The following is a 288,358-nucleotide window of genomic DNA, read 5'->3' as shown; positions in this document are numbered from 1 at the left end:
CCCCTTGTACTCAGCACTGGTGAGGCTGCTCCTCAAGTGCTGTGTTCAGTTCTGGGCCCCTCACTACAAGAGGGACACTGGAGCGTGTCCAGAGATGGGCAATGAAGGGTCTGGAGAACAAGTCTGATGAGGAGTCTTAGTCTCTTCTCCCAAGTGTCTTGTCCCAAGTGATAGGACAAGAGGAAATGGCCCCAAGGTGTTCCAGGGAGGGATATTAGGAAAAATTTTTTTCACCAAGAGGGTTATTAAGCATTGGAACGGGCTGCCCAGAGAGGTAGTGGAGTCACCATCCCTGGAGATATTCAAAATACGCATAGATGAGGTGCTGAGGGATATGGTTTGGTTTAGTGACAGGCCTGGCAGTGTGAGGTTAGCGGTTGGACTCGATCTTAAAGGTCTTTTCCAAGCATAATGATATTGTGATTCTATCCCTGACTGGTCTTGACTGAGAGCAGACGTGACAGCAATTAGCCACTTTGGGATAGCTGCTCATCCAGGGAAAGATGGATATGATATGATAGATGGAAATCTCAGAGGTGTGGGACCCAGCTGGAGAGTGAGGTTCAAACTAAATGTGGGGCTTGAACTCTCTGCATAGCCCCAGGGACCTTCTGCTCTAAATAAATGTGAAGCTCATTGGCAGCTGCCACCTGCAAAAGCTTGCACAGTTATACTGCTGTCTACTGAACAGTATGTGTGCAAGCACAAGAATCAAATCCTTACAAGTTACAATTCACCACATAAAATTCAATTTCCAGTCACTATCAGCACATCTTTAAGTGCTCTCTTTGTTTTCTCACTGGCCAAAAGCACTGCGTTTGTTTTTTATATAATTAAAAATGACTAAGGCAGATTATTTTTCTAGATCATCCATGGGTAGCTGAAACCAGATGGGTTCCTAAATCCTGCTCTTGGGAAAATTAGGAAAATCTGGTTTAGTTTTCACCATCTAGGCAGTACTAACCAACATCATAATCAAAATTTGCCAATGAACCTAGGGAGCTATGATGTGGATCACAATTTTCTTTTTTCCTGTGTAAACATGAGGGCTTTGAACCTAAAAGATGGGGGAAAAAATTAAGAGTAATTTGAAGATGACAGTTTATCTATTTCCATGTTAAGTGATTGACCACAATAAGGTTCAATCAGAAACAGAGGTAGCCTAGTATTTTGTTTGAAAGGTGTTGGATTCACAAATGCAATCAGGAAAGTTTTGGGGACGAGTTTTGCAGAAATCTCAGCCTCCATGAGGCTTGTTCAGGTTCATAGCAAATTAGCAGATACACACACCTGCTCTGTTTTTCCAAATCAGGCAGGTTAGGCAGCTAGTGGGGTGATGGCTGTATATAAGGCAATGGGAGCTGGAGGTCTAAGCTAGCAATGACCTCTCAACACAGAACTCATATATATAGAGAGACAAATACATCTTGGTGACATATGTGTTGTTGGGGCTTTGGAAAATGGATATGAAATGCTTGGAGCATGTGAAATGGAAGATATTCCAAGAAAACCAGTTTCCCATGAAGATGCATTGTTTGGCAGCCCCAAACCCAAGCTGGTTCTGTGCCGTGAGGATGCTACCGCACGAAAGAAATACTGAAACAATAGGGAGGTCACAGGGAATTAAATCAAAACTCCAGTGAAGCCATAAGCTCTGTTGCTACAAGAGAGAAAAGTGAGACCTGAACATTTGTTGAAAAATACCCTTTATTTTGCAAAGGTTCAGCTAATGAGTGACTCAGCCTTATATAAGAAAAGTCTGGATGAGGCATGATAAATGTGAGTCACTATAACAATTTTTCAGATTTTGCTTGGGACTCTTCCTTACAGGATCTTTGTACTGGGAAAATGAAAGGGGTAGGGAAAGTCTTGCACCAAAATTCATGTAGTTATAAATATGGATGAGGTTATGCAACCACAAGGAAATATCATTTGTCTCCCTTTGCATGAATAGGTGGTAAGAGCACGTACAAGGCAATTTTCACAAGAGAAGCAAAATATAAGCCTATGGTAAAAAAAACCACCCAGAAATACTATAGACATGCGATTTGTGATGATAATACAAGTAGGGAGTGATTTTCATTGCTTCAGCTTTTTGGAAAGGATCTGATTCTGCAGTTGTTTAGAGTATGATGCACACAGAGGTCAGGTGTCTTTGGAGATGCTATTCCCCAGGTGGGCAGACATTTGCATAGTAACTTTTGCCCTCTGCTGGAATAGCCATCTGTGTCTGAAAGCTGGGTAGTAAACCTAATGCTCCCATTTCAGGTGTATTTTGTGGACCCAGGAGAGACACTACACTTGTATTGGTTTGAAGCTTGTTTATCCATCTGAAAGCTTTGGAGGGTGACAACTCTCATTTCTTTTATTCTCCTTGCTTTTCTTTCCCTTCCAGTCCCTACATTTGAGACTTGTAAATATCTCTTTATATTAGAAAATAATCATAAAATGGCTTGGTCCACAGCTGAGCCATTCTTTAAAGGGTGTTGATAAAGCAAAAAAAAACCCCAAACCAACCTCAAAAAACAAAAAAGGAAAGGACCTTTAGGATCTCTCGTCACTGTCCAGCTAACACAAATCTGTTCTCCTTGAATCGTGTCATTCCCATTTAGTTTAATATGAAACGTGTTTAATGAATAAATATTTTTATGTCTCAAAGCTAATGCCCTATTTTTCCTGTTTTCTACTGAAAATCAGTCTTCTAGGGCCAAATGGCTGGTGCTTTTGTCTTTGCCCACCTCACATATTAAAAATGATGGTCCTGTTCTTCCCAGAAAGCTGACTATGTCTTAAGCACTTTTCAGGATCAGTCCTGCTGGAACTCCACACAAATCACCTCAAATCAGAATGCCTTGTCAGAAGGCAACTTTGGAAAGGCAATATCAAACCTATCAGTTATGAAGATAAACACCTGGCCACAAAATTAGAGAGACTAGCAGTCAGATAGGAAAGTGCCGTTTGGAGGATCCTGGAGCACACTTCACTCTTGGTTTTCACTTGCTCTCCAACTTTGAAGAGCAGATGAAAATGTAACTGGTAAAACGAAGTTCCTAGAAAGAAGCTCAAATTCCAGGTGGCTGATACCACCTAGACACCAGCTGTGAGGAGGTAATAAACACCATTTCTAAAATGAAATAGACAGTGCCAAACTGCTGTTGCTGCACTTGGGGGTTTTGTGTCTGCTGGATTCAGTTAGTGTACAGGCCACACACATCCAGGATCTGCACAGTCCCTGGTATGAGTATCCTCCTTCTAATCACCATCAGACTATGTGACAGGTGCCAAAAGGAATGTTATTTTTGTAGGAGTGAACCCTTTGTTAAGCAATACCGAGGAGCAGACAGAAGTTGTTTGGGCACTGGATATGTTTCCCCTGGAGGCAAGAGCTCACGACAGGAGGATCCACAGCCTCTACAAGGTGAGAGCTTGTTGCTGTTGTTGCTTTATAATATTGACAACATGCATTGACCATGATGTATGGGGACATCTTGTGCTTTGGATGTTAGTAGAGGGGGATAAAGAGCAGAGAAGTGAGGGACTGAGAATCAGGCAGGAGCTGTTTTTGTAGAAGCATCTGACAGTGGCCTGAGGAGGTGCATGGAGAAGGAGGGAAGATGGATACATTGAACCACTTTGGATGTGGAATGGAGGGAGAGGGAACAGCAGAAGCTGAGAGCACGGCACACCACAGATAGGCTGAAGCAGGAATGCCTGTGATTTCAACAGCTGAACTTTTCAAAGGCCTCCTTGCTCAGAAACAACATCTTGTCTTTGGGTGTCTGGTGTCAGAAAGGGACAAAAGAGCCAGACACTCAGATCACTCTCAGCTAAAATGAAGTTTTGGATAGCCTTTAGCTCACAGTGAATGCAACAATCCTTTCCTGATGCTGTTGAACCATAAGGAGTCTGTGTTTTGGTGTTGATTGGACCTGCACCTTCAGGTGACCTTGTCTGGAGACTGAGCTACACTCTTAGTGGCAGCTCACACTGTTTTGCAAAGGCTGTTGCATCCTGTGGTTGCATTCAGAACAGTGTGTGTGCAAGTAACTGGTGACATAGGATATGGATGCCTATAGAATTGCACGTGAATAGGTCTTTCTCTTGTGCCTTTATCAGTCACAGCTCAGCTGTGAGAAACCAGATTCTCTCAGAGATTTCTGTATTTGCTAATGTTAAGTTGCTACTAGACTTGAAGAATGAGATGAATGAGATTGTGAGGTACCCTTGCTACTGCTGTTGTTACAAAAAAGGACAAACTAGCTACCACTTGAAAGGAGGCACTTCTGGCCAGGTCATGTTGAGCCTGAAAAAAAGCAAAGAGTTTTTGAAGAATTACACATAAAAAAAGAATAGAACTTGCCCTCTTGTTCTTTTTTTTAAAAAAAATTTTCTTTATTGTTCCTTTGTTGAAATAATTAATTTCAGTGGTTTTGAAACAAATCTTTTCTGTTCTATTTTGACACAGTACAAGTTAAGCATAGAGGTTCATCCCCTTCCTGCTGCCCCTATTTGTTGTTCAATGAAAAGTTAAAAGCATTTGTCAGTCTAACCCTTTTCATTTTAATTTGAACTAAATATTTCAGACTGAGCTGAAATAATGTCTTGTTTTCCCTTTTGCATTGTTTAGGAAAAGTGGGTTTTGTTCAGCTTCCCTCTGCCTTTGGTTGGAAACTTAAAGCTAACAGTATTTGCTAGCTCTAAGTGAAAACGAGAAAATGTTACTTAGTCATTGGGTGAGATCTTTAACTGGCTTTGAGCATTATAATCCTACTGAAGTCAAAAGAATCAGACTGATTTATACCAGATGGTTATCTGAATCTCCAAGGGAAATGAAATCAGTATCATGGATTAAATTTACCGTCAATACAAGAAGGTCTGTTTGCATTAACAAGATCTATGTTTCCTCATAGACAAATTTTGTCCAAGTCTCCAGGACCAATGTTGAAATCTTCATGCTGAAGATTGTGATTCAAAGTGTCAACAGAAGCCTAGGAGGTTTTTGCTGGAGCAATACTTCAGCTTTTGGGACCAAGATTTGCACCAGTGTTCACATGACTCTGGATTTTAAGTAATTTTTTTGTGCCAGACATTTGTATGAAGACCAGAATGAACAAAACAAATTTAAGGATGGCCACAACAGTAAAGAAAACTGATTCTTTTTTGACAAAGGAAGTTTCTAGAATGGATACTTTGTATGGCCACCAGAATGACAACTGATGTGAACAAACTGATGGGGAAAGTCTTCCTGCATTTTATGAGCAAGGAAACCATTGCAGCTTGGAAAATGAAAGCTGCAATTTTTGAGCACAGAGGACTTGAAGTCAATATTTTGTTCTCCTTGGTTATTCAATAGTGACTTTGACAAGTTCCTCTGGGTTTGAGGAGATACAGATTTTTGAGTTGGCAGGATGCAATGGACTAGCTGATTTCCAAAGCCGTCACTGATCCTTGATTTATACCTTCTATACTTTCTTTTTTGGACTAGTTAGTACCATCAAGCTCTCGCCTGCCTTGGCTCTGCATGCAGCAGCTTGTCTCCAAGGTAATTCCAGTGTGGCTTGTCCTACATTATCTAGAAGAGGCTGCAACCCTGCTCATGTCCTGCACTGTTATGAGTGAGTTTTAAAACCTAGAAGGACATTAGAGGTGTGCCTGGACATTATGGTGGGACACATCTTGAGCCTCATGCACTCTTGCTAAACTTTTATTGAATCTGTGTTTGTAGCAGATGAAGCACTGAATTTGTGTCATTTTGAGTTGGTGACACTGGTGGGGATGGTTCTTGTCTATTTGAGTAGCATGAGCCTTATTTTCACTGTAGCATTCAGCCCTTTTCTGAATCTGTGTCAGTCATTTACATGCTTGAAATGATTTAAAATGACAAGCACAGCAGAAACTGTCTAGGATGTATAATTTGCTGTGAAATATTTCAAATTAGAGAAGAAAGTGAAGAATGAGGACTCCTGGTTGTAGTATCAGCATGGTCTCCATATGTCTGTGTGAATTTCATGGATGAATCCCTTCATAAAGACCAAGTCTTGTACCACAATGAGGATCCTTTATTGCTCTCCCTCCAAAGAGCACAGCAGAAGTCCTTTCAGCAGGGTCACATGGAAGCTTCTTGGTGGTTTCAGGCATCCATGAAACAAGCATAATCCCATTTGCCTGCCTTTCAGGGAGATCTTCACATGAAAAAAGTAACTGTAGCATAGTTGTAGCATACAGCTGTGCGCCTGACATAGAAAAGTGGGTGAATAGTTTTGAGGCAGATTTTATTTGAACATTTTTGAACCGTGTTTGTTAAAGACAATGACAGCTTTCTGAAGTGTGCAGAAAAAGCAAGGAGGATTTCAGGTCTTGTTGTCGCTGTTCTGGAGTGCTACTTCTTCCTTATCCCTAGGGAATGACAGAGCCAGCTGGCATAAATATCCTTCTCGTCCCAGGTTTTTTTCTGTTTTGATTTGGATTTTTTTCCATTTCCTCATGTATCTATATCATCCATCTACACTGTGCAGACTGAGTAATGAGACTTTACCAAGGCAAACCAGAGAGTGAAAGGCAGCTCTACAGGCTTTGGGATTATTTAGCTTTAAGCTGTTATCAGGGTATGTTTTTTTAAAAAAGAATGTTTTCCTAACAGGCCTCGTACACAAAGAATTTCTGGCTGAATCTGTAAATTCCTGCAGGGAGATGTTGATCCTTTATCTAATGTTTGTTTTATCTGCTCCCTACCAGAGCATATTGCTGGTATGCAAGTAGATTGCTGTCGTATGGCCATAGACAGTTGCTTCATGGAGGAGTTCTACAGCTCCTTGATAGGAGCTATACTTGTATTTATTTGTTTCTAATAACATCTATGCTCCTTATAATTTGTTTAGGGGAGATTGTTTAACCTGTAAAGCCCCTTACATGGGTAATATTTTTTTCACCTGCGATATTCTTCAACTATATTAACAGTACAAAGGGAGCCAAATTTTGTGGTACTCAAGTAAAGCACTTGCTGAGGTAAAAGAAATGCAAATGAAAGTCTGGAGTAGCTGGGCATTTTTTCATAGTAACACAAATTTTGAGACATGCATACTAGAAATACAGTAGTATTCTGCCTGCTTTTTCATCTTGCCTAAAAATCAGCAAGAAGATTATTAGTTGAGGGGACACTGTTTCCAGTGGGATGGGCTGCATAAGTTTTCCTGTGGGGGTGGATAAATCTAAGTCTGTAGCATTAGCGTAGCTATTGGAAGAAACCGAGCTTTAGTCAGCCTTGCCTTGTAAATACTTTCGTAATTCCTGCAGCCCACATGAGGTCATGACCCTGAATTTGGAAAGGCTAGACCAGTGCTCGGTGCCTGGGGAATGGAAGTGTCTCACACCACTCTGGATCAGCCCTTCCATTGCATTGAAGATGACCTGGCAAAAGTCACTGGGGTTTTCCCTTGCAATACAGAGAGGGGCTAGAAAACTTTTCCTGCTCTGCTCACAGAGCTACAAACTTTACTTGGCCTGAGAAAGCAGACAGCATGGGTGAAGGTGCTCTTTCTGATGCAGATGGCCCTTTGATTTTATAAACTGCGGCTCAACTTCTGCTTGTGGTCAAGAGCACTCTCTGAATTGTGTAGAATAAACCATGCTTTTCTTAATTTCACCATTTTACCAGCTATACTGTTATGATCTCACCCCTGGAAGGGCAAAGTGGCCCCAGAGGACTGGCCTGTGCATACCTCCTGAAGGACAATTTTGGGCAGGTGATGCTGGCACAGTCCCAAGCTTCATAGCCTCTCCTCCTTGAAAAGATCTTCAGGTGCTGATTTTCAGGTAAAATACTGCCTTGTGTAGTTTGTACTGAACCAGGCTTCAAGTAAAAGACATCAGAGTGAGTCTTCAACAATGAGAGTGACAAAAAGACAAAAGACAGTGTACAGATACCTGTGACATTATCCAACTGAGGGCAAAGTGGTTCTATCTTGATACAAATGTAATGTTTTGGTAATGATGCTGTGCCGTTTCACTCTCTGCTGGCTCCCCTGGCCCCAGGGGCAGCGGCAGCTGTCACAGAAGGTCTGTGGATACTGGACCTGGGACTCATGCTGCTCACTGCAGTGAGGGGAGCAGAAGGGCTTTGCAAAGTGTGCACCTGCTGGACTCAGTCCTGCTGAGGTCAGGAGAAATCATGTCTGTGACAGGAAGACTCAATGAGTTTCCAAAGGGGTATCTTGTACAATTAGTTCCTTACAGAAACTCAGCCTTATTCAGCACCCTGCTCTGTGTGTGCCATTTAAAATAAGGTTTACTTTTGACAGCATGCTTGCTTGTACAAGTCCCACTACCTTTCTGCTCTAAGTGGCTAATTTCACAAAGGAGAGCTTTTTAAGCATTAACAGCATTTTTTTAAGAAGATCTTGACAAAGAAGAGTACCTTAAATATTTGCCTTCCCAGCAGCCTACAGCAATGAGGACACAACCTAGGTAGTTATTAAAAGTAATATGTTTTTAATTGCATCTTCTAGCCGTAAGAGGCATTGGGATCTTCAGTACAATTCCTTTCAAGGTGCCCTTTGCACAGTTGTGTTGTCTGGACAAGTCATGGTGTCACTGTTAATAAGGACACTCATTGGAAAAATAGTGATACCCATTGTTAGGTCTGCTGGCATCCTATAAAACTGCAGTGGCTGGGAAGGTGTTAGTATAGCTGTGTGTTGAAACTCTGCTCACATGGAAGGCACCGGGGAAGTTCCTAATGTGCTTTAATTAACCAGGGCTTCCTTGTTTAGTCATTGATTGAGGAGCACGAGATGAACAGCACAAGCGCTTCATACGGTTTAAATATTATCCTGCTGTCTTTGACCAGAAAAATCACCTACAAAGTTTCAAAGTGTGTAAAATCAATATTTGTTGCTCCAGAGTCTATCATATAATCTGAAAGACTGGTACAGAGGCATAGCTGGTGTTCTCTGTTCTGATTTTACATACCAAAACTACTTCAGAGCTGGTAGGGAGCCTGGTTTCCCTCAGCTGATGGTTTTGGCCAACTCTTTACATCTAAGTAGGGCCAGGAGGCTATGGAGAGGTTACCAAATCAGAACTGTACCTTCCCATGCTTTGTACTCCCACTGCCAGGAAAAAAAAAAGGAAGTTTCAGGAAAAGTTTTTGACCCCCAGATTCCTGGATCCTCTTCGAACAATTTTGCCAGCTGATGGCTGCTTCAACAGCTGCTGTGAAATGAATCAGTGACAATAGTCCAGTTCCTGTTGACAGACGTCCACCTTTCAACCTCCGCAGCTGGCAGCCTTGGTGGCAGGCACAGCAGAGAGGTCCAGAGCTGAAGGAGAAGGAAAAATAAACAGCTTTCTTGTAAGAGGATGTGACTGTCCTTCTTCCATGATTCATATCCTAAGCAACATCCCCTGGACCAGTGCAGCTGAGTGACCGGGTCCTTGGCCTACTTGTTTCTCTTTGAGATCCAGGAGACTTTCTGATGTTACTGCTGCTTATGAGGAAACTGCTTCTGGCCTATCTTTTTAAGAAACCCCCACTCCTGGTTTTCCTGTGAGAAGAAATTTTCTGCCTAAGCAAGAGCTCTCAAAGGGGCTTTGCTGAGCTGCTGGCATTACCTGGGATTTTGATGTAAAAATCATTTGATGTTAGAGACTACCTCATCTTACAGCATTTCCTTTAGAGCTGGTCTGAGCATTCATCAAGGATAAATGTGTCAAGGGTTCTGGAGAAATGTTCATCCAATGTCTGCTTGCACGCGGTGCAAACGTCTCTCTTCTCTTACATCACCTTGTTCCTCAGCTTCTCAGTCAGCTTTAGCATTTTCTGGCTTTCAGGAGCTTTGTCAGGGTGCTTTTGAGATGGTACACCTCTGAGAGCACCAGGCTCTCCTCAAGCCCACTGACAACTCATGCTTTCCTTTCCAGCATCTGAGTGTCTTCTAGATAAATTTGAGTTCCTTTGGAGCAGCCAAAAAAAATCCAGCTGCTACTACACAAGCTTGTTGGCCACCTCCACGTTCTTCCTGAATCATTGTCTTCACTTTTTATAACTCAAAGAATGTGCTGAGGAAGAAGGTGGGAGATACTTACTTGGAACTGATGCCTGCGGAAAATGAGTGTTTATTGTATCCTAACAATGTCAGAAAAAAAGAAGCTTTCTCTGGTGCATAACTACCTAAACACAAGCTCTGAAAACATACAGCTGTCTTCTTCTCAGGTCTCTGGAACCTGGAAAATTGAGTATTCATACATTTCCCTGTTATTAGGTGCCTATTATTCTAGTTGCTTGCACTTCACCAAACCCTTGCAGCTCCCAAGAGATTCCTCTGCACCTAACAACAGTTTCTATAGTCTGTTTCCTTCTCCATAGCTAAATTTAGCTCTTGATTTTCCTTTGCCTCATTCCCCAGGCAGATCTCACAAGTAGTTATGCTGTTTGTGTTCCTGCCTTCATCAAGAAGTTTATAGAAATAAAGTACAAGGTTTTATATCAGATCAGTAGGAAAAATAACAAAAAATAAGAGAAAACAAAAAATCCTTTCTATCATGCCATAGAAACAATCACAGCAGAAGGTGGCTTTCCTAAGGCTGAAGTTATTCACCATCACAGAACTTCAATTTCACATGTATCTAATGGGAGCTTTACTTCCAACCAGTCCCATCTTGCCGACTCGGCTGTTGACCTGTGTTCATGTTGTTACAGTGTCTGTGCATGCTGAAGATCTGCAAATAGCCAACAAGAAGACAGGCCTGCTTTCACAATTTCACAGTCCAAATATATAACAAGGTGAACTAGTCAGTGAAACTAAGGCTAAGCTGACTGTGACAGAGGAAGGGAGGAGAAATTAAAGCTGTGGACTGTCAGTCATGGGCCGACTTTGACATCTGTCTGTTCCTTCCCTGTAGGCAACATTTGCAGGAGAAGCAACAGAGAGGAAGCTTTGAAGAACAATGCTTTGAGGGCTGCAAGCTGTCAGTGCAGCACATTGGGAATGGATGGAGGTGCTGGTGCACAACAGCAGAAGCTGACTCTGCTTCTGGAGTATTTGGGCACAGCACTAACTCAAACTGGTGAGACTGCAAGAATTAATCTGACAGTCTCTATATGGCTGCGGGGTCTGCCCAGGCTCCTGGAGAAGGCTAGGACCCTTGTAAGGTGATTCCAAAAACCTGCAAAACCAAATATTGGGACAAATTTTTAGGGTCACAAAAAGTTGAAGAATGCTTCAGTGTGATTACACTGCATGGGTTGAAAAAACGCCTGCCTGGAGTAGAGCAGCAGATCAAAAAAGATTTGAGCTCTCCCAACAGTATTCTGTCTCAACTAATCTTTTTCTAAGACATTAATTTCTATGGGCAGAAGATTAAGCACTTTTAAATGAATTATAGTGATTTTGGTTTCTGCTGTCCTCACATATTGCTACAATTATCAGCACAGTCTCCCAGTTGCCCTACTGCCATCACAGGGCCAAAAAGATTAATAACAGTTCAACCAAAAATGGCTACATCTGTGTGTGATATGTCAGTATCCTGTAGAATGAGCACCTCTGGTATTTAGATGTAATTAATTTCCCACCTCTGCGCAAACAAGGTCTGCTCACCACTTACCAAAGGCTTTTAAAGGCAAGTTTTAGATGCAACTTGTACTGTTTTTTTTCCATTGGGTCAATTCCACTTCACTTGAACAGGTTCCTCTGGTGGGTCACTTAATAGACAAAGTTGTGTTGAATTACTGAAGAAAAATGTATCTGAACAGCGTTGAAAAATCGAAGGCAGCATTCAGACACAACTTAAGTTAGTGCCTAGGCTGAATGGATAAACCCAAGAAATTTAGTCCCAAAAGCAGAGATTGTAAAAAGGAGGATTTTTATTATTCTTTGTGGCATCAGGGCACACACCCTTTCTAGACTGTGTCACTTGGAACCAGAGGTACCGTAGTCTGCACTAATGCTAGAAACAGCCCTAACAGCTGTATTACTGGAGAACTTCCCTCAGGTTAATATTCCTGCGAGGCACTGCATTGTGCTGTGTGGATCTTGCTCTGCCTGGCTCCAGCACAGAAAGGGTAGTTCAGTTGAGCTGCCTGGAGGACCTCGGTCGCATGAGATGCTGTGATAGTTTCTCACTGAGAGTTTTGAAGCTGTATTAACCGACACTCCAAACTGATTGGATTTAATGAGTCTTTCCACTGACATCATGGCTTTGATTTATACCCTTAGTACATAACGCATTGTTTCAAATGTGAGTCTTCATATCCTTATCCAGTCTGCAGCTCTTCCAAGTTAAATATGAATAAACAGAGAGAAGTTAAAAAAACCACAAGACAAGTTTAAGAGATTTCTGTGTGTCTGTTACAGGCAGCTTTTGATTAATGCCAAGAAGCAGCAGAAAAGTGTGCTTTTGCCTAGGAATTCAGAGGCTGCAGGACTCTTTGCAGCCAGAATGTTGAGCCATCAGGTTATTTTCTATCAGGGAAAGCAACTGAACCTCTCATGCAGTAGTTAGACCAGTAAGAAGGTTAATGAACTAAAACCCTTGCATGTTTATGTTAGTTAAAATCCATCAGGTACTGTATTTTTCTCCTATTTTAGTCTAGGTTTTTAAGGAAATGAGGCTTATACAGTCACAGTGGCTGTCTGTCCATCTGTTGGTCCCCCCTTCTCCTTCCCATAACTTTCAAACTGTCAGCAAATTTCAGCTAATCCAGAAAGAAAGGAAGGCATCTTGAAGACATTACTGGTTTTAGTAATTTCATGTTGGAAGTTTTCCAAAGGCTTGATTATTGTCCCCTCAAGGTAAAGCTGTGGTCATTCAGCCATCACCCTTTCTGTTTGCCCCAACTTACAAAACTCATCTGTCACGTGAGTGGCTTGAAAGCAGCTGCAGCACAGGCTGTTTCTTGCTTGCCTCAATGCAATGGAAAAGGAAAGGTTTTGTGGGAGCCAGAGAGGTCACTGGAGACCTGCAAGGTAGTAGAGAAGAACTGCAAGGCATCCGATGAGAAACAGAAATAGGTGAGAGTGCTGCAGTGCATGGGTGATGCAACAAGAGAGGGATACCTAGAAGGTATCAGGCACCAACAGTTTTTCAGGGATATGACTATTATTAAAGGACGCGTAAACATCAGAAATCCTGAGAGTGTTGTGGTGGGAAGGGGGACTGAGAGGCACAGGGTAAACCCAAAGGTGTTAAGGGGGAGGAGACACCACTGGGCTGTAGTAGGCCAATCTCAGCAACAGTGTGGGGTTCTGCAACAAGTCCTTGAAACTGTGTTTCATTAGCTCAGCTACTCACAGAATAACTTGTTTTATCAAGCACTTTGTTGGCAAAGATAGACTAGGGAATGACCAAAGTTATTCTGAAAACATGCTCTCATGATTTCTTTGGGGCTGTGCAATTGTACTGATAGAGATAGCAACTCTTTTTCCTGACAACTTATGGCCAAAAAGCATACTTGCCCTCTGTGACTTGTGTTCTTCACGGCACCCACTGGGTTTCTTTGGTTCCAGGACTTAGTTTTTCTTAAAAGGATGATTGTTTTGCTGTGCCCACGCCACTAAGATGAAGCTGTGCTGATTAAATAGAGCCTTTGTGAAGCAGTTCTTTGGCCTGTGTGAGGAGGATCCTTCTTTACAGCTATGTGAAAGCTTATACTTGCTTGGATAGCAGTCAACATGCCTCGGTAGATGAAGCATTGGCCGTCTGTGTATCATTAAGAAGCTTGAAGAGTCAATTCAGTCCAGACAGTAAACAATGAATTGCTGACACTTTCAGCTCTGCTAGGGCTCAAAAATACCAGCACGCACATCTGAGCCATATCAGTGGAAACACACAAGGATTAGATTCTTTTGGTGGCGACTGCATTTTTACTGTGAATAATCTGATGGGAGCCTGATGGTGTCCAACACATCCATTCTTGCCTTGTGATTCTTTCACCATCTGAAATGTTGTTATTTTTAATGACATAATTATCCTTTATATATTCAGTTAAAAGTGTGGGTTGTGTTTTTTGCCTTTTTTTTTTTTTTGAGTTATAATTAGTTTCTCTGAGAGGCAGCAGCTTTAATGCTTGGGTAGTTTTCTGAGAAGCTGGGACTGAAAGAAGCTTTTGGGAAATGACAATTATATGTCCATGGTTTTTATTTGGTATGCTTTATTTTAGTCTTTGTCTAGGCTGAAAGCTCTTGTTGACTGGCAGAAGATGGATTGAATCGGTGAAATTAGGCAATTTCGGTCTTCTCCCCCCCTCAAACAAAAACAGACAAAGGACTTGTATATTGACTGAAAGTGGAGTGCAATTGTTTTGCTGAATTTATATGAACTGCTCATAGGAAAAAAAGAATAATATCTCTTCCCTGATATCCTCAGGACGTTGATGAAAGTCACATGATTTTTTTTTTCCTGAACTTTTCTAGAAGTTCATCTCAACAGAAAATTTTGTAATAGGTGTTTATATCAAGGTAATTGTAACAAATCGAGATTGTTTAGCCAAGGTACCTTGGAAAAGAGAGGGAGGAAAAAAACGGCTATGGGCTCGCAAATGACATTGTAAACTTCTTCTGTATTCACTTTTCGGTGGTCAGACCAAGGTTGTCCATATCTGGACAAGAGCGATGAGGAGGATAATGTGCAGCTTTTCTGCTCCCTAGGATCTGGTATAGCCTCTGCAGAACCCTTGGGGAAAGTGAAGGTCTGCCCCCGCCTCTACTCCCTCGGCTGTTCTCCCTGTGTGCCACTGGCAGCTGGGGAGCTGCAGAGAGGCTCTGCCAGGCAGCTGGGGGAGCATCTTACTTGAAATAAGGTTAGAGAGGAATCAGTACTACTTGGAAGTTATTTCACCCATCCAACATGTAGAAATGGAAAGGCCCTTATAGATCCCTTAGTCAGTCTATCTTTTTTTCTTTTTACGGTATATGTGTATGTGCTGGTTTTACCTTTCTTGCAAGGGGCATCCAATCCCTCATTTTAAATTAAATCTTATTCACAGATGGAAAAGCTCATCTATTGGCAAAGTCAGTGATATAATTTGTTTATATAGATTCAATGTGACTAAAAAGGGAAGAAAAAAAAAGAGAGAGAGAGAATTCCTTCAGCATCTCATGTTTGACAAGTTGTGTATATGGTCAGTAAAGCTGTGCTCTTGAACTGTCAAGGTTGGCGTGGCCCCAAAAAGCTATTAGTAGGGACGAGGAGGCAGGGTGTCTGTCACTCTGTCTTGGAGCAAGTGTGCCACGTAGTTTTAATTTTCAGTATATGTGGTTAAAATTAAAGGAAAAAACCCAACCTTGGCTCTAGGAGTGGGAAACACATAGATGTAAAGTGAATGGAAAGCTGACTCTTTTTTGCCTGCATGTCACCACTTCCTGTGACCTGAAGGATAGATTAGTCTCAGAGTTTTCTGCAGCACAGGCAAAGACATTAATTGCCGTTTTCGGAAATAATGGAAGAAAAGTGCCATGTTCAGTGCTTCACAGTGTGCTTTCTGTGCTTTAATTTAGGTTGCCCTTGCAGCTTTCCAAAATCCCAGGTCTGTTGGAGATTTTTCTCCTTTCCTTCATTTGAAGTTGGAGATCACAGGCACTTTCCCAAACTCAGCTATGCAGCCTCTCATAAAGCCAGGTAAGGCGTACACATACACAGACTGTGAGCCCTGTGTGTCATGTGGAGGAGAGCGCTTGTGAACCATGTGTCCATTTATATGCTCTATTTAGCGATGAGATTCATACACACCATCCTCCTCCCCATACAGGGCATTCCATACACGTGTGTGTACAGCCAGCTGTATTACTGCTGCATGCTCAAACACGCGTCAGTTATCTGTGCATTTCTCGGGGAGGGATCACTGTAGGGACCCAGAGGCCCTGCCAGCTGCAGTGAGTGCCCCAGGACAGGTATCCCTGCCACACCATGCTGCATCCATGCCTCATTAGCCCACAGTCCCTCCTATGTGCGTGGGCTCCTACTCTATTTACCTGCATTTTTCACCCTCACACACCATGCAGGTATTAGCAGGCATCGGCTTGCTGCTAATTGCCTCCTTCAGAGACCTCCCAGCTCCTCTGCAGAGGCACCGTCCATGTTTCAGCTCGCCAGCAGCCGATGTAGGATGCCTTAGCCTGAAAAGCCAGGCACTTCACATGGTGCCTTAACACAAGGTTACCCAGGGGATTAGACTAGAACTTCACTTACAGAGAACTAAGTTAATTTTTTTTTGTTTCAGTCTCAGCGGGAATTGTCTAAAGATCTTTTAGTCCCTAGGAAAGCTTTCCAGTCCCTGGGGATATCGCTGCTTAATCATACTCTCAACCCAGTGCTGGGTCATTCTCCCTCAAGATAGGGCTTGTTCAGGGACTTTTATGAATTTTTGTTTGCTTGCTTGCTTTTTAAGTGGGATAATTTTCTAATTTAATTTGGATTTGTTTGTGAAAGGTATCTGATTTTACAGGGTTACTGAGAATGCTGTGGTGTAGAAGTTGAACATCCTTCCTTCTGGTTAAAAGGTTCACAGCACCAGAAAATGTAACTAGGAGAGGGAGTAAGGTGTGTAAAGGAGAATGGGGGGCATAAGCGGCCCAAGCCACAGTTGTTGTAAGACATTCAGAGGAATTTCCAAGATGAAATTTTTTGGGTTTTGCCTTTTACATGAAGTATCACGTTTTTCCTAGTGCAAGGAGAGGGGAAAGCATCTGGCAGTGAGGGCCAGAGCTGATGTAGCTACCTCTTTCCTTGCTTTTGCATATCTCTCATGCTCAGAGGTATGATTATGCTTTGGAAGAGGAGTTCACCCAGAAATGTAAGGAACAACAAAAGCATCAGCCCTGTCCTGCACCTTTACATTTCTGTTCTGGATTCAGTGGTCCCCCATTGATGATACAACAGGAACTTGTTTTGTTCTGCCCCAGCAGCAACATGTGAATGAACGTTACCATCTCATTAGGAAATTAGATGGTTCGTCTAAAGGTTTAGCAAGGGACACATTTTTTAAGCAAATATGGAGTGTTTGAGTGATGCCAGCAATTACAGATGAGGTGCACTTAGCAAGCAGTGTTATCTCTCTGAATGTTTAAATTTTTGCACATTTTGGCAACTCCTTTAAAGAAGGCAAGAGCTGGACTGTCAGCACTGATTCTAGTTTCGCAGCGCTGTGGCTTTCTATTTATAACAGACATGAAAGAGGTCCTGAAGGCAGCGCTTCTTGTCAGCGAATTAAAAATTCTCTCGTATCTGCAGTGCTTGCTCTAATTTAAATATTTGTCATGGTTAATGAAAGCCTGAGAAAGAGGGAGCAAAGCAAGTTACCCAGAGTCCTATCCGTTTACTTGTGTCTTCTTCCTATTTGTGGTCAAAACCCACAGCCCTGTATGAGTGGCTGTGACACCCTATGGACAGCAAAGCAGGTAGCAGGCCAACACTAAGGGGATGTCACTTCATGCAGTTATTTAGCAGCCTCGGGTGTCAATGTGGAGAGTCTGGCCTGTCTTGTTTATAGCAACTGATCAAATGTGAAGTGCCTACCTCAAATGCTCCAATTCTGTGCTGAGGCAATTTCCTTAAAATGTGGAAAGTGACAGGGCAGAGCTCTGGCTGCCCTTCCAGCTGCAGAGCTGCCCACTGCTCCCTAGTGCAGGAGCTGCATTGCTGCAAACAAAAACAAGGCAAGCTCAAATCACATAGTAAAGGTTATAGGCTTATCTTATTTAGTTCACAATGTATACTCCTGGGCAACATTCAGGCTCTCCAGTGCCTGCTAATTAATTTGTTTTCTCATACTTTACTGAGTCTTGGATTGGCACCAAAGCCCAAAAGGGACGAATCTAGCTGTCAAAAAGTGAATGTCTATAATGAGCCTAAGGTGTGGATAGAAACCACATAGTTGTCACACAGCAGCAATTACATAAAAGATGCTGCTGCTTCTGTATGCTTTCCCATAAGGGAGAGAGATATTTTGGGAGGGCAGAAGATGTGATTACGGGAGACAGCTACATGGAAACTGTCATCGAATGCTCCACGCAGTGAAATGGAGTGGTGTGCAGAAACAAGGCTGTTAGAAATATTTTAATAAGTATTAAGTTTATGAATGAATAACAAAAATATGTAAGCATTCATTAAACATGTCTGGCTAGCCCGTGCAGCATTTCCCAGTCGAGGAACCCAGGCTTCAGAGTAGGAATCTGAGGTTTCCCTCCTGGCCCTGAAGCTAGTTTTCTCTAAAACCCCAGTGAGTCCTATTTTACACTGATTTCATACTCTTTGGACCAGCAATATATGCCTCATGTGCTGTTGTTTCCTAACATAATGCTCAGACCATTGTCAGATATTGATTTTAAGTTTTTTTAGGACCCTGGGGAGAACAGCTGTAGGAGTCTGAGATGTTAATTAATCACCATTGCTTTTAGGCTTGGACTAGATGATCTTTCGAGGTCCCTTCCAACCCTTAAGATTCTGTGACTCTGTGACTCTCTGCTGCATCATGGCAGGCTTTGCCGCCCTGTAAGAGGAGACCAGGCTTCCCTTCCTGTGTTGGGACTTCTCTGACCAGCCTTAGGCAAACCCTGGTGCTCACGGCTTGCCTGCTGGCTGTGGGGCCCATGCTGGCTGTCACTCCACTGCTTCCAGCAGCTCCCAGCCCTCCTACCTGTGCCCTCACAACAAGCACCAGGCTCCTGCAGCCATAACCAGCTGTTGAATGCCCTTAGTAACCAACTCCAGGGTGGCCATTCTGTAATACATTCATCTTCATGCCATCTGATGACCATAAAGAGTAATCCTAATGTGCAGCACCTCCCTCCATAATGGCTCAGCACCATAGGTGCCTGTCTCTCAGGAGCCCTTCGTGCTCTCTGTGGCCCATATGTACAGGGAGCTCTACCTGATTGCTCCTGCGACTTTTCCCTGGGATGCTTCAGGGAGTCTGTGATATCTTCAGAAGTGCCTTTGGAAAGGTTCAAGAGAAGTAAGTAAATCTATGCTTTGAACAGATTGTATTACTAAAAATTACTTGGGCAAGGAAGAGGAAAACAAGAGCGTGCAGGTGACTAGGAGATGGCAAAGGACAAAAAATAGGAGGCTGATGTACGGCTCATTCAGCACCTGCAAGTCCTCTGGATGTATGGAGCTTATTAAGCCCTGGGAACGCTTGTGAAGCAGGCGCAGAAACCAATACCTCGGGCCTTCTTGCAACCAGTGGAGTCACGGGGAGGTGGTGACAGTCATTTGCATGACTGATTTTTTCCAGTCTCCATTGTGTAACTGTAGAAATACTAAGCTGTAGTCTCTAGGCCTGCACTGGAAATACAGACGGCCCTTCTCTGAGATGCAGTAGGAGGTGTGGGGGCTGCCTCCTGCTCCATTTTAGCAAGAGAACATCTCTACAGCTCCCCATACCACCTTCTGCAGAATGACAACCAACATATGACTTGGGCTAGAAGCGCTTGCAGCTGATGGAAAAAACGATTAAGAGCTCATTAAAATTCTGTGTAGAGAGCCAAGAAAAGGAAGATAATGTCAGAGGAAAGGTGATACGTAGGACAGTACGGAGAATTCTCTTAAGTTAAGCCTGTCATTAGGCGGGAGCACAGAAGGTGCTAATTGTACAGTGCATTTCATTCATCCCACAAAGAATAATTAACACTTTCCCTTCTGCCTTCCTTTTCAGTGAAATGAATGGATTCAATACATATGCTCCCTTGTTAAGGCAGGAGCTGTCATAAACTAGGTCCGTATGTGCAGAAGAATTTTTACTGCCTCTTCACCTGCTGACTGTTGAACAGGAATCATTATTAGTCATGTGAAGGACTGCTGATTTTATTAGTCTCTTTGTGTGTCTTCATCTGTTGCTGTTAAAGAAATTATTGATCCAAGATGGGAAGCATCACAACAAGCATCACAACTGGCTTTCAGGTAAGCACGTGCTTAAATATTGCCCTAAATCCAGAAGGACTGACCAGAGATCGCTCCTACAATGAGAGTGTGCATAGATGCAATCAAGCATTTCTTGGTCCTATGTAGACTGCCAGCAGCCTGGCAGGGTCCTGACGATTTTTCCTTAAGATTTATTTTCAGGCTGATCCAGCCATTGACAGAGAAACCAAAGCTTTTGCAATGCATGAACTCTGACTCTGATCACTGTCAGTTCTAAGCAATATTACTGTGACAGAGCAACAGCTGCTTTGCAAAGCAACTCTTAGCCTCAACAGGTCCAGTTTGCTTGTTTGCATGCAGCTTCCTGCCTCCCACACCCCTCATGAACTAGAGGTGACAGTCTTCACTTCCTTTTAAATTGGAGAAGATATCATTTGCATGTTACTCTGCAGCTGATGCTCTCTACTCCAATGGTGACTACACTTCAGTGCTGCAGTGAAGTGATTTATGTCCATGTGACCTCTCTATTTCACAGGAAAAAAAAAATCAGATTAATTAGCTGAAGTGTACAAAGCACTCTGGCGTTCCCAGCTGAAAATATTATCTCCAACAATAATGATGCTTTACATCCTCTGACTCTTACAGGAGTGTCTGTAAGAGAAACTATGCAGGTACAAGCTGGTGTGCTCGGTGTTAACTGAAGTTCTTCAGCTCAATTCATGCCAGAGACAGCCCAAAGAACCACTCTTCCCTTCTCCCTTGGTACTGGCATCTTCAAAGTTTTGTTCACTTTGCCTCAGGACACTGTGCTGCTGATGCTTACCAATGGCATGAGCAGATGGCTGGCTCTGAGGCTCACTGCAGCTGTAGTGCCAATGAGGGATCTGCACAGTCTTACAGACACTCCTCTGCCCTGCTACCCCACTGTTTGCATTGCACCAGCATGGCTAAAGGGGCTACTTTCATCCCTACAACAGATTTGCTTCTTGTTGGTACTTTGGGCATACAAGAGTAGGCAGCTGCAAAAGGCCAGGTTATTTTCAGTGTCATAGACACCTGCTACCATTTTCATAACACGTGAGCCAAATGACTTCCAAATGTTTGCATGCTCTTGAGAAAAAGGTATAGCATGCCCTGGCATCTCTTTGGCACAACCTGAGACAGCAGCATTCTGTCATCAGTCCCACCATTTCCACTGAAGTGCAAGCAGCTTTAACTGCTGACAACCAGGGAACATCTGTACACCCACACCTCACCTGACCTGTCCTGTCCAGACCTTGGTTCACCTGTTTGCCCCATAACTGATGTTTGTAGGGCTTAAGTTGTCTCCATATAGCCCCTTCTGATCTCCTGTTGCATCCAGTCTGAGTTGCCACATGAGTAATCTCTGACTGAAATTGGGCTTGAGTGACAGAAAGAGTTCAGAGGGCTAAAAAGGACTATGTCAGAAACAAGCTCGTTTCTTAAATCACCGAGGCTATTCGCAACCTACACACAGTGAGCTCTACACAAAGCCATTTAGGAAGGGTCTTCTTTGAGCCAGCCTACCTGTGGCTGCACTGTCATTACTTGGACTTTGTCTGACCCGTTTTCATTGATAGATTTCTTATCATCTATTTATGAAGTTTATATTCCTCTGAATGAAGCCAAAAACCAGAAAATAACCAAGTAGTATAATCTGGCAAGGGGAATTAGGGAAGAAGATTTCTTTGGTGCTCTGCTGAAAGCTAAAGTGGATATGATTGCTGATGGTGAGAGTAACTAGTGTGCTGGTAAGCTCAGAGTGATGTGGGGTGTGAGCAGGTGGGATGTTCAGCTGCATATAAAAGCATGCAGGCTACAACGTTAGGAGATACTCTCTGTCCAGCAACCAAGAAATTCTGTTTTGTTGGAGTGAGAGAGCTATAAATTCCTTTGTAAATTGAAACAGCAGATAAAATCAATGAAACAAAACCTTGCAGGTTAATGATACCAAAAATAACCATTCCCGTCCTGCTGGAAGGGTAGGTCATAGCATTACAAAAGGCTATTGTGATTTTTGACACAGTTCCTGTGTGGCAACCCAGAGGCATTTCTGTAAGAGTAGTGAATGCAACTCAGTCTCCCGTGTATAGGAGTGAGTTATCTCTGTTAGTTTAGGAACAGGAGACCACTAGCTTCCAAAATTTTGGAAGGATTACTGGGTTTTGTGTGCCTAGTAGAAAAAAAAAATCTTATGCTGGGCACCCTAAATCAGAGGCCATTTTTAAACCTTGCTTTTTTCTGGTTGAAGTGGAAGAAACATTTCTAAGATGCAGTCCATTCTTACAGGCACAGTGACTTCAAGTTAATCATAGTTCTGGCCCCAGATGGTTACAGTACATCTGCTTCTCCATCTGTGGGAGTCTTAAAGGATACTTGCTAGCTGTCCAAGCAAGTGCATAAAAAAATGTATCATATAAAGGCAAAATAACAAGATAGCAAAATCCAGAATGATTCCAAAGGAAACACAGGTGGAATAAGGGTTTCAAGCTGTGCCCTGTAGCTATTACACAAAATACAGATTATTGTATGGCATGCATGACGGGTTACTCATAGTAGATGTGCTCTGAAAATGTACCTACCCATTTTCTTCAGGAAAATGCTATAGAATCATAGAATGGTAGATGTTGGAAGGGACCTTTAGAGATCATCTAGTCCAACCACTTTGCAGAAGCAGGTCCACCTAGATCAGGTCACACAGGAACGTGTCCAGGCAGGTTTTGAAGACCTCCAGAGAAGATGACTCCACAACTTCCCTGAGCAGCCTGTGCCAGGGCTCCCTCATCCATACAGTAGAATAGTTTTTCCTTATGTTTAAATGGAACTGTTTGTGTTCCAGCTTCATCCCGTTACCCCTTGTCCTGTCACTAGGTACAATAGAAAAAAAAGGGATGTCCCAACCTCCTGGCATCCACCATTTAGATATTTGTAAATATTAATAAGATCCCCCCCCTCAGTCTCCTCTTCTTCAGGCTAAACAGCCCCAGTTCCTGCAGCCTTTCACTACAGGTGAAGCCTCACCAGGACTGAGGAGAGGGGGAGCAGAACCTCCCTCATACTGCTGGCCACACTCTTCTTGATGCATCCCAGGATGCCATTGGCCTTCTTGGCCATGAGGGCACATTGCTGGCTCATGTTTATTATCAACCAGGAATCCCAGGTCTCTCTCTGCAGAGCTGCTCTCCAGCAGGTCAACCCCTGGCCTATAGAAATGTACTTTCTGCTTTGCCATGGACAGGAATCTTACAACTTACTAACACGTAAGCTCTAAGCACATGAAGGAAAAGGTTATCAGGAGTAATCAACATGGATTGCCCAAGGAGAAATCCTGCTTGACCAACCTGGTAGACTTCTGTAGGCTGGGGAGATGAGGGGAGAGCAGTGGATGTCATCCTCCGTGACCTCAAAAAGGCTTTTGACACTATCTCCCATAACATCCTCATAGGAAAGCTCAGACAGTGTGGGTTGGATGAGCAGACAGTGAGGTGGATCAAGAGCTGGGTGAGTGACAGAGCCCAGGGAGTGCTGATCAATGGAGCCAAGTCAAGTTGGAGGCCTGTTGGAGGGCAGTGGGGTTCCAGAGGGTTTAGTTCTGGGGCCAGTCTTTTTCAACATCTTCATCAACAACCTGGATGAGGGGACAGAGTGTACCCTCAGCAAGTTGGCTGATGACACCAAACTGGAAGGACTGACTGATTCCCCAGAAGGCTGTGCTGCCATTCAGTGGGATCTCGACCGGCTTGAGAGTTGGGCAGAGAGGAACCTCATGAGGTTCAATAAGGGCAAGTGCAGAGTCCTGCAACTTGGTAGGAACAACCTCATGAAACAGTACAGGCTCTGCAGAGAGAGCAGGAGAGCAGTGTTTCAGAGAGACACCGGGGAGTTCAGCTTGACAGCAAACTAAATAGGAGCCAGCAATGTGCCCTGATGACCAAGGAGGCCAATGACATCCTTGGATGCATTAAGAAGAATGAGTCCAGCAGATTGAGGAGAGATTCTTCTTCCTCTCTACTCTGCCCTAGTTAGGCAACATCTGGAGTATTGTATCTGATTCTGTGCTCCCCAGATCAAGAGAGATGGGGAACAGGACAAGTGGTAACGGGCACAAGCTGGAACACAGGAAGTTCCATCTGAACATGAGAAACTTCTTTCCTGTGAGGGTGAGGGAGCCCTGGCACAGGTCGCCCAAGGAGAGTGTGGAGTCTCCGTCTCTGGAGGTTTTCAATACCTACCTGGACATGTTCCTGTGTGACCTGATGGAGGTGAACCTGCTTTAGCAAGGGGTTGGACTGGATCACCTCTAGAGGTCCCTTACAGGTGCCTCCATTCTGTCATTCTGTAAGACAAATAATATAACATAATAATATTATATTCTGTATTGAAACTTGGTGTGACTGTCTTGTAAGTAAACTTGTTTTGCAAATTAGTTTCAGAACACCCAGCACTCTTCCATACCAGAAGCCCTTGATAAGTCAAGAAGAATGGTGCAAACTATTTACAGTCTCCTTCTGTCCTGCCTGTAACCCCAAGCAAGATAAATGTAGAAATATCTAGGGTTGAGATGTGAGATCCACTATTGATGAGCAAAGGTAGAACAAGCTTTCCTCAGAACATCATTAGATCAACTGATGGATTAAGATGGAGATAAAGCTAGTTGGAATCCCATTTTCAGGGGGGCTGCTAGGTCCCTCGCAGGCTTATAGAGAGGCCAATAACAATGAGGTCTGAGACCGTAGGAAGTTTCAAGTGATAAAAAGCCTGATACAAAGCTCAGTGAAGCTGAAGAAAATCCCCCATAGTACACAAATGTTAAGTGTGTTATGAGACTTTTTTTTTTTTTTGAAGAACAATTATCTTAAGCACAGAGCCACAAGAACTCCACTAAACTTCAGTCTTGTTCTGCATGAGGGTTATGACGGATAAGAGAGAGGAAGGAGCTGTTTTTCCTCTTAAGGTGAAATCACATTCCCTCTCTTCTGGAACACATTCTCTCTCTTTTGGAAGAAGCTGTGAGCACAAAGTATTGCAGTGTAAGTAAAACCTTTAATGAAGGTTGAACTTTACAACTACACATATTAAGGCCTTATTATAATAATAATAGTTTACAAACAGGAATCATGTGTTTTGCTCTGTCATAATAATAATCAGCAGTAGTTGGGGGCTGTTCTACCATCACAGTAATGGTGCTGCACCCTGGAAAACCTTATTTTTCTGATAAGACTCAAAGAAGGGCTGCTAACAATGTATATGATCACTGGGCAAATGATACAGTGCAAGTCCATTGAGCAACAGGCCAAGCACGTACATGGAAATCAGCAAGTCGTAATATGCTACCCCGGGAATAAATACCGTGGTATGTAGCACCGTTGGGGGCAAAATGTGAGTGCAGAATGTGTACATAGTACTGTGGGTAAACCTAAGGGATAAGCATCTGTATTTAGAACACTCCTTACAATTACTAATGCCACTCTCAGCAATTCTGTATTAAAATTGGTGTTTGTTGTTTAACACATTGCTAAGGATTGATATATGATCTAATTCCAACTCCTAAATGAATTGCAATTATTCTGGCAGTTATTAGTCATGTAAATTGAAGCGCAGGAGTTTATCTCATGGTATCCAATCTGGGTTTTATGGCTGCTGTTTTACTGTTCCATGATTGCTCTAGGATTGGCATTGCTTACCAAGACTTACAGGTAAAAAACAAGTTTTAATGTATTTGTTGGCTTAAATGTAAGACTGGGGGCAAGAGTTGTTTCGTTTGTGATTTTTCTTCTTCATTTTCCTGTGTTTTTTCTCTTAATTTCTAATCCAGTTGCTCTATGTCTGTAATATATTGATCTATTTAATATAAAAGGAATAATAGCAATTTTCCATGAATAAGCAACAACACCTAGTGATGCATTTTCTGTTTGGGTAGGAAGAATCAGAGGCAGTGTTCCCCAGGGAGAAAGAGAGAAGTGTCACCAGTGCAACAACATGGCACTGTTATGAGTATCTCAGCCCACTGGATTTGGGGGACAGGAAGACCTTGGCCTTTGCTAACACTGTGTATCCTCCTCTCTCAAATCTCCTTTTTGCTGGAGAGATGCCTCCACTGGGGAGGGCAGCAGTCAGAGCCAGAAACAATACAAGAGATCAAGGAAACTATAGGAAAAAGGGTATTTCTAGCCCACCTTCAGCAAAGCAAGATGATTTGGATTAGCAGCCCAAATCAAGGCCAGATGCTCTTTAAGAGAACATTAGAGGTGCAATGTGTGGGGAGGAAAAAGAGCTATTTAAGCAAAGAGTATACAAACAAATGGAATATATTCACATTGGCAATTAGAAAATTTCTAATTGCCAAAGCAGTGGCAATCTAGAGCCAGTAAGTGAAATAGGAGAAAGAAGCTACCTGATTTTAAAGTGGAGCTGAGGCAGGTAATCTCAAATCTTTCTGGGCACTGTACCTCTAATAGAGGCTGGCCTCAATAGCTTGCTTGCACAGCTACATGAAGGCTGCTCTGTGGCATGAGGAGGTCCTGGCACTTTGTGCAGTTTCTCACCACCCTGCTTGATCTTGTAGTGACAAAATCTGGTAGAAAGAATTACCCAGATTCTACCTTTCAAGGGCCATGGACCTTTCCAAAGGGCTCTGCCACGGTCTGGTCAAGAGCAAACTGAGTTTACAGTAAGCCTAAACTGAGGCTAAGAAAATCTGTCTGTCAGATGCAGGAGATCTTCAACTTCAAAGCACCCTTAGGAACACTCTAGGAGGTAGACTGTAGACAGAACCTGTGTGAGCTTTGCAGTGGTTACATATAGTGAGCTGATGTTCTAGGCCCTGCTGTTTTCCATGTACTTTTCAGTCTAAAGACTCTGAACTCAGAATGTTCAGCAAAGCATATAGATGGCCTTGGGTTTCGCTGACGTGTTAAAAACTTCAGACTAGAGTTCTGCAATGCTGTATGAGCATTGCTTTAGCTCTGAGCCTCCATTCAGTCATCAGCCAAAAACTCTATGGGAAACAGGATCTTGATGTCAGGGTAGAGTGCTGAGTGATTCCCTTATGATTTGGGATGTGCTAAGATCATGAAACCTCACAGATTGGAACTGTGAGGAGGAAGAAGGAGAACATGCAATGTTCTCTCAAAAGGTTGTAGTGTTTTCTTAATATTTGCTCCCTGGAGCCACGTGGAAATCTTGCTAAGCCACCCAAATGTTGTCCAGAGCTTTTGCTGCACGGAAGCATACTCAAGGACATAATGCAGGCTTTGGTTTATAGCCAAAATTGTTATTTCCAATAATAATAATAAGCTGATTGATTACTGCCATCAGTTCCTGGCTGCTAGAAATGACATTTTTCTAATGACAGGATAGAAAATAAATAAGCCCTGCATTTTCTGGGACCAAAATATGTGTTAGGCTAGTCCTGAAACCCAGAGAGTGAAAACTTCTACTTTTAGGTACTGAAAACTAGTTTAAAAAATATAAAATCACTGTGTAAAATTTAATAAAGTAAGTGAAAATAATTTTAGCAGCTCAGAGGTGCAGAACAAGCCTCTGATATGGTGACTAGTAGTGGCCCTTTGAGTAGTTATTGCTTATCTCAACAGTTTATTGATGTCTCCACTAAGCCTGAACTTGTTAGACATGACACTTTCATCCCAGAGTAGATTACTGCAGTAGCATTTTACCTCAGGACTTACAAAGTCCATCTTACTAACTTTACCATAGAGAAATTTTCATGAAACACATGAATTCCCTATTCTGTATGTGAAAAACTGATCATGACTGCAGTGTCACTAAACAGAATTTGAGACTGTTTTGTAATTCTTTCACACCACTGGGCTTACTTTTCTTTCCCTACATTTATATCTACTTTTTATAAGGGCAGGAAATAGGTAGGAGTCTCATAAGATGCTGAAAAACACCCTGCTAAACAAATGACTGGTCCTGTGCATTTGTTTCAGAAAAGCTTACCTAGTTGTGAAGCACTGCTGATTTCCTGACTTCTTTAAAGAAAAGATAAAGATTCTATTTCAGTGTTGAACTCATTCACTGGTCAAGGTAGTGTGCCTCCAATGAGGGATGAAGTAAGACTACAAGTCATGAATAAGTATGGTAGCAAGGAGGAACCTGGTTATCTTCACGGAGTGTTTTAGAGAGAGCATAGTTTTTCTGAGGATTGAGCATGTGAGGAAATTTGGAGGCAGTAAGAAAAACTTGCCCATGTGTAAAGCAAATCCAAGTTCTTCCAAGAGGAGTACTGTTACAGGAAAAGAGGCACACTGCACAGGTTGCAATGTGGGAAATTCTCATTTGTTATTAGGAATTCATATCTGAGTGGTGCAGCACTGGAGTTGATGCCCAGAGAGTCTGTGGGATCTCCAACCTTAGCAACACTCAAGTCTTGATTGGATGGAGCCCTAAACAACCATGACCTCAGCAGGCCCTACTCCAGGCAAATGGTTTTCCCAAACAACCTACAGATGTCCCTTCTAGCCTAAATTATTCTGTGATTCTGAGGCAGATCCTACAGCTGGCAACAGAAGGACCTTGACTATCATGCTTGAGGGTGGGGCAGTGTGAACCTCTGACTCATAACTAGGCTGGGGTCACTGATTAATTCAGTGTATTTCATGACTGTGTGTCAAATTTTATGGGGAACCTGACAGCTACAAACTTTTTGACTTTGCAAAGCAAGAAATTATTTGCTGGCTCACATCACTAATAAATGCCGATATTTAACCTGTCCAGCACTGGCAGCTGATCCCTTTGAAATTTTCATGATGCTTTGGGCCGGGGCAGGAGATTACTTCCCTTGAAAAGGCCGTTTCCATGCATACTCTGACCCAGTCTTTTAAAGTCTCCAGTTCCCCAGCTGAAACTTGGTCTGAAGGGAAAAAGCTTCAAGCAAATGGCAGCTGGATGGATCAAAGCGAACGCTCCGGGCTACACCCTGCTCTTGAGGGATACTCTGGGGAGAAAGCTGTCTGTAGGCTTTTCATTCCAATGGTAATGCTGTAGGTGGCAGTGGATGAGTTGATGGGTACCAGTTCACATCAATACTCTCTGCCATTCAAGGAAAAATCTCTGGTATCTTTCTGGACACTCATTCTCATGGTCACTCATGCTCATAATTCATACTATGGTATGACTGGGACTCTGATACATCACACAGCATTTCAAAATTGAGAGCAGCAACTTCATGCTTACTTGTAGATGTGTTTCGTTAACCATATAACGTACCTATAACAGCTTTTTATGAGTAAAGAATAAGAAGTGGATTTATTATCTATCTGGACGAGTGTCACTGACAAAGGAGCAAACATACTGACAAAAATCCTTATTTATGTTATATTCAAAATACTCAAGAATTTAATGGAGACATATTTTGCTTTGCATTTCCATAGCATAGAAAGGAGGCTGAAGGCACCAACAACAGTATCTCAGATTGCTGCAGCAGCTGCTTGTATGTTTGTGCCTCAAAAATATTTTCTTGTCTTGGCATGAACAAGTGCATGTGTGTGCACTGCGTGCAGACTGTTTGATCACTCCTGTCATGCATAGCCTGGCAGAGATGTGACTTTTCCTACATGAACTGCCATCTCTTCCCAGCTCATGAGTGAAAGGCTAAACATTAAGCAAAGACTAACAAGATTCCAGTTCTGCAGCACATTTTCAGTGGTTTGTATTCCACCATATACCCGAGACTCTCTCCTGAGGGAAAAAAGCAACATAATTAACATGGGATAGATTTCATTCAATGCACTCTGTTTCCTTCCATTATTGTATACTTCAAAGGAACCATTTAGACAGAAGGCTTTTCACAGTATTGTGCATGGTCCCTACAGTCCAAGTTTTTTTAGTTGGTCAGTGGACATTTTTTTTTAATTTGTTTTGAAGAAAGCAGTATTTTAAAGGTTATGTTTTGAGAAACCATTAGATTTCAGTCATTTCAGATGCACAGAGAGAAGGAAGGGGATAGACTAAAAAAAAATTATTATTTTTCCCATTACCAGCAGGAACACCGTCATCTAAGTCCCATTAGAGAGGTAACTGTCTACATTAATAAAATAAACCAATATATAATCACTACCAGTCTTAATGCTGGGACTGAATGACCTAATTTAGTAACTCATTTATGCTGTATTTTAGTAGTGTTGTTCTCATGTTATCTGAGTAAATAGAACAGATGCAGATGCTTGCCAGAGGTTCAGAGTCTCATAAACTTGTCTCTATGGACCAGCTTGAATATGCCTTATAAATTTACTGGTCTTTACTTACTGGACTCAAGCTTCAAAGCAAGCATGAAAACTGGAAACATGATATTTATACTTACAGATCCAGTTGTTGTAACTCAGATCAGTCAAACAGCAAGAATGAGCTATAGAGAGAAACAAAAGTAGCACACAAAGCAGATCTCTCATTAAGAATTTTCCACTGTCTTTACTGAACCTATCTTCCTTCAGTGTGTGAGACATGGTGAAAGAAACCACTTTGCTGTCTTTGCCGAGGCATTTGCAGTCTCTTACAGATCTAATTACCTCATTGTGGAAGAACTAGTTTAGAGACAAACAGGATTTTTGTTCTGTGGTTTATGTTTCTCTCTGTGGTTCCCTCTCAGATTTTTGTATTTTTTCTGTTTAGGGGAATGTATCTCCAGTGAAAGGTGCCCATATACTCTGGGGTGTATTTGCTGAGAATGATGAGCAATAGCTGCTGTGTGTTGACATAGCTAATCCAGTTCTCCAAAAACAACCATTGGAAATAAATAAGGCAAAGCATGTCACCCTTCAGCCTCTGCAGCAGGAGGGTTCTCAGCTGAAGGCAGGTAATGCTTGTGCCTTGAGCGAATCCCTGAGTATACCCATCTCTGTCCAGCCTCACAGCAAAGCACCTGGGCACAGGCCACCAGCAATGTGGAGGCCGGCACAGCACTTGTGTGAAAAGTAGCTGTGATGCTGGGAGAGGAAGAGACACCGCAGTATCCTTCTGTACCTGGCAGCAGTCACAAAACTTGCCAGGGACTGGGACCCACCAAGGGTGACTGCTCTCATCACTGCTTAGCACCAGCTCTTTGCCAGTGGAAAAAATTATGGCATCTGTCAAGACTTGCAAGACTTGTCATTTTAACACCAGCAGTGTAATTTCTTCCTCTTCCAAGATAGCTTCATTTGAAGCCCTTACATTCAGCTGGTTTTCCATGACCATATTAATCTTTTGAGAATGAGTTTTTCCAGTTGCATTCTTGATTAGTCTAATGAATTTTCCTCCTTCTCTTCCCATCGGTAGATACGCTTTCCCAGATGGATGGGGAGGTTCTTCTCTGAAGGAAAAAGATTCTTCTATGACACAGAAAAAGTTTTTAATGAAGATTCCAAAAGTGCCTGGTGATTTAAGCATTCTCAATAGTTCAAGTACTCAGTTTGAAACATTCTAAAGTGGTAACAGATGCTGAGTACCTGTGCGCTGATCCCTGATGCTATTTATTTGAGGTATTCTAACTCAGCACACAAAATCATCACTCAGTTTTGGCCCAAAATGTGTCTCAGACTTTCAAAAATCTCATTCCCAAACTTCTGCCTCCGATCAGAGGGTTGGCTGAAAGTTGCCAAAACCAATCAGGTAAATAAATACTTGGATCTTTTAATTGCTGCCTGTTTTCTGAACTTCCATTCCTCATGTTTTCCGTCTCTTTCTGGCTTTTGGAGAGAGATTTCCATCGTCTGCCTCGGCATCTCATGGTCAAAGGACTGGGGGAGGTAACTGCCATGCTTCACATAAGAGATACCAATCATGTTACTTTTTGCTTGCTTTGTCTTGCTTAATACAATTCACATATTGCAGTTTTTTAGACTAACTATTTAGTCTTGCTAGAAACCAAGGGTGTTAATGCAGACATCTGTCCTCCCTAAACCCAAACACCTAAAGACACAGTGATTTTTCACCAGGAATTCCTTCAAGAACAACTTGATTGGAGAAATCCTCCTACAAATCCCACATGAGTCCATGTAATCAGCCCAGTAATACACTGCAGAGTGCAAACAGCTGTAGACAGGATTCCAAACAGTTAATTTCAAATAGCTCATTTTCTCTCATCTCTGCACAAATTCCTGTCATGTTGGATTTCATGTAAACAACTCAGAAACGTAATGATATGCCTTTCAGTGAAAAACTGGTATGGCTCTTCAGTCTAAGCAGATTAATTGCAGTTTATAACAATATAAACTAGTACAGTCTGATTAGAGTTTCTATTGTTCTTTGGGCTAAAATATTTTATGTGAATATAAGGCCAAGTTTTCTGCTGGCATGACTTTATTGACTTCTGTGGAGAAATAAAATGCTCATGTAAAATCCATAGTACATCATTGTTCATGTGCTGTTATAATAAGTACATTTTATAAGCTTCTGCAAATCAGATGTGCCAGATCACATTACAGACCCCATGGAAATGGCATTGTCAATGAAGTGAGAGGAATGATTTGCTTTGGAAGAGACACTTCTGAATGAATCTTGTAGCACTTATGGTTTTGAAGGAGTTCTTACTTCCATTTTTTCACTGCCCCTGTTTTCTTCTTAATATATTGCCCTTAAAACCTGCTTAGCATTCTCTTTAGTTTCCTTCCTATGTACTTTAAAGTTATTTTTCTACTCTTGGTACAGGGATTGCTCTGGTGTTTTATAGCAATCTGCAGACCTAAGCCCAGAAGCCCTACAGTACAAGTTCTGCTAGCTGTTAACAGGATTATTGTAAGGAACTTCTATGAAACCTCTCTGAATCCCTCACTGAGCAATATGTCCCTCAACACTTCAAGATGGGATTTTCGTCTTCCTTTTTTCTTTCTTTTTTTTTTTTCCTTTTTAATCTCCAACTCCCCTCCCACCTCTCTCATTTTAAAAAGCAAAACATTGCAGAAAAGACATTCAAGTGGATCATTAATGCATGGTTTACTTGGGGCTTTTTGAGGGGGGGATGGGATATCAATCCAAGGCAGGTGTTGCTAATGCATAGCTGTTTGGCTCAGTCTCTTGAAGCAGCTTTGGTTTGTTTGCCTGTTGTTTTGTAGAAAACCAGTTTCCTTTAGTTTAGTTTTCTTTGCTTATTTTCCCAGTTTGCAGAATGCCACGACGGGGGCTGGTCACTGTTCAGATAGGTCAGAGTTTTTTGTAGTGTTTTGAATACCATGTAACTGCACCAGGGGTGGATGAAATGTTGTTGACACATGTGTGGGTTGCCAATGCAATTCCACCTTGTTCATGCTGCTGGAATAAAAATGAAGGTCACAAATATTCTACAGAAGCTGCCAATGTCTGATTGTATTTCCTCCTGTTGAGTTATCAAGAGTCCAGCAGGGTTTCACTTTTACAGGACTAGCACATTTTATAGAAGAGGAGACATTTTTAACATAATATTTGTAATATTACATTTTATCATTGCAATGCTGCCTGACACTGGGGACAAAAGTAAAAGTACTAGGTGGAAAACTACAAGCTGCTGCACTTTGAACTAAAGCTGTGTGTATTGGCATGGGAGAGCGAGTAGTTCACATCACTGCTGGGATGTGTTGCATATAGATCACATTAAACTAGGCTGCAGAACTGGAGATGTTTACATCCTGAAAAAGTGTAGAAATGTGGAAAAAGTTATATTATAAAAATATTGAGTTGTTGCTTTGATATGTGTAGGAATCTCTTCTATAGAAACCGATTCTTTATCCCTGTCCATTTTGGTAAGGCATCCTCTTCATTTTACATATCTATTATGAGTGGGTAGAAGCTTTTCGGTTTTGATGGGAGGGGTTTTAAAGGAAGCTATTTTCACACTGCACATAATAGCATGATTGGTAGTACAATTACTACAAGTTCTTCCATTTCTAGATTTGAAGATGCCTAAAGGCAGCAGGTACCACTCTTGCTACCCATATGGTTTGTCACTTGAGAGGTGGAGATTTTTATGTTATTTATGCAGCCTATCTACTGTGAGACATCACTCCTTAGGCAAGTACATGGAGTTTCAATCTCAGATTGTATGTTCCACATAGTTTTTGCTTACTATGAACAACTTCAGGTGAAATATTACTTAATTTTTCAAGAATTGTATGCAATTTTAGGACCAATTAATTCCTCTTTGGGTGACTTTAATTACTTTGATGAATATTGAGGCATGGTACAATATGTTCCTCCCATGAGAGTGTTTAGCTGTTCTGAAGTCAGAGGCTGTTGGGAATAAAAGAAAGCATCTGACAGAATCAGATTTTAATTAAAAGCATTTCCCTTTTTAAAGGGAAACTTCAATGTCAGTTGAATATTTACTGATAATTTGTGCAGCTGCATAAATATCATTATTTTACAACTGCAGTAGGCAGAGTATGAGGGTACTGGAAAAAAATGTGGCTTTATGTTGAATTTTCCATAACTGAGCTTTCTCAAAGCAATGTGAGTTAACAGATCATGAGGTGACGGCATGGTTAAAAAAGACATATAGCAGAGAATGAAAGATATAGAGCAAAGAATGACAGAAATCAAAACTAAGAGGCATAGTGTTTTTTTAAGACCTGCTCTGGCCCCTCCAAGCCTTGCCAGTCAAGAAATTGCTTGCTGTAGTACAGGCCAGATTTAACCAGAACGTTTCTTTGTCATGATCAGTAGCTGTAAATATCAGTAACTCTGAAAACAAGGGATTGTACTTTCTTCTGTCTTCTCTTTTGTCTACTGAATGGAGAGTAGATCTTTAGCAGAGCACAGATACCTCCACCTCTGGCTTACTGTGGCCTCCACTAACGGGTCACCTAACCACCCTCTGAAGTCCTGCATGAGGTACCCATGAGTTCATGTCTACAAAGTGAAAGCCCTGATGGCAGGCAGCACTCAGAGCTGTCATCAGCAATTGGTCCTTGAGGACTTCTTCAGGCAATCGCTGCAACCACAGTGAGGACAGGTATCCTTTCCCTGCCTGTGCTGTAAAAGTAAAGCAGACACATGAGCTCAGTTATCCCACACTTCAGGCCAACACACTTCACAAGCAATTCAGGATCAGCTGCAAAGGCATGCAACTCAGGCTGAAGAGAAGATGTGTATAGGAGGTGAGATGTACTCTCCAGTCTCAGAAAATGAGAAAATAATTTTTTAATCAGGCATTTTTCTTTAAGATACATAAGAAACTATTTTTTTTTGTAAGAAACCTGGAAAGCAATAATATCTAACGTTTTAAGTCTCAGCAGAAGTTATCTGTTGACCGTGTTAATAGCTTTATTTCATTCTACTACAGGAAAATGTAGAGTTGCAGTTACAGTGAGTGTGAGAAGGGTTTATCTGGAGCAGTTGGGTTTATGCCTTCAAGGGAAAAGTTGAAGAAAAGAAAGGGAAAAAACAGGATTACATGATTGTTTCTGTACTGATTCACAGATGTGCTTGACATCAAATCTAACGTTGTGGTGCTCACGTGGACTTGTTATATCTAAAAGTAATGAACGCAGAAAGTCAAGGGGTTTGTCCCTAAAGCTTGAAAGACTCAAAGGTTTAGTATTTTGAGTAAAGCCATGATCCAAAGCCTATAAAGGCAGAAGAAAAACAGCCTTTGGCCTCAGTGTGCATTGCATTAGGCCTTCAGATGACTAGAAGTCTGCAGTAATTCTGTGTAATTCTGTATGAAAGAAGTGTTAGTTCTCCAATGTACGGTCAGCTGAGAGAAATAAGATGCTTTTTGTCTCTGTAACTTACCCCATCACTGAAGGCAATGGAGATGTTCTTGCACAATTGGTGGAAAGGCATCTGGCTGTGCTTTGCAACTGCTGCTTCCCGCTGAGCCATCACCAGAGAAAGAATTAGCAGAAACTCTATTGTCACATACCCCACATCTGAACCCTGGGTTATATTTAAATGAGCACAGGAAAGAGTCTGAAGACTCTGTGATCCCAGTGAATTGGGGGATCGTTTTTTTCGAAACTGGAAGGTGAATGTCAGAAGATTTGATTGCAAGTGTCTACCCACGTGTTTTCACTGTGTGGTGGGTCAGCTGGAGTTCAGGCTCTGCAAGTACCAAGGAGATGGTTCCAGAGCGGTAAGCACTTAAGCGATTCCTAGTACTGGCGGTCTCAACTTGGGAAGACTTTCCTAACAAATCTGAAAGCTAAAAGCTTCTTTGACTACTAATGTAATAAAGAAGAGCTAGCCACGGGGTAAGTCCCTGGAAGACAGACTAAATCAGGCTAATTTGTTTTATAATCCCTTTCTAATGTGGAGAATTAAGGTGACGGCAAGATGACTCCATGTTTAATTCTCCAAGTAATTACTGAGGGGTATTGACATTAAAAATGGGAGAGAGGAAGTTAATTTCTGCTTGTTGTTTTCAACACGTGCCAAACTCTTACTTCACACCAGTGAGGAAAAGCTGGAAGTTGTGTGTTTCATATGCATGAAGTAACAGTTGGCACAAATTGCTGAGGGAAGAAAAATAAAAACCACTAAACCCCAGCAACCCAAACTGTCACTTGCTGACAATTTTTTTACTCTCTCTGTTGCAAAAAAAAATAAAAGAGTAAATGAAGGCCTCATGCAGAGTATTCCACTTGAGTAAACCCAGGTGTCTGGTCCTCCTCAAGGCAAATAATGTGCTGAGAAGGCAGTAATAGCTTTAGTTTTCCAACTTCCTTGTCTCTTCCCTTGGGAAGTGCTGTCACAGGCAGTCCCAGAGTGGGATGACAGCAGAGCAGGGAGGATGACAGCACTTGACTCATTCTTTCTACTGCCTAGACTCTCAGCCATGACAAACCTGTTCTTTCCCATTGCTAGGATGGAGGTGCCATGGCTCTTCATGGCTAACAGCATCTGCCCTGTTTGGGGCAACTCCACCATGTGAATCAGGATGATGGAATTACAGAATCACAGAGTGGTCAGGGTTGGAAGGGATCTCCAGAGATCATCCAGTCCAAGTCCCTGCTAAAGCAGATTCACCTTGATCAGGTTACACAGGACTGTATCCAGGTGGGTTTGAAAACCTCCAGAGAAGGAGACTCCACACGCTCTCTGGGCAGCCTGTGCCAGGGCTCCCTCACCCTCACAGGAATGAAGTTTGTCCTCATGTTCAAGTGGAACTTCTTGTGTTCCAGCTTCTGCCCATTACCCCTTGCCCTGTGCGCTACAGAAAAAAGACTGGGCCTGTGCTTTCCCACCTGCCCTTTAGCTATTTATAAGTTTTAATAAAATCCTTCCTCAATTTTCTCCAGGCTAAATAGACTCAAGTCTCACAGTTTTACAAAGGGAGAATTCACATCTTCCCTTTACCAGCACTACTGGGTTAATTCCAAAACAGCTGGAGGTGTCTATATCTGTACAACCCGCCTCTAATTTATGTCTTCCCATAGGTCTGGGATATCTTTGGCATTTGGATCATGGCTGCCAGGACCATGGAGGCACCAAGAGGCCCTAATGTCCCTGCCCAGGCCCATGCTCACCCTACCCAAGGCTCAGTAGCCCATGTCAGTCCCCCGAGCCTGTCAGTCCCTGCCGCAGCGATGCTGCAGGAAGGTCGGGTTGCAGCTCCCCACAGGCCTGCCTGGCCATAGACCCCACGGAGCTGAGGCCACAGCCCATCCCATCGCCACAGCCCATGTGGCAATTGTAATCCTTTGCAATTGCCATGGATTACCTGCGTTTTCTCACATATTTTCTGTTTGAGATGACATTCTATGCTCATAGAACTCAGTGACCATCTAAGTCTTCTCTACCACTTATGTAAGTATATTCATTGAGAGTGAAAACATGTATATAATATATGAGATATGACATACACAATTACTATGCATTGTTCCTCTATGATTTCCTCCCATCTCACTGTCCTATGAGCTCCCTTTCTCCTTCTTGTTCTAACTTGATATCTACAGGGAAGAAGAGGAGCTGAGGTTGAAATCATGCAGCCTGGAAAGCAAGGGATGATACTGGGCAAATTCATGTCAAGAGTTAATTTCAACATGTTTCCTATTAAATCACTCAGACATCACACAAGTAGATACTTTCCTCCTATTTTGCTGGTGGCTAGAATACTACTTGTAAACCAAAGCTTGCTTGTTCAGCTCACTCCCTTATTTTAAAGAAATGAACTGGTTTTGCAGTTTGACATGTTTCTTGTTTTCAGACCATGCTGATTTTCTGTGTGGTTCACTCTAGACTTCCTACGACTGACAGCTTATTATCTCACCTTATGAGAATTGTGCATGACTTCTTGGAGCTGTCTATCGGAAGGAGAGAATGTACTGAGAAGCTGCTACTTTCTCTCTAATTATCCAGGTTGATGGTTGTTCAATGGACCTATTAACCACCTGAAGTGACTTGCATCTTTACAGGTATGGTGCTGCATAGTCTTTTTCTGCCATGTTTAAATGGAAAATGTTATCTCTGTGTGCTGTTCCAGTCTAACTTTACCTCTGGTCTGATGGTTCCCAAATGCAGCAGGCTTCACTCAACATTGGACAGTAGGCCGCTTCCTGTGCCTTCAGAAGTAAAGGCTGTGATGTAGGTGAATGTTCCCTACTCCCCTTTTCTCCCATCCTCTGACAACTGCCTTGGTTCAAGGTTTATGCCTTTCAGTGAAGCACTTCAGCACACATTTAGCTCTAAGTACTTCATTCCCACCATTTCATTGAACAGGGATGGACTTAAGTGCTTACTTGTGGTTCATGGTTTGCCAGCACTTCAACAGTTTCTTTTGCAGTGGCTGGATGAGATAAAAGATAGGAGCCAGCCCTGACAATCCTGCATCTGGAGTAATGGTTGCTTTCTAAAAGTGATGGACAGCACCATTCAAACCTTTCATGGTACTCCAAAGTAGAGATTGACTGGGTCCTAGTTCTAGTTGCTCACTAAGGATGGAAGAAAGGCGCTCTCCAGAAACCTTGGTCTGACATGCAGAAAAATGGGAGAGGGAAAGGTTCCACCACTTCCTCTGGTTGTGATTCACTAGTTGCACCATGCTCTGCTGTGGCAGGACAGCCAGGCAGCGCAGCAGGGAGTTGGGCCTTTGTGCTGTAGCCGTAATATTTCAACTCCCTAGCAGCGATTTGGTGGAGGCAACTGTGCCCTGTCCCTTCCAAATTATACAATACCATCCCCAGTCACCCACACAGATCTCTGCTGTGCCCTCTCCCAGGATCAGCTCACCTGTAAGAGTCAAGAGTATGTATGTCTAAGGGCAGCTGAGGAAGCAAAAAAAGAGAAGGTCTCTTCCAACCCTTAAGATTCTGTGATTCTGTGAAAAACATCATTCAAGATGTTTAGGGTCTGACTGAGCTAGCAAAGTCTGAGTGCCTTGTTCATATTGGGACTAAATGCTAAGAAATAACTGATCACAAGAATAAGAGAAAAAGAAATAGGTCATATTCATCTGAACAGAAGAAATCATCTTTGAGGATTGTTCCAAAATGAAATGGGATATGTTCAAGTGTGGCCAGTGGTAGACTCTGTTTTTTCACACCATTACTACATAAACAGTTTCAGAAGCTGTACTTGTCCTGGGAGGAGGCATTGTAGGTTAGCAAGCATGTAATAATCAGTTTCAAGTGGAGACATTTCAGAGTTTTTTGACCAGCATTTGGAAATATCCTTGGAAACTTGACAATCACCTCATTTTGCTCAGACTGTTATCCATTCAATGATCTCTAGAGGTCCCTTCCAACCCCCACCATTCTGTGATTCTGTGATTAGCACTCTTATCTACAGTAGTGAAGGAGTTTGGCTCAGGAGTAGTTGCCATTTTCTTCTGTAAGATTAGAAAAGCCAGACTAATAAATGACCTCAAATAGGTGGCAAACCTTACTCTCATTCCCCTGTGGCTCTGTTCACCAGGAGACTACATCCAGACAGTCTCCAGCACAGGCAGCTGCTGAGGAAGAGTGGACCAGTATGTCCACCAGAGCTTGGCAGAGCTGTAGACAGCTCTATTTATAGCTTTTTTAAACATGAGATAGAGCATACTACACTTTCAGTGATACCAAGTAAAACCATGATGTGAGTTGCTCACCCTGTTCCAACCGTTTTGTGCTGCTGTGGAAACAAAAGAAGTCAGAAGACTGCACTCACTGATGAAGCGTGGAGAGTCACTTGTCTTGGCTAGCCCTGTGCCCCTGCGTTGTTCCCCATGCTGCCAGCACAGATGAGTGCTTCAGGGACCATGATCACCCAAAAGCTCTGAGCTGCTAGTAGGGCCTTGGCATGCCTAAGTGGCATGGCTCTGCAGAGAGCCCTGTGCCTTTACTGCCTTGCGCTGGCAGCCATGGAAAAGCTGCATGTGTGCCCTCTGCAGCCCTGATTATAAGCCTGGCCATTGAGGATGGCTAAAACTGTGGGGAAAACTGGGCAACTTTGTAGACATGGGGTTTTCATGGATGGACAAGTTGGGGAGGAAGGACACTATTCAGCCACAGTTTGAGAATCCTTTTTTCTGAACATGGATAATGTCTTTTGTGGCACTGCTTTGGATAACTGTTGTGCAAACTCCCAGCTCTTTAGAGATCCAGTAGACTATCAGACAAAAAAATGCCCAAACCCACATTGTATGCCATTCTGGGTACGTACTTGCTGTGAATGAATACAAAGACCTATTCATCACTGCTAGTGCTCACATAACTGACAGATTAAATCATTCTCTGGCTGTGAAGATGACAGTGGCCCAAGAGCTAATGCTGTCTAATACTTTCCATTAGAAGGCCTTGTTTCTGATTGTTTAAAATTTTACCAGACTTCAGCTGCTTGAGCTGAAATTTCCCATGCTGCATGTCACCAGAAACTGAAGTTTTGTGCATAGATGAAATGTGGCTTAGATGAATAGTCATGGCACTTCCAAGCTCATGTATCACTGAAAAGTCACTTGGAACAATTTTTCAGAAAGTAACTGTACATTTCTCTCTTCTTGAAGGAGCAGGAACGACATCTGGAGTTACATGATCCCCACTGGTAAGTGCTCAGGCTGAAGTTGGAATTGCAGCTAAATAGCCTAAGTGAAAGAGGTTCCATGTTCAATGCTCTCAACTTGGTAGACGTTCTTGATAGTTTTAGCCTTTTCCAAAATGGCCAATGTCTTTTGAAGCTGTACTTTGGTAGCCCATCTGTTTCACAGAAGTTGTTTTAAGCAGACTGAAATTACACGACCAGGGAGCACAATTTGTGGAGATAGCATCTAATGGCTTAATTGTGAACACGTGTCAAGTTTGGGTATGTATGATGGCTTTATAGCTCTACTCTGCTTACGCTTTACCTCTCCACTGTTGTCTAGCTGTCATATTTCTGTCATTCCCTGTCACAAAGGATCAGGACCATATCTTTTTTTTTTTTTCAGATCTCCTTGCTGGTCTGAGCACCAGGCTGAATGTGCTAGTTCCTAGCACATTAGGAAGTTAGTTTTTCAGCTTGTAGAATGACTTCAATTTGGTCCACTGAATCTTTTTTCCTTTTCTCTCTCTGCATTTCCAAGCAATACTAGAGAGGTCAACAGGAAGAGTATTTAGGCTGAACAGAGTTTTCCCCAGGTGAGATGGTTGTGTTGGGAGGCCATTTGGTGACATGGCATGGGTGTGGGTTGGTCTGGGATGGGGTTTAGTGGACCTAAAGTAACTTTGAGGATGATATGCTATTTCTGGGAGTAGTATCCACTGATGACAGCTCAACTGCAGACTGGATGGAAATGTGCTCTCTGATCTGCAGCCTCTATAACCCTTTCCCTAAAGATATTTTTATGAGAGCGAGCTTTTACAAGCTCCTAGAAAGGACATTTAACTGCCACAGGAATCTGAGAATGCTTGTGTAAGGTCCCTAGAGGAGTTTTTCCTTAATGTTTGGGCAACCTAGAAAATTTCCAGATCTCAGTAAAAATTCTTTGTGTGCTATAATTTTCCCAAACTGGGCATCATTGTGAATTGTAGGAGCTATTGGATAGGAACCGTCTAGGGCCAGACTTTATAACCACCCAGAATATTTTCACTCAGATACCCAAAGTGTTAGACCTTCAGATGATTTAGAGTTCTGACAAATCTGAATTCCCATTAAACTATATAGATCCAATTAGTAACACTGTCCCAGGGAAGACAGTGTTCAGAACGACCTGAAAAAACTATTTGACCACTTACCATACTCTGCTTTTGTGGTGGGTTTTACAGATGTGCTCTATTCTATAATGGCATTGCCATGGTGTGAGAAGTACCTTAGCTGACTAATTTAAAGTTAGTCGAGTATGTCAATGCCATGTTGCAATTTTAATAAGGTCTGTGGTAGAGACACATCTGCAGTCAGAAATTGTCATCATTCTGCAAACATGGTGTAAATGCTCTGCATAAATCCTCAAGACAGACCTTAGGAAATGAATCCGGATCCAATAAACATTTTAGTGGGAGGAAGCAAAAATGTTTGCATGACCTGCCAGGTCTTTTTTTGTCTCATAGGTAGGACTTCATATGGAGGAAGTGGTGTTTTCCCTTGGTGATAATAAAAGCACTCTATATTTTTTCTACAATGGAAAGATCATACATTATATAGGTCACACTGAATAGTATTCAGTAAACTGAAGATGTCCTTAACTTTCCATCATAAACTTGATTTTATTCCTATTCCTCTTTTTGCCAAAATTAGCTCTAAACACCTACAACTTCACAGGCATAATCTTATTCTGGGACAGATTTTTTGGAAGAGTTGAAGGAAACTGCTCAAGGTGTTTAAGAGAGATGATGCCTAAAAAAATGACATCATATGCTTGGAGAGTTTCCTAAAGACTTTTTGGCTTGTCATATCCTGAAAATTAATTTGCCTAGAGACTCAAAAAATATTTCAAATCTGTTGGTCTTGGCTTGAAATGGTGCCTTTGAATAGTTTTAGGCTGTCTGGTGACAGGATTATTTGGTTACTGAAAGTGGTTCCTGCTTCAGTGTGTGTATGTATGTGTGTTATGTGTTTTTCAGAGATCTTAACTCAACCACTCAGTGCCAAGGTGCTCATAAATTTATGGTGGCATATGTATGATTTCTAAATAATTGTGCATGTATCCTAAACAGATATGTTCCTTGTCTGAGACTAGTCCTATCTGCATGTACTGCTGTCCAAAATACTCACCTGTTTCCTGACTCCCACTGCAATTCACGCTGAAGCTGACAGCATGCCTTTTCAGTCCCTTCTGTATGGTCCCTGGAGACCTCTCCCAAAGGGAACTGCATTCAAATCTCATTCTACTCAACCCAGTGCTCTTTCCTGGGTGAAAAAAAAAATCATACCTGCCATGACTTGTGCTAATATGTCAGTCTCTGATGGTGCAAGCCACACATGATGAGGCTTAAGTAAATATTATTTTTCAGGTTATAGGTTTTGTGGCTTATTTCTGGTTTTATGACAAACTAAGTTCAGAGGCATCATGTCCTATTCTTAAACAGGATTTATTTGAAAATGTGTGCTTGAGGCTTTCTTATAATTTGGTCATTTTTAAAGACTGTTCTTGAAGTGTGACCAAAACCAGAGGCAAACAGATTCATCCAGCAATTTTCAGTGCCTCTCACTTGAAGTAAGAATGTGACATCTGGAATCAGTAGAGTTGCGCTATACCGCTGCACTAATGCAGTCTCCTGGGATCACAGCTTACCCACTACACCATCCCCTTAGCGTAACTGAAGGTTATAGCGTAGCAATGTCAATAGTAAAGTCTGCTCAGCATGTACCATTAACTATAGGGCATTGCCCATGTCCTGGGAGACCTTGTTTTTAGTTAATAATGTTGCCAGATTTAAGCCTTGATCTCTCTGAGCTCTTCCTGCCTGTAGTTGGTTTTATTGTTGTTCAAGTCAAATCCCTGACCTACAAAATGCTGGAGCCTCTGTGTACTTGGGAGGAGTATGACACCATGCTTTCTGTGTTTATTATTCCACCAGAATCTGTTCTTGACCACCATTTGAAGCAAGCTCTTAGGCTAGATGGACCTTTGTTTTGACTCAGTGTGGATGCTCTTACACTATATTCTCGATGTCAACAAAAATAGTTTACTATATGATAAAAACAAGGCTAGGATTCACTTTGTTGTTTGAAAGACTTTTTACTGTTGTTCTCTATTTCTGTGAAGAAGCTTTGGCATCTCTGTGCTCTGGAGCTAGGACTTAAATCCTAAGAAAAATGTTATCTTGGAGTCAGAGATTATTTTATTTTCACCCTGTTCTGGTTCAAACTGTTCACTTATGGCTCTTGACAATCACGTTTTGAATGTGCTCAGAAGGAACTTATATTTTGCACTTAGATGCTGTTGACAGTGAGAATACCCTGACAGGACTGAACAGGACATTGCTGGTGGCAGACTGATTTGCCATGCAGCACATGACAGTCATAGACTCACTGAGAGACGTGCTTTCACCAAGGGGATCTTGAGAAGTCATTAACTCCACCTTTCTATCCCAAGACCAAATTAAAATCACGTCACCCTAAGCTACAGTATGTTATTGATTCTGAAGTTTTGTCCAATGTCTAATCTAAATCTCCCAAGCTCTTTGGTTCATGCTTCTTCCCACATTTCTTGCAATCTCCCCTGGTGTTTTTGGGACCTCTGTCCATTTTTGCTCACCTCCTCTAGCCAACTAGCTGATACATTTCTTGCAGTGCAACACATTAAACAGGTGATTCTTTAACAATGGGGATCAGCTGCTTTGAGTAGTCTTTAAGACCACCTAGACATCCCAATGTGAGGGCTTTGCCAATCGTGTTCAGCTTCTTCCACCACAGTCCCTGGATTTTTCTCTTGTGAACTTGTACCTAGACAGTTATGCAAGTACAAACAAGTATTTCTGTGTAAGCATGGTATTTTGCACTGTTGCGTTCCATCCATTTTAGATGACTTCCCTAAATATATCAAGATCATTTAAAGTTCTGATCTTTAGCATCTATTACATGTTCAGTCCTTCCTTGTTCCATCTGCAAGTTTAATAATACTTCATATTTCATCTTCTATGCCTTCAATGGAAACAGCAAGTGAAACTTGCTGTGGGACCAAGACCCACAGAAGTCCTTGCAAAACACATGTATTTTGATGGGTTACAATGGAATTACCCCATGGATACAATTACCCAACCATACTCGACCTCCTGCCCCTTCCCACAGCAGTTTCATCTATATCACAGTTCACTGGCCCGTTTGTGAGGAATATTATAGGAAGTACTGCTAAAGGCCTTTCAAAAAATTGAAATTAAATAAATAAATCTTTATGAAGCCACTACTTGCCTCTCCCTTTAGGGTTCCTAAAATGAAGTCTATCAATCTTAGACAGCTGGAAAACATCTAACTTAACTGGTTACTCTCTAAGCGGTTTTTATATATTTCAGGGTGATTCCCCCCCCCTTTCCTGGTAATAGTTGCACTGTCTGCACTATCTGCTTGATTTTTACTTCTTTTTAGTAAAGACTGATGAAAAAGAGAGTAGAAATGACATTAAACTCCTCAGCAGCCCCCCATCTTTGAGTAGTAGTTCAAACTTCCCTTTGTTTTTCTCTTATGCCCTTGCTTGTGAAATTTCTTTTACATTTGGTAAGTTTTGCTAGTTGCAGTTTGTGCATTTTGTCTTTATTAAGTGTATGCACTCCTCTAACCCCCCCAGCCATGAATGTAGTATTGTGCTCGGTTCTCAATCAGCTGATCTAGTTTTTACTTTGCAGATTTCTCTTTTATGCTTGTGATGAATTAAAAGGTTGTGAATTAGATGAGTTCTGCTGAATTTCCTTACTTTCCTCTAAAATGGTACAGGCTACACTTGGTTTCTTATTAGTATTTCTTTAAGGAACTGACAGCTCTCCATGATTTGTTTTTCCCTTACATTTGCCTCTTATGTGATCCTTGCTACTCATTTTCTGAGTTTATTGACATCTGCCATCTAGAAATCTAGTGCTGTCAGTCACCCAGTTAGATCAAGGGGCAGAAATTGACATTTAGATGTTCACTGCAGTACTGATTACTTGCAAAATGTCATATCTGGCAGTAAACGTCATCTCGTATGTTACACTGCCCTCTGCGTGTAAAACTGCTGCTTAGCTGAGGAAGGCAGTGACCATTGCAGTTTCTACTAGCTCTTAAGATTTAAACTGTTCAGTGGACCCTCTCATAGGTCAACTGGAGATGGTCAAGAAGTCAGGCGTTTATATTAGAAAGCCTTCCTGTTACAGTTATTTTTACTGAGAATTCTACAATAAAAGTTTCTTTACTGCTATCAAGTCGATTCAGATTCCCTGAATAGGGAAAATTAATTACCAGTAACCAGTCCCAGCTATAGTCAGGTTTTATGACAGGTGTAAACTAATGAAAATGTGGGCATCGCCCTGGCAGTGTGGTATTGGAAGATGGAGGAGTAAGCTTCGCCTATCACCACAGCAGTGGTGATGGTTTAGAGTTGAGGTCGTTGAACCACTGCGAGTTACAGACCGAAGGTAACGAACGTGCAGTGTCAGTGCGCTATCTAGTGGCTGCATCGATTGTGACAGTATTCCCACATTGCTCTTCTGCTTGTGGAGTATTAAAAAACACTATAGATGAAATCAAGCTTTGTAAGTTTTTTACCATCCCTTAATGAGTCTAATACATTTTGAGGTTATAGGTGAAGGTAGCAAAGTCTGTGGCAATCTGCAGCCACAACTGTTGCTGGGAAGTTTGAGGCAGACATTGTCATTAACAGCACTGTGACGAGCACTGGACAAGCAAGGAAGACTTTTCTCCTTCATACACAGAATATGTTCTAGATTAATAAAAATATGCTCTGTTTAGGAGTGCTTCAGCAACAAGTTTAAATATTTTCTTTAGCTGTTAGATTATGCAACATTCTGTCAGGAAAAAGCAGATCATCTAGATACCGTATACTGTGCACCCAAAGTAAAGCAAGGCCAGATGTTCTCCTCTAGTGAATATTAATCCCCAGCCATTGAGATCATATACTGGACCTGAAGATCCCTCACACCAGCATTCTCCCAGTTTTCTGGTTTTGCCAGGGATGTGACTGACCTACAGTAAATCACACCTTCCCTCTTCTTTGTTCTTCACCCTATCTGTGAAATGAGATAGTACTGTTCTGCAGAGCTAAAACAGCTTTACAGCTGCTGAATACTTCTGTTGGAAAGACAGTTATTTTCTCTATTATATATATGAAACAGAAAATACTACATTGTGTGACCCATCCCAGCATATTTACTGCATGAGCTCCAACTAGCACACAAATTAGGTATAATAAAAAGTCTGAGTAATTTTGCACTTTTCTACTTAACTGAGAAAGATAGCAGTTAAACCACTTATCTTTAAGTGCACTTAATGAAATACATGTGTGTTTTAGGAGGCTGAGTGAAGACATGATGGTGCATGTTTCAGCTTGGGTAGTAGTTCCTGGACTCTTCTTTCTAGGAAAAAGAGAAATTTTGATCTTTCCTTGTGCATTACATAACCAAAGGTGCCAATTTTGTTCTGACGTTTCACTAAAAATTTTTTCTATTTATAGAGAGTTCTGAACATTAAAAACATTTAAAATAGTTGGCAAGCAATGGTCACATTACCTGTGTTTATTGTCATTATTTCTGATATGAAGCTTCTGTGGTGCATGTCTTTCTTTTGCTGCACACAATAGCAGGTAATAAATAAGTATTCAGATACATCATAGGTACATAAATGTGCCCCACAGGTGACTGCTGGACTAAGTTTACAGACTGTGAGTGATAATAAACCCATGATTTTTAAAAGCAGTGCATACAACTCAGTTCCTTGGCCTCCTCTTTCATCCCAAAAACTCAGAAGCTTACGCAATAATCACATAAGAATTGGCAAGTCCGCAGGCAACCTGCTCTAAGTGCTCAAAGCTGAGGAGCTTCACTTTTTCTCCCATCCTACCTGCAAACATTTTCTAGACTTTCCTGTGATTCAACATGCACTCTAGGTGAATTAACCTCAAAAGAGGCATTTAAAAAATGCTTTAACTGGAAGAAGAACTTTTTTTAAGATGATTGCTAGTAACAGAGATGGGCTTAAAAATACATCAGAAAATTAGGTAAATCTCCTCACTGGTATTTCTAGCCTTGTGTGTCTAACTACAGAGTGCATGAACCACAATTTATTACTGCTTGCACATCCAGTACCACCCTGGCCACAGAGGAACCAAAATAAAGAATTAGTACAGGAAAAAAAGTCCACCACTCACGATTCATTGCACAATCTTTTAAACAGAGGAAATCATTTTTACAAATGTGTTTCTCTTGTATAAGAATAATTTTGTACAGAAAATAGCTCTTTGTACATTTTACACGGATACGCTAACATTTAGATTCTTTACTAATGGATAATGATTGAATGCAATTTAAGATTTCAGTTATGTTTTAAAGTCACCAAATATCAATAACACAGCCATATATGATTTGTCTAATATCCTTAAACTGCTTGATTTATCAAGTACTGAGTCGACACAGTGAAAAACATTCCTAGAGCCATGCTACTTTGCAAACATCCAAGGATCCTGCAACTGTTATGAAATACCTCTTGAAAGTAATACTGTAATTTAATTGTCAAGGAACAGGAACTTAAAACTTAACAAGGCAGCATTACTTGCTCACTTAGATTATCCTGCTGGCTAACACTGTCAAAACCCAAATTGCACAGAAGCTTTGTTAAGCTGGTTTACTGTTAATGTGACCTTCAAAACAAGGTGGGAGAAGCTACTCTAAGTAACTGATATTCAGCATTAGTACAATATATAAATGTAATAAAAATACTTTAATTTTCTTAAGAAAATACCACAGAAGGCAGAGAAAAAAATATCAGTAAATTAAGATTATAAAGTGTATCTGTGAAGGATGAGAAGGGATTGAAAGACACCTGTATATATATTTATATGTAAAATATAAGGGTATACTAAAAAATATATTTAAAAGTACTCAGTTTCTTCAAAGACTGTGTTGAAGTCCATATGGTATCATGTGGACCTCAAACATAAACCACATTCAAACGCTTTTTCTCTACAATAGTTCCTTCAACCACCTGTGCTTGTATGCAAACTTTCTTTGTGATTAGTGGAAAGGTAAGGACATTTATCTTTGAAATGCAACTATATGCAGTAATCTTTTCTTGCTTTCTAGGTATTTCACAAGTTTAAATGGAAGATGAAAGCAAACAAGTACTATGTAACTCAACTGCAGTTAAACTGAAATGGTGATGGTATGTGACCTATTTAGTATTCATACTAGATCATACAATAGTCTGCCAGCTGTATGCTATGTGAGTACTGTTGATGCTCCCATGCTTCAAGATTCAAATCTGATGCTACGTTCAGTCAAACATGGCTCTTGCTCCAAGTTAATTATCCAGCCTCTTAACACATTAAACTTTCAAATAAATTCAGCTGCAACTGGTACATGCCTCTGCTCATGGCAGAGTTGGAATGAGAGAGTAATCAATCACATTATACTAGTTCACATTTCATTTCCACGTAGTCAGAAGGTGAAAGAAGCCCCCTGCAAAACCTTATTCCAGTGATTTTGCAAATTCTGCATAGTCAATGTATCCATCGTTGTTCTTATCATCATCTCTTAAGACATCATCTATTAGACTGATCAGCTCTTCTTCTTTCATTGCCTGGGTATGCTCACCACCTTCCTACAAAAACAAAACCACGCTGAACAGTTTAGCAGTGCTTCCCATCTAGTGACACATATGGCAGATTACTGACAGCTCATTTTCTGTGAGGCTATTCATGTTTGGTGCCTAATTTGGTTCTGTTTTACATAACCATTTATACCAATATAAGCAACCTTTACCATGTGCAAGCTATGACATCTAAATTGTCTGGACTTTAGAACAAGCACTCTGTATCCAGGTAATAATCTTAGCCAGAAGTTCTAAAAGCTAAATAGCATTGTGTATAACGATGGATAATAATCTAATAGTCTTAATTTGTATCTTGATGTAGACAGCACTCTTTCTATACAGTACAGAAACTTCTGCAAAATGCTCTGATGCTGTCAAGCTCTGTAGTGAACAAATTTAGCATTGTAGCTTAAAGTCAGTAAAATTCTTAGTAACACCCCTTATGAGCAAAGAAGAATACAAAGAGCTGCCTTTGCTCAAGGAACAGCAAGATATTATTGTGTTCTCAGCTAGGTATTTCTTGCTACAGGTGTATGCAGGAACTTTTGCTGTTCTGAACCGTACCTTCCAAAAGGTCAGTATGAAATAATGTGTTATCTGTTACCTGTTACCTTCCTAATGAATTTACCTTCCTTCTTTGTCCTCAAATGTTCCTAGCTGGAAAGAGAAATTGTGTTTAGAAAAAGGCAGACCACAATTGGTTCTCCTACTATTAATGTTGTACAAGAGGTCTCCTACAGTTTGCATATCCATGGCAGTAACAATGTGGAGTTGAAACCAGCAGCCTTAGAATCAGAAACAGCATTGTGTCGTGCTGCTTCTATAAACCCTCATAAGCATGATCCCATTTTTGGACAGTTTCCCTTTCTGCTCATCCCTGCCTACCGAATTATCCCCTCTCTCAAACCATTTTCACTTTTCAGTCCTTCCTCACTCTAACGTTTAAATTACAATACAGACTTCTTGAAATCTGCACCGTGACGTGCAAAGTTTTAATAAAGCTCTCACAAGTTAAACCAAAACTACTGGGCGAAAAAATAATCTCATTTTCAGGCAAAACTGCAACTGCACTGAAGGTGTGTTGCAACTGTTCTGTCATAAGCTGCTTTCAGAGAGTAAGAGCTGTTTCCAAATACATGTGCCGTTACAAAAACCCACCTACCTCTTTGTGGACGTGTGATATCGCAGTAGCAAGCTCCAACCCATCTAACAGATTATTGCCATCATAATCATGCATTTTGAAGTAATGAAGCTGCAACTCTTGTGGGGACATCTCAGATTCTGGTTTCTCAATAACACCTTCTAAATGCTCCATGATGTGCCTAAGAAAAAAAAAACCCAATCCATGGCATATGTCAGTTAATACTTAAAGCTCTGTTTACACCAAATTCAGTCTTTGATCAGACAGTCAAGTGTACAGGAAATACTCTATCTCTAAAAGCACCCTGCACAACCAGGGCAATGGAAAGCTACAGTTTTATACTAAAATGAAGGGCGCACAAAGGTTCTTTGTTACAGGTGCTGTAGTGGCCTCTAACGCTTTAGATATTCATTTATTTTGGCCTACTTAGCAGGTTATCAAACAACTTGAAGCAGTGCCCAAAATCTCCATTTGGCTGTCTTCCAAAGCACAGGAAATGGAGGAAGATCTTTCGCAGTCAAACATGAAGCATCTTAGGGAGCTTTATTTACCGTTACCACTGTTTTGTCTGAATGAAGAAGCAAATGAGGAAAAAAAAGCCTCTCACTGCCTGTTCAGAATATGATTTTGCCTGAAGTATATGGATCCTGGTAAGCAGGATTCCTATAAGAAATTCTTTACAGTATGAACTGGAGCCTTTAGCCCCGAGAGGCCTTTCTAGGTCTAGTATCTCTATAGACTTATCAAAAAGCATATCTCATATCTGACTCTAGCTAGTCATACAATATCCAGAGAAAAGCCCTACAGGGTTAAGTCCGACTCACGTAACAAGACTTGAGAGATAAGCAAATCATTAAGAAGTAAAGTTTACATTTTTAGAACATGAAACACATACTCTTTATCTTGTACCAAGTTCTTATCAAGGCGAATATTTGCGTGTTGACTCTCTCCTACGTGTTCCTCAGTTAGGGCAGAGATGAAGAACGCAGCGAGAAAGCTGAACAGCAAATGTACTCTAAAAATCCTTTGGGCCGTCATGATCTCCTGCAAAAAGGAAAACACCCAGCCTCCTGCCCCCGCCCCCAAAACCAACAGATGAAAAATGCACATTTACCAAGGGCAGTAACACCACCGAATTCCAGGTTCAGCATTTGCTTCACTTCATGGAATTACCAAGCAGTAAATCAAACAGCACTAATTAAGGATTTCAACGAGGGTCCCAATTTCAAGGAAGCATGCAGTAATTTTCAGAAAATGAATCTGTTTTGCCCTCTGCAGCTAGCGTGCACTCTTTTAGCCACGTCTGGGCACGCGAATAGCTTCCAGGCAGCCAACCGCGCCAGCTTGCCGCTGCCCCGCAGCTGGGGGCTCAAAGGTCGCTTACGGTATCTAATTAGCATGCCCTAAATCACATACAACTTAAAAAACGCAGCGGCCCTCACGCCTCACGGGCAAGCGAACCGCCAAAGCGCTTCAGCAGGGCGAGACAAGCCCCAGGAGCTGATCGGCGCGTTCGGCTTCTCCGTTCTTCCCCCACCTCCAACGCGCCGTTTGCTGCGGCTTCGGCAGGGAGCGGTGCCGCAGGGCCTAGCAGCCGGCACCGACGTGGCTGCCCGCTGATCCCCGCCGCCGCTAAGCTACGCACCGTCCGGCGGCTGGCCGCGCCGCGCCGTGCGTCCCGCGGGCCCCGTGCGCGGGCAGGTGGAGCCGAGCGCGGGGCAGGCCGGCCACCATCCCCGGCCTCACCTCTGACCCGACGCACGGCCCGCGCGGCGCCGCCCCGCCCCGCCCCGCCCGCTCTCCACGCCCATTGGCTACACCTTTTCGCCGCCGCCGTCAGTGCTCCTGGCGTTCCACGTGGAGGCCTCGCGGAGGGGCAGGTGGCGCGTCCCGCCCGCCGCGGCCGCCTGGGAGAGGCCTCGCCATTCGGCGCGGCGAGGGAGTCCGGCCCTGCCGTGCCCCCGGCGGAGCCGAGGGGAACAGGGACAGTGGGGCTGGCGCCGGCGGGGCGGGAAGGGGCAGCGTAAGCCCCGGGCGTGTCCGCTCACCGGGCCGTCCCTGCTCCCCACGTGTCCCTCGAGGTGCTTCAGCAGCGCCTCAGCGTCCCCTGACACAAACCGCTTTTTTCTGCGGTGCGCTGCAACGGGTCAGGGGGTCATGAACGTAAGGTGGAGTAGAAAAAGTTCTACTGAAACACAAGGAAAACCGTCTTTCCCGTGCGGGAGCCCTGGCACAGGCTGCCGACGCAGGGTGTGGAGCGTCCTTTTGTGAAGGTTTCCAACCCCCTCCTGGACACGTTCCTGTGTGACCTGATGGAGGTGGACTGGCTTGAGCAGGGCGGTTGCACTGGATGATGTTTAGAGGTCCATTTCCAACCCCTACCGTTCTATGATCCTATGAAATCGCCACCTGTGCTTTCCCCACCCTGCCCTTTTGGGAACCGCTGCACCCTGTTGCCATTACCCTCTATGTACCACTGTGACCTCCTCGTTCCCCTCTCTCGCTAAACGGCGAGGGTATCATCATTTTCACTCTTGACATCTAAACAAGTTGCTTTCCCCTCTCGAGGTTACAGCCCTCAGAGCCTCAAACTCCCGCCTCGGGAAGCAAAGTGGGCTTTTAGCATTGCACAGCCGGCAGCTGGCTTGTGCAGAAATCGCGACTGGTGGGGTGCTGGCTGTCGCGGACAGCTGACAGGAGGGGCCTGGCGCTTAGGTGAGTTCCGAGGGCAAGCACCCCCAGCCCTTCCCACCGAGGAAGCGAGTCCTGGGGCCTCGCTGGCGGGGCAGCAAACGCCGCGCCACAGCGGCGATGCCAGCGCTTCTCACAGCCGCTGCGTGCGGCGTGCCGAGGGCAAGCTGGTAGGTGCAGTGCTCTCGGCGGCCCGGGATGCCGGCGCAAGCTCTTTAGCTCGGGTGTAAAGTGAGAGACGGCCTGGAGGGGTGGGCGGCCGTGAAGGAGCCGCCGTCCCCGGACGCAGACCTCGAGCGAGGAGTCGTACCGCGCGCCCACGCACGCCCACATGCACGCCGGGCCCTCCCGCCCGCACGGTACGGGGACACCGCACACGCTCCAGGCGCCTCCCGAGCGCTGCTACCGGGGAGTCGCCGCTCGGCGGGGCGGGGCGGGCCCGCGCCCGGCACCGCGCTAAGATGGCGGCCAAGTCCTCGCACTCGCACGTGAAGCTGGAGGGGGAGATCGAGCGGTGCCGGGCGGAGGGGCACTGGGGGCAGCTCCGGCATCTGGCTCAGCAGCTGCGGCCGCCTGCACGGCCCCCGCGCAAGGCGGCGGTAGGCGCGCAGGACGCGGGTAAGCGGCGGGGGGACAGAGCGGCCGCCCGTAGCGGACCGCCCGGGCGAGGGGCGGCGGCGCTGACATCGGCCCGCGCCGCCGCCCGGGGCTCCGCAGCCCCGACCCGATGGGCTGACGTGGGCGGGAGCCGCGGCTGCCGCGTCTCCCAGGTTGCTGGACAGCGCTGGAGGAAGCCGAGGGGCGGCTGGGGGGGCGGGATGTCGCCGGGTGTCCCCTGCCTGCGCCCCGGACCCGCGGCGGGAGGGAGGGACGCCGAGGAGCCCGGGAAGCGGCATTTGGAAAGATACCCCAGTACTTCCTCTTCATGTCAGCGCTTCAGAGCGCGCCGGGTTGCGAGGGGAAATGCATTGCTTGAGGCTGTCATGGGGAGTGAGGGGCAGCAGCGCTTGCTCGGTGGCTTCTGTGCTCGGTAAGCACTTGGGTGCAGGTGGCGGCTCCGTGCCTGCCTTCAGTTTAGTAAGCTCGGTTGGTCAGGCCACCGACCGAAATCTGCCGTGTTGGGAAATAGCTCTCCAACTTCTCGGTAGGTGTGATGCTGATTTCCTCTTGCCCCCTCCACACCTTGTTTTGATTGCATTCATCTCCCACCGTTTTTGAAGAGGACTGATTTATTTAAAGGTTTGAGTTCACCCGAGTATATTTTCACAAGAAAGACGAGTTGCATAAATAGCAAATGTATACTTCCCCCCCCAACACCCTATTTTTCGCCTTTCCCTACATTTGAAGTGAGGCAGCCTAACAATTCTATGTCTCTAGTCAATAGCAGTAGTTGTGAAGAGGGCCCGATCCTAGCCAGCGCACTGGTACAGGAGGTTCTGCCTTTGAAGTTAGAGGAGCTATTTCTATGGATAAACACACTTCTTTGGAAGAATGTTTCCAGGATGCAGACCTAGAGTTAACTGAAGCTTGCTGAGGGCAATAAACTTCAGAGTGTGGAAAGCATGGTGAGGGGGAGATGTTGGTAGCTTAATGCATGTTTGTTTGCAAGGTTTTCCAGGTGTGCAGATTGTGATGTAGATGGAACCCTGTGTGGAGAATGAAACATCCAACCTTTGAACTTTAGTCAGGTTTCATCAGCACTTCCCAGTTGCAGAGATCACCATGCAGTTTGGGAGCAGTAATAGTTCGTGCTAGTTTGTATCCTTGTAATTAAGAGGCATAACAACAGTATAATTGCTGTAAAAACATTTGTTAACTTGCTGTTATGTCATTATAACTTGCTAATTATGAAAGAGTAACGCCTTGTTATTGGTACAGGACTTTTCTTCCAGCAAGGGCCCAGCTCCAGTTGTGGTTCTAGAAACAGTGTACTTGGACGGGATTTTTTCGTAGTAGTATTTGCTCCTGCAATTGAACAGGAAGAGCTGTGGTTATATTTTGATATGCAGCTAAACACTTAAGCAACAACAACAAAATTTAACACCCCCCTCTCCCCAAGTTCACTGGCTTGGCTTTTTGATTTACAAAGATTTTCTTATTGTGCTTGACCCATTATTCATCTGATTGAGGTATTACTTCTGTGACTAAATGAACTGCCAAACTGGGCCAATGGTACAAGAACTCCAAGTACACTGAGATACTGTCTTTTCTCAGTGCATAATTGCAACATTGCCTGAGGTTTCCTGTTGTATACAGTGCTCCTACCCATGTTTGAGTCTCTCTTCTGTGGAACTGTGTATGGGAATGGATTTTACTGTAGAAAGAATTTCATGACATGTTAGTTATGTCACTGGATCAAGCCTTGTGTGTCTTTAGTAATGGCTGTCTAGAATGTGTCTATAGCTTACCTGTAGTCCAAAGCCTGCATCTTGTGCTTGTGCATGTGTAAATCTAAAGCATGAACTTAAATGTTTGCCAAGATTGGTCTTATACTTTTGAAAGTGAGTTTTTTGATGAAAATTTTTAACTGTTGCATTAGTGATAACACAGGAATGAACTGTGCTGTCAAAACTGAAGGCTTCATTAGGGAAAATCTCAAAGTTCAAAGGAGATAACCATTTCATTTTTTCTTAGGAAATGTGCTGTTTTCAGAAGTTAATGGAACTTTTTTCTGACTGCTAGTTCTTCCTTATCCCTTTATTTGAATTGCTGTGTTTGTGTTTCAAAAGTGTGTTGTTTTGTTTTTGTAATACTGTTTATCAGCAGTACAGCTCTAAGTGATGCTTCTTGTTGGTTGCTGTGCGCTTTCAGAGGACTATGGGAGTATGCTGCTTGCAGAAGCTCTGCTGGAAGAATGTTTGAAGGAAAACTTTGCCAAACTGAAGGACTGTATTCCACTGACAGAGAAGAGTGAGCCAAAACTAAGTGAAGCTAAACAGTGTCTGACCAATATCTTAATCAGAGGAAAACTACGAGTAAGTAGGCTCTGTCATTGTAATCTTTGCCAGCTGGACGCTTCTTTCATGTGATCATTAGTCTGATAGAAGATACTGGTGTTGCCAGTTCACGTCCCTGTGTATACAGTGGTGTATTATAGGTATTACTAATGGATTGCTAATTCAGTACCCCTTTGCATTGTCTTCTGTTGGAAGACTTGCTTTTTCGTAAGTAAATAAATTGTGTGCCACGAGTATATATCCTGTTGATTTATTCATTTTTTTAATTAGAAAGAACTGGGGTAAATGTTAAGGAATTCTCTAGGGTGGTGGGGCATGGCCATGTAACAGTGTTGTCAGGCTGGCACTGCCCAGTGACCTGTTCTGCCCCTGGTGTGAGGGAATTGTGTGTGTTTGGTCAGCTCCAGTTCAGAAGTAAAATGTGCCACAAGCTGCTGTCAAGCATTTTAAGGTTGTGATGTGAGGATTACAGCCTTGCATTGCTTTTAGCCTCTGACAGAGAAGTCATAGGAAGTTAAGCCTTTGTTTTGTTTTGTGATCTGTGTTTGCAGTTGGTAGATGTCTGTCAACTTAGCTGCAGAGCTTTAGGAGTGTTTTAAGACTCTAGCTTGCTGTGTTGGTGATCTTGGGCTTGCAGTTGCATAGCCATCTTTAAAGATGATAAAATACAACAGTCTGTTCTAGACTTGTATTACTTTTGGTCCCGAAACTTACAGGCCGTGTGTTATACTTGAATCATGTTTATTTTCAGGGGTCATGTTTATTTCCAGGGGTTAAGTGTGTATTGGGTTTTTTGGGGGGAGTTCTTTGAATATAACTTGAAATTCCTTGGAAGTCAACATATATAAAAGTGAAAATGAGAGAGGAAGGAAGAGGAGTCCATCAGACCCTCTTTCTTGGTAGTTTGGCTCTGGTATCAGCTAGAACCAGACCTTGGTGTTAAGTTTGGCTGCATGAATTGCCATTATTATCTGTTTGTTAGTGGTGACTTGGCTACTCATGCAGCAGTGGCCCTGTATTGACTACATGTACTAAGAAAAAGAGCATGAAGGCTTAGGAACCTTTTCGTACTTCACAAAGCATAAAAAGGCTCTGAACAGATGTCTTTTACTGTGATTTTTTTTTTGTTACACAGATTTGCATGCATGTTTCAAATCCTTAAGAAACCAAACAGATCTTAGAAACAGCACATATGCCTTCTGTTTTTCTACTGTGGCTGGAAAAATCTTTGATAACTTAAGAAATTTTGTGAGCTTTCGCACTGTTTAATTAAATGTAGAGAGGAGAGGGGAGCATTTGACTAAAGTGATGCTTTCTGCCTAGTTGAAAAGCAGGGGATTTTCTTGCTGTGTATCATGCCAGGCTTTTGTGCTCTGTCTATGGCTGGTGAATCACTGGAGTAGGTCATCTGAAACAAAAAAAAAGGTGGCTTGTAAGCTGTGTGTTTCCAGACTGAGCTGCAAAGTAGTTGCCTGGCCTTTGTTGCCTGCTGGTCTCATGAGCACAGCCCTAAGACCTCTAGATGCTTAAATCCTTCCTAGTCTGAGCTGTGGAGTTAGCAATGTTGATACGCAACAGCTTTATGAATCTGCATAATTTGTTCCAAAGTACCTCATTCGTGCTGTCTGGTGTTTTACCATGTAAACACTCTTTCATCTCCCTGCTCTGTTTCAGCCTAAGTATATGACAGAAGCTATGCTGATCTTAGGAAAGCTTCATTATGTGGAGGGATCCTACAGAGATGCCATCAGCATGTACGCACGAGCAGGAATTGATGACCTCTCAACAAAAGATGAACCTCTGTACATGCTGCGTTTGGTAACTGAAGCCTTTGTTATTAAAGGTAAAGGACCACGTTTGCGTATTTGAAATATGCTATGTTTAGGCTGAAGTGACTTGGTTGGAGCAGAGTTAGGGTGATGTTGTGTGCTTTAGAAAGTCCTACTGGGTATGATCTGTATAGTTTAAACATCAAGGCATTATGGAGTCTTAGTCCATGGTTTTTAAACTTGGCCGGCTTGTAAAGAAAAGCTTGAAATTGGAAATTTTGTGGTGATGGTTGGCTGTAAGTCAGGAACACACTTAAGCTTGTGTATCCATTTTGGGAAAATCTAAATCAAGCACTCAGCTGAACTGGGGCCTATGCTTCCTGTTAGAAAGTGTTTATCTGCTTGTAAATTTCAGTGATTTTTGTGAAGTAAGCAAGGACAATGTTTCCAAGTTTTAAACTCTGGACTAACAGAACATGTGCTTTCAAAGTGGGTAGTATATTTTTGCAATGCATGTCACACAGTATCAGACCTTATGTACAAACAGGAATCTCTCCTCCCTCCTTGTAATTCCACAGACGTTACACTGTTTGAGAGATCCTAATTAAAACTGTCTCTATATGGGTAGTGAAGTTGCATTTTCTTTCTGAATGGGGGAAAGACTCCAGTCGATTTTTGACTTGGGAGGAAAAAAGATGAGTAATCTTCTTCTTCATTTGCTTTCAGTTCCTTTATCAATGTTGCTCAAGTACTGCTACCTATCTACTGCTTTCTACTCTTTTCAGCATGTCCACCAGCTAATTAGGTGAATGAGAACTCTGATGATCAGATACCTTCAACTGGTATGTAAAAGAGTGAAACCAAATCAACCCAAAATACTGTTTGACTGGGCTTCTAGTATTGCTTATAGTAATTTGAATTTTTTGTGGTCTCACATGGTCATTCAGTTTTTATGAAAACCTGTTTGTGCTGCTTTGCTTGCTTTTGTTTTCTGTGGCACTGATTGAATCTGTTTCATTAATGAGCTTTTGTGGAGAAGGACTAATTTACTTGTAACTTGCACTAACACTTGCATGGCACAGACAAGCAAGAAACCACCAGTGCGTCCATAGCCGTATGTTGATTATTTTCAGATTAGCCAAGATATCGTGGGTGTAGTATGTGTACCTGATATTCTAACAAAGTTTCTGTCAGAGAAAAGTCTAGCAGAGTGGAGCTTGTCTACCTGAGTTTGGAGAGGGTACTCAATGCTATGACCACTGTTCTCCCATGCCATGTGCTCAACCTTCCAGTGTTAGAGAAGTAAGCCCTTAATTTTAATATCAATGTGGATTTCAAAGCATGTCTGCTCAGGCTAACACTGCAGGGCAAGTAACAGCATGGAGTTATTTAAAATCCATTTATATTTTATGGTACAAATTTTTGTTCTTCTCCTTTTTCATTTGGTATTTCTGCACAGTATCTGCTGATCCATACCGTATTGTTGCCTTTGATTGAACTACTGGTCACTTATGTAAGCTGAAACCTTCTTTAAAGACAATCTTTAACATCACTGACAGTAAAATTTTGGCAGGGATTATTTAGATACAGAAAAGCCACAGTCCTCCCTTACTTTGGGGCAGAACTTAAGTTCTCTGCTTGATTTGTGATGCAGTTTTTCAGTAATGGGAGAAAGCAGTTGGTTTAATAGACTACTTCTATTCATGTACCTGTGCTCATGTAGTCAAACACCAGAACTTTATATTACTTCTTAGTATGAGCCTGAAACCACCTTGGTTTCGTGTAGCTGCATTGTAGCTATATGCAGAATGGCAGTGTAGGTTCTCAGGCATTCAGCATTTTGCTGGAAAGGTCATGGCAGAAAGAAAAGTCAAATCAAAGGCACTAATGCTTATCCTTTTAGTGTTGGAAACAAAAATGTAATGAAACTGAGAGGAGCTGCACAGATGAAGTCAGTGTGATAGAAATGAAATGTGAACCAGCAAAACTGAGTTTGCTTTTTTAGAGCACCTTTAGAGCTCCACAACACTGAAGGCTGGACACTGAACTAAATCTCTAGCATCTTCAGAGGAAGCTCCATAACATGTAATAAGTTCATATTGTGGTAAGAAGCAATATGGATTTGCACCTGTAGAAGTTGAACAGGAAAAATGTTTCTTGCTTGCCTTGCTCAGTAGAGTTCCACCAGAGGTGAGTATCAAGCAATAAATGTTGCCAGGTCACAGGAGAAATGGTAGAGGAGGGCCAGACTCTTCCAGTTTCTCAGATGACTGCTTCTGCTTGTTCTGTTTCTAAATCCTCATGTTGTGAGGAGAGGAGTTCTGTGGGCACTGTGAGTGGAGCTTTGACAACAGTTTGATTTTTCACTGATGATTGGTCTGTACTTACCTCTTTCCTCCTTCTGAATCCTCTCTGACGTTAATTTCTCCTTAAAACCTCTACTCAGTTCACAGTACTTCAGGTAATCTGTGGTGCAAGCAGTTCTGTCTGTTTCATAAAACAGTACTAAGTAAACAAACTTGCTCCCATTTTGCTTCTAGTTAACTTGGGGACATGTGGCTTCATTACTTGGTGTTGTCCTTTTGAAACAAGCAAGCAAAGACTTCAACAACTTCCAGAGCCCATTGGCTTCCCTCTGACTACCTGATACAGAAACCTTGCAGAGATCTCTACTCCCAGTGGATAACCCATCCTGGTTGTAGAGTAGGTCACAACTAACTCTTAGAAAGCACAGTGTAGCTCTAGTCAGGGCTTCAGCATACTTAACTTCTCCTATGTTGCTGCAATATTTATTGCACAGCCCTTCTTGCTGCAGTGCCTGCGAGCATACCGAGAGCTTTTTTAACTGCAGGAGACTGTTGCCAGCCCTAGTGATGAAGGCTCAGGCAGAGTGATGTGGGGTATGGGTCCTGTCTTTGTAATGACTGAGAGAGTTTTTGGCTTGGCAGTCAGGATGTGCAGAACTGCTGCAGGGCAGGTCAGCCTTTTGTGGAGGAGCTCCCTGTGTCCACCAGATCAGCTGTCAGGCTAGGCACTGGACTACCTCCACCTGGAGTGAGGTTACCTGAAGATAGGTAGCTATCTAAATCTGTGCAGTGATGATGTAGGATTGCAAATGGTATCTAGCCAGTTTTCTAGTGAGATAAAGCTTTAATACTCCATCTGGCTGCTGTTCTTTTCTCCCAAGCCATCCTGCAGTACTTCTTGTGTTGTTATTGGCCATTTTCACCTCAGGGTGGTTTTAATCTGTGCAACTTCAGTCTCAACTCTGTGCTGTAAGAAGTTGATAGTTCTGGGGTGATTCATCACATCTTCAAATGGCATCCAATATAGATGAAGTGCATGGTGTTGTACAACACAGCCTCTTCTTTGGCACCTTATGAGAGGAGACTGTGGATTAACTTGCTCCTGGGTGTCTAAAGATGAGTGACATTAATCTGCTGTAAATTTGTTCCTAATAGTTGGATGTTTTTAAACTTCAGAAAAGAGATCTATTATATCAAAAGGCTGTAGTGTGAGCTTGGCTTTTTTAGATCTTAGAAAAATCCACGTGGAAGAAAACAAGGTGATGCTGTGTCTGTAAGAAGCCTTGATCATAGCCAGTTACAGCAAGTCCAGCCACGAGGCACACATACAAGTAAACGAGACTTTTGTTAGTTCAGTGCCTTGGAGCAGTCTTTATTTCATTCTTGAACCCATTTAAGTAATCTAAAGACGTTTAAGGTATGGGATGTGACACTTTTGAAAAACTGTAAGATCATGGGACAAACTGCTGCATCGAACCACTAGTCTTTGAAGTTCTCCTAAGAGCTAGTGGTGAAAGTAAAACCAGAATCTATCATATGGGGGTTTATTTTGAGCTTATAATGATAAAACAGTCTGGGGTCTGCATCCAGGGTTCTGGGTTCAGTCTAGCTCATTGTGGGTTTTAAGATGGTAGGGTTTTGTTCATTTTTAGGACAAATTGCTGTGCTTGCATGTTTTTGTGTTTCTCTTATGGTTGTATCTTTTAAAACTTTAATGATAATGAGGTCAGTATTGCTTGGAAATACATTGTTCTGCTTTCTCTGTACATGAAATCTTTGTCTTGGGTTTGTAATACTAGAGGTGGTTGTTGGAGGTTATGATGTTGGAGGAAAGAAAGTGTTGGTAGCACAAGAGATAATAAACAGAAAACCTGACCTCATCTGGTTTGAAAACTACCTGCCTGGTTTTAATAATAATTTTAAATTGATGAACTGAAGCCTTAAAATTGGAATAATCTATTTTAAACTACTTTTGTGCTTGCACTCTTTTATGTTATTGGTTTGCAGAGCTGTTAAAAACATGTAGGTTTGCATTCAGTAAACGTTAAGTCCGGTATTAAAATTGTTCATTCTAGCTAATCAGAGGATAAATCACCCACTTGTTCATACACTTGATGGGAGTCTTTGATTTTTGACATGTGCTTGTGTGTCTTTCAGTCTAATATGGTTTTGTATGGGATCATTAATTTCCTAGGTGAGATTTGTACTCATCTGCATTTGTTTAGACATAAGGTAGCTTTATTGTGAAGCTAAGTTCTGAAAAATTTACTTTTTCCTTCTCTAAATAACTTGATTAAGAAATTCTTTCCAGTTAAATAATTTTCACTTTGCTACAATGTTTTGACTCTGCTCCTGACAAGAAATTTACTGATTTTAACACATTGTGTATGTGTGTGTATGTATTTTAATTTGTGGATTAAAATAGGAGAAATAACATTTCCTGTTCGGTTTCATTTAGTCAAAACTTTGTTAATTCATCAGCTTTGAAAAGCTTATAAATGACCTATATTAGTGGAGACAACTGAAAGGGAGAAAGGTGGTGGGTTTTTTTGTGGGGTTTTTTTTGTTTGTTTGGTCTGGTCTGGTTTGGTTTTTTTGTTCTTTTCTCTGGCAGAGACCACCTCTACTTTACAGACTAATTTCAGTATTTCAGTAAAACCTTATAGCAGATCCTAAGCCAGTAACTTCTCCAGTTCAGGTTTGTTTGATGGTTTTGGTTTTTTTTTACTAAATATGACTGATCCCATAGTGCAATAATATATTCCATTCAAATGATGTGTTATTGTGTGTTACAGACTTAAATTAAGCAGCCTGCCTTTTAAAAGGAGTCCTTCTGAAAGCAGAGTTCCCACTTAGCTTCTCTGGGGTGAGATTTTTGTGCACTTAATTTCTCATAAGTGAGATGACAGTAGCACAGTAGCAAAACAGTATGAGTGCGTGGAATTATTTTCACTATGAGTAGTTTGAGCAATGTCAAATACAAATACTCCAAGTTTGTAAATGTTCTGTAGCTTTGTGGGGTAATAACTTTATAATCATATTTTGGAAGTGAACTTACACTTCTAAATTCTTTTTGAAAGAAGCATTTTTAATTCAGGTCATGTTTTATAAACCTGTTAAGAGCCTACATGTGCACTCTCATTTCAGAGGCCGTAATATTTGCAAGGTGTGCTCTTTCTCCAGGCAAGTGTTTGGAATACTATTATGCCTTCTGGACACACAAAAAAAACTCCTCTCTATGGTTATGTGTTGTACTCTTATGTGTGGGATCTTTTCTACGGGCTGATTTTAAAGAGTTGTTGAAATTATCTAAGAAAAACTCTGTGATACCTAAAAGGAGATAGAACGTGTATCTTCAAGGACATACCTTGTCTTGTCAACTGAGACAAGTGTAAGAAATGGATTAATGGAAGGTTGATGGCATTTTTTCCACATTCAAATAAATATTGTTCTTTTTGTCTCTCTGGGCACTGATGAGGGAAAGTAAAAGCATGCTGTTATTGCATGTCAAGATAAAGGTGATCCATTTCTTTATTATTTTTAAGTAGCCACATGACTACAAGGAAAATATCCATATCTGCTAGTAGTATAAAAAGAGGAAACCTAGCTCTTCCTTTCTTTCCAGCACAAACAAGTTCCCCTCAAAAAAAGATGAATTTTCATCTTGCCTGTGATGTGACTACTGACTGGCATGGGGGTAACTTGTTATAGTGTACCCATGTAAGCAGAAGTGAGCAGTAGATTATAAGGGGCAGGAAAAATCCTAAGAGCCCAAATTCTCTTCCAAAATCTCACTATTAGTATTGGTGTCAGATGTGGTATTGTTTAGACACTGTTGACATCATGGCAGAGTTACTGTAGGCTTTTTACTTGATAGTCTAAATCTTCTTTGCCATAGTCATCCTGTTTAAATGTGACGGTCTGAATTCGCTACTGTCTTGAACCTGCCCACCTTGGAATCAACAATGCTGGCTGAGGCGCGTCCTTCAGGAGAGAAGCTGAGACTCTCCTAAGGACACTACCAGTCTTCATTGTAGTCTTTAGGAAAGCTTGTGGCAGTTAAGAGCCAGAATTATACTGAACACAAAGTTAAGAAAAGCACAAGTTTGCATGAAAGTTGAGGGAAAAAGTTATCTAGAACTTTGCCTTCACTTTTTTTTTCATACAAATGTATTGCTCTTGGGTGATAATGGGCTCTTGAGGATGACTGAGGATGCTTGTGATTTTTTTTTTTTTTTTAAAGGGTCTGTTCCTGTGTGACCAGATCTAAGTGGACCTGCTTTAGCAACAGGGTTGGACTAGATGGTCTTCAGAGGTCCCTTCTAATCCCTGACATTCTGTGATTCTCTCAGGGCGCAAATTCCTTCTCTGGTGACTAAAAAGAGTGAGATTCATCTGATCTATGGGGAGCGGGAGGTGGGTTCCTTTAAACAGAGCCTAGATAAAACAATTATTTTTCTTGCCTGGCCTTTGGAAACATTAAGTTCCAGCCACAAGAACGAATGATGGTATATGACATTAAAAATGGAGTGACTGAGGATAAGGCATTTTGTTGGCAGAACTTGTTCTTGCTTTTGCTTGACAAAAGCTGCATCTTTTAAATATTAAACCACAACAGAGGGAGAAGAATTGTGTTCTATACCTGGTATACACTTCAAAAGTGTTAGGTTTGAGAATTTTGATAGCTAGACAGGAAGCATGCTGCTTATTTAAGTTGGCATCAGTGTAGCTGTCTGATAGGCTCCAGTTTGTACATGCTGATGTCTTGATAAAAGGGCTTACTATCAGTATGTCTTATTTAGGTTTTCTTTATGAGTTTGGAGTTGCTTTTATGTTGTGGCACTGATGACTTTGCATGTTGCATGTAGGTTAATTGTGTGCCTCACTCTCATTGCTTTCCAGCTTGGATGTGAAAGAGTTGTCAGTGGTGCATTTAAGCTTTGCTGTTGCAACGCATGAACTCCTCTCTGCTGTTGGACGGAATAGTTTACTCGGTTCTGTTAGTTTACTTGTTTCTGTTAGCATTTTTTAAGTCATTTGTTTAGTGTAGTCTACTATGAACAATGCAAGATGAGTGTGACTTTAGACTTCTGAGGAGAGTTAGCTGCAGGCCACTAATTGCAAAAAAATGAATCTAGAAAGCAGAAAAATACAGTAACATCTTGTTTGCTTTGTTAACGTGATTGGCCTTCTGTGATGGTAAAGTTTTAATAGTCTTCCTCTCCCATCTCCAAACATAATTGCAAGTGCTGGTTGCATGCATAAACAAAACCTTCTCCACCTTCTGCACTGTGATTTAGTTTTTTAAAGCTGTAGGGTCAGCACATCAGAGGCTACAAGAATATTTGTATATGCTTTTCTGAGGAAACAGAACAAGGAGTGCACACCGTATGGTGATGAGACAACATGCTACACTCTTTATTTTCACTAAAAGAGAATGAATTTTAATGTATTCTCAGATACCTAAGCTCTTAATGGTCTCTCCATGCTGGGACTGTTGTGTAGCATGGTGTGTGTCCAGTGGCTATTGGAAGAATTCCATGTGCTTGCTTACCCTGGAGTAAGATCTGACTATCTTTTAAGAGACAGAGAAAGAAGCCTGTTAGTCCTTGCAGGCTATGCGTGTTCTAACAAATTTAAAGTAGAATTGGCTTGAATGCTTAGTATGAATCAGCATAGTAAAATCTGAACTACCCTCCCATTTTCTCCCTCCTGCTCCCAAAGCACAAATGAAAAGTGGAGGTTCAGTAACAGTGACTGCAGCTAGAAAACGTTCTCACTGGTGATGCTGCCTGGCTGTGATACATATGAGCTCAAGCTAAATAAATTCCAGTACTTGCTCATCAGCACCATCTCTCCCCCTCATGCCCCATCCACTTCTGAATCTCTCTCTTCTGCTTCTGCCTGTTGTATTTAGACCAGGGAAAAAATGTAGAAGTTTATGAATGTGGCAGATGTTGACAAAATCCTTTGAATGTGAGGCTGAAAGAGATTGCTTTTCTTTCCTGTGTTTGTTGTGCCTCAGAGCTTCACTCCATCAGAAATATCTCTTTAATTGTTGTCAGATATGTTGAGGAATGTAGGTGGCCTCTTGTTATGATTTCAACCCAGACAGCAACTAAGCACCATGCAGCCACTTGCTCGCTGCCTACCTTCCTTCCCCTGCCCCCCTTCCTCTTCCCTTCAGTGAGACAGTGAGAAGAATCATGGAATAGTAAAAATTGTGGGTTGAGATAAGTTTACTAATGAAAATGAGATAAAATAACAATAATAATTATAAAAAATACAATAGTAATGAAAAGGAATATAGCAAAAAGGAAAGAACAGAAAGTAAATAAACAAGTGATGCCCAATGCAGTTGCTCTCCACCCGCTGACCGATGCCTGAGCAGCATATTGCCTCTCCCCACCACCTCCCCCCAGTTTATGTACTGGGCATGATGTCCTATGGTATGGAATAGCCCTTTGGCTAGTTGGGGTCAGCTGTCCTGGCCATGCTCCCTCCCAGCCCCTTGTATACCCCCAGCCCACTTGTTGGCAGGGCAGGGTGAGAAGCAGAAGAGGCCTTGACACTGTGCAAGCACTGCTCAGCGGTAACTAGAACATTCCTGTCTTAATCAACACTTTTTTCATCACAAATCCAAGACATAGCCCTGTACCAGCTACTAGGAAGAAAATTAACTCTATCCCAGCTGAAAACCAGGATATTCCTGAAGTGAGATAAGAATTCCCCAGAGAGCGTGCAAAATCATCCAGTGAGGAGAACTTCTGGTTTTTGTTTCTTAAAACATAATCATAAAAAGAAATCTTTACTAATGTATTGGATTGACAGTTGTGCCCTCAGTATGAGTGTTGATGTCAGAGAGTCTCATGTCATATAGCCCATTAAGTGCTGTGCAAAAGAGTGTGTTCCTCAATGCGGAGGGGCTCACAAGGACACCCTCACTTGTTCATTCACTTCCTGTGTATCTCAGTTCACATGTGCCTTGTTAAATGGATTGCTGTATTATCTAATTGCAACTAAAAGAACCTTCTTTAAACTACATGGCTGTTTCATGATTCCCTCAGAAACTGCAGATTGCAGGTAATACTAATAACATGAGAACAAGTGAACAATAAGAAAATGGCAGAGCTGACACTGCTCTTAGCATGAGCTCTTCATCAGGTAAAAGCAATAGCAGTCTAACCAGTGATGGTTAAAGTCCAGTGATACTCAGTTCGGTACTTAGAAAGTCATTACACGTAAATTTCTAGAATCCTCTTTTGAGGTTTCCTGTGTGACAGCAAAAGATAAAAAGCCACAAAACACTGGGGAAACACTTGCTCTTCCTGCTGTGGTAAAATGGCTGAAATAATATGCAGAAAACAATATGGCACCAAATTAAAATGCATTCCTTTGGAAGACACATAGAAGACACTGCCAAAGACTTGAAGAAACAAGTATTATAACAAATTACACGATATGGGAGGTTTGCTGTGCGGTTTCACAGAAGTACAAATGTTTATAACATGTCTCAGCATAAAGAGTTCACTATGAACTGGTTCAGTAATGAAATATGCCATGAACTACTTAGCAGTAAAGTGGGACCCAGAGTTGCACAAAGTGCTGTAGGATGTCATCAATATGGTTAACTTTATAAACACAAGACTTCATGAAGTATTGAAAAGATTCTGTTTTAATGAGATGGGACCTTATCTAGGTGAACCTGCTTCTGCAGGGTGGTTGGACTGGATGATCTCTAAAGGTCCCTTCCAACCCTACCATTCTATGATTCTATGGGGAGTAACCATGAAAACCTTTTGTACCACACCAGAATTCACTGGTAGTCTCACAGCAAGATGCCTAAGAGCAATCAAACTTGAATTATGCCTTTTTGCTTTTACATACTTCCTAGCAGATATTTCTGAAAAAATGAACACAATAAATGTAGTAAATACATTCTAAAGCAGTGTATCAATATAACTGTATACTTATGTTGGGTGTGCATGGCCAGTAAGTTTTTTACTCGGGGATATATGGTCAAAAAAGTTTGGAGACTGCTGTACAGGTTAAAAGCTAAGGTTTAAAGATCTACCATGGTGTTTAAGAGCAGCCAGCTGATAGGCAGTGGGTCTTGATATGCTCAGGAAAATGAGCATCTTTGGGTTAAGGCTGCTGATTTCTGCTATGCAGTAAGACATGCAGGATGATGCAGAGCCTATATGGCACTGATTGGAGTAGGTGACTAAGGTTGCATCTCAGAGGGGAGTGTTTGCTACCTTCTGGCTTTACAACCTCTTAATCAAAAAGCTGTCTAGTTTTAACTGTCAGCTTTAGCTGTATTTACAAGTCTAACCAGACAGAGTTCTTAATTTCAAAATGATTGGAGTAATATTATTAGCATTGGTATATTGCATCTCATGGGATGGCTGGGAGTGGAGGTCTTGTTCTGCTTTGTTGCAACTAAGCAACCTTGTGCAGGTTTTGTAAATTTTCAGGCTTCGTTCCCAGCTTATGGACAAAAAGGTCTCCAGGTAATTTTATTTAGGGTTACTGGAATTTTCTACCTTTTTTTCTTTGAGACTTTTACATGCAAAATACCCTAAGGTTATAACAGATTGCTGTGAATATACAATAATCCTGTATAATAGGAAGCATTCGTGAAAGAAGTTTGAGCTGCTTTCTTGCAAAACAAAACTTCTCGCCTCCTTTCATGAAGTGCAGTGTGAATTAAGGTATTTGAAACCAAGGGCTTTTAGGCCTTTCTTCCCCCACTCTTCTAGTAGCATTGCAAATAAATTCTGATGTATGATCATAGCTTAATTGCTGGAGAGATGTGTCAAGACCTGTTATGTGAATTATTCAAACTGCTTAAAGAATTTTGGGGTCTTGCTTCTGTGAATCAAATCCCAACTGCTACTTTTGCCTTATTGAGGTTTGGGCTATTTTACTTTCCAAGACACTGTAATGTAATAGTTTGACCGAAGGCTGTGCGCGTAAGTTCAAAGCTTAGCTGGAGGGACAGGCTGATTGTAATACTGTCTTTAAAATGTTTTGGTTGTGCTTTTGAATTTTATCTTTGAAAAATGTTTAGCATTCTGCTGGGTTTTGATTTCTCAGCATGAGTCTGTCCATGTTTGAAGAGCTAGTTTTAAAAATGGTCTCTTTTTCAATGCTAATTGATTTTTGAGTGCCACACTTCTGAGCTAGGCTGAAGGCTGCATACTGGAAATGAAATGCATCCTCCCTTTGGGGACAGCTACCTGGAGTGATCTGGCATTCACCACAGGGTGAGAGCGTGCACACCACCAGTTACCAAACAATATGTTCACATACGGCTTACCTCAAGACAAATTACTTTCCTGTAGCTGAAGTATTGCATGCACTTAGTTTAGCAGCAGAGTGGCTTCTGGTCAGGATGGCCGCTGTGGCACAGGATCATAGGTGCTGTAGCTTTGCAGACTGGAGCTGATGCTGTTAGCAGGGCTGTAAGTTCCACACTAAGCTGTCTTCTGCTTCAAGTTGCTGTAGCTGTGTACTCTGCTACGTGAGCGTAGCACCAGGACACAAAACGAGAGGCTTCATGCTGTGTGTGCTATTGTGTTCCTTTGATTCCTTCCTTAGTTTACCACGTAGCTCTGCTTCTGGCCTATGGGGTTTTAGCAACTGCAGGGTAACAGTGTTGGTGAAAGTAGCGTGCTGCTACTGACCCTGAATTCTTGCACCTGTGAAGCCACCATTCTCTAGTTGTGTAAATTATTCCAAATAAAAGAGACCAGAAATCTCTGTAAAAAGGAAAATGAAAAGAACCTGTGAATGGATTAGCATGTTCCTCCTACTCAGAAAGAGTAATGCTGCTATTTGGTGGACTAGTGTATGAAATGGAAGGAAAGAAGAAAGCCACCTTAACCTCCTCTTCTCCAGAGTAGTTGTGCAGTCTCTACCTGCATGCAGATTGGATAATGCTCTGAGCTGTCTCTGCTTTGAGCAGAAAGTTAGACCATGGACCTCCTGGGATCTCTTCCGGCATGAATTTTAATCTCATTTATGTTGCATGTCTACATGCAGATGTATGTTCTGGTTCTGGTAATCACCTCAGCATTGGAGCTATATGATATTCTGTCTTCCCTTGGCAAGGACTGGGTGAGATGAAAGTGGAAATAAGCCTTCAAACAGTCTACCCTTTCTTTCTATAAATGGTAGCAGACAAAGATTATAGAGAAATCAAGACCCATGATCAATCTTTGGGAGAACTAGAGAAGGCGAGTGTAAGCCTTATCTTTATGTAGGAAAGAAAAACAGCGTTTCTATACGTAGAAAGTTACTGCCTCTGAAGAAGGAAGAAATAGTTCATTCAGAAAAGATAATATGAAAGCATATCTCACTTGGACTATGCTCCATTAGAAATCAATATCTTCAATATATAAAATGTTCTTGTGGTATGTGTATATATATATATATATATATTTAAATTTTATAACTTCATTCACATGAGGAAAAAATCATAGCCCAGACAAGTTAGTATTACCTTACCATAATTGGTTGTGAAAAACATGCAAGTCTATTTGCCTAAACCAGTCACCAAGAAACCTTTATTCTTTGCTCAGAAGCTAATTGTGTCTTAGCAAGAGCTAGAGTTTTCTTGCTAAATCCAGTGTGGAAGTAGCATGCACTTTCATGGCTTTGTGACACTTTTTTGGAACTGAGTTGAATTTAAAATGTATATTGTCCTGCAAAGTATTTTGTGTGCCAATAGGGGATGGAGAAGACTTAATGGAAACTGTGCTCTCAGGAGTGGAGGGCTTGTAAAGAGTCTTGCCCAACTGTACATTAAGGAAATCTGTAATTGTTAGGGCTCTGTGAGAGTTGGTGGCTGCAAGAGTGAGGAACTTTTGTTGTTGTTCTTCTGTTCTTCCCTTTGTCTGCAGGATTTGCGATCTGCTTCATCTAATTTTTCTTTTCATTACATTTCTGTGGTAGGGAAGAATAGCACTGTTTGGATTCTGTAGAAGACCTTATACTCAGACATCAGGTCAGTGCATATAGTATTTTCAGAAAAAGCCATGACTAATATCTCATCATGTGGGTAATTTTTCCTTCCTACCCTTTCCAAGTAGAAAAATCTGTGTGATGAAGCATAGTATCCATTGTAACACACTGCATTGTTCTACACTTACTGTGGCAAGAAATGGTTTTGGAGGTGTTCGTTCTCCTGTCTCTGATCAGCTTGAACTCTGTTTTTCTGACTGCATGCATAGGCACCTTTGTTGTCAGTACTTGGTGCTGGCAAAGGCTGCTTGCTTTCCTCCCCCACGTTCGAGCTGAGAGATAGTAGCTCCCTGCAGTGGGTTGTAGCGTGTATGTAAATGGCTTTTTATCAGCCTGTTTTCTCTGTGTGACATCTCCCACGATAACCACCCCCATACAGGCTGTGTGCTAGGTTGACTCTTGCAGTTTGATTAAATTCTCCTGTATGAATGTCAGTGGATTGTACTAGATTTGTTTCGGGGCCCTCAGCTGCAATTTGTACTGAAGAAGATGATGACTCTGAAATGCTACACTTCTCAAACTTTCTTTTTAGTTAAGGGGAGCGAGTAAAAATGCTGAGATCTAAGCCTGAGATCTAACAAGATTTGTTCTAGCTTCAGCATTGGATGGTTTCTTTTTCCATATAGAGAGTTAACATCCTCTTTCCCCCTTCATTACGTAGTAGCAGGGTTAGGAAATAGAAGCTTTAAAGTAATAGGAAACCAACCCGTGATATAAAGCCAGAAACTTTATAGATGGGCTAGAAGACAGACTCTATTACATGTTGGATGCTGTACAAGGTGCATGCCAGTGAAAAGGAGAGAACACAGAATGGTCATTCGTTAAAAGCAGCAAAATGTTCATCCTACACACACTATCAGTTTGAAGTAAATCCACTCCCCCTGTTGTACTCTGGTCAGGATTTTCAAAGATAAAAGGTATTAGCATCTGTTCCTCCAAGGTATAGGTAGGTCCTTGAGGGATTGGGCCATGCACTGCTACCTTGGGAGAGGGCAAAAGCAGGAAGCCAGCCGCCTTCTGAACTTGCACCAGCGGGGCATCTTCATGTCTCAGCCCACTGAACTTACTGCTCGTGTCTAGCTCAAGGATAAGACATGGGATAAGGAAACTCCCTGCAGTGTAACCAAGGGGACAAAACAGAAATGTTGGCTATGAGAAGTAAACAAAGCTAAGACTGCCTAGGAACCTCAGGCTCCTCCAGCATGAGCATTTGTTCACATTGTTCATAATGGAGAAGCCTGGCTCCCCATTGCTGCCTCACAGCAGTTAATTGTGAGACTCCTTCATTGAGCTGTGCTGAGGTGCTGTGCCTCCCAGGGTTGTGGGGGCCCACAGAAGCCTGGCTGCTGGTATGCGTGGTGGCTCCTCATGGGGAGCAGAATCCTTTGACATATGCTGCAATAGTCTAAATGGCTTCTTTGGAGAGATTGTCCAGACAGCTGAAGTCTTTCTTCTTTTATCATTTCTGTGCATCTGTGTCAGGAACACTAGGATTTTGTGTTATATCTTACACATTTTCCATTGGTATTAAGGAATGTTGTGTTTATATAAAATTAACTAGGAAGCATGTACTGCAATCTCTACAACCTATGTCAGACTACTGGGCATCAATGCAGTTGTGTTTGTTGTAGAAGACTTGAGTTTACAAGGTGTAGTAAGTAAATTGTAGAGGACCTGTGTGTCATAAGAACCTACACCAATTAGAGTAAAATATGTACACGGAAATGTAGCCTCTCCAAATAGAGATATAAAGGATATTATAATGTGATGCTAGATAAGGATCTGTCATGCAGGGACAATAGCTGGGGATCTTCAATTAATATGCTCTTTGAAAGCAGGGTTAGATGATGATACAAGAAAGAGTTTTAGTAGTACAAAACCCAGGATTTTTTCCTTTTGTTGGAAAAGAGGGTGATCTTGCGGTTAAGAGTCTCTTGTGCCTTGCCAAGACCTTGCTGTGTGCCTATGTGCTGTTTGTAAGTGCTCAGATTTTCCAAGACAGTCCTCAGATTTTTCTAACTTTGTTTTGGAATATTTTTTTTTCCTTGAAACTGCTGCTTATAGTGAAAGCTCCACTTAAAATAGTGGTTGTTTAGAAATTATCCAACTCAGTGCTGGAGTGTTTGTGAAACACTGCTTGTGTTGAAGCACCCAAAATCTAGAGTCATATTGGGAAATCTAAGGTCTTAGTTTCTGTGCTTGCTCATACCTACCAGAGGGATTTGTATGTCCGTTCTTCATAAAATGTTTGAAAGGCACTTTAGAAGCATGCAGTGGCACTGTGTGTTAAAGCAGCATGCCAAAAATGCATTGCATGTGTAGGAAGTGTGTTTTTTCTGGGAGTCTTTTCCCAAAAGTCACTAAAACAAGGGGGAAGCCCACTTATGGAAAAACTTTACTGTCAGTTGATAAATGAAGGAAGAACATGGCCGTTGTGCTGCTGCTGGACTCCAGCTAAAGGAGGTGTTGCCGTTTTGCAGGTCTGTCACTGGAGCGCTCAACCAACTCCACGGCCTCACGTGCTCGATTGTGTGAAAGGGAGGAGGAAGTCATGGCTTGTTTTGAGACGGCATGTGTCATTGCTCAGGTGTACTTGCAAGAGCTTGAAAAGGTAAGAAGAAACACGCTCAGGGTGTTACCTGACGGCCTGGGTGGAATTTACAGCAAGAACGATGGGGTAATGCCAAGTGATCGTAAACAAATGAGTACGAGTTGGAAAGAGTGAAATGTCTCATAGTATAAGTAGTTGCAAAAGAGCAGTTTATCTGGTCTCTGCCTGTTTCCTCTGAGAATCAGGTCTGGAAACCAGTTTTTCTTGTGGTAAAGCACTGAATACTTTGGATATGCTCAGGTCATATCTCAAGTTTAGCTGTTACTAGAGAGGGACTACAAACTTTGCACAGCAAGCACCAGCATGAAAGAACTCAAGACACTTTACGTATTTACGATGTAAATGATACACAGTAGTGGATATTGCAATCTCTAACATGCTGAAAATAGCCTTTTTGGGTCAGCCATAGCAGTTTAACTGCCAGTGTTTCACCTTCTCCAAGTGTAACTGGAGGAACCTAGATCATGAGTAGCAAGTAACCACATAGTCAGCAGTTGGCTAGGTTGTGAGTAAGATGAGCACTGCAAGCCCTCCTCTGAGCTGTAATGGGTGCCACTGATTTGCTGGGCACATGCTTAGTGGTCTCTGTCTCTAACTTTGCCTAGCTGAGTTTAACAGGGCATCCTTTGCTACACATTATGCTTGACACCAGCAGCGCTGATGGCAATGCACGTTACCCGTTCTTCCATGGCGTAATGGCCTTTGACTTTCTGACAAGATATTTCTGCTCTTCTTAGCAAGAAATATGTGTGTCTATTTCAGGTTCAGTTTTTCATTACATTAAAACACAAAAAAGATGAGATTAGTACATATATAAACATTCATTAAGAAAGCCTGCCATCAGGTCTGTTTCTCTGTAGGAAAAAGCTGAATGGTGCTTTCATTTAAAATTAAGTAATAATTCCTCCTTCTCTTGCAGAAGGGTGAGTTCTTGCCAGTGCTGGGCGCTGTAAATGTTTTTACTGACAGCTTGTGCCTGCAAATACAGGAAAGAGTTTGAACTGTGATTCATTTATCTTCTGGACACAGAGACAGAGATACTGGATTATTGATGGATATACTAAAAGTCCATAGGCCTTTTCCAGTCATGGATGTAAACCCGTGCTTTGCAGAGTCCACACAGGGTAACTTTCAGCAAGGAAAACTGTTTGTTACCAGTAAGGAAGCAAAACCAAGAAGGGTTTCATAGGAGAGATGAAGGAAAGGTCAAGATTCCTCCATTGGGACTCAATGATAGTTGACTAACTGTTAATAAATATTTAAGATGGACGTACGAACTCAAACATTGCATTAATATTTCTGTGCAAGACACTGCATCTGTGTGGTTGGAGTAGTATTTCTGAAACACTTGGTATTAATGTACAGCTTTCAATTTATTAAACATTGGAAAGCAGTAAAGGATGGTGTTTCAAAACTCATGTTGCATGCAGAATATTTTATCGAAGTCACTCTATAGTTTAAACTTGACTTTGAAAGTTTTCTAAAGAGCTAATGAAGGTAAATTTTCAAGTAATCTGAGGAAGAGTCTGATGGCAGAAGTTAACACTTCATAGTTGATGTCTCTGGCTCATGAGCAACTGGCTAGTTCAAACAGTTGTCTGTAGTCCTTGATATTTCTTTCCTCTGTTTCCTCACAGAACACACATTCAAGGAGTATCAAGGGCAGCAATGTGACTTACTCTGAGTTTGAACTTTCCTACTTCTTAGAAGCAGCTCTACAGAGTGCCTATGTGACTCATTTAAAGAAAGGGTAGGTGGATGCAGATGTTAATAAAAATAGATAATGTTGCATGTGTCTAGTAACAGATAAAGGCTTATTTCTTTGTATGTGTTCTGTTATGACTTTTTTGCTGCTGGCTCACCTCAAGTCCCATCTCTCCCTTCTATTTGTCTCTTTTAAGAGTCCTAAGCCTCCTTTTTCCAGACCCACAAATAGGGTGGAGCAGAACAATTTTATTGTTTTGACTCAGCTCTGTTCCCTGTGGAGTCTTAGGGGAGGTTGACCATAAAGAGAGTGGAATTTACACTGCTGTGTGCTTTTAAAATGTTCATCCGCAGAGCCTGATTTATAAGCTCAAGTCTTAAGGGTAGTTTCTTTCATTGTTTGTTTGCTTAAGGTCTTAAATGTCCCAATAAATACCACAAATCTGTGTGGTTTTACTAGAAAGAATGCATGTGGGAACAGTGGTGCTCCAGGGTTTTTATTATGCCCCTGAAATACACATCACAGTGAAGCTTGGAAGGGCAAGAGGATGCTGAATTTCTTGCTGCTTTGTGTGATATTGCTGGTCAAAGTTTTCTAAACTTTTTATAAGTAAAGCATCTTTGAAAGTATTTCATTTGGGCTGTTTTATACCTTCATCCCCAGTCAAAGATATTTTCTCTCATTTTCTTCACGCTTTTTTTTTTTTTCCAACGAGTAAAATGGAGAAGAAAATGAAAAATGAGGGGTGATTGAAAGGAAGAAGACTAGAAAAAAATCCCAGCAAAAATCAGTTCAAATTGTTCTATAGAAAAATAGATAGAATTTTTTGAGTCTGGAGGAAGTTGCTTCTTGTTTACAGATTTTTTGCTAGTTTTTTTAATACCCCAAGAATAAGTTTGAATGCAATTGTGAATAGCCTCTCTGTTACCTATTCTTTCATTAAAAGCTTGTATGTACGGTGAAGTTGTACATGTAAGCATATCCATGAGAGGTACCTTCAGGTAAGCCTTGTTTAACCCAAAGGCTTATAAATACATGTGAATCCCAAATATTGTGAAATGACCCCTTTAGGCAGGTGAGTACAAGTTTATGTGTAAATAAGCCTACATTGTAATCTCGCGTCTTTCAGTGTTTGTGTCAGAAATAATGTCACCAGGGCAGTGATTGTCTCTCTGTACTCGACCCTGATGAGGCTGTGCCTCAAATACTGTGTTCAGTTCTGGGCCCCTCACTACAAGAAAGACATTGAGGTGCTGGAGAGGATACAGAGATGGGCAGCGAAGCTGGTGAAGGGTCTGGAGAACAAGTCTGATGAGGGGTGGCTGAGGGAGCTGAGGGTGTTTAGTCTGGAAAAGAGAACACTGAGAGGAGATTGTGGTCACTCTCCACAACTGCTTGAAAGGAGGAAGTTGTAGTGAGGTAGATGTCCATCTCTTCTCTCAAGCTACAAGCAACAGGACAAGAGGAACAGTCTCAAGTTGTGCTGGGGAGGTTTAGATTGGATATTAAGAAAAATTTCTTCATCAAGTAAGTTATGAAGTGTTAGAACAGGCTGCCCAGGGAGGTGGTTGAGTCACCGTCCCTGGAAGTATTTAATAGATGTAAAGATGTGGCAATTAAGGGCATGGTTTACTGGTGGATGTGGCAGTGGTAGGGTAAGGTTTCAACTTGATGATCTTACATGTCTTTACCAACCTAGATGATTCTATGATTCTCTCACCTTGGCAGTAGGGGACAGGTATGTGGTTTTCCTGGGCAAGCTGGTGATTGAGCAGCTGTGGCACAGCATGTGCTTTCCTGGCCTTTTGCCATTCTCATGACGAACAAAAATCTCAGATCTTGCCAGTAAGCTCATTAAGTATGTAATAAAATAAAATATCATTTAGAACATATGGCACTGTGTCCCCCAGGCACCTTCTGAATATCAGACGCATTCATGTTCCTTTTTTTCAGCAATATTTTAAATTCAGTTACCATCAGTTCCATGTATCCAGTGGGTTGTTTTAGGTATTACTGTGGGCCCTGCTTGCTCTCTTCCCATGTTATTTTAATGACAACCCTAAAATAAACCAAATAAACAACCCACAAAAAACCCTACAGGAAAGCAATTTGGAATCTAAATACATATGTGAATTAAGCAGCACTCTGATATAAGCTGAATTGCTGCAACAGCAGCAAAATGTTCTTTAGGGCGGTTTCCTGTTTCCTATTGAAAGGGTGTCCTGGTCAGTGTGATGGAACTCCCGTGGCTGGGACGGGAGCAGAGCCCCATGTGCTTCTCACCTCCCTCCAGTGCGAGTGAGGAACACCAGCCAGGAAAATGAAAGGTCTGATGAGGGCGAAAAGAAGCCCAGTGGGACCCCACAGCTTGTCTCTCTTCCTCGAGCTAGTATCAATGTGTGGTTTCTTCCACGAGAGGGCATAAGCAGCATTGGGATACATTAAGGAAAGAGGAGGGAAGTGAAAAGCAGCTTTTTAGGATGCTTCACGTGTATAATAAAATTCTCAACTCGATATTGAACAGCCCAAAGAAACACTTTCGTTCTCCTTATTGGTTCCTTGGCCTTGAATGGTGAATGCTCAAGCTGGCAGGGGGGTAGGTCTCTCAGGTAGGATGTCCTTTCCCAGTGGCATATGTGTACAAAAGGAGTAACAAGTCCTTAATTCTTGTCTCGGCAGGCAGAAGAGCTTAAGGGCATGAGTGATGTTGTCATGCTTTTGTTCCTGCTGGCAGGAACCGGCATGCTTCTGTTTGAGCATGGTCAGAGATGCCCTTTTCTCTCACTGTGTGCAGTGGAAAGAAAAGCACCAGTACAAAACCAAGTCCAGTGTCCCCTTTAGATGTTGAGCTACCAGCTGTAAGGACAAGCAAATCTTGCAGCTGTGGAAGTTGCAGATGCTTTTAATAAGATGTTTACTTAAAAAATAATGTGTTGCTGAAGACACATTTCCTACTGTTGTTTGCACTGCTGCATCCCAAGAAAGCTTTCTTTTTTTCTTCCAGTGAGCAATGCTTATGCTGTGGATGCAGAATATAGGCAGGCAGATGCTGTTGTATTGTAGGAGGCAGGCAGTTGTCTTTCATGTTAGTATCTGCACTGGGTTTTGATGGGGGAGAGTTCTTTAGTTTGTTTTTTCCTGATATGGATGTGTAAAGATTATGTTCATTTATTCCTGCCTTTCAGAGTATTGAACAGGTATTATAACAGGTATTTATATGTATGCTGCTCTCTTAATGGTACATGTGGAGTTTCACAAGCAAGACAAAGTCAGAGCTTTCTAAGAGATGTGGTTGGTTTTGGAAGCTCTAGTTGTGACACTTGAAGAAAATGAATTTCTGAAAAATAAATATTAGGGCAATACCAGAAATTAGATTTCCTTATGATCCTTCAAACTAGGACGTAAATTAGTTTGGAAAACCCTGATGAAAATGCCTAGTAGGGCAATTCAATCAATTAAATTCTATCTCTTCTCCTCTCCTGTCAGTTTTCTAGAGTGCTCAGTTCTGTTTTTGAAATCTTGTAGGCTTCTGTTGCAAGGGCACTTTGAGAGTAGCTTCATGTATGTGTTGTTTTGGAGTAGAATCTTATCTACAAAGGTAGGTAGGACAGTCTTTGTAAAGCTGTTCATATCTTCTGAGGAAATTATGTGGGCTTCTTGTCATGTATCTCCTCTTCTGTCCTCACAATCTAGCACCTTATCCAGGACAGCAGGAGTCAGTCACTACTCAGTCTAAGGAAGTGCTGAGCTTTTATTCGTATTGGGTTTGTTTGTGTTTGGTTTTATTTGTATTTGGTATTTGTATTGCCTTCATTCATAGGAATCTGAGGATCTGAGGCTTACTTCTTCAGGTGTGTTTTGTGCCTATGCATGAATGGCTGTTTAAGGAAAGAGTATGAATTTTTAGAAACCTGGATGAGATGCAAAAGGAGCTGGGCAAAGGCAATGTTGTTGTTGTTGTTTGTGTGCTACAGGTACAGCTTTCCCCATGAGAAGTGGCTCTGCAAACTGCCATGTTGTCGTCTCAAGATGGTCTCTTCCATCTGTTAGTGGCTAATCCTTCTAACAGTTAATGAGTGGGGATAAGAACACAGTCTTCTGGCGCTCATGTTGTTGGGAGACTGTCTTTGCAGACCTCTATGCTTCCAGTCCACTTTGGTTCATTATCAACATTTTTCCCAGCAATTTGTATAGAGAACAGTTTATTTCTTTATTTTCTTGTATCTTAAACTTTTGTGTAGTGTTAACCAAACTATGACACAAACATGACAGGGCTGTTTTAATTCTTGGACTGGTAATTAATTACCTTGTATTAAATGGTTTGAGTTGGAAGGAAACTTAAAGGTCACCTAGTTCCAATACCAGAAGGCTGTTCTAAGGTCCTGTCGGGGTCATCTCTTCTCCAGGCAGAAAAACCCCAACTCTTTCAGTCTGTCTGCACAGGAGAGGTCTCTGATGAGGTCAGCTCTCTGATGATCTTTTTAGCCCTCCTCTAGAGGCCTTCTTGTACAAAGAGAACACATTTTCATGCCAAGCTGCCCTGACTGGCCTCAAGATGCTCTTTGTCACAGTTTGTGCCCATGTTTTTCAGTGTTTCTCTCTATTAGATTAGCTACAATTTTACCTCATTTCATCTTTGTTTTGTAAATGCCTCTTGCCCGCCTTGCAGCTAAAACCAAGGCAGTTTAATGACTCTGTGCTTTTCCCTTCCTGTTCTTCCTCAATTTTTTTTCTAGCATCTCAGCAATTCAACAGGGGCCCATGGACTCTTCCAATTCATTTAACTTCCATGATCTAATAATCATTTATGGTGCCATGGCTTGAGACAGCACTACCTAGGATTTCCAGATAGTCTTCTGCTCAAGTCCTGCAGAGGCTCGATTGCATAGTTTCTCATCTAGACAAGATCAAATGAATTTACCATGGATTGCCAGGGGCTTTATGTTTGCATCCTCATATACTTTTTTATGTACACATATGTCTGTTCAAATATGTGATTTTTTTGGGGGCTAACTTCTTCAGGTCTTCATTTTAAAAAAGTCTCCTCAAGTGCCTCACACTATAAGGACTATCATCTGTGAATGTGGCAATAAGTTCCTTATTGAGCAGAGAAATTCATACATTTAAAATTAGGTATGTGCTCAGATAGCCTTCTGGGTTGAGACAGTAGAGCAGGAAGAAAAACTCCTGTAGTGAGTTATGTTTGCAGACCGCTGGCAGGTGTGCTCAGTCTCTTGTCACAGCTCAGTGTTCAGTACAGTTCAAGATATAAAGACTGCCAAGCCAAATCCTTGTATACAAACAATACCAGTAGAACTGGTATTGTTGTCAGATGCTTTGCATGTTTTAGAACTGAAGGCTGGGAGCATAGTGTGGGTGCTCTCTGAGAAACTCTCACCACACAAGGACCTGTCTGGGGGGTAGTGAGTGCTGGGAGCTCCTCCCATGCCGCCTAGCAAAAGCACTGCTAACTTCTGTTGAAGGTGTTCCTAGGCATTTGTCCTGTGATTCATAGTTTCTGCCCTGGCTACTTGCAGATGGGCAGCAATTAGCCATGTATTCTTTCATGCACGTCAGTGTGTCAATATTCCTTCCTTTTCCTCTCCCTTTCCCCCCAGAGCAAGGTGTTTCTGTCATGGAGCTTAACTTGGTTTGTGGCCTTGTCTAAAAAGTGGAACTTAAATAATGCCCCAGTTCTCTGGGATCAAAATTTTAGCACATTCTCTAGGTTTTTCATTTCTTAAGTCTGTGTGATAAACATGGAATTAATTGGCTTTGCAAGTGGTCAATAATCTTCTTTCTGATGCTAGTTAATGGAATTCATTGACACTTTATTAAGACAAATACCATTATCCTGACAAGAAATCTAAGTGTATGCATGTTTGAAAAAGTTGTAGAACTGTTACACACTGTAACTCTTCTGTCTAGCTTCTTAAGGAGCCCAAGGAAGCACAGGAAATGCCAGGAGTTTTGAGTAACTGAGGAGAGCAGTTGGGCAGGTGCATATTGTTTAGATGGGAGAACTTAACTGATTTTGACTCTCTGATAATAAGTAGCATGTGAACAATTCTGTTGGATTTGGTGTGGCTGCTCATGTGCATAAATGTCGCCATGTGCTTTATTGCTTTCCTCACTTGAAGGTCCAGAATTGCATCTTTGTGGTTATAGTCTTTCTTAGACCCACAGAAAAGCACCTGATGTCTTTGCCCTGTAATTGCAGAGCTTGCTGAAGCATTAAAGTCTAATTTACAAAACCTTAGTTCAGCTGTTTTCCCTTGATAAATTCAAAGCACATCTTTTTACTTAGAAGAATGTGGAAGGAAAAAAAAGACAGCATCTGACTTTCTCCATAGGGGCAAGTCTCCAATGTTTTTGCTCTTTCCCCTTTTTGCTTATCTGTAGATTGGCCACAACTAGGTAATTTGTAGATTAGCTCAAAGTTTAAAATTTTGAGATGAGTATCGATTGGGAGTAAGGCTGCACATATTTGCATTCTGTGGCTTGGTGACCAGAAGCTTTAGGGTGCCATTTTTTGTAGCCAATAGTAATGGTAAATGTGATCACATTTTATTTTCTTTCACTCCTCAAAAATACTCTTTTTCTTTTGCATTTGTTCACAAGTTTGCCGTTGATTCTAGAGTGTAAGAAGTTTTACAGTACATGAAAGTGGGCACAAACACGGTCTATACTGCTTACCTTCAAAATTTAATCAGATTGACAGAGGAGGTAGTTATGGTGTATGATCTTTCTCTTTTTATTTTTTTTACTGAAATCTAAGTTTTGTCTGCAGAGAAAAGTCTCCCAAAGTAAGCCAAAGTGGCAGTTAATGTACCAGTACAACCACTAATCTGAGTGTCTTTATTTTAGCACAGCATTGCTCCTTTTCTCATAGCTTGTATTTCTTTGGGTAGCTTTTGTCCTGCAATGAAAGTGATCTTTTGTAGTTGCTGTGGTGATAGAGCCATGTCCTTAACCTCAAAGAGGTTATAGGCTGCGAGTGTGTTAACTAGTATGTCCAGTGTTTACTCTTTCATCCCCATTGGTCTTAGTGCTCAAACATATGATTAAGACACCATTTGGCAACTAGTTTAGTTTAATTGCTCACGATGTATGCAGAGTAATGTTTTCTTAGTCTAACTCTCTTTTATTGCAGATTAAGCTGTGCTTGCACGCAGTTACTACAATTTAACTGCCTAATAATAAACTGTTTAAACCACTGCCATTTCATCAGGTGGCTGGACCACCAGAGAGAGATTTAAGAACCACCTAAAAAGAATTGACACTTAAAAGCAGCACATTGTAAGCTCAGTATAATTCAAACAAGTACAATCTGGGTGTATGAAGAGGAGATGTGCATGCTTTTAAGAAGCAGCATCTGCCTTATAAATATGAGCTACGAAAGGCTTCCAAATGTCCCCTCATGTTCGTCAAATGTGAATGTGATCTTCTCCTAGGAAGCCATCTGGAGTAGGAATGCTACAGTCTCTGTCTCACTTGGTGCCACTGTCCTACCAGTGCTTCAGAGTGACTTGTCTTGCTACTGCAGTCTCACTATTAGTGATTGTTTCACGGATTTGCTTGAATGTCAAGTTTGTTGCCAAGCTTTGGTACGTCGTAAAAATATTTTATCTTCAGCGTGCTGGGGTTTTTTTGGGTTTTTACAATGTTGGGCTTTTTACCTTTCCCCTAGAAATATTGTAAAAGGAATGAGGAGTCTGCGAGACATACTACGGACTGTGGAAACAAGAGCTACTCAGACCTTCAAAATGGTAAGGGGAGTGGAAAAGGGGAAGGTGGGGTTCCTATCTGCTAGGTAAGAATTCTCTCTGTTTATTAACTAGTGCAGTAGGACAAAAATGTAGTTGTCCACACTTCTTTGATAGCTGCTTTTGTTTCCTTTTGGAAAAGATTTATCAAGCAGTGCACTTAATTAAAAAACCTGCCCAGTTGAAACCTCTGAACTTTCAGACCTGGACACGTCAGTTTCTTTTGGGATTTGCCAGTGTGTTTTCTAGCCTTGGTAAGAATAGGGATGTATTTAGTTTGACAGGGTGATAATTTCTTGTTTTCTCTCTCACTTTTCAAGATGTGCATGCACAACTTTTTGCGTTTGCATGTAGAATCATTAAATACTTCTAGGACTTGAAACACACAGTGCTTTTTTAGACTCAATGCTTCAGTGCTCTTCCTGTAAAACTGTTCAAGACAATACAGACTGGAGTTATTTTTAATTTTTTTTTCTGGTGCTGTTGGCACTATGCATCCTGTTGTCCTGAGTGCCTCTGGTAAAGAAATCATGGAGAAAGTTATTTGTGTGCCTGTTGAACTTTTTAAACCTTCGACTAATTGTTCTCTGCCTCCCCCTTTTAAGAGATCTTGTCCTGAAGTTACTCAGGAGTCCACAAGAACAACATGACGGACAATAGCAGTCTTGAGACTATGAATGAAAACTTTGCAGCCCTTGATACTGATAACAGCAGCATTGAAGTTGATATGACTAAACTTGTTTTGTGCTTGATTAGGCTTTGTGTTTTGTGTAATTCCACCAAATTTTGGCAAAGGAGGAGGGCTTGGGTTTGCATAGCATTTTGGAGATGGAGAGTGTCAGGTTCCAGTGGATGGACAGTATGTCTACCTGATGCCCAGGTAGACATACAGTCCTCACAACTATGTACTTTGGAACTTCTGTAAATGAGTCATGTTATTTTTTTGGCATCACCTTATATGCCAAATCGAGAATATAGATGCATGTGGGAATTTGTGCAGGGAATTAGAAGAGGTGACTTAAATAATTGTCGCACTCAATTGGTTGTATCCTTTTCCAGATTGAAATCAGGGTTCAGGGGATTTTTCTTGCTTGCCTGTTTTGTCATTTTGCTGAAATGAGTGTAACCATCTGCTGTTTCTGTACCGTGACAGAATGTGGCACTCAAATATGCCTGTCCCTGTGCAACTGGGGAGAGCTGTACAACACCCCCGGGGGAATTATCCCTAAGGGGAAACCTGAAGGTATTAATCCAGTAGTTTTTCCTGGGTTTTACATTTTACTGGAAGTTCCATTTTTATTTTCTTACTTATTTTTAAAGAACTGTCAAGAGGGCAAAGGGAGGAACGTGCTTAATTAAACAAGTTTTTCAAGCATGAAAGTGAAATGTGATTTTTTTTTTCCTTTTTTTTCTCCCCTAATTGTGGGATCACAGTGTTCTTCAAGCATAATGATGCTTTTTTTAGCCAAAGGCAGTAATAACATAAATCAGAGTCTTGGCCTTTTCTGGTTTGTTTGGTCTTATTCAAAACAAGAGTGAAGCTCATTTACACAGCTGCTGTACTGTACGTTAAAATCAAAGACACTAAAACTATTTGGTGCTTGCCTTTTAAAAGGCTTATTGCAAACTGTGCTCCTACTTCAGTGTGAACCGGTAGAGATCTTTCTGTTAGTGGCATATTATTTTTTCCTCCCCTCTGAAACGGTAGGAAAAAATATAGGGGAATTGGCTCCTTAGGGTAAAACTGACTAAATAATTACACATTGAGATGATAAAATGATACTGGGTAATGTTGCAGGGCCCTGGGCCATTTTGCTCATGGTTACTTGCTATAAAAAGAGTAGAAAAACCTAGTTAGAAACAGAAGGCTTTCTGTAACTTGTCAGTAGGAGTGCATAGAAGGTCTTGGGGTTTCCAGGGAGTTGTATGTGACTATTTCTTTGAGGTCCTGTCATGCATTCAAATCACTTTGCCATTTGCTAGGTACTTTTATGAAACCTCCATTTCTGATTTAAGAAACAACACACACTACTGCATTTTAGACTAATTAAGTGAATTAATGTGGTGAGGTGGATGAAAATAAAGAATGTTGCCTCAGAATAAGTTATTTTTCTGAATCTGGTAACAGGAACTTTAACCTCCATATGATTCATTTGATCCTATAGATGTCATACCTCAAGCAGAATAACTCTTTGAATCATCAGTCATGCCTATCCTGGTATTTAAAAGAAAAGGACTCTGTGAGATGTCCTATGAGGCTAACAAGTGTAAATTACATGTTAAAGATTTATACAGTAGTCAGAGAAGTTCCAAAATAGTACTAGGACAGAAAGGCTGAAGCTTCAGCCTGCCTGTGTTCTGTGCGGTATTTACTTAAAGCATAGGGTGCCATGCTGCTTAGAGTTCCCAGAAGATGCCACTTGTCTCTGTGCTTTTTTACATGTTCATCTATTTACAGTACAAAAAGAAAAGAGATTTGTTGGATGAGGGACAAGGACAATTGCCAAAGATAATTTTGCAAAGTCAAGTTAACTTGGTCCTGTTTGGGCCCAGCTTGCCAGCTATGCGTATGAAACAGAAAGCAAGCATTTCAGGATCTTTGGCCACTTGACGGTCAAAAAAGTGCATGTAATGTTGCCATCTCAATATAAATTTCCTACATCTCTTCTCTCCTCCCTCCATTACTGAAACAAAAAGAGAAAAACAGTACCAAGATGAAGCTAGAAAAGGCCACAGGAAGAATTACATTAAAAGACAAAAGATTCATCTTTTAAACTGAATGTAAAAGTGGCCTCTGGGCTAAGACTTGCATACAAAATTCTGAGGCTGAGAATGCAGGGAGTGCCATCTTACTCTAACACAGTAATGTTTGTGAGATTGTTTCAATATTCGATGTGGCAATCAGTTGTCTTCATTCATCAGTGTCCCTTGCTGTCAGGTCTTTTTGATACTTTCTGTCTACAGTATTGCAAAGAGACCATGTAAATACAGAAGGCTGGCCTTTTCAGAGGACAGAAGAAACTGCCACTGCTGGAGGCTTTTTAGCAGCTGTTTAGCTACTCTAGCTTTCTGAAAAATGGTACTGTCATGTTGGTACATCTCCTTCCTAAGGTGGAACATGGGAACGTGAATATTTTGTGTTGGGGAAACCTTCCCTGATACATCTTTTTCTGTCTTGATCTCTAGACTGCAGCCAAACAGCTAGCCCAAGTACTTCTCCATTCCCTCAGTGAAGACTGTTACTGGAGTCCTTTATCTGATCCGCTTCCGGAGTTCATGAACAAGGAAGATCAGTCTTACATTAGCAATCTTCTATGTCGGAGGCCCGAGCTGTACACAGAAGAGAAGTAAGCGTTACTTTTAACTTCAGTTTATTGGCAGCAAGAAAGAGAGTGTTTTGAACACTCTTCAGTACTGTTAATTATGTCACTGAATCGTGTTCTTGTTTTTAACTTCCCATCAAAAGGCCTGCAGGGAAAAACAAAACATTCAACCTTGAGTGTTTGGGACTTTTTTTTTCCCAGGAAGGAAGAAAAGCCAACCAAATTCCTGTCTTTGCTATGAAATGGTCCATTATAGATCATCTAGGATATATTGCAGAGCTTTTAATTGTGAGAACCTGCAAAAAAGGTATTGCCTAGCAAATGAATTATGCATGGAATGTTTCAAGTTACTGCTTCTCTTGTGAAATGAGAAAGAGGCTGACAGGGTAACTCTTGACCTTCCTCAGAAAAATGTGTTCTGTCTTTCAGTGCATACTGCCCTCAGGACAACGTAGAAGAGGCTCTCCTTCTCCTCTTAATCAGTGAATCCATGGTAAGCCGAAAATGAATTTCTGATACTAATAGCACAAAGGAATATCTGGCATTTCCATGTTAAGTCTCCTGGTCGATTTTGTTTACAGAATCTTCCCTAGATAAACAGAGGGAAAGATTTGGCTACTGAACAGGAAATGCTATTTATTCCTCTGTTAGTGACACCACTTTTATTAAACGCAGTGTCATTGGAGAGTCTTGGAATTGTCAAGAAGAGAAAGTGACTGCATTCACCGTAGCTGCATGCAGGTTCTGACATTCAGATGCATTGTCAGTAGGCAGATGTTTACATTCAAAACATCTGTATGGACTTAAGGATCAAGAATGAGAGGAAGGGAGCCTTGCGAAAAGCCAGGCTTGATGGTGGTGCCTTCTGTTTGGCATGTGAAGGATACAATATCCTGCTTTACATTCCTTAGTCTGCAGGGATAATATTTTAGCTGTCTCAGTCCTAAGCGATGTTTGGCAGTTCCTGATGCTAATGATATAGGGAATTTTGTTGCGTGCAGAAACATCCAGAATAAACTGCAGTGAAATAATTAGATATCTTCTATTTATAACATCAGTTGCTTTAAAGAATCCTGTTAAGAGGAGGTGAAAAAGGTGGAGCAAAACAACTGTGTAGAAAACTGGGTGGCAACCTTTGAAGTTTCATCCTCTGAAAAGAGGCAAACATACAGAAAGTGTGTCAGGAATGGTACTTCACTTTAAATATTGGCTGGTCACTTGTATCTCAGAGCAAGGTTTGAAAACCTTGGTGCACCAGTAACCCTTTTAGAAACTTTTAAACTGGTTTCAGACAAGTTGAAAAGAGATACTGTGGAAACTTGTTTCTTTGCTTCTTTCAGTGGGTTTTTTTTGGTCTGATTCTTCTGACTTGAGGCTTTTCCCTTTCCTACAAACTTTTCAGAGCATGGCAATTTAATATTGCTTTTAAAATTTGAGGAGAAATTGAAGAGTTGGAACCACCTCAAATGATGAAGTTGATCACATACATGCAAGTTGCTATACTTTGTGCTTTTTAGTGCTTTCTCAATTTAAGTACATCTGCTTTGTGTTTTCAAGAAGGGCTTCTTTGTCATTGAAAGTAGAAACTCTAGGAGTGAGGGCTTGTAGAACGCCACATGTGCTTCTATTCAGATCTGAAGAACTCATGTCAGTGTGTCTTGTTAGGACTGAATCACGCAAGAGGAAGGTTACTGTTCTGGAGCAGCGACAGTACTATCTGCTTCTGTTTTTCCTGGGAATGGGTGTGCTGTCAGAAAGGCCTTATGGTATCTTGAACTCTATAATCTTGTTCTCCTGAAGAGTATGGAAGTTATCCTGTTTTATCGAGTAATGTGGAAAATGGCAGACTAGTGTTGTAACTTATGGATGAAGCAGTGCCAAAATATATTGATAGGAACTGGACTGCTCTGCTGATTTCAAGGTTAAATAAGTAACCTTGTGTTTGCTTAAGTTCTGTCTTCTATATATAGGAACTTTCTGGAAGTAGGTGCAAGGTATTTTGATCTGCTGCACATGAAGCATTTAAATAATCAAAGATCCTGTAGGAGAGTGCTGCAGGAACCATAACTGTCTCTAATTTTTTGGGAAATGGAACATCTGAGCCTTCCTCTTTCATTAAGAGTAGGCTTGCTATGAATTTATTGTAACAAAATATTGTATCAGGACAAGCACAGGAATGTGCTTCCAAAGTGAAAGAACAGAGGGACCAATCTGCTTCTTACATGTCTTTGTAATCCATAAATATTTTCCTGTAGTGTTACTGTTATGGTACTAAGAAGGGGAGATTCTGTTTAATTTATGATATAAGCCATCTTTTCCATGACAGGTTTTTTTTTTGTAGGCTAGTGACTTTTCTCATGTACAGGTTTGTTGTTTATTTGAAGTCTTTTGCTCTTTAAAATCTCGCTGAAGCTCATGGAAAATGAGTAAACAAGAAGCAAATTCAAGTTGAGATCTCCCTAATGGTATAATGGTAACAACTGAATAAAACATTTTCCTTCCTGGAGAGAATGTCAGTGGCAAATGATAATGATACATTTCTGTAGGCCAGTAAGTAACATAGTTGGTGGTTTTGGATTTTGACTGGAATAGGCATTCTTTCAGTATTTACAATTATGAACTCTTTAAAAAGAAACAAGTATACAATTAGGTTAGCTTGCTGGGAGCTCTCCAGGTTCTCTGACACTTTGGTTGCTCTGTCAGAGGAAAAACTCACCAGAAGGTTCATTTTCCTGTCTGATTTTTGAAGTGACAAAAAAAGAGCAGCCATGCCTTTGTAACTCTTTCACAGGACCTTAAAACTGAAGAGCTGCTCCACATGCCTCTTCTTGACTTTGGACACTGCAAAATGAGCTCAAGGGGGACAAAGTTGGGGAGAAAAGGAACAGAATTGTCAGCACGTGGAAGGGACACAAAGCAAAGATGTACTGGGGAGGAACAGAAATCATCAGAGAACTTCAAAGTAAATATGTGATAGATGATGTCTCCTTTGATGAAAAGGAGACATAGTAGCTTTTACAAGAAGTATACATCTTGAACAACTGGTTTGGATTTTTTTTTTGTTTCCCCTCCCCATGGCCATACAAGGAGAGGCAGTACTAGGCACTTTGCTGCTGAAATTCTCTCTATTTTTCTGTTTGCTTTGCCTTCCTAAGGTGAAGCTAAAATCTACTTCACCAGAATCTGTGCAGCTCTCCAGAAGATGTTATGAGGGTTGGAAGAACTGTTCTTGTAAGGAGAAAAGACGGAGAAATCATCACCTTTAAGGTGCTGTGAGCCAGACTCTATGTTCCAGTAAGCCTTTTTTGGCTCTTAGTGGTGCTGGCATTGGACTTGTGATGCTGCCTCAGCTTTTCTGCTTTACTCTTTACCTTGCATTGATAGAGAACTACTTTGCATGTTCTGGTGGGATGAAAAGAGAGGATCTTTTAAATGGGTAATTAAGGGTTTCTTCAGTATGTAAAAGTTTTTCCAACGGCCAAATAAAATGGTAACATCTTTCATAGCTTTGAAGATGCTTTTGTGGGTATATTAACACTTAGAGGAAAAGCTTGGGGCCTGTTCCCTCCTGCCAGTTTCCTGAGTTGCCTTTGGTATTCTTTCTGCCCTGTTGAAAATGGGAGCATCTCAGTAAACAATGAAAACCGTCCCAGTTGTTGAGTTTGGCAAGCGCTCCTCCTTCATGCCAGCTATAACTTAGTCACGGTGGTTGGCTGTAGAGTTCTCATGAAGGAATCTAGTGAAACAAATCAGGCAGCCTGAAGATTACCACAGTCAGGGCTGTCTTTAGCCAGGAGGCCACACATTCCCCTAAATTCCTTATGCATAGCCTGAGTTATGGTATGGATGGGCTGAGTTTGTGGGAGGAAAATGCTCTCCTTCAGACCAAAGAGAAGGCCAGCTGGTGTCTGCCTTTACAAGTTCAGGCTGTATTAGAATGATGTCTTCCTGTCACATGTTGGAAAATCAGACTGGCCTATTTTTAAGCCAATAGTCTTCTTTCTTACTGCATTTAGCCCCCAAAACCAGTGGCACTGTGTTTGTGGGCAGAACTGAGGGTATATTGTGACTTGCTGCAGTGTAGTTTCTCTGCATCATGCTACCAGTAGGAACAACACTGGTTTTGTCATCAGGGACTCTGTTGCTTTGTGCTGCAGGGCGTAGGCAGGGAAGGTTTGGCAGGACTAACTCTTAGCTGCAGTTTTGTTTATTTTAATAACTGTTCTCAGGAGTATTCAGAGTTGACTGTGCTGCCTCTTAAAGTTAGCCAGAAATTTCTCAGAGCCAGGAATGGAACACTTTCTATTACTTTGAATGTTTACTTTTGAAGTTTAAAAAAAAAAAAAGGAAAACAAAAAAGTCATTGTTTGCACTTAGAAACCTTCCCTTCTTGAATTTGAGGTCCAACAAACAGTCTAAATTCCCTTTACTCAGCCCTGGCAATGCTGGCTTTAACAACTGGGGATTCTGGCTGATGCAGTCCACCAAACATACCAGGTAATGTAGATTTCTTTTTTTTGGCTCTGTGTTGACTTCGCTTGTACTAGAAATGAAGCTCCTTCTATCCAAAACTAATAAATTTTGTGCCTGTGTAACAAAGATTAGAAACGTCATCTCCATCGTATCCCTGGTTTGAATCCCTAAAGGCATTTTGACCTTGGAGAGCCTCAGAGCACAGAACAGATGGTGAGGGGGGAAGCAAGATACTGGGACCTGTCCTGTTCTTTTTAGTGGTGAGAGCTAACTCATGTCTGTGGTAGCATGCCTTTAACAGAATACGATTAAACCCATGTATTTTTTAGCACAGAAATAGTTCTATTAGCTGTGCAGTTACTAGCTTTATAAAATAATGCTGTCCAATGACTGGATTGATGAAGAACCATCTCAGGTTGCTTTTTTTTCCCCCTTAATGACATCAAGCCCAGTGATGATACAACAGCTGGATGCTCATTGTGGGTATTTTCTTGAGGGTTCTTGGATTATGGCAGCTGAAAGAGACAGATGGGGACAGGATTGTCTGCTGTCTTGGTTCCTGACAGGTCACGCTCATGCACTTGCAGTAGCAAATCAAGCTATGTCTGACTGGTCCGCAAGGCAAATCTGTATGTTTGAGACCTGCAGAGATAAATTGGAGAATGTTTCTAGTGGGAAATATACCAACTCTGTTACTTGTCTCTTGAATTAGTAGTTCTAGCATGAGTTGCTGGAGACAGGATACAGAACTTTTTCCTTCTGCTTTGTAGTAGGAATTGTTTCCAAACTTGCTAAGGGGGGTACAGGCTCTTGAACGGTGGCTTTCTAAATGCAGATTATTGATAGCAAATATATGACTGTTACCCAAGACAGAATTCTTAAACTTCTTTACTTTCTCCCTCTTTCTCTTCCTCTTCTGCAGAGCTGTTAGGCTGTTTTGGTTGGGGAGGTATGTCTGTCTTGTTTTCAGTGATGTTTCCAAACATAGTTCTACTACAGTACAAGATGTTAAAATACACCTGGTGAGAGATAAGATATATCTATATGGTCATATTTGATAACCAATAATAGTGAACTATCTTGCTGAAACATCTAGGTGGAGTCTCAGTAACTTATGGTCGGTTGCTTACCAGAAATGAGACAGATGCCACACACTATACAAGGCAGTAAGTTTTCATTGACTATGCTTCTGTTCTGAAGTGGAGCAAGTTGTGGTATCTCTGTGAGAAGAGTTTTTGGAGTCATTGGGGTATGGTATTTCCTCCCCGTTCCACTAGTTTCCCAATTTCACAGCAGCTCTTCTGTCAACCCTGAATATTTTCTCTGTATATGTTGGTGAGGGGAACCTTTGAGTGCTGTGTAAAGATCACCAGTAACTTAGGTGAAGGGTCTGTAGCCTGTTCCACGTGAATGGGTCCTTGCCATGGCAAAGATTTCATTCATTTTGTTGGCAGTACGGGCAGCACAGCCAGAACGGAGACCCAAAGGATGTGGGCTAAATATTTCCCAGCTTTTAGCAGTAGAGGCATCAATTGCATGGTTTCAAAGGCTTGTTGTCAATCTTACACACATAGCATTTGTTTTTCTCTCTTAATGCTAGTATTGAATCACACCAATTACATTATTACAGTACACTGTGTAAAACATGCTGCCGTTCTTTATAGATGGGTTGCAGTGGATCTGGCAATTATGTCTATTATGAAAAGACACAAGTTGAACATTAGAATGCCCATGAATTAGGGGGCAGGCAGCAGGCACTCATTAAAGATTTTAATTGCTTTCTTTTTCTTTCTTTTAAAAAAAAAAAGGCAGGGGAAGCCATGTTTCGAAGTGAGCAATTAAAGGATACTTCATAGCTAATTGCAGTGAGAGGGGCTGCTATGTGGAATATGCTCTATCATAATTCATGGGATTGCTTGATGTTTTATTAAGAAGCACATCTTTGTACTGTGGTAAAATTTAATTTTCTGCGGTGTAACTGCATGCGTAATAACTGCTGGAGTAATGGCTGCTTGGATTTGCTGTGGCTCTTTTCCTTTCTACATGTAATAAACATGCCATAAGTAAGCTGTAATTACCAGGGTCATTGATGTACAGCAAATACTCAGTGGATAGGTGGCTTATCTAGTTTGCACGTAAGTGTATTGTGTATGTGGACAGGAAGGCAGAAGCCGTCTGTTGCTCATCAGGGTCATTACTTAAATTGCAGATCCCTAGAAAGGCAGTTCTCTTTCCCCCTGTCAGAGCCAGCATGAGTCTGAAAGTTCCATATTGTTGTACTGCTGTGGTTTGGAGCCAGGGCTAAAAAGGCCTGCTGAACCCCAGCTGGTGCTGTGCTCGGTGAGTTGGACTTCAAGCATGGTACAGAGACATCACAGTGGCTGAGCACCAGGTCATCTTGGGGGTACCCAAGTACTGGAGCCTTTTGGGTGCTTGTGGCCTGCAATCATGTTGTGGAGAGAGAGCTGAAGGTGCTCATTATCCTGCGTACTGCTTAGTCTGGACTGACGACAGCACGTGTCTTCTCTCCCTGCATAGGATTGGTGTCATGTCCAAGCCACCTGCATGTACAGCTAATTGTGTCTAATGCATCTCAAAATGCACAAAGGTTATGCACTTCTGGGTTGCTCCATTACTTAGGAGTACCTCGAATAAAGGGGTGTTGGCTTTATAGTTTTGCTCTGTACAATGCAAGTTACACTAACTCCTGATGATGAAATGCCCGTTGGTAGCATTACTGACCTTCTCCATCCCACACAACAGCCTTGACTGAGGTTCTCTTCTTTTAATAGTGTGACTCACCATCTCTCCCCATCTTGCTTATGTGCTGTGAGGCATGTCTGTGTGACAATGGCAACAGCTTAAAGAGAAGAGTCATGCTGGGGGTGTTGTTGAAAATGTATCGGTAGCTATGTTTTACTGCTGCTTTTAGTGGAGGAGGAGGAAGTAATGTGGTAGGACAAATTGGGAACTGCTCCTTATGTTATTGATGTACTGTTTAGAGATCGGTGTTCTACAAATAGCCCTTTAAGTTCCATTTATGTTCAGGAAAATTAGTGGTCTGAAGCAACAGAAAAGCAGGTATGGAAAAAATGTTGGTGTAAATGGCTTAGAATGTATGCATTCTCAAATACAAAATGCAATGTGTGCCTCTACATGTTTCCGTCAGTAAAATTCCCCATCCAACAGGATCAATGTATGCAATGTTGCAGTAAGTCTACAACTGTTTTGCACCTGTACTTACCAGCAACTGTCAGGATTTGTCACTGCCAAACTCAAGTTCACAAAAACATAAACAAAGGTAAAGACAAAAAACTGTCTAGTTGTAATCTGGGTGACAGCACCCTTCCTTCTGTGAGAGGCAGGGCACACAAACATGCCAATTTCCCCGAGTGGGCTTCAAGAAATAGCGATTCACAATCCCTTCTGTGCCCTCCAGTATGTAACACTGCAGTAGTAAATGGTAACTTTGAGCCCTAGGATGATGTTATTGTGTTAGGCACACTCCATGTTCTTGCTGCTGTTCTCTCAGTTTAAGAGGTTTATGCTTTCTGGTTTTGATGGTTTTTTAATATCTTTGTGATAATGCAGGAACTTCTTGATTTTGGGTTTGGTTTTATTTTAATTAGCAGTTGGAAGTAGATTCAGTATTAAAAATGTTAAGATAGAAGTGGTGATGAACTTACTTGGTGGCAACTTTTATGCATGCAAGTGTAGAAAGTGATCACTTGCAGAAATCTTCTGTGGCTTTGAGATTTGAAAGTTTGAACAAAATAAGCAGGTTTATTACCTTCTTGGAAGGAATATTAGTCATGCCTATGTGTGTGTTGTTTTTATCCACTGTCTGCTTAGGTAAAGTGTAGTATGTTCAGTATGACTGCGATTTTAGATTATTGCAGCCTTGTAACATGTTCCTGCTTATTACAGGAAGGATTTGGGCATGTTCTTCTTTCTATTCCTCCATCCAGTATCTAGATGGATAGCCAATGAAGCATCAGGCTAGAGCTGACTCTTATGGGAGGTTGATGATGAGATTACAGAGCATGGGGGTGCTATCTCAGTAGCTGTTTTCTACAAACAATTGTCATAATGTAACTGGTGCAGAAAAAATTAGTAGCGCTATAGGAGGATCACTTGGCAATAAGAATCGCTCTGTATATGCTTTATCTTTAACTCTCTGAAGTAGCAATCTCAGAATTGTTCTGTATATGCCTTTATTGACTCCTTTTTTCCTTTTAAAGTTGCAGTCTTGGGTTAAGCCCAAAGCTTAAACAAACATATATTTTAATTATTGTTTTTTGTTTCGTTGTGCTAATAAAGGTGGACAAGCTATGCTTCTGTGCTCCAGTTGCAGGGTTTTCTCTTGGGTTTCATTCTCTCACCTGTTGTTCTGAGCATTTATTTTTTTTTTATAAAAAATTACATCTTCTGCAGAAAGATGAAAAAGAAAATTACTTTTGTGGCCATAAGAGTTGGTGTAAGTTTATTTGTGCAAACACTAGACTAAGTCTGACCTGACAGTTTGCCTTTAACTGCAGTCGCCATTTAGCTTTTGGTTGTGATTGTGTTAGTTGTCAGTAATTGTGTTTGCTGTCTGGGCTGGAGGCTGTGATGAAGAGTGCTTGGAACTGGGGCATTACACAGATAATATCATGATGAAACAGCTGCAGCTTAATCATTATGAAATATGCGTGGGCTTTAAGGGCTGCATATTCTGGAAGTTTTTATTACGTTTAATTCCCAGTTTAACCTTTTTAGGGAAAAAAAACGCCCTCGCTTCAGTTTCAAAGAAATAGATGTAAGATTATAGTAGTAAGTATTATAAAATAAGTCTCATAACCGCCTGTTTCAGGGAGGCAACATTTTGGTTTTGCTTCAGGTGAAACTGCTGGCAGTCTTCTTAATTTTTCTGATCCTTCAGGTGTCTAGACTTGAATGTCTGATGTTGCAGCCCTTTCAACTGAGGAGCCCAGGGCAGTGTATCTGTGCTATCAGTGCTAGCACTGAATGGCATCCAGTGCTGCTTCCCTCTCAGAGGTTAGGAAGTCAGAGTGAAGCCCTCATCGGGACTTCTCTATTTACTCTGGGATTGAAGTCTCACTCTATGCTCAGAAAACAGAGAGGCTGAGATCCTGAGGTAAAGCTGGGTCTATGGCATATGGGATTTTGGGACATCCTTGCAAATTGCTAGACTGATAATTTTCTGTCAAAAGTTACGTCTCTTTTTTATCTAGGCTGAGCAATGCACTGATAGGTTATACAAAATTCACACTGCTAAGATGTTTCAAATTATTTGCTACTGCATCACGCAGACCTCTAATTGCATTAAATTGATGATAATCAATTGATTAAATTGATCTCATTACTAAGACAACCTGCTCAAGTGGAAAAAAAAAAAGGTAATAGAAGAACAAAACCACATGCTCTTGGGGACAAATCAAGTGCAGACACGGAAGAGAAAATATCAGCCTCGGAAGGAGTTATCTCAATCGCAGGCGGTTGAAGTAATAAGGGAATGTAGTTTAAGGATGGCCTTGATTTTCTAATTATTGAGGAAATGGGATCTGGTAGGTCTGTTTCCTGAAACAAATCCAAATGAGGCATTCCTAGCTGTTCCTTTCTGTACCTATAGCTATCTTCCCGAGTTTGCTTTATGTGAATAAAAAGTAACTCTATGGAAACCCCTTCCTTATGGTGAGATAAGTTAAAACAGATCTCAAGATGGTTGTAAACAAAATGCTGTGGATTATGGATGAGACTTTCTGTGGAGGAGGGGTGCGTTCTCTTGTGCTCTTTTGGGGTCTGATGCTTCATTTGTATGTGTGTGTGTGTGTGTGTATGTGCCCAGGCGAACCGGGACGCAGTGATCAGCCGAGCCCCAGAGCAGCAGGATGACCGAGCTGTCAGCCTCCGAGATGCTTCTGCAGTCTACGACCTCCTCAGCATCACGCTGGGCAGAAGAGGGCAGTATGTCATGCTCGCAGAGGTACCGCAGCCCTTCTTGGCAGGAACTGGGCGGGGAAGGTGAAAAAGAGGCACCCTAGTCAGCAATTAGCAGAAGTGGTTACAGACCTGTGGCATCACGGGCCAGAAATGTACACAGAACTGTTTGAGACAGTAAAATAATTTGTTTAGGCACTTGGACAAAGTGACTGTCATTTGAAATGATGGTGTATGTTCTCATTAACTGAGAAGGGCAAAAGGGTGTCGTAAAAACTATATTTTAAAAACACTTGGGCTCTGGGCCACAGTAAGTTATGTCCCCCAGTTTGATTACTAAGCCATGCAGCAGTCTTCACAAAACATATGTTTTTTAAAAATGTCTAATATTTCTCCCAACATTTATTTCTCAGTGCTTGGAGAGAGCCATGAAGTTTGCATTTGATGAATTTCACCTCTGGTATCAGCTTGCCCTGTCCATGGTGGCTTGTGGAAAGGTAAGATTCAAACTGAAGGCCTTGGAAAGGGCACGTTTTCCTTGGCAGAGTATATCTAGCTTACATCTTTGAATGTGCACAGTCCTGTGTTTTGTGTGAGTAGCTGCCATCAGACAGCTAGGTGGAAGGACGGTGCTCCCCTTTTAGACTCTGATTGTGCTTTGTGATCAGGTGTGTGCATTTGGTATTGAGTTCTGTTCTTCCCATGTAGTGTTTTTTATTCCCATTATCAAGGAGAAAATGGATTTTGTGCATGGCTATGGATTGAAAAGCATTATATAGATGGTTCTCTGCAGGCTCAATGTAAATGTGCTTTAGCATAAGAAAGATACTGATATCTAAAACTGTCATCAACTTACTGTGTTTGAGTGGTTGAATTAATCTGTCTGTAAGCTATAGTTTCTTCATCTCATCAAGGAAATATTAATGCATTTTCATAGAAAGCTTGCAATCATTAGTATTTTTTGAATGATGGGTGAAAAAAGACTATAGGAGAAGAAATTATGCATGAATGCATGGATGTGTGTTTTAGCATGTTTTTTACGTTAGTGGAGTATTTGTCAATGTTGCCAGCTAACCACTGAGATGGCTGAAGTCTGGTTATGAAAGGTAGTGTAATGGGTTTATGTGGAGTTGTTTCTGGTAATGGGGAAGGGGCTGTAATGGTGTCTCCTGTAAGAAGTTGCTCAAAGCTTTTGCCAACTCTGAGGTCAGACCATTTCTTGGACTGAGACAATTGAGCATCTCTGCAAGTAAGAGGAAGCTGGAAGAGGAGGATTGTTCTTTCTGAGAGGAGGCAGAAGAAATTGGAGTGGGAAGCGATCATGTGGACCCGAAGGTCAGTGAGGGAAGAGAAGAGGAGAAGTTATGCCAGAGCAGAAACTTCCTTGCATCCTGTGATGAGACATCAGCTGTCCCCCTGCAATCTGTGGAGAGTAATAGTGAAGCTGAGATTTATTAGCAGCCCGTGGAGAACCCCAAGACAGAGGTGGCTGTGCCTGGAGGAGGCCGTGACTGTGGTAAGGCCGTGTTGGAGCAGAATGTGCTGAGTGTGCTGCTGCAGAGGAGTCCTGCGCTGGAGGAGTTTGTGAGGAGCTGCAGCCTTTGAGAAAGGCTCACACCAGAGAGCTTGTTGAGGACTCTGTCCGGTGGGAGGGACCCTGTGTTGAAGCAGGGGAAGAATATGAGGAGTCATCCTCCTCTGAGAAGAAAGAAGCAGCAGAGACCTTCTGTGATGGACTGACCACATCCCATATTCCCTGTCTCCTGCACATCTGAAGGGGAAGGAGATAGAGATATTGGGAACAGCGAGCTGAGCCCAGGAAGAGAGGGATGGGAAAAGGAGATCTTACAGCACTGATTGTATTTTTCTCATCATCCTGTTCTGGTTTTGCTTTCTCTCCATTCTTTTCCTAGTTAGTAGTATATTAAACTGTTACTACTTTCTTCCCTGAGTTGATTAGTCGAGTCTGTTTTACCCACAACCATAATTGGCATTGAACCCTCCCTGCCTTTGTCTCATTCCACTTGGGTATCTTTTCTCCTCCCATCTCTCTTGGGCCTCCCTTGTCCTATGGAAGGTGGGGATGTGTGGGAGGACTGAGTGAGCGGCTGCATAGTACTTTGTTGCCAGCTGGGTTTCAACCAAGACAGGTAGGCAGAGACAGCAGGAGCTTTTCTTTATTAGTCTTAAAATAGTAGACTTTCTGCAGGTCACATGGGTGGTACAAAATGGAATCTGTTTATTCTGGGTATTCCCACCTACACTTTTAGGTGATGTGAGCAAATTAATGTTGTGCAGTAGTAGACCACTTAATATTGTCCTATAGTCCTTGCCCATGGGGGAAGGGGAATCCATTTGGATTTGGGCAGAAGCCACTAACTAGCAGTCACCTGCCAAATGATAATTACTACTGGTGTTTTATTGCTGTAAGCCAAGTTGAAAACAGTGGCTTTGGTGTGAAATGGGAGGTAAATGTACAGTGGCCTGCTTTTTCACAGAAGTTGTCACCTTGTGACATAAAAGTGGTGGCAAAACTTGGAAGATATCTGAAGGCAAGGGGTTTCCTTCACTTCTGTAAACACAGGCAAAGCTTTAACTTGGAAAGTATCAAAGACAGCTAAGGGTATAGTAAGCAGGACTGAGGAAAGAGTGAAAGAATTGAGTTTTGTTTTACTTTAAAGGGGAGAAAAAAGATTGAGATAAACAAGTCTTTGAGAGCTCTTAGAAAATGGAGTTAATCTTGTCTGTGGTGGGTAGAACAAGATATGATGGCTTCCAGTTGCAGCAGCACAAGTTCATATCTCCTATTCAGAGGCAAAAAAAAATTGGGGGTAGTGATATACCGTAAAAAGAATTGCCTAAGGAGATTGTGTGGAGCCTGTGTCACTGCAGATCTGTGAAACACCTTGGGTGAATATCAGTCAGTAGTCACCCCACTGTGAGGCACAAGGGATGTACTTGGTGGGACGTTGCAAACTCAGACTCTAATCTGGGACTCCACTCATTACCTCATAAACGGCTAGATCTCCTCTAAAAAAAAGGAGACATCACAAAGCATATTAGGTCAGCAGGGAGCTAAAGAGAGATGCTTGGGGAAAAGAGGCTCACAGATTCCTAATAGGAATTCAGTACAAGCATTTCAAAATCCAATGCCAAGTAAGAAAATTATGGCTAGGCTCAGACATGTATAGGGAAACCCAAAACTACTGATGGGATACTTAAACAATAAGCTTAGTGCCATGGTGCTAATACCTTGCACTGGCCAATGTCAGGTGGGACATTTACAAATGAGGTCCAGTTCCCCTTGGCGTTCAGCTGGAGTTAGCATGTTGCTGCCCTCTGTGCCTTTTGCAAATCCTCTGGATACCTGATCTCTTGATACTGAGTACAACAATGACTAGATAGGCTGTGATGGAAAGGCACATTGTCTTCCCTTAAGCACGAGACTTGTCTGGGAGGCTTACTGGCTTTACAGGTTGTGTAAGCTGTTTCTCAACAGCAGACAATGCCGTAGGTCTAGTCATCTGCCAGAGATCAAATCTAGTTTTTAACTGAGGGTGGTTGAGGGAGTGAGTGTATCCAGAGAGTAATTGTGATTCAGTCTTAGGTTAGTATGGAGTAGAGAAAAGTGGCCTGATCTCTAGCTTCCAACAATTTACCTGAGAACTCTGACCTTGTCCTTACATGTTTGCATACCTTTTCACCTTTCCTAGAAGTTACTGAATATTTGGTACTTAAGAGAAAACAGAGCAGCACAAGTATCTGCATCTCTATAACTGCCCTATCTTTTCAGGTTTTCAAGTGTGTCATGTCTCTTTGCCTGTACTTTAAATATTTACAAGGTAAAATGGCCTGATCTTGCCTATTGATGTAAAAGCTCTAAATGTTCTGAGCCCTATATGGGTCAGGAATTCCCTTACCCAACAATCCCATCTGTGCAGTATTTCACTTCTAATCCCAAAGTATTCCCTGATGATTCCTGCTGTATCCTCTGCAATGCGTCATCTTGCTAATGGGAGATGTGGCATACATTTTTATATTGCTTTGCAGCTTGATAGCAGGACAGAGTAAGTGCTCCAGTGTAGCAGAAAGAGCTTATGAGAAAACAGTGTGGTCTGTCTAGACTGCAGAATGCAGAGTACACTTGAGCTTTTACAGGGAAAAGATCTGTTTTCACCTGTCTCAGCCACAGCCAGTTCCTGATCTCATTTCTTGGTAATGAAATCTCACATCCTGCAGCGTTACTTGTTCTGCAGTACAGCAAATCATGCTCATAAATCCTGGGTACGACAGGGACAGTTTTATCAACCTGTAAGTGCTGGAAACTTCGGTCTCTCCTTTTTTTTTTTTCTTTTTTAACACGTCTTTAGGATTTGCAAACTCTGACCTTAAAAAGTGCTGTAACATTCTATCTTGCCCTCTATTCTACGCTGCATTTGATTAGTTTTACTTTTACTTCATATATTCATCTTCTTCGGGTTAAGTCAATCAAGTTGAATTTCAAACTATTTTCTTCTGCCAGCCAAAAAATTGCCAAATGGTAACTGTCATTTTTCACAAGTGATCAGTCTGAATGTCAAGGCAGACACCTAGACTCATTACTGTATGTAGGTTTGAGTTTACACATTACGACGTGTATCTTAACAAAAATAGGCACATCACTTCAGTAAGTTCTCACAGAGCAAGTGGGGCCTTAGGGCTTCATAAAACAGTGAATGAAAAAGCTCAAAGAAACTTAACCTTCCTGTCTGTCTTCTATCCACTTAAGGGATAGGAATAATGGAGTGACACCAATTTCACTTTCCTGTGCTTCTTGACAACTTGCATAATAACAAAGATCTTACGGTCTAGTTGGGTTTTTTTAACCCATTCTTGGGTATGTATGTATACTGGGCTGTAGATTTTCTGAACAAAAAGGAACAAGTTTGTTGAAATAGTTACTATCCACCACGAAATTCAAAAGACTTGTAGGCACATTTAGATGAAGTACTTGAAAAGCCTAGACAATGGCAAAGACTGTGACAGAGAGGACATCTTGCACTAAATGCAGTTCTGGATAGGCAAGAGAAAGGTTTAAAGTAATCTAACACAGCATCCCAGTTCTTCTGAACTGGAGCTGGAAAACTGAATGCAGAACTCTTCACAGATGCTTTAAGTTGCTTCTGCTGGTAATAACCTTGGTAATGTGGTAATGCGACAGCCAGGGGCTGAGTGTGCATAGGGCTTCCTGGCTCTGCTGCTATGCATAGACAGGCTGGAGTTGGAGAGGCGAGTGCTGTGATCTCCAGATGCCATCTGGCAGAGGCCTGAGGCAATGAGATGAGCCACTGTCCTGCTGCCAGAGTAAAATGAGTGCAGAGGGTTGCATCTACTCGTCTCAAGGTTTTGAAAAAGTGGCCTTTATTTGGTAGAGTGGGAAAAACTCTTGTCTACAGAGTAGAGGTGACTTAGTAGTCTTCACAACAGTGAAGACAGACGGTTGTTTGGAGTAGACTTGTTCTCTGCTGCTGCTTTTCAGCTAAATGGTTTCCACTGGAGTCTGTGAAAATTACCAGCACACAGCCCTCCTGCAGACTAGGGTAGCTCTACTGATGTATCTGAAGTTGGAAGCAAAGTTGTCAGTGTCTAGATGATGTATTACAAGCACAAGGGATGTAAAATAGGGTCTCTGTGTACTTGCAAGCATTTCCCTGGCCTTGGACCAGTTGGATCAGTTACATGCTCCCTTGTTCAGATTTCTGTCCCACACCTAACACCCTCACACAGAACCCAGCCTGGGTGTCACAAAGTGTCACTGTAGCTCTCTGGGAGTAGAGACTCATAAGTGCATTGTGGGACTGGGCTCTAGCTTAATTTGGCAGTACCTCAGAAAGTCTCCTAATCTGCATTATGAGTGTCTTTTTTTACCTGTCATACAAACTGACAAACTGATAAAATATGTGCCTTGAGCACGTGAGGCTACAGCTATATATCTCTCCTACCTACCGAGGAGACAGGATTTGTATTTAATGACAATGATGTGCCATTTTCCGAGGGGTGGCGAGGGAGAGATTCTTCAAGTATTGTTGTGAAATTATTCTGTGAACACTGAGTCTACTGAGTCAAAAAGTGCTGGATACTCTAATTGAGACATTTAACTCGTGGCAGTCTTGCAGTGATCTCTCATGTCCAGTGGGTGTTTATTATTAGTTAGAGTATGCAGTGCATAAAACCATTTTCATGCTCATATTTAAGACAGAAGAAAAAAGAGTCATGCTTGTCTACCTGAATAATTTTTCTTAGTAACATAATGTTTTAGAAGGTGTCTGGTGTTACACAAAGGGAAATAATCACATCCTTCTCGGCATCTGTCATTCAGCTGTCATTCTGGGGGAGCAGGCTCCACCTCTTCCCTGAGCCGATCTTGCATTGTCACTGGGTTCCCTCTGGCTGCTCAGCAGTTGGAGATACTGCAGCCCTACCCAGGGTTTGTGCTGGCAGCATTTTTAGGGCTTTGAAACCAGTCTTACACAAATGTGAACTCCGATTTTGGAGCTTTCTGCAAGTTGCTGATACATACTGGTCATAGCCAAATAATGACAAGCTAATGTCTGAGCTGTTCATATCTGTGTTGCCCCCCCAGAAAGGAATACTTCCCCTTCTTTCAACAGTGCAGCAAAAGCAGATGTCTCTTAACAGCTTTGAGGAGCTTCAAGTTTGATTCAGCCATGCCTGTACTGCCAACATACAGCTTTCCAGAAGGTTAGCAGGAAAGTTATAAATACATTTAATACATAATTCTACAGCAACAGCAGACAAATTTTATGATTTAGTCTGTTCCTTCTGCTGGTTTCCTTGCAAAAGCTTAGGCTGGTTGCTAGGCAACTGGCATTAAAAAAAATACATTTCTCTTTGCATTGCGGGCAGGAGCCTTGGGAGCAGCAGCGGCCTCAGATGGCTCCTTAAATAGCATTGCTGGGGAATGAGAGTTAAAATATTGAACATTCATTGGTTAAAGATCCTGTTACAAAGGTCAGCTATCTAGGGGATATTCAATAGTTTGGTTTCCTTTAGTGCAAAAGAAAGATTAGAAGGGATTGTGCCTGTGTGCCGTAGATAGTACCAAAAAATGGAAATTTCCAAAGATGCCTGACTGCTGAACAGAATACTTAGGTGGGCTATATAATTGCCTTCAGGCTTAACTTTCTTTTCCCAACAGAAAGTGTTAGGTGGGTATTTTTCACATTAGCGAGGGCAAAGTTATGCTTTTAGATCTTAAAATTGAAGAGGCACTTGTAAAAGTGAATATTTGAAGCTGCTTAACTCCATCACTCTAACATGCCACAAGGTAAAAGAAAAGGGAGAGAATTGGTCCCAGTGTTGTGAGAAGTAAATGTCTTAGAGGAATAATGTTCAAGCTGAGAAATTCACAGAAATCTGGAAAGCTAACCAAAACAACTAATTCCAGAGTTCTCAGTTGCTGGCTCGCTCTGTCATGTTTCTGTGTTGGTTCAAGGCCATTTATAGCTAGATGTCTGTGAATCCCAGGGTACGGGGAATATTAAATCTTGCATAATGATGTAAGAGTCCTGCAATTCCCTTGAAATAGTGCAGTTTTTGAAACCAGAGAGGATGATCCTAGAATTAAAGCAGTGCTAGTTGTGAAGATTCATCTGTGTACTGAACTGCCCGGTGAATTGGGAATGAGGCTGTCTACCAAAACCACCACCTTGAGGAGCATATTTTTCCCTCTGGCTTAGAGGCAAAAATGTAGAAAGATTTTTGGAACCTTTGCAAGGGAAGAGCAACTGTTTCTGGTGTGTTAAGTCTGCCTGGCATGATTTACTGTCTGCAAATTTTTCTTCCTTTTACTTACATTTGTGGTTTCTTTTTCTTCTAAATAGGAAATGGATCTCTGATGTCTTCGTTTTGTTGCTTTGCTATAGTGAGAGAGGAGGATAAAGAATGAAAATTGTGTTGGAGTGTGCTAGTAAAACCATTAATTGGCCAGTATCTGGTTACCATAACTAATGGCAAGATCTCCTGATTCTTCGTTCTGTACAGCTCAAAGACAAGCATCTTTGAGGGGTATGCTTGTGTGCTTCACCATGTAATTATTAAATGAGGAATGGGAGTAGTGTTTTGTGTTTGGATAGAAGTTTTTTCTTTACCTTTTACTCCTTTATAGGATTCAAAACCATGGTTGCTGTAATCACTGAGGGAGAGATGTCCTCTGTATCCCTCTCCTTCGCCACAGCTTCCTTGTGATTTCACGCTGCAGGTGAAGAACCCCCAGCCCCATTGGGTGTGGGACACAGAGCTCTTTCAGAAATCTATGTCAAAAGCAGTCATTTGTCAGTATGGCTTACTACTTCCCAGAAACTGCTTTTTCTAGTCCTTCCAGAAATTCTTATGGAGCATGTTTGTGATCTCTGCAGAAGGAAAATAATCTATGCAAGTAGATTAGGAGGCGAAAAAAATGACAGAGAAAACCAGCATCTTACAGATGCTGAATTTAAATATGGAACAGTAGTGACATGTCCTTCCCTGTCTCTGCTGCAAAACCCACAAAGCTGTTGATACGTGAAGGGTGGAGATGTCCCACTCAGGTAATTATTCTCAGGTCCCGTACACAGTTCACCATCTGAATGTTCCCATTAAAGCAGGGATTTCACTCCATAACCTGATTTGAGCTCTGTGATTTGTTGGTCATGAAAAAGGGAAGGATGGTCATGAATCTCCTTAAACCTGATGATTCCAAGACTGAGGACTCCTGTTGGCAAGCTTGCCAGTCCTTTACACTATATATGTTTAACGGGGTTTTTTTGTGTCTGGGGGGACTTAAAAGTTTTTTCCCAGAGAGAAGTCAAATGAGACCTAGAGGGAAATCCATAGTTTTCCACAATCCTTGGGAACTGGTTCCAGTGCAGTTGTTATAATCCAACAATTAAGTAACTAAACAGAAAGAACTTAAGCCCTAACTCAATTTTTTGTGTGAAGTCTTCTGAATTTCAGAATTTTGAGTAGGAAGCGTGCACTCACTTGGAGTTTAAGCTCTGCTCTTCCCAAAACATGCCTTACCAATAAATCTATTATTGCAGCGAATCTCACAAACAATGTGTTTGGCTGCCTGGTCCACCCACACTAAATGGAAGAATGCATACATTTTAATTATCAGATTATTTCAATGGTACACAAACACTGTTCCATCTCAAATATTTTTACAAACCACTGACATCTCTATTCAATACTGAATGGCTGATACTTGTTCTCCACCTCTTAATGTCTGTAATTAATATCATTAAAACACCTTGATATTATATGTCATGCCAGTCTCCCCTAAGTAAGGTCACTGTGGGAGTGGGATATTCTTTCTGCCATTATTCCTTAGCTAACATTTTCAGCATCTATATATAATTTTTGCTGAGTAAAGTTTTCAAGGTGAAATTAGATAGATCTCTTGAATTTTTAAAATGCAGCTAGGGAGAAAGACTTCATGTCACCCTGTTCCTAAAATCACTTTTGCTCCATGTGTTTAATTGCAAATCTTCACTTGTTTAAAGTAGCATAACTTTGCAAGTGTTGTAGAGACAGTGTGGAAACTGTGGATTTTGCTCTGCAAATCAATTTTCAGAACATGCTGAGTGCATTTGATAAAGTGGTTCTGCAAGTTAGGTGTTTTGCTATAGGCACAAGGTGAGACTTTCTGCTTTGCAGCATTCAGTAGTCACTGTTTTGCAGTTGCCACCGGAACAGACATGAGAATTGCTCTGCAGTTTGAGACTATCAGAGGCCAAAGGGTTGGCTTGTCGTGAGGACCTGCCTTACTCACTGGACAGACTGCAGATGGGGAGGGAGCAGAGTTCAAGAGGAACTGGCAAGGAGCCGGGTTGTATCACTGGTGTTCTGGTATACAGCATTGGAAGGTCCTACAGCTGTGGCCCAGATTAGGAGAGGCCTCTCACTGCTCTGGTTTTGTGCTAGTGCTGCCCCTCGGGGCAGCTGTCACCAGCTCTCAGGTGCTCCTTTCCCAGTAGTCATTCTGCCGATGGGCAGCTGAGAAACTGCCACTGCCTTTGGTTTATGTCTTTCTGTAAGTGTTGTAACTGGATAGTGTATGGTCTTTTACGTACCTGGCCTTTTCAGTTCATTTTGCATAATGAGATGACCAGGATTGGACACTTCAGCTGCAGATACACAAAATGGCAACATGCATGTTGTCCTGCTCGGCTCTTTCAGTTTCTCTTGTATGGAAACACCTGTAGGCCTAGAGTATAGGCAGACAGGAAGATGATGTGCCAGCCTAGGAGTCTTGTGAGGTTAGGTTTGCATTTTGCAGTGTTGCTGGGAATACCAGCTGCCTGCAGTGCAGGTGATGTTCTGTGAGGGAGAGGAATAAGATGCCATTAAAACCTGAGACACTACTTGTTCTGAACAAATAGGTGTCAGGGAGGTTCATTCTGAGAGATGCTAGTCACCTATTGACAGCAGACTGCAGAGATGTTTTTCTTCCTATACCTCAGGGCTGAATTACCCAAGTCTTTGATTCTGAGAGGTGTGAGGTAATGGTTTAAGCTCTAGGACAAATTTTATTGATTCCCACTTTTGCTCTGAGACAAGCTTCTGGCTTTTGGCAAATTGTGCATTTGGAATTGTAAAACAGTGAATATTTCCTTACTTTCATTGATGATACCTGATGATCTAAGCAGGTGGGAGCAGTCTGGTGAAGGTAGGGCATGCTGTTGCCACTCTTCACACAGCAGGTACCCAACCTTTTCAAGCCATAGGGTTTGCTCTCTACTGCTGTGGAGCTTGCATCTTTGGTTACAATACCTCTCTTTGCCTTAGCATGGGTAGAGGTAGTGTACACCTGTGTTTCCTTTTCCCCAGGCTCCCTTCTCAGCAAGTTCCTGTCCAGGCTTTTGAATCCCATAGCAAGAAGGAGACCTTCAATCCTGTGGAGAAAGGAGGCAGCAGGCGCAGCCCGCTTCACTGTGGTGTGAGGAAGAGCAAGTGCTGATGGGTGGTGGGAGTGCCAAGCTGTAGTGTGGGGCTGTGGGGTACTGGATTGAATCTGCTGCTTAGAGTTCTACTGGGGAAAGTCCCTGGGGGTCAGGGTCAGGAGAAGATGCCCAAGGACCTGCTGGAAATAGTGACTAGTTTGATGCCGCAAGTTTCTATTGCTGCTCTCTTCTAATATAGAAAGGCCATTACTATTTATTGTGTTTTTGAGAGGGAAGACGGAGAAGCCTCTGTGTGTCTTGGGACCACATGAAAGAGTTTCGGAAGAATGGGGCATGTAAAGAGAAATTCTGAGAAGAAAGCTTTCCCTTGAGTTCAAGGATGAGAGAGAATTTGAGGGGATTAGAGGTCAGCAGGCAGGGTGGGGTGGGAGACTGTGGCAGTGCAACTTCAGTTGCCTCCTCATCAACTGACCAGACCTTCTCACCAGTGTCTCAGACCAGAACTTTCCTCCTTCCACTTGAAACCTTCTGAAATGTGGCAGCCCTGAATATATGCTGTAAAACATAATGCTTGTAGAGCACATTGAATTAAAAGGGCTACGTAACTGCTGATCTTGTATTTCATTCATTAATGGCAAACTAACACTAGACAGACAGCAAGAGTCTTATGGGCTTTCTTTCTAACACATGCCACTCAGACCACCTGCTGAATAGTGTATTGCTCTGCAGTTGTCTGCTTCTCTCTTCATAGGATGTAAGGTGTATTCTTGTATGTTGTGGAACTGGAGGAGGCACAAAACAACCTGCAGAGCAGATTACTTTAGCTGCACAAATCTCTGAGTAGAGTTAGCGTGAATTGTTAATGTACTGGAGGACAAGCTCTATATGACCTTTTCTGGCTTACTGGAAGATGGTTGTGTGCAAGGAAAACTATACCAAAGTTCTTGTACATTAGGAGGGCAGAGTTAAAATAACCAATGTGTTAACAGCCGAAGAGCACTTTGTTAGGTGCACAGGCAGGGTTGGTGTTGTGGCATGTTTCCTCTGAGCGTGGGAAGAGTGTGCGCTTGCGTGCGCATGTGCACTCACATGTGTGTGTCTGTGCGTGGAGGTGGGAATAAAGTTGCTAACTTGTTGCTGAAATGTGATTCTCTGCTTCATAGCACTTCTTTGTACATGTCACTGAAATATCTTGCTTGGATTCTGTAACAGCATTGTCTAATCAGCCTTTTTTATTTCCTCCTCCTCTCTCCCTCTCCTCCTCCTCCAGTCAGCATATGCTGTGTCAGTGCTCAAAGAGTGTGCTAAACTGCGACCTACAGATCCCACCATTCCTCTTCTGGCTGCCAAGGTCTGCATTGGGTCACTGCACTGGGTAAGCAAGTTCATGCAATTCTTATTAGTTAATGGACCAGGTGCTGCAGTGACAGTGCCACAGTGAAGTTGCAGTTGGGAGAAAGGGAATCTCTGTTAAAAATCACACACATATGCATGCCTTTAAAAGCAAACAAAACAAAACCCAGCAAGAAATTTTGTTGCGAGTCACTGAAATGTGTTTTGCTGGCACGTTAAACAAAAAAGGAGGGAGGGAAAGCCACAATAGTCATCCTGGGGACTGATGCTTCAACTGGGTGTTAAGTTGAATTGGCCACTCTTGTAGCCCCCAAGAGGCAAAACTTATTAAGTGGACTGTTAAGATAGTTCAGGTCTGCTAGATGACTTGATCCCTTGTTTTTGAAGTTGCTGTGTCAGTGTTTTCTGTTCTGGATGTGTTAATGTATGCCCCAGAAGAAGAGTGGGAGTGGAAGTCTGTGCCTATGAAATTCTGATTATCCTGAGGAGCAGAATCATCTGTCAGTCTTTTGCTGCTTGGTTTAATTAATTGAATGGCAGCCTGCTGTTTTCACCTGTCCTCACCACGAGATGTCCCTGCAGTCACTGAAGGTTTATTATTGGTAGTATAAGTAAAACAAAGATGTGAGAAAGCATGAAAGAAAATACCAGAAGAATCTGCCCAGATTTTGGTGAAAAGTTGCTCTTCTTGTGTCTCCCTGCCCTCTGCCTTCCTGTCCTCTACATCCCTATCTGGTGAAAGTTGGTATTGAGCTAAACTTAAATGAGTTGTATCACTGTCAGTGAGATCTGGTTATGTATGTTTTTGAATGAACTGTACTGTTCAAACTATAATGGTTAAACTTAGTTGTGAGTCAGCAAAAACTAGGAATTATCTTGTTCTAGGAAAAATCTTTCATGTCTGAAGGCCTTGAGGGAATCCTTACTGAGCGACCCAGCCTACCTCTGTTCTTTACATAGAGGAATTTAACTCTCTTGTATCCCTAGCTCATTATCACTGTTGTTAGTATTTCTGACAGTTTTCAAAGGAAGATTAGCTTGTTATTAGTCTGATACATCAGCAAGTATCTTGATAATTTTTACTTTTTATGCTCTGCAGCTAGAGGAGCTTCATGGGCCAAATACCTGCATTCACTTGAAGCCCTAAGAGGGGAACTGCAAAATACTGGCAGCTTCCTCTGGCAATTCTGCCATGCCAATGATTGCCAGGAAGCCAAAAAACCCATTAAAACTCAGCAGAACAAACATGTTAAGTGTGAAGAGAATCTTTATCTGAAATCAGGCTAGTTTTTGCCTAGGAACCTGAATTTTAGTTTAGGAGACAAATTTGGGATCTCCATATTGCAAATAAATCTTTTACTCTTCTGGCTTCCTGCTCTGTGAACGGAAATCCAACAATGGGGAAGGTACTGGAGCTGTCGAGTCAGTGAGGAGAGGTGCTCTTTTGGACCTGATGCTCATAAACAAGGAAGGACTGTTTTGGAATGTTAAGTTTGGAGGCAACCTTAACTTCACTGACTGTAAAGTTCAGGATCCTGAGAGAAGACAACAAGGCAAATTGCACAACACTCTATTCAGATATGCTTTGACTGACTTTGACCACTTCTGAACAGAAATAGTGACTCCAAGGAGCCTGTGGTCTCTTAATACTTGCTAGAAATGTGGCCTCTACCATACTTAGATTTGGACAAAATTGGAGTACAGTGAATGCATCTTGTGAGACTCCATGTAAAACCAGGGTCCCTGGGATGTTTGTTGTTTAACATAAGTTTTAATGGAGGCACTCTACCAAATGCTGGGTCATTGATGCGTGTTGAGGTGAAAAGACAAGGGTTTTGTACTGTGAGAGAAAAAATGGCATGGAATCTCTTTTCTCTCACAGATCTGGTGTTTATGCAGCTCTTGCTGTTGAGGACTACATTTCAAACAGTGCCATTAAAGTCAGCTGACTGTGATGAATGATTTGTTGAATGTGAAATTGTAAGACCAAATTGAAGATGCTGCTATGCCAGGAAATGAGCAAAGTCAGGATTTTTCCTTCTCATTCGTGCTTCTCCCCAAAAATCTCTTCAGTTCAGATAGCACAGCTAGCATATGAAAAATACCTTGTTACAGAGACACAGAAAAGACCATGAGACCTTAATACAGTTCCAACTCTGTCCTCAGGCACTTCAGTGTCTTCAGACTTTTCATATATGGCAGAGATTATGAAGAAACAGGTTAACCCTAAAAAATAGGAAAAAGAGGAGAAAAAGCTGCTTGTGATTATTGCAAAGTAAGAGGGTTGGGTTTTTTTTTTCTTGTATCTATTGCTTTTTCATTGTGTGAAATGCTTTTCAGTGTTACTCAGTTAGACCCTGGCTTAGAACTGGAGTGCGATATAAAAGAGAAATGTGATTTCACAAGTAATTTCACAGTAATTTTACTACAGTTATCTGGAACACAACGTTATGAACTAAACCAAAATTTATAATATTCCTCTCCCCTCTTCCTTTCACACATTGGGCCTGTGCTCCATCCTGATACCACACTTGATGGTGTAGAAGAGTTTTAATTAAAGGGAGTCAAAGGGAAATCAAAGCATTTTTTAAAGGAACTGAAATGATAGATTCCCACATCTCATAGTCAAAGGGATGCTTCTGATATTACTGTCAAACTCCTGTGCCTAATAAAGACTTTCCTACTTAGCAGAACTGTTTTTCTAAATGTCATCCTTACAGTAATTATTTGCATTTAAATTACATGGCAATCAAATCAGAATTGAATCATTTAAACTGGAAATGAACAAGCTGATCAATGCCAGTATAAATAGAAAGGCGGATAGACATGGCACAGGAACAGTCTAATGGACAAATATTAACAGTTACAAATATTCATAGATGTCTTGATTTTCAGAACATTATTAATTTCTCAATTAGGAAATATATCTGTGTACTAGATAGGCAGGAAAAGGGTGAAATCAGATCACCATTTATCCAAATGAAACAGCAAATGTATATGTTCTGCATCTGTCTACTGTATGCTTTTGGGTGTAATATGGTACTCAGTTTGATTGTGGTCCGTGGACAAGCAGTATTTTAGTCTTGTTTTGGTTACTAGCAATTAAAAAAAAAACAAACCAAAACATTTGTATAGCTGGATAATTACTGAATATCATGAGGAGCACAGAGCAGTTTCTTTCCTGATTAATCTGGTGGTCAGTTAGCTTGTTTTGCTGGCTTTATGTAACGTCTCAGCAAACTTCAAGAGCCAAGGAAAACAGAAAAAAATAGTTGAAATGTACCATAGTGATTTACAACACAGAGGATGCTCAAATCACATCTATGAAATAATCTCTCAATGCAGATAAAAAGCAAAGTTAAAACTTGCATATAATCATACTGTGCCGTGCAAATCAATATATAACAGAGCCTGATGTGGAAAAGAACCAAACGCCTCCAGCTTCTGTTGTGACAGTATGACCAGATTATTAGCTGATGTAAACTGGCAGTACTCCACTAGCCTATTACTGGCACCATGCTGGTTTACATCAGCAGATGATTTGCCCTATCAACCTCTAGCTTTCAGGATTGGGCCTGCAGTAAACAACTGAGTGAGGGAAGCAATGTTTTGGTTACCTTTTTCAGAATGACAGGTTTTCACACATTAAGAAAGAAAACATGCAGAGTGCAGTAAAGCAATACTTTATTAATTCTAAAGCTTATGCCGGTTGTCTTGGAGGACCAGAAAAGCTCCAAAACTAGTGCACCTATATAGACTGCACTTGTCTGGTCAGCATGCGGTTGGACCTATGCTTAAGAAAGCTCATAAGATACAAAAGTTTTCATCAAAATTGGAGCATTTACATTGTATTTAGTCCATTGCACAGGTATTTTAAATGTCATTGAATGGGCTCAGCATTCCTTTTGAGGTATGATGCTCCCTAGCTTTCCAGCGTGCTGGGGATTCAGTACAATGGCTTGCTGAACTCACATGCAAATGATTCTAGCAAATGAAAACAAAACCCACCCTGTGTTTAGCCAGCTGTCTTTCACCTTTCCAGAATGCACTATGAAGTTTCTATTGAGGTTCAGAGTATTGTTTTAAATTTTCATAGGAAAGTTGACGTAGCTGGAAGTAGAATATGTCCCTACTGAGGCTATCCTGCCTTGGTCTACTACAGATTCAGAGTTCCACTTACTAAAAGGCTTGCTGCAATTTCCTCTTGCACTCAGCGTTCCCTGGCGTGGCCTCAGATGAATGCTCACTTGCCTATTTTGGCAGTGGCTTTGAGTTGCAGCATGAGCTGTTGTTCTTAATATTTCAATAGTGTACAGAATCATTCATTTCACTACTAATCTGTGTTCCCCAGGACCCTGTTATGTCAGGGTTGTAAAAATATGTTGTGAAAATACTAAAATCAGAAGTTCTGCCCACAGACAAGTGTTAAATACAGAATTTCTCCATTTTAGGAGCATTATTTAAAGGCATTAAAGGTTACTATGATGCTTTCTTGTGCCTTTTTAATCCATTGATTTCAACAGGGCATGTTGAAAACTTTGTTAGTACAGAGACAAACAGACTATAGTCCTAGGATAAGCTTGAATCTTCTAGAACTCTGGTCTGACAGAGTAGGAAGACATGTGAGATATATTTTCATTGCCCAGTTGATAAGACAGAAATAATATTGTTGTGCTGAGCTTGTATAGCACCAAATGATGCCAGTATTATCAGATAATATGAGTACCTGGAGGACTTCACCCCATAGCAAAAACTGCAGTGCAAGATGGTGCTGTGCCTCCAAGACATTTCCCTCAATTCTCTTAACTCACCAGTCCTAGTGGGCACAGTCAAATGCCCTGCTCCAGTGTTTTGCTGGGAAGACAGAGATCATGCAATCGGTCAGGGAAAGGGAGAAGAGAGTGGGGTCAGGCTAGGCCAGACCATGCATGGAGTCATAAAAAGTGAGTAAGGCATACCATGAGGTCAATATATCATGGTGTGTGGCAGGGAGGGGAGGTTGGCAGGATGTAGATTTAGAGCTGCATACTTCTGAGGTAACAGCTTATCATTCATTACTTTCATAGACTACTTAATCCGAGAGTGCTTCTCTCTTCTCCTGACTGTTGTTGACCCTGTCACTAAAGATAATAAATGCTGTGCATGTGCTTGTACCCAGTCGCCCAAGAGCTCTGGAGTTGTGTGGGAATGCTTAGGTCTTAACTGCAGTATGAATTCTATTGAAAGCCTAAATCTAGTTCCATTATGGAGGCTATTCTTCTTACTGAGTGGACACTCTAGAGGACTGACATTGTTAGGGTGAGAGGCTACTGAGAAAGGAGTGAATGGTGAGGAGCTACTAGAGATTTTTGAAACGTCTTTTGAGAGATGTTGCTTACATCAGCGCTACTGTTATTGGGGTAAACCCAAAGGTTTTTAGACATCAAAAATGACCAAGAATTTTGTCTTCTATACATCTCCCTTATGAACAAACCACACTTGTTGCAGTGGAAGAAAGACACAGGTATTCCTATGTGCTAGAGGCTGAGCTTACATGCAGACTTAGTTGATGGGCTTAGCACTGGCAACACATGGGGAAAATGCTGACTAGACCAACAATAGAAAGCCCACGATTTTTTTTTCTGACATATGTAACATGATTGGCTTTGTATGCTGTAAACAACTGTTGGACAAAACCTTTCCATTATACTACATCTTATTGGCCACTTGAGTCCTCTTCCTGCATTTTTCCTCTCTAATTCTCTTTTCCCAATATTTAATCTTATCTTCTCTTTGAATTAGTCTCTATACCTACAACCCAGTATATTGAAAATGGTAAGAAGAGGTGAATCCAACTAGTTCATGTTATGCACAATTTTCAGTAGATAACTCTTCTGTAGGATTTGGGTCTCATATGTGCTTGGGTATCAGTCTCACTGGTGTCCAGACTCCCCTGCTTCACTGACCTTGCCTGCTGTTCTAAGTCTAGTTCCACTTGATGTGTTACCTCCTTCCTCCCTTGTGAACTCCTTTCTTGTTTTTCAGTGCAGTAAGGAGCTGTTTGCATGCTGCTGTACACTATCAATTTGCTTGACCTCAATTATTCTAAATCTATTCTGGTGAGAACTACAGCTCCTACTTGCAGTCCCGGAGAGTGTTGATTCAGTGAGGTAGGGCTTGAGCTTTTCTAAAAACAAACTGGGTGGCAGTTGGAAACCAGCTGGGTGGCAACAGGCCAGGGGACAGCACCTGCTGTTCCCCGCTCTCTTGTCAGTATGCCTCTGGGCTTGGCTCGAGTACACACCAAAACCTGCGGTCAAATAACAAGGGTGGCAGGAACAGCCTCTCTCTGTTTCAGGGAAAACATCCCTCAGGGTTATGCAGCTAACAACTGTTGCTTTTCCATCAAAGATGATGGAGGGGGTGGAAGGGGAGGAGGAAAAAACCCAACCTCACATTATTACGGTCTTATCAGTCAACTCACAGGTTGATCAGCCTGTCTTTCTCCAGGTGCCAGGTGTGTGCTTGTTTCTGGTGTGGAGAGGTTGCTTAGCTAGCATTTTCAGGTGCCTGCTGACATTTTAGACAACTTGAGTTCAAAATCCAGAAAGATCCTTTTAGGCTGGGTTTTTTCCCCGCACCTGCTGTCTGAGCTTTCTTCCATGCAAGTGTTGGAACATCTCCCTTCCTCTCCACCAGCTATTCAGTGCAAAGTATGCAGAAGAATGTATGAACAGTAAGGACCAAATCTGTGTGGCTTTGTTTTTTGCTAGTTTCCAAGACCATAACAAGTAGTGATTCTAAGGAAACAAAATTCAAGCTGTTCCTGATGCTGTTGATTCCCAAAGAAAACCCTTTCCTACGGTGTTGGGAGCTACTGTAAGTGCTGCTGGCAACCAGGTAACAGCAGTACACTCTGCATTTCCTAATCACAAAGTAATGCTGTGCCATGCCCACTGTGGGGGAGGACATGTGGCATCTTACAGCTTACTAGCAAGGACCTATAAGTTGCAACAAGTTTTGATCTGTTCCTTGCCTTTCCAATGCAGTGTTATATCACCCTAAGATTGGGTGATTCTCTACAGTGAGTGAACAATGTAAGTTCCCTTCATATTGAGGCTGGCCACTGACTGTGCAGTAGGAATAGGAATGGTCGTCTTGATTGTCCTGATAAGGGTGAGGCTTCACAAACCTGGCACCACAAGGAGAGAGAATAAAGGCGTAGTAGCTCCTGCAGGTCATGTGATAGCATGAAGAAGCTACAGCTGGGAATGGTGGTATCTGGTGGGACTTTAGAGGGGTTGATGTCTCATTTGGAGGCCTCCCCCCCTCCCTTTCCCATTGCTACAGCACAGAGTTGGAACATATACTAGAAGACTCCCACAGACATAGCTTTACTGACAGATCACAGACCAGGCTCACTCAGGTGTATGGAGAGTTTTCATCCAGACTACAATCCAGTAGTCCTTGCAATTAGTTGGTAGCCTCCAGTTTGCACCAAGGGGGATTCCCGTTTCAACTGTTTCCAGATTCATAGTTAACGAGGCAATCAGCAAGACTACTGCACTAGAGAGTTGAAACCTCACAGTGGGTGACGTGAGTGAAGAGTTTGTCATCTCACACTTGCCCAGAATGACTGAAGAGCAGGAGAATGGTAGAAGAGGGGGCAGATGGCAGTCACAGCAGGGCTGGCAGAGGAAATGGCCAAGTGCTGTAAGAAGAAAAAGTAAATGTTCTCATAAACAAAACCAGTTGTGCTGGAGTTTGCAAGGCAGCTTATTTTCAAAGTAGCCTTCAGTTGACCTAAGTTTGCATTAATAGGAGTCTTTGTGACTGTTCAAAGTACCATTGGTGTTCAGTATGAATAAATGTTTACAAGAATGTTTATGCTAAAACTGTTTTTTCATCCATTCCAAAAACGTGTGATTTTAATTATTCATACAGTATATGAATCTGATTCTCACAGGTAAGAAAGCTGAAGAGTGTGCTGCTGATTTATGCAGCGTAGGCCATCAGTCAGAGCCTGGAAGCACCATCAGGTGACCATTCAGAGAAACAATGGAACAAAATCTCTCTAGTTCTAAATGTCTCCTTTTCAACTCCAAACCTTTCATTTAATCTCTTTTTTTTTCCGTACAGTCTACCCACCCCTACCCTTGTTCCTTAGTCATTAGAATTCCTTGTATAGTTCTTTTCTTCATCTAGTGGAGACTTCTTGGATGCAAGTGTGTGTGGGGAGGAGAAATGTTGAAGAAAGAGTGGGAATATAGCTGTTCATGGTGGCAAAAGAGGTGCATAATTAATTTTCTAGCTGCAGAGATTTTGTCTTACATGAAAGTTCCTGAGAGCTGAAGAATTCAGTTACTGTTTCATGGGAAAGAATTTTTTTGTTAGTGCATTTGTTGTTTTGGTTTGTTGTTTTTGGTGGGGTTTTTTTAAATGTGTGGCAAGTCCTTCCCAGGCTCTGGTTCAGAACACACTTCAGTATGGGGCAGGACAGTTAGCAGGGCTACTGACAGGAATCTCCTGGAACAAATCTCAAGTCTTCATGATGTAATCAGAGCTTAAAGGGTCTAGTTTGAGTGTCATTGGAGTCAGCAGGACTGTTTGCAGTGTTTTCAGTAGAAAACTGCTGTTAAAAGACAGTCTTTTGCAATTTGTTGATAGCCTCAAGTGTGGCCCAAGGGGTTATACCAATTTCACCCCTTAGTTTCCAGTTTCATAGTTGACTGGGCACTTAGAAAGACCATAATGTTTTCATAGTGCTTTCAGGGAAGTATTTGATAAAACATATTGATTATTATATAATAAATTATTTTTATATATTTAATAAAAATATATTGGTTATTGGGCTGACGATTTGAGGTTTCAGAAATCTGGTAACTATTGGCCTACATCAAGTTAGAATTGTATTGCCTCAAGTAGCCATACAAGTGAGGAAAAATCCCAAGCAGTGGAGATTGCTTCTTTGTTTACACTTTTCAGCCTTTCTTCATGCTTACATTAACATTTTTCTTATGTTTAATATCATCTAATAAATACCAGCCCCTTCGTTTATGTAGCTCTTAATGTTGTCACCTGAATGTCTTCAAGTGATTTAACCTGGAGGCCCATTGACAAGATAGTAAATCAAGTTAAGTAGATTCTGTTCATACCTGACTTATCAACAGATCACTGCAGATAGGAAGCTTCTGTTCAGATTCCTGTTCATTACAGGTGACTCCTAGATAGGAAGTTTCTGTTCAGATTCCTGTTCATTACAGGTGACTCCTAGATGTTAAGGAGCTATGAGGTGTGAGAGTGTTTCAGTTGTAGCTGCAGTAGGTGTGTCTAAAACAGTTGCATTTCAAACAAAAGTGTACTTCCTCAAAATTAAAAAAACCCATCCCAGAAAGTCAATTGTCATAAGTTTCCCAGAGGAGAACATTTCCAGTAATGTAATGGTGACTGGTTCTTGATTAGGGATGACTCTGATTATGATTCTGTGATTGACAGGATCTGCAGCCTATCATGTACAGGAGTAAGGTCTTCCCTTAGGCTCTGTGTCTTTCAAGCGTTACTTACAACTTTTGCCTGTACTTCTCCAACCTACACCTTTCCAGATACGTACAGTTTTACAGGTCTTAGTCTTTTCTACTTATAATGGGTGAGTGATGTTAATGAGAGTGTAAGGTTAGAAATGAGGAATTCTCTATCCTGTAATAAAATATTAAAATTATCATTTACTTAAAATTCTCATTCTCAAATTTTAAACATATTAATGCTTTATATTTCCATTTGACTTAGATCTGTGTGGTCAGCTTGAAAAGAAGGTTTTGAAAGCAGTCTGTAATGTAGTAGATCAGTTTACACATTTCCCCATTTAGGAAGCTGATTCTTAGAGGCTGTGACTGTTCTCTCTTCCCATTGCAGTTTGTATCTTTGCAAAAGATGCAAAATGTGACTTGTACAGCATGGAGCTGCTAAGGTAGTATGGTATTTCAGATCAAAACTTGTGTCCCGAATTCCCAGCCTCTTTCTTGTGGTAGCAGAACTGCAATAAGCAGTTGAACTTATGATGAAGTGCTTTCTTGTTTGACTCTTGTCATGTTTTAAATTATGACCTCAGATCACTTAAAGGTAATTTTAAGGGATAATCTTACTGAAGCAGCTATAGAGAAAATGCCTTTAAGTCTCAACCTACCTCTTTTGCAGCTGGAAGAAGGAGAACACTTTGCTAAAATGGTGATAGACCTGGGTGAGGATGCTGGAGAGTCTCTAGCAAAGGGTTACTTGGCACTGGGCCTGACATACAGTCTTCAAGCTACTGATGGTAAGTTACCCTGTTTGTCAAGTATGTTGTATAGACAGCATCTGCTCAGCATCTTCAGTGCAAGCTTTTAATGCTGACTGGACATGAAAAACAATCAGATTGCAAGATAAAGAGAGACTGTTAACTTGCTCAGATAACTGTCTTCTGTGGTAACAGAAGTGAAGATTTTAGGTAAAAGAAGAAATGCAAATCATTGCTTACAAGGTGGTAATCTGACTGTAGCCAACAATGCTTGGTGTGATTTACTGAAATTTTTTTAAATACCTTTCTTTCACTTTTTTTTCTCTGTTTAGAAGTGAAGAAGATAAAAATGATGTCACAGAGAGGTCAACTCTCTGTGGGGAATCAGGCATTTCTGACTTCAGTTCTTGGATTGTATTTTTTTGTGATTTACAAGTGGGTGACAAAAATAGGAAAATAGATGCAGTTTGACTTTGTGTAAACAAAACAGAAAATCTACCTCACTGATACAGAGGAATTTTGACCAGATACAGACCACTGGGTGTAGGAAGTATTTTATTTTAATGCTACTTGGTTGGGTTTTGAATGACTGGATAACAGACTCCTGCAGATTTGGTGCTTGGTAGCCAGAAGGGCTTGAAGTCCTAGTGTTTGGGATAGTTCTAGCCCTGATCTGCATCAGGCTCACAGTCTTTATTTCTTTTATGTCTTCTAACATAGCTAGAAGGCCTTCTAACAAAATTTCTTTGAATAATGGCTGAGCTAGTGTGTTTCTTAATCAGTTTGGCAGTCCTACTCACATGCAAGCAATGGCATTTCTGTCAGATGGGTCCCATAGAAACAAACCAACTTATTCCAGCCTATGAGCCTAAATGACTGTATGGTATAATGGAGGTATGATGGCCTTGCAGGTTACACCAGAGCTCTGCAGGGCATGTGTACAATAAGGAAGTTACTTCTGCTCCTCAGTAAGGCAGTTGGTGTGTTTTTTCATCAGCTGTTCTGAGAACTGGCTTCCAACATTGAGAGTAACAAACACTGTTACTCTTTTCAGCTCTCTCATTCCTCTGCCTCAGAATAGTTTCCCCTAGAAAGTTCATGTCGGGAAACATTTGTCTTTCCTAGCCTGAACTTTCTCATATATACTTTTTTAAAAAAGTTCATTAAACATTGAGTTCTGCTTTAGAGCCTAGCTTTGTAGGGCATTTTTGCCTAGATTTTGTTTAAACTGTTCTTAAAACTATACAAGATCCCAGAGACTATTTTCAGAGTTATAAAGTTTTTTGTTAACCAATTACAATCTGTTTGTTGTCCTCAATATGGAAAGAAGATGGATGATTTCTAAAGAATAGAGTTTGAGAGGCATGTGCTGTACTCTGGTTCTAAAACTGCTTTGATGCAGCAAAATGCAAGTTGGCAACTTTTCCTCTGGAAGAGAAGTCTCTTCTGAGTTTTCAAGAGATGAGTGGAGATACTGTAATAGGTGTCCTCTTTAATGAAAAAGAAACAATATTCACAACTACTGCCTTGTATTTTTATACTTTTTGCAGATTAGCATGTGATGTGTGTTATGAAACAGTGTAATATCTGTCCTCTTGTATCTGTAGCCTTTAAGTCAATAGGGCCAGTCACACAGTTATTTGATGGAAATCTGAAGAGCATATTTCCATCTTTCAGGTTATATGTTAATAAAATGGATTAAGTCTTTCAAAAGCATACTTATGATGATCATGAATATGGAACAGCGTTTTACTAGCAAATGTCAAATTTTCACTAACGAGACATTTTCCTGTAGCATTATCACAGTCAGGAAGCAAGAGTAGAACATGCTGAAAGGAAGACAGCAACTTAGTCCTGCTTCACGCTGTCAATCTTGTTTATCATTGTGTTTATACCAGTTCACAGTGGCATATGCAGACACACAGTCAAATGTCTGTGTGTATACATGATTTCCATAATGTTCCACTTGAGCTGACTTTTGGTGAGTCAGCATTTTCAATGGTAGCTAAGTGTTTCAAAGACATTTGACCAATTGCCTTAGCTTATAGCATTATATCAAGATGCCTTCCATCCAAGGTTAAGCTTTCTTATTTATTATATCCTTTTAGTAAATACTTCTCCTCTTGTGTGACAAAGGCTCTGAGAAGTTGTATTAAAGCCTTTTCTTCATGACCTGCAGAAAGCACTTTCTAAAAAGCAGAGTCAAAAGAGAGGAGCCTGCTGAATGGCAATTCAAAGAACTCGTGGGAGCATTTGATAAAAAGTTACTTTACAATTGTTAGATTTATTCATGGATGAAACATACACTGGGTAGCAGTACATGTAGCTTCCTTTTTCTTAGTATCTAATTACATGTTTCTTGAAATGTCTCATTAAAGTAGCTGAAAGATGTGTCATGAAAGGAAGTCATTGCCACTTGTGCCCCACTCTTAAAAGCACAAATGTCTCGTTTGTAAATTTTCTGCAGATCTGTTCCCAGTGGGCCAACATCAACAGCAAACCCTTTTCTTCCTCTTGTAGTTCCAATTTTGACGTAAGTTATATTGGCAACTTTGCCTCCCTTAGGTCTGATGAAGACTTCATTGGAAAACAGGGGAAGGTGAGACGAATTTAAAAAAGGCTAAAGACAAAAGGCCAGATTGAGAATGCAAGTGCCCTTCTTATCTAACATCACCACTCCACATCTTTGGAAATATTTGTAGGTCTCTTCCACAGATGAGTGTGCTATATCCAAATTTTGGTATAAAGAACTGAATTGGAAAGTTTCTGTCAGTCCTTGTGGATTTTTTAAATAATCAGTATACTAACAGCACCATTTTATGTTTAAAGAAAAATACATTAAAAATTTAGACAGTTCTTATTAGTGAACAAACCCATTGTTTTTGCTTCTGGAAGTACCAGTCAACACATGCAGTCATTAATCATAATTTTTTGAGCTCAAACTATGCACTTTCTGTATTCGGTGCCTTAACATAAGGCATAATTTTTTTCTCAAAGAACAATGTTTTTTGAAACCCACTGATAATGTGCAAAAGGATGCATGCACACTGGTGTTCTAGTCTGAATCAGAAATGTATTTTTGAAATCCATCTCTTTGTCGTCCTCACATCTTATGATGTGATACACGTAGTGGTACAGTTTTACACAGCAAAACCTGAATCCTTTCCCCTAAAACTAATGTGCTACATAAATAGACCTGATTATGCTGCAGCTGTTAATGGGTGTTCAGTCTGTGGGACAAGACTAGACTATTGTCCCTGGGTTTGTAGTATTCAAGCTGATCTTCAGCATAGTGTTTCACACATCTTTGCTGCATCTGCTTATTAACACAGATCTTGTTCTCTGTTTCCAAATGTGACTTCAGAGCTTTGTATTTAAGTACCAAAATGTACTTTAAGATCCTGTTGACTTTTGGTAAAGCTTAAGCTCCTTTAAGAGCCCGAAGTTCTTTAGAAAATGAATCTTGGGCTCATCTTGGAGTCTCCTTCCTTGGAGGTCTTCAAAACCCACTTGGACACGTTCCTATGTGACCTGATCTAGGTGGAACTGCTTCTGCAGGAGTGTTGGAGTAGATGATCTCTAAAGGTCCCTTCCAACCCCTACCATTCTATGATTCTATGAGAAGGTGGTATTTGCGTAAGTACTGGGTCTTGCAGGCATAACTGCTGAAGTTTCAGAAACTTAAACTGCCCTGTGCAGCCTACTGTGATCAGGCTGCTTTGCAGGTTATTTTAATCTAAGTAGTAAGTCATACTGTGTTTTAGTTGGTAGAACTGCAGCTGCCATGATTGCAATGGATAAAGTTGGGAAGAGGCTGAAGAATTTGTTAATGCTGTCAGCCTTGGAGGATGGAGCACAACTTTTAGAAGTTCATTCAGACCCACCTAATTCTCTCTCATTGGTGCAAGCTTTACTTTGAAGTGAGAGCTTTTTGATGATACACGGGGGTTGCAGTGATAGCGACTTCTTTGAACACTTCTAGAGATGGGGCATCCACATCCCTAGGCAACCTGTTGCATTGTCATGCCACTGTTTTATAGTAAAGAATTTCTTCCCTATATCTAATCTGAATCTTCCCTCGTAGTTTAAAACTGTTACCCCTTGTCCTGTCACTACAGGCTTTATTAAAAAAAAACCTTTCTCCATCTTTATTATGAGCCTCCTTTAAGTACTGAAAGGCCACAATAAGATCTCCCTGGAGCCTTCCCTCATCAGGCAGAACAACTCCAACTCTCTTAGCCTGTCTGCATAGGAGAGATGCTCCAGTCTTCTGATTATCTTCATGGTCCTCCTCTGCACCTACTCCAACAGGTCCATGTCTCTCTTGTACTGGGGGCCTCAGAGCTGAACACAATACTCCAGATAGGGTCTCACAAGAGAAGGGCAGAGAAGAGGAGTGGAGGAAAATAACCTCTCTTGACCTGCTGGCCATGCTTTTTTTAATGCACCCCTCCCAAAATCCCATGCCATTGGTTTTTTTTAATCTAATTTATCTGTTTTATCTGTAAAGGCCCTATAGATGCCGTGGTTAAATTGCAGCATCAGTCCTCAGTATTGTCAAACACAAATTTCAACATGTTTAGCCACATCAGACACAAATCTAGAGATGGACAAGCAGATTTTCAACTTAGTTGTAAATGAAGATGCAGTCCATATTGTGGGAGGTGGAACTCACATGCTTGCTTCCCAGTAGAGCTGAGACAAAGCTGAGTAATTGTAATCACTGCATTTCCATAATATATTTCATGATTTTTCTGACTACAAGATGAACGTCAGTCAAATATCTTACCAAGTGGAACCTAAAAGTTCTCCAGGCTTTTCCATTTGGTGTTTTGCAGGGGTTCTTCTTCATTATGCGAGACAGGAGTGACCAGACACCAATATGATGTGCATCGACTCCAAATTTATTGTCACATAATCATCACATATACTTTTTCCAAATGCTGTATACGTGCTACAATTCATGACAATTAGTTAATACTAAGGATCACACGCTATGCATAAGGCCTCAAAGTTTCATTTTTCTAACAACTAAGACACCAACCTCATTGTGTTAAAACACCATCCTTATTGTACTTAAAATATCAACCTTACTGTGCTTAAAATATCACCCCATCTATTTGGCCTTCAGTTAGTTTTCTCTCATACTAGACTATGGTTATGCTTACCTTATATTTTACTTAACTTTATACTACTATTAGTTACCTATGTTACAATTTGTTAGTCACATACATGCAATCACAAAATGCTTAATTGAATGTTCTATTCTATCTTCTAACAGTGCTTAGTTTAATGCTCTGTCCTGTCTTCTTGCTTTGACCTTGTCTCTGTTACAGTCTGTAGATTTGGTTTCCTCCCTGATCAAGCTTGCTGTCACACAGACATTCTTTTCTTTTTCTGCTACTGAAGATGATTCAAAGATGAACTGCTGACTTTCTCTGTCTTTGTCTGACTCCATAATGTTCATTATAGCCCAGGTGTTTATTTTGGGGAGGCAAACAGTAAAATTTCTTTCAGTCTTCTTCATTGTGTGGCATCTCCAGAAGTGCTCTGTAGCTTACATAAAGAATCTTGTAGTTTCCAAGAGAAACAGAATCTGAAACATTTTTCTGGATGAATTCTTATAGCTACGATCAAGTCTTTTCCCACCTCTCCTCAAACAGTTTTATGTTTACATCAATATTGATTCTTTTGATTGTTTTTCCTAACTTTTTCTCTTCTGTTACCTTTTACCAGTATTTGTCACTGGGCCTGAGTACTTACTACCTTTGTACGTCTTGTAGAAGAACACAACTCCTTCCTCATAATAACTTTTAAGAGTACTTGAATTTTATATGGTTTCATTGCTTAAGTATATACCACTCATATACTGATGGAGGATGAATTAACTACTCATCACCTCTTCATGCTGTTTATCAGTACCTCTCAAATTCAGGATAGAAAAAGAAACAGTACTATGCAAAGCCTGAAAACCACAAATCAGAACGAGACAACCAGTGTGCTGAAAATTATTGCCAGCTCTCTAGATGTTTTAGATCTGAGAAACCCATGCTTCTTTAAGCTCTTCCTCTGTTCCCCTTGCTCTTGATGATGATGATGATAGCTTATGATAACCTGCCTGGCATAAAAAAACCTTGATTCTTCTCCTCCTTTTATGGTTTTGACTAGGAATTAATTCACACATTAAGAAGTGAGCATAGTAAGCAGGATCCTTTAGTCAAGCAATTAGAGGCACCAAGGAGAACATTAGTGGCTAATGTAGCCTAAACGGCTGTTGTGGTCTTGAGGGAGGTGGTGTATTGTCAAGGGTTTCGTCAGAGCTGTAAATTTGGCTCCTGGTGTTCCGTGTTCAACCTGCAACACCCTCCTACGTGAAGATGGTGGTGGAGATGGTTGGTATCTGAGTCAGAATATGCTGCTACTTACTGTTTTTAGCACATACACCAACCTGGCAGAGAGCCTGTTATACCTATTCTCTCAGTATCTATTTAGTGTATGTTTCTGTCTCCTTCCAGGCCCCTTCACTGGCATATGCAAATAAAAAATGCTTTGGCATTTCAGACAAAGGATTTGGAGGAGTCTTAAATCAAAATGAAGTGGAAAATTCAGGTTAAGATACTGGTTTTGTGCTGTTCTTTAAAAACAAAATGACTTTTTTTTGCAGTCATGAACACATGCACCACCGGATTTCCACAGTGTTAATGCTCCCAGATTGAAGTACTCTGTGCATATGTAACTACTTATTTATTTAATCTCAAATGTTGACTTTGGCTCTTACATGGCATTGTATCTTGTCTTGCAGCTACTCTGAAGGGCACTCAGGACGAATTTAACAAGAAAGCACTTCAGACTTTGGAGAGGTGAGTAGGAACAGATAATTTGCATTGTATATTTCTTTGGATGAATTCAGAATAATTGTCGGTTTTAATGCTTTTTTTCTTCTGTATAAGGCTTTCTTTCCTGAAAGTTAAAAAACAATTCAGTAGCTTTCAGCTATAGTCTGTCAGTTAGCCATTCCTTTGATGGCTAAATGCAGTGATTATATGATTGATTATCCAAGGTAAGAGTACCTGTTCTGCCACTAAACAGAAATAATCTCAGCCCCACATTAGCTGCAGTGAGATCTACAGTGCTGAGCGATGCAGCTTCTGCATGTGATGCCAGCAGCCCAATGTGGAAAGGTAGTTTTGTCTCCATTCCTGCATGAAGCAGGTGTTAACCCCTTTTTCCCTCATGGTAGGAAAGTCTCTTTACCACCAGGATGTAGACTGATATAGGGTGACATCAGTGCACTTACTGGGGAAGTGATGGTTGCTGCCCTAGTGAGTGTTTACATGAGCTGCTGTATGAAATGAAAGCTGTGAAGCAGTCACCTCACCACTCACCTGTTTTTCACCACTTTATTTTGTGGGGGAGTCTGACCCAATGGTTTTGCCCTGAAAGTATCTGTGAATGAAACTCCTCTACAATTACAGTTCCCTCAAATAAAACTGCTTGGGTTAAAAAACGTTTTTGTCACTTCTGTTGTGGTAGGTAGAGAGACTAGGTATGAGATCAGGAGTATACTTTAAGTCATACACTGTAGTTCCCGCACCCCAATGTAGTACTTTCACTACTACTCAATTTTGATGCTGTTGTGGTACTGCAGTGCTTTTAAACAGCATTTATTTTGATTATTTGACCTTTCCCACTGGATACGGCTTGTTTTCATAATATCTTAACTCTAGCTAGGAAGCAGACAAGCTTTTAGCCAGACATTAGTTACACAAACTTTAGCCAACAGAGGTGTTGAGATGGTTATTAGTGCCTTCCTTACGTGCCTGAGTTCAGTTTATTCCTTTTTTTTTTCTCTTCCTCATTTTTCACCTGTTTTTGAAGTACATGTATGAACTTTCAGGCCGTGATTTGGCCTGTAGCTATCTTTGTAAGTGACCTTTTCAGCTGGAAGATTGAATCAAGTATTTTTCTCATACCCTTTGAGGAAACTGAGCAGTAGAGTAACAACTCTTTGTTTCTTTCCAAAAGCACTGTTAATAGCTTCTTATATACACCCATGTGATTTTTCCCCTGTTACTTATTGTTGGAGAAGCTACTTAAGGTTTCACAGGACCTGTTTGCTGAAGAAGCATCTCATCCTGCTGCAATGGCTTAGGGCAAAGCTGGATTCTATCTTGTGGAGTCGTATTGTTTGGTTTGGGTTTTTTGTTTTGGGAGTTTTTTGTTGTTGGAGTTTTGTTGTTTTGCTTGGTTTTTTTTAAAAGTGGGGGGGAAAAATTGTGACTTGTCTGTACTAAATGCATCTTGATGTCTTCAACATTGCTTCAGAATCCCAGAGGGCTACCTTGACTTGCAGAGTTACAGGATGCATTCATTCTATACTAAATTAATTTGTTCTAGAGCCATTAGTTACAAAAGCCAGCTCCAGTATATTCTTGCTCACAGGCCAAGATGGCATTTGAGTGATGGCCACCATTAAGATAGTGTGTGGTTTGTTTCCTGAAGTAATTATTTGGGTTTTGTTTGTTTATTTGTTTGTTTATAATTAGCAAATTAATAGTTTTGGCAGGGTTTTTAACCATGAGCCTTGTCAGCCTGTCCTTTCTCCTTCATAAAGACATAAATTGTACTTGATTTGGGCAGGGCAATGCAGGTGCAGGCTTTCCTGGTGTCCTGGAACACAGCCCAGAAAGAGGTCAGGAAAGTCAGTTGGCTGTGGGCAACCTTCCTGTTCCCCATCTCTCCCATGGGTAATTGCTTCCTGGTGCTGAAGAGTGAGCTCTTTGGGTCAGTGAGGGCATAATCCATTGGTCCCTGGGATGGGCTGTCAGTGTGGCATGAGCCAATGCCTTGTGTTGCTCTGAGGTTAGGTAACCAAAACACTGTCTTCACATTGCCTTGAATAACTGCTTCTCCACAGGCTAGAAAGCTCAAACTGCAACTTTGTGCTGAGGATAGTGTGAGAGGGACAGTTGTGCCCTTGTTGACCATCCCTGTTCTTTGTGTTGCACAAGTCTATGTGAAGGGTCTCCATGCCTGGTTCTAGAGACACTGCAGCCTTCACTAGCCAAGGGATCACTGCAGCACACTCTGCTGCCTGCTGTGGACTAGAAGGTTGTATCTAAGACACCCATGCTTGAGAAGTAAGGACCATTGGTTTTGATCCAGGCTTAGCTCCTGCAATCAATCTTCATTCCTCTCTCACTGTCTTCCCTTTCCAAATTAGGAATCTACTATCAATGATTAGACTAGAAGCTGCAGGATGGGGATCTTTTGTATGTTTGAGCACCAGCTCATGTCATGGGCTCCTCATCTTTAGTCCTCTACATCCTTGTGGTCACAGTAATAGTGGAAACAATTATTAGTTTTCCAGCGCTAACCTAATCCTCTCTTATTGTTTGAAAAGTGCCAATATAGGAAAAAGTTGGACAACTTTCTCACCTGTATTACTTAAAATAATGCTTTAATGGGTTTGTTGTGAGTTAAGAACTACTTTCTCTTTATAAGTTATCCAAGTTCCAAAACGTTAAGAGCATATAAGTTGCTTAACATCCTGGCAGTTTTGTTTCCCATACTTGTTTCTGTGAGCCTGGTTTAGCCAGGCCAACATTGATCTGCTTTTTGTCTAGTTTCAGTGTGCTTCCCTATTACAAAATTAGGTTTCTGTGGGAGAGGACTGGGTTTTGTTCTGTGCTTATGTGTGACTCACGGCGAAGGAGTTCTGCAAAATACAATCTAACTGTCATTTTTTTTGTTGTTGTTGTGCGGTCGCCCTTAAAGAGCACGTGACTTGGCCCCAGAAGATCATCAAATCATCCTCTACCTGTCACTGCAGCTGGCTCTTGTCAGACAGGTACGTGCAATAATCAGCAGCCATGAAGGACAGTGCAATTGAACAAGATCCAGACTTGCTAAGCAGGGTCCCTTCCTACGTTGTAACCAATAACAATCAGAATATGTTCACATAAGATACTTTTTCATTACTATTTTTTAAATAATAATTCCATAGTCCGTGGAATGATGTTCCCTGGGGCATGCATTCAGCTGTAGCTTCTGAGCAGTGCTGCTCTCTCTTGGAGCAGCTTTGTGGGTGTGTGTTGAGCAGGTGAGGTGTAGTTATCCCGTTTGTGGGCACGCTGCCGTGTCCTGTTGCAGGCCGCTCTCCTCACTGCCCGCTCTGTGTCACGCCGGAGCACATGCTGCCTGCACTGGGATGGCTTTATTCCATACTTGGGCACATTCAGTGGTAGGCTTTGACGAGTGCTGGAGCTCTGCAGCAAGTAGGATTAGTTGGCATTTGAATTCTGCTGCAGGTGTTAACTCATAAAAATTAAACTGATCAGAAAATACACTGCACTGCCTTTGAGGGAAAAAAAAACCCAAACAAACATTTGGGCTGTGTTTTATTTTTCTGTCCATTGTTTTTGTAATTGGGATGTATTTTATTTGTGTGTCTCTTCTCTTAAAAAGCCAGTCTTTACTGGAGCAGCCTCTACTTTTTAAATGCTTCTCTAGCTAGATTTGAAATTTCATCATGACAGTTTCCTTCTTTGGCAGGATTTCTGCTTGCTGCAGTTCTCTTCTCAGTCTACATTAAAACAGTTAGATCCTTCTTACTTTCCTGAGCTAATTAGGAAAGCTGTGTGTTCTTTAGGTTAAACTAATTGTTCCAAGATAATGTCACTTTTGTAACCCTTTCATAATGAGAGCAGTGTGTTGTGAGGAAGCCTGCAATAAAAAAAGGGTAATTAAAATGGCTTATTTAACTTTCTTTTTTTTTAAATCTGCCTACTGGCTGCTTAATGATGCAGTTTGCTCAGGGTCTTTTATTAAAATATACCCTTCCTTCTCTCACAGCTTTTGCCTCTTGGGGAAGTTGTTTGATCTGCTCCCTCTTCTGCTTCTCTCCACGAGTAAAAAGCATTGCAGCTTTTCAGCTACTATACTTAAAAATAAAATCAATACTTTTGTGCTCATTGGTTCTTTGTTGTTTTCACTGTTACTGATCCACTGCATTTTAACTCATTACCCTTTCTTTTTCTCCCTTTGTAGCCTGTCTTTACAGCATTGTTTCGTATGTCTCATTTCATCACTTCCCTTCCCTCCTGTTCTTTCCATTCAGTCTCTTGTCCTCATGTTCACTTTCTCTTTTGTCCATCTCACCTGTGCATTTTAATCCTTGCTGTTCTGCCAGTCACCTCTGCTACCACAGATGTGTGATCTAAGTGTGTTGTGTAGTGTCAGCCTGACCCCTGCGGTGCTGCTGCTGCTCTTCTGCATCTACTGAGATATAAATCTTTAACGCGTGCTTAGAGAGAGAGGAGATACCTGAGACATCTTTATTTTTAGACTGCTGTAAAATATCCTACTCTTCTTTTGGCAGTTTACTTAATGATAAACATTTGGTAATGCATTTTTAATATCCTTAATTATTTAAAGTATCTAATATAGCCTCTTTCTGATTAACTGAAAGATAAATGATACCTTTATTTGAGAGATTGCATTAACTATTGAACGTCACAGTTAGGGTTTTCCTGAGGCAATCCTGCAGTACCAATAAATTGGACTATTCCTACACAGCAGGTTATAATATAATACCTGAATGTTACTCTCAATAAATAGGCCTTTTTGTTTCCATAGTTGAGGTCACTAAATGAGGTAACCTTACCCAACACTGAAAAATCTAGGTATCAGCTTGCAAAGATAAGAGCATGTTTTCATGGAACAAAGAGAGGCAACTGCCCAGTAAGAGTGCCAAGCAAAGTTGGAGCAATTCATCTTCCTTGGAAGACTATGTAAAATATTTCCAATAGGACTTGTCTCTGTAAGCACTGGGCAAGGGAAAGGGGAAATGGAAAAGCATAAGCTTCCTTCTGACATGCAATAAGAATATGACAAGAAGAGAAATGGTTGTAAAAGGTTTTTGCAGAGTTGTTGAAAGCCACCACTGACCAAAATGAAAGATACTGATGATATGCTTGTGTTTGTGTATGTGGCTCTGTCTTAAAGACCACCAGAGTCACTGGGAAGGCTCCAGTGACTCCTGGAGGGTCTAGATCAGCATACAGCATTTTAGGATGGACCTTTCAGCAAAATACAGAGTAGAATACCCTTTTCTTTAAGGTGTGGGTCTCAATCAGGTTTTACCTCAAAATTGGAGTGCCACAAGGCCAAAGTCAGTCTTGGCTGTGGTGGTTATCTCCCCCTGCAGTGCCTGGCTGGCAGCCAGCTGAGCCGGTTGACAGCTGAGAGTTGTAGCTCCCTGCTCCTGGTATCTGGTTTGGTTGCTCCTGTTTCTGTGGTAACAGCATTTGGATCAGCAAAAACAAGGTAGAATGAACGTTTTAAAGCTCACTGATTTTAATGCCTTGCCTTGTTTTTAGCAGGCTGGTTTCTATGGAAATGACTCTAGAGAGTCAGCACTCTTGTTAATTTTAAGTGCTGGTTCCCTTCTTGTTTTGGGTTGTGCTGTTGTTTTTGACCTTGAGTGCCATGTAAATAAGTATCAGATAAAGAAAAACAACGTATGGGGGTTTTGTACCATTTTAATGCTTGATTTGTTTTTACCTTTCTTTGAATGAAAAATAGGAAAGGAAAAGATAGCCAGGGACCAGCAGCTGAGAATTAGAGGTCTCGTTTATCCATTTCATCTGCCAACACACCTGAAGTTTCAAGTGGCAATATCCAAAAAGCACCTATTGTCTTCCAGAGTGTCTGGATGTCAAAATAAGATGAACATCAATTAAGACCCCAGAGAAAATATTTAATATATTTTCCCTACAGTTTTTATTCTGGCTGCTGTTTTTCTTTGCCCCAGGAGGGGACCTCGGTTTTTGTAGATATTGAGAGATGCTTCTTTCATTGACTGCTGGAGTAGATCTGGTCTGTGTTTCTCCCAGACCAGCTAGTGCCTCCTCTGATGAACAGCAACATAATGCTTTTCTGCATGGGTCCTGGCCTAGATTTTTCAGGTGATCAAAACCAACTTCTTTTAAGAATTAAGAAAACTCATAGATATATCTTCTCCTGCTTTCCTGAAGTACTGGAATGTTGCAAGGCTCTTTCCAGTGGAAGCTCTTGCCAATCAATAAAGTTTTCTCCTTACTGTAATCCCCATGTTATAAAAAGAGATGGAGAAGATAGTTTTAATGGTTCAACTGCAACTCACGACTGATGTGAGAGTCTTAAGGCCTGAAAAGTCCTCTTATGAGATCCTGTTTCATTTAGCATTTTAAATATGCAAGTGCATTCTACTGCTGGAATTATTGTTAATACTCATACTTTTTTCTTTTTCATACCTACAGTTGTAACATCCCAGCATTGTTTTTAAGGAAACATATAGCATTATTGAAATAAATCCTATTATATAAGAGGCAGCCTAAGAAATCCATATTGTGGCATGCTGCATGGTAGTGCTGCAAGATGCTATTTCTGGCTTACTGCAGTATCTTTGCTTTCTAATCAGTATGATCTGAATATACCTGTGTGCCATGCAGAACATGTGTGGTATATTTATTAACAGAAATATGAATCAGAGAAGGGTAACATATTCTAATTGCAGACCTCACTTAGCCTGAGATACGATGACTTTAAAGCGCAGCACTTGTAGGGAATTTAAACTGGCAGCCTACCTCTGATACAGTCCTGAAGTTTCAGGGTGCCATCTGGGCTGCCAGCTTCCATCTTTCTTGTATTACATAGTTACTTAAATAAATAAGCTGTGGCATCTGTCAATAGATTGATCTCTGCTTTTCAAAATAAGTTTGTGTTGATCCCTGCCAAATATCTTGCTGTATTGTTCTAGTAATATTTTTTTTTTATTTCATGGCATCTGATCCATTTTATAATGATTTGTATAATGATTCCTGTAAAGGACTAGAGCCTCTTCATATTATTAAAGGTTATTTTTTCTTACCTGTGTTTTGACCACTGTAATTACGCAGCAGTACCGTGTAGGCCAGTAATGGTATTACAGCACTGAGGAAATTTTTGAGCTCAAGTTAAACAATCAGGTGTCAGGAAAACATGATTAACTTCCCAAAACAGTTGTTGCCTGTGACTCTTGATGGTACTAGAGGGAAGCACCAAAATGAAATGGAACCATTGCAAGCTCTATGTCACAGAACAGGGGGAAATTATTTTAGATTACATTTCAACAGTATGGGACTGCCTGTTCAGCAGGCACGAGTTTGCAGGAGTGACTACAACTGACTTGTGCTGCTTTATTTCATGTATGTTACAGCAGAGTTGGAGAGCTTCTTTCATAACTGGCTTCTGTTAAGGCTATGAACTTGCAGTTGGATCATCAGACAATTGCACATGTAAAGCAAAGTCTCAGTGACTTAGTTGGAGTGTTCACATGCAAGTAAAATCAAGTATCCTTACAATTTCCAAGTCCCTCAGTAAAGACACTAGTTACAAATAATATTCTTTGATTGATACTGCAAATTAGGATCACCTTCCCAGATCTTTGAATGGAATCACGGAATAGTTGAGTTTGGAGGGGACCTCTGGAAGTCACCCAGTTCAATTCCTGCTTAAAGCAGGGTCAGCTGGAACAGGTTGCTCAAAGGCCCCAGCAGTTGTTTGGTTTGCAGGTTTTCTTCCAATGAACTTATTTTTTCCAAAACTTTGTTTGACTCTTTGTGTGGGTCTGAGACAAAGGAATATGAAAAATAAGAGGTCCTGAGTACAAGAAGAGTTGTGACAGCAGCTTTGTTTCAGCAAGTCAAATTTGTATACCTCTGGTACACCTACTGGAGAATTTCATGGATGGGCAGATCTGGGCCCACCACAGTCTCATGCTTGTTGTTTTGGTTCTAAGTTTTCTGGGCACTTCTAGTGTTTTTGAATTGTAAGAAAATGTGTCTTAGTAGGCTGCTGAGGGAGTTTTGGTGGTTTGAACCAATGTGTTTACCTTTGCAATAGGCAATAATAACACATGAGGTTAAAGTAGCTCCAGTGACAAGCAGTAATTCATTAAAGCTGAGCCCTCAGTCATATATCCCAGCCTGAATGCAAGCCAGGACATTCAGCAGTTTTGAAGCTGTGGGCCAGATGCCAGGTTGGGATTATATCTGTGGAGCAGTCATACCGATCTCTAGACTTGCATGGAGTCACCAGTAATAGAGTAGTTAAGTACTTTGGCTTGCATATGCACAGTAAGAGTGAAATGTCACTTGGACGTTAGGATGAAGTTATCTCATGAGCAGAATATGTGCCACGCTCCCAGAAGTGTACCTGGGATCCAGATAATCGGCGACCTCTGTTGTAACTGCAGACAGCATAAATGTTGCTTTCTTTAGTTATGTCCTACCTGTTTTCCTACCTGATCTGTGGAGGCAATGGGAATTTGACACTGGTGGTGTGCCAAGGCAGGAGAATGTCTGCAGAGCTTTGCTAGGTGGGAAGTTCTTATCACAGGAAGAAGAAACTACATTCTCTATCCCTTAAAGGAAAGAGAGGGAAAGTATACATGAGGAAAATAAATGTAAGAATTTTTCTGTCTTGTTCTTTACAAACTTCCAGGACCAAGCACAGATCCAAAGTAACTTCAGTAACAGTAATTTCAGATACTAGAGAGTCTAAAGAAAATCATCCCTATAAAACATAGGTAGTCAAAGAAAAGAGAATCTGCTAAGAGGGTTCCCTTTTGAAGAGATAGCCTAAAATAGGGTATTGCATCACAAAATACATGTGATATAGTTGCATTCATTATAGATGTTGTTTTCTGCCAAGTGAGATTTAATTCTAATGGCAGACTGCTGCTGTGTCAGTCCTTTTCAATGCAAAAATATTTCCTTCAGATAGCATTCTGAATTTTGACTCTTTTACCCTTGAACATCTAAGCTAAATTTTTATGTTTTAATCCAAATCTTGAAAGGCCTTGTGTAATGCTCACCCCGAGATGAAGAGCCAGCCACTCATCCTAGAAAATGAAGCTGAAAATTGGGCCTGTGTAGTGGATCTGTTTACAGCATAGAAGCACCATGCCAAAGTAAGAGGGGTCTGATTGGATTAAGTCTGCTGCTCCTTTTTATAAGCAGTGGTTTAGTAACACTGCAGACTCCTTTCTCTAGAATATGTGGGTTTTTTCAAGCACTGTAGTGTGTTAATTTTGGCAAACTGTTCAAATAGTAGAAGTCTTTCTCACAGGTGCCTAAGTAGGATTTCTTCAGAATCTCTAATGACTGTATTTGACTTTAGAGTGCAATGTAAGACTGGATGAGAAATGTTATCTCTCTTTATTTCTACATCTCCTCCCAGATTCCTGATGCTATAGAGCATCTTCAAGAAGCGCTTCAACTGTGCAAAGATGACATGAATTCACTTCATCTATTGGCTCTCCTCTTTTCAGCTCAGAAGCACTATCAGCATGCACTGGATGTTATCAACATGGCTGTTGTTGAGTACCCAGAAAGCTTTAGGTAAGAGTTACTGCATGATGCAATACTTCCCGTCTGCTCACTGGCTCTGTTCTCAGTTATGCACAGGGAGCCTGTTAAATCAGGTTTGCCACTAGTGTATCACTCCCTGAGTGTATTGTGAAGCTAAAACATGTGAGAATCAGGGTATTCTTTTGATTATCTGCCCTCAGGGTCTTTCTCTTTTTAAAATCAATCCTTGTGTTTGTTGACTGTCCAGTATTTGTCTTTTTCTGTTGTGTTGATGATGTTTTCTCCCATATGTCTCCAGTGCTTTTTCATGTGTCACTTTATAGGTGGAGAAATGAGTGTGAGACAGTTAAGATGATGTCTATCTGTATAACAAATAATTTAGTGTTTGGTAAACTTCTGATTAAAAGCAAAAAAAAAATTTCAGGTATTGACCACTCTTTGGATGCTCAAGTATGACACAATTCGCTGCAATAGCACAACTCGGGAAAAAGATCAGTTGAAAATCACAAGCTGTAATAAAATATAGTTGAAAGGATGATTTGGCTGCCTAAGAGCAGGTTTGAACCAGCACAGACTTCTTGGAGCCAAAGGTTTCCACTGTTCTGTGTTTGGCTCAGTATTTCATCCATCCATGGGAGATAAATTGAATTCCTTGTGATTTGCTGTCATGGCCTTTCAAAACAATGAATTTTTCCATTCTATGCAAAAATTAAAGCTACTGTACTACTTTGTAGTGATCACATACTGGCTGAATTCTCAGCCAAACTGCAGAAAATCCTGTTGCATTGCTGGAAGACTAGCTTCCATTCAGAGTTACTTGTATTTCAGTGATGTTTTAAACCTATGCAACATTGTCTTGAGACAGCTTGCTTTCTCAGTGGAAAAAGAGAGTAGCCTCCACAGGTGTAGTCCAGCAACTGAGTGGGATATTGTCTCAACCCGAGCAAAAGAAGGTCACAAGTGAGATAGAGGCTATCTAAATGTAAGCTTGAATGCTTTAGAATATTTTATGCTTTAGAATCAACTATGTTGCTATATTAGTGTATGATTTTCATTGTAAGCTACACATTGACATTTAAAATATATCTAGCGTCTGTGTTTTTGAGGTTAGTTACTTGTGTATGTGAAGAGCTGAGACTTTCAGTGTACATCTTTGAGAATAAAGTGAAAGTTAATAATGGAAAAGCTATTAAAATGATGTCAGCATCTCCTCAGAGTGTGAACATGGGTATGATTGAGCCCGAAAATACTCTGGTGGCTGCAAACTTGTGTTTTGGAATTTGAAAGTACTAAGCATAGTTTAAAAAACTCATGTTGTACAGTGAATAGTCACATTGTATTGACAAAGGTCCAGATGCTCATTGAGAACTACAGATGCTCAAAGATAGGTAAGACAGGGGTGGAAGAAGATGATGAAACTGGTTGTGAGGCACAAAGTATTTGCCATGCCAGATTAACCGACTGGTCCATCAAGTCCTGGATCATTCATCTAGCACATACTGATAATTTATGTTTTAAGGGAAAAAAAATCCTTTGTTACAAAACAAAGAAAACATGATGTGCAAAGTAAGGTGGACAGTGGCTGGGTGGGTTCCTTTGCACAGTCTGTTAATCTGATTTTGCCAAACCAGGAAAGAATATTATCTCCTATGCTTCTATCACTGCTGATTGTCATGTGAGGAAAGAGAAAGAAGCAGAGGTTCTTTCCTGTGAGAATGAGGGAGTCCTGGTACAGGCTGCTCAGGGAGAGTGTGGAGTCTCCTGCTCTGGAACTTTTCAGAACCCACCTGGGCACATTTCTGTGTAACCTGATTGAGGTGAACCTTCCTTATCAGGGGTTTGGACTGGATGGTCTCTGGAGGTCCCGTCTAACCCCTACCATTCTGCGTGACTAGAAACAATTAATATTGGTAATGAAAGCAACAGTTTCATGCTTAATGCTTGACACGGACTTGCTGGAGTGTGTGATCTTGGAAAAATACTTCTTTGTTCCCTGCATGCACTGTGGCACATAACACAGTTGGCAGTGAGACTCAGTAACATACACACAAATGTATAAACAAATGCAGAAGTAGGTGCTGACTTCTTGCCTCTGCTCCTATGACTAGCCTTTCTTGGTGTGGGTCTTCCTTTAAACCAGGTAGCAAATAACTCATGAGTGAAGGAGTGGAGAAGGGGTATCAGAGTTGAAAACCAGAACTTCTTATTTTTCTTTTTCAAAAAAAGCATTTCTGAAACAGAAGGAGAAGAGGATTTCAATGAGGGGGAGAAAGTAAGAAGAGTAACAGAGTACACAGAATCACAGAATCGTTATGGTTGGAAGACACCTTTAAGATTTAAGAGTCCAGCCCCTAACCTCACACTGCCAGCCCCATCACTAAACTAACCCATGTCCCTCTGCACCTCATCTATACGTCTTTTAAATATCTCCAGGGATGATGACTCCACCACCTCCCTGGGCAGCCCTTTTCAATAAGCCTCTCAGTGAAAAAGTTCTTCCTAATGTCCAATCTAAACCTTCGCTGGCACAACTTAAGCCCATTTCCTTGTGTCCTATCATTCATTACTGGAGAGAAGAGATGGACCTCCACCTCACTACAACTCCCTTTCAGGTAGTTGTAGAGAATGATCACATCTCTCAGCCTCCTCTTCTCCAGGCTAAACATCCCCAGCTCTTCATAAGATTTGTTCTCCAGACCCTCACCAGCTTCATTGTCTATCTCTGGAAACACTCCAGCACCTCAGTGTCCTTGTAGTGAGAGGCACAAAACTAGACACAGTGTTCAAAGTGTGGTCTGATTAGCGCCAAGTACAGGGGGACAATCACTTCTCTGATCCTGCTGGCACACTGTTTCTGGTGCAAGCCAGGATGCCATTGGCCTTCTTGACCATCTGGGCACAGTGTTGGCTCATGTTCAGCCAGCTGTTGATTAACAACCCCAGCTTCTTTTCCACAGGACGGCTTTCCAGCCACTGCCCGAAGCCTGTAGTGTTGCATGGGGTTGCAGTGGGTCAAGTGCAGGACCTAGAACTTGGCTTTGTTTAACCTCATACAATTGGCCTTGTCCCATCTATCCAGCCTGTCCAGGTACCTCTGAAGAGTCTTCCTGCCCTCAAGCAAATCTATGCTCCCATCCAGCTTGACGTCATCTATGTTTGGTACCAAATCTGAAACTGTTCCAGACTTTGTAGAGGTCTAAAGTACAGTTTATGCTAGAAGGTCCTTACTGCTTTGTAAAACCTTTTTGAAGAGAAAGACCTGATGCTATTGTGTATCTCTAGTTGTTACTGCCTGATAGAGAAATTGTAGTAAAATTCACTGCTGCATGGAATGAGTACAGTATGCTTCATGTAAATAGTATAAGCAAGTTCAACTGCAAGATTTTAAAGCTGTAGTTAAAAGTGGTTGATTATTTTTCCCAATTCATGTTGATGTGAACCAGGCAGCTGTGTAATGTGATGTCTGGGGCTCCCTTCCTGATGACAACTCTCTTTGGAAGCATACTTTGATGACAAGTATCAAGAAAAGTTGAAAGCTGCATTAAAGGACCTTAGGGCAATATAGGTGGAAAAAAAGCCACCCATAAACGTTACCTGGATGTGTATCTTAAAGAAAGAATAATATATAGAAAATTAAGGTCTTAACCTGAACTACAGATATCTCATACTGTTCTATTGGTCTCTTGACTGTATGTAAATCAAGATGAGTTTGTTTCTGCTTTTTTGTTTCCATAGTAAATTCTTTCATTATGTATTTTAAATAAGTAATTGTTCAGGATGTCATGTAGTTGGTTGGCAACTGAAACAAGTGGAAAAAAATACACATTGCTCAGCTAACACACAACATTTTGTGGTGTGAACACTGTAATACTGACCCAAATGTTCCTAGAAATGCCCCATGTTGAGGTGTTTAAACTTAAACATTTACTTCACATTTCAATGGTTGTATGATGCATAGGGAGGAGGAATATGAAAGGTAGACACTGAATACTGTTGGAGATCAACTGCAATGTTTTGGATAGAGCTGTTTGAGAAGAGTATTGAAGGACAGCTGGGTATCCAAGAGCACAAATTGTTCAGAAAAATGAACTTGAGGAGATCACTTTTGCTTGAAAAGTTGCATATAGTAACAAATGCATTATATTATGGTCAGTGATTTTGAGTACTTGGATGTGCTGTCAAGCAATGACAGAGGAGGATTGGAAGGTGGAGTGAACCTGAGGAAGTACACTGCCTTCCCATGACTGTAAAAGATATCAGTAATAGCAGACTTTACATAGGAGGCATCACCTGTCGATGTTGGTACATGTGTGGATTTAGAAGTTAATGAATGCAGCACTAACAGTTGGGTTTGGTATATATTTCAAAGCACTATCTCAAATACATTTGAGAGACAATATTCCTGATAGCATCAGATACCTCCCCTCCAGATCAATGATGCAGATCATAAGTGCTTCTTAAGATGGATTCCTTCAATCTTTTTCCAACTCAAAGGCCTGCCTTTTTAGGTAGTCTTTTTAGGTAGATCTTTCACCTGGAGGAAATTAGTGAGCACTCCTCTTGTCCTCCAGGTGATCTTCTTAAAATAATGCATTGTTTATTTAGATAAAAAAGTAGCTCCCTTTTTAAAACCTGTGTTCACACCTCACAGTGTTCCATGCAGAAGTCCCATAGGTCTGGCAGCCTGCAGAACACACCACAGAACCTGTCTGATGTAGTCCTTTATCTTCATCTGGTAATATTTCCTCTTTCTTGTTTTGCTTGTTTAGAACTGACTTTGTCCTCCTGACTTGTGCACTTTTCCAGAATGTTTTGTTCTCTGGTCGTCTTTTAGCTCTAATTGGTTAGCTTCCAGCATTGGAAAGAAAAAATAAAATCAGATCTGTACCTAGCCTGAAGTTGGAAATAGGAGATCAATCTTATGGATACTCTTTTGCTTTATAATTGCACCTAGATTTCTTATCAAGACCTATTCAGTTGTTTGCCATCTTTTTTTTTGGCTCCTGAACAAGTCCCCGTTAAGTCAGAGTAATACATTTTCTGATGTAACATGCAAGGACCAGTTGCTGCCCAATGTGATGGTGAATGTTTTGTTAAAGGGTCATGTCTTTGTATCCATAGCACTTCTTGCATGTTGCACAGGAGTCACAACTCCATTAAATGAATAGCTGCTAATAGTCCTTGTCTTCCTAAACTGTGAGTCACAATTTTGTTGCTTTTAGAGTCTCAAAACTAGTTCTAAAGAGAAATAACAGAAAACTTTTGGGAATCGCTGCTATTCTACACATAAAGATGCAAAAAGGGGCAGGTGGGTTGGTGTTTTGGAGCAATGTGGCTGTCAGATGCAGATGTAAATGTAGTACAAAAAAAGCTCAGAAGACCAAGAAATATTAAATGTTTGTCTTGGAGATTGTCAGTAAAAAAAGGAAGTAAATTTCACAAGGGGAATTGTGTTTGCTGTCTTGATGGTGTTTTCGCAGAAAGAATTTTTTTCTTGCTACAACCAGCCCTCGAAATGAAAAGTCTTCTAGATTACAAGTGGTCTACTGATAACAAATGTCCTTGACTTCATCACTACTACACTAATTTCAATAAGGACATGTGAAGTAATTGTCTGGTAATATTTATTTGTCATAGTGTGGTGCAGACTTACTATGGGGAGAGCTATTCTGTGGTATAAGCGATGTCATTTACCAAAAACACCCCAATGTAAAATGAGGGTCTCAAAGTGCCTGTGATTAAACTGGCATTTCCAGTTTGAATTATTCTTCCATTACTTGCCAAGCTATTTCTTGTATGTTGAAAATAACTCATGCCTTCTTTCAGAACTATCTTTACAGACACTAGTGGAATACTGCAGTATTGTTGACAGCCATAAAGTAGAACTGTCTTCTTGCCCATAATCTTCATGGGGAATGAGTTGTGTCTTGTGTCTCAATCGAATGGTTTGCAAACCCTATGTTATGCCTAGTCTGTACTACAGTTTTTGTGTCAAGATAGTTGTGCCTCCCACCTCTCCCCAGATAATACAACTCTTGAATGGTTTTACCACTTTTCTCATGAAAGTGGTGGTGACCTGACTTAGCTTCAGGAGTGTGGCTTTAGAGAATCAAATCAGCCTGTTAATATGATTCCAGTTCATCATTAGGTGAGATGCAAGAAAGCCTTTTACATCTTGTGAGCAGACACGGTGATAAAACAGCTTGTTAGAATAATGTGTTGTTTGAATTTCAATGGTGCAAGATCTGAGGATATGAAGCAGGGATAAGTTAATGTTTTGGCTGTAGCATTTGATCATGCAAGACAACTATTTATAAATAGGATATTCAAAACCGAAGGGTGGAACTTTGAGTTAACTTCTCAAAGTGGTGTGTTCACACCCTGGCTAGTGAATGACCTACAAATGTTTTTATCTCTGTTTTAGTGTCCCAGAAAATAATACAAAGTTTTAAAAAAGGAAGTATGTACCAGGGCGATATGACAATACTGTGCTGCAAGAATATAAACCATATATTAGGCTCTGTGATTCACTTAAAAGAGGTCTATTAGGTGGAGTCAGAAGGGTTCAGCTGGGTATTTTGCTATAGTAACCGTGAGCAGTTGCTATTGTTGGCATGTTATGAACCTTTGTTGTCTTTATAAAATTAACCTAAAAATAATGTGATGATCTATTGCAATAATCAGGACTATACTCTGTGCAACTGGTAATGATTCTGAGTATCTGTATGCCAAGTCAGTGAATGGAAAGCTTTTACACTAGTCTCCCAATTATTATTAATGATAACATAGATTCTTAAAGCTAAAGAAAAATAAAAATTAGGGATTTTCCTTGGTTTGGATTTATATCCAGGCTTTTAGCTTTTTTGTTTCACTTTCTTTTTTTGCCTTGTATGATGAAGAAATGGAATTAATTGTTGAGTTATGATAGCCAAGACAGGATTTCTGTTTTTGCAGGTTCAAACGGTTATATGCACCACTTTCTAGAGAATACAGTCTGGTCTAAGACAAAAATTCAGCAGATGAGCATGATAGCTTTCTCTCCACCATCTTAATGAAGCAGGAAGAAATATCACCCTAGCTGGCTCATGTCTGTGCCAGGAATGGATTTGTGTTGGTGTACATACCAATTAATTATATGGATGGATTCAATAGATTCCATTCCCTATAGCACAGGGTTCAGGAAATGAATTAAAGGAGTTAAACAGAGCTTAGAGACTTATTTTCTTAGTGTGGTATGAAAAGAGGGAACAGCTATGCAGTTTTCTAACCTGACAATGGTTCAGGTCTTTTCTCTGGATGAAAAATCAATTTTGTTTCATAACAACTTAATTTCTTCTACCACCTGAGTAAAATGGCTACTGCCTCCATTCGTCTAAGACCTTTGTAGTGAGCAGCGATGCTTCTAGAGAGGTAACACAAGTTCTGCAAATGCATAGGCCTCACTTTGGAAATTTAAGTCTAAATTCTACAATGCAGGAGTAGAATGGCTGATCTGAGACAGTTCCCACCCGCAGGTTCTTTACTTCAGAGCAAGTTATTTGTGTAAAATCAGGGAGTTCCACTTTGTCTTTGGAGCTTCAAGCTCAGACTTTGCAGGTTTTCCTGTAGGTTTTCCTGCTGTTTGTTTGTTGGGGCTGCTAGCTAGTTTTTGATGTGGCATTTAAGGCTTAATGACTGCTGGTAAGCCAGAGGAAAATTAAACCTGCAAACCACTTTGTGGTAGTAATAACTAGCTAAGTTACTTGTTGATCTTTAAAATTTATGTGTCTTTGTTGGATCAGGCCTTAATAGAATAAACTGTGTTCAGCACAGCTACTTTTTGAAGAAGCAAAACGTCAATTTTGTGTTCCTCTACTTCATTTGCCATGTGCAATTGGCTTATCACCAGTACTTTCTCACCTGGATAGAGAAATGGATGGTTGTTGGTTCATGCTCACTCACTTCAGCACATTGTATATGTCTGCCATATCGGTGAGTTAGTGCCCCCAACACACACTTTTCTCCCTGCTAAGTTCTGTTTTCTTTTGAATAGCTGCAGGATGTTCTGCTTTATATTCAAAGCAAGCATTTAGGAGCCCTGGTTATCTACATGGGATGTCAGAATATACTGAAAAATAGCACGTGTGTGTTGGTGACAAAGTCAAGTTACTGGTAAGAACTTTGTAGATTGGAGTTTAGTCGTAGTACGTGTGGGTAGGGGTTATGCAAGGTAAAGGGGTGACTTGGTGATTGGGATCCCTGTACAATTTTGTTAACTCCAAAGGTAAACCTGGGTTGTAGAGATCAGGAGGAGGACTTGATGCATGCTTGCTGTCTGGAAATCAAAAAGAGAAGCAAGAGGGAAAGATTATGTTGGTGTGGGAGGCCCAGCATTAAACTTTCCCTTCATGGTTTGAGGCTACTCATCTGTAAAGGGGGGCTGCATAGAGTGCCACCATTTATTAGAAGTTTCAGACTTCAGTTCTCCTATGGTTAAAATCTTCTTCAACTGAACTCCTTCAAGGCTCTTTCATTATATGGATAAAGTTGGAAAGAAAACCTACTGTTTGGCTGTTTTTCATCTCTCTGTTTTCATCTCTGTGCATCTAGTGAAGCTGAAGGCTGTGCAAAGTCTGCTGTCAAGCATACAGATCTGACAGTCTGAAATTTTTTCCTGAGGCTCTCAGAAGGTGATCACCAGAAAAATAGAGGATAATGTTTTTGTAGTTTTGAGGGATTTTTTTCTTAAGAGACATTCCTGGATTTTCTGAGACCTTTGAAAACCCTCAAATTCAAGGATGAACAAGGATCTCATTTTTTGATTGGGAGTTTATTTTTCAGAATGAAGAAAAGCAGATTTATTAGAGAATTACTGTTGATAATTGCTGCTGGAAAACACAGGTCCCGAGATAGAGAGGCATGGATGTTATGCCTAACAAATTTTTTTCAGTGCAGTAAATTGCTTTCCAGGAAGTTTATATTGCAGTCAAGCCATGCTGTCTCTCAGATGAGTATAATGCTCTGATTGTTCAATGGTTTTTTTTCATCTCCAACTAGAAATTTCAGACTTGAGTACTTCTGAAGTCTCAGGAGTATTTATTGATCTAATGAGAAGACCACAAAATGTTTTAATTTTTATTATTTTCTTCTTCAAAAAGAAGGAGGAGGGGAATATATTTAAACTTCCTAAAGAGCTCACCAGGGAAGAGAAACCAAGTATGTTAATTTTCTAGCCACTATTGTGGTTTTTACCTTCTGAAAATGGGGAAGGCCCTTGCTCTTCACTCTCAAACACTGGTAGTAATTGCAACTTAGATGGTAAGTCTACTTCTCTTACCACTGTCATTCATTTCTGTGGAACCAAGTATATAAGTATACACAGTCGTAGTATTTGGTATTAGTCAGTATATATGTTACTTAATATTTTATTCTCTGATAGTAAAGAGAATGGTGAATGGTAACGTTATAATCAAGAGAGAGTCTGTAACATAGAAGTTCCAGGTTACCAACATGTCTTTAAAAATGTCCAGGCATATTTCTCAATGTGCTAACATTTTTACAACACAAAAGAGATAATATGAATCATTTTACTCTTTCATTTTTACCTTGGCTTGAAGCTTTTCGTTATGTATACAGTTCAGCAGTAAGTTTGTCATAAGACTGTGTTTTAGGAGGAAGGGTGAACTTGAGTTTGGAGAGCTTAGATGGTTTAATCGAGTATTGTAGTCACTAGCAGAGCTCTTCCTACATCTAGCAACAGAAAATTTAACTCATAACTATGTAAGTATGACATAGAATTGTGTTTCTGAGCACTGTGCCTGGAAATATGAACCACTGGAGATCTAGCAGTTTAGGAAATTAATGCAGTGACCTCTACTCCATGTGTCACTATCACCTGGAGAAGTGGCAGGAGGCTGATAATAAGCACCTCAAATGAAGATTATGCCAGTGGGCAGTTGCACTGAAATTCATAATAAAAAGACTCCTGGACATTTCTGGGTTTTTTTTCTCCTGGAATCTGGCCATTTGCATCTACCATCTGAGCTCTTGTGGTGACTCGAGATTGTTCTGTCTAGTTTTGCTTGCATTTCCTTGGGACAAGGTCAATGTCCTTCCATTGTTAGTAGAGTATGTAGCACAGTGGGGCTCTGAACCCAGCTGAGAATGTGGCATGCCACTGCAGTCCATATAATGAACAGGAGAGATGGCATGGGAGCTGTAAGGAGCTGTAGTGCTGAGTGAAGGTTGAAGCCATGCCTCCTGCCCCAAGAGTTTCTGCAGCCAGTCAATTTGTCTCATTCTCTACAAATTAGCTGTTTGCTATGTTGGAGGGAAAAGGAAAGAAAAATCCTTCACATGGCTTAATGCATTCTAAGTGTAATGTCTAAGTGTGCAATACAGCAGAGCAGGAATGACATAACGAAACAAAGGGATACAATACGGGCATACATATCATCTTTAGAGTCTTCTCCATCCTTCCTCAGACCATTGCAGCAGAGTGCTTGGAGAGACCTCAGTGACATAGTGTTGCAAAAATGGGACTTGAGGAGGCAAATGTGTGAATATTTTTCCACCCCAGGTGTGTGTGCCAGTACCATCACCAGCGACTGTGGCCCACCAGGAGAGGTGACACTCCTTGCCAAGCAGCGGGCACATACAGGGGAGCACCAGTTGCCAAGGGTATGCTCACCCTACCAGACCATGCTCGCAGGGATAAGGCTGGGCTGTCTGCAGCTCAGCTTCTTGGGCTGCTGCTGGCGATCTCCATGGAGACACAGACAGAGTGGGTGAACTGCCCAGCTTGCAGTCTTGAGCCTTGTGCAACCTGTGGGCAGCAGCTCTTCAGCTGGGCATTGACTAGCCTGAATGTATCGAGCTGCAGTGACCGCCAGCAAGGTGGGCAGAGCAACGGTGGTAGCTACCACTGGGTAGCAGACAGTCTGAGACAAAAAGGGTCAGAGATTTTCTTGTCTGCACAAGCTGGCACAAACTGCACAAACTGGCTGCACAGGACAGTCCCCAAAGCTTAGATGTCCCACAAACTTGGTTTAAAACAAAGCTGCCAATAATGGACACCTCAGGAAGCCACTGGTGAGTGACATGTGGCCAGTGTTCATTTAGGGTGCTTCAAGCCACTGCCAGCTGTGCTATGGTGATCTCACCTCTGGGGGATTTTTAATCTGCCTGAAGTTGCTTTAATCCATGCTCTTGCTACACCTCCAGTAGGAACGCTCCTGGAGGGAGAGCATAGGGATTTCCTTTGCCTTTCTGAGCCTCTGCTATAGTACTGGAAAGTCTCTAGAAAGACTTGCTAAGAGCTCTTCACAGTAGTATTGGGAGTTTATTATCTGTAGAAGTTTTGCATCCAAGGTGGCTGTGTGAAATAGTGCTTTTTCATGTGCAATTGCATGGAGGAGTCTGGATACTTATACTAAATTATCTTTCAATCAAAAACATTCTTCTGAAACTAAACTGGATAGTACATTTTCTAGTTTATTGCTCTAGTGTTAAAGCAAATGAAAATGCTTGGAGTCTTCTTTGTTGCCAGGGGTATAAACTATGTCGCATCTTAATCAAGAGGCTTCACATTGCCAGTTTGGGAATGCCAACTAGAAAAAGGTTTTATTTTTCAAGTCCACTTTAAAAAAGAAAATTCCATGTATGTGAACTCTTTGGAGCCTTAACACAAGATGATTTTGAAATATAGTTGGGGTTGAAACCTGCTCTACCGGCAATTCTGGGATTATGTTGCTTCTTTCTCAGTGGTAACCAGAAATTGCCTGCTGCTTCTGTGACCACCTGCAAATGCCAAGGATTTGCGTAGGAGGGGCATAGTCCCATGCAAGATGTCTGTAAGGAAGAAGGGAGATCCTGTAGGTTAATGGTGTCCAGGTGTGTGTGTGTGTGTGTGTGTGTGTGGTATAAACTATATGTGGGTTTTCAAGGCAGGAAAACTTGCATCTGAAAGCCTGTGGTCTTTGGAGTTACTTCTCTCTGTGCTGCCCCAGATGCTGTGTATTTCTTAGTTTTAGTAGCCATGTTTTGTCCCACATTTGCAAGTCTGCTTTGGAGCAAAGCCCCATTACATTTCTTACAATTGTAAACAAATTAAATTTACAGAGTCAAAATGTATGTGAATCAAACTGTTGTTTTAAAAAGGATTGACTGATTCATGTAGAAAGCAAAGCAAGCTTGACTTGAGACTCTTTCAGTTAAATTTGGGGAGGAGGTAGAAAGGCACAGGTGCAATGTTAGTTTGTTATTTAAACCCTGTGATGATACTATGAAGCCCACTATCTGTATAAGCTGCTGCAGGAGTATTTGTTCAGCTCATTAGCTGTGATAGTAACATTGTAAAGCATGTCGAGAATTCTAGTCCAGACTTTTGGTGTTCTAGAGGTCAAACATCTTAAAAGAATGAAATAACTTCTTCAGATGCCTTTCTGTCTCAGAACATAGCTAATCCTTGCAATATGGTTGTGGGGATTTTTTTCATCAGAGGTGTATCGGGAATTAATTTTAGACTTTGCTCACTTCTCCGTGTAGATCTCTTGCAAACTCCTGATGCAAAAGCTGTGTTTTAGATATGGCAATATCTGCTTCTCATCAGCCCCTGCACATGGCTGAGCTCGTGTCTTATAAAGTATAGCAATAAGCACCCTGAATCTAGGAATTCTGGATGTAAGCAATATCATAGCTGGAAAATAATTGCTATTTTTCTCTAAGACAGTATAAGCAACGATACAGTAGAAAGTTGCAATGCCATGAAAAGCTAGAAGCAGCATTCACAAATTATGTATTCCATCAGGTACTTATTATTTGCCTGCATAAACTAGGTCATTAGTCTGGGATTAGTTGCAAGACATGAGAGAGACAGAAATCATGGTTTTATGTGTCACCGTGAGCACTATTATTACAGAGAGGAACCGATGAAGCAATTCTGTGTCCAAATAGCACCTTAAGGAAATCATGTTTCTTACAGGGTAGGGCACGGTTGCTGTTCAGCACTTATGAGGCTGTAATAAGCTGTAAGACTGGTTACAAATAATGTCATGGGTAAAAAAAAGAAATGTGTTGCTGTGTCATTAAGGACAAAGCCATATACAGGTTCTCACAAATGAATTAATAAATTCTAAATGCTTCCTCTGATGTGTGAACTCTGAAATTAACACCACTGGTTTCTGCACACTAAGAATAGTACAGAGTGTCAGCACCAAAGGAGGAGAGGAAAGGAAGGAGAAAGATACCCTTCCAGTCTTCTGTAATGTTCAAATTGCTTAAACTGTGTAGCATAAATGACTACATCAGCCATTTCCTAAGTTAACTAAATAGCCCTGTATCAGCACTGTAGTAGAAACTTCCCTAGTTACTGGCTTGGCCCCAACCTAAACGCTGCTTACTTACTGCAGAAAAGCAAGTGTACAAATGGATGTATTTTCTGACCTTGTCACTCGTAAGTGCTTATTGCTGCTTGTGAGCAGGTTCTGTTTGGGCGGTTGACCTTTGAAGAAAAAGCTTAGTGTCTATATTTCAGGCTGAAGAGAAGGAAAGACATGCAGTTTTGCTATACCCAAGTAGGGGCAAAACTACATCTGAGAACAGTGCAGATGGTCTGAATTGGACTGGCACATAGTACTGGAGTATCAGCATCAGATGACTATCCTAAAAAGCTGAGGTCCTGTCATCTCTGTTTTCACTGGGGATCTCATAAGTCACTTTTCCAAGATTATGCATAATAGCAGTTTGGCTGAAAATATCCCCTGGAAGAACAAGAAAAAAGTTCTTTGAAATCAGAAATACATTAAAGGCCAAGGAAGAGAGGATATTTTTTTTTTCTTACTGTTTTTAAACTTAATCAAACTAAGCTAATAAAATTGTAATGAAACAAAAAATCACCATGCTGCAGGAAATGTGTTTTCCACTTGGTGCTCTTCTAACCTGGCTGCAAGCAATTTTTTTCCATGAAATTCAACAATCTCTCAGCAAACTTTATTAAACTCGATTGCCAGTTTCTCTTGTACATGACAGTCACTGCTAAAAGTGTAATTGTCTGGGGAGGAAAGTTGCTGCTCTGTCCATCTAAATTCCTTCATAGTTTTAGCGTGTATGACAAACAATATTGATTGTGTTTTCAGCACTTAAATAGTGCCATTAAACTGTTGCTCAAGAGTACACCCTGATCAGTCTGAAAGCATTTTGAGTTTGGGCTTGGAATAGACTTTGCAAGTGGGACTGAGCACAGAGCTGGTGCTTTCTGAAGTTTAAGGCTGCAGTTGCGTCGAGGTTTTATATAACAAATACCTCATGCCTTAGTCAGGGCCACTTGCAGCAAGAGTAACTATAGTAACAAAACAAAGTTTCTAGCTAGTGAAGGACTATTTCCAATGAGCAGGACATCAGTCTCCGATCCAGGCCTTGAAATATGCTTATTTATCAGTTTTGTGTGCAATGCTGTTTTGATAGCTACTACTGTATTTTCTGAGTTATTTAGGAGTTTTCATTTGTTTGCTTTTGGTGTGGGGTTAGTTTGTTGGGGCTTGCTCCTTTTGCCTTCAAATGGAAATGTTCTAATTATATTCCTGCTTTTTTAACTTGTTTTCCTAAAGAAATGGGGATTCTGCAGTTGGGCTTTTTATACCTCGAGCGCTTTGGAAAATATTGTCTGATTTGAACCAATTTTTGACAGTATGTTGGAAGTCCTGGAGATAATTGAATTTCTGCAACATTCCTAAAAGCAGGTGGCTGAGTGGAGGCCAGAGGGGGCAGGCAGAGCTGAACGGTGCAGTGCACTGCAGTGCTGGGGCTGGCAGGTGCCAGCAGGACAGCCAGCACACAGGCAGTGGATATGACACACAAGACATGGCAGCAGCGCTGCCGTGAGCGTGGTGGCTCTGGGAGAAGGGCTGGTGGGGGAAACAAACACAGATTGCAGTGGGGGACAGGGGCAGGAGATGCTAATCTGTAGGAAGTTGCATACTGCCTGGGAAGGGACAATTTGTGGCATTTAAATGAAGTTTATAAATACACACTGCTTGTTTCTCTGTCTCCTGTGCTCATTTGCATATGTAACAAGCAATAGCAGAATGAGCGAGGAAGGTAATGAGGGATGCTGCAAGTGGTAACAGTACAGCCTGACCAAACCTGCGCACACTGGAAGTGCAGTAAAAAAGGCTGGGGTCTCAGCATAGCCCGTGGGAATCGTCCACCTTTGAAAACCAAAGGGGATTGCACCTCTCTTAGGCTTTCACAGCAATCCTAACCTAAAAGTGACAACCTGCTTAAATCACAGCAGAAAGAATTATTATTCCGTTAATAAAAAGGTCTTGTAAAACTTCAGTGGAGAGCTTTTCTGTTGCCAAAACGGTGTTTTATGAGGAGCAGGAAGACATTTTTAAAGGAAGTGTTACATTTGCTGGAGCACGCTGAAAAGCACAGTACTGGTCTCTGGCTCTGTCTCCCTAAAGCTGTGACTGTGTTTGGACAGCCTATGTGTGAGTTTCCTTATCCCAGCTTCATAAAGCAAAAAAGAGCTAGTTTTTCAAGAGATCCCTGAACGCTGTCTTCTGTTGTCTGTGAATAATTGTCTTTTCTGAAGTTCAGTAGCTTTCTATTCAAATGGATGAGACGTAAGTTCACATGATGAACTGCCAAGAAATGAACTGCTAAGAAATTACTGTATTACTGCACTGGAGTAGATTTTCCCTTTATGTGTATTACCTCTTTCAAGTGACAGGTTCTTAGTCCTAGCCATTTGGTGGCAGAGTATCGGTGCACCAAGCAAGGAAACAGAGGTGTGGAAAGTAATAGTGAAAACAGGGTGAGAAAGCCAAAAAAATCTGTTCTTTGGACATAAAGGGAAGAAGAATATCCATCTGAAACTTTTACATAGTTTTATGGGGCTGTTCCGACAAATCAGAAAATCTGGTAACTCACCTTTCCTGCACAGTAAGATGCTGCTTGTTCACCAGCAGATGGGAAGCAAGAAGCTGTTCTTTGTCAAAAGCGTTTCCTACATGGTGTAGAATCATAGTAAACCATTTCAGCCCCAGATTCCATGAAGTGATACTCTGTTTGGAGTTCCCATCAGCCCTGTCACACATCAAACATTTTGTAATGACTTTGTACACCAGTGAAATGCAGCTGTGGTTGCAGGACAGGTCTGTAACAGCGAATAACAATATAATGTGTCAGATTAGGCAGTGAAGTTAGAAAGAATAATCTGCCAGTTGAAGCTGGTGAGAAACTTGTAGAGCAACACGATGTAGAGACCAGAGCTGGAGTTTTACTACATCATATGAGCTAACACCTATGTTCATGTAATAATGTGATTTAGGCTTCTTAATATCTTCAATTAATTAAAAAGTTTTGGTTTTACATTTCATTTTAAATGAATTAATGATCCTAACAAGGGATGGGACAGATATTAAAAAAGATTAATCTTAAGGGGACAAATGTAATCTTGAAAGACCCAAGTAAAAGCAATTTAGTTCAATGTGTTAAGGAAAGCTGGCCAGATAAAACTGCATCCGTCTCCTTCATTTGATGGTTGGAAAGATACTGGGTTTTTTACTCCCTCTAAGACAGTTACTGCACTTAATCCCATAATAGAAATGTTCTAAAGTTTGTAGAACCGGATGGGTTTTCCATCTTTACTGTACAGTTCTGGTTAGGATTAGTAATGAAAAACTCAACTTTTATCCTTCTGTTTTAATAATAGGATGAGTTCATGTAGGCAGTAAGTTTCAAGCATCATTCTTCATCATGTCTGCTTCTTTTGTTTTCTCAAGAGCATTTAATTCTGTGGTGTTGTGTAGTAGCTGTAAGAGTACAGCAGTTTCTATGCTGTGTCTCCTGCCTAACTGCCCTCATGACTTACGGTCCACAAACTAATGCTTGTGAATTGGACAGGTTCATCCCTTGGATTCTCTAGAGCAAAATTAAAACAAAAACTGTAGGTCACAGTTCCCTGCAGGATGGCAGTAGTGTTCAAAACAGATTGCAGTACAGCAGACAGTGTAGCTCGGTTCCATGGAGGAAGAGGCCTGAAACACAGCTATAATCGCTACTAAGGTTGTCCCTTACTTCTTCCACCAGTCTACTTTGCTCATAAAAAGTAGTTATAGGTGTTTTGGGGGCTACTTGATGGCTCTAAAACTTAAGAAAAATTGTCTGAGGCTCCAAGTGGAGCCACGGCTCAGAGCAGTCATAGTATTTCTTTCACTCCTGTAATTTAGGCCTGCTTCCTGAGTAGCAATAATAAACTGTGGAATGACTCATTTGACAAGGTAAGTTGCCACTTAACTTTTATGTATGACAGCAAAAGAAAAATTTGTCACACAGATGTGTCCTGAGGCACAGCCAATGGGAGAGGAGAGGGAGGAATGAGTCCAGTGCCCTGACTGTGTCTTCTTGGTTACTCTGGGAGTCTCGCAATTAGGCAGTTCATGCAGAGAGGGCTGTTATATCTGAACAGAGCCTCTCCTCTCTGCTGCAGACAGGTGCGGTATTGAGTCAGGATGGAGCAGTTCACAGTGGTACAGAGCTGTACCAAACCACCACAGGCTACTCCATCCATGCAATTACCTGGTGTGATGAGAGGGAACATACATGGAGAGGTGCCATGTTTTGGTGATTTAATCCATTTCCCAGGGTGATCTTTGCCGGGTTATCACCTACAGAATTATATTATGGAGCAAAACAAGTAGATGATGAGTTCTACAACATAATTGGTGTCTAGATAATAGCTTTTATGGATTAGGGAATTTATGTGCTACTGTTGTGATGCAGCAGTGGCTTTGAAAAAGTGATAGTGTACTTAGGCTTCAGATGGTTGTTATCCTGGATATAAATATCGGGGTATATAGCCATTTGAAACAAGAAACTGCTTAGAAGAGATGGCAGTCTGGAATACGTGGGTCTGCAGGGTTTGCTCAACCAAATTTCACCAGATTTGAGGGAATCCAGAACACTATGTTATTATTTATGGTGTTCAATGGATAAATTAAATTGTTTGGGTAACTGGAGTCATGCTAAAAAATTCTGCATTGAGGCTGACTGAACTGCAGGTATTACCTGAAAAATTAATTCATACCTGTAGAGACCTGACACAGCTGCGATCTGGCCTTAGAGTGGGAGGAGAAAGGGAAGATGTAATGGAAAGGGCTGTATCTGTATCAAATCTGCCAAATGTAGCTACTGTAGAACCTCATTATAAATAAGGAACAAAGTGAAAGGAAAATGGCAAAAAAAAATCAGTCATGCCATAAGCAATCACAAATCTGATGCATTAAGGAATCTGTCAGCTTCCAGCAGAGCTGATGTTTCTCCAAATTAATTCATTCTCTGTCTCATTCATGCTAAAAGTGCACTGTAGCTCACAAGTCTGTGCTTTTACTAGGTTTTCTAGGGCCTCCAGGAAAAAAATGCTCAAGAAGTTTATTGACTGCTGTCCTAAATACTCTGTGCAGGAACTGACCTCCAGGATGTAATTTGCAGTACTGTTTAGTCAGCATGTTGAATTTTATGTTGCCATTTCTGTTGGAGAGAATCATTAGTGCAAGCTGATGCTGGATTTCCTTGAGCACTGGGTAGCAGATATAGATGCTCTGTCCTAGAGCTGCACAAATGAAATATTTGTACATACCTCCCGAGGCAGGGTAGTGGTAAGCTGTGCCAGCTCTTTGTGGCAACCCCTAACTCTCCCTTCTTTACAAGCTCCTTTCCCTGGGTAGACACACAGAGCAGCTCATGGCTGAGTCAAAACCACAGGTTATGTGTGTGAAAGCATTAATTCACTGCTGTAGCTTTGAGAAGCTGCTTCACCAAGCCAACATCTCTACGTGCCCTCCCTACTGTTTTTTCTTAACCCCCCCCCCCCCCAAACCAAAGACCCTTTTATATGGTAGATGGACTTGATACTTTCACATGCTCTCGCCCTTCCCTCGCAGTTCTAATTTTAGTGTAATTCAGGCCTGTGACTTGACAAATGTCTGCAAAGGGCTCTCATCACCTGGTATGTGCATATGCCTCTCATTCAGCCTGGTATGTGTATATACTGAGGCTTTCATAGCTAGTTTCTCCATTTCTCTTCTGTTTGGAGTCATCTTGTGCTGAAACCTGATGAACTCGGTAATTATTTGAAAAAGGATTACAGCTCTGAATCTTTTCCACTAAGGATGAAGGAAACTATTACTTCATGTCGTATTAAATGGCACATGGTGCTGTTAAACACCTTCTGTATTTCTAATGAATTAAATAAAATCTGTGCAAGAACAAAGAGCCCTGATTTTTATCTGTATGTTTCAACAGTTTTTAAGCTATTCTCTTTATGTCAGGATTTAGATTATGCCATGTATCTACCATCAAGGAAAATAAAAATGTCAGATCTTCCATGGGTATGTCTTGGTGTCAGGAATCTGATTCAAAATGTCAAATTTCAGGTGCATGCTGTGTATTAAATCTTGCTTCCTCTGGATGTCATTCCCCGAGGGAATTAATTATGGTAGGTTATATCACATACATAATGACAGGCTCTGTTAAGCCTTCTGGAGGCAAAACTACCAGTCAGGTCAGCAGAGAGCCTGAGTGCTTCCAGCTGCCTTGGGGTAAGGAGTTCTGCACAGTGGCTTTGGATATCCTTTAAGTAAGGTCCTTCAAGAAAGATGTGGACAAAATAATGCAAATACAGTGCCTTTAGTGTGGTGGAAATGGAGAGGAACAGTATACCTGTATTTTGGATACATTGGTTTTTAGAAAGGAAATAGAAATTAGATTGGGCACTCTGAATTACAGCTGGTTTACATGATGGCCTTTTAAGAGGGAAAGTCGAGGTAAAGTGGGTTTTAAGCCTAGTGGTAAGACACAGGACAGTTATAGTACTGTTATGCTTTCAAGTTGACATCTGTTCTTCCCCTTCAGACTTATTTCAAGAAAGAACTGGTACATGCTGCTAACTTATCAGAAGGCAGAAATTATAAATATGCACTTGAGATCTCTCCTAGTGTACTCTGCTCTCTTAATTCACAGAGAGCTCTGTACTGAATTATCAGGATATGTGAAACAGAATAAAGACAAGGATTTCACTTGTGTTCTGTCAGCAGGAGCGGGTGTGAAGGAGTTGAGTCCAGCCTCTTTCTGTCCCCCTTTTTGGCTGAGACATTGAGATGCAGAGTTTGACCTCGGGCACCTTGCAGCTCTGCTGCAGGACTGCCTCACTAGTGGGCATGGCAGCCTCACATAAGCCAGGCATTTCTGCACGGAGTTTCTCTCCACAAAGGAGAAGAGAAAGTATAAAGCTTTTCCCTTTGAAAGTCTGGGGCTTGCACTTCATTGTTGCTTTTGTTCTTCTTTATTTTTTCAATTGCAGGATCCTTACGAAGAGCTGAGCCATTGGGTTTTGGTTGGGGTGTTTTTTGTGAGTCACTGGGAATGTTTCAAGCAACTGATTTCTTTTTTCTGTTTCTCTTTTTTAATGAAATTTGCAGGCTGGAACTCTGCAAATGAATGGTTTATTTAAAGGGATAAAGTAGGAAGTCAGCTGGTACAAGCTGATCAAGCTGCACTGACCCTGCACTTCATTTCTGTGTTTATCTGATGCATGCTCATTTTTAAGGAGTTGAAGACAGCCTGCCTGAGCTTTCCTGACTGGAAGCTTGAGTGCCAGCTTAAAAAGACAAAAATCCATTCATTTCAGTTGAACAGAGCTGACTCCTTCAGCTGACTGACTGGCCCTGAGTGTTGAGTTCCTTTTACCTGTTTCATTGCAGCTACTGGCTCTAAATTTTGGAACAAGATTCTGTTTTATAAAGCACTGTGCTTTTAAAAATATGTAAAGGTCAATGGTTGCTATGTGCTGGACTGTTTCTCAGGAAAAAAAAAAAGCACCTTGCAGTAATCTATGGGTGAAGAACCCAAAAGTAAATCCAAAACCACTAATCCTGTCGCTTACACTGTGCTGCATAACCAAGCCTGTTGTATTCTATCCAGCGTTCAAATTGTATTTGCAGTTTTACACTGAGGTGTGTTTTCATGCCATTATTGCAGGAAGGCCAAATACTGTTATTTTTGAGCATTTAAAATGTAATGAGCATTTAAAATGTAATGGCTCTACACATTTTCCCCACACAATCACACATGATTAAATGTAACGTTGTGTCATCTTTTCTGAGCACATCTGGAAGATCTGTCACATTGGGGTGTAATAGATATTGCAGAAAAATAATCCATTAATCTGATTTTAGGATCAATCTGCAGTAGATTCCTTTTTTTTTAATTTAACTGTGCATATATTTCTCACCTTTCTCTTGAGGCTTTTAGTTTTTGTTGGCAGTTCTCATTTAAATTTGTTAGGTATTTCTGACAGATTGAAAGACTGATGATTTTTCTTTGTTACTCATGAGCAGTGACTCAGCTTATTTGTACAGCATACAGTGCACCTGCTGGAGTCATACGTGCAAAAGCGAAGTTACAGTTTCCAGCAAGGCTAAGAAATTAAGCCTCGCCTTTATAGTACAGCATGCAAGATCCTGAACTATATTAGTCTTCAGCTGAACTGGGCAGAGCTTTCCTAGCTCTCTGCAAGGAGAACCTTGTGCTGAAGTAGTGGTCAAGGATGCAAGCTGTGGAACAGAGTTCTGTAAGCAGTCATGATCCTTGAGTTGATGCTTAGGAAATTTTTAGGAAGAAAATCTAAATAATTTATTTATGTTCAATTATATTTGTGCCAAGAAAACAAAGAATATTTAGGTTAAACTGAAATGTGTAAGAGGGTGCACACACACCTTAACTCGGAGAAGAGTCTCTACATAAGCTGGATTTATTAAAAGATACAGTGAGTTGGACTGTGCTTCCAGTGTGTATTTCAACAATGGTGACCCCTTTCAATATGACTCGAAACATACTGAGCTGTTTGCTCTTGGTTGTATGACAGGTTTGAATTTTTAATGGTTAAGGATAGCTATCACCGTATCAGTTCAGCTGTCTGGCCTGACATCTGTGGGGAACCCATACTGTGTGGGAGGGTAACAACATGACAAAAAGTGCCGTCATTGTCCTAGCCAGTCTGCATGGTCTCAGAGCTGACAGGGATTAAAGACTACAAGTCTGACCCTGCAATTAGCTTTGTACAAGGTGAAAAGGGACTATGAAGGAAATTTAGTGCATCTCCAAAAACTGTATGTGGTGAAAAAGCAACGCAGCACTACCATGAGTGTCTGTCTGTTTTTTCTGAGTCACTGTGTTGAGATGAACCAAATGGTAAACACAGATTTTAACTTAATTGTAGCAGTAAAGGATTGAGTAGCACAGTTCTCACCACATTTACCTGCTAAAGTACAGACCCGGGTCTGGATGCTGATTGCTCTCTTTGCTCCTGTGCCTTCCTGCTGCTGTTACTGAGCTGTGTTCAGCTGGTACTACCATAAACTGCAATTACATCATGGTTTTACTTTGCAGACTTAGACAAATATGATTCCTGCTGGTAGCAAAATATCCATTGCTTTCTCTGGGATTTTCTTTGATGAAAGTAGCAGTTTTCAGTCTACTTATCACAACATAGGTTTGTTCTAGATTATGTGTATGTTTTTTTCTGAAATGAAGGAGCTTTTGTCTGTCTTCACTTCTGTCATTTCTTTCAGATTTTAAGCATATCTTTCCCCATCTTTTTTCAATCTGGCATAGAAACTTGTTCACGTCTCACTGAACAAGCTCATCTTATAGAAGGCACTGCCTCTGAACTGTCATAACTATGTGGTGGGTTGTCTTAGCCAGAACATAGATCGAAACATGGCTACATGTGCCTCAGAATCAATATCCTGTAGTGAAATGCAGTGGTGTTTGGCAGATTGATTTCTATCTTTTTCACCTCTGCTGAGACTGGCAGACAGTGAGCACTAAATACTGACAGACTCGGGCCCTTCTGTTATATTTATCCCTTGTCCTCTACAAAGTTAAGCAATTAAGAGAGACTCTCATAATCCTTCTCCTCATAAAGAGCTGGGTCTACCAAAGTTCTTAAGCACACATTTAGTTTTAGGGAGAAGAATAATTGACTTCTTGTTGACTTCAACTGGACTATTCATATGCGTGAAAATGAAGACCTTCTGTAAGTGCTTTGCTGGAGTAGTGCCAAAGTGGCATAAATTATATTGTCCCAAAAGAAAACGATAGAGAGTGAGGTCTGTTTAACAACATTGCGTAATGCATTTTGAAAAAGAAAAGCTTATTTTACACTATGCCTATTGTTTTATAGCAAAGGCAAATTTTGTGTGGTTCTCATTTACTAATACAGTGGGGGACGGTTTCAGACTGTTGGCGCCAAGTATCAGTAACACACAAGATTTCATAAATGTGTCAAGTTGGGTAGAAATATTTTATTAATCCTATAGGGGGGTTCTGCTTTACTATATTTTTGTTGAATGATTTATACAGACATAACATGAGTATGCTATCACTTTTTATTACCTTGACACTAGGTTAATGAGGAGGTATTTCACTGTTTTAAATATGTGAATCAGGATTCTGACCTGCCTTTCCAGACAGAAGACGTGTTCTCCGTTGCAGTTTGAGGTGACTTAGAGGTTGATGTGGAATGTTACTTTATTAGCCAGAGTTCTGGTATCCTTTCCTCTAAAAGCTGCCTAAACCGCACGTCCCAGAATCTCTTCTGAAAGGTACAACAGTTTAGAAGTGTAAGTGAAGCATTTAGTTCTTCAGCCTTTGGGGATAGAAGTATTGGCAGCATATTAAGTACGTCAACTTAGTCCTGTTGATTGATGTTCTTTTCTTGTCTGGCAGGATGAGCAATTAAAGTCTCTAGGCCTGGATTCCTTTTTCTAGAAATTGGGAGTTACTCCAGTGGTTGTGACAGCATAGTAGTTCTCAGCTCTACCTTTCCAAATTAATTCCTATTTAATCATATCTGGCTGGATTTACCTGGGGGCACAAATCATGAAATTCTGAAGGATCAGGCCCAACAGATGAGAAAATATTTTAAAATTACGTCAGTTACAGAGGAACTCAACTTTCTTTCCTTCCTGTCCACAAATAGCTCTGAAGTTGAGAGCTCCAGTATTAAGAGATTAAATGCATAGGATATGGGGAAGGTGACGATGAACAATGTAGTTCTCCAAATGCTTTCAAAGGTCATTCCCATTATCTACTCTTCAGTTAGAAGAACTGAAGCACAGGGAGCTGGAGTAACTTGATCAAGAGTGTCCAAGAAGCCACACAAGAGAAACAAAGAAAGCATAGCCTTCTCATGCCCTCAGTCCAAGCCACAGGCTATTGGGCACACTGTCACCACAGTTTCCAGTACTCCTCTGAGACTGCACAGGCGTTTGCACATTGCCACATAGGTGTCTGCTTCAACCTACAGATGAGATACTGCACCACAGAGTCACCTGAATTTAAGTGCCAGGGCTCAGATCTGGTGAGGAAGCTGCTACGTGTTGAACTCCTACTGAGTTTAAGGATTGAAATTAAATAGGAGGTAGACCTCTAAGCTCATAGCCTTGGATGCTTGAGACCTGGCACTGGTTTTAAAATGTGCTCTTGCAGTGTGTGGGTAGTACCATGTAGTTGGAGCCTGTCAGAGGAAAAGTAATTCACAAAACAATGTGTGTAGAGGGGGAATACTTTCAAATTAAATCTCAATTTAAGCATCTTCTGAAGTGTTGCAAGTAATATACTGTCCTTACAGAGGGAAACTGCATATAAAAAGTTGGTGTAAACACTCAGCATAGCAAAACTGGAAACCTTTTTTCCCCCAGGTTCTGCTGTAAAACTTGTAATTGTGAAAATTACTTTTGTCTGTAAGCAGGCAAGATATGGGCTGAAATACGTATGATTTGTGATGGCACAAAATCATTTTGTAGGCAGTTCCTCATCAGGGTGAGAAGAAAATAAAGTCTTCTCGTCCAAAGTATGCTACATAACTTATGATGAGAGAATGATTTCTGAGCTCTGCTAACAATTTGCTTGAATCCTACATTTTTAATAAACCACAAAATACCACAAGTCTGGGATTTAAAATTAGTAACTGAAAGGAAAGGAGGCATTTCTGACCATCCTGGGGTTTTTCTGCCTTCTTTTCTTGAGTATGACTAGATATGGCTCGATTCTGAAGAAAGGTGTAGACCTCAGTGCTTCCCCCCCACCTCAGCAAATCAGTGTGTAAATCTTTCAGTAGACTATTAGTTACTTTTTTTTTTAATTAGTTTATCCTTCAGATGACAGTCTGCCTGGGTTTAGCACGTAAAGCAAGTTCATTACAAGACCTTCTTCCATGGTGAGTGGCAGTTTGCGCTTGGCCCACATCAACATTGGCTCATGTTTGCCACCTGTATCACAAAGGAATCTGATGGACCTGAATGCTGGACTGGCTGCAGACTGTGTGTCTCTGCCTGGACTCAAAGGTCACTTCCCATTACAATGTAGTCCATTGCCAGGACCTTCACTCGGCTGACAGGAAGTCGTTCTTCTGCAGTGCAAGCTGCAGCTTGCAGGAGGAAGCAGTCCAAGAAGAAACACCCAGAGCCTGAGCTGTAGCCGTGGTCACTCTTCTGGTTTTACTGTGCAGTCGCTGACAGGTTGAGCTGTAACCTTAGCTTTTCTTATCACCTCCTCTTCTGTTTCCCTCCTGCTCAATAAGCAAGAGCTTTTTAGGTGTCTTGTGTCATGAGGCTAAGCCTAGCAAATCGTCTTTGTCATGTAAACTTTTAAATAGCTTGGAATCTAGCTCTCTAGGAGCTGTTCTCAAGCTGTGCTGGTGCAGTCATAGTTCATGGAGCAACATTAGCTGAATTGCTGTTGTCATGCAAGACCGGAGCTCAGAGCAAGACGTTTTTCCAAAGGAGATGTCAGCTCTGAGTCTATTAGTTTTCCTGGTCTGGGAAGATGAAGTCAATAGATCTTTGGACATGCTACCAGGCTTCTTATTTTTATTTTTTGTTCATATTGGGAGATAAATAGGCAGGGAGCCATAAAAAAAAAAAAAAAAAAAAAAAGGACTGTCTGTCTGTAAAAGTATATGATCAATTTATTTTTGTAGGGAAAGTGATAGATAACATGGCACAGCATGAAGTTATAAAAGGAGGTTGCAGTCAGCGTTGCTGGCATTAATTTAACTAGAGAATGTGCCCTTAAATGTCAGGAGACTGCAAGAAGCACCGAGTTATTTGAGAAGACAGCAACTTTGATGTTGATTTTATCAACAAAAATGCAGGAGATTAAAACCAGCTTTCCAATTTTGCCAGCTTATTTCTTGTTAATAACGTGACTAGTGCTTTAGCAGGTGCTCTAGGAGGGTTAATGAAACCCTAATGATTATGACAAAGGGTATACATTAACTAATTTGACTTGTATAGGTGACTCACCACTGAAGCTAAGTTCAGCAACTGATAAATTGAGCAGTTAACTTGCAGTGAAGATACTACACTTCCAGATACACTGTCCTCTCATACTGGCAGATAAAACAAGACTAGACAGTCTGGGTTATAAAAAGAATTTGGGCTGCAATCATATTTCTGCTGTAACAAAATGTAAAGAGTGGCCACTCTTGATCAAACTAAGGGCTTGTCTGGCTTCAGCAGGGCATCTGGTGAATGCACAGGGAAAATCATGTAGAAATGTGGCAGTAGGATGATCCTACCCCTCCTATGTCATTCCTGCTTCTGCCAGCTGAGTGTTTCAGAGGCTTTTGGAGCCAGAGATTGCATTAGGTTGTATTTAATGCCCCTGATGTGCCTAACATCCATGAATTTATCTAATCTCTTTTTGAACCTACTTATGTGTCGGCTCCAGACCATCCTGTAGCAGTGGGTTTTGCACTTTATATGAAAAAGCACTTCATTTGCTCATTTTAAATCCACTGCTTGATAGCCTTATTGGATATTCCTTCTTTCATTGAAACAACACAGTCTGCTTTGATTTCCTGGTCTCCTTCATGCTATTCATGATTTTGTAAATCTGTCATCTCTTCTCTCAGCCTTTTTTTCCAAACTGAGAAGTCTATTTACTATCTTCATATCTTCTTACTATATCAAAAGCATTCCAAGACTTTCATCATTCTTCTTGTCTCCTCCATCCTCTTTCCAGCACCATTAGATCAGTCTTTGTACTGTATCCACCTACATCCTCCTTTTGCATCTGCTACCTCAAATGGGGAGGAACTAATTTGAGAGTTCTGTGATCAAAGTAAGTATTGTGGGTTTGAGCCCGTGCCTCTTAGTTCTTCAGAGAATATCCTTGGGTCACCTGCCCATCCAGGTTGTGACATTCCTCTGCTTTTCATTGGAGTTAGTCTGGAATATTTATCTGGGCTTCAAAGATGTAGGAAAGTGAGCTGATCTCTGCTGCCCAGTGGAACATGCACTCTGCTCCAACACCCCATCAGTCAGTCATTGGATAAAGTGCATTTGCTGTCCTCTAAGCTGTGACTAGGATTCTGTTTTCTCTCCAGGCAAATATCTGTAAACACACACAAACAAATAGGCACATCATCCTGTCATTTAATGAAAGAAAGAAACAAAATACAGATATTAGTTACAGAAGTTCGGTATCTTCATTCTAATGTACACAATTGTGAATTGGTACATATTGCTGCTGGAGGTATTGCTGCTGTTTTTGGTGTTGTGTTTTGCTTCCTTTTGTATTAAAAATCCAAAACAACTCAGCAGCTGTGTGTGTAGGTAAGCAAATCTGGGTAAATAATGAAAGACTTTGGGGATTGTTAGGCCCAATCTAGAAAAGCACAAAGACAGGTAGATCTTTGAGCAGCTGTTGACAAGTTCTGAAAAACTGGAGGGATTATAAGCAGACAGTGAATGGCAAAACACATTGATAAATGACTACATACTACATTATTCCTAATTTGGTCTCTCAACCTTGAAATACGTGGAATGTGTTTTGTTTCTTATAGTACTAGTATTATTTGTCGTTTGTCAGATAACAGGGCACAGAGATCCCATTGTGATGCTGTATAAATGTGTAAAGGGCCACACTAGATACTAAACCCTCCATTTTAAAGCAGATTTTAAAAGTCCCAATAATTAACTGATTAATAAATCTTTATATAGTCCTAGAGCATCCATAAAGTAGTCAATAGGTTATTACTAAACAGAGTAACTGACAACTTCTTCCACAGATGTGCTCATAAGCATTTATAGCATACCATATGCACAAGTGAAACCTTCTGATAATTAGTATTAACTAGTAAACCTCAGTAATTAGATTGTTAATGATGGGAAAGAACTGCTTGTTTTCTACATGAGTAATATTAAAGAACTTAAATGCTGAACATTTAGCCATTTAGGCCTAGAAGACTCTCAGGAGGGCTACGTAGGTGTGTTTGGCCAGGCCTTGAGACATGGCTGAGTATCAGCAGCTGAAATTAATCTTTATGAAGACAGATGTTGAATTCCTCCTGAAATCAACCAAAGTAGTTTGTTTGCTACTGAAAATTTTCGTAGGCCTTCCAGTGTTCTAGTTCCTAGATTGTTGTCAATGAGTGGCACATTATAGTTATCTTTATATCATTTAGACTACTGAAATTTTGGTGCTTGGGAAAAATAATTTTGATTTTTCAGAGCTTCATATCTCAGCAGAGGTAACTGTATACATATTTTAATTTGCCAGAGTTAAAGTTACTGTGATAGATATGTATGTTTGCTTGTGGCAGTGGCCTAGCATTACATCAGGGAATAGAAGCCTCTGCATCCTGTTTGCATCCTGTCCACATACACGACAAAAGAAAACCTCTTCTAGGAGGGAGCTTAGGGTCTGGTATCCAAGAGAAAGCACTGGTTATTTTCCATTGTTGTTGTGCCTGAAAGAATACATGTTACAAGAATGATTTGTGGAATTTTTTTTTACTCTCTTTTCCTATGCTTATGTGTTTATGTTTGCTTTAGATGTTTTAGCTATTTATATAAAATATTTATATATTTATAAATTTTATTCTTTATCTATTTTATTATATTTTTATATAATTTATACGTTTGCTTTAGCCCAAATCAGTTTTCATTTTCAGAGCCTAACAGAATTACCAATGTCTGTATTGATAATCTCGGGACTGTTTTTTATAAGTTAAATCTCTTTAAGAGTCAGCTCTGCATAATACTGCAAGCATCATACAAACGTACAGTAGAGTGATGTTAAGAAAATGTAATAAGGTGAGATCTGTGCATATGTAGTTTTTATTTATGCCCTCGAGAGCTGTATGTAGGCACAGATGTGACACAATACTCATGAGATTTATTTGTAGCAAGAGTGTTATCTCAGTAATAAAATTATAAGCTCAAGTTAAGTGATACTACTTCAATGTTTTCTCTGTATTTTTATCTATCTGGTTTTGCTGTTATAAAAATTGTTAGAAGCTGAGAAATACAAACAGCATGTAGCACCTACAGCCTAGCATTTCCACATTTTACTTACTGTGGTTAATTGCATTATTTATTACTGCTGTCAGTATGATTCCTTTTGCCACTTACATCCTTCTCATTTCCCTTTCAGTTTGGTTCATTATATTCTTACGTGATAACATGAATAGCACTATTCCAAAAGTGAATTACCACAACAGCTAAAAGTGTGTGCTGAGATCTGGTAGTGTTGCACTGTAGAAACAGTTGCTAAAATTGTATACTTTATTTTTTTTAAACCTTGTGTGCCATTCCTTACAACTGGTGATAATGTTGTGCTCAGACTTCATTATGGTTTTGGGAGAGATTTGCTTTGTTCCAGCGTTTCACTAGTAGTTGTCTCTCCTGAAATAGAACATTGCATCTTCATCCAAAGAGGTTGACGTATACTTGGTCTAAGCTGAAAGAGTAAGCACAACATAAAAACTTGATGTGTTTATCTTCTTAATGTTTAACTGCTATGTTTCAATATATTATATAGTGATTTTAATTGCCTGCTAATAACTAAGTCATCTATATCCCTGCTGAAGAAACCCTCAATATAACTCTCTTTTATAGTAGTTTGACTGTTAATAGATTCTTCGTTCATATAGTCTTCTTTTCCTTGAGTGGTATCTTAAAGCCTTCAAAAGCGTGAAGTTATTTACAGATGTAATTCAACTGTTATCTAGGCCTCAGGCTCCTTGACTACCACTCTTCGACTGCAAGGAGGGTCATACAGGGAGGGTCTTTTGTTTTAAAGTTTGTAGTGTGGTATTAAATACTAATAGAGTAATTGCCAGAAGGAAAGTGATGATGCAATCTCACCCCTCTGCACAGCACAGTCCAAAGAAGCCTGCTCATGAGCCTATGCATCAAATGGGTAGCTGCTTCTTGTGCATTACCATTGTTTTCCAGATGTTATCTTGTCTTGCTGAGAAGGCTTTAAAGACTACAGAATTTACTGTACACACAAGGCAATTACTTCAAAGAATATTTTCTTGGATAGTTTTGCAGCTGTATTTCTTTAGAAATCTCCGTTTAATTAGTTTTGGTTTCCAACAAATACTTGGATTTTCTGATACACAAAAATTTCCACTTAAATATAAGAAAAAGCTATTTCACTGTGAGGGTGACGGAGCAGTGGGACAGGCTGCCCAGAGGGGTTGTGGAGGGTCCTTCCTTGGAGATCTTCCAAACCTGCCTGGACATGTTCCTGTGTGACCTAATCTAGGTGACCCTGCTTCTGCAGGAAGGTTGGACAAGATGATCTCTAAAGGTCCCTTCCAACCCCTACCATTCTATGATTCTGTGATTCTAGATCAGACTCAGATAATTCTCCATGTAGGTGCTTGCAGGCTGGAGCAAAATAGTGTCTTTGCTTGGTTAAAGCAAGTAAACTGAGCTGCTTAAGCCTCTGATGAAAAATATTTTCCTAGCCCTTGACTCACTTGCATAACTTTTTTTCTGAACTTCATCCCATTTTTAGTCTTCTTTTGGAGTTAGAGCAAAAACTAGAAACAAGGTTGTAGTAAGTGTCTCACTGATGCTGTGATCAGAGTAACCACATCTTCCAGCTCCTACTTGATTGGATGCTAAAGATTCCTTGACCTCTTCACTGTATTTGTTGTTCAGGAACTTCAGTTTCATGAAGCTATCTTTTATAATACTATTGTACTCCAAGGTATAACCTCCCATCTTTCTAGTGTGATACATATTCCGTCCTCCTACATGACTAATTTTGTGTTCCAATGTATTAAAGCAAGTTTTGTTTTCGTGTGTGTACATATATGTGCATCTAGTCGATTAATCATTATACACATTTTGAATCAGTTCAATGTAGCTATCTTGGGCTTTATGAAAACATTTGAAGCAGAGAAGTAAATTTATATTAATAAATAAGAAATAAATCATCTTGGCAATTAACAAAAAAAAAGGATGCTGTGAAGGATGGTGTTAAAAGCCATGCTAGCACCAAGTGGTTAGCTGACATTGTTGAATCTGTGTTCTAACCTCTGCTTGACCTCCTTCTGCTAAATTCCAGTGGTCTGTGCAAGCATGTATTCTCTAGGTATAAGAATAGTAGCAGCAGTTACACTACCTAGAAAAAGAGTGTACAAGGGCTATCAGCTGTCTTGCCTAGGGGCATGAGATGATCTCCAGCTGGGGTTAAGAAAAAGCATTTCCTTCCTGTGAAGAATTACGTAATTGTCTACGTATATTAAGTATGTTGGGGATTTTTTGTCTGAAATGTATTATATAAGTCAGCACTATTAAGAAGATGCCAGACTAGGAAAACAGTCTGGCACATATATTATGGCAGTTCTTTTTTATTCTGTGTTTAATGCCATCTGAAATAAAATGAGATTCACTGTATGTTTCACCTTGTTAGCTTTGCAATGCATTGTTTTTAACACTGTCCTGCCAGCTTTGTTGACGCAAATTCGACTGCAGCGGAGGAATATAGTTAATCCTCTACATTTCCTTGTGGGGAATCAAAGTTGAGCCAAATGAAATGTTTTCTGCTACTGTGTTTTCTTTTGTTGTTGCACATACAAAGCAAGTAAAAATGCTGGCTGCCAGGATACCACTAGAGTGATACCGATTCTCCACATTTATGACGTGCCAATAAAAAAAAAGTCATTCTTTCTCATCTTGCAGCTTACTGTTCACCAAAGTAAAACTGGAATGGATACATAAAGGACCTGAAGAGGCTCTGGTGACGTGCAGACATATGTTGCAGATGTGGCAGATGGTATATAATGTTTTACAGCACAGGTAGGCTTTCTCCACTGTCGAACAAGTTTGAAAAATACTTAACGTTTGTTTTCCAAGAAGAGTGATAACAATACTGTTTCAGATGCATAAGTAGGACTTCTAGCTCTGACCAAAAGCAAAGCAGCATTTTAATAGCCATGATTCTATGATTAAACAAAACAAAACAACACAACAAAACCTCAAGATTTTAGGATTGAAGAAGCAGTTTGAACCAAGAGTTTCTGATCTGAATGTCTGTAAATATCTCCATCCATACTTGGGTGTCCAAAATGGAGAACAGATTTTTTTTTTTCTCCCTAATAGTGCTGAGCATCCATCAGTTACTGTTCACAGTCTGCAGTAGTTGGCACCACCCAGGAATGTGTGGAGGTGACACAGTCCTGAACTGAGTAAGCCAAGGAAAGGCACACGGCCAAGGCTATCATGTGCTGGGGTTGCATGCCAGTTGCACAGCCTGGTGCTAACTGGGCAAGGAAAGGAGTGAAGGATGTAGCACCTTTCTCCCTTTCCTTGTCCAAGTAGATCTGCATTAAAACAGTGGTAGGGTCCCTGTTTGTTCCTTCCTTCTTGTCTGCTTCCCCTCTGAAAGGAAAAGTTTAGAAAGTATGAAAGTATGAAAGGAAAAGTTTAGAAAGTATGAAACCAGCTTGGGTTTTCTGCCCGCCTCCACACCTTTTAGATACTGTCCTAGTCAAAACACCAGTGTGCAACTGTCTTTGGAATGTTAGCCCAAGACTCTTGCCTGTAACATCCCTAGAGGTTGTGTTTGATAGGAAGGACAGTACGCTTGATGTCCACAGTCACAACAGCAGATAGATGAAGCTTGTCTTGCTCCCAATTTTTTGTATGCATTTTTGTAAGCTTTACAAACACCAGAAGTATATGTATAAAATGATACATGTCTAAATACAAGTTGTCCTTGAGGGATTATTAGAATTCTTGTTGGTTTACCTAATAAGCAGCAGATCAAAAGCAAAAATCAAGTGTAGCGGCAGAGAAATGATCTCTTCCAGACTGGAATCATTGGTTTCTTTAGAGCTTACTCTCTAACTAAGGGATTAAATCAGGTACCTCTTACAAGAATGATCCTTATACCCCTGAGTAGTCCTCGTGAAGCTGATCAAATCCACACCAAACAGTTACAACTGAATAAGACTTATTCTTGCAAGGTGGTGCTGCAAGCCTGAGACTGAAGAGAGTATACTGGAAGCCAGACAAATAAATAGTTCAACCATTTGGACTGCATTTGGATCCCTAGCTGTGCTTTGGCTGTTACACTTAAAAACCCAAGATGTGGTGGCTTTAGAGGTTTTTGATAAGCTTTAGCCACAGAAGCCTAAACAAAACAAATTGCTTTGCCTTTAGGAGCTCTAATGTTTATTCGCAGTGAGACTTTGTGATTTTCTCACAGAAATGTCATAAAGCATTTTCTATTGGCAAGTACTGCTTTAAAGGTAACAAGAGTGAACTTGGTACCTGCAGCTGTAGACTGGATTTGGTGACCCAGGAAGTCCCTTGTATTAAGCAAATTGCAGCAGTACCAGCTCACAAATATGTAAAATATTCTGGGTTGGGCTTGCAGAGGAACTTAAGGGGAATTCTTATCGGTGAGACTTGGACACAGACATTTCTTAGGGCCTCTCAGAAGAGAGATGCCTGTATTTACGTAAATAACATAAAGTTGAGAGCTGTTGCACCCAGTACTCTTTAATGGTCCAATCAGCAGCTAGTCGCTTACACAATTAAATTTCAATGTAGTTACATTTGATTGCATTTGTCTGGCATAAGTTTATTGGCTTTGCATCTTACTATGACTCCGACAGACTAAAGAATCTTTCAGAGACCAGTATTTTCTCCCCAGACAGCTACTCATATGCCATGCTCACGCCCCTCTTGTCTTCTCTCTGGTAAAGCAGCTCTTCTGAATTCTCTCCCAATCTCTCACAAAAATTGTTTCCTTCAGCATTTTTTGTCACCATTTTATCTACTGTCTCAACTATCTTTTAAATTAAAACATGAGCAGTGGAGTGGCAATGTGTCCCACTGTCAGCCTTTCCAGTGCCGTATGCGGAGAGCAAATCATCTGGCTGCTCTCTTCTGTGATGCATGGAAAAGCTTTCTTGGCTGTTGGCCTTGTACTGCAGCTTTGAAGGAGTAGATCATTTTCAGCCTTTCTCCAGGACAACAACACTGTTGGGAGTGGCTGTTTTGCACAATGCAGTCCACTTAGTTTCCAGACTGGGATTTCAGTTTGTTTTCCTAGTTAAAGGCCGTGCTGTTGACCGTACTGAGGTGCATTTTGTTAACTGAGGCCATTTCATCGAGCCTTCTCTGCACGCTGCTCTCCTGTGGTCAATTTTCACTGTGGCCAAATTTACACCATCTGCCAATCTCTTCACCTGTCCTTTGTGTAAGAGTATGGCATGTAAGCCAGGGTTCAGCCATGTGCCTGAACAGTGCTGTTGGGGTGAAGGCTGCTACACCAAAGCAGCGCTCACCTCCTGAAAGTAACATTTTCAGAGAGCTGCCATCTTCCCGTGTACACAACTCACTGGCAAGGCAGAAATGCTTCCATGGTCCCTCCAGCAGCCACCAGCTAGGACACTGATGCTTGGGTTAATCCTGGCTAGGCAAGGCTGAAGCACAGGACAGATAATTTAATTTTCCCTTGTGTCTGTCACCATGTGAGAGTCTCACATGGGGTACAAGTGTGGAAACTAGTGTGGAAGAAGGGGAAGCCCAGTCAAGGCCAGAGATCTGTGCAAACAGTCAAATGTCCAAGAATTCAGGATCTGTTAACAGAAACTAATGTTTGATCCCAAAGTGCAAATAAAAGGTTAATTAGCTGTTATATAAATATGAGTACTGCTATGAGGAATGACAGTAAGTGGCTTTCCGTCCTAGTTTGTTAGCTGGGAAGGACAAGACTTCATTTATCTTTTGCTGTTGTTTTCTGTGATAACAGAATAACCACGTTTGAAACCAAATAGCAGTCTCAAGCTAATTCTTCTGCTAGATTAATGTGAATTCAAGGGAGTCCTATGCAATCCCTACCAAAGGACTGATCAGACTGGAAGACAGACATCCATAGCAATCATGACTGTGATAGCTTGTTTCCTAGGAGGAATATTGTCCAAAGGCTGAGCGGCAGGTTTGGAAGCGTGCCAGAAAAGGTAGCCAGGGTAGTCACTTTTCCTTTTGATATTTTGTCCCTTTATGGATGATGAGGGGGTATATCATCACCATCTGATCCTATGGGGATGGCAGATTATGTGATGACAGGAAGGCTCAGGACATCTGAGTTAAGTGCTTTTTCATTAGACACGTGATGATGGTGATTTTTTTGGAGTTTCCCTTTGGAAAGGGAAACCCTGTGAGAGCAGAAGTCTAGAAGAAGAGCAGACCAGAGAGTCCTTTTATAAAGCAGTGCTCTGTGGTAGCTTTTATCTTCCTCCTCTGTTTGAACAGAATAAACATGGAAGAGGGGAAAAGAATCCCTTTGAAATGAAAAAATTAGCACCTGAGTAAAGTGGTAATAGATAAAGGATCATCTCAACAGACCAGCAAACAAATCCTTCTGTGGACAACCCCAAGGTGGTTCTTCATGGGCATGGGGCTACTGATTGGCCTCCTTTGGTCTGCCTTCCTACTGCCAATGTGTTTCTCATCTCCTTGGTTTGGCAAAGACTGCCAGGAGCCAAATAAACTGATAGCAGTATGTGTCCTTGAGCCCTTGCTGGACAGTATGTCTGAGCTTCCTGACCATCAGCAGAGTGGGGGCATTAAAACAATATGTTCAAGAAGTTGATTGTCTGCGACTGGAAAGCTTGAGTTTTCAGTTCCAGAGGCAACTAGATGAGACTATTGCCTGCTTCGAGAAGAGTGTTGTCTCTGCCAGGTAACACAGTTTTGTTTCTTTACAGTGACTCTGACAAAGGAAGTAGTGCAACCGAAACACCAGTGATCAAAAAGCATAACGGACTACATCTCACACTCCCGGATGCTCATGATAATGATTCTGGTGAGGAAACGAGATTTGTACTCTCCCAGCCTAAATGCATGCTTTTGTGAGAGAGGAATGGTTTTTTTTAATCAGCAAGGATGGTGGGGCTTCATGTGTGTGTTGCTCGACTGGTCCTCTGGAGGCCTAGATCTGTCTCCAGGGCCGTCTCTTGCTGCAGAATCTGTCAGTATGTTTTGTCTGCACCTTGGTTTCTCCATGGATAAAACAGAGAGATGACTTTCCTCTTTCTTTTACAAAGCTCTCTGACACAAGCGTGCAAGGCATTGGGTTCACTGTACTTTCTTCAAGAACCATATAATTCAGTCCTTTTTTTTTCCCTTCCTTCTTCCCCATTCCCCCACTTAAGTCCTTTTTAGATGTCCTGATTAAGCCAGCTATTATTGTGGTTTTAGGAAGCTGAATGAGAGCGTCACTAATCACCCTATTAGAAGGTGATTTGCTTTGGGATTTGTATGTAAACCTTGTGATGCTTTATTATATGGCAAATACACATTCACAGTAACAGATAGATGGAAATAACTGAGACATCAAAGCTAATCTTGGCAGGAAGGGGAAAGGAAGGTTTCAGAGAGTGCTGCTGACTTGTGATTTTATCATTAGTCTCGTGATATTTGGTGCTTCCTTTAAAACCCTATCAAAATCAGATGATTATGTGAGAACCTTGCCTGTTAACTTGAAGGGTTTTTTATGGAAGCAACTTTCTACCCTCGTGGATGTTGAAGAAACGCTTGAAAAAAATGAACCTCAGAGACTCAGAAATGGGACAGGAAGAATAGAAAAGCTTAATCTTAAGAAAACTAAAAACAAGTCTCATGCTTTTGGGTCTAGGGAATAAGGGTTTAACTGAGTCTTGATCATGAACACTTGGGATTGGTAAAACTGAAGACACACGCTCAGCATATATGGCTGAGGTAGAGGACAAGTTCTTATGTGTTAAGTACATGACTTGTATTAAATTATAGATATTTAACCCCCATTTACACTCAACAATGGTTAAAAAGCATTAATGTTAGATCTTGAGCATACAAACATTCAGACAAAGAAACAGTGTTTTTGCTCTTTTGTTTGTGATGTTAAGCCCTTAGGGTCTATATTTCTGACATTGTAATCTTACTGAGTCTATACATACATATTTATGTAACTTTTCATCTGTTTATTCCATTTCTCTTTCATTACCCTTTGCTGACATGAGTCTCTGTATTTTGTATGGGTCCTTTTTCTCATTTTTCACATGGCAGTGTTCTGTAGTCTTCGGCTTAATTAAAGAGCGCAGACCAAATTCAGGACAGATAGATGATGAACTAAATGAGTACGTGCTGTTTGGCATATTAAAAATTATCTGGAAAACGGAGTGGATTTGACATGTTACAAAACAATTTGAGATAGTCATCACTTGAAGATAATTGTAAAGATTTGTGAAATATATCCTATTGTTCCTGGTGCAGGGCCATAGAATGGACTTTCAGTTTCAGTGAATGTATGAAAAGGGTTTAGAAAATCCTGTAGGTAGTTTGCAGACTCCATTAGCCACCAGCCATTACTAAGAAAGGGATAAAAGCCTAAAAATACTTTTTGCCATAGTACTTTGGTGGCAAATCTATCCCATTCTCACTCTGCAGTTGAAACAGTGGTGTGTAGACTGTGGGGCTGAGCCTGGACTGATCCCTGTCCCTTCAGCTCAAGTTGATGCTTAAGGGTATATAAAAGTCATTCTGGGTGTTGACTCCATTCTCCTCTAGAGATCTCCTGCCTTGCTTTCTAATTTCCTGGAGAAAGGAGTGTGGACAGGTTTGTGTTACACCCAGTTCACAGCATGCTGTGAAATTTTTTGAGCCCAAATTGTCACCAGCAGAGACTAGTCCTTTGACCTGCCTCCTGCCTCCAGCTCACTCCTCTGCTGCAGACCTGCAGCACTTCCTCCAGAGCTAGAGCCAGTCTCAGGCACATTTGGTGTCAATGTAAGTGCCCTCCTCAAAAATGGATTGCGTACCTGTTCCGGTCTGCTCTTAGCCCAGTTCTAGTAGACAGCATTCAACCAAGCAGCTGTAGTTCAGCAGAAAGTGCTGTATGCCATGGTGCTCCCTGACAAAATGAGCAAATCAATGTAAAGTACAAGATTTTTAACCAGCTTTTCACGCACATGAAGGGATTTGCACTGAATGCAGTTTGGTTTTAGCCAAGAAATGTATTCCTCTGCTTCAAGAATCCGGGTTTCCATGCTAATACAGTTGCACTCCCAATGGACGTAAGGATGGGGCTCACACTGGAATCACACCATCCACATTGACGCAGGACTGGCCCTGCCTGATTTCAGTAAGGGTCTGTGGCTCACAGCTCTGCAGGCTCTAGGTGCTGCTGTTCTCCATCTGCAGAAAGGAAGCAGCCGGGTTTGTCATCCCGGTTGGGAGCCTTTTTGAAGACAGTAGAAGGATAGACTGGAGAGTACAGCTTTACTCCTTTCACCCCCCCGTGCCTCCCCAGAGCTGCTACGGCTATGGCTGGCTGCTTTAAAGGAGGGAGGCGTCTGATTTTTTTGCCTCGCTCTGGAGCGGGCTCTGTTTTCCATCCCAGAACCCACCCCCGGGAGCGTGTGGCAGTATCACTGCAGCGCACAGGAGCTCTGTGATCTCGGGGCTTGTCACCGACAGGGGGGATTACTGCGGCCAGCTTTGACACCGCCTTCTCCTGCAGACCACAATGAGATTATTTCCTGTGCCAGAATTTTAGCTTTCCTGCCAGAAAGATTAATTCCTCTTCATTTTCTTCATCTTCTCCTAACTGAAGCAGCGTTCCTAACTAAATTCACCGGTATCAGTCAGCTGCCTTGCAGTTTCAATTCTTTTTTTGATTTAGTCTTATCTTATAATGCTCTTGCCTGAAGTGATTTAGGCTAGGGAATTCTGTGTTTCTTATAAGCCTAGTAAATCTACTGGGTACGTTTCTATTTTGATAGCATTTTTTTTTCATAGATGCAAAATATTAAACTTGCTCCTTTTTTGTCTTATAGCAACCCTGGAACGGTGCTTTAAAATTATTTAGATATATTTTGCATGGCTTATATGCAGGGCTCATCATGCCAAAAAATCAATTTTGTTCCTTTTGATTTCTTTCCAAAATGTGTGGAGAGCTTTATTGTAAAATGTGGAGTGTGTATTCTGTCTAGTGGAGCTGTTAAAAAAGAGAAAGAGCCTACACTACAATAACGAATTGATGTGATATCTTCTTATGCCAATATTTGCATGTATTTTGAGGCATGACATTAAAGTTCTGTGAGACAGGTTTCATGGGGTTTTTTTAGCACATAAAAATCTACATTTCTTTAGGAAGAGAGATTTTATGATGAGATATTCAGAGACATTTTTTTAGTGTCGCTCAAATTTTTTTCTGGCTCCTCCAACCACCCTGAGTTCAGAGTGATACCAGTGCTGTACAAGCCTACCTCCTCTCTCAGGAGACTGCCCATGATGGAGGTACCCTCTCTTCTGGCTCCAGTAGCCTTCAGCCCACCCCCAGGGTCACCATATTGCTTCCTTGAGCTTCAGAGCTACGGCTGAGTCCCTTTCAGTCCAGAAGGGCCCAGCTGGGAAAGACCTTCTCTTACAAAGTTTGTTTGGGCAGATAAGCTTTAAGGAATGTTCCTGTGAATGGTCCAGAGGAGATGGTTAAGAACAGCAGGATCAAACATGGAGATATAGGCTGGAAGGGAGAGAGCCTTTTCATCTGGCCTCTGTGTGTCTAGAAAAAGGAGCCTATCTGTGTCTGAGACTGGCCAGAGGTTGGAAGATTGCGTGTTCTCTGCCTAGTGTGTTTTGCTTGTGTAAGCTGAAATGAAAAAGAAAATAGATATCAAAGGACTGGAGTGCCAAAGGCTGTTAAATACAAAGAGCCCCACTGTAAATTGCTAAGTAACTTGGTTACCTTTTTATAGCTGTGCAGGTTGAGGCCCACAGCACTGGATAAGATTAGTCTCAAATCACAGATTTTGCCCTCATGGTAACTACCCAGTTAATGAAGAGAAGGAGAAGAGGAACGGCTAACTTGTGCTCCTTTGAGTTGCAACTAGCTCATGGTGATATTGTGTACAGCCTGCTTCGCAAGGGAATGATGCTTTAGTAGATCCTAAGTAAGGCTGTTGAGTCTTACTGCAGTGTGTGAACCTCTCCAAAATGCACAAAGGTGCCTTACAGCGTCATAGTCTCCTTGCATTGATTTGTAAAGAGAAGAGGATTTCCCTGAGCTCTATGAGGATGTAAATAAAACACCAGCCTTTCTGCCCCTCTAATGCAATCAGAGCAGCATTGCATATGGGTGCTTGCAAGAAACACAGCTCTAGAAACCTCCCTGAAAGAGGGCAGTCTTGACAGAGAAATGTAATTCTGCAAGTTGCTTGCAGAGCATGCTAACACGATTAGGAGTGCTAATATAAGAGTCTGGTTAGGCTGACTGCAAAATCCCCAAAGCCCACATAATTTTTCCCAGGTTTGCCTATCTAGAAGTCTTTCTAATAACAGCACTAGCTGTTCATGTGGCCGTGTTCTTGTTGCCCCTGCATAGCAAAGAAGCTCTCGGTGTTTGGATGCCTGGGGGTTTGAGTGCCTGGTAGCTTTCCCTGTGGTAAACAACCCTTGTCCAACTGGAATTTCTGGGAGATTCAGTGAAATTTCTCCCAGGTGGATGGAAGGATTGGGGCAGAGGAGGGATGAGTGGGCAGGACAGGGGGAGGAATCCTGTGCTGTGAAACAGGCTGAAGATAGATCTGTTAAATAAACTGTTAAATATAATAAATTCTCTGTGCAAAGCAGAGTACCATTAAAGCCATAATTGCTACATTACTGCACTGTCATTTCTTGGAACATTAGATCAGGAATGTCTTTGAAAATATGTAGGAATGTAAGAAATGCATCTAGGAAGAGCACATTTGCATGTTCTGAGGGAGCCGTGGGAGGTGCTTGCACTGCAGGGCTGTTTGCAAGTTCTTTTGCTTTAAATGAATGGCATCAGTTAGCAGTGAGATTTCCTATACCAGTTCCAGGCTTTGAGTTGTACTTATGGCCTCTCCCTCACCTCGCCTTAACTGCCCGGGATTAGGTAAAAGCCATCCTGCCCCACACCACCCAGATGTCTTTGCAAAGGAGCATAGGGTGGAAATGTGCCTCCCTTCGTGCCTGGCAGAAGGCTGGGTCTCTGCTCAGTGTTCAGAGGAGTGCTGGCCAGGGGACCAGGGCCAGTTGATTATGCTGCTCATGCCTGCTGGTGCCCTGGCTCCAGGTGATGGTCTGCTGGTGAGGAGGTGTGGTTTGGCAGCCCTCTCCTTCAGCACGCTCCAGCTGGAAAAGCATGCTGTACCTCTCAGAGAGACCACTTCATGCATATGCCCCATGACAGGTTTTTGTCCTTCTGTCCCTTCCCTTGCCCAGAGCAATCCCAGCTTCTCCAAGTAGCTGTTTCTTTGCTCTGCTGCTCCCTCAGGGTGGCTGCAGTGGGAGGAAGTGGGACTTTTGCTCTGGGATCTTGTGGTCTACAAGGTCAGCATGTAAGGATAGATTGAAGAGTAGTGCTAATAAAGTGCAAGTGCTTCACTCACAGCAGCTCTCCAGAGAAAGAGCTCATCAACCTTAAAGTCACATTAAACCTATGTATATTAAAATACTTATTTCTCAAAGCTTTACAAAGCCAGCTCATGAGATCTCATTTTGTAGTTTCTTATTTTGGTACTATTCTCTCGGTACCTCTCTGAGAGGTCAGCTCACCAGTACAATCCGACTTGCTGTACTGGAGAATATGGCTTCTGTTCATGTGTTCTTCCTCGGAGTAGCTTTTGATGGCATGTTTTGTCCCAGAGATGTAGGCGTCAAATAGTTCATTCTTGCATAAACGTTACAGTGCACACTAAAGGTTAATATAGTCAAAGCACTGAGCTCTCTGCTCTCCAAGGTTAAATGAAAAACCACACTGCCTCTAAAGCAGTAGAACAATCAATATTGATGTCACTTGAAATGTATGTGCCATGTGAACGGTGCCAAGCTACTCTGTAATGCTCTACTAAGATGTTACATTAGTGGGCCATATTGTGTGATTGTATGGTGACAGCGTGCCTATAAAATGGGTCACTAGTAAGTATTCATGGGAAATGTTTGATGGTAGAGTTCTGCTTTGCAAATGAGCAAAATACAGTTGCTTCCTTGATGAATGCTAAGCAGACCTTTATAAAATTACTGTCTGTCTCTTAATTCGCGTGTTTGAGCTGCAGCCCTTGGGTAATTTAGTAGGGTTTTTTTCAGTAAATTAACCTTTTATGAAACATGGCTCTCCAGTTGGTCACGCCAGAATTTAGTGGAGTTCTTATTACATAAAACTGATACAGTGAGTGGAGAATCAGACCTACTGCCTTAACGAGTCAAAGAAGTATAAAATGCATTAATTAGTGCTCTTATTTGTTTGGTCCACAGGATCACAGCGAGCTTCTTCCCTTGCTGCATCAAGACTGGAACAGGCCATGTCCGAAATCACTATGCAGAGCAGTGCGATGAAGCAAGGACCAATGCAGCTGTGGACAGCTCTTGAACAAATATGGTTACAAGCTGGTGAGTCCTGGCCCACCTGGCATTCCTTTTTCCTTCAATGGTGAATGAGATGACATAAGTAGAAATCACTAGTTGAAAATCACCTTATTCCAGCAGAATGTGTGCCTATCTATCGCAGTTTTTGAAACACTACTTCCTCTATCCAGTGTAACAAAGGAAGCACTAGAGTAGTGCCATTTTTCAGCTCACCTCTGTTTCTCCATAACAGACAGAAAACTTCTGTCATCATTAAAACATCCTTTTAAAAGAAGATGATGGGTAGTTCTTCATTAACAAATGGTAGTTGGTAGGGAGAATTATTTTTGTTTTCCATTTCTTGCATGCTTCCCTGTAATATAACTGGGCAATCCATGCATTAAATGTTATTTAGACTGTGAACTTTCCAGTTTCTGCTGAGGTTTAGGTGAAAATTATTTAAAAGAGCAAGTCCTCCACTCGTTTTATGCTTGACTGTTTGAACCTCCCAGGGACTTGTAGGCTGCATGTCAGTTTGAAACACTCATGCAGAGATGCTACAGCAGAGCAGATAAAGGGGAAAGGGAACCGTGAGAAGGAACTTTACCCAGAGGCTATCTCCAAACTCATGAAAGAGTTTCATGTAGGTCACTCAGTAAGGAATGGAAGTTGCCAAGCACATTCTGCCATTTGCATTCCAACATTTCAGGGCTGAAAGAAATAGTTCTGACCTTGCAGTTTTGCTTCTGAGATATAGATTTTCCTCCACAACTGGGCCCACAGTTTTGCACCTGAAATTAGATTTGAGTGCTACAATCGCTGCTTAAATGTCTCAGCTACAGTTTGCAACAAGAAAAAAAAGCAGAGCCCAGTGGAACCTTGCTGATAATTTGCTATTCTGTATGCAGGAGGACCTTTCAAATTCTCATGTAGCTAATCTGTACAATTGACAATTCTCATATAAAACCTGTCTGTCTCACCCTACTTCTCAGTAAAGATTTTTATAGCTGTTTCTGTGGGCCTTTTCCTACCAATTAGACTTCAGTTCTGGTGCAATATATGTGACATTAATAGGTAGTCAAATTGTATGAAAAAGAAAGAACAAAAGAAGTTGCCTTACGGAGTGCATCATCCTTTAAGTTAATCACGTATGCTCACTTAATGGCTTGTGTGTATGTAAATTTTGATGATGTGCTGCAGGCCTCAAAATAACTGGCAGGATTTTGCTTTATTCATTTGAGGCTCCTGATTTAAGGCTGCAGAGGAGCCTGGTGGGGAGAAGAGAAAAAAAAAGAAAAGAGTTTATTGTGATGAGAAGTGAGGTGTCTGTTGTCCATCACCCTGCAGATAGCTCTAGACAGTTTACATTTTTGCTGCTGTGTGAAAAGACAAAAGCAATAAAGACCTAGTGGTTGCTATGACCTAGATGTGAATTGCTATGATTCCTTTTCAGTGTAAACCCAGTGCTTTTCTCAAAGGTGTTAATTAATTCTTTTAGACAGAAATTATTTTTATAAGATGTAACTTTTCTGTCCTATCATTTTTTAAATCTTTATTTTGTTTCATGCTTACTTTGACCTGGACTTGAATCAGGGTTGATATTCTGAAGTCATGTACTGTGGCTGCTTCATAATTTCATTATTGTAGTCAGTTATTGTTATGGATGCAGCTTAATGAGCTCTTGGTGAGGTACTGTCCATCCTTTTCTCACAATAGCGTGGAAATTGTGGCGTTCTGGTTTCCCAAGGGATGAGGAGAGATGCAGATATCTTGGGGTAGTCTTTGCTCTCTGTGGAGAATGGCACTGGGCCAGAATAATTACAGAAGTTCTTAAAGTGGGACAGATATTTCACTGGGCTTAGTGAGTAGAATAGTCCAAATGGGTATCACTGACCCTCTGCACTGGCATCTTTCCTATCTGGAAGGAGGGAAAAGGAAGAGGAACAGGTATATTCATAAGAGGTTAATAGCTTCCAAAATAGAGCTATTTAATAAAAAGCAAACAGAAATGTGTGGTTTAAAACAGTTGAGGTAGTCCCATGCTTTTGCATTACAGCTTACGTCAAAATTAACAGCTGTGGAAAGCAACAGGTGATTAGAATAACATTTTGACGCCCGCATCTGGAGTACCTTCATACTCATGAAATAGCTGCCACCAGTATGCTCTAGATTTCTATCAGGTTTAGCTTGGACTCATCCCTTTTCAGTCAGTGACTCATCTTGTGACTCTAGGCAAGTTGCCTAACTTTTTCATACCTCAGTGTCCTATCTCTAAAGGGAAAAAATGTTAATCTGCCTTTGGGAAATGACTCGTGTATTGTTGGTTTTGTTGTCGTTAACACTTTAACCTTTTCAACACGAATCATAAATCATTAGATAAAATTACTACAATTTCCTAACCTCATACTACAGTAAATTTACGACAAAACATCCGTCCGTTTCGGACACTAACAGACCCCATCTGGCCTTGTCTCAGTGTGTGGGTATGGGTTTAGAGAGCCAGGCTGCAATTGTGTCTGGCCTCCGTTAGAGCCCTTGCAGTTCCTGTGCCTCTTCAAATTCCAAGGCGTGAAAGGTGCTGCTACCAGCTGACTGATCCTGTTAGAGCTTTCTGCACTTCAACTAGAGACAGGTATACAAAACCAGCTATCCCACAGCTATGTGATGCCGTACTTATAGCCCCCTAGAAGCCAGGCCAGGCCACAAAGCAAGCATATAACCTTGCCAAAGGGACCATTAGTGGGTGGTAGCTGTCAGATGGTGCTTACTTCGGGGAATCCTTACTGCATCCTCCTCCACCTGCAGCTGCAATAGGAGTTCCTGCCTTGTGCAGAAGCATCCTCAGTCCCCTGGAGCTGGAGAACCTTTGTTGCCCTTCTAAAAGGTCTCACAATTAGCACATGAGAATAAATGCGTTCCTTTAACAGTGGCTGAAGGCAAGGCTGTGAACCCTGTGCAAAGAGTTCACCTCTTTTGTACTATGATAAAGATAATACTTTTCTCATGCATAAGAGGACACAAACTTAGACCAGCACAGTTATGTAGGGAAGATAATAAAGCAGCAGCTTTGGAAGTGCAGTTGCTAAGTCCAAATGTATTGCACTATAATGGAGGCTGCACCTTATTTTTCCCTGCAGCAATATCTAGTGAAGTTTGGCAAGCTAATTTTTTGTAGCTTCCTGAAAGCAACCAAAGAGCTACTTGATAGATCTGTGAAAAAGTCCTCTCTTTCTCTTTCATGCATCAAAATAAAACTCTGAGTTCTCACTGTTAATCTTGCATCCAGCCATCTTTTGCAGGACCAGCTGAGAACACAGCCATCTGCAGCAGGGAACTTAGCACATTTCTTCAGTAAGCTTCCATATCTCCTGTTTTCTCTGCAGGTAGTCACAATTAGCTTTGGAAGAGTACAAGGTCTACTGTACTCAAAGACAAGAGAGGTTGTCCACACCCTGCAGCATGCATGCTTGGAATACTAATAGGCATACTCTGTTCTCAAGTGTTCTGCAGCACAGACTGTTAACAGAGTTTGTCTGATCCCTTTTAACAATAACCTCCCCAAGTCCTCTTGAAATGTCACAGCTTCTTAAAAAGAGAGAGTCATCTCATTAGGCTTTTAACATTAATAAGCCTAAACATTCTTTGCCTCAAGCCTGAGAAACAGCTTATTTCACGGAGTACTTGGGAAGAGTGCTGCAGTGCACATGCTGCAATGGTGCAGCTCCAGGAGAGGTGGTCTCTATGCAATCTGTATGCTCATTTCTCCTTTTTGTTGTCCTTTTTGTGACTGAGAGCTTGTATTCAGCTTGGAGAGGAGAGGAGAGGAGAGAAGGAACTTCTGTGGCATTAGTAAAGCTTGTTGACTCCTTCTACCTCATGTTGCAGGAAGGACTGCAAGGGGAATCCTAGAAATTACTGGTGATAAAACTGTTTGTGTTACCAAGAAAAAAGTCTGACCTAGGAACTATTTCTCCCCCTTGTTTCCTTTTTGAAATCATGCTAGTACTTCTCCTTTCTGCTTAGAAAATACAGTAGTGCTGTTTGGCTAAGGAAAATGTTATTGAAATGGTTCAAATTTATGACCAAAACTTACCTTCATTTGACATTTTTATAAGATACATTTTGACCCAGAGAGCAAAGTATGTCAGTACTAAAGAGAAATAGTTTTAAAAGTTTTGAACTCTTTGGGTAACTGGAGTGATTTCTTATCTGAAGTATGTGTGATTACAGTTCCAGGCAGTAATAACTGTATGCTCTATTTATACAGAGCATTTTAGAATGCTGCAAGCCAGTTTTAATAAGAGTTCTAATATTCCAGCTCCTGTTTCTATATTATTTTAAGCTTTACTTTTAACTACAGCGTCCACTTTGTTTGTCTTTACTAGTACTTTATATCTGACAATTTAGCTTCTTGACAAACCCAATACTTTACCAAATATGGCCACTCACAGCAAAGTAGGTCTGGTAATTTGATCTAAGATTGGCTAAATGCCTGCTAAGCACAGTCTGTGAACCTCACCAGGTAGACCTAAGGCTAATTTAAAGGAGCATTTAAAGAAAAATGACTAGGATAACTATTCCATGTACTCACCGTGGGGCTGGAGTGGGCTAACAGCTGTCTCAGTAATGTGCCAAAGTTTACCCTAGGAAAAAAAAAAATGATAATGAACATGCCATGAACAAGAAATATAAAGACAGCCAGTGTAGCAGAGAACAGTGAGCTAATGGAAAAACATCTGCTCCCCCGAGTTATGTACAGCGGGAACTTTTTTTTCCCCCTTCACAAAACACTCGTGATTTATTTATTTTATTCCATATGGGCCAATTCCTGGGAAAAAAAAGCTGTGTTAGAGGAGATGGGCTTTGTTCCACGAGAACATGTCTTTGAGGCCAGTGGGCTGGAATCCTCAAGTCCCAGCTGGCCAACGGCCGCACAGCCGCAAAGCCAGCACCCCGGCAGCAGCCAAGGGCACAGCCGGGCCCTCCCCTCCTGACCCGCAGCTCACCCAGCACTGCTTCTGTTTGCACAACTTGCTCGTGGCTATTCAAATGCTCTTCCTTCCCAAAGATTTTAGCCATCTCAAGCCCCATCAAGTTATTAGCTCTGATATTAAAGGTGTTTATCAGGTTTGGGAGACGTCTTTACTGATATTGCCAGGATAGCTGGGATCCAATACACTCCTGTCAGGCAACACTGCTTGTTGAAGCAATTGTAATACTTTTCTTTCTATTTTGTTCTGAAAATAAAAAGTGCTTTCAAATTCTATAATTTCAAATTTAGAACTTCCCTATTCACTGCTTGATTTCTTGAGTTCCATAAGTGTTGCTAATCTCTGTGGATCTTTTACAATGATGCAAAGCACTACAAAAAGCTGGAGCCCAGTGGGCAGCACAGCAGGAAGGAGCCCTCTATTACACAGCTAATACTGAAGAGAATAAAGGTGCACTGCAAGGATGGCTGCCCTGCAGCGTTTACTTGCTAGGAGGTATTAGGAATGATTCACACCGGAGATAGAAATGGTAAAGTGATCTGGTTTGGTCCCCTTGGAAATGTTACTAGTGAAGTTAAGAAGACAGCAGCAGTTCTGCTGAGCCTCCTGGTTTAGCAAACTCTGTCCTAAGCTTTTCTGTTGCAGGATAACCACATTTCCCATTTCTCTTCATCTGAATGTCCTTAGGGGCATACTAGGTTTTGATCTGCACTCTCCAGCTTGGTTTATTGTTTTTTTGTTCTATGAACAATGAATTTAGAAAGTCAAAAGGAGTCTTGACCTTATATCGGTAGTGGGCGTTTTGGATTGCCTCCCCCATTCCTGAGGCTTCTGGACATTTCTCATTGCTGGAGCAGGACATGAAACTTTGTGGACTGATAATCCGTTGACATGGAGGGTCTTCAAAGATCACATGCCGTTTCTCTAAATCTGGCGCATGCAAACATGCACGTGTGTGTTGAACACTTGCTTGTGAAGGAAACAGGCAGCAGCTAGCAATGCGCTTTGTTAAGCAGTGTGTAGATCCTCTGCCAAGAGATGGAGAGAAATCCATTGCACTGCCAGCGGTACCCAGAAGACAGCTGAGAGTACCAGACAGTAGCATTTCCTCTGCTGCTCAGTAAGTTTTGGGCAAGTGATAAAGTGTACACTGTCAGAAAATGAGAATCTATACTTAACTGGACCAGAATATGAAGACTTGGAAATCCTTTAATTGACTTTAGTCAGTAATACGTGTTTCAAGAGAGAGTACAATGAAATCAAAAAGGTGCCCTTTGGACAGAAGCATTTTTTTGTCACCCTTATCACTGGCGGCCTTACTGCCTGAAAGATGGTGACTTGCGTCTCCCAACTGGGGAAGAGCTGTTTCCTCACCAGTGAGCAAGCCCCTACTTCACATAAAGGAACCAACTACTTGTAGTATTTGAAGTCATACTTTGCTGTTTAGTACAGAAGGTAGCTTGTGGTAGTTCTCTTGAACTGTTGCTTCTAGAAACTTTCATTCTTCATGTTGCAAATAAAGAACTTTAGTGGATCTTTTGGCCCCTGTGAGACCCAAAGCTTGGAAATTTAAAGTGGGTCCCTGGACTCCAGTTAATTACCAGTTTGCATGCCTTTGAAGATGTAAATCTGTTGCCTCATTCAAAAGAGAGAGTGGCTGAGCTCAGGTGGGTGGGAACACAAGGCAGTCTCTGCTCTTCATTTCTGTATCAAAGGTTTGCATCAAATGAAGTTATTAGTCAGGATATGGCTTGAAGAATCTTCCATCCAATCTGCCTGCAAATTGTCAAGCTACTGTATGCAGAGTGTCATAATATGGAAAAATGACTAAATGTTGAGGGAGGGGAACCCTTTGTCACAGTAATAGCTCTGTATTCCCTGCTGAAGGCCCAGCTGTCCCAGAGAAGTAGGCCTTTTGTGCTAAGGGCTGCTGCAGTAACACGCATTAATAGCTCCTGAAGGATGTTGAACAGAAGTTACCTCCCTACGCATTCTCACAGGTGCCTCACCGTTTTAAAGTCTGAAGGGCTGCTCTCTACTGTACCGTCCTGCTGGGGCTCTGGCTGCATTGAGCTGGCTGTGTTGCCATGCAGTAGCAGTTTTTAGGGTGCACAAGAGTGGAGGAGTGCTTCAGATTGATCGGGCACACACAACCGAGTGATGTGGAGCGGTCTACTTGTGGGAGTTAAGTGCTGTGTCTTGAATAACGCCAACCGTGATTTGCAAGGAATAAAATTTTAACTCTTGGGTTGTTCGCATTGTAGAGATACATTTCAGATCTGTTAGACATTTTGGTTTTTTGGCTAGAATTCCGGTTGTTGCTGCTTCTGTGGTGACAAGCACAATCACTTTTGACACTGCTTTGAAACACCTAGGAAATGGGAAATGGAAAGCAACTCTTGCCTCAGACTAGCACTGTGATGCAGACATGACTGGTTTGCACTGTTACTCCTCTGATGGACTCCCTAACAATGCTCTGTCAATTTGTCTTGGAGTGAAAAAAAAAGGAACCTGACTGTAGGAGACAGCTTTCTCAGTGTTCTGGGAAGTGGTCTCAGTCTGTGCGTTTGTTACTGGTCTTGGGAGAACAATTCTCATTTGGTTAAGGATCTTCGCTGGAGATGAGCTTAAATGCTTACAGAATCTGCTGGAAGAACTAGGAGCTCATATTAGGAGCTAATGATTATCTGAGTGGAGATGCATGCTGCTCTCAGAGACTGGGCCCAGCATTAAGATTGGTGGATCAGTTGAAGCCTAGTTCCAAGTCAAGACAAAGCAGACCATAGTCCCAACAGAAGACCGCAGTTGTCTGGAAGAACAGCAGAATATTCTGGACAGTACTGCAGGATAACAGGTGGGAAGCATAAGACATGTATGAGGGACAAATGAATCGTGCTAGACTGGACCTTAGAGTCAGATGGGTAGCTGCTCATCATCTTAGTGGGTGCAGCCTCAAGCTTCCATTAGGGAATAAAAGGAGATGGTGCACGTTTTATCGTGTCTTTGCCCGTCCATGCAGTGCACTGTCTCAGCCCATACCTAAAGGCTAAAATGTTGAAATGTTTCCTCATATTCACATTCAGAGTTTCTAGCATTACTCCAGAGAGGTTATTAGAGGAGGTGGTACATCCAGGATGATCATCTCTCTTCAGTCAGTTGCATTTAGAGAGCCTTTGGTGGATCTTGGTTCAAAACAGAATGTAAATTTAAGTTTTACAAAGATGATCTTGAGAAAGAGCAGGAAGCTTGCAAACATGGCCTTTGGATTCAAAGCTGCAAAGCATGTCCTTACCAAGAACAATGTACTCCAACATCTGGAGTTTCATAAATGGTTGGCCTGAAGCATTGAACCTTTCACAGGATAAGAATGACAAATCTGTATGTATGTTAGTCTGAGGAGATACTCTCTGCTTTGGAGTGGGATTAGGTGCCATGTCTGTATAACTGAACCTTCTTGCATGGGCTGCTAAATTTGGTTAGTTTGTTTACAGCATGATTATGTGATATAAGGAGATACACTGAATAATCCCGTAGAAGGAAAGTTACTAGCCCAGGTAATGCAAAGGCAGGTGTTTGGTACGTTCAGTACCACTGAGGAGGCAGTAGTATTACCATGGTAAATGTAATGAGTCTTTGTTTTGGGGACTTTGATTTCTGCCTCTAGCTGTGTTTTTATTCCATGTTGTGTAAGTGTGTCTTGTTAATCTGTAAATAGGAGTATGCAATAGAAGTGAAAAATGAGTTTACAGAAAACACATTCTAATGCAGGCCTAAACAATTTCCCTTAATGTCTATTTTTAGCTGGGTGAGTGCACTCCTTTCCTTTCATAATCCAAAGTCACCTCTCTCGTTCTTTTTTTTAATGCAAATTTGGCCTCCCACACCATTAAATCATTTCTTTTATTGACTATTGAGCCTGCAAAGGAATGGACTGAACTTTAATATCCTACATTACCATACCATAAAATACAATTTGTAGATCTTGTTTAGATTCTGTGTTGCTGTGCTTCTTCTAAATAATTGCTGTTACTGAAGGAGATTTACAGGCACCACTGAAAGAAAGAACAAGTACCCTCCTTTTTGTATGCACTGAAACACGATCTACGTGTGATTTCACATCCAAACACCCTTGCTCCCAATTCTTTGCTGAAATGGAACAAGTCACATTACGCTGTTAGTTGCTAATACAGCTTTTAATATGATGGTATCGAGAACTTCTGCTGACTTCCAACAGTGCCAGGATTTCACCCCTTCCTTTGTGCCACTGACTTTGCAAATGAAGTGTCTGTCTTCAGGCTGTGAATCGTCACTTTGCACATCCCCATCCTCATTATTGCCACATGCACTGCTATGCAGCACTTGGCAGGAAAATGCTGTGCTTCTTGGGAAGTGCAAGTGAAATACTGTCCTCCCACAAACTTTGCATAAGGCTGCGCACATACTCAGTTTGACAAGGTACATGGCCTTGCTTTCTGTTATTATAGATAGCTGCAGCCTCTTGGAGCCAAGGGATGGGATGCACGCTGAGATTTTATAATGATTAACCAGAGAGAAATGTATATGAGTCACTCTTTAAAGAGTATAGCTCTTACCAAGGAACATGTTGACAGCCTTGGAGAATGACATTTATCTCTAGTACAACCTAGGGATGGCTAAGAAATATTAGAGCACTTTCTCTATGATGTCTCACCCTTCTTTCTGAAGGACCACTTTAGAAGTGGAAGGGTGTTTAGCCATACTGCTATTTCAGTACACAATTGTTTTCAGTCTGCCAATCAAAGTGCTGTTTGTGAATCTAGTCTCATGTCAGGCCAAAGAGGAGCCTTTCCATTGTCAGTCAGGACTGCCTTTGCTCTCCTGCTCATCTCTGCCCAGCAAGCTCCATGTCAGCATGCCAAGTCTCCATAGTCATTTGGGTCTCCCAGTATTTTGAAACTGGCAGAGTTTCAAAGCTGTTTCAGAGGAGTTTTCAAGCTAACTTCCCCCTCACAGAGGCTTCCTGAGGATACTGACTTCCTTTAAAAGTCAGGGCATTTAAGGTTGTGTCTAATTTCAGAATTATTATCTAAATCTGGAGCCTGAATTAGTCATTTTGAATTGGATGCTTGAACTGTCAATACTTACTGCATTACCACATCAGTTTAAAGAAAAACAACATAAACAAAAGAGACTTTGAGCTTTTGCAGTGATGATGTGTAGGACAACAGTTTATAGACCACAGAGCAATGGCTGCTGTATGAAGAGAGAATTATTTTGCATACATACGTGCATACACACATACTTGCAGATGTAAACGTATATCCCTCTCTAAAAACAGTTTCCCTTTCAGTTACATTTGACAGTGAAACTGAGTATCACTTTTTAGGCCTTTGCAAGAGTTTAGTGCATACTAAATCTAGACTTAGAAAAGGCTATTTCCGTTGGAAGGGACCTACCACAATCATCTAGTCCAAATCCTGAGAAATGTTAGCATTTAGTCATGAGATGATGTTAGGAATTTTATGTTTAACATGAGAAATTATTTGATTAACAAATTGACAGTCAAGCACATTATTATGCCTGTTATTTTTTTTTTCCTAAGAAAACCACTAAGTTTAAGAAAGTAAATGACTGAGCAGTCTCTTCCAAGAACTCTCTCGTGTTTTTCTGTAGAGTATAAGGAAGTAAACGTGTGAATATACAACATAAGTAAGACTCTATGGTAAAGCTTTTTTGTTTTAATAGTCTCTGAAAAGTGAAGATACTTACCTCATAAACTGGACAAATAAACAGAAGCACTGTTAGTCATCTTTTAAAAAGTGAAAATGCTCTTTTAAATAAGTCACCTAACGTCCAGCTTAGTCAGATGTATCCTATTACTCTGACATGTTTAAAGTTCTCAGTAGACAGTGATGGCTTATTCTGTTCTTTTTTCCCCCAGATTATTTGGAAATACATATGATGGCTCCAAGTGGCTACCAGCCCCGCTTCCTTAGGGCTCAGTTCAGCACTGTTTACATTTCTGACTGAGGAATCATTAATGCAGTCCTCTGTCTGGGCAACACTTAAAGATGTCCATGAACATCTGTACAGAGCCCTTAGTGTTAAAGAAAAAATCCATTGAGTGAATCCACTTGTGATAGTAAGCACTAACTGTAGTAGTAAGCACTGTGCAGGATCGTAGCCTCACGTTTTAATATGCTGATATGTAATTAATGGGAAGAAAGATCTCTGACTTGTTTCAACTAATGGTAGGGTGTTGTTTGGTTTGTTTGTTTTGTTTTGTTTTTTAGCTGAACTCTTCATGGAACAACAGCATCTCAAAGAAGCCGGCTTTTGTATCCAAGAGGCAGCTAGTCTTTTCCCCACATCTCATGCTGTACTGTACATGCGTGGGAGGCTTGCAGAAATGAAAGGCAATTTGGAGGAGGCTAGGCAATTGTATGATGAAGCACTCACAGTGAATCCAGCTGGAGTGGAAATTATGCACAGCCTGGTGAGTTTGCAGGGGCTCAGCTCCATTATAGTATTTATGTTTCTGATTAACTGTAATAAGAGGGGAGAGGGCTCATGCTTGCTCTGGTTGCCATTGTCTTCCTAATCCTGAGAGCAAATGCCTGTTCCAAGAATAGTTTGGGTAGCTTGAACCTCTATTTTAAGATTGGATTGAGTGTTTTTAACTAATTAGGACTTGTGTCAAAAGTAAATATTTTAATTGACAAAGGCTGATAGTTTGGGAAGTCAGTTCACTGAGTTGTCTTTGCTGCTTTTCTTGCTGACTGTTGGACATTTGAAATAAGCAGTACACTGATATTTGAAAGATGTACTAAATAACCATAGAATATAGATATATATGGAGTTTGTACACCTTGGGCTGGAGTCTTGTGTCAGCTAAAATCAAGATAAACTAGGAGTTTATGATTAAAGAAATCTGTCAGTGTCTTAAGCTGCGGCGTAGCTCCAGCCTTGTGCAGGGGCAGTGACTCCACATTTTTTGGTGACACTCCTTTCCAGCAAGTATTTTTTTATCCCCAAAATAAACTTACTTAGAGACAGAGGGCCTGGAGCCTAATCATCATCATACAGGGCAGGGAGCTTTGTGGAAGACCAAAACCCAGTTCTCTTACAAAATCAGAACAGTTAGTCATATTTCATCAATGATGTATCTTCTTAACTGTAGCCCTTACTAGGTCTCTCTGGGATTTTACAAGTCCTTCTGGACTCATTTAAATGTTCCAAAAATTCTATATCCACATGATTGCTTTGTGTCTTTGCTGACAGATTTGGATTTCATGACATAAATGTGGTCCTGATGAGGTTTGCAGGCAGTGCCAAAGCTGGAGGGGTATCAGTGCCAGGAGGAAAAACGTAAAGTGAAGTTATAGTTGAAAGAAAATAGTAGAACCTACACATAAGGGATGAGATACTTGGTAATAATGAATGTTCATCACAAAACCAGGAAATTAATAGCTGGTGCATGTGTCAGGAGAAGGCTACAAAACACATATCAAGCTGATATGGGGCAATAATGTTACTTGGTTACTGTGATCCAACCTTTACAAAATTGATTGTTAAAAATCTAGCAAGATATGATGTTGTTGTTTGCTCAGTTAGTGTCATGGTTTCAGACAAGTCTGATATCAGAGCAGCCATCAAGTTAGATGCCAACATGATGCTAATAGATTTCATTTTTCTCTTATGGGCGGAACCACGTACTGTGTCTTCCCGTTTCAGTTGCTTGCAATTTTCTGAAAGTATGGTCATTTGGAATAAAAATTTCCGAGATACACGTCTGCTCTGGCCCAATTTGCTTTGGAAATGCCATCCTTTTTTACTGTGCTTTAGTGTCTCCATGTTTTATCAGGAATGGGTAGCCTTTGTAACATATCAATGTGCTTTTTACTATCCCCAAGAAAGTCCTTCCCAGCTTATCCATGTTACTACCTTTAAAAAACATATTTTAGACATGTATAGTAGATATGTATTTCTGAAACCTCTAACTGTGAATGCTTATTCCTCTCAAACCCCACTCCATCATCTCTTAGTTAAGGGATGGATGTAAAATTTAGAAGAGGGGAAAAAGATAGTGAGATGGGGAGTTTGGGGGTAGAGACTCAGTCCATAAGCAAGTAGGGAAAAGAAAGATAAGCTCAATAACAGAGTGAGAGACATAGGATAGATAGAATATCAGATAGCTAACATTAGGTAAGATGGGAAAGATGAGACTGAGTTAAGGGACCAGGCTGAAACACATGAGTTGAGGAGCGGTTATGTTGGAAAGGATGAATTAAAGGGATTGATCTTCTGAAAGAGATAAAAGAGCGTGAACCTGTTAAGTACTTCAACTCCATATCCATCAGTCTCCTTAAAATTCTGAATCTTCCCATCGTGTTGTCAGTTAATACCAGTGGAAATAACTTGCTTAAGCATGTGCCTCATCTGCTTTAGCTTGGCCATGCTGGCAGCCTGTGGTTTACATCTGTTAGCTAAGATAGCAAAGGTCTGATCTATCCCTGCTGATATGAATCATGGTGGTAGTTATAGGATGCCACATAATAGCATTTCTTTATATGCTTTTCCAAAAGCTAGGAAATTGCACATAACAAGTCAGAAGCATCTGATGAACACTACAGAAAAGCCTGTAAAGAAATTAATCATTCTGCCTTCAGAACAGAGCTGGAATAATGTGCAGTAAACAAGGCTTTGAGGACTATGCATCAAATAAAAAGGGCAAAAATAAAATATTGAATGGCTGCTAGATAAGTGTTTCTGTACTGTGTACTGAATGAGACTGTGTCCCCGTGGAGGACTTAAGACTAGGTTTATGCAATTGAAGATATAATGTAACAAGTGGTGAATCCTGCACCTCTTCAAGGCCCTCAGAAGAAGACTGGAACGCCTTTCAGATATGTATGTATTAGCCAAGTACTGGCTGTACTGTTATTAAAAATACAAGTTCTTGGGCACAGTATGTTCAGTCCCCTACCAGAGGGAAATCTGTGTCTTGGATTATGCAAGAAGCGAAACTAGATTGTCAGCTAGGTAAAAGTGGCTCGAAACTATACAAAACATACACAGATAGCTGAAATTAAACTCACACATGCTGTTTTGGTGTTGGTCTCCCCAACATTTATGAGTATGTAATTTTCCTACTATAGCAATAGTGTTGTGGATATGTAATAATTTAGGGAATGAGGGTCTCATTATGAGAATTACTGTTTGACTTGGTGCAATTGCCATCCAACTGACCTAGTCACTTTAAGGGAAGACTGCTGTAGACAGCATTGATTCTCCCTGGTGTATCAGAATCAATTAGCAAAGTAGTCATGTCTCTTCCCCTGGGCTCTCAGAACTGGGTTGTCGGAGCTATATTTGGAAAATTCCAACCTGAAGAGTAGTTCTGGCTTTAAATGAAGGGCACAGGTCTAGTAATGGGTAAGTCCATCGGGTGTCTATGACTTCGCTTTTACATGGGATAAAGCCATAACACCACCAAGGCAAACACAAGCTCTTTCTCTGCATAGCTGAGAATGGCTGTGTTTGACTGTAGGATGTTTACGGCAGCTGTCAAATCAGTGTGCTTTCCATATAAAGCACGTTGCTGCATGGAAGGGCAGCACCATGCAGCAGGGCCACAGTGCTGAGCGCAGCAGCTGAAGTGGGGAGCACACTCTGCTTCATTGCGGGTGCTGTTGGCACTGACTGCGGTTAAGAAACCACAGACATGTTGAAAGTACAACATAGTTGTGTGCATATTTTGTGAGGAGTTCTCTTTTCATTTGGAAAACCATACCAAAACAGTTTTGGGGGCTACTGGGAGCATATCTATGCACCAAAGTACTCCTGGTGAGGTGTGGAGCTAGTCCTTTGATTGAACAACTGTTTGCTGTCAGAAACAATTAGCTTAGCTATACTGTGCAGCTGTAAGACCACAGCTCCCTTTAGGAAATAGGATTTTTCCACATTTCTCTTTGTTCTGTCTTACATGTTTTTCTGTTTTCCTCCTTTACTAGAACAGCCCTGTTCTTCCCTTTCACAGGCTCCTTCTGGGGCCTACTTGCAATGATCTTAGAGCTCTTCTCCCTCCCAGGTAGGCTGATGGCATTTCCACTGAGTAGGTATCTTTACTGGTCCAGACATAAGAGTTTAGCCTTTATCTCCTTGTTACACTGCAACTAGTCAGCCATGCCAGATACTAATCTCTGACAGCATATTTTTTTTATGGTTATCTAGCAACAGGACAAGGGGTAATGGGATGAAGCTGGAACACAAGAAGTTTCATGTAAATGTAAGAAAAAACTGTTTCACTGTTCAGGTGAGGGAGCCCTGGCTCAGGCTGCCCAGGGAGGGTGTGGAGTCTCCTTCCTTGGAGGTCTTCAAGACCCGCCTGGACATGTTCCTGTGCGACCTGATCTAGGTTGACCTGCTTCTGCAGGGGGATTGAACTAGATGATCTCTAAAGGACCTTTCCAACCCCTACCATTCTATGATTCTATGATTTCTAAACCAAATAACTACAGCTTACTTCTTTCACTGTTTACCAAATTGGGTTATATAACACCATGATATACCCAACTTTGGGACGGTGATAACAAAACTGACATGTGCCCAACCAAGTCAGAAAATATAACATAAGCTGAGGCAGATGACACCCCCTTGTAAAGTGATACACAGATCCACCTACCTATATGTCACTAGAGAAAGACACTGAAATTTGCTAGTTCCCAGCCACAGTGTGTTTGGTCCCATACCCCCTTTTGATTAAGAGAAGAAAATCAGTGCTAGTATGTTAGAGTCCTAAAGCTCCATAGGTAGTATTGCAAGATAAATTAAAAACATACTGGGTAATGCAAAAGACTCCTGCCCAGCTTGCATCTCACATAGCTCTTCATGGAGTTAGAACAACGCTCAGCATGTTTTAGTCAAGGGAAGAAAAGAACCGTGTGTTTAAAAGGGAAGGAAATAGGTGCACTTACTTCTGCCAGTGTGCCAGAGTTAATGAAAATGACAAAACAATACCATCAAAACAAAGGGGAAAAAATTGCTTGTCTCAAACTTGAGTCTGATTGCAGTGGAAGATCATAATGATTCCTCACTTCTCCCACTACTCCTGAAGGCTGGGGCAGGGATAATAAGGTTGTTACCGGAATGCATTGGAGCACTGGGTGCCAGCACGTTGGGCTTTGTTTGATGAGTTTTTGTGAAGGTTAAAATGGAAAGCACTCTTAATAACGTATTTCTGTGTCACGCTGTGACCACATAAATAGATGGAAAACATAATGTAGTGAAAGTATATTTGACTTGTTCCATGATCAAGTCAAATAGAATATACAGATTTCACTGGTTGTGAGAGTTCTCATGAGAGTTTTGTTTTTTCGAGAGAGACTGTCATCTGCACCACAAAACATTAGGTTGGCAGCCATGTAGAAGGGCTTTATAGTCACATAGTACCCTCCAATTGAAGTTGGAAAAGCAACCTTCCCACTCACCTGAGTTTGTCACCTAAGCTGAGCCATCAGGACTGTAGGCTGTTTTGTGACACCTGTTTCCTGAGATTAGTGTAGATTTTGACCTTTCCCTGTGAAAGCCTAGTTGGTTTGGGTTTTTTTTTTCAGAAATTCCAGTAGTAAACACAGTTTGGGAGATATCAGACACATAGCACAATCACAGAATGGTTGAGGTTGGAGACAATCTTGGGAGATCATGTAGTCCACTCCCCCACTCAAGCAGGTTCAGCTAGAGCAAGGCACCAGGACTGTGTACAGCTCCAGTTTGAGTATCTCTAAGGATGGGAACTCCACAACCTCTTGTAGCAACCCATTCCAGTGTTTGATCACCCTTACAATAAACAAAGGTTTTTTTCTCATGTTTAAATGAATTTCTTATGTTTCAATTTGTGCCCATCCAGTTACTGGATATCACTGAGAAGAGTCTATCTCCAGCTTCTTTACATATTACCATCAGATGTTTAACCATATTAATAAGATCCTGCCTGAGACGTCTCTACAGGCTGAACAGTCTCAGTTCCCTCAGCTCCTCCTGGTATGACAAATGCTTTGGTCCCTTAATGATCTCAGTGCCCTTTGCTGGTCTATCTTCAGTATGTCCATATCCTCCTTGTCCTGGGGAGCCCTTGTACTGAGGAGCCAGCTGCAGGTGGGGCCTCACCAGTGCTGAGCAGAGGGGAAAGATCACCTCTCGATCTTCTGGCAATACTCCTAATACAGCCCAGGATGCCATTAGCAGCCTTTCCTGCAAGGGCACATTCCTGGCTCATGGCCAGCTTGTTGTCCACCAAGTTCTTTTCTGCAAAGCTGTTTTCCATCCAATCATCCCCCACAAAGCAAATCTGAAGCTAATACCAGGAATTTTTTTCTGCAAGTAGATACTAAATGTGACATTGACGTGACTGTACTGGGTCAGACCAGAGGTTAAACTAGTCCTTGTCTCCAACAGCTGCATAAGGAAGTGGCTAGGGAAGAATGAGAGTGGGGTAGGCAAATATGGTACCTCTAAGGTTATGACTTAGCTCAGAGACATCTTGAAGTAGACATAAGATTCCACTTATGTAGTAATTCATAGTGGATTTCTCCTTCATGAATTTGTCTTGAGCCTGTGTTAGCTTTCAGCATCCAAAATACCCTTCAACAAGGAGCCTGTGTTAGCTTTCAGCATTCACAGTACCCTTCAACAAGGAGCCTGTGTTAGCTTTCAGCATTCACAGTACCCTTCAACAAGGAGCCTGTGTTAGCTTTCAACATCCATAGTACCCTTCAACAAGGAGACCTGGAGGTCTGCTTTCGGCTGTATAAAGAACTGCCAAATTTTTCATGTTCTTGATGTAGCTCTTCGTAGCCTCACTGATGCACCTTGTTCTTATTTTGAAAGACAGAACACACTCCTGATTCTTACTCATCTCCCCTCCTCTTACTTATTTTATAGATACCTATCACCAAACCCATTCCTTTCATTATTGCCCTTTCCCCTCTCTGAACTTCTTAAGAGTTCCTCTTAAGATGAGAAGGCTAAAGCAAATATTGCACTTAAAAAAAATTAGCTTAGCTTCAAAGGCAGCATTGTAGACTAGGTGTTAAAAAACACCTCACTGTCCCGTGGTCTTCTAGTCATATAATTATCACCTATATACCCTTTCATACAAATACCAAGTCTTATTTCAGATATTTTGCGTTAATCTGATCTTGCTATCATGGCTCCATTTCTATCTCCTTGTGCCTATAGGGGCTGGACTTTTCTGAGTGGTCAGCATTTCTGATGAATGCATGGTGATTTACTGCATGGCAGTAAGCAGTGTGTAACAGTATTATCTCAGATCCTTGCAGAGACTTCAGTGTCCTAGTCTGTGAATACCACACAGCCGGGAAACATGCATTTCTAGTCTTTGATATGTATTTTTCATTCTGCTTGCCAGAGACATCCTTTTAGCCAGTGGAACACAAATTTCCCTCTGCTGGTAATGCTACCTGAAGAGCTTGATTCAGTAAAAGTTTTTATATAGATTATGTTCCTTTTGCCTAAGATAAGTACATTGCATTTGATTTGAGTGTTTAAAAACTAGATGTTTTGTTGTAATCTTCTACTCTTAATTATTCAGTTGGATGCAAGGGCTGAATAGAAAGAAAGAGCCTTTACAAGGGTCTTGGATGGTTTAATTTGGCCTTCACTGTGTATTTAGGATGCAATCTCATATTCATTTTAGTAGAAGAGTCAACCTATTGTCTCTAGACTCACATTTAGTAGCATCAGGATAATTTGAAGACTACAGTTTCCACTGATTAGAACATGGAAATGAATTATTTCTGTTCATTTCTTTCATTTTACCTCACAGTATGGTGCATGCATCCTTGTTTTCAAAGGCATCTATTCACATAATAGAAACATGGCTTGATTGCTTAATATTTTCAGGGATGACATGCGTTACTTCCTTGGGGATTTGTTTCATGCTGCCATGAAGTAATCATATAAATCACAGGGCAGATTCTCAGCATGGGTAAATTATCACCATACCAAGGTCTGTATGTTGTGTAAGGTAGCTAGGACCCTAATTAAAAGCATTTTTACTTTGTAAGCTGAAGTTGGAATGCTTCCTATGCTAAAATGTGGGAACAAAAGAACATAGTTTTCACATTGAGTTTTTTATCATCTAGGGAGCTGCTTTATGCTGATACTTTATCCAGTTCATTTGCTGTTTTGTATATAAGTATGCTGTGATCAGTTTCCATTTTCTAGTGACATTTTTTGCTCAGTTTTTTATATTTGTATACAGAGAACTGAACATCACAATTAAAATGCATCCCCCTGGAGTTAGGACAACTGTGCATTTGTCCTAAGTATAATTAGGGGGATAATTGTATCTAAGAGATACAATGAGCCTACCGGGTTTTTATCTGTTCTGGAAATATTTCTTCCTAGCTACATTTCATAGTATCACAGAATGGTAGGGGTTGGAAGGGACCTTTAGAGATCATCTAGTCCAACCACCCTACAGAAGCAGGTTCACCTAGATCAGGTCGCATAGGAACATGTCCAAGCGGGTCTTGAAGACCTCCAAGGAAGGAGACTCCACAGCCCCTCTGGGCAGCCTGTGCCACTGCTCCATCACCCTCATGGTGAAATAGTTTTCTTGTTTTGGCAAAGGTAGTAAACAGAGTTAGGGACTGGGTAATGTTGGTTAAGTGGACAGCAGTACTACTTTGTGTCACTGAGGATATTTTTCACAACCACAGCTATTACTTAAATACTACACAGGTGTCTTTGAGAAATTGCTGTAATAAGAACTTGAAGTTTCAGTAACAATAGCAAAATGAATTTCTGGTTTTCTGATATCTCAGACAATTGAAACTTTACTAATAACACTATTTTTAAAGTTTGTTTTTCTTATATATATACATTGAGTTCATTACTTCCTATATTTTTGTGATATCAGATGTATTTATATTTATTATTCTGAATTTCTATATGTAAAATTTGCTTCAGGAGAGGGTTATTTTGAGGCTTTATGTGAGTATTGACTGTAGTTTTTAATCGCATTGTGTCTGTGCGATCCAAGATTGACGTGGCTTAGGAGTTATTGCAAAATGCATACAGATAGAAAAATAAAACCCACTCTCACAGATGAAAGTACTTAATAAACTACATTCACCACGTCCTCAAAACCTGAGGAGCCAGGAGCCATGGTACTCAGACCAGACTGTTTGTGTGGGGTGCTGATGCAGAGGAAATCTCTTGGCGTTCTAAAGAGCCTGAGATAGAGCATCCAAAGCAAACAGATGAGGGTGAGCACCCTCCTGGTTTCTCCTTGCAAACTTAAGAACGTTTCGCGGTTATTTCCCAAAACACTTCAGCCTAGGGCTTTGCAACTGTTGTGCAACAGGGTGGGCCCTTCCTCTTGCAGAGAGCAAAGAGCTGCAACTCGTTCATTTTCCATTGAAGGCAATTCACTGAAGCTGGCTGGGAGGAGGTGGAGCCCTGGCGCTCACCATCCCCAGCATGGCCGGCTCCCCTGCGCTTTCTGCTCTCGTTACTGTCACACTTTACTGGAAAGCTCTGTGAAACAGGGATGAAGCCACTCATCTACTTCATCTGGGGTTTGCAGAGCTTAATTAATATCTGCACGTACTTTCAGATGACAGGCGCTCTGTAAGCACAAGATCTTATTTATTCTAATTATATGTCTTGATTCCTACTGTGCTTTATTCATTTGGGTTTTTGCACCACAAATTATTTTGGGCAAAGGACTGTGACTGTTTAGCACAAATTATGTGCTTTACAGCTCAGAGTACCCTTATGCCCCTAAATGTAAGTAGTGATGAAAACATTATTGCAGTGGGAGTGGGATTTAGGAGGCAGATCTGCAAACTATTTCTTCCTCTTGCAAGGATTTGTTTTCATTAGAGGGAGCCTGCCTTGCCTGCATTCTGTGCCTTGCTTTCCATTGTACTGATAAATGGTTACAGCAGTTCTGTGAAGGACAGAGTAAAACAGAAGCAAATGTGAATCTGAGGACTTTCTAGCACAGCCAAATCTTCTCTTCCTGGGGATAAGAGATGACAACGCCTGCAAAAAATAGCTTTTTGCAGGGGGAGAGGGAGGGTGCTTCCTTTCTATGACAGTGAATGTATCCTTCTGCTCTGCAAAATCAGTGCAAGCAGAATATCTTTGTACCAGCACAGTTCTGCAGTTTCCCCTGGTGAGAAACGGATTGGATTTTGAAGACGGAGATGACAGACCTAAAGGTAGAAAAAGCATTCGACTAGACAGTCATTACAAGCCTTTCCAAAAATGGAGCAACCTTGAACAAAGTGCCTGGTTTGGTTTTTTTTTTTTTCCTCTTTCTTAATTAAGTAATAGTGACAGTCAACAGGAGATTCTAGCAGCCCAAAGGAAGACCAGTGACGTCTTCTCTGATGCAGCTTGGAGAGCTACAGACCCTGGGACTTTCTTAGGTCTACCTAATATGGAGCGTAGAAGAAAACACTGGAAGGGTGAATTTGCTAAGTCCTAGTCTCCAGCAGAATATTTTTGAACTACTCTGATACTACAAAACATTGAAACAGTTTAGCCCACCTCCTAAGTTTTCCCTTGATGTGGGGAAATCCCTATATGCTGTTAATTTTTCTCAGCAATGTTTTTTTTCTGCTCAATGCACTGCATTTCTCCATTTGGAGAACAGGTAAATGATGAGAGAAAGGGAGGAGAAAGAATTAGAAGGGACATAAAAGAGATAGCAAAAGGCATAGACAGCTGCTTACTTCAAAATACCAAGGTAAAGCAGTGACTAATCAGACACAGTTAAAATCACTTCTTTTCTCTTCCTTTAGCTGTTCAACGGGTGGTTTCTTCCTCTTCTGTCCCTCTCTGCCTTGTAGGTTTTTGCAGGAGATTAACTCAACCTTGATTTGCCCTAGAAGACTTTTTAAATGCTATTTATTTGCTGATTTATCCAAGACAGGTAAAATTCACTACAAAGAATCTGGAAGTTTACTTAGCTCAGAAGCTTGTTCCACTGATGTTGAAGGAAAGTGAAAAGGACAGAAGAAACAATCCAGGACCAAGAAATTGAGAGGAACTTCTTAGCCCTTTGGAAAACTTGACTCCTGAGTCAGGAACTTAATATAGGTTTCCTGGGGAGTTCTGTGGCATCTAAACCTGTACATTTTTACACATTGGAAACACTTCTCTTGCTCCTTTCCTCTCATCCTTCCTCATCCTTCCACAGAGCTCCAGCCTATCAATAAGCTGCTGTTTAATGTTCCCAATGTGACTTTTGCTTATGTTTTTGCAAAAGTGCTCAAGGAGGAGAAGCCTCAACTGGAAAATAAAGCCAAGGGTGGGGGAATGAACAAAACTGCCTATTATGATCAGGTATGGGTAAGAGATAGATTGTAAGGGTAGTAAAACAAAGCCTGGGAAAGGATAAATTTACTCTCAGTAGGTACATGTGGAAACAAACAATGAATGCTATAGGTAGAGAAAAGATGCATGGACCAAAAGATGAAGCTTTTTCTGCTGTGAATTGGTGATGGAGATTGAAGAGGTTTCCTGTCTGTCGTTTCAGAGAGGTTCTGAAGCAGCCTTCCAGGACAGAATGAGGAAACGACAATCAGACCTCTCTTACACCGGAGCTTGATCAATTTAGGAGGGAGTGGGCAACCCCCAAGGTCCCTGTAAATGGGACTTAACCAAACCCAAAACAACGCTTGCCCATTCAGGCGTGGAGACTGCCCTGTCCAAATCACCCATGACTAAATCCATGCTGTCCTCCCACATGACCTGAAACCCACAGTGTCCAGCTAAAAATGTCTTGCAGGCCCACCTACTGTCCTGCCTTCCCATTTGCTGTCTGTTGAAGAGCTTTTATTCCCAGAAGCTTTCTGTAGTGATTCTGCATTTTATCATGTTTTAAATAGAGGTGGAGTGTAGATGTTGGTAGGGCTTCCCTGGAACACAGCCTCGACCTCCATTTTATATATATATATTTAATGAGTTGTCAAGTGGCTTTTGTATGTCATGGAGTGGAATGATGGATGTAGCTGGACTCGGGAGAGTTGCATTCAAATTCTCTTAAAAATAAGCAGCATTGTGGCAGCTCAGCTCTATTGACAATTACGTCAAGTCAGGTTTAATAGTGTAGTTCCTTATTGAATGAACCCACCCTGTAGGAAACAGTATGACCTTCCTGTGTGTGGGCAAGGCAAAAAAAATCAATGTTAATCCCTTGAGAGGAAAAATACAAGATTAGTGGACCAGTTGAGTGAGTCTAATGAGAATCAGATGGCAAGAATGTTAATTTGGAAAGAGATACTCGTATAAGCTGTCTGAAGGTATAATACAGGAATTTCCATATATCACCAAATGTCATGTATTCTCCTTAGATATATATCTGCAAGATGTAATTTAATGGATTTGCAACTCTTCTGTATGGCTTCCTGACAGAACAACAGGGGATTTTCAAGCTAATCACCTTTCAGTGGGAAGATTTATGACCGGTGTAGTTAGCTGAGCCTTTCCTCCATCAGGGAGGGCACAGACTAGAGACAGCTGTTGGGCGCAGCATACCAACTGGGAACTGCCTAATCGCAAGCAGGCTTGAGCACCTCTGTCTTGCACTTCCTCTCTGGAGTCACACAGTTCCCTGGCATTGTCAGATATAATGTCTGCCTAAATCAGTCCTCATTACCGGTGTGTTTGGAAGTCAGGCAGGTAGTAATTTTTCTGTTGTACTTTACTTAATAGCCATCAGCTTCCTGTAAGAAATAAAACAACAGGCTTCTGTACTTCCTCTTTAAGAGTCTGAGGTGGCAATTCCATTTTAAGTGCTTTTAAGTTGTAGGTAAATGTTCATGTTGCCTGCTTCTCAGCCTGTACCTTAGATAGTTGAGTTGGTTGTTCTCCCCACCTGTTGCCAAAGAGAGAGGGACTTCGCCAAGGTTGTCACAGGGCCCCTTTTGCTACGCTTCAGCTCTGTGTTGCATTGTGGAAGCTTACCTCTGTTCTTCCCCTGAAGGTAGAGGGAAACTGTGCAATTACAGTGTGTGCTTGTGTGTAAGATCATATACCTCTTTAAATTAGTCCTGTGAGTCAGTCAAGTGTCTCCTAGTGCATGGCCTAAGGCAGGAAATGAGGTGAAATTACATTGACTTGTTCCAGAGCAATTACCGCACTGATGTTTTCATTTTTAGCTCACATCTCTCCTTGCTTATGTCCACCTGTTCAGCATTCATTTTAGTACAAAGAGTAGGCTCATAAAAACATCAGTTTTATAGTTGCATCACTTACTGGGCTATATCTGCTTTCCAAGATTGTCACCAGCGTAAGAGACTGCAAATAAAAACCAACTGGAACACAAATGGCAGCATCTCGGTAGTGCCAAGCTGTACAGTAGAGATTATTTGTTTATGCTTTTATTTGCCAGCATTGACTAAACAAAGATAAGAACTTAAGTGCTGTAGCAGAGCTTCCCAAACAGAATTACAGGGGTGATAGGAGCTAGCACTTAGCATTACAATAATAGATACCAATGTGGGAGAAATGTCACTGCCTGCTGCTCCTCTTACATCCTATGAGCAGACCAGTAAAAGGAGACAGGTCTGTGGAACTCTATGTCAGGTTTTCTGCTTTGTTCAGGAACATTAATCTTTTAGGGTTTGATTCATTAGGTTTATACTGCCTGAGCTTTGCTTTCATTCCCCAAAAATCCAAGTTGTAGTTAATGTGACTGAAGGAGAGCCTGCCTTTGTGAGCCTTAGTGAGTTTTACCACAAACCAGGCAAGCTCAATATAAGATCTGAGTTGAGCAGGGAACAGGCCTCTAAGTCAGCTAATTTTGAATGTCTATATGCATGGTACAAGGCTGATTGAGATACATGGGAACTGCCATGTGCCATTTTAATTGCATTTAGACAAGATGTACAGTATTTGAGTCAGCTTGGCACTGTTCCAGCTGAGGAAAGTGTTGATGACACCTGACACCAGTGATGATATACTGAGTATGTTTAATATCTTAGCATGCATGTCATGAGGCACATTAGAATCATTGAAGAATTTAGATGAGAAAGGACCTTTCCTCTGGAGGTCATCTGGTCCCACCTCCAACTCACAGCAGGGCAACTTCAAATATAGAGCAGGTTCATCAGGGCTGTGTCCAGCTGAGCTGTGAGTACTTCTAAGGATAGATATTCCATCACCTCCTTGGGTCCATGTTCTGATGCTGTGCCACCCCTTATAAAGATTTTTTTCATAATAACTAATCAAGCAGAATTTCCCTTGCTGCGCTTTGGTCTATTGCAAGTGAATATCTCTGAGAAAACCTTAGTCTCATCTTTTTTCCACTCACCCATTAGGTAGCTGAAGATGGCAATTGGATATCTTCTTAGCTTGGAGAAGGAAAGGCTGAAAAAATTCTCCTCTCAGACTATTCATAACATGGTCCCAGCTATCTCAGTGGCCCTACCGCCTGCTTTTCTGCAGTTTGTCATCATCTTTCTGGCACTGGGGAACCCAAAACTAGGGACAGCGCTCCAAGTCTGTGCCAAATAGAAGGAAATGATTACTTCAGTGGTTAAGTTTGGCCAATGCTTAAATAAAACATGGAGCTGCCATCTCTGAGTTATGCTGAGATTCTGCTATCAACACTGAATTTTTCAGTAACCCACAGTGCCCTTTGTACAGAAAGCTACACAGTGTTCAGGATGGTTTTTTTCTGCATTGTAGGCAGTATAGTATTGCCCACGGCAATGTAAACAAAAGCAGAGAAATGTGATACAGTTAGGCCTGTTGGGAAATCACTGCTCATTGGAAAGCTGTTGGAGTAAGACACCTTTGGTAGGAGACTCCGGTGTGACCTCATGATTTTGTGCTTTCAGTGTGTGTTTGTAAACAGGCCAGCTGTTGGAATAGTTCTGCCATCCTCTGCGGCCTACAGCAGGGAAGTAAATGCGCATGTATTCCTGTGTACACACATGCTTGTGTACCTCAGAGCTGCAAGAAATCAGCAGTGTCAGCTGGTTTAACAGGCTGGCTGAACAATCTCTTCTGGATGGGGTCTGGTGCCTTGCAAAGGGAACAGGTCCCCAAGGCCATTTGGTAAGTGGGCTGTGCCCCAGGGTGGAGCAGAATCAGCAAATGAAAAGCCAGAGTCTCAAGAAGACTTTCCTTTCAGAGCTAGGCAGGCCGGGGCAGGGGAGGTCTGATTTGTTGAGAGTGAAGCCTGGTCTGTAAGCAGTTAGTGATCCTGCCTGAAGCAAGCAGAGCTGGAGGCTGAGAGGGCAACACTGGGTACCCAAAATGGAGAGCCCCTGGGAAACCACTATCTGTGCTTTAGCTCCCGTGTACCTGGGGCTGTTAACCCCAGGGGTCATGAAAAGCTGCTACTCTGTTTATTAGCAGAGCAAATACCATTGCCCTTCAGTGGTAAACTTACCCCTGTACTCTCTGCCTCTCTTTGTGTTGGAAGCAACAGCTCCCACTTCTTCTTAGCAACCTGTCAAGACAATCTGTGTGTTACAGACCTTAACACCTGCTTTGAACATGACATGAACCAGCACTAAAGAGGCAGTGTGCGGCTGAAATACAGCACTTGTTCAGCACATTTACACATAACATGGCCAAACCTAATTGGTAGAGAAGGATGAACTAGGAATTGCATTTAAAATAAAATCTGAAGCAGCTCCGAGATTACTTTTTTAAACAAAGAGGAAGGTTAGCTTCGTCTTTGTGTAACTATTCCCCGGGGCAGAGTTCCCCAAAGCAGCTACTAGTAGCAAGTAAGTTTGGCACATCTATGGGACTGTATGGTTTTTAATAAGAGAGTGGTACTGTTCCCTTGCATCTAAACAAGATCTCTAGAATTTCAGAACTTCTAGATACAGTGACTTTTGTGCCAGATTGGCAGGCAATAATATTTCCTCTTTGAGGCTGTCACTTGCAGCTCAGTAGAGCATAGGAGTAACTGACAAATTAAGCTAGGTCAAATGAAAGAAGTGCCACAGCAAAGTCTTTCTGGAGTCAGGTATGATCCCATACTGCATTGTGAGGCTCAAAGCTTGATGTTGTAGGAGAGCACATAGGCTTTTTAACATACAGCCAGACCCCACAGCTTTTAAGTCTTTTCTGAACTGAGATTATGTACCTGAGGATAGTTCAGGACAGGCTTCTGCAGGTACAAGCAGATGTAAGTTGTCCTTGTGGCTTCAGCGAGAAGCGTATTGCATGCACACGAACAGCAAAATTGCCTGCAGTATCTTTGGCAAGGGCTTCATGGACCATTTGGTATCCTGTTTGCCGCCAAAGTATCTTGCCTTCAGAGTAAGAAAAGTAAATAAATTTATCGGAGAGACTGATAAAACCCACAAGCCCTGGAGATTTCCAGGCTTCGGGAGCAGCAGCCCTCACTTTAGGATTCCTGGCTGTTGTTCCTAGAATACTGCAAATAGGTCAAACGAGCAACCTGGAAAGTTCAGAATTGCTTTTTGCTGATGATAAATGATTGGGCAAGTATTTGAGATTAAGTGTTCGTTTCAGATTTCTGCATCTTTATTTTTCTTTGGATATCACCATAGTCACCAATGGTTAGAAGGTTTGGATTTTGCATTTTCTGATAAATTCTCTGTTATGTATTATTTACTGGCTGACACAGCAAATCAGACAACCTGGAAGCGTAAACCATTTTTAACTAATCTCTTAGTTTGAATAGTGAATGAAGAACAATCAAAGGAAGTGGTTTGGAAGTAACCCATTGTTTGAAAGCAGCTTTCCCAAACCAGCAAATATAAAAAAGCAGCGTCGAAAATAGCAGCATCCTAAAGTAAAAATGGTGTGTATGTGAGATCCTCAAGCCAAAAGGCAGCCTATTTTTTTAATAAATTTATTTTTAGCTCGATCAACTGTACCAAGTGATTTTATCAATGTAGCTAGTCTCTGCAAGAAAAATGCTCACATAATGTAGTGTCAATGCAGGCAGCTATGACAAGTCATGATATCCATATGTAGCACTAAGACCTTTCAAGTTACATACAATTGAAATTCTGTAAATGGGTTAAATCTTGATAGTCTTGCACTACTCTGTTTCACTCTCACAAACTGGCATCAGACAGAGACAGAAGAGCAGCCTTGTTGGAAGTGCAGCCCTGCTATTTTTGCATACTTCGAACCAGACGACTTGCAGACTTTTTCCATCTCAGTGGTCATAGAGCCTGTCACAGTTTGAGAAGAACCAGGGGGACTGCTTCTCTGCATCTCCTACCAGAAGATAGCTCCCTTTAGAAGAGACTTCCCTTTCTCAGATACCACGGAGTGTGGTGAAAGGTGAAACTTTTCCAATTAATAGAATTAGGATGGCTTTTAGGTATCTATGGCAGCATATCCCAGTGCTTGGAGCAAGGAAGAAAAACCTATACTGTGCCTTTAACAACTACCTAGGCTTGAGGTGTTAGATCTGATTTATTGTTCTCAAGGAGAGAAGTGAGGAAGTGAGGAAGCAGCTGTGTAGGTGTAGATGCCATCCCCCTTCCCCAGGGTGCTAGCACATCTAGCTGTGACAAGCCCAAGTAACTCTGTTCAAACATTACTGTCCCTGGCTTACCACACCCAACTCTGCTCCTCTAGAATATTAGGAAATCAGCACTTCAGGAGGTAAACCAAGGAAGAGATAAAAGTAACTCTCTGAAACAAAGCCACTGTGCTTCCAGTAATCTCCATCCTCAGGAGAAGAGACAAAGGTGGCCTTGAAAGCAGCATTGTACATCTTAAGTGTTGCTGATAGTGCTCTTACACCACAGGTAACCAACTGACAGCAGTTATGGTCAGCAACCTTGGCCTCACAACAAAAGACAGGGGATGGCCAGGGTTAACAAGGACAAAGTATTTGTTAAGCAACAAGCTCAGCACCACAAAGAGGATGAGGGAGAGCCATGGGAGGATTTTTTTAAAATATTACTGTCCAAAAACTTGAGGGTGGTTTCAGCACTCCACCGGCATATAGACTTAAGAGCAATCAGACATCAACTGCAGTTAAACAGGTGAGCAGTGCATAGCAGGTATAAAATGAATTTAAATCCTTTTAAATGGAATTAAACTGTGCAGCAGTTTTAAACTGTAGTCAGAACGTGATCTGCCGTGGCTTCCTTCTAATGCACTACAATACACTGCATTGTGGGGCTGTTTATCAGCAACACAGCATGGTTTTGTATTCAACATTATCTCTGTTATCCTCCATACCACCAGCATCCCTCAGCCAGTACTTGCATCATGTGCTTGGCACAAGCGTCTTATGCTAGTCCAGTCTGGAGTTATTTTGCCTTGCAAGCGATCTTGTGAACAAGTTTGCTCAGCCTTTAAAAACCAAAACCTCAAGTAGATCGTCTTTGCAAAGTGTTTTTGAGCCCAAGCAAAGCTAGTGCCTAAGCAGAAGTGGAGAAGAAAAATGGCCTATTTTCAGACTGTTCCTAAGTGCAGCAGTGTCACATAGATTTCTGCTTAAGAAACTCCTGCAGCTGTCCATCAGAGCTAGCCAGCAGCAAAGACTGGAGGCAGAATGGGGGCTAGGGGAGGGATTTCATTCTCATACTGGGCCAGATCCTCTGAACAATAAAGCCAAGTGGGTAACAGCAAAAGACGTGTTAACTGAAGCGAGCTGAGCTGTTCTTTCATCAGTGCCTGAGGCACTCTTGGTTTATACTGTGTTTAATTCTGTCATTTTGGGCTCCAGTCCTGCACTGATTATAGGAGGGTGACTTTCTCCACCCATGCCTTAGTCTGTCAAAAAATCTAGACCTTAACATCATGAAAACCAACCTAGCTACTGTGAATTTTTGTTAAACCAAACCTGAACAAAGGTGTTGTTATTTAACTTGGAGCTCCATTTTAAACAATAATGAAAATCCAGTATTGCACGTGAAAAGCTCTGGATCCTAGTTAAGCCATACCCTAAAAAGCACAAAATGGAGATGATGTTGAAAATCCTCAACCAGCCTCACCCTATTAAAGCTACTGAAGTTTTGCCAATGTGTCCTCGCCGGAGCTGTAGTCTAAGGATTTAAGAGGTCCATGTATGTTTAAAATTGTCTCCAGACTACCTGAAACTAGAGGACCAGGATCTCTGCAGAGCCATTGGGCATTGTTTTTGTTTGTTTTCATCTGTGCATGAATTTCTTTGAAAATACCCAGCAGAGCAATAAGAAGGGATCGTTTTTAATCTTTAGAGATGATAGCATGCTGTTATGCATCAAGGACACTCAAAAACAAAGCATCAGATAAACTGTACCAGGAGATTTTCTGGTGGTTTTTTTTTTTACCTCCGGGCCTTTTTGAAAACAAACCACATTCTGCACAGAGCTTGCTGTTGATGAGACATCTATACATTCAGTTTGTTATCCCAGAAGCGTTAACACCACTCTGTTCAGACAATTTACGTGTATGAAAATGCAGCTGGATTCTGCCCACGCTCAGCACCCCTAGGGAGGGCAGTCATTATCACTACAGGGACAGCTGGGACCTGGCCTTGAGCCAAGACCTTCCTTAATGCAATCAGAAGATTTTGGTGATACAGAGTGGGTTTTACATCCCTTTCTCTGGCAGAGGGTAGCTGCAGTCAGAGGTTTATGCCCTCCTGCTAGCCGAGTTTAGAAATGGTTGTGGATTTGTTGTGTTACGCTGGACCACGCAGGGGACAAAAGGTCACCTTCTGCCATCCAGGTTTCAAATCATATTAACAGCAGCTATTTATGTAGGTGCAAACATATCCCTTCTCTTGTTTGATATCTCTTCATCGGTATCCTTCCCTGCCTGAATGGACGAGGTTATAAAACACGGTAATTATAAATCTCATTGACTGACTGCCTTGCATTCAAGGGCGTGTTCCCCCCGAGCATTGCTGTGAAGCGTGTTACCCAGGAGACTGTCCTGTACAATCCAAAACAGAATTATTCTGACCCAGTGAGCTCGTTGGAGGGGAGAACATTTGGGATGCTGACCTGCTGCCACGGCACAGTGAATGCATTTTTCTCATTTCACAGCAGGGCAACGCCACAGTACAACAAGGCCAAAGCATTCAAGTATGCTTTTGAGGCATGACTTATATCTCACTGACAAGTGCAGGCTCCCTAAAGATGTAGAAAAGGAGCCTAGGATAGCAATCACAAACCAGAAGTCCTGCCGACTGTCCACCCAATTTCAGCAGCTTTCTCTGAAGGTTTGGTTGTCTTAGACCTTTCCAGGCAAAATCATAGATTCTTCAGACAGTATAACACAGTATCCACAAAACTTTCTCTTAAATGTTCAAGTCAGGCTGTGCTCCTAAGACAGGCTAAAAACTGTTTAAGAAGTGACAGATGGCTGTTGTATCGTGCACTACTAACCATGGCATGCTTCAGTGCCATCCTTTCCTTATCTATCTGATCATAGTCAGGATCTGTATGGGTACTTTCCTCAGGCCTGAGGGGTTTATTATCAGCATCAGTCATGACACCCTACAGTCGGGGAAACTACACAAAGCCCTGTCAATCCCCCAACTCTGACAAGAGGACTGTAAAATCTGAGCAGTCTTAGGCACTGGGGAGAGGGGAAAAAAGCATGAAAAAAAAAAAAAGAGAAAAGAAAAGTGCTTCCTAGAACAGCATCAAACACAAAAAACAGCCGTTGCCATCTATTTTCTCAATTACTGTCAGTGCACAAAGGGAACACAGTGCTATGTGGTAGCCTATAGGCAGTTGCATCTTCTTTGTGCTCAAGCAGGAGAGGGAGATGAGGTACAGAGCAGTCACTCTCAGCAGGTGTGCAAACCAATTGAGTTTAATTAGAAACATCCTGCTGAAAATGTAAATGTTTTACAAGTAGATCATCCCCATCAGGGGCAGCTGCAGGAGCCTGCGTTGTGTTGAGGCTTTGACACAACAATTGAAGATGTTCCTCTCCCTCGCTGGCTGTCTCCAGTGCTCCCCAGAGGTATGGTTTGACAAGCTATGTAGGTCTGTAGCACAGGCAGCTCTGGTGCCATTTAAACAAGAGAGACTCTACAGAAGTCTTCAGTCAGTTCAAACCTGGTTCAGGCTACCAGTTATTAAAAGACATCCCATTACCTGTTGTCTCTGGAGAGGTTGCAACTATTTTTTTCCATTCTCTTCAATTAAGTGACAGGCTGATGAACTCATGCCTGCAAAGAAGGTAAGCAGCTGCCTTAGGAAGTCACGTGTATGGTGATGATGGCAGGCTGTCTAGAGTTAATCCTTTCATAAAAATGGAATTAGCTATTCCTCCCCTCACATGGTTTTAGACAGTGCTGTACTGCTTTAACATTGCTCAGAGCTCATGTAGAACCATGTGCTTGCCAAACTCACAGCTCCTATGGTAGGACCAAGGCTTCTCTGAATGGTAAAGTGCAACTAGGTAGTGCTGCCGTTGAACCAATTCTCTACAAATGACACGTGCTTGTATTTATGTGAGAATATCGGCACCTTTTCTCAGTATACCTACATTGCTTCTAAAACTAAAATGCAAATATTAGATTACAAAGCTAAATATGTTAATCACATGACAGCAGAAGCAATTATTTACTGCTACATTGTGGATAAATAGTTTGATCTCAAGTATCCATCTATAAAAGAGCATCGTAACACTGGAGTTTTAAGCAGTTGCAGAAATGCAGCCAGATCTGGACAAAATATGCTTGGTGCTTGGATGAGTAACAAATTTTTTCATGCTTGACTTACAGAAAGATGACTGCTGTAGAAGTGTCTGGTGTGGTTATTACATGACAATTAGCAGTTGTTTCTCTGCTGACAGATGTCTACATCAAAAAGCACTGATTGTCTCTTTTGTTTGCAATTTTAGAGATGCCATAAACAAGTAGCTTAGACCATCTCCAATTGATACTGTGCCTTGCACCAAAAGCACAGCCTTGTTGCCTAGGTTCATGCTGGGCAAAGTTAGACTGTGAATACTATAGCAGATGATTTTTGTGGAAGTGTAAGTCCTTTCTTCCCATACAGAATTAAAAATTGCAGTTATTGCTGTGGGTAGACCTCTTATTCAGGATAGATGAGCAAGCTGTATTTCAGCACTTTGTTTACTAATGAAGTGTTTCAACAATCAGGTGACATACAGTAATCACACATGACGCTGGTGGTGGCATCGCATGGCTGGGACTGCTGAGAGAAGCAAGGGAAGGGAAAGGAAGAATTTGTGAAGAAGGAAGAATGGCTACACATAAACACATTCTGGTGAACAAAGTTCACAAACTCTCTTATTTGAAGAATCATAGAATGGTAGGGGTTGGAAGGGACCTTTAGAGATCATCCAGTCCAACTCCCTGCCAAAACAGGTCAACCTAGATCAGGTTGCATAGGAATGCATCCAGGTGGCTTTTGAAAACCTCCAGAGAAGGAGGCTACACAACCCCTCCAGGGCAACCTGTGCCACTGCTCCCTCACCCTCACAAGTGAAATAGTTTTTTCCTTATATTTAAATGGAACTTTCTGTGTTCCAGCTCCTTTCCATCACCCCTCGTCCTGTCACTGGACATAACAGAAAAAAGTGATGCCTCAACCTCCTGACATCCACCATGTAGATATTTGTAAATATTAATATCCCCCTGCAGTCTCCTCTAGACTAAACAGCCCCAGTTCCCACAGCCTTTCCTCATAAGGAAGATACTCCAGTCTCCCTGCACTGGACTCTCTCCAGAAGTTCCCTGTCCCACTTGAGCTAGGAAGCCCAAAACTGGACACAGTACTCCAGATGAGGCCTCGCCAGGGCAGAGTAGAGGGGGAGAAGAACCTCCCTTGACCTGCTGGCCACACTCTTCTTGATGCATCCCAGGATGCCATTGGCCTTCTTGGCTGTGAGGGCACATTACTGGCTCATATTTAGTTTATTGTCAATCAGGACTCCCAAGTCTCTCTCTGCAGAGCTGCTCTCCAGCAGGTCATCCCCAGCCTGTACTGGTGCATGGGGTTGTTCCTTCCCAAATGCAGGACTCTGCACTTGTCCTTGTTGAACCTCATGAGGTTCCTCTCTGCCCAACTCTCCAGCCAGTCGAGATCCCGCTGAATGGCAGCACAGCCTTCTGGGGAATCAGGCAGTCCTCCCAGTTTGGTGTCTTCAGGGAACTTGATGAGGGTACACTGTCCTCTCATCCAGGTTGTTGATGAGGATGTTCAACAAGACCGACCTCAGAACTGAGCCCTGTGGAACTCCACTGGCCACAGGTCTCCAACTTGATTCCATGCCATTGATCACCAATTATAGCATGGAACATGTCTCAAGAAAAAGCTGCTTAAAATGTCATTGAAAAAATAGTAGTGTTCACATAATTCAGGGGGAAAATAACCAGTTTACATTACTGCTGAAAAAAATACAGTACAAGCTGTGACCTAAATTAATATTTCTGCCTGTAATCCAGAGGCCTGTCCTCTAGCCTTTCCCTCCTACACCCCACTGACATTGAAAGGAGCCCTTCCATGAGGGTTTTTGCCCAAGGTGGGATTGCAGAATGATGTGCTGTGTCTGGCAGTGTGATTTTGAAACATTTGCTAACAGGCAGAGGTCTGTGGGAGCAGACATGAAGCTGGCAGGTGGGACCTAATAGCAGAGATTTTGTGCAGCTGCCAAAAAATCACAACCCAGATGCTGGAGCTGAACACATGCTGCCTGATAGGAATGATGTTCTGGGGAAAAGAGGAAGCTGGCAAGTGTCTGTCAGAGAGAAGAATTTGATTGTGAGTCCAGCACAGCCTTACATCGTCCTTCTCTTGGGGTCAGACAAGCCATAACACTGTCTGTGCATCAGTAACTGGCTGGGCATGGAGATGTACTGCATTTTTTTCATTACCTAAAAAGTACCCCACCAAGTCAGGTTCCTCTTTGCCTTTCCAGAAACTTATTTAAATCCCCTACTTACCATCTGCTTTTCCTTCTCTCTCTCTCTCTTTTTTCTCTGCGTGAGCTATCCCCTCAGAGCTCCCTATTCCCCTCATACATTCATTCTGCAGGCAAGGTATTCTGCAAGCAAGGTATTTTTATGGCTGCTCCTCAGAGACCATATTCTTCTCAAGACATTGATCTTCCTTACTTTTTTCTCCATCCCTACTCTGTGGAGGTCAGTTCCCTCTCTGAAAAGCACTAGCAAAGAGAGAAAGAGAGCAAGCGTGCGTGTATTGAAACAAAGACAAGCACAGCAGCAGACCAGTTGTCTTTTAGCCTTCCACAACCACCCTGATCAATAGGTAACTAGGTCTGGCACTGTGTCCAGGCACCAAGGGCATCCGCAGACAACTGGTGGCCAACGTGCTCCCACAGTCTAGGATGAAAGATCTGGGCAAAGCCAGCAGCCTGCAAACCAGGCCAAGCACTTCACCCTTTCTGCCCAAAGGAGGAATTTCCTAAAAATACATGTCCTGACATACCACTGAGCCACATGGCACAGTGAGTGCAATCCTATTTTCAGCCTGCTCTGCAGGGTGACATAGCTGGTTACACCTCCTCCCAAAACTGGCACGTCAGCAGCGCAACACTTGCTGGTGGGCCATCAGCGCAGCCTCCTGAGGGACGGTGCTCTCCACTGGAATTCCCCGTCAAGTGATAGCGCGCCCGTCATGTGTGAGGCTGAGGTTGCAGGAAGCATCCCCACTCATGCTGAGTGTAACCAGGACAGCTGCTTTCATAGGACCATGGAATCATAGAATAGTTACAGTTCAAAAAGACCTTTAAGATCATTGAGTCCAACCACTAACCTCACACAGCCAGGGCGTCACTAAACCATGTCCTTCAGGTCCTCAGCTACATGGCTTTTAAGGTTCTCCAAGAATGGTGACCCCATCACCTCCCTGGCCAGCCTGTTGCAGTGTTTAACAACCCTCTCAGTGAACCAGTTCTCCCTAATCTTCAGTCTAAACCTCCCCTGGTGCAACTTGAGCCCATTTCCTCTTGTCCTATCACTTGTAACTTGGGGAAAAAAAGACTGACTCCCACCTCCTTTCAGGTAGTTGCAGAGCTTGACCACATCTCCCCTCAGCCTCCTTTTCTCCAGACTTAACACCCGCAGCTTCTTCAGCAGTTTCTGGTGAGATTTGTTCTCCAGACCTTTCACCAGCTTCATTGCCCATCTCTGGACAAGCTCCAGCTCCTCAGTGTTCGTCTTGTAGTGAGGGGCCCAGAACTGAACACAGCACTCAAGGTGCAGCTTCACCAGCACTGAGTACAGGGGAACAATCACTTCTTTGACCCTGCTGGCACAGCAGTGGAATCCTGGATAGGTGAATTATGAGCGGGGGAGGAAAGAGTGATAAAAAATAATTCTAATCTTGCCCTAAGAGAAGATCTCCTAATGGATATTGTGCCTATCTTGCAGGTACCATTTGCAGCTCCACCAGTCAGGATAATGGTAACGGCAAGGTTCGGTTCGAGATGATTGGTAGCCTCCTTCCAAACCATGGCTGGTTAGCATATTCTGTTTTCTCAACTCTGAGGCTTATTGCAGAATCCCAAGAATGTTCCTGTGTTTCAGATATCCCAAAATAACTGCTCTGAGTTCTCCTTGGGGAAAAGCAATCCTTAGAGCAGCCTCTTAACTCAAATTTTTGTGTTGAAGCAGCTGAGCTTGAGGAAGAGAGCTTGCCTTTGCCTCTAGTCGCTGGCTCACACAGGATAAATGAACATTTGGGATGTTCACATTAATAAGTTTGTATGTCAGCTCACTTACTGTCCAAAGATTTGCAAACACTCTTCTTCTAGTTTCTATTTGCTCCAGAACCTCCCCCACACACACACACTGCAAATCCACTAGTTAGCTGGCAGCTTCAGTAGCCCAGCCATCAGAGCAAATCTCTGGCTGTGCAGCAGGAGCAGGGCTCCTGAACACCAGTTGGGAGCTGAGTTGTTTTGCAGGTTTGTTGCCCACTCTTTTCCTCTGCAGTTGCCAGGCTTCCTTCCTCTATCCAGAGGAGACAGTGGAAGCATCACAAACAAGGCGGTAAGAGATCTGACACTGAAGCCTTCCCTTAGACACTGCGAGTGGCCATTTCCTCTCCTGGGGGAACTGCGGATTTCCCTTTTCAGCCAGAGCCCAGTCCTGCTGGGGGTTTGGGGTCATTGGAAGGAGCAAATCCGACGCACTGCGCAGCGCGGGGATTTCGGTCCGTTAGCGGGAGGGCTGGTGCTCTGCTTCTCAGAGGTGGATTATCCCAGTTTCCAGGGAATCTATAGCTCCTGTTTATCTGTGCCAAGCACTTGCGTTCCTCAGTTGTGGTAAGTTATTCTCCATGTCCCTGAGGTGCTCATTATCACATTATTCAGGCTCTGTTTACGTAACTTTAGAAACCAAAATGAATTCCTGAAAGAAAACTCCCCAGCCCTTCTCTGATCCCTTCTCTAAAGCGTGTGTAACACCTTATAACCTCATACATTTCTTAAACCCCTTGGGTTCCTGGGGTGGCTCAGTCATCTCTGGAGAATCAAACTTGCATCCAGGCCTGAAGACATTGTCCTTGGCCTGATCTCTCCCTGCAGCAGATGCCTCTCCACTGAGCTCCAACCTGATCTTCCAGAAGATTATTAGCTTTAGCTATGGCTTCGCATCCCCAGCCCTCGAGATACCACTGCAGCTCTACTGATCGGTATTGTCCTCATTGCTATGCTTTGCTCTGAGATCCAACTAAAGCCTACAAGTTGCAGTAGTCAAGTTGGTCTACTGCTGAACTCGTAGATGATATTTTAGAAAGTGCTCGGAGAACTGTCAGAAGGGAGAAGGTGTGGAATGACTTCTGTTCTTCAACCTTCAAACACTGTTTTTCACAAACAAGGGAACCAGATACAATTAGCTTAAATTCTATGCTATTGAGGTTGCCTGCTGTCACACCAAAGAGAAGACAGTGATAGACTACAGGAATATGGTATACAAAATAGTGTGTAGTACAGAAATGTAATATGTTGCCTCCTGGTACATGACACAGCTGCATAAACAGGGAGATGGGAATTAGCCAAATCTGCAGGATTTCAGCAAACAGACTCAATACACTGAGCTGGCCACAGTCAAGGAAGCAGAAGTCCCTCTTTACTAAACAAATGGGAAACATGAAAGTGTCATAGCTCTCCAGTGTCACTGGAGCTTCCAGTTACACTATAATGTTATGTGCAGTATTTATCAAAAGTCTTTAATTATTTATCTTCTCAATTAGTTGCTCGTTTATTCTCCTCTGAGCATGTAACAGAAAATGCAATCTGTAATTCAGCAAAATCTCTTTGTGCATGGAGATTCGTAATTTATGAGAGACATTGAGAAACAACAAGGAACAATGCTGCTGGTGGGATCAGAAGCCAGAGGCAGTGGCTGGACCGCAGCGGTGTGTTCTTGCCCGGCTTCCCCAATGCTTCCCAGCGGCTCAGCTGAGCTTAGTTAAGCTCTCCCAGGCTCCGGCTGTAGTTGTGGGGAGGATGTCATTAATAACGTGCTATCCCAGAGACTGCCAGTAGTGGAAAACTAAGCAAATTAAGATTTTTTAAATATCTGGTTTCTCCTTTCAGAAGGCATCTGCTGTAATCTACGTTGGCATGCTGTGCACTTCTGTCAGCTGTGCCTTCGCTGTGCTGCACCCTTCCTCAGCCACATACCAAATGCAGTGCTTGCTCTGGCAATGTGCTCTGTGTGACCAAGGTTCAGGCAGAGCTGAAGCTGTTATCTAATAGAACCTGGTCACGACTCACATGTTCTCACTCTGGACAGGGAAGGGAAGATAACATGCGTGGGAAATGTGCAAAGCAAAAATTGGGAAAAGATCCAGCATTCCCTGTTCATCAGCTGTAGCACACTGCAGGCACTCGGATCAAGTGGGTGTCCAAGTCTCAAGCCTAGCCAGTACCCAAATAACTGCAGCAAAATCTTGCTGCGTGGAACAGAACATAGGCAATTACCTACTATCAAACTAGAGGCAGAGAGCTGTTCCCTCCCCCCTGCCCCAGAGCGATGGGGGTGCTTAACTCCTGCCTTGATTTCTTAAAAATATTTGCTAGCAGTTAGCGTGCACCTCCCCCCCCCCAACCCTCCTCATCCTGAGAACACTTAAAGCCAGAATTTCTGCGTCCTAAAGCTTGTCCCTTGACCCTGTCCCTGCTTTCTGAATTGTTCCTGAGCAATGGCAGATTATTCAATGTGAAATGCATCAGCAGTCAGTGAAGCACAGCAGCTGCTTTCTAGTCAAGTGCCTTAGCCAGCAGGCTACCTGCCACTCTGCGGCATCCTGCGTGTGTGTTGCATGCCTTTGCTCTCATTGCTGACGCTGATTAGTCTCCATGCTGCATGTATGTTGAAATGTTTGTATATATCTAGGCTGAATTTCAGCAAGGCTTTCTGACGGGGAAGCAGGTACAGTGTGTAACAGAATTGGGACCTTAAATTATAAATTAGGTATTCTAAATTACTATTTACTGGTAGTTTGAGACCTTCTCTTAGTGCATGTTTTTACAGACAACACCGTGAGCTTGAGCCCTAGTTGAAGCTACTGTGCACTCTACTGCAACATTACTATGACAACTGCTAAGATCAGGGATGGGAGAAATCTTGCCTTCCCTAGGAAAAGAGGATACAAAGCAAATACTGCATTTAGTTAGTCTCAGACGTATGATAGAGGCATCCTGTTAGGTTTCCTTGCTTTATCTCCATGTAGGTCTCAGGAAAGGAACTATCTAGAGAATATTCAGCATGCAGCAAACAATTCTGCTTTGAATGAAGCTTAAGTGACGACAATCCAACAAGGCAGAAAAACTCTTCATCCTCCCTAGGCTTGCACGAGCCTCCCTATGAAGAGATCAGAGCCTCCTGGTTTGAAATGCTGCCTTAGGCTTTGCTTTTTTATGTCAATAAATGTTTTATCACATTTAAGCTTCAAACACGATACAAACATCCCTGCTAACATTTGATGAACTCAAATGGAGACAGCAAGCCTGGGCAGAGAGCAATGTGCAGCAGGGCACAGCAGTTCCCTTCTGCGGGGGGGCCTGGGTGAGATGGTGCCTTTGTAATTGTGTGCCTTTGTAACACAGTGCCTTGAAAAACACGTTGGCACGCTGAGGAAAGGGATGTGCCTCTCTTTGGGACTGTATTGCTTTTGAGCTTTTCTTTCTTTTGCTTTATTCTTCTCTCCCTGCCAAAGCTACTTCAGTACAATTGGAAAAGCATATTCATGTGCCCGGGTCAGTGGTGGGCTTAAGATGCCTCTGTCTTCATGCTTAGCTAGTCTGTCTCTCCTCCTAGTACCTACTTGCAGTCTCTTTTCTTCTCTTACCTCATGCTCATCTCTAGCACACAAAGATGCTGCAGTGAAATTTAAGCAGTGATCTGCTGCTGGGCTGCTTTTAGTGCCTGTAGTTCAAGGGCTGAAGTCTCTGGGCTGAACCTGCTGAGTTGAAACATGCAGGCAAATGCACAAGTGCTCCAAAGCATGATGCATACTTGAGTTTTTATTTCTCCCAGCACTTGCCAACTCCCTCCTTCCAGCACTGTTCCTTAGTTTTTCCTTTCCACATGCAGCATTTTGCAGTGGCCCTGCCTGCCTTCCCCCTCCCTCCTCCCCTCTCCTTCCCCTTCCCTGCTTTACCAAATGCAGCACTTGGGCGTCACTGACTGACAGGGAATGCAGCAGCTTTGGCAGAAGAGATGGGAGAGGGGGGGAAGGAAGAGATGAAAAAGCTGCTCTTGACAAAAGAGACAGCAGAAACACTGAAAGATGAGCTTTCCTCCCGAAGTGGATCCCAGTCACCCTTTGTTAGGGCAGCAAATTAAGATGTGGTCTCTAACTCGGTGTTTTTGATGAGCGGACCCTGACTGCTTTATGTATTTCCCGCAGTTGTATTTTCAGAGAACAAAGCTCAGATGTGTACAGGTTGGCCATAACCTGGACTGAATCAGCAAAATGGATGATTAGCTACCCCACACACTGCCAGCTGCTGCGTGGCCAAGTGACAGCACAACAAAACAGTCGCTGCTCACAGCTCAGAAAAAAAACCCTGGCTCCTCTGAAATGGAAAAGGTCACAAATGTAGGGGGAAAGAACCACAGATCGACTGGCTAGTTATGTGTCTGTTTTTATTCTAGGGGACCTAAAATTTCTAGGGTTAATCTTTGCCATTTTCCAAAAGGAGCCTGTGGTATTTCATGGTTTATGCAACAGATTTTGCTTACAACTTACTGTGATTGCTAAATAATTACAGAAGCGTATGTTGCCCTGTAGCAGTGCGGATTTTTCTGTTACATGAGACTGTTACCACCAAGTGCCAAATGCGTCTTGAAAGGCTTTTTGTAGGGTTCTGCTGAATAAGCACACTTTTGAACGAGCACTCTTCTGCAGCATGCCCTGATCTTGCCAGCTGCTGATTACCCTTCTACTAAGCACTGGTGACATGTCCGTGTTACAGATTGGAGTAGACAGTAAGAATACTCCCTTTACCTTGAAATTAATTAACTAATGCATTAGCAAAAGCCCAACAGCAGAGTGTCATTTATTCTGGAAACTTCTTAGGGTATTTAGAAGAATGGGCAAAAATGGTCTCAACCTCACACTGGAATTTTGAGTCTCATGCAAAGAGAGAGAGAACTTGCATTTAAAGTCATTGTTAAAATCTAATTTGTAGAAGATAGAGCCTATTCTACCTCTACAGGTTCTCCAAGAGTGAGATGACCATGCAAACAGAAAAAAAAAGCAGTCTTCCAGGAATTCAGTAAAACATTTTTCTGGACATGTCTTTCCAGTGCCAGCACCAAAGGAAAGAACAAGCAAATCTGTGCCACCTTAGTGGAAGGAGACAAGGATACCAAAACTCAGGATAACTCCCTGCTGCTCATCAGGTGTTTCAACTAAACATTTGCAAAGGAAGTTTTGACTTTCATTACTAAAAATAAACTCAAGCTTGTACATGAAGCTTATTTTGTAGTCTCCCATAATATCTTTTCTGCACCATTTTCTAGGAGTTTTATGAGCTAACAGCCTTTAAGGGTGATTGTCAAACTCTAAGGAAATAAAGGCACAGATCAGAAATGTCATGACCTTCTGAAGTGGGACTTCAAGTGGGACTTATGCTATACTTTATTAGTGAAAATTGAAATATTTCTCATCTAACCTAAATGCATCTCCCATATTTTGAAACAAAAATAGCCTCACTCGAACGCCAGTTACTAAGTATCTCATCACTGAAGGGAAGGGAGTCCAGCCCCATGTCAATATAGAACTCGTTTAGATTTGGTTTGTTTGCGTGCGGACAAGTTCAAAAATACCTTTGGAAAAGCTTCCCGTAGGCAACCCCTGTCCCCTGAAATTAAAAGCAATGAATTCGGGAGTCCAGCTGCCAGCATAAGGCAAATCAGCCAACCAAATTCGCCGTCTCCCCTCTGCCTTCATGCACCACTAGACTGTACCAGCTTCACTGCGCCGCAGCCCTTCACCTCAAATGAATTTCTTCCAGTGCTTTCAGCACCGTTTCTTACCGTCTGGCTTGAAAGCACACCCCTCTCTGCCTCTGTTTACAAGACCTGAAGTATGTCTTTAGACTTAAAGAAGAAAATTAAACTAATCTGCAGGAGCTATCCTCAGACCTCCTTGAGTGAGTGAGTGAGTGAACATCCCAAGCCTGTACAGCTACATTAACACAAGCGGCATGTGAAATGCCTGCGTGTGGCTAGCACAGGCCTGGTGTGAGCCCTGGCAACGCTGCCTGCAGGAGCTCAAAAGCAAAATGACTCCCACACAACTTTTGCTTTTGTTTGGGGTTCTTTACTATTTATGATATGCTTGAGTTTAAAAAGAAGCCTGTCCTTGTTGCTCCTTAGGGCCTGACTTGGTACCACCACCGACACAGAAAAAAACCCATACTTAGAAGTACTCACCTCTAAGGAAGGAGGAAAGTAACTGGGCAAACCCAGAAGTGCCAGTGCAGGCCAGGAGGTGGCAGAGGAGCGAGGCCACTTTGTCTCTGCATTAATTTGGCAAAACCAAGGAAGGACAACAAAGCCCAGCCCCACCTTCCATCTTGAGGAATAAAAGGATGAACCCCTTAATCACATTTCTGCTTGTGTTTATACTAATTGCTCATCTTCCTGAGATATGACTGTATAAAATTATGCATGCACACCAAGCAGAGGAGTTTCCATAGAAACTCAGAAACTAAACTTTCATTAGAAAAATATCTTTTTAAAAAAAAAAAAAAAAAATCTTCCAGATAAAAATGCAAATTGCCTGTCAGTGGGTGGCTTTCTCAATTTATATATAATTTTTTGCTCTTGCACTGTAGGCAGATTCCAGCTGGACCTGCATAGCAACAACATGCAGGCATTGTTTATAGCAAGCAGACTCCATGGGGAAATAAGAAATTCAGTAGCAAGGAGAAGCTCTCAAGTGCAAATACCTCAGGGTAACAAAAAACTGAAGTGCTCAGTGCTGCGTCTTTGTGAGGCTTGCGGGTTGTACAGCCTCCAGCTCTCACAAGATGCTTGTGGTTTGCAAGGAGCAGGGTGGGGAGAAAGGGAGAGAGGAAACCCAAAGCAAGAAACTCATCTGCACGCAGAATTAATGGTGTGCAACCTGTCCTTTAAACATCCAGCAGTGTATTTCTGCCAGTTTAGATAAGCCTCACTGGAAAGGCTGACACCATCTGTTGCATTTCGCTCTGTGTGGAGGAATAGGTAGATCTCTGTGCAGGAGTTTGGGAGCACTGTGGTAGAGCCCGGGTAGGAGGAGAGGGTGTTGGCAGCACCCTGGCCTCCCTTGGGCTGAGGCCTGAAGCCCAACATCTTTTGCCCTCATCACGTGGAAATCCAGGCACATGGGCAAGAAGGGGACATGGTGCTGTTCCATGTCAGGACAAGGGGGAAGCAATATGGTGGGCATACCTGGGAAGGGCCATGGACCTGGGCAGCCTTTGGCACTAACGGTCATGCAGGTAAGCAAAGAGGAGTAGGGGGGAAATCTTTACCTCCTTTAGCAAATATTTCCTCCTGTGTTTCTCCCCCAAAGACCTATAGCAGTTTTTCACCCATGCAGTAAGCTGCAGCATCAACAGGAAGCTTTCCCGTAGCTTTGAGGAGCTTACAGTCACCCTTTCTGGGGGTTCACAGATGTTTCTTCAGCTAAACTGGCATGCCTGAAAGCACTGAATACTGACAAGAAAATGCTCATGTGTGCTGCACTTTCTGGTGGGTGTCAGCTTCAGCATCTTCCCCCGGTGAACACAGTCAGTACTCAGGGTACTTGTGTACAGCCTCCTCCCCGTGCTGCAGCAGCAGGAAGCTCAAGCACAGACAGCATGAATGCAGCAGCTCCTGACTGGGGAACTGGGGTGGAGAGGGGGGAAGCCATGCCATGTCCTTGACCAACAATGGTGCTGGGGCAGACAAGGGAGTTGCGCTGCACGAGCGGTTTACGATGAGGTGGATTTCACTGCAGCATTGTTGAGAGGCGCAAGATGTCAGCCGGGGAGGGAATTCCCCTCCTTGTTGGAAAGGGCTGACAGGCAGCAGCTGCACAGGCTCTCTGGTCCCTGTGCCGCCAGGGCCAGCGGCCCTCTGGGAGTGTCAGGAGGCTTGATGCCGCTTAATGTCGGGGTGAGGACAGCGATGGGGACCCAGCCACCAGAGAGCACGATTCGCTCTGCTTGGTCAGCACAACAGGAAGAGTTTTTAGGAAGAATGGTTTTGTGGTTGAGGACAAACTTGAGCTGAGATAGCTCCCGTCTATTCTTGGCTCAGCAGCAGATTTGCTGTGGCTGCTCTACTTGCCCTTTCTATTCCTCATTATCCCTGTCAAGCGGGAGACTCAAGTTGTAATTGCACAGATTCCTTCCAGTCTGTCATTACGTGCCTGTGGTCAGCTCCAGGCAGCCACCTCCAGAAGAATCAGCCTCTCCCATTGGGGTACATCTGTGCCACCTGCTCACAAAGGGACAGTGACATCAGGCCCCGTTGCCTCACCGTTTTCCAACAGAGAAACCTAAAGGAAAAGCATCTGTGGTGTACCTCTGAATGATCAGATTTGATACTGAGTTATTACAGAGGTCAAGGTCATGGGCAAGAAAAAGGCAGTGAATTTTTTCACAGTATGACCAATACTTGATTAATTTTTCTCTCAGGCAAGGTATTGCATTTCTTTAGGTATTAATACTGTTTCTGGCTATAGGGTCTTAGTCATGCTGCTACACCCACTGTCTAATGGCACGTTTAGAAGAGCAAACGAAACAAGACAAAGGAGAAATCCTCACCACTTCCCAAAGCATCACTGTTTTTTCATCAGAAATTGGGTTCTAGTTGCAAGAGATTTCGGGTATCTTGCATCTTTTAGTATCAACTAGAGAAAATTAGACGCATTTTCTTTATGTATCCACATACTACGTAGTGCCAGGGAAGGCACAAAGCCAGGCTGGTCATCCCACTTGCCACCATTTCCGTGGGTGAGTGCAGGCAGAGGCCATGCAGAGCTTGGCAGGCAGCATGAAAGTGTTGGCTGCCTCTTCCACAGGCCCTGCCTGGCTGAAAGTGGTGGGAGGTTCGTCCCACTGTGTGCACCTTCAGGAGGAAGCAGAGAAATGCCACTAATGCGTTGTGGCCTGCAAAGCCCACGTGACCATCTGGGCTCAGTGTGGTTGCCTGCTGTGTAATTAAAAGAGAGCCTGGCTCATTACATGCCTTGGCGGTTCAGATGCATCCATGCGAGCCCTATAGGAAAACATGTTCTTCCTACCACTTCTTTCATCCTCCCCCTCCTGTTCCTTCCAGATGGTTACACCCACTTGTGTCTTTTCTTACCCTAAGGACAGCTTTTTAAACAAGGTTCCTCCATCTTCCTCCTCCCCCACACCACTTTAGGATGTACATTGGAGCGCTGGAGGACAGAGGGCCCCATGCTGTTTGTTACATACAGCATGCCCCTTGAAGGCTGGAAGTTGGACGCATCCCTCTAGCCCCATTTGTTGAGAAGAAAGATTTTTCTATAGAGTCAGAATGTAGGAGCTGAGAGACTTTACCTCAGCCTCAGCTGGATGTTCCAGATGTGCAAGAGTTAATGTAGATACTAGGTGTAAATCAAACCTGTGTATATTTTCCTGGGAACTAGAAGCCAGTGTGGCCTACTCAAGGAGAGAGGGATGCTTAAAGGGCCTGTAGCCTTTCCTCCATGTGACACCAGTATACGCTCTCCCAGTAACACACAGCAGGAGCACTCGCAGAGCTGGATCAGTGTCTCCTTAAGTAAAATTATTTTCACTATTGTTTTTTAAAACTACCCTTCACAGTCACAAAAATCCCAAAAAAACACCAGAGCCTAACAGCTGATTGCTTCTCTTCCGTACATATAGGAGGAGTTTCCCCCTCAGGAGACTCCTAAGCCTGCACTCCAAGCTTGGGGCTCTCCATTCTTCCTCTGTTTTGTGCCACTGTTAACTGTTTGTCATTTGTTGACAGGGCCTGGTGCTGAGCAGACTTGGGCGGAGGGACCTGGCCCAGAAAGTCCTCAGAGATGCCATCCAGATCCAGACCACCAGTCACAGGGCCTGGAAGAGCCTTGGAGATGTCTTGCAAGCTCAGGGTAAAAATGAAGCAGCCATCGAATGCTTCCTCACCGCTCTGGACCTCGAATCCAGCAGTCCTGTCATCCCATTCACTGTCATACCCAGAGAGCTTTGAAGTTTTGCCCTGCAGCTGAACACTTTCATTCCATGGACAGACACGAAAAACAAGAAAATAAAGAAGAAGCCCAATGGAAAAGTGCCATTGTAACCTGGAACTGCGCAAAATAATTCCAGGATGGGGCTCAGGTCTACAGGCTTTGCTGAGACAGGCCTAACTGTAGAAGAGTTTGCAACAGGCAGAAACAGAGAATGCCTTTTTCTTCACAGGTGCCTGGCTAGCCTCCTGTTCAAGTTAATAGCAAGGCTTATTCCAAGATGTTGGTTCAAGGTGACTGTCTGTAGAAAGATCAGGCAAGAGTACAGCTGTTCAAAGCACTTGCACCTTCCAGTTTTTGTTAAAGATAAAACCCTCAAGCCCCGAATTAAAGCCCAGACTCACTCTAAACAGGAGTAAATGCACCAACTAACTTGACCAAGTTGTGCTTAAGCATGTGGTTGCCTCTACAGATTGGGCAGGGCAGGACTGATAATTAAACCATATAGGCACGCAGTATATGCTGTTTACAAAATTATTTCAGCTATTTTTCCTGCCTTGTTCTTATGTACTGCATATGCTCACCATATTTAGTGTGGCGCTTGCCTGGACCAATTTAAATTAAACAAAATATATTTTTTGAGCTGCTATTGCAGTATGATTCACAGAAGCAGAAAAACCAAAGAGCAAACCAGTTCACACTTGAACCAGTATTAAAAACATACGTGTATCTCCAATTATATATTTCTTGAAAGGCCTTACATCAAGTATGTAGTTATAAACTCAGCAGCTGATTAACTGCTATTAATCACCTATCACATTACTTTTAGTGAGGAATATAGCAGTCACCAGTATATAGTGACTGAACTCTGTATTCTACTCCATTTCCATTCCTGGCACAAAACATCTTCATGCCTGTCTTTTTATGACACAAAGATAAGCAGTATTTTAAGGGAAAATATGCTGAAGTGTGTACACACTTGTTTCTTAAAAACCAAATCTTTGAATTGTCTGTAAAAATTTCACGTGAGAGGTACAGAACTGAGCCTTCAGCAAAGTGGGATCATTTTGCGTTATCTTCTCAGATGTAAGAGTGAAAAGCTGATCTGGGTGGCCTCCCCATGGCTGGCGCAGCCAGGGCTGGGGGATGCAGCTGGCATACCCGCTGTTCAGCTGCCCCTTAGCTGTGCTTGACCTCCCTGGAGCCTCAGCAACGAAGCTGTACCCTGCTGTCACATGACACAGGACAGCTGGCCCCATCCAGAACAGTCCCAAGATGAAGATGATGCAGAAATGAGCTGTGGGCACTTTTCTATACAAAAGGTTAGGGCTCTACGCCCGTTTCTGTCCAAAGAAGTTTTGTGACTATTTCATAAGTAGGTTTGCACTAAAACACACTTTGTACGATAACTCTGTCGAGTATTGTGATCCACAGCTAGTTCATTCCAGAAATAATAACATCCTCAGGCAATAAATGAGTAGGGGTTATTTCTTAAAGAGCCTGAGGCTCTGTCAGCAGCTCAAAGTCAGCGTTGTTTACAATCATTTGGAAAAGTGCACGCTGATGGAGCGGTGGGGCCCTCACCCTGCTCCCCAGCCACACCAGCACAGAGCTCCAGCCGCCCTTTCCTGCCCATGCCAAGCGAGGTTACGCTGCCCCTCAGGTTTCTCTCAGCAGCCTGTGGCACTCCTAGGCCAATAGTTTTGAGAGTTTTTTCCCATTAAATCATGCTGGTGCAGCAGCCTGGATTGTTCATCTGTTCACCAAGGGATGCAGGGTGAAAGCAGCCCAGACATGAAAGTTGCTCAGCAAGCACACAAAGTTTCTGTCCTTCCCGTGCCACATGGGCACCAAACCAGGCTTTTTAGGCCAGAGGCAGGTTTCCAAGGAGACAGCGTTACCCGGGCGCATTTCTCATTTGCAATAGCACCAGCAGCAGAGGAGGGAGTAGGTGTTACATGTACCAGAATTAAATGAGTTTCACAAAGACAAAAAGATGCAGCAGAAACCAGTTTTGCTGTGAAGTTGCCTTGCTCTGCACTGCAGGTGGGAAAAGGGGAAGGGGAGGGTGGTGTTGTTGACATAACATGTAAATCGTTACCCAGGTGTTCTAAACCCAGTTCTCGAGCCAGATGCAATCTGACAATAGACTTCAGTAGATTATCTGTACAGGCAGATGTGATATTCCAGTAGTTGTTCTACTCCACAGCTCCTGAGGTGGGAGCAAGCCTTCTGTTTAAGATACAAAAAAAGAGTCAATGTGGCCCAACATCACCACTTCCTTCTTCAAGGTATATCTGTAAAGCGCTGCCACAGCAACCTCTGTGTCCCAGACAGCTGTTTGAGTACGAGCTGAGCATCCCCCTCTGCGACTGAGGAACCACTTTAAGAGGTCTCTAACGTCACTGGTCTGTGACCTGGCAGGAGGTTACTCACAGATGCATTTACTTCTGCATACGCATCTTGTAAAGAGCCACCAGCCCCTCATATCTGTTGCCATTGGATAAACTTCATCTCAGCACTAATCAGACTTGCCACAGCACTCATCTTCCTAGGATAGGGGCAAACATGCAAGAGCACTTCACATGCATCAGCTGGTTAAGTATTGCCAGACTGGTCCCATGTGCATTAACAAGCACTATTGGCATTGGAGTTGCAGTTCCGAGAGCCTCTGCTGCAGGTGTGGCAAGGAAGACAACAAGTACATGCCATCAGCGTTGTTAGGAATGAGAGCGGCATAGCACAGCAAACACATCAGTTGCAAAGTACTTTGCATGCATGCCAGACTCAGTCCCAAGATTTGCTGTGCACTTCCCAGAGGATATGAAGCACATGTTGGCTGAAGAGGTGTTAGGTTGGCCTGAAGTGCAATGCACAGTGCAGGAAAGAGAGTGGTTGTTGCAGGCTCATAAGGGTTTTGGGATTAAACCTCTATCTACTCTTGTTAGTAGTGTTCAACAAAATAGAAGCCTTCCCAAGCTCACATGCTACCTCTGTTCTTCAACATGGATTTTGTTCATGCTTACAGGTACAGAAGAACAAAGACAACTGCTTCAGCAAGCCTTTGTATTGTATTTATTTAGATAGCAATGTTGATAAACCTAATAGGCCTACTTCCCTGAGCTCAGTAATACTGCTTTGTATAGCAGGGACCACAATGCTCAGGGTTTGAAACTAACATAAGATTGACATGCCATCCCTCACAGGGTTATTACAGATGACCATAAGCAATGGAAGTTTGGGGAACAGTAAGTGAAATATCTATTCTGCGAGTTTTAGCACTGGCTTGAGTCCAACAGAGTTTTCTCCTCAGTTTAGAAAGAGGAAGAGAAAAAAAGGCATTGTTGCCTAAAGGATCCAGGTATACACCCAGGTTCCTCTTATTCCATCACTAGGTTGTTTTCCTTTGTGTTGATAGGGTGCATACAAAAGAAGAATAATTAGCTTCTAATTTTCTGTTGTGCAGTGAAGGAGTGGTGTTTGCCGTTGCCTTTGGCCAACAGGAAGGTTTGTGTATTCTAACAAAAATGACTCTGCCTCCAGGATAACAGGAGGAGAAGCCCGATGGGCCAGGGAACAACTCCCATCGCTGCCTTACCCCATGTAAACTGTCATTAGCTCCACTGGAGCTGTTGGTAGTTATGAGTGTTTCCTCCAGCTGAGTTTCTGCCCACCAGTGTACTGGTTCTGTACCGGGAGTACGAGGGAGCTGCCATGCTCCTGTGCTGCACAAGTACACCAGTCCGTTTCTATTGGTAACAGTTCATGCTACTGATTATCACAATGCTTCAGAAGTGCTAATTATCTTTTCTTGGTAATGACTAATAAATCCAAATGGAGAACAGTCCTGGAGGGTGTTTACTTTAAAATTCACTGGCTGGGTACCAAAGTAGGCACAGCACTGGCTGCTGCAATTTGAATTACAGTTATTTTATTCAAAAAATGTTCCATTTTCATAGACTCTCGGTGAAGAGAGAATTTGACTGGTTTGGTTTTCATTTTAATGACAGCAGAGTGGGAAACAATCCTTTTCAGTGAAAAGACATCACTGCCATGATCTTTTTTCAGCCAAAGCGAGAGCGAGGTTTGATGGCTGCAGTTGGGCCCAGGAGAGGAAGGCTTCCCGCAGCAGCTCTGTGCTGCAGCGGTAACTGCCTCCCATGGAACTGTGTTATGGGCAGATTTGGCAGTTATACAACGAGCATGTGTGGCTGAGATCGTTCTCCCTCCCTCAAAATGTCACATATGTGGCTAAGGGGAGCTGCTTTATGCCCAAGGGGACGACTGCAAGTGCCCATCAGCACCCCCTCCTTCCTGCTGGTTTAACCAGCCCTCCCGACTGTTCACCAAGCCTGACTCCAGGCAATGGCTTCCCTGCTGTTAATTTTTTGTTTATGAGTTCCCATCGGATAAAGAATTATTTTAATGAGTTCTTTTCTTAGAAATGAGAAGCATCCACCAGTTTGGTGATGCTAGCAGAAGGGGAGGTAACCACTTGCCCGGGAGATAGTTGCTCTGACTTTGCCTTTAATGTTTGGCTCGCACTTCCAGCTCCAGCAAACCAAGGCAGGCTCCCAAGAAACAGTGTGCTAAATATCCAGCTGGTTTCCCCACAGAAGCACGTGCCAGTCTGGAGCTAAAACCACTGACAGGTGACAGGGCAGCACTGCAGAGTGGCCCATGGTGACACCAGCTGATGAGAGGATCCCCAAGCCGATGCTCACAGAGGTGCTGCGCTTCCCCACGCACCAGTGTTTCCCACTCACGGCTGCAGCACTGTTAACGGTTTTACGTGTAACTTAGCTGGATTTTGCCACTGTAAGATGTTTTGAGCAGGTGAATAAAATTGACCTTGTGGAAAACAAAACAAAAAAAAAGCTTCTTGTCGTTCCTGCCGATTTCAGGCCTTTTAATGTATTCGTGTCACAGATAGTTCAAGCCTTATGAAACGACCCTTTGTTAATGCTAACTGGAACCTAGTGTGCCTCGCAAGATACCAGTGGCAAAGGGCATTTTGGCCTACACCCTGTAGTTCATGGGAAAAAAGAGAAGCGAGCATGCAAGCAGCGTGCTTTCGGAGAGGAACAGAGCCAGGAAAAAGGAGTAACATAGCTTCAGATGTTTGGATTTATGGAGATTTAAGCGAGCATCATGCTTTTCTTGTGCTTCTTCCAGTAAAAATAAACAAAGGTAGTGTGAGAAACGCTAACATCGAGGTAATAGGCAAATACTATGCCATCAAGTTTAGGGACTCACCTAATGGCCACAGGGCCATTAATCATCTTTTTGCTACAAATAGTTACTCCTGTGGTTATTTGGAAATAAAATGTCTCCATTCAAGAGCTTCCAGAGCATTCTTCACATTTACACATTAATCTTTTGGGCAAGCTTCAAGAGGGCCTTCTTAAAAAGCCAGCCCCTTAGTTTCATATTCAGATTAAGGACGGGGTTTTTGAAGAGCATTTCTTCATAACTTTGGTTTACAAGTGTATTCAGTATAACTCAAGCAGAACAAGGTTCCTCTGCGGCAATAACACAATTAAGTCTGTCAGCTGTTAGTGCAAAGTCTTGCAAACTGGAAAGCGAAGTGGACAAAATACTAGCCCCGACTTCTTTCTTACCACAATACAGAGAGGAAGTGAAACAGTGGCGTAGGCTTTCTGCAGGGAACAGAGGGAAGGAGAAGGCTGCCATGGCCCCTCTGAGCAGGAGCCCAGCTGGAGGTATACAACTGAACCCCTGTGAATGCTGGAGGATTTCATTGTTCAGTCTCTTCGGAGGAACACCCCTCGTCTTTGCTTCCATCCTAACACTGGGACATTGCCTATCATCCTCTCTGCATTGCACAGATGTTTGATATTCCCTTCCTGATTAAATGGGAAGAAAATAAGCCTTTTCACCCCTCATTTTTGCTGGGAGGAGTTCCAGATGGTTTGGGTACTCTCCACCCTTAATTCAGGGTCACTTCTTCCCTTGCACAGAACCAAGCTATACTTCAGTGGTAATTTTGACGTGGGACTCTTGAAAGGTCATTAAGACTAATTTAATGATTTTAATAATTTAATATATTTGATACCATTTTAAATAATTGATTCATACCACCGACTCTATCTTTCTGCTGCAGAATAGGTAAAACCAACTCAGATACATACAGTATATTCCTGCCTCATGTGAAGACCACATATTTAGCAATCTCATAAACATCAAGAGATGTTCCGTAAACAGAAGAGATGAGAAGCATTGCTGCTGCCCATATACTGACTTCTGTGACAGTCTCTGGCTGTTAGGTTTTTTTGTGAAGTCACCAAAACAGCAGTGTGGACTTTGTAAGCACATCCCTCAAGAGATGTCACCTCCCAGTCAGATGTGCCTGAACCAGACTTTGGAAGAAAGAAAAAAGTACACGCATAACCTACCAATCTTTAAAGACTGGTGTTAGAGAAAAGTAGACTGAAGTGTCACTGGTCATTGTGTTGCCTTTAGCAGTCACTATGGCATTTAACTGAGCTGTGGCTGTCAAGCCAGTTTGCTATGTCTTCTCCAAGACAAAGAACAAGATCTCACAGCCAAGAACATGCCTGCAGGTCTACCAACTGAAGAGCAAGTTCCAAAGGTTTTCTCAGTGCTTCAAGTTAAGCAAGTCTTGAATTCTGGAGGGGAAAAAAAAGCAAGCCAAAAGCCTTACAGGTAAGTCCCCTGAACGTGTAAAGATGCCATTTTCGGATCTGATCCCATTTAGAGCTGGTGTAGCCCCCTTGATGGAGAAAGAGAAGCAGGTAGACAGAACATCTGAATTTTAAACAGCAAAAATGTCAAGCATTGTCCTAAAATAGCAAAATGGCAACAAAAACTGTAAAATAGGAGATTTTTTCCCTACTGAGGCCCAGCTTCACCAGCTTTTCTAACAGAAACATGCAAAACACTCAGTTTGTGAGTAGCAGCAAGTGCACAGCAACCCCTTACCAGTCTCCCATTTGCAAAGGCTTCTCTGAACTTCCATTCTGCCTTTACCCTGGGCCACAGCCAGAGACCCTGATCCAACCTGAGAACAAGGGTCCTAGCCCCTTCCACAGTGTGTTTACAACAGCTGCCAGTCCCAGTTTGTCAGCAATAAGCACACCTGTATTTTGTTGCCTGGTGAGAGGAGCTGACATTTGCAGCCCAAGTTTGCAGCGATGGGTATGGTTTTGAAAGGATGGAAGTTCAGGATATAACGATTTTGTGGTCGGTGGAGGTTAGAGGTGGTTTTGTGCTCCGTGTAAAGGGCATTGTCTGGGAGAGACAATTAGCAAATGAAGTGCTGCCTCACCAGAGGCTTTGCAGCCTTGGAGTCTCTTCTGAGCTGACAACAAACAGAAATTTGAGATGATATCTCGAGTTTCCAAAACAGGAAGCTGCTAAATCCAGCAAGGGAGCAATTCATTTCCCAGTTTACAATGACGCTGCTCTTATATCTCCTTGGAGGATACTGAAGTGGTTTTTGAAAGGTGGCAAGGGAAGAATTTCATCCGTTTTTCACCAGGTGGGAAACAAGGTCTGCCAGGAGTTTAGCCGAGAGAGGGATGTTTTCCTGTGCAGAACTGGTTAAATTACCATGACTTGGGTTTTGTTCCTTTCTGCAGTCTGCCTCCCACCCGTGACTACCATTCCCTAGTCACAGAAAAGAACAGTCCTCCTTCAAACCCCTTTGTTTTGAGGTTTCTTCTGTGGAGGAAGAGCTAAGAGAAGTTTCCACTCATTTTATCAATGCAGTGTATATATGACTTTAAATCAGCAATGGCCCACATTAGACACATTGGAAAAACTACAAAGCACAGAAAGGTACAGGTAGTTCTGTACAAGTGGTCCAGGTCTGGACTTGGAGAGCTGCTGTGTCAAGCGAAAGACTTATCACAACCAAAGCTTTTATTTATTAATATCTTCTGTTTTCCCATTGTCTCCTCTTGGATACTTGCAAAGCTCTTTTGGTTCAGCCAGAGAAGTAATAAGCTAAAAAATATACTTTGTTTCAAGCTACATTCCAAAGGAAAGCTTCAGAGCTTTTCAACTAAATAAAGAGCTTTAAAAAACTTCCAATGAAACAAAATATTGTTCTGCCAGGAGTCCTCAAGTAGTATCTTCAATAACTCACATTTATATGACCAGAAGCTCTGAGAGAATTGCCAGAAGGGAGAGCATTTTGAAACAAAAATTCAAGATGTTTAATCCTGAAACAATCTACACAGAACATTTAAAGTTTCCTTGTTGTCTTCGAGCCAAGAACTATTTACCAAAGTTATCTCAAGCTTATATGTGGCTCCTGTTTTCTGGAACTTTGCTTTTCAGTAAATATCATACTTGAAAGAGTCTAGAAGTGTTTTCCAGCCACACTTTTTTGTTCTCATATGTGGCTAATGCTGCAGATTTGGGTGTGAAAATGTTCTCAAAGGTTTCAGTACAACACGACCAAACATCACATTCACAGTCCAGCAAGCACAAGTTGTTTCCTGGAGATTAGCACAAGCTGCTGGGTAAACATCAGCATACGCTGCTCCACACAAGGTGAGATTGTCCACACTGAAATAAACAGAGACCGGTTGCAAGTACTTTTGGAAATATTCCCCATGTACACTTCTGCAATTCAGGTGACGGTCATTAAAGCCCGCAGCCAGCTCACACACACTCTGGGTGAAAACGAGTTCTTAAATATTTTGGGTCTCGCTACCAACTCAAGTGCACTTTTACAAACAGCAAAGCAGTACTGAAGTCCTGTAGTGCCAGCGCTGGCAGAGCTCCCCTGGGCTGCAGCAGTGCCTGAACTGGCTGGGAGATGGGCTGAGTACCTTCCAGAGACTGTAGCTAACAGCTTCACACGCTGACATTTCTGTGCACACCTGCTCCCAACACACTGCTCTCCTGGTCATTACTCACTGCTCAACGGAGCTTTTCAACTTTCTGTGTGATCCCTAGAAATGTACTGTGGGATGGCTTCATCTGTCAGATTTACTTAAGCAAATTTTTGCATAGGATATGACCTTTCCAAAAAGGACATGTTGGCCATAGACACCACTGGGATTTGTAGCTCACAGCCTGAAGACTGGGGATTTAGAAGTTTTCTCCAAGATTCTATTAGAACTTCTTAATTAAAAGACCTCTTTAGGGACCTGAATTGAATTGGAAACCATGGTGATCACTTAGGTCAATCACGCACACAGATGATTGCATTGGGGAGAGTGAGGTGGAAGATGAGAATGTGCACGTGTTGAAAACCTCTAAGAAAACACAAAAAAACCCACTCCGAAACATCTGTAAAGACAAGGAGCGTGCCATGTTTTGCAAGAGAGCAGAGGATTTGTTGTATAGGGCTCACTATTGAATGAGAGGCTAACAACTGACTTACAGGGCTGAAAAATATCCTTAACTCTTTTGATCAATGGATTTGACAGCATGTCCACATTCTCCAGTCCATGTACACAGAGTTTCACTCATTTTGATAGCTACGCCAGGCAAACCAAAATGCCAGGCAGCTGTGCTTCCAGGCATCCCACATGAAAGATGTTGTTACGAACCTATTATGAAAAGAGAGATGTTCATCCACAAACAATACTTCATTATGCAAAACCTAGCATATAAAGAGACGCAAGCAGTTTTGTTCAAGAGTTGAAATCCACTGTTGTAGTTAGGAAATACTCATTTGTGATCAGATAATGCTGATAAGAAATACAAAGTTATGTTTTAGTTTCAAGTTACAACTCATTGTACTCTAGCTCCAGGGCAATGAAGCCTGTTTCAAAATCAGAGCTGTTTTGGTTTCACTAGAAAGAACAGTCCTAAAATTCCCTCCTACAAGAAAGGCTGATATATCACTAATCTACTTCAGTCTCATCTTCTCCCCTCTTATAGGAGAAAAATCTAAATAGTTGCAAGGTATGTTATTCGGGTAAGCTTCTATCAGGATTAACTAACCTTTCTTCACCTGTCTTTGCAGAGTACAGCACTTGGACCAGGAGCTTCGGTTGCTCAGCCCATCTGTGAAACTCTTTGTATTCCTCTTGAGAAAAGTTACAATCCCAATATGCTGGGTTAACCTCTTACAACCTCCAGCAATAAATAAGGCTGTTCATGTAGTTCATAGGAGACTGAAGTCTATTGGTCCATAACCTATCTAAATTAGAAGTTTCTTACAAGCTGCTTCCTTTTCTAAGGTGGAAGTTAAACACCTGAGAACAGCAGTTGCAGGAATTCAGATCTTCCTTTCTCCATCATATTGATTCCTCCCCCTGTCCCTTTCCAAGTCTTCTACTTACTTTATGGGCAGTATCTGCAGCATCCCTCCATACCCACCCCTTCTTCCACAACAGTAACTGTTCTATACCAAATTCACAAGATGCCAAGGATAAAGAAGTAGATGATGATGCTGATGTGCAGAAGCAGCAACTATTGGCTTTCTTCGTCTTCTTCTTCTTACTCTACAGTTAAATTATTGCAAGACTCAGATATGCTACTAGCTAGAGCATACTTGTCCTCAGGACCACCTCACTCCAATGCCAACCTTTTCAGCCAGTGCCAGGTGTTTGGACCTGTAAAGAGGCTGGAGTTTCAGTCAGGTTAGTATTGCTTGTCAATTCCTGTCAGGATGATATGGCTTGTATGATAGGTTTCATTATTCCAAGTTGCCTTTGGCTGAAGTTTTCCCCTCAAGGTTAAAGTTTTATTCTGATTGTATTAATATCACCTGGAACATGCCAGTGGAAATCAATAACCTTTGCTCTCTGCTGACTGCAGGGTTATAATTACAGCTGTATAAGACACAAGCATAATGTTGCATGCATGCAATGACGTATTTTTCCAGGAAAGGTAGAAGCAACTCTGTGCCACAGAAGCAGTATAAAATCCCACAAAACCCAAATACAATGGATTCAAGGAACACCGGTCTGCCCTAATACACATCAGAGTCAATGCCTGCTTTCATTTCCGTTAGTATGTCCTTGAAATAGGGCTACAGATCTAAACCCCACTGAACATAATTTTGCCATTGCCCTTATTGCATAGCCCCATATGTCCATGCAGTCAGAAGCATGATGGCAAGTGAGTCACCCTGACAGGCACCTGCAACTTCATCTCCCTGGTTACCTAGATCACAGCTCTCCCAGTAAACAGGACACGCTGCCATCTTGCCACAGTCAGAGCTGGAAGCCAGGTTACTGAGGTCACTTGCCATTTGCAGTGACTGATCACTAGCTTTTGTTATAGCAAAAATACTGTATGAAGCTTCAATGGTGTTTTGCCACTGAAAATATCTGCTGGTGCTGCCCTGCACACACATATAGCCTCCTGCAGCAACGTGTTTCTGTGTGGGTTACTCTGTACCAAGCGTGTTTTTACTACTTGTAAAGGTACTAGACTTGCTGTATTACTGCTAGCAGTCTTCCTGACAGAAGCATGTGCATGCTGAGCACTGTTTTTCTAACTGAAGTAGACCTTTTGCCAGAAAAGTTAGTCTGCTATTTTCCCTCATTTGCTGCTGGAGAAATATTTTCCACAGCAAAACATTAGCCACCGAGCCCTGTGGACAAATCCTGATGAAGGCTATTCAGTGAAGCTTTCTGGTTATAATCAACATTTGCCCATGGAAATCAAAGCCTTTTTGTTTGTTTGTTTGCTTGTTTGTTTGTTCTTTTCCTCCTCCAAAGCAGTTTAGTCTGTATCATTTGGTTCTGGTTTTGAAAGTCTTTGCCCAGGGTGACACATCTGGATGCAGGAGAGCAGAACGAGGCCTCGCTTTTTGCTTTCTGTATAATTTGTGTGTTGAGAGGAAACCTTAGTGCTGTACACTAAACTTCAAATCTGGAGAGTGTTTTCAGGTAACACAGAGATATTACTTCATAACAAAGCCAGGGCATTAATAAACACAGTACCAGGAAATCCACAAAGGTTAAGTGTTTTTCTTCAGAGTAATTCATTCTCCTAACATGGGTTTGCTGCAGACAAGGCTCTCTGCAAGCAGTTATTGCGTATGTATCTTTAATTTGTGTGTTTATAAAATTCATGGTAAGGCAAAATAAATTTTGATGTAAAGTGTCCTAATAGATAAAGTGAAGCTATAATATTCTTCCAGAGCTTATTCATTACAATATGCACTGGCACAGAGTCCAGAGGGAGAGGAAGCCATTAAACATTAAGCAAAACAATTGCTGTCATCCTCCAGAGGGACTGGCTTTGCAAATGCTTATGTTAACACTGTACAAAAGAGTTGGGTATTTTGGTAAAATTAGAACAATAAAGGGAGGCAAGCACCTTGTCCTCAATTTTATGAGCTTTGGTTGGATAACTAAAGATATTTGGATCTTCGTCCTAGAAGAAGAGAGCTCACCCTCTCCCAGCTTCAGGCTGGGCACACCTGAGAGCTAATTGTCACTGGCAGACAGAAAAGGCAAAACAAGACAAAACCCAAACGTTTCCAGTGTTTTCTATCCACAAAGCTGAAACACTCCCCTGTGTGTGTTTTCAATTTAACTAAAATAGATCGCTGTGTGCAAACAGCCACTCTATCTGCATCATTCATATTTGATGGACTAGTCAGTACAACAGATACTTTTATCCCTCCTGTAAGTGATGAGAAACTAGACACTTCAGTGTCTTGTGTTCCTCTCAGTTAACATGAGTGGCAGCAGCTGTTATTCTAGGCTCCTTAACATGTAACATTTGATGTAGAGACAGGAAAATTGGAGACATATTTAGTGGAACTGGGTAAAAATCACTTCCATGATCAAACCCTCCCAGGGGAATACACAGGAAACCTCTCACCACGTTTGTTAACAACAGCCCAGGCATTGGTGTTCTTGGCCTTTAGAGGCCATATGATAATAGTATTCTTATCAGGTTAAAAAGTAACTTGCAGAAAAGGTAGGGCATAATCTCGAGATGCCTTTGTTGATGTTGTCCACAAAGCACAAAGGTGGTCCAGAACACTGTCACCAGAGTGCACACTAAATAGATGAGCTCACATTTCAAGTTACGTTTTGCACATAAGTCTTCACATGCCTGTAAGAAACATGTAAGCAGGCACTTAAATCTACTAGAAACCAAGAGGAGATTTTGCCACCTCCTTCTGCCTGGGAGAGAGAGAGAGCTGGTTGACATGGAAACACATGTAGCATCCCAGAAACGGCAGATGAAGGAAGGCAATCCTTCCTTCTCAGAGCAGATACTCGAAGGCAGGAACTCCTGGCCTGGCTCAGATGAGGGTATGTTGGTGGTGGTAGTGAAATACCAGAAAATCCATTTAAACATGAAACTCAGCTTCTTTTGGTGAGGGTAGTCAAGCACTGGAATGGGTTCCCCAGAGACACTGAGGGGCATACACCCTTGGAAAGAGAAAAAAACCCACCAAATCTTGCAGCCTGCTATGTTTGACCCTGTCAAGAGAAGGAGGTTGGACTGGGCGGTTTCCAGAAGTGCCTTCAAATTTCAACCATGCTGTGATTCTGTGCAAGGGAAAGTCGCAAAGCAAGGCCGCTGGCAGAAAATGATGTTGCCAGTGTTTGGCAGCAGGATTTGGAGGAACCATGTAGCTATACCAAAAGCAAAGGTCTTCCTTGCCTTCTTTCAGGACCCTCTCAGCCCAACACACACTTTCTGAGGTAGCACATAGGGAGGGAGAAGGCAATGCCATGGCCAGAGCTTCAGAGATCTCAGACCTGGAAATCCCAGAGCGCTTGAGAAGGAAGATCCCTTGCCTGCTTTAGAACATACTCCAGAGAAGCTCACTAGACCTCTTGCCAGATGGCATTTTAGTGACTCACCTGCAGACTAAGGGGTTAATATCTGCTGAGCTAAAATGCAGTGGCTTTGTTTGTGGCCTCACTAGAGAAGGCAGCTGAAGCTCAGTTCTCAAACTGCTGCTCTGAAGCAAGAGCTGACGGAAAGAAAATTGTAACTTCTGTCTTCTCCTCTGGGAAGAAGCTGGAGAAAGTTTGTGCGAAGGTCATTTTAATGTTAAGCCAAATGTCCAAGAAGCACCAGACAAACAGTTCTGGGCTTTTATTTTTTTCCAAATAAAGAGTTAGTAACTACACGGATGTGGAACTTTCTCCTCCCATTTTAGCCAGGCTGGTCTTTCCTTATTCCTGAGGGAACAGAGTCATTTCTTGGGCATGTTTTCATCTATGGCACTGAGCGCCAGGAGCGGGAGCCAGCATGTGCAGGCTCGTGGTTTCCCGGGCCAGGCCCTGTGCAGTGAGGCAGGGTACAGGCCGGCCATGCAGGGCAGGCGCAGGCCGCTGCAGAGCCGGGCTTCGGAGCCAATGCTGCATCCAGACACGGGCAGCCTCTTCAGTGGGCACTGTAACGTCCCAACAGCTAAGGTGGGCAGATCACTTCTCTCTGTTACTAAGAATAAAGCCAGGGAAACATTACCCCGCACATCGCTCTGATATGCATCACAGTGCCACATATACTTTATGACTCTGTTTGCATCCTGTGTGTCATTTTGGCTCAAGCCCACTGCTGCTGCCAAGCTCCTGTAGCTACCAGCTTTTCCCTCACACTCACTGGAGAAACAGGGAGAGCAGAAATCAAGAAGGCTCTCTCTCCACGAGGCTTCTGCTGAGATGCTGGAATGGGGCTCACGTCCTGCCCACACTGCAGTGCTTGGATCCTCCAAAGGCAGGGAAAACTGCTCAGTGGAGACAAGTGCAAACTGAGTGACTTAAAGGAGCAGGTAGAGAATGAAGGAGCAGGTTCAATTTTAGATGAAGTCTGTCCAACCTTTTGTACACGATCCATGACAGGTGGGCAGCAGAAAACTGCCAATGGCAGGGTTCCCCTTCACTTACAAAGTGACTCACTGGCTGATGGGCACGAGGCAATGTGGGTGACAGACCTGCTGCTGAGGTGACACAGGGGACATGTGGATGGTGTGCACAGAAGCAGAAAGAGGGATAAAAAGCAAAATTCTCTGTCTGCCTCCTCGTCATCTCCCCATGCAGAAGCCTGCCATAAAAAAAAGCACAGGCAGGAGTTGTCCTTTCTCTGTATCTTGTCACCTCCAATGAGGAGTAAAGCTGGTTAGTCATCTGACCTGCATATTCTGCCATGTGCTGCAGCTGGATGCAGGAGGGGGAACATACTGCAGATCCTTACAATTTCATGCTGTTCCCAGGCTAAAAAAGATTAACATTGCTTTTGGGTGCACTGGACAGAAGCAAGTTGTTGCTATACCTCACTCCTACGAGTGCCTAAAGCCCTAAAAATTGAGCATTAGGGAATTTGTGTATATTCCTTGTCTTAAACTATTGCCTAGCAACAGACTTTAACCAAGGACACTCTTGTGAAACTGGCAGGCATATCCCTATCTGCTAAGTGCAAAGCAATAAACACACCTTTCCAAATTATCTCTGCTAGGATCACATATGTGATGGCTGAGCAGAAGGTTATCAGCCGTATAGGCTCTCAGCACTTTTGCAATGCTAATAAAGTGATCTCACCCTGGGTGAATCAAAGCCTTTCCACTGCAGAAAAGGTACCTTTGCATACCAAGTAGGCTGCAGTCGGAGTAGCACCCAGCAGCACTGCAGCTCCGCGGCTGCTCCTCCCATGTGCAGAGGAGCCATGTACACGTTTAGCCAGCCAGCCTTAGGTGTTTCCCCTGACACACTGCTGCCTGTGTGCATGCTAATGAGGAGCCTTGTTTTGGAAAAGAAACAAAACCCACACTGCCTTAACCATGACTTTAGATACCATCTTGGTATCTACCAACCCAGCTATTCTATCAAGCAGTTAATAGGGCAAAGCTTAACATGGGTATTGTACCTGACTAGATTGCAGTGGACAGTCCAAGGTTACACTTCTCAGTTACGTTACAGAGGAAACGTCTCCCTTGCAGCCACCAGGCCGTACTTTACCACCACAATGTAAATGTAACACACGGGTATAGGATAAATGGGCATGGATTAAAGGGGCAAGCAGGCGAGGCCCTTCTCACCTCTTTGCCCCAGCAGCTGATGACTGTGCTCTGCAAGGAGTGTCCTGCAGGAGCTCACAGTGCCTTTCTGCAGCTGAAGGAACACTTCCTTTGCAGAGTTTCTTTGATGAAACAGGAAGAGGAGACAAATTTTGCTTCACATCAGGACTCAGGGGAGAACTGCTTTCCTGCCTAGAGCAAGGGTGAGATGCATTGAACACAGAGGGATTAGCAGCTGTGAAACACCTGGTCTTCGTGTGCAGGGAGGCAGGTGAGGAGGTTGCAGCCCGTCCTCTCACACACTGAGAAAACATGGGCACACACATGGCATATCCCAGCACACACGTTGCTGTGCTCCTCCACTCTCCTCCTGTCCCCAGCATCATGGCTTTGACGGTACCAAGCAAAAGAGACAGTCTCTGAGAAGCAGAGGGACAGCTTAGTCAGCAGGGGGTTCTCCCCTGAGTTTCCTAATAATTGCTGAGCTATATTTTACAGCCTTGTAAGAGTGTACATCCTCACTCCGACGGCTTGGGGAGGCAGGAGGCGACCTTACATGATCCTTATCTTTGTTAGTGCACAGCCTGTAACAGAATCATTAACACAAAGGCCAGGAACACCGATGCTCCCGCTTCTCTGGTGCCAGGTGCTCCAAAGATACAGTAAAACTCTTAATGCCCAACTAGAGCTACAGCAAAGGAAGAGAAAGCCTTCAGGCTGGAGGCAGTGAGAAGCACTGGAAAGAAACAAGCAGCCAGCACGTTAAGGCAGTCTCTGTGGACAGCCCTATTGTAAACGGTATGGTCTCAGGTCTGACTTAAAGCTGAATAGACCTGCAGCAGCTTTTCAGGTCTTAAACAATTCATTAGAGACCCTTCATAAGCCACAAGCACTTAGAAGCTGCAGTTGGGTCTGTGTTGCCTTAAGATGTGCTCACACTAATGGCCATGCTGGCGAGAGTGAAACCGGTACATGGTTCTGGGACGTGCTGGGCACCTATGTGTCACAGTGGAGTCAGAAGTGTACATCCTCCAACTTTGCTCAGCTTCTCCCCAGTTAAAAGTGGTGCAAGAAAAGGAAAAGATGAGAAAGAGCAGGAGTGCCTATTAGTTCTCACAGATTGTATCCTATAGGCCAGAAAAGCAGATTCAGCTGAGTTTCCAGAACATAAATATTTGGCTGCCATGCCCTCAGTCTGGGAAGGCTGAGTACATCCCTGCTCGTGGCCGAGGGGAAAAAGGAGAGGTGGTCCTGTGCCAGCAGGATGAAGCCACTTTTGTCAAGATTCTTTGAGCAGAAGGAACACAGAGGATTAAAATCCTTTCTGAAATTCTGACGACGAGAGGAAACACAGTTCTCCCATTATCTTTGTACAGATAAATATTTGAAAGCAACTATAAAGAAAAGTCAGCCATGCGTCCCCTGCTACCTACCAGGCAGCAACCACAGTACAATGGGAGCCATGTTCAGACAAAGAGCAACACAAGGATGTCAAATGTACCAGGTTCACATGTCCTGATCTCTATTGATTTCCACTGAGGCTACTATTTCATATAGACTCCTGTTTATTTTAAACTCACCAGAGGATGTGTTTTCACTACGTGGTGGGAATACCAGTATCACAGACCAAGAAGTTTGTTTCCAAAGGAGAGATGAGAGAAGAGCAGAACCACCTCACCTACTCCAAGAAGAGCCCCAGGGTTACACCAGCAGAAACATACTTGGTGGCAAAAATCCTTACAGGTCAGGTTGCAAGTTTGAGTTATTCATCAGCCTGTTCCTTCCCTTGAGGGAAGGAGGGGACAGTGTAATGAGTCAAGGAGACTCATTAAATCATGCACCGCTGATCCGTTCGCAGTAAAAGTAACCCAAGAGCAAAGACTGGCCCTTCACCTGACACAAGTCAAGAGCTGTCTTCAGTGGACAACAGTTGAAGTGTTGGTAGTAAGGCACGGGCATGTAAGCTACTGACCTGTCCACATGGGGGCAAGTCGAGGGAGTGGGAGGGCTTCAGAGTCAGATTCTTACTTAGACCTTTCCTAGAAAACTAAGTTGTAGGCCAAGGACACTTGGCAGGAAGGACTGTGGATTACTGGGCCATTGGATGTCCCACCAAGCAGCAGCAGGCAGGGAGCCTGTGCCCCAGGCTCCTCTCCCTGCTCCTTAACTCTGTTGTGGTTACACTCTGCTCACTGCAGTGAAGCCACACCTCATTAACACTGCTGCAAGCAAGGAAGGGATCAGGTTAGCTACAGCATTCAGACTTAATTTCCTTTCCTGGGTCAGCATTTCCAAAAGCTTTCCCAAGTCCTTTATGTGCTAGAGGAGCAAAAAGTCTCCTGGAATGACTTATCCTATCAGCAACTTGGCAGATCTGCTGTGGTGCTGCAAGGCAAGTCAAGAAACCTTTGGGTTTCCAAAGACTAAGGAGAAGCACATACAATCAGACTCTTCTTCATACACTTTGTCCCATCTATTTACATGGAGCACAAAGCAATCTGTTAGTTACAGAGAATGACAAAAAAAGTAGTATCGGTTAACCTGCATGTTACAAATGCTCACAAGCAGATGGTTGCCTAGGCTCTCCCCTTCCTTTGGGTGCAAGTTGCTCCCAGTCTCCACAGGAGCAGTGACCTTTAGAATTATTCGAATTTCAAGAAAGTCCGAAGTCTGGTCCGAGATTGGATTCCCTCTGAGCGAGGCGCGGTAAAGCCATAGCGGCCTTGCTCCCAGTGTTTACAGCCCAAGCAGATAATGCCTGGGCTTGCCAGCAGAGAATCAGAATGCAATTTGTCCGTGGATAAGCATGAGGGCACAAATATGGGCTGAAATACTAGCTGTGTTTCCCTAATACAGATGCAGAACTGCAGGCAAACTAGGAAGCACACAGACCCCTTGCCCCTTTAGGAAGACCATGATGCAAAAATGGCAAGTAGGACACAAGGAGAACTGCTTGATAGGTGCTAGACCATACCTGTATCTTAAAATGTCTCCCATGTGCTAACTCCAGTAAACCACTCTGGTTTATCTCATGCCCTTCACTAGTTACTGATTACCAGAGCCACTATAAATAATTCACAGGTTGCAAAGACATCTTTCATCCCCAGGACGAGTACATTTACCAGTCTCGCCCGATAACTGGGGACAAGTCTGCTCTGAGTTTCCCCAACTCTTCTGAAGCCTTCCTGTTGCAAGAAATACCAGAAGATATTACAGCTTTCTGCTTTGATGAGGCTCAATCAAAGAGAGAGTTATGATGCCTGAGAAGAGTGGCTCTCTCACCCTTACATTTCTCTGTTTGTCCTTGCTCTCGTTTGAGGCGGGTACACCCATCTGCTCCACCCTCATTCTGCCCTGTCTTTACAAAAGGAAAAGAAATGCCACACAGCAACATGTGTTTTGATTTGGGTGTATCAGGGAGACCTACCTCCACTCCTGGCTAGGTGGAGAGCACCACATCAGCCAAGAGGAACTTCACAAGGACGATTTAAGCAAGCTATGGGCTCTGAAAACCACGCCACCAGAGAAGGATGTCAAGCAGCAGCTGAGACAAGAAGGGGTTTTCCCCCCTCTCATCAGCTGGACACCTTCTTGGTGTAGTATACTGGGACCAGGACATCAGTATAGGTACATCCTTGCTGACACCAGTCAACAGGTGAGACGGTGACACAAGGGACACCAAAGCCATTGAACAGATTCAACCACCAAATTGAGAGTGGCATTTCTAACTGCCTTTCGAGAGCAGTTCAGTGTTTCCCAAGTGAGTTTCAGTCACAGTGCTTTCTGGAAGTCTTTTCCTGAGTCACAAGAATAAAACAGCTCCAGGAGGGTCTTGCTGTTTTGCCATCAGCAAAGACTTACCCTGTCCTACGGACCCCTCTCTGTTAGTGCAAGGTTTCCCAACGTTTTCCTCAGCCTCCCACAGAGAAAAATTATATAGGTGGAACATTTTTAAATTTCAGCAAAATCTGTAGCGACAAATTTAATACCTTGTGAGTTTATATATTCCATTTGAGGAGCCTACTCTACACTCTTCCTTGCCTATGTCTCACTTTGCTTGTAGATTTAAGCCCCAAGTATTTATTTCACTCATCTAAGTGGAAACCTGAAACTTATGCACATTGGGGAACACAGCACACTATTATCATACGAACAAGCCATCATGTATTTTTAGAACTATTTCAAGAAAGCTACTAAAACAAAAAAGGTAAAACAAAAAAGGTAAACTCTACATCCCTATGAAGCGTTCAGTCACAAATCTCAGGAGAGCAGTTTCTTGCAGCTAGCAAGGCTGACCTCTAATTGAAAACAACTGCATGGCTTAGGAAACATTTCTGAAAGATTTAAAACCAGCACACAGAAATAAAGGCCATTCCTGATTTTAAAGGGCTGAACTGGTTTGCCTCAAGCTCGCATGCATGAAACCAGTTTCAAAAGGAAACCATCTGGAAGACTTTGGCTTGGCACATGAAGTTTCAGAAAGTTATAAGCAGTTGTTAAGTGCTGCAGAAAGAGCAAAAATAGAATTAAAATCACTCCGACAGATACGTAACACATACACACACACACACATAGAGCTGAGAGCACAAGTATTCCCACTGAAGCCAATACTTTAAATTATACATTGACCTAACTACAATCCTAAAATTGCACCAGAACATAAAATTTTCAGAGTTTGCACCTTCTTTTATTACCATGAGTAAGGACATCCACTTATGTTTAGAGCCTTCTTTTTCTGACTAACATTTACCTAATCGTAGTTTCTTGTCACCAGGTTTATTTCTACTTCTCCTATCTGCAGAGAAAGGGTCATTGCCTCTTGTACACTTGACACTAGTTTGCAAGTTGAAGAAGATGCTATGCTTCTGACCAAGCCACCGACAGTTCATGGCTCCTTGAGAAACCACCTTGTGGGTGTACAGCTGCCAGGCACTGGTGTTGCCCACACACATGGAAAACAAGAAATACCAGATAAAGGTGGGAGGAAGGAGCAGTAAACTCCTAGGGCTGTTAGAAAAGAACTTCAATTTAGGAATAATGTGTGGTGAAAGAGTCTGAAAGGGTCAAACAAGAGGTGGAGCCTCTTTTGTGCTACAAATGATTCAGCAGTGATTAACACCTTTCAATAGCCGTTTTCATATAGAGATCTCCAAAGTCTTCAAAGGGTGAGAGCATAATTACCTGTACAGGAAGGTAGGGAGGTCCAAATACAGAAAGATTAAATTAGTTGCCCATGGTCACCACAGCTCTCCAGTCCCTCCTGCGTGCACCACTGAGCCACGCTGCCCACAGTAACAGAGAGCCCTGAAAAAATCTCCAGAAAGATCCCTGGGTTTTACTCATTTACAGGCATATACCATCCAAGTTTGAGTTCATTCATTTAGAGGGAAGTGCAGGCAGAAATCTCTGCAAAACGGAGGGCTAAGTGTGAGAGACAGGATGAGAGTGTACCAAGTTTAAAAAGCTAGCACCCACTTGCCTCTGTTGCAGAGCTGGTGACTGCACCATGGTGCACTGTGTGCTGAGGGCACACAGCAGCTCACTCTCTGCACACAGTCATGCACCCGTTCAGTATTGCCAGGCTGCACCCAGGCTCTTGACTAACTCATTAAGGCCAAACTCTTCTTTCAATCACTTACACTTTAAAACTTGGGGGGTTTTTTTCAGTCATTTCTTGCTCCTGGTATTCAACGGGGCATCTTAAGGATTTCCAAGCCAGAATAGGAATTTGCCATGGCATCTATTACAGAACCAGGGCCTCCATGTTAATGAGTCCATGATAAAGTCCAGGATCAATGAGCAGGCAGCAGCAATTTAAACACATTCCAAAAGAAATCCTGTCTTCCAACTGAGAAATAAACTTTCTCCCCACAGGACTTGCAACTACTCAACCACTGAAGAGCTATGATAGTGCAGAGGCAGCCTGGAGTGAAATCCAATGTGAAATAATCATAAACCATCTAACTGGTATTATCCAAGCTGAAAAGTAATGCAAGTAAGCAAGTACAAAGAAATCACACTGGTTGTCTTTTTAAACTGTTTGGCTTTAAATGTGCAAAGTCTTGCATATAACACTTCTATGTCCATAGAAGTCTATGAGTATATAAGGATTTTATACGTTATTTTGACTTTTATGGGACTGTGAAACAGAATCTAATTGGGATAGGACACTAAAGTAAGATAATGATCTCCTGCAGCTTCAGAAATTAAGGGGAAAACAGAGCTGTGTATATATTTTCTTCTCCAAGGAAGAAGTAAATGTGCTGTGATGATTCTTGTCTCTGGAGAAAGAATCATTGTGTTGTGTTTTGTGGTTCGCTCAATAAAATTCAACAAATGAAGGGGTACTCAGAGGTATGAAGTACGGCAAATGCGTGGTGCTAATTGGCCCCAGGGCTAGCCTGAGTGCCCAGACCCCTATGAGAACTGAGCTCAAAGCTAGTAAGGAAGTGTTCACGATGCTTATCCTAAACAGTCCCGTCCTTGCTCATATTCCCATCTCACAATCGGTTAAGCAGACCCAGGCCCACTGTCACCGAGGTTTATCATCTCTGTATGCATATCCCCATGGTCATCATGTTAATCAAGCTGCTTGCTGTTCAGATACTTTATGTACAAGTTACATCACACAAGTGACAACGATGAGTAGAAAGTAGAGGAAATAGAGATCTTTTTTCCCCTGAATCTAGGCAGAGGAGAGTGACAGATTACAGAACTCTCAAGTGCCAACCAGTCACATATTGCTCTGGAGCTGAAATTCCATCATCCTAGTGGGAAATTCTTATCCACTAAACACAATGAGTGCTTTCCTGGCAGACAGAAATTTAAAAGTACTGCTTCAAGATGTTGTGATATTTATAAACCTAAGCCACTGAGGATCTGCCCACGAGGAGTAAAGGTTGAGGCCCCCTTGGCCTTTGCAGCTTATGACGAGTGTCATCTGCCAGTTTGTCTCCCATAACAGCATGCCGTATGTTTCAGTTTTATGACTTCTCCAGCACTCTTGTTGTGTGTCTTTCCAGATTTAGCAGTAGACCTGAAAGATGAGTGATTGTTTCTTCTGACTAATACAGTGTCAGGATAAAAACAAAACAGTTGCCTAGAAAGTGTTCTCAGTTCCATTTTAGAAAGCTATCATCCTCATTTTGGAGGCAACAAAACTGAAGCACACAGATATTAAGCAATATGCTCACCTTTATGCATTTTGCCAAGAGGAAGAACACAACCCGTTTCTCAAAATGACAAGCATATTTCCTGCCCTCTGTTTTGTGGTGTCAGATAGCCTTGGCAACATGGAACATCATTTTCTCACAAGTTGTTTTGCTCTTTACCTTTTTCCTTTTTCTTTCTTTTCTTTTCTTTTTTTTTTTTGCTTACTACCATAATCATTTACTTAGAATGTTTGGTCTTAATTACAGTAAACAGTTTTCCATTTCTGTACAGATGGGAAATGCGCTAGAATAGAATTGGATGGTTTAAGTTCATCATCTGTTCATCTCTTGATAGAGATCAATACAGATTAGAGGTAAGTCTGTTTATCCATATTCATTTTCAAAACAAAAAATGATATGCAACAGATTTATAATTAAGCAGAAGTGATGATGGTTTTGTACAGCTTAGATAAATGGGTTTGCCACCATGCATTAGAGGAGAAGCTGTAAAAACAGACCAGATGTTGCATTCTGCCCTCCTCCCCTTCCCCCCTATCACCAGTGCTGCAATTTTCATCAGAGTCCTACATCCTAAATAAAACCCGAGGTTAAAGCTTTCTATCCTGGGCTGTAATATTAGTCTTCAAAAACTATATTGGCTACCCAAATAAGGTCATTTAATTTACAGGGGGGCTGAAACAAGCCCAAGTAGGAATAAAATCTGAATTAAATTTACTCGGCCACTTATGTGCCCAAACACAATACAGTGACAGCTTCAGATTCCTAAGCCTGCTGAACTCAAAGCTTCTTGTATAGCTCCAGATATTTACTCTTCTGCCACAAATAAAAGCAGCTGAGTCACAACACCATGAGGCCTATCTTACAAGTGAGCTGCAGCAGGAATCCTGCACTGGGTGTTGCTCTGCTAAAGCGTAAGCCCTCACAAGAGTCCTCAGTATATGCAGGAGAAAGATAGACAAAACTTGGCACTTCTGCACATTTCAGTGTCATGGCTGCAAGATTTGCTTTCATAACCCCATCCTGCCAGATCTGAAGTAGGAATTGTTGCTCCCGCTGACTTTGTGGAAATACTTGTTTGAAAGCAGGATCCAGCCTAAGATATGTGTATTAAACACAAAAAAAGGCAGATTGCGTAAGCCAATACAAAAGTGCTCAAGACATAAAGAAGTACCTCTGCATCTGAGTCTGGTATCAGCTTGGCTGGCAAGCATTTCACCCCATTCACTTAGTGAGGAGACATAAGAGGACACTGGCCCTGTGATCTTCATCCCTCAGTTGCCAGAGCTGGGCAGAGCCAGAGCCTGCCTGGGAGATCCTGTCCTCACCACACACAATGCCACTGTTTTTGGCAGAGTTAGGCTTTCTCAGTATTCCATATGTCATTCACAATGAAGTCACTGGGGTTATTCATGAGGCAGAGATGCTAGGAGATAGCCCTCACATCATGGAAAAGGGTAGGCTTGGGCAAGGATCTATGAAAATCAACATTACCCAACCACTTCCGTGGGGAATTCCCTTTCTCCAATTAATAGCCATAGTGATTAAGGGTGCTGGGTGACTCACACTCCTTACCTTGCCCACCAACAGCAAAAGCTGTTAGATGAATGCCCTTCAAATGCATTCCTCCACATATATAGCTCACAGTGTTTTGAGCAGCAGTAGCTGTGATGTGAATCATCTCAATGCCCTGAAAGTTTGTTTGTTGCCGCTTCATTGTCTTAAACAAACAGCACGCTTAATAGCTCTTAGAAACTACAAGATCACCCCAACCAAGCAATAAAGAAGGAGCACTGATGTCGATTAAGAGTTTTTGCTTGACAGATTCAGTTTCTAGCAGCCTGGCTTTACAGCGTGCTACACAGCCACCACGTCCTCAGTGAAGCTCATAGAATGAGCATGTAACCAAGGAAAAAACTTTCGGCAGTGTATATGTCAAATTATCGTTTCCAGAAGTAAAAGGAGATGGTTGTTTCTCAGTTCAGGGGTCTCCCTGATTTCCAACTGCTCTTTAAAAGAACATCTTAATTTTTGAGCCCTCCAATACTATTTCTAGTACAGTTATTGATGCAAGCACTTTTAAAGAAACCAGTGCACAAGGAAGAAACTTTTCCAGGGAGGTGGTGGAGTCACCATCCCTGGAGATATTTAAAAGCTGCACAGATGAGGTGCTGAGGGTCATGGGTTAGTTTAGCGATGGGCCTGGCGGTGTGAGGTTAGTGGTTGGACTGGATGATCTTAAAGGTCTTTTCCTACAGTAATGATTCTGTGATTCTATGGTAAGTAGTGCTTTCAGAATAAATGGGTATTTTGAAGAAACGTAGAGGCTCACTGTATGCCAGGATTTAAAAAAAAAACCTGTTTAAGAAGATCATTAGCATTTCTAGGCAGCTACATATTTTTTTCAAACCAACGTGTCCTTTAGTCTCTTGGACTGATTAATGGAACATTTCTTCTTGTGAATAATTCAATGCTGTGGAACAGTATTGCAATCACAGTTGATTATAAATTAAGAGTCATTTTAACCGAGGCAGATAATCATGCCAATGTCACAGCAAATACATTATCAAGCATTACATATGGATGCTAAATGTAAACAAGAAGCTGAGAACTCCATTATCTGCCGGTGCATCGCTACCAAGTCATTTCTAAATATTTCATCATCGTTTACACAGCATTCAGATCACACAAAGTAACTTACTACTTACAAACAGTAGCTGCAACTGTTTTCTTAGGTATAATTAGCAACAAAAAGGAGGAAGATTTCCGTTGTTACCAGTTAAAACGCTTGCTCAGGATATTGGAAAAGAAAACATCTTCCCTAGACTCCCATGATAGGCCATACTCCCCTCCTAAGAAGTAAAGCAGTTTGTCTGAAGGGAAAGGGCTAACAAAAGGCTCATGAATAAGCTCTTATTTTTCCATAGAATCAAAGGAAAACTATGACTGCTCACAGCACTGCAGACAATATCACTTTGCCTCAGTTTCCCCTCCTTGCTCTTGTGAATGACCCTTTTTGTATTACTTCCTTGCTTCTCCCTCTCCAGGGAGACATACTCACATTTGGTGAGTTAAGACGGCCCCAGAGCAAGGAAATGCACTCTGGCACACACTTTTCCAGACCTCAGAGCAAAATGCTGCCTGTCATCTTTTTAACATATTCCTCCTGTCTTTGTTCCTTGAACAGCTAGAGCTGCTGCAGGGCTCAGCAAGGTTCTCCTGCTCATTTCTTTAGAGCTTTCTAACCAGTGGGCTTTTAAAGTGCAAATGAGATCTCTGCTTTCCAGAGCAGAGCTACAAACAGATACTTAATTCTTGAGATACTCTGATTCCTGCTCTTCATTCACAGAAGTAAATGCAAGGTATAAAATAAATGTGGACTCGTCATGTTGTGCTAAAGTACTTTTGTACAGATAACAGCTTCTGGCCTCACAGGGTTTTTTTTTTTGGTCAGTATCACATTAAAGGCTTTATCTGATTAGATTTGACAGACACTGGTACACACCTCTCACATTATTTCAGCATCTCCTGTTACTGTGAGCTTAGAGGAGAAGTAACTAGCAGCAGTATTTAGGAACGTTCTTCCTGATACAAAACTGGACTCCTATCTGCATCACTTGTTTGTAGACATAGACAGCAAACTACAACTCAAGCTTTCCTCTATGAATTCCCACCTGATTTTAAGCCCAAACTTCAGCAATCAAAAGCAATCCACAAAAAGCATTCCTACTTTTATTTGTAAGTCGATCTCAGCCATTAAGAAAATATATAACAACACTGATGTTAAAACAGCCCTAGCATATTGTATAACGCATTTTCTTCATATTGATATATTTCTTTCTAACAACCATGTTATTTTTTTTTTTGCTGGGAAATGAGCTGGAGGCTACATTTTTGAAGAGATTATTCAGTCCTCAGTCCTGTTCCAAACCAAACCAGAAGAATAATAATTTTATAGCCATAGCAGATGTAGGTAATGCTGACCAATTATAAATAATGTCCATGCCTGCTTCTCCAGAAGTTTCAGGTCTTGAGTCTCATCTTGAATGAAAACATATATTTTGCTGTACAAACCAAGTGGATTTTGGAATACTTGAAAAAAACCCAACAACTTTCACTAGCCAATTTTGAGTTATAATATTCCATAAAAGGCTTCTTTTATATTTGTCTCGGGGAAAAAAAACCCTAAACCCATGGCTTGGTTTTTAACAGCTGTGGTCCAGCCTAAAGCCTGTTCATAACCATTAGTCAATGTATATTTATTAAGTCTCCCAGCTTCCCTCCCTTATTTTTGATTGTCAAGTTTAGTCAGGCATAAAAATTAAGCTTTTGTGTAGCCAGAACACCTCGTGATTTTTCGTGTGGCATTCCATTTTGTTTGTCTGTAGAAAATGGTTGTGGAATCAGGGTTTGTTCAGAGAACAGGACATTTCACTCAGCCATCACATTCTGACATTTGATAAGTAATTATCTAAAGGAAAGAAGAGCTGCTAAGAAAATACTTACTGACAGCATGTAGATGGTTTAAGGCCAATACATGAACCACAGAAGCCCCATTTAAATCTGCAATGTCATGCGATGCACAGTTAAAAAAGTATTATGTTTTTCCTTTGCAGTTTAAAACAAAGAGGTAGCCTTCATCAGCTTGAATATCTGAGTGTGCACCAACTGCTCCTGTCATCTAGGATAAGAAGCTTGGCTCCCATATCCTAAAGATGAACTGTATGACAAATAATAAACACAAACCACAATTAATAGTTACCCAAAAAGGGAGCTTACTGGATTTCCTTCTTCAACCTTAGCAGTATTTTCCCCAGCATTCATGTCATAATTTCTCCCACGTCAATCATTTTGAATAAAAGATCAGGTAGATCAAAGTCGGTAGGCTGGAAACAAACACGATTAGTAAGCTCAGTACAACACTATGGGCAAGATGCAGAAGAGGGAAAAAGAAGAGGCGAGATGGGAAAAGCATGGCAGAAGTGGCAGGTGACAAAGGAAATAGAGTTTATGAATGAAAAGCATTCTGGAAAGGCAGCACTCCAAAACAGACCAGAGTTTTGGCAGTTCTCACGTACACGGTTACTGTTACTTGCATGGCAGATAAACCACTCTGACTCTGACCCAGTGACCAGCTAAGGAGTCCCCATAAAAGCTAGTTTCCATAATATAGATGGAAAAGAAACAATTTTACGTCTCTAAAGATACCTTCTTGAGGCTCGCCTTACCTGGATCTTAGCCACAGTCCTTAGAACGATATTAATAGATTTCTCTTGGCTCTTGAAGCATTTTGACCTCAAATGGCTGTGGTAGTAGGTAGAGTATGTGCCAGGCTACCAGCTAGCCAGCATATGCCACACCCTGTCATTACAAATAGTGCCGTCCTCACTCTACAACCGCTTCATTGATGGGCCATTTTTCTAGAACAAGGATTCAGTTGCTCGTGGTTAATAATAGCTATTGTGCATGCTTCAGAAGATAACTAAGAAGATACAAGCACCTTAAGATCACTCCCAATAGCCACTGATTGAAACAGGCCTGCAGCAGCCTCCCAGAGAAGCAGCAAGGATGCTGGCCATCCTTCTCCTGAGCTTGAAGAGACATTCCCATAAACGTTTGTCAGATTCAGATATCCTGAACAGAGGCAGATATAAATGAATCCATCTTGCTGGGTCGTGTTGTGCCACGTGGAAATGGTTTTTAAATCATTTAAGTTTTTACTTTCATCAAAGAAAGGAGCAATTGGTCAGATAAGACCATGGTAGGGACAGAAATTACTTTCTGCTTTTGGAATATGGAAGAATAAGAAGGTTTCCTGCTAAACGTCAGGTTCTGGTGCGCTGGGGAAAGCAAGCAGCAGAGCTACTGCGGGAAGGTCCCCAAAGCTGCCTCTTCTGCAAAGGGCTAGAGTGCTTGAGGAAGACAGTCATAACAGGACTATGGAGAAGGGAAGTGGCTGGGGAAGACAGAAGTTGAGGCCTGTAGCTGGCTGGGTGGCAGCAGCTCACATCTCTGTGGCAATGCTGGTCCTGACCCTCATCAGCAACCCCAGGGCTCTCCTGAAACTACAAGGCAGCTTTGGGGACCTGGTTAGGTTTTCAGTGATTAGCAGAAGGGAAGGGAAAAACCACAACCAAGTTGGTTTTGGAGGCCTGTGATCCTTCTCTACTGAGCTAAATCAAGAAGTGCTGTGACTTCCTCAAATAACAGAAACAATTAGGTCCTTAATTTACAGGCTTAGCAAATTTGACTTTGGCCATGACCAGTTAAGCAACAACGATTAATGGGAAAGACATTTCCTGGCATGGTTAGGACCCCAGCAAAAAAACCCCAAACAAACAGGAGTCCTTAATCCTGACAGCCACAGACCCTCCAGATCATCACAGAATGACAGAATGGTCGAGGTTGTAAGGGACTTCTAAAGATCATCCAGTCCAACACTCCCTGCTGAAGCAGGCTGACCTAGATCAGGTCACACAGGAACGCGTCCAGGCGGGTTTTGCAAAGCTCCAGGGAAGGAGACTCCACACCCTCCCTGGGCAGCCTGTGCCAGGGCTCTGACTAGGGTTTCTTTAATTTAAGGGAACATTGTAAATATAAAATGTGGAAGTGACAAAAAAGTATTCTTATACGTGGCGAAGCTGACATTTAGCAATAGACATGAGGCTGTTAATAGCATACAGCTTTCTCCTGACAGTTAATATCAGGATAAAAAAACCTATCCGGAAAGTAGGACTTGTGTATATTCTGCTGTGTTTATAATTCAGAATTAATATAGAACACAGAGACACTGCTTTTACAAAATCCTTTTCCTGACCATAACTGTATTTTAAGCCATTCACAGGATGTTGATCTGCATTTATGAAATTGAAAAGCTAGCCCCCACAGAGAGCAGTGCTGCACTAGCGCATCAGTTTGTGTCATTATTATTACGATGAGATTTAGAAGGAGAGCAGTTGCTTACGAGATTACTTAGGGTATAGGATCAAAAACCTCAGCACGGCTGCCATTTATAACTAGTTGTTAGCCCGAGGTCAAACGAGAAGTTTTCTGGCACAGAACAATTACACAGCAAGATAAACACAAAGTGTAAAGCCGTTCTCCAAACCAGCAGCCAAGTAGATCTAGTCTGTCAATAAAGCACGCCAGATTCGGGCCGAAATTCCAAGGCTGCACGCGCATGTTTAAAGGGTGTTACAGATCATTGGTTGAAAATTATTGTAAAATAGCAGTATCTATAACTCATTTGAGAAGTTGCTGTTTACTCAGAATGACTCTCCTACCACAACAGGCCACCTGGCATGGAGCAGTTAATGAGATCCTTTAGGATTTTCAAATAAAAGGTTAGCATTTACTTAACTGAGTCTGTCCTGTGATGATTTGTATTAATACAATCCTTTGCTGTACTTTCAAATAAACACTGAGGAACTGTACTGATGTTGATTTTATTTCTCAAAGATATCGTTCCTTTTAGAACTATAAATGCAGGATACAAAACCTCTTCTCATTTCCATCAGATATCTAGAAATTACCGGTGCCATGGGACTGTTGATCAGCAAATACATTCAGTCTCAAAAGGCAAAAGGTCCTGTCTATCTACTGCGAGAAACACAGCCAAGACTGTGGCTGACTTCAGCATGAATTCCTGACAGGCAAAGGGCAAAACATACACCAGCATTTTATCTGTTGATTCTGGTTTTTAAAAAGTGAATTAGCAACTGCAATAAATGGCCTTTTCCACTAGGAGTTTCTGTAGCTATGTTTGTGTGTACATTTTCCTAGAGTCGTGCCCAAATACATGTCAAAAGCTGTTGGGATCCATGTGTTACTACATATTCTGCTGGTTATAGCTGGGGTTTGCCCCATCTCCAGCTACACAATCTTTTCCTAGTCAAAGACAGCAAATCCTAAGACCTCATAGAGAGCCTTGGAAGAAGCCGTTGTCCTTGAGACACACCTGGCTATGTCAAGCTTGAGGAGGTCCTGAAAATGCTGACGTGTTGAGGGATGCAACACCTACGTTTTCATATTCCATCTGACATGCAGCTGAGTGCTCTCAGCAGTGTTGTTTTCACTGTTCAGTTGTGCAGGGGGAAGAGCAATCTGCCAGGGCTCAGCCTACTCACTGCCTTCTTTCTGCCAAGTCTGTTCTGCGGGGAATACGTGGGCAGCAGCCCCTCAGCTCCCCAGAGGATCCAGGGGCTGCAGTTCAGCCGTCCCTTAGGTGCCCCTGTTCTCAACAAGCGGCTGCATACAGGGCTCTGACAACACAGTCAAGCCATTAATAAGCATCAGTGATCGGTTCTCATCAGGCAGTATTGATTTTTGAAGCATAGGAAGTCTTCTCAGTTGAAGGGCAAAGGCTGCCAGTTTGGGCTGCCCAATGAAGAAGTTAATCACAAGATGACGTCCAGCCATTTCAACATTTCACCCGCTCTGTGAGTTAGCACCTTCCTTTATTTGAAGCAGCCAGCCGAAATCACTTTGCTGTTAGACCGATGGTTTTCCTTTTATGGTTTACAGATTTTGTGGCTAATTGTGAAGAAAGCCATTTTTGGAATGCCTGGGCAGCACCCGCCTGAATCGCAGCAGCAGGCCATTGCTTCTGTCTCCCTGCATGTACCATGGAACTATTTTCTTCCATCCCTTTTGTAGTACAGTACATTCTACATTGTGAATCATTTTCATGCAAAAATAGAAACCAGCAATGACTCTGTTCACTTTACAACAGAGAAGCAAGAACCGGCATCCCATAATTAAAGCGCCAGGTTTAGTGGCGTTGTAACAAACTGCTTCACAGATGGGCTTGAGTGTCAGCTTTAGAGAGATTAGTAGACCCCTGAACACATGTTGCCTAATGAAATGTGATTTTAAAAAAAAAAGAGGCAAATTCTGGTCCTCAGGGAAGATCCAAAATAAATAACACACAGATATTTAGTGCTTTGTCCAAAAAGGGGCTTGGATGTTGTCACCCTTAATAATGCCATACCAAGTGAAATGCTGCCACTCACACCACCGAGTTAGGTGCCTATTGTCCCTACAAAGTGAATGAGGGGAATTAAGCACCTGGGAAGCAGTTTTACAGTAGACTGGAGTGTGGGAAGTGAAAGGCCATATTTTGTCCGCCTCTTCTATAGATCCTACCAATATTGCACGCTGGTTCTGCTGAGCAGCACCTCCTGGACACGAGCCATTCTGAGCCAGCAGCGTTGTTTTCATCATCAGAGTGCCAAACCTGACCTAGCAATCCTGCTGGGAATCTGAACTTGTGCTTACTGCCAGCCTAACATGGCTGCTCGGCTTGTCTCCTGCACCTGCATGGGATGTGGGCAGAGAAAGCCTAAGCCTTCCTGCAGAACATCACGCAGAGGCTCCCTGAGGTGCCTCACTCGGGCAGTGACAGGTATTCATTTTGTGAAGCGTGGTACTGATTGGAGGCTGTTTTCCAGCTGCTCAGCACAGCCCATCGCTCAGTACTGCTTGAAGAAGACTGCAGTGATACTCCCATTTCCAATGGAGTAAATTCACCAGTGAAAACCTCAGCCACCAGTGTAAACTTCAGACACCAGTATTTTCATCTCGGTGACTCTGTCCAAAGCAGTTACTCCTTCTATAATACACCAGTGGTAGAATAACTTGAGCATTTTTCAGTGAAAATACACCTTTTGGGGTTTTTTTACTGGAAGTCGTGTGACTAGAGGGCTGTTCAGTGGGGTACAGAACCCACAGAAGGGAAGTATAGCTAGCTCAGAGTTACACAGGCTGGTATTACCTGTGTAGGTGGAGCTGGCAATTTAATAAACAACATACAGGATATTTTGAGTGAAGTAGTAAAACGGAGCTGCAGTGGCCTTGAGCTTGATCTCTTGCAGTAAATCAGGAGTTGTATTACAGAGGCCAGAAAAGTCATGCTACTACTAAAGCAATTAGGATTAGCATCAATACTGAAAGAGCTGAAGGCATTTAAAATTTTATGGAATTGCAATTTAAGCAAGAAAAGAGTTTTACAAATCATTTTCCTGCCACACAGACATGACATGCATGCAATTCACTTGCTCCTGTTTTCAGCTGCAGAAATAGTCATACTTTGGCTCATCTACAATCTGAATTCATCTTAGCCACACTGCCAAAACATACCTCCATCTAAATCTGGCAGATACTCTTAGTTCTTTTAAACCCTTACAAGGGAAGAAAAAACTCAGAGCTGTTTAGCTCTTTTTTAGCGAATGGTTGATAATATATTGCTTTTCACTGTGAGCACCATAAAGGGCCTTCAAGGTTGGATGGTAACAAAGAGAAAGCTGAAGTGTTTTAGTAGCCTTCTAAAGAGATTTCAGCCAAAACCCTGTAGACTTGAGCTGATGACACCCCTCTTCCAACAGCAGTCTTGCTGCCATCAAGCAGACAATTCTTGCAGAACAGTGCTTAAAAGACGGATGGCCCAGTGCAGCCACAAGCATAGGCACAAACAGCTTAGAGCGTCACAGGATCTCACCACTGAGGGGAAGTTACTGACATGGTACTAACAGATGGGCTTATTAGGCCTCTGCAATAATTTAAGGAGTCACCAGCCCCATATTTGGGGTTGTCATCCTCACAGCAAAGTTGAAAGATGAGAATACGGCCAACACCTCAACAGTCTATTGGTTTAGCTTAACCTTCACTTCCCCTGCAGTTTATTTAAAGGAAGGAGCAGACTGTGGCAATAAAGCGGCTGAGGCGAGGCACAGATCCTGTTCTGCTAGTATAGCTGTGGAAAGGGGCAACCTCTGGCACAGGACTACAGCCAATAAGTGGGGGAGGTCACTTCTCAGGCCATGAGGGAGAGAGGCGCTGGATCTCATTGATCAGGAGTCTGGCAAGCATGAGTTTATTCAGATAAGGCAGCCTGTGATAGCACTAAGCTGAGCTGATTGGAATTACTTCACATGTGCTTGGTTCATACATAGAGTTCCAATGCCTCAGCCAACACACTGCAATTTACCTACGCCATTTGCATTTCAGCTGTCCATGCATATTTTATTAGTGGAAATATTCATTTGCATAGTACTTACTGAAGTGAAGTCAATTTTGGAGGAGATTCTGGACAGCAGAACAAAATCTGAACTGCCTGGGCTTTGAAAAAGAAGCAATTACAGCGAATTCAGGCATTGTTTTTCACTGCTTCTATTATTTCAATGGCTTCTCAGTTTTAATTCAAAATAACTGGTTTTCATTAGGAACCCCCTCAGGCAGCGTAACCAAAGTTACTGTAAGATGAGGTACTTGTGTATATGACTAGGCACAAATAAGTTGGAGGGGTTTTTTGCTTCAAAATGGTTGGATTTTAGACAACTCTGGTCTGAAAGATCTGTAATGAGAGTGATACGTACCAGAGCTGTGTGTCTGCAGAAGCCCTATTTTTCAGAGGCTGCATGAGGGTGGCTGCTCACATAAATTACTGTTTAAGCGTGAACTTTGCTGAATTGGGACTTGACTTTCAGCACAGGCTTCAACCTCTTACTCAAGCTAATTACACACTTAATTGCTTTATTGAAGGGAGTTGGAACTAAGCATATTGTTTAAAATATGCTGTATCAGAACATATCCCACAGTCGATAGAGCAGCTGTGGGCTTGATCCATGTACTGATGAAATTTACAGGAGGCTTCAGGGGCCTTCAGTGGAAGCACATAAGTGAGAGTTGCAGGTGTGCTTCAATGTCAGAATACATAAATCAGTTCTCCTGTCATGTCATTTTCATCTGATTTACTTAGTTACATGCAAAGCTGGGAGCTGAGGATTTAGCGTCCTGGTGCACTGTTAACATCCTGGAAGAAAAAGCCAGCACAGGCAGGAGGATAACAGGACCTTCAAGCTACTGATTCTTCCCAGACTTCCACATGTCAGAGGAGAATAATATGGTGAAGGCAGAATCTGATTTGCAAGTATGGCTCCTTGTTTTGAATGGGTAACTTTGAAGGTTCTGAGCTTCAAGCACAGCTCCCCATAAACCTGACACTCGCTTTCCTAAAGTCCTAACTGAATAATCTTAACTGTTCTGAATAATGGAAAAAATATCGATTGTAACATAATCTTCTTTTATTGGAGGACATTTGGGGGAAAAAACCCCACCTTTTGCATACAAATTAAATACTAAAGTCTTCAAGCAAAAACCGGAAGAATTATAGATGGCAAAATCCAAAAACCTCTTCAGTAGATTACTTTAAGCTGAGCTGAGACTGTCCGACTTATTGATGGAGGGTAGCTTGATTGAAAGGCTCAAAATTCATATCACTTCTGTTTTCATCTCTACATTACTGAGATTGCTGTGCTGTGCCAAAGAACAGGCAAGTCTGGAACAGTATTTTCTGTGTAGGATCTGCTTTGGGGCTGTAAGATAGCAGAGAAGACACCAAGACATGATGAGTGAATTACAATATATGTATATCGTGAGCAATACCAAGGATCTGAACTGGGGCTCTTCTCTGCCTGGCAATAGGTTTATGGAGGCTGTATTCAACAGTCCTCTATAGGGATCTTGAACTGCCTCCTAAGCTTCACTTAAGAGAGAAAAACCTCTGTTTAAGAGGTGAAGAGCTTTGTTGCTGGGTACCTAACATAGTCTCCTGTTACCCACACTATCTCAAGCATACAGATTCAGGACAGAAGTCCTGCCCAAGAGGACACAGGGAAGACAACTTTTGAGCAGTGAAGAGCAGCTCTGTTTGATGTCAAAGTTCTCACAAGAATTACTGTGGGCCAGAAAAGTTCAGAAGGGCTCAAGTTCAAAAAATTAAACCCCATCAGCTCTATATTGTGAACAGGAAAAAAAGAAAGATAAAAGAGCAGCACCAGCTGTGCTTTTCACAGAAAGAACCTAAAAAGTTGAATGTGGAGGTTTATTTTGGGCTTGCTTGCATCCACAAAGGGGAGAGGGGTGGTAAGAACTGAGGAAATAGGACAAGTATGCAAAAATGCAAACCTTTGGCTACACCGCTCATATCTGCCTAGGGGGAAATCAAAAACCCCCATGCTTCTCATAGATGGAAATTATGAAAAAACAAAACCAAAATATTCTGAGGAACATATTCTAAAGCTCAGGTGAAGCGAACAATACAGGTCACATTATCTACAGAACAGTGATCCCTAGAGCTTTCACCTACTTACACTCTGAAAGCGAGTCACAGCTATTGCTTCTCTACCTATCGACAGAAATGTTTCTCTTCACTTTAAAATATCAGATGCTGGGATGTTCTTTATGATGTTTTTATGTACATTGCTAGCAACATCCCTTTGAAATCTACAGAGCTAGGAAAGAGTACACAGAAGCCCTTGGTACCCAGATACTGTCTGGGTTTACAGATACTCTCTCTGCCTTCTCCTTTAAAACTGTGTGCAGGCTTCAACTCAGATGAGTTGGTCTTCTTGAAGAAAACTTCAAACTGCATAACTAGCTACTACTGTCATTGGTTGATTAAGCTGTTGAGTTTCTCACACAATTTATTCAAAATTGGAATGTGAACTCTCCATTTGTCTTAATGAAAAGTTAGTCAAAGATGGATGAAAGCACAGTTATTGGATCTCAATTTTCCATCACTGACATTACTGAAAAAATAGAGGCAAGTGGATTCTGACAAGTGTCAGAATATCCAATATGAAATGGCTGATCAGTCCAGAGCTATGGACATGTTTACAGGCTAAAACAATCCTCTTGTCTGGAAAGGCTGGGAAGCATTCCCCAGAGGTACACCAGGTCAGCAGTGAAATGTTGTCCTTTGGCATCATTAGCAAGGTAGGGTCTGCCTCTCAAGCCCTTGGAGGAAACAAAGTGCAAACAAAGCAGAAGATACCATTTATCTGACTCCTCTCACCCTCCTGTGCTAACAGTGAATGGATGTAACTGCCAGCATTTTGCCTAAAACACCTTCATCTGGCTCTGTGCAGCAGAGAAGGCTGGATGAGGGCTGATAAAAGAAACACACACAAACATTGGCTGCGTTTTCCCCGTGCTTCTGATAGAAAATGTAATTGCATCAGATGTTCCCTGAAAACTGCCAGGTTGCTTTGGAGGATTCAGCAAATTTTGCCTCAATAGCTGCTTGCCTGTACTTCAGATTGCAGGAAGGTGGTTTTTTTCCAAAGATGCAGATGAGTAATAAAGGTCTTGGGATGATGTACACATTTCTAACCTGCTGCTCTAGCAAAGCACTGATTTTAACTGCTAACATGGCAGGCAGACTTATCATTGGATAGAAGCAGCCAAGAGAGCAAGGACCATGGATATAAAACATTCCCCTCCATGTGTTCCCCCCTCACCCATTTCATGGCTTTTATAGTGAGGATTACTCTTTAATAAGAGCAAGACAGCAAAAACATTTTATACCTCTCCAGTAGGAAAAGAGAATTTACCAGAACCTTGGCAACAACATCCATCCTCAAGTATCATTTAATGCCAGATCAGTGACAAATCCACAGCATGGCCATTTGGGCCATTCCCTGAGGGACCTTCATCTTAGATCACATGGAGATTTCTTCAGGGTATGTAGAAATGTGTCTCCTTAGCTAATGCTTCCTTAGGGAAGGGCACAACATGGGCAAATTAAAGGGAATGAAAAAGCTGCCAGAAGTAAAGAAGATTTTTTTGGTAGCATTTCTTCCAAAGCCCAGTAAAGAACCACAAAAGGCTTTAAAGAGGATTTAGGGGAAGCTGCTGCCTGCAGAAGCCTCCACAGCGCCAATCCAGCGCCAATGCATGACAGGGCAAGAGGATGGGAAAGCTAGTGGAGAGGCATAGCTTTCCTGCATGGTCAGCATGAACAGCACAGCCCACTTAAAAATGAAGGACACTTGTCCTACTGGTAGAATAATGGCCAGTCAAACCAACAGGGAGAGCTGCTGGGAGTGCTCCTTTGCTCCTGCTGCCAGGTGATCTTGCAAACTGGCCTGGTAATTGGGCTTGAGGGGAAGGCTTCCTCACACTCAAAAGTTGACAGAAGACAATCCTCTAATACTTTTTATCTTGGCAGCCTTTTAAAGTGTAACATATGGATAGATGAATGCCAATATTAATCCCATGGAAAAACACCTGGCATTCTCACAGTTGAAAATGCAAATCAATTACAGAGTCTGTCTTAATGCCACCATCTTTTAAAAAGGAAAAAAGTTGCAATGACATTACATTGAATCAATTCCAAACCATGGCAAGTTTTCACACATCCTAATCCATTAAGTAGCTTTATTTTTAAGCATATTTGAGGCCTTTTGAATCAATGTAAACACTACGCTGACCATAAAGCTTTAGAGTAGACCTTGGGTCACGATTTTCCTGTTCTGTGTGGATCATTTGGCAGCCATAAAGACTCTGCATTTCCACCTTTGGACATGGGGAGCTTCAAAGGTGTCTTTCAAAAGCTTCAAGTTTAGTTAATGTTAGAAAAAGTGGGTATTTAAGATAAAAAAAAAAAAAGTTATAGTACCTAGAAGCTTGAACACCTTAGAAACAAGGGGAACTGAAAACCCCCACAGCCCTCCTGGGGTTGCTGATCATCTAACACTTCAACTAATAAGAGACTGGGAGGAGGGGGGAAGAACAGAACCCTTTTTTGTGCCTTTTTATTTCAGGAGCAGTGCATTACAGCTGTGTAAAAAAAAAAATCCACAAACCACAAACTCTCAATTTAGTTAAAGAAAATATATAGGTCACTCTGGAAACAGACAACTCCTCTACAGTCCTGCTGACGTAGAAAGCTAGCAGAGTATTCCTTCCCTCAAGGGCCATTAGTTGCACTTTGATTGCCAAAAAGCATGTGCCTTTTAAGAAGGTGCCACGGGACCAGGGACATAGAGCTGCAATGACAAAGCAGGCAACTCATGCCAGCTCAGGGCTTGTCTGACCTAGCAGGAGGGACTGCCTGCCTCTGGCCTCTGTAAGGTTGTCTTGCCACGGACAGCCAGCAGCACGAAGAGATGGCCACTGAAATGACCAAGGGAGGGATGCCGAGTGGAGAGCTGGTAGTTTCCTGATTAAGGTGTCAGTTACTACTGCTTTGCCAATAGGCATTTCTATCTTCTGAGCAAGTACCTGCCTACTAAAGGCCACATCTGCAAGATGAAGATCCTACAATTGGAACAAATACTCTATTCCAGATGGGAGGCAGTACAAAAAAAAGTATTAACTCTACCACCCTATCAAATGAAAGCAACCTACAGGAACAACAGAGCTCCAGCCCTCTGGTCTTGGTGTTACTTAGTGTTGGAACTTTATCTTGCACCAATTACTACATGTTTGCACCAAGCTTATTTTGTTTTCCTCCCACACTATTCTCTTAATTTTACATTCTTTCATCATTTTCCTCCCCCATCCCTTTCTTTCACACTTATTTTTCCTCAAAAGAAGAAAAAGGTAACCTGCAGTGTGCAGGGACACCTCTCAAAGCCCCTTCCAACCCGTCCTTCCATACTACCAGGGATGGAGCATCCACAGCCTCTCTGGGCAACCTGTTCCTGTGCCTCACCACCTTCACGGTGAAGAGCTTCTTCCTAAAATCTAATCTAAATCTACTCTTTCAGTTTGAAGCCATTACCCCTTGTCCTATCACATGCTCTTGTAAAGTCCCTCCCCAGCCTTCTTGTAGGACTCTCTAGGAAGGTCTCCCCTGAACAACCCAAACTCTCTCAGCCTATCTGCCTGGGAGAGGTGCTGCAGCCCTGTGCCCTACATGAGGCCCTGTTTGTATGGCAAGACTTTACAGCAAGAACAACATGCTACTCCACATACATAAAGCAGTCAAGAAAATGCAGACTCTCCCTCCAATAGCCTACTGAAGCTTACACTTTGTAAGAGTTACTGCATCATCTTTAGGCTATTGCTGTTAACATCATCTTTACCAAATCTTCCGCATCTTTTTAAAGTCTTAAGGTTTTCCCATTTGTGCAGTATCTCACGTCTCTCAAGTTTAAGACACTGAAACTGCTCTCTTCTCCACAGTTCATATTAAAAAAGCCACAAGAAGTATTTCTCTGAGAAGCAGTTAAAATGAGTCATCCATTTCAAATATAACCTGCCATTTACATCATCTGAAGATGACACTATCACAGACTCACACCTATGGGAAACTAGAAAATTAAGATTCCCATCCCCACTTCAGTATTTTCTTGATTTTTCTTTGCAAACTGAGTACAAGTCCTTTAAAAAAAAACACACCTATTTTTAGTGTATGCACAGCTATTCGATATTTGATTCTTCAAAAGACCTGGGAGTCCTGATTGGTAATAAACTAACCATGAGCCAGCAATGTGTCCCCGTGGCCAAGAAAGCCAATGACATCCTGGGATGCATCAAGAAGAGTGTGGCCAGCAGGTCAAGGGAGGTTCTGCTCCCCCTCTACTCTGCCCTGGTGGGGCTTCATCTGGAGTACTGTGTCCAGTTCTGGGCTCCTCAGCTCAAGAGGGACAGAGAACTTCTGGAGAGAGTGCAGGGTCAGCAAGATGATCAGGGGAATGGAACATCTTTCACCTTTCGCAGGGAAAGGCTGAGGGAACTGGGGCTGTTTAGTCTGGAGGAGACTGAGGGGAGATCTTACTAACATTTACAAATATCTAAAGGGTGGGTGTCAGGAGGTTGGGACATCCCTTTTTTTCCTATTGTAGCTAGCAACAGGACAAGGAGTAATGGGATGAAGCTGGAACACAAAAAGTTCCACTTGAAGTAAGAAAAAACTATTTCGCTGTTCAGGTGAGGGAGCCCTGGCACAGGCTGCCCAGAGGGGTTGTGGAGTCTCCTTCCTTGGAGGTCTTCAAAACCCGCCTGGACATGTTCCTATGTGACCTGATCTAGGTGACCCTGCTTCTGCAGGGGGGTTGGGCTAGATGATCTCTAAAGGTCCCTTCCAATCCCACCATTCTATGATTCTATGAGAAGCAAAGTAAATAGCTAACCTGACCAACTGACTACTCTTGTAGGAAAGAGCTTTTCTCAAAACCAGGAATAGGAAGGGATGCAGTATGGCTGTTCTCCAGTCACAAACATGTGCTCATGACAAAGACGGGTCTAGGTAGAAAAAAGATGGAGTTATGACAATACAAAAAGGATCACAGAATGGTAGGAGTTGGAATGGACCTTTAGAGATTGTCTAGCCCAACTCCCCTGCAGAAGCAGGTCCACCTAGATCAAATTGCACAGGAACACATTCAGGCAGCTCTTGAAGACCTCCAGGAAAAGAGACTCCACTTCCTCTAAAAAAAACCCTCCACCAGCTCTCTGTCCCAAAGCTGATTGTCACCTTTTCAAAGTTCTGTTAAGCACAGATTTACTATGCAGTACCCAATTTCTTCAGCATTGTCCTTTTTTTCTGAAGCTGACAAGTTCTTTTTATATTTAGACAACATACCCCAGTGTCTTCATACACACTGTCAACCTCAAATATCCACTTGCTCTCACTTGGGGGGGAAAAAAGACTGCTTTTCAACAGAAGTTCTTCACAAAACTGAACATTTTTAGCTGAAAAGTCTTACCATTTGATAGACTAACTCTGAATTAGAAGGAAACTTAAGTATCCATTACCACATGAAGACTTGAATGGAAGAGTCATTTTTAAAATGCAGGAGAACTTTTAAAGTCTTTTGAAGGACTTCCCATCCTCCCTACTGAAAATGGCCAGCAATGATGATTAATCCTGACCACCACAAACTCCCCTTACACAGCAGTTACTAAGTCCTGCTTTTCTCTTTATTGGACTGAGTTACCATCCAAGAAATACTACAGTCACAGAATACACAGACATAAGCAAGCAGTCATTTTGCTACTGACAAGTGTCCAGGTTGTTGCCAAACAATGCCTAAAGGGGCCTGCTCAGACACAGCAGATTTACTACCTTCCTCCTGCCAAGTCTTTAGAGGCAATGGCCTCATTTGAATAAAACCCCAGTCTGCAGTACCTCCAGTGGGTCCACCAGCTCGAAGTCTGCATCACATGCTCATCTAAGTTCTGAGCTACAGCCTCCCTCAAATAACAAGGCTGATCTCCAAAGCAGGCTCCTAATACTCACCATTCTCCTTTACTCATTACCCATCTCAAATTTACCAGATGTATCTTTACAGGCTGCAAGATGTATCTTTACTGCTTCTCACCCAGCAATCCATTCCCCCACAGAGTGGTTAGGGAAGTACCCATTTCCAGGACAGCTCACAGCCTGGAGGTACAGAGAGTTCTCTAGTCCTGCTACTAGGTGACTCTGAACACTAGAGTTAGAGGCATACTCTTAAATCAGTCTGTTGCAAGCACTCAGGCATCTTCCTTCAAGTAGGGAAGGTCAAAGGTAGGGTTGCACACCAGCAGAAGCAGCTTGCAGGGGCACTTGTCCTTCACAGAACCATTTGGATTGGAAGGGACCTCCTGAGACAACCAATGCCAACTCCCTGCTCAAGCAGGGGCAGCTAGAGTCACTTGCCCAGCACCCTGTCAGTTGGGCTTACCACCTGCAGAGACTCCACCATTGCTATCTGACCAACCTTGTAAGTGAAAAAGCGTTTTCTCTTGTTAAGATAGAAATACTTAAAAAAAAAATTGATACCCATGGCCTCTTGTCCTGTCAATACCTGTCTTCATTCCTTCCCATCAGGTTTATATACAATGATCTCTCTCACACCCTCTGCATCAAGGGAACAGCAGTCTTCAGACATGATCTCTCTCATCTCACCCCCAAGCTAAGGAAGACATCACCATCAAATATTTTTCTGCAGTGTTGTACCACCAAAGTTTGTTTTTGCCATTACAGAATGCAAGAACCTTCATCATGTTCAACAGACAAGATAGACTATATCTTAGTAAGCTGCCAGAGGCTATACTTGAAATTTCTGCATATTCCTAGATACACACATCCAAGAAGTCTGCCCAATGACTACCTGTTTCACAATAGCAAAACACCTGCAAATGCACCTCAGCCAAAAGTTCCAGTTCCAGCTGTCAATGCCATTAGTTTCCACCACACTTCTTTTCTGACTGCACCTCTAAAGGCATTCTTCTAGCAGCACAAAGTACTGAAACGTATCACTCCCATTCTGCAGTTGAAGTATGATGCAAACAGGGCTGTAAGACTTCAATATTGACCCAGAAACTGGGCATTTCACAGAAAAGACAGCAACACACACTAAACAAAGAGCAGCTTTGATTCATGTGACTAACCAATCCAAACAGGAAGCAGCTGAAGTGACAGTAAAGGTGGCATTCTCAGCCCACATCACCCATTCATTTTATGAAAGGCAATTCTCTTGACCAAGGTAGTGTTTCATACAGGAGAGAACCCTCTCCTCTATCTTAGCCAAATGCTTCCAAGTGCCTGCCAAACTGTAGCAGAAGAATGTGGGTCTGCACATGATTCCCAGCCTACTGAAAGTCAAGACACCATATGGGCAAACAAATTCTTGTCAGATCCCTCTTTGCATTACTTACCTCTAAAAATGACACTTCCAATACTCCCGAGACTTGGCATCTCTGATCATTCTGTTTAATATCCTGTGCCAGTTTAAGCACAGTTTAAGTCTTGATCCTGAGGCTCCCAGGCCACAGGATGAAGCTAGGACAGGAAGTACTTGTTTGGTCACTCATTTTTAGAAGGTAACCCCCAACTGTTAGAATACTTAGACTGTGTAAGCTGCCTGAACCAGATTGCACAAGCAACAGTTCTAAAGAATTCTGATGCTGGCACTTCATATACTTGAAAAACCTCCATCAGAAAACCAAGAGCTGCTTATAGTCCTCAGGGAGCACAGCATAAAGATGAGTGATTGTAAACATATAACCAAGTGTTTCTGAAATCATGCTGATCAGCTGTAAAGTAAGGACATTTTCACTGCAATTACAAATACCTTAAAAATGATTAAAACAGGTTTAAAACACTGGGTAACTGCTCTGCTGGCATCAGTGAAGGTAATCCGATGCAAGGGCCAGCAATTTGTTTAAAGGTAACCAAAATTCCCAAACAGGATAACCATATAGTCTATGCGAGATAAGCCACAGTTCTTGCCCACAGAGGCAGGGAGAACAAACAGCCTCTGGCAGTCTTTTGAGGTCTTGGATTTGTCCTTGATCAAAACCAGGTTTGTGTTCTGCTTTAGGTTTTTTGTCAAGGTTAAAAAAACTTAACAATAGAAGCACAATGCTCATTAGCAGACCAGTAAGAGAACACTTCCAGTCTGTACTTTGAGCTGACTACATCCTGAATGCAAACTCAGACATGTCAGTTTCAGAAAAGACCAGGTGTGAGACTAAGTTAACCCGATGTAGCAGGTGACAGGGATTAAACTCCAAAATAATTAAAAGAAAGCAAACAGGTTTAGTTGTCTGAACAAGGAATTTTAATTTTAGGTCAACTATTGAACTAGGTCAACATCCAGTTCACAATGTCTACAGATAGTGGGCATAGCCAGTCACTACGTTAAGTTTATTGAAGCACCAAGCTCCACACAAGACTGTAAAATACATTTTAAACTACTAGTAAGAAAGCTTCTTCAAGTCAACAATACTATAGAGGGCCAGAGTTTAAGGACTACGTTTTCACCTTCCAAGCTATTTTAAGACAGCCAATCCATTGCATAAGCAAACCAAACTGCTACATACTGAAACACAGAGCAGCAACTGTATTGAACAATTCCTGTAAATAATTCAAAGATACATTGAAACAGTATGGGTAAATTGTAATTTTTTTATTGGAAAACAAATATACAACTTGGAATGGATTTGAGGCAAATCGTGCCATAAGCAGATTTCTTTTTAAAATAAGTGGCTAAACAAAGTTTAAAAAGCATAGTAACAAGAGGAGAAAATGTTTTCTGGTACAGGACCAGCAGTACAAAAAAAACTTGTGTACGAGTACCTGGATAAATCACCCGTTTTGCATTAGTGCAACTTAAGTTTCATATTGTTGACTGTCAATCGTCCACAATGTTAAGACTCCACATTTCAACAACATGTTACAGGTACGGCCACAAACAAGTTACGGTGAAGTAAGCCAGGAGAATGATTTTTTACAGTGCATTAGCCACATGTGTATATACTATTCACACTGTTGTATCCTGCAGTTAGCCACAAGAGTCCTCATCCTCCATCACAGAAAGCAGAATAAACTCTTATGTACTGGAGAACTAGAGCCAGTATTTCGCTTTAACTAAGGAATCGCTAATGCATGGTAAACCCTAGCTTACCTCATGTAACTTGCTACACTAGTCATACCCAAGTCTCCTAAAGAAAGCTACATTTTTTTAAAACAGACAACCCAGATGTTCCCTCAGTTAACCAACTCCATCTAACTTTAGATGTGCAGAAGGGCTTAAATATCCAGAGTAAGCCACATGCAACATTTGTTACTTAGATCAATTTTCCAAAAATCAGAACAATGACAGTAAGATAAAGGAGAAAAACATGGAGGAATGGCCTTCTAATTACTATACATGCATATTCTTTTGACAGTAAGGGAAAAACCTTTTACAGATAAGTTACAAACAGAGAAAAGGCAAATAAACAATTTTGTACAAGAAATTTAACACATTCTGTACAACGTCTTCACTTCGCTGTCATCATTTGTACAAACTCTGTAAAAAGGAAAGAGTTGCATAAGAGTTATTCAGAGAAAAAAAATCTGAACTGCAAGATTTGAGAAGCAATCTGCCTTAGCAGTGCTGAGCACTGTTTTAAAACTGAGTTTTCAGTTACAGTCAAAGTATCTTCAAGACAGTTCCATTTTCACCAATCACATCTAAAAGTCTCCTTTAATGGCAAAAAGTCTCAACTTTATATAAAGCATTAATACCTCCATGAACTAGGGGACTGCCTTACTTCCAAAACAAAACAGCACAGGCTCCTCATGTCCACTTGTCTTACATATAGGAACGAGGCAACTAAGATCAGCAGAAACCGTGCTGAAGCAATGACCAATTCAGCAGGTGTATGCAAGCACAACATCGAAAAAAATTCAAACTAACACAAAGTGAAATAGTTCACATCATACTATTTTGCCTTACTGGCATTAAGCAACTGAATCATTGCTTACACACAGCGCATTGAAAGTTAGATCCCACAGAACAGAGCCTTTCACTCACTTTGTGGAACTGTATTTCCATGTACAATAAGAAATCAGGAACCTCAAAGGAGTCAACTGGTTGCTCGAGTTCCAAAAGAGCAATGGGAAACAAGACAGATGCTTAGCCTCTGCAGTGCCAGTTTGTTCACAATTAGAGTCAGCAGCCTTGCTCAAAAAACAACCTTTGTGTTTATACATCAGTGCTCACCATAAGGCCAGAATCAGAGAGGCCTCAAAGGGAAGCCACCACCTACACCTCAGAAAAAGTACAGGTATTATCTGAAAATACCCGAACTCTTTTAAGATGTTCAAAAATTTAAATGAAAACAAGCTTAATGCTTATGAGCTGCAAGCAATTGTCTAACAGAACTCTTCATGCTTGCATGACTTCATTTATGTTTCAATGCCAGGAAGAAAGGAAATAAGCTACTGCTGATCTGTGTGAAGTTATTCAGAGGTCTTCTAAAGGTCTTGGAAATTCTATGTATTCTAGAGGTTCTTCCCTCTTAACAAGGAATTTTTAAAGCACCAATGAAAAATGAGTGACTTCCTACAGTCTCATCAACATTCAGTAGAGAACAGAATGGTATGAACAGTATGTGAACATCTTGGCTAGCTTCCTTATTCAATTGGTTATTAGCCATCATCAGGTCTAGAAAGCTTGTTTACACTGCACAGCTGAATAGTTACTTTTCGCCTTCAGCACAAAGGCAGCAATAACCCACTCAAACTTAAACCTGGTGGTATGCAAATGTACACACTAAGACATTAGCTCAAAAGAACACAACTGTTGAGATATCTCATCTGAACATTGTCTTATTTAAACTCGGTGTGGCTATCAGTACCTACACACTCACCAGCATGAAAGTGCTACACAAAGAATTGGTTAACAACTCCTTACCTTCATAGTTTACTTGACCGTCACCATCAATGTCTGCTTCCCTAATCATTTCATCAACTTCTTCATCTGTTAGCTTCTCCCCAAGATTTGTCATCACATGACGGAGTTCTGCAGCACTAATGTAACCGTTACCATCCTGGAAGGGGAAAAAAAGGCAGACTGCAAAAGACTTGTCTAAGGCCTTAACTGTAAGCTAAGAACAGGACAGAGCAAGTTGGACATTAATGAGCTTGCATGGCTTTAAACACTAGTGTTTGCACAAGGCAAATGAGAGCCATAAGCTTACCTTCAAGTATTGTCCAGGACCTTAGTCTTAGACATTTTAAAAACAACTTATCCAATACAGTCTACTTTGGCTGTCCTATCCACAGACATTTTTTAATCACTGAAACTGTTCAAGCTTGTGACTGTCTGGTTCAAGTGTCTATTTTCCAGAACAGATGCTACTTATTCTCCTGTTTCAGCAGAGTCCAGCAAAGCCACAAGGCCTTCAGAGAACTGTTTCTACATATTCTACTCTAGTTGGGACACTGGGTTTTGAAGTACTAGTGTATGTATACAAGCTCCGGACTTTCATCCCCATACCCTAGGGTGCTTAACATTATGTATTTTTTGTTTAAAAGTGCAGCTTGTTTAAAAAGCTGAGTAACTTCAGACTCACTTGCAATTTACTTTATGAAGACTTAAGATTTAAAAGACTACCACTGTAAATATTTATGCCATTTCCCTGCCAGGCTTGTACAAGAATTTCAGTATCACAAGCAAGTGGTAGCTTAATAGTATTGCCTACTACTATTATCTTGGTGACTCATTTGACTTTTGGGTACAGTTCAACAGTAGACTGAACTTTAAGGTGACTTGTCAGCCAACAGGTTCTAGGTGACAGGACTGCAGATACCCATCATTTCAGTGAGGAAGCTCTTCAGAAGTCAGACTGACTTTTCATTACAGAAATATTTGTTAATGTAAACACTTCAGTACCTTGTCAAACACACGGAACGCTTCTCTAATTTCTTCTTCACTATCTGTATCTTTCATTTTTCTTGCCATCATTGTCAGAAACTCTGGAAAGTCAATTGTGCCATTGCCTGAAAGACAGTTACTTTGTTAGAAAACATTTTTTATGCACTTTATTAAATTAAATATCAAGTAAAATCTTACCATCAGCATCTACTTCATTGATCATATCCTGTAGCTCTGCTTCTGTGGGGTTTTGACCAAGCGATCTCATCACTGTACCCAACTCCTTTGTAGTTATAGTACCGTCACCATCCTTGTCAAATAGTGAAAAAGCTTCTTTGAATTCTGCATAACAAGGAGAAAGGAGTTAATCACTTCAGCTTTTAAGTAAGCTGACTCATTAGCAACCCAATGTTGCTTATTGTTGTGAATCACAAAGATTATTTTGTCTAAAGAAAATTTCAATGTACTGCTCAGTCTGTTATAATTGTAATATCAAGATGGTAGGATCAGCATCTGGAAAATAACCTGCCAGTCTACCAATCCACCACATTCTAAGCTAAGATGGAAGCTCATCCACTTGAAAGCTACTCAGATTTTATTACTATCTTGAACAAGGATCCTAAATACAGACCTGAAAGGATCTATCTGCAACTAGAATGATCCATGCCCTTGGTAGAATAGTTTCTCTCATGAGAAAATAACATGAAATTACTCTGAGAAAGCCAAAAAAAAAATAGTACTCAGAAATCCTACAGCTTAATAGCACCTCTACTAGTAACAGAGCAGATGAGTCCATGGAAAAAGGTAGAATCACACCAAACTAACTTCTCTTTGCAGCTCAGTTCTGCTGGACATGCAAATCCAAACAACACCAGCTCCATGAAGCTGCAGTATCAAGCATCACCAGCTATACCTAGCTGAGAACTTCTCACAGCTCTTTACCATTGGACTTCGGTTCTTTGCTCTACACATAACTCCCGTCAGTTGTTCAAGGAAAAGTCACTGGTGTCTTAATTTCTCAAAAGCTGCTTAGGAAACTGCTTCAGCCCTACTGTATCCCAAAACAGCCTTCATAAGACAAGTCAAAACCAATTTTAAGGCTGCTTAACTGTTCCAATATTACCTCTTAACCCCCTACAATAGCTGTACTGTAGCCAGCAGTATTAAAACATGCTTGATACATTTCATTGTCCAGTCCAAAAAAGGAGTTTGTCCTTGGCCACACACTTTAAACTAGATCACTAGCTCATATAATTACACATGAAATGCTTATCTATTCTCTTCTACAAGTCTAGATCTTTTACAGCTTTCAAGGTACTTAATATCATGCCTTTGGAGAATGAATTGGGTACTCCTGCATCAGAAATATTTCCAAGAGTTAATTTTCCAACATTTCCAAACAGCCAGATTTCCAGATGGACAGTTTCCCAGACCAGAATTAGTCACAGTAAAAGTTGTGTTTTCTCATGAACTGCATAAAGTCTTACTTCATCCACTTCATACTCTGAAACACTTGAGGTGAGTACAAGCTGGCAACTGTTAAAAATGCAACTTCAAAACTAGGCTTTTAATAGTTCATGAATACAGCCATAATACCAGAGTCACAGTTGAGTCCCATCCAGGAAAAAAACCACTCTTCTACATCTAACAGTCTGAAGAGTTCCAAAAGCCAACTCCTGCTGTTTTAGCACAAAGATTCAGAGCAAGACTACCACAGGACCAGGCAAAACAGCTTCAAGACAGTATTTGGACATTACAAAACAGAAACAGGTCTACCTAAACAGGCAGCTATATACAATCTGTACCTATAACAATGATTCCAACCAGTCTTTGGGGCCCATCTCAGCTTGGAGGCAACAAATAAAGTTTATTAGGAGCAAAGTTTTACACTAGGGAAGAAAAGACTTTCGGTCAAGCCTAGTAGAGCAGTTCATAGCCCATCACGAAAGGGTCTCAAAAGAGCCAGACTCAGTCTTCATCAAGAGTCAGGTACTCAAGTGCTGAATCAAGTAAGGAATACAATTACAATACCTCTTTAACCACATCTAAGAACCACCTCTAGTAGTAAGATCAAAGAATAACCTATGCAGACACAGTCAGACTAGAACAAGAACCACCTAGCATAGCTTTGGATGACTTGCAGCAACAGTCAGTGAAGGTAGTTACAAAACACTGAAGTTTAGGGAGCAACTCAATTTTGGCTTCCTGCGGCATAAGATCTTGAAACACATCTACCACCTTAGGGCTCCATGTAGCACGTAAGGCAAGTACTCCTTCTGTTCAACACTCCTCCATATGAAACTGCAAATGAAAACTCTTGTATCTTAGATAAGACTTAACTTGTCACAAACTTGACAACTGTGGCAATAGAGCCACCCATCTTCAGGTCAGTCTACAAGCAATCAACCTTCTCTTCCTTATGAAAAGCACACTGCATTCAGATAAAGGACTACTTCCAGGCTCCACAAAAGACTAGTCCACAGAGTATGAACTCTTAACACCCTAGGTCAAAGTGTCCTATTTAACAATAGCTTCCAAGACATCTCTGCACCACACCATCTTCCTAGATGAAGTGGCAGTCTTCAGCAGCCTAATATGTTCAGTGAGCCAGAACTACCATTCCTGCTCTCACACTGTTTAGCCAGCTATGCCTGGAACTTTTATAGGAGAATATCAATTGTTCCCTTCACAGCTACTGGCAGCTCAACGCTTGAGTATGACTATTTCTACTGTGAAATACATAAGTAACTCTTGTGGTCAGATCCCCAACAGAGAACCAAAGTACACTGAAGGAATAAGGCATAACAAACACCATACATAGGCCTACTTGTTCAGAGAGCCCATGCAGTTCTCTTTGATGTCTAGTGGGAGGAAGCATAGCTCACTAGACCAGTTGCTTTGGGACAAAAGCATCTTCGGATTTTTTTCTTGACCATCCACAAGTGATTTTTGACCTATACAGCTTTAATAACAAGGCTTAATCAAACAGGTATCTGACTGCAACTTCAATTCTTACCAAATGAAGCTGCAACTAGTATTCAAATTTTGCACATACTTAGCTTCCAAAAAAACACCCCCACATCATGTCTTTCAAATGAACAAGGCCTATAGTCTTTCACCCCTATCTATAACAAGAACTTTTAGTCCTATATGATCAATGATTTCCATAGGAAATAAGAACATCTGTAATCTTTATCAACTGTATCCTGGTGCTTCACAGAAGAGGAAGGAAATCTGTTTTAAGCCCAAAAGTGTCTAACTACTTTGACCTTCTATTTTAAAAAGTGAATGTTCTCTCTACCTTGTACCATCTTCTTAAGCCTGCCTTCAGAGGAAAAGCTAGGTACCTTCAGACAAGCTGAAATGGAATGGTGGAGGGCTCAAGCCTTTAAAACCACAGTCTGTCAAACATACAAACTGTATCTGTGACAGTCTTACCACACAAGACATTAGCCTTCAAGCAAAACTAAGCAGATTGTATAGTCAGCTGTAACACTTCCTAAGCAGTACAAGGGGTGGCTTCCTAACAGACTAGCAGTGGGCTTACATTTTCACATCAGAAGTTTACAGTTTACTTGCAAACACATTTACCTCATAGAATACCACAGATGAACTGGAAATGGAGGGTCATTTTATACTGTATACTAACATCAAGTTATACTTTTATTCCTTCCACACAGATGAAACCCCTCTATTCCAGTATGACAAGCTTATTAATACTTGCTCTTGGCTCCAAGAACCATACTACCATTACAGAAGTGCTAATATTTGCACTAATCTTGAAGTGGTGTTAATAAGCTTCCTGTTTATAATCCATAACCAGCTACATCAACTAATAAAGCTTCTACAGTTAAGAACAGGAATAATGAACTATTCTTAAAAGACAGTATTGACAATTGATAAAGCCTGCTACAACTAAACTGATCACTAAACTCTTAAGACATGTAGGCCACTTCCAGAAAAAAAAAAATCTCACATTGAACTAGATTTGGCTTGTGCTTACTCATAAGACAGTACTATGGCAACAAGTAAATAGACTAAGGACTTTCAACAAACCATAATTAGTCTCCTATGAGTTAAAGCAAGCTCCCTAACAGCTAAAGAAGCAAGTCTAACAGCTACAGAAGAATGTTCTTACACTTCAAATTTGGCAGTTATGGTAAAAACAAACTAGCTCATTATGACACTTCTGTTTAATACACGTCTTCAAGAGCTAAACCGTAGTTAAACAGTAATACCTCTTAGAGGCTGTTATGTGTATGCTCGAGCTGGTACTGTTAGATAAGCAGAACCCTAACACCCTCTACAATCATTTCACATGACAATTATGCACACAGACTTTCTATTATTAACACTATACACTTCTCAGATCAAAAACCTTAAAAGTTTTTGAACGTCCATGGCAAGGCTGAATTCTGCATTATCAGCTTTAAGTCATATCCATTACTGAAGTTGAAATCAGTCTTCAAAGAGCAGTGACAGATACTAGTTTGTGCAGCCTGCATCAGTAGGAGACAATAACCAGAAGTTTTAGCCACTAGTAGACAGTTGTTCAGTGCACAGAAACCATTGTTAGGGGCCAAGACTAAGATGTAAGAGATGCATATTTATTTAAGCATTTCAGAGCAAGCGCCAGAACACCATTAACAGCACACAGAACATTTGTGTCCAAGGACAAAATGCAGTTCCAAATATGGAATATCAAGAATTGTCATCATGAAGCCAGTCTCTGCTGTCACCAAAACGAGCCACTCTGAAACATCTTTGCTGACAGGAGAATGCAAAGCGAATTATTTTTTCCTTCAGTTAGATGAACACTCCAGATTCCAAGTCCTCTTCAATACAGATTCACCCCCCGTCCCCATCCTTCAGTTTGCACTTGGGACAATTTTGTAGTCATGAGAGGGAAAAAACCCCCCAGATTGTCAAGTCTACTGGCTAGTAAAGCTGTGAAGATTGTCTATTCTAGAGGACTTCAGATTCGCTGTATCCATGGTGCTTTTACAGTAGATAAGCCTTTAAAACTTAGGCAACAAATTAAAACACTCCACAATACTACTTTAGTGTCTAAGAAAGCTAAAGATCTTGTGTAACATTGACTGTTACTGGATTAAGAGATGGGCCAGGTCAAGTAGGAGCAACACAACATGCAAAAATCTCACCTGCAATCTGCTCTTCTGTCAGTTGATCAGCCTGTAACAGAAGAGAATAACATTATAGTTGTGGCATAAATCCAAGGCAAAATAAGATACAGACTTGTAAAAAGACCTCTCAATATGGTGGCTACTCTTCAGGACTTACCTGTAGCATTCTTAAATGTAACCAAAAGTCAGCAAGTCTGCTAAGTAAGAACTGGAAGCCTGTCCTCATTTCCTAACCCTGCAATATCTGGGGTACACCCAAATGATGGATTACCATGTAAATCAATCATTACAGCAATAGTCAAGGCACATGAGTCCCTCTAGACTGGTTTTAAAATCTCGTTAACATAGTGGACTACCAGTAGCAACACTTTGGTAAACTATCCTCAGCTTTAACACTAAACACTTTAGGTCTAAGCAATGCAGCAGTAAGCCCCAAATCCCCAATTTAGGGGGCCCTAGTCTCTTCCACTAAGTTAGAATGTTATAAATAAAAAAAATACGCTCTTCTCTAGAATTAAACCTACAATTAACACGAAATTTCATATCCAAGAGCTGATCATAAGAAAGGGTCATATAATGAGTACTAGTAGCTTCAGCCTAAACCGGTAATTCAACGCATCTGCCTAGACCTTTTTCAGGCTGTTGTCAAGACACTCAAGTAGCAAAAGGTAACTTACAGGGCCACTAGAGAGGCTTGGTGGTGTAAAACAATTTTCTGTATCAGTTGTTCAAGCCCCAGATTATATCTTATTTCGCTCTACCACTGAATAATTTAGAATCAAGTGGATTTAATGGTGACAAAACCCCTCAGTCTTCAAGGCCAAACCCAAAATGGACTCCACTCTTGAAAGAACACAAAGGTGTCTGAGGACTAGAGAAATATTTTCCCTGGGTTTTCAAGTCAGTTGATTCTTCAAACAAATTCTAGATTGTTTCAGTCGAGTTGCAGTAATAAGGCCATATGTTTCCTTCAAGGAAGCTCCTTGAGCTCTTGAGACTCAAGAGAGTCAAAAATCCCCTACCAACTTTAAAACAGAAAAAAAGGACATATTGACTGCCGAAGTTCAAAATGACCTGTTTAGTTTTGTTCCTATTCTAACCACTTCAACAATCTCTTAATTACTGCAATTTTGACTGTTAGAAACATTTTGAGTCATTAGCGGTGCCCACAAAGGCCACTACATATTAGCCATCTCCCAATGAAATACTTAAAGGTACATATACCAACTGTCAATTTTTACTAATTTCAATTTGAATTACATATCCTCACTGCATAAGTTACCAGCTTCTAATTATTTCTCTAACAAAAGAGAAGCAAGTATGTAAGAGCTAAACTGCCTACAAAAGACCATGCATACAATCCACGAGCAGCCCAAGATAAGAGTCACAATCAGCAATTTCTCAGACTCATCTGCTCTCAAGAATCACAGGCACACTACTGAACAACTTGTGAAAGAGCAGACAAGGGGTATGTGCAGATATAGACTCCATTCATTCTGATTTCAGCAGTCGTGGGAAGTATTCCCCTGGTTCCTCAGATTCAACTTAGTTCTAAAAAAACTGAAACCAGGGTGGCAGCACCACTGTTGAGAACATCCTCAATTCAACATCAGGCTTTCAGATTAAAGCATTCTACTGGTCACTTAACAGAAACCTAACAGACTTTCACTTGCCCGACATCTATCACTAACACAGACTCATACCATTGCATGCTATTCACATTTTTATTGCTTGAGTGAAAAGAATTGTGTTACATTTCTCTAAGAATATTTATATCCACAAAAAGCTGTAGATCAGATTTAAGTAGCAAGCACCCAGTTTGTTTAGGTCAATACTTATGGGTTACCGAGTTGAGTCATATACTGTTTTATATAGACACAACATTAAGCAGTATCTAAGCTGTTAAGTGTTCTTGAACTCTTCCTCTCCAACTCTTCCAGCAACTTAAAACATCCTATAGCCACTAACCATAAATTTGGATAAGCTCTGTCAGTACCTGTAAGAGGTACAGTGTTTCAAAAGAGTACAGAGCTTATTATGAGCCACAGGTATATGGCAGTTGAAAGATAAGGGAGGAGGTGGGGCAAGGTTGAACAAACACCATCTGTACTCTGCAGTGCTAGGCTCTGCAGGGACTGCTGCGCAACAGCAGTAAAAGGCGGAGCCAGCAAGCCTGCCAGATCACTCCCTCTCGTGCCCCTCAGGTGGAGGGCTACCGGCACAGCCACAGGCCACTGTACAAGTCCCCTCCTGAGAGGGGTCTTCTGGAGTAATTTGTCCTGAATCTAAGCTAGATACTTGAGTACCATACATGCAACAGAATGCACATCTTCAGTAATGTAATCCAATCTCAGAAACAAACAACTGAACTACAACCATAACATGTCTGTCCTGAGGTTCTGGCATGCTCCTTGGCTACTATGGCTGATATCTACCCGAAAATCTCCTTTGATGAAGTTGGGGAACCCACAGCAGCTTTGACATGCATTCTCCCATTCATGTTGCGGCACTTTCGTTTTTTTGCTGCAGCAGCTTCCAGTCCCTTCCCGCCCCCAGATTATGCTGAAGACCTGACAAAGAATCTAAGCCTGTCAGGGAAGAAGGGGAGCTGTTGTGTGTTTCAGTTTCAGTGGCAGAGGCAGCCTCTAGAGGTAGTATTTCATTACAGTCGTAGCTGCTATGCAGGGATCAGTTTGGAAGAGCCTCAACAGAGCTGACTAACGCTGCCTGGTAAACCTATCAACAAATCACCGAACAGATGACACTGCTCCTCTCCAAAACTTGGCATTTTGGTACACTTCACAGGTGTTAGATATAAAAGGGCAGTCCTGTTTAACTGAAGAACAAGAACCAGACACACTAGCACATAAGGACTAAAACCGTGCTTACATTAGGTTAGCTTACTTCGCGAGCAAAGCATTCTGCTTTACCTAGCACATGCAGTACTGGACAACATATATTTACAGGTTTAGCCAGTCTAGTCTGTCAGGATGAACTATGACCACATTCAAAGTGCCACTGTACCTCCTGGACACACCCATTTTCATGTAGACCTTGCTTGAAGATACTCCATTTTTGGTTCTGTGCAGATGATGACTAAAAGCACTACGAGCCTTTTGCTGTTAAATTCACTGCTTTTTTTTTCCCTCTTTTACAGATGGTTTACTCTTTAGGTTCACAAATCAAGCAAAAGAACAAATTCAAGCTTCTTTTCACCTCATTTATCTGCCCAAAGAGAAAACTTTAAAATTTTTTTAACTTTAAGTACCCATTGTTCACATTAGACATGTCAAGTTGAGAGTGATCTGATTCCTTAAAAGCATGTATGAAATGAATGAAAAGGCAATTCCACTATACTGCATCTTCTCTTAATGCAGAGATAGTACTAAGCCTTCACTGGCATTGCTTTTGGGACAGACTTGTTCCTTTTCGTACATGTTTCAGATCCACTTACATTAAAAGGCTAAACTCACATCCTTTGGACCGAATTTGAAACGAGTCTCCAATTCCACAAAATACGGTTTATTTCGACAGTTGATTAAAATCCTAAACAAATGTATTGCTAGGAAAAATAAATTGTGCTTGATCAAGAAAACGCAGGACTATCCACCGCAATGACCAAAACAGGAAACCAAAACTGTTAAAAAAAAAATCCCTTGTTCAATAGAGCCACCAACAGCAAGACGTTATCATGAAATCGGCAGGGGAGAGCGGCTCCAACGTGAGCTGACAACAGGTCTAGCAAGGAGGGAGATGGTGCAGTGAGGCAGCCTGCGCCTCATCATCATGCTGCTCAGAAGCTGCAGGACTCCGCATTGCATTATTACCAGGCGCAACACACCTCGCTAGCGAGACAGACATCTTAAGCGCTCGCAGCGGCCGCTACCACGCCGCTGGCTCCCCAGCCCCATTCAGCCGAACACGCCGTATTAGCTGGTGGGGAGGGGGAGGGGGGAAGGGAGGAAGCGATAAGAAAGTGGAGCTAGTGCCATCGTGGCAGGCTCCTTTCCCCTCTCCCGGCACCCCCTACGCGGGTCTCCTCCCAGGAGGAACCGTTATCTGCCGCCCCCCCCCCCACCCCACCCCCCACCGACACACGCCCCGACCAAGCGTCATGGCGCTCGAACCGAGTGGCAGTTTGAATTTTGAATCCGCACCAACGGCCCCTGGGCGGGAAAGGGACCCAGGCGGGATTCGTCCACCACCACTTCCTCCTACGCACACGGCGCCTCCGAGCGGGACTCTCCACCCCAGCATGCCCCCGCTCCTGGGGTGAGCTCACCGCCCACAGCAAGGGACACCTTCACCCCTACCCCCAGCCTTCTAGCAGGCGACCTCTCCCCTCAACAGTCAAATCACCTGCCCGTCTCCCTCCCATCTCCCACCCGAGCCCCAGAACAGCACCTGCAAAGCCCTGTCGGTACCCCGTGCCTGAGGACTCACCATGGTGACTCGGCCTGGCTGTGGGGTGTGGTGGAAGCTAACAGCTGCACAGGACGCACGAGCAACCTGCCCGCTCTACGGCTCGCCTCACACTGAGCACTGCCTCGCCGCCAGCAGTGCTTCATAAACCTCCTCACAGCCAGTCTGGATCGCTCCGCGCCGCTCCCTCCCCCCCCCCCTCCCCTTTTCCTCGTCAGGAAACGGAGCTGCGAAAGAAGTTCCGGTGACTCGCGGTCCTCTCGGCAGCCCCCCCCTCCGCACCCCGAGTGCGTCCCCGTTTTGCCCCTGAGCGCCCAAGCCCCGGCGCAGGAAGGGGCGAGGTGCGGGAAACAAGAGTGATGCGCTTGTGAAACGCCGGGGGGGGGAAAGTAGGGGGTGCAGGAGGGGACAGGCTGCGGAACTATTTCTTTGGGCGGAAGAGGATTCTAGAAAAAAATTCCGAGGAGTGCAGCGGCTCCAGAAGGAGGGCGCTGATTGGTGGATTCGTACCTGCAATGCGTCACTTGGACATGCACAGTCTGGGCTGGGAAGCGGTTACCCCTCCACCCCCCCGCAGTGCGCGAGGCCCGGCCCAGCCCGGCGCGGCCCAGTGCAGCGGGACCCGGCCCGGCCGAGCCCGGCTCGGGGTGTGCCGCCGCCGCTGCCGGCCTGGCCTGCCCCGCTCTTCCCCTCCCCGCCGTCCCGCTCCCCGCGCCTGCAGCGGGGGGGGGGCGGCGGGCGCTGCGGCAGGGTGTGCCGGGCGGCAAGGGCCCCAGCGCCGTGCTGCCGCTGCGGGCGGGCGCGTCAGGAGCGGCGGCAGCCTCCGCAGAGACCCAGGGGGCGGGGGGGAGATGGAGAGCGGGGCGAGCGGCGTAGCCGGGCCCCCGAGGCCAGCGCAGCCTCCCGCCACCGGTGCTGCGGGCGCGACGGGGGAGGTCCGGCTGGAGCGGAGCCGCAGCCCAGTGTTCGTTGCAGTCTCTCTTGGTGCGTTATCGTGAGGCTTCACCGACATACACCTGAGAAACGCGTTGCCAGAGCGTTTCAAGCCTTATCTCGCTGGGCTCCAGAAGGCCTCACCCACAGAGTTACTAAATGAGACTCGCTCTGCATCCAGCACAGTCCAGAAAATTTCCCACCTCGCTCAGCAAGCCAAAGATGCTTCGTTGCTGGTAGCATTATTTAAAAGAACAGCTTCCCCAGTTGCAGACCACATACAGCCTGGTCCTGTGCCTGAGAAGGACAGATGGCTAGCAATGCTGAGCTAAAACCTCGAGTATTGCCAGGGTTTTTTCAAGGAAGTATGCGGACAAATCAGACCTGATTTTCCAACTTGCAAATATATTTTCAAAGGCATGTAGTGTACTTCAAATCAGCAGATAATTCAACAAGTAGCTGCAATGTTGGCCTAGTTCAGTGAAAGCAGGCCTGCTTGACATCTCTAAAAACCACAGTGCCTGTTTTGTGACCATAAAGATGTTATAGAGCTTTGGGGACCCAAGTCCTAGTTTTCTGACCAAAGTTTGAGTACAAATTACCAGTCACATTATAATAAAAATTATCAACTTCCATATCACTTCCAAGAATTATTTAGTTCATGTTTATACATATAAATGAATAGTACTTTATACCTATTCATTACTGTTACTGCACAAACTAGAGCAATGGCTCTTACTTCATAGGGTAAAGAGATTTCACTCATTTAGGCTCTTTGCAGTCTTTGGTTTGTAGGCCATATAAATAGGATGGGGAGGAGACAGGCATGAACAAACTCTTAACAAAAATTATGTGAGTTTTTCCCTCTGAATACTAATTGAAGTTCCCAGGCCTCCTCTCTTTTTAGAGCTCATCTTGTGTCCACTGAATACAGGAACAAAAGGAGGTGAAAAAAACAGAACAAGGTCTCTTTTCTTAAAATAATCAGAGACTTCTTCATCAAGCCCAGTGCCTCTCATCCTCTCTGCCTCACTTTGTGATCATACAGAAAACTATATACTTAAATTTGGCCTTCAGCCTTGGAATCTACAGTTACTGTTTTATGATACACTTGTCTTTTAGGCCTGCTTTCCACTAAAGTGTAGTTCACAAATCAAGCACATCTAAACCATTTTCTTTTCAGATCCTGATAACCTCTTTTCAATGTGTGGTGTATACCTAGATGAATGAAATATTTTTCAGAGAAAGCAATGAATGCCACAGTTATTGTTACACATGCCTGCTCGTGCCTCTGCAATATGAAATAGGAGCAAATCTCCACCCTTATGGTCAGGCTACGATTGGCGCAGATAGATGAGGCATCAAGATGGCTTCAAGCAGTTTTACTCCTCCTCATGTCCCCTTGGTTCAGTTTTAAGGATTGCTCTGACATTCCCGACTTCTTTCCAGTCCCAGAGGTGTGAATCACTGCAGACAAGCTTTTGAATTCATCACCCGCTTCAGATTTGGGATAGAAATGGCTTAGCGCTGCTCAGAGTGCACGTACGTTGCACCCTCAGATCTGGAGCAGAGCAGTGTGTTGGTGCGTATGTGTGGAGCGAAACCATCTCCTGCGGAGACATCAGCTTGGGTCCTGGCAACAAAAACGCCCACATGTGTGTGATGCTGGCCCTGATTTACCAAGCCCTTTCCTTGGCATCTGTCCTTTATCCTCACAGTACCTTGAAGAGGCAAAATATCCCGATGCCCATCTTTGTGGGTGGGTTACTCAGGTTACTCAAGGAATCGGTTGAAAGGAAGTATATTTCTGTGAAGCAGCACCTGAGAGATTTGATGAAAAGTATATGGAAGGGCTGTACTGAGACAACATGTTCTGCCTGCGTCTTGTTCCCGGAGTTTGCCTCTGGTTGTCTCAGGAGCTCAGAGGCTGTGAAAAAACATGAGACCCACAGCATAAATAAAATGTAGGATTTTTATGGCCTAAAGGTCTGCCGAGCAGCAGGGACTTGAATGCGAGAACATCAAGTCCCAGAGAACCTGACCGCTGCACTGTTTATTTCCGTGTCTGTCCATTTGGTATCTGCAATTTATTAAATTATTTGTTCTCTTTTTGGTTACATTCAGGTTTCTCTAAAGGCAGAAGAATTGCATCTTCTCTCTGCTGTGTGTTTTGTATGCCCCCCGGTTCCTGGATCTCTTTTTCTCCCCCTTCTCTGTTCTAAAGTGTCTCCTTTTTTCCATCTGCATTTTCCTCCAGCAGCACCCATTTCCTGTGGGTTTCATCACCACCCCCACCCTGCTTCCATCTGTTGAAGAGATCAGCCACGAAGTTAACTTGCAATTACACTGCCAGTGAAATTACACCAACACTTACAGCGACATTACTAAGCATTAAAGTGAACACCCCAGTGAAATTAATGGGGGAGGGGAGAATTCACCCCTCTCACAAACAGGTTGTCAGTGATCTCAGGTGGGTAAACCAGCAGCTTCTCGGGTATGTTGAGGCCAGGGTCCTCTCTCGGTAGCCTGGAGAAGCAGAGTTGCTTTCCAGCAGCCTAGCTGACACTATCTGCAGCCTGCATGTGCCATGAGAGGCAGGGAAATACATCAAATGACCGTCCGCAGCTGCGGGCTGCAACTCTGACACCTCTGACAGAGCAATAATGGGAATTGACTGTAATTCCTGTGTCGCAATGGTCCAGTATAACTCTACCAGCTCAGACTTTTTAATGTGACAATTTCTCTCTCTGGTATGTAATTTAATAGATTTGTCAACGTTTGTACGATGTACTGGGTTGTTTTTTTTTCCTCCATGAACAAATACAGTCTTACGAAAGTCCAGTTTCAGGACTGGGGCAACAAATTAGAAAAGCAATTTGAGTTACAAGTTTAGATGAGCTGTATATGCTGGCAACTTTCACAGCTCCTGTATGTGGTATGTTTAATCTTTTTAATAATACTTGAATGGATAGCGTGGACTGATGTACACAGAATGCCGTCTGATGGTATAAAAAGCTATGTCATTTTTGTGTAGATGACAGTAATAACTTGAATAAAGTAATTAGACATTAATTTCACATTTTATAACTGAATTTCTGAGGTAAGGAGAAAAAAGTTGTCTACTTGTAGCAAGTACTAGAACTCAGCATACTAACAGTGGCACGCAGCAGGAAGGTAGCTCTTGGCTGATTTTGTGTAATGGGTCTAATTTTTTACAGCTTTGTCTCTTACAGGACCTGCCACCCCGAGAAGGGCCTTCATCTCCATTTCCAACTTTGTGTGGATAAAACTAGGGTGTAAATAAAGTTACCTGATCTAAGTGAACCTGCTTCTGCAGGGGGGTTGGACTAGATGATCTCTAAAGGTCCCTTCCAACCCCTACCATTCTTCGAATCTATGATTTAGTCACCCACGTGTACTTGGAAGGCCCATTCATCCCTCAGCAAGGGAGAACTTTGCTGTTTGCGATATTTTAAGGTGGCAAAGGAGACATCCTCATTTCTGGTATCCTGAAGGCGTGTATTGATCAAACCCAGAATGCAGAGAACTGGGAGGAACTGGGATGACTGCTTATCCAGCTACCCTCACCTCGCCTGGATGGCAGCAGCCATTAAGAAAAAAGAGAGGTTTGTTGACTGGGAAGACACCACCCCTAATATAAACATGTCTGTGGGACTAGCTGTGCTTTTCCCTTGCATGTGGAAAGCCTTGCCCTGTCCTTTGTGCCTGATCCCTGAAGTGCTCATACCTGGATGGCACAGTGCCTGTAAATCAATGGGAACAGGACAGGGAATTCCGCTTTGCTTTCTGTAGTAAGTCCACAGACATTTTCCAGAGTATTCTGTGGCGTACCTGTGTCAATGCTGAAGGTGGTACAGGAGTATCCAAACCATCATTTAACTCAGATGTGCAAGCTGCAAGGCAGCTCTAGCAGTGTGGTGCTTAACACAAACCACCAGACTCGCTCCAGTAGCTGTTTGGGTTTGCAGTTAGCGGATACAGAGCTCTATTGTGGGGATTACACAGCTCCCCTACTTGAGGCTAAACGTTGTAAAGCTGATTCAGGTGACCTAAAGCCGAGTCTTTAACTACACTGTGACCATTCACTAAAATGAAACAAGACGGTAGAGTCCAAAAAGTAGATAGGTGCACTCACATAAAACTGAGAGAGGCTGGAGGAAGATGTGACATTTAATCATAGGCTCTAGACTAGGATTAAGAATGGAAAGCCAGTGGGACTCACAATCTTTTCTTTTTTTTGTTTTTTTGTTTTGAAGAGATAAACATCTGCTTCCATTTTATGAGGGTTTCTGATGCAACATTGTCCATAAACCTTCAGTATTTTCTAGACTCCTATGAGGAAAACATAGC

General features: G+C 42.0%; 3 protein-coding genes across 9 annotated transcripts; 1 reads left to right on the top strand and 2 right to left on the bottom strand.

Annotated features, from left to right (window-relative positions):
• Positions 1 to 48,036: 48,036 nt before the first annotated feature.
• On the bottom strand, positions 48,037 to 52,374 carry MCFD2 (multiple coagulation factor deficiency 2, ER cargo receptor complex subunit). Of its 4 annotated transcripts, XM_061991300.1 has the most exons (5): positions 52,260 to 52,374; positions 51,510 to 51,684; positions 50,636 to 50,795; positions 50,102 to 50,130; positions 49,363 to 49,482 (listed from the first exon to the last, which is right to left on the bottom strand). In XM_061991300.1, the coding sequence occupies exons 2-5, from the start codon at positions 51,650 to 51,652 to the stop codon at positions 49,455 to 49,457; spliced, it is 360 nt and encodes a 119-aa protein (XP_061847284.1). In that variant the 5' UTR covers positions 51,653 to 51,684; positions 52,260 to 52,374; the 3' UTR covers positions 49,363 to 49,454. The 4 variants fall into 4 exon arrangements, with proteins under 4 accessions (XP_061847282.1, XP_061847283.1, XP_061847285.1 ...); XM_061991298.1 differs by lacking the exon at positions 50,102 to 50,130 and having other exon boundaries at positions 48,037 to 49,482; positions 52,260 to 52,373; XM_061991299.1 differs by lacking the exons at positions 50,102 to 50,130; positions 52,260 to 52,374 and adding an exon at positions 52,152 to 52,238 and having other exon boundaries at positions 48,037 to 49,482.
• A 1,392-nt stretch (positions 52,375 to 53,766) lies between these two features.
• Positions 53,767 to 230,336, top strand: TTC7A (tetratricopeptide repeat domain 7A). 4 transcript variants are annotated; one of them, XM_061991294.1, is made up of 20 exons: positions 53,767 to 53,923; positions 56,117 to 56,280; positions 57,937 to 58,105; positions 73,846 to 73,976; positions 75,614 to 75,726; positions 83,372 to 83,450; positions 86,634 to 86,794; positions 87,200 to 87,263; positions 97,092 to 97,229; positions 97,597 to 97,680; positions 109,397 to 109,501; positions 119,653 to 119,770; positions 126,534 to 126,591; positions 129,509 to 129,581; positions 135,995 to 136,155; positions 168,159 to 168,275; positions 172,199 to 172,296; positions 178,749 to 178,883; positions 190,102 to 190,304; positions 225,255 to 230,336. In XM_061991294.1, the coding sequence occupies exons 1-20, from the start codon at positions 53,767 to 53,769 to the stop codon at positions 225,474 to 225,476; spliced, it is 2,550 nt and encodes an 849-aa protein (XP_061847278.1). In that variant the 3' UTR covers positions 225,477 to 230,336. The 4 variants fall into 4 exon arrangements, with proteins under 4 accessions (XP_061847278.1, XP_061847279.1, XP_061847281.1 ...); XM_061991295.1 differs by lacking the exons at positions 56,117 to 56,280; positions 57,937 to 58,105; XM_061991296.1 differs by lacking the exons at positions 53,767 to 53,923; positions 56,117 to 56,280; positions 75,614 to 75,726 and adding an exon at positions 58,817 to 58,873 and having other exon boundaries at positions 58,071 to 58,105.
• A 39,900-nt stretch (positions 230,337 to 270,236) lies between these two features.
• Positions 270,237 to 283,211, bottom strand: CALM2 (calmodulin 2). Its single transcript, XM_061991292.1, has 6 exons — positions 283,076 to 283,211; positions 278,651 to 278,681; positions 273,687 to 273,830; positions 273,507 to 273,613; positions 272,526 to 272,661; positions 270,237 to 271,136 (listed from the first exon to the last, which is right to left on the bottom strand). Exons 1-6 carry the CDS (start codon positions 283,076 to 283,078, stop codon positions 271,108 to 271,110), a joined length of 450 nt encoding a protein of 149 aa, XP_061847276.1. The 5' UTR covers positions 283,079 to 283,211; the 3' UTR covers positions 270,237 to 271,107.
• Positions 283,212 to 288,358: the final 5,147 nt, after the last annotated feature.

This window comes from Colius striatus, chromosome 2, assembly GCF_028858725.1.
Source record: "Colius striatus isolate bColStr4 chromosome 2, bColStr4.1.hap1, whole genome shotgun sequence".
NCBI lineage: Eukaryota > Metazoa > Chordata > Aves > Coliiformes > Coliidae > Colius > Colius striatus.
This window is presented reverse-complemented; position numbering and strand designations above follow the sequence as displayed.

What these genes read in the sequence shown, in the direction of transcription:
- MCFD2 (XM_061991298.1), bottom strand. Translation starts at nt 51,652, where the DNA reads ATGACGGCCCAAAGGATTTTTAGAGTACATTTGCTGTTCAGCTTTCTC. An exon ending in AACTTGGTACAAGATAAAGA is followed by an intron (nt 50,796 to 51,509) that starts GTATGTGTTTCA and finishes TTTTTTTCTTAG; the next exon opens with GCACATCATGGAGCATTTAG. An exon ending in TATCACACGTCCACAAAGAG is followed by an intron (nt 49,483 to 50,635) that starts GTAGGTGGGTTT and finishes TTGTTTTTGTAG; the next exon opens with GAAGGTGGTGAGCATACCCA.
- TTC7A (XM_061991294.1), top strand. Translation starts at nt 53,767, where the DNA reads ATGGCGGCCAAGTCCTCGCACTCGCACGTGAAGCTGGAGGGGGAGATC. An exon ending in CAGTCTTCAAGCTACTGATG is followed by an intron (nt 119,771 to 126,533) that starts GTAAGTTACCCT and finishes CTTGTCTTGCAG; the next exon opens with CTACTCTGAAGGGCACTCAG. An exon ending in ACAAATATGGTTACAAGCTG is followed by an intron (nt 178,884 to 190,101) that starts GTGAGTCCTGGC and finishes TTTGTTTTTTAG; the next exon opens with CTGAACTCTTCATGGAACAA.
- CALM2 (XM_061991292.1), bottom strand. An exon ending in GACAGAAGAGCAGATTGCAG is followed by an intron (nt 273,831 to 278,650) that starts GTGAGATTTTTG and finishes CTTGTTATGCAG; the next exon opens with AATTCAAAGAAGCTTTTTCA. An exon ending in CGTTCCGTGTGTTTGACAAG is followed by an intron (nt 272,662 to 273,506) that starts GTACTGAAGTGT and finishes TTCCCCTTCCAG; the next exon opens with GATGGTAACGGTTACATTAG.